At 45.9% G+C, this 278,439-nt stretch overlaps 2 protein-coding genes across 3 annotated transcripts; both read right to left on the bottom strand.

Moving 5' to 3' along the window:
- Positions 1 to 42,280: 42,280 nt before the first annotated feature.
- Positions 42,281 to 251,177, bottom strand: LOC141271947 (uncharacterized). 2 transcript variants are annotated; one of them, XM_073682195.1, is made up of 7 exons: positions 251,113 to 251,177; positions 61,736 to 61,881; positions 61,427 to 61,606; positions 61,220 to 61,343; positions 61,039 to 61,136; positions 60,750 to 60,840; positions 42,281 to 43,895 (listed from the first exon to the last, which is right to left on the bottom strand). In XM_073682195.1, the coding sequence occupies exons 2-7, from the start codon at positions 61,811 to 61,813 to the stop codon at positions 42,547 to 42,549; spliced, it is 1,920 nt and encodes a 639-aa protein (XP_073538296.1). In that variant the 5' UTR covers positions 61,814 to 61,881; positions 251,113 to 251,177; the 3' UTR covers positions 42,281 to 42,546. The 2 variants fall into 2 exon arrangements, with proteins under 2 accessions (XP_073538296.1, XP_073538295.1); XM_073682194.1 differs by lacking the exon at positions 251,113 to 251,177 and adding an exon at positions 69,730 to 69,808.
- LOC141271438 (uncharacterized) lies at positions 94,552 to 251,195 on the bottom strand. Its single transcript, XM_073681512.1, has 17 exons — positions 251,113 to 251,195; positions 172,915 to 173,064; positions 172,618 to 172,797; positions 172,411 to 172,534; positions 172,231 to 172,328; positions 159,503 to 159,593; positions 140,038 to 141,460; positions 137,469 to 137,656; positions 135,104 to 135,212; positions 126,536 to 126,542; positions 124,809 to 124,870; positions 114,024 to 114,198; positions 113,715 to 113,894; positions 113,508 to 113,631; positions 113,328 to 113,425; positions 113,051 to 113,129; positions 94,552 to 97,777 (listed from the first exon to the last, which is right to left on the bottom strand). The coding sequence occupies exons 2-17, from the start codon at positions 172,984 to 172,986 to the stop codon at positions 96,777 to 96,779; spliced, it is 4,011 nt and encodes a 1,336-aa protein (XP_073537613.1). The 5' UTR covers positions 172,987 to 173,064; positions 251,113 to 251,195; the 3' UTR covers positions 94,552 to 96,776.
- Between the last annotated feature and the right edge of the window lie 27,244 nt (positions 251,196 to 278,439).

The raw sequence follows: 278,439 nt of genomic DNA, 5'->3' as shown, positions 1-278,439 counted from the left end.
ACCTGAGGGTTCGCCATATCTATAAGAAACGGTTTTAGTTCAAGCAATTGCTCAATCATTAAATAAGTGCTGCCCCACCGAGTGGCTTGATCGACAATTGCCCCTTTCCCAGCATGTCTCTTCAAGATGGAATCAATTTTAGGGGTTCTGGCTTTCAATAACCAATTTCCTCACTTTTCCAATCAGATTTCCAGCATGTCCCTCTTGCAGACTATCTCTTATTGCCAGCTGCAGCGTGTGCACAACACAGCGCATGTGATGAATAGGAAAGTGTTTTGAAGCAGCTTCAACAAGATCATCTATTTCTAAAGTATAATTTTGCTGTTCTTCTGTTGTAATATCTGTTTGTTCCTCAGTTACATGAACAGCACTGTGGCCTTCCATCTCAAACCTACTGAATCCTAAATTTTTTTCTAGCTGTTGTTCATTACTCTCATTCATCAGTTTAATTGTACTTATCATGTTTGAAGCATTGTCCGTTACAATAGCAAGAACCTGTTCTGTTTTGAGTTCGTAATCTTGCAGAATTTTTCCACTAAGGCCTGGAGAAACTGGCTGGTGTGATGAGCTTTAGTGTCTTTTACTGCCAGTGTCTTGGTAACAATTTCATTGTTGTCACAAAAATATCGAACGTTGATGGCAAAATAGTTCACTCTGTGACGTGTGCAGGCATCCATTTTAAGAAACATGAAGCGTCTTTTGAGAGTCTTTTTTAAAAATATTCCCCACAAACTGCATTGATCTACTGCACCCAATTTATTATATATTTTAGGAGTCGGAGTCGGTCCATTTTATAGCGACTCCGACTCCACCAAAATGAGCACCGACTCCGACTCCACAGCCCTGGTTTTTACACCAGTCCCAGCCAACTCCATTAATTTTATGATAAGTAGGAGTTGCCAAGTGTGCCGAAAAATTCATCATCATTATTGATGCCAGAAGGGTGGAGTAAATTATGACCGAAATGTTTATCGGCTTATGGCACGACAGTTGCAAGATGCTTTTCTTTCATTATGTACAAAATGCCAGTCCTAATGAATCGATCCAATGTTGTTTTTTCCCTAATTCTCATGGTAAAAGAATCCACAAAAGGTTTATCTAATCCTGGGGTCTGAATTTCGTAGCCTGGCAGCTCTTAATAGGGCTTTCACAAACAGGCTTCGTGCTAGCCACTCCATCTAGCAGACCTCAGGAGGTTTCTTGGCCTTCACGGTTTAACCCTTGTCCAAGGATCTATAACCCATGGCAAAAATTATGGAATCACCGGGCTCGGACGATGTTCATTCAGTTGTTTAATGTTGTTGAAAAAAAGCAGATCACAGACATGGCACAAAACTAAAGTCATTTCAAATGGCAACTTTAGGGCTTTAAGAAACACTAAAATAAATCAAGATTAAAAATGTGGTACTCAGTAAGGGTAATTTTTTTCAGACCAAGCAGAGGGAAAAAATTATGGAGTCCATTATGGAATCACCCTGTAAATTTTCATTTCTAACTAACACCTGCATCAAATTAGATCTGCTCGTTAGTCTGCATCTAAAAAGGAGTGATCACACCTTGGAGAGCTGTTGGACCAAGTGGACTGACATGAATTATGGCTCCAACACGAGAGATGTCAATTGAAACAAAGGAGTGGATTATAAAACTCTTAAAAGAAGGTAAATCATCACACAATGTTGCAAAAGATGTTGATTGTTCACAGTCAGCTGTGTCTAAAATCTGGACCAAATGCAAACAACATGGGAAGGTTGTTTGTTGTCCAACAATAGCAGTACAATAAACTGTAGGAGCTGATATAAGAGGTAAACAGCAGCCATTCAACAATTCACAAATATCAATTCAAGAGTCATTGTTCAGACTCATGAATAATATGCTATGTCTTCTAGCTTACCAAAAATATGCGTCTGGCAAAATTAAGATTAAATGCTGTGTCTTCACACTCCTGAGACCATTCATGTGTGGGGGCTTTTCATCCTGGAGTGGCATCATTCACAATTTGTCTAAGAACAGTCATGAATAAAGAGCAACTTCTCCTAACCATCCAAGAGCAATTTGGTAATGAACAATGCTTTTTCCAGCATGATGGAGTGTTAGAACCTTGCTCTTAGGTTTTTTCTATTGCTGGTCACATGACCTTGTTGGCCTATTTAGTCTTGCTCCGCCCTTCTGGCTTTGCTGGACTTCATTGTATTACTACTCTTTAGCTAGCCAGTGCTCAGATCTAACTCTGTTAGTTTGCTTGGTCTTCGGACCTCTGTGTTCTATATTGTTTGTTTGTTCGTCTGTCTGCTACTATTTCTGTTAGGAGGTGTCCATTTTGCTCCCAGTCCCTAGTACTTGTAGGGATTCCTCCCCCACATCTATAGGTCTCCGTACAGACTAGCTGAGGACTTTAGCAGGTCTGATCGCAGGATCAGGTTCCCTGTTACATCGTAGGGATCAAGCTGAGTTCTATCGTAGGGACAGATCTCCTCTCTTTCCTTAGCTCTGGTAGCAGAACATAACAGTAAGTCCAGCCTGCAAATTCTCTAAGGAAAGATTTTTCTGTTCCATCATGGTGTCGGTTCAGGATTTGGCTCAACGCCTGCAGGGACTCTCTCTGGAGGTGGCCGAGCTCCGTCAGCACGTGAGTAACTGTCCTGGAGCACATTTCTTGGAGCCTAAGGTACGTTTGCCTGATTTATTTTTTGGTGAACACCAAGAATTTTTTTCATTTAAAAATGCTTGCTTATTGTATTTTCGTTTGAGACCCAGGTCCTCTGGGGATGAATCCCAGCGCGTAGGGTTCATAATGTCACTTTTGCGCAAAGAGCCTCAGGAGTGGGCCTTTTCTTTGCAACCTAGTGATACATGCTTTAGATCAGTGGATAGTTTTTTTTCTGCTTTGGGGCTATTATATGATGATCCTGACCGTGTCTCATCTGCTGAGACTGAGTTGAGACGTTTGAGACAGGGATCAGGTAATGTGGAAAAATATTGTACTCATTTCCGTCGGTGGTCTACTCAAATAGGGTGGAACGATTCTGCTCTGGAGAGTCTGTTTCTTGCTGGGCTTAGTGAAAGGGTTAAAGACCTGCTAATTGCTTATCCCACACCTGAAGATTTGCAACAGGCTATGCAATTAGCTATACGGGTGGATAGGAGACTGCGTGCAAGGGTTAATGAGAGCAAATCCTCTGCTATGTCAGTTTCTGGTCATGAGAATGTGTGTACTGACAGTGGAGAGCCGATGGAGATTGGAGCGATGGCACCTCGCTCTCAAGAAAAGGACCGCAGATTTTCTGAAGGTTTGTGTTTCTATTGCGGAAATTCTGGTCATTTCATTAAAAGCTGTGTGCTTCGTATGAAGAAAGAAAAAAAAATGGTCAGTCATGCCCGTATTGCCTGTTTAAATTCCAAGGGTGTATTTTTAGCTGCTTCCACTATTGCTCAGGAAAAATTAATGGAATTTCGGGTGTTTGTCGATTGTGGGTCTACTCTGAATGTAATTGATGGGGGATTCTTGGAAAAACTCAATTTAAAACCCGAACCTTTTTCATCCCCCATTGCCTTGGTTTCTGTGGATGGCTCCCCTTTGAAGAATGTTACTCTCAGGGTCTGTGAGTTTCCCCTCACTATTAATGGTGTTCACCATGAGAAATTGGATTTGGTAGTTTTGAATAACTTGCCTTCTCCGGTGGTGTTGGGATTGCCCTGGTTAAAATTGCACAATCCTGTACTGGATTGGTCTACCAATGAAATTAAATCCTGGAGCCATAAATGTTATGACAAGTGTTGTAACGGGCGTATTGCAGCTGTGGATAGGGGGGAATTGCCTGTTCCTATTCAGGATTTTTGGAGAGTTTTTTCTGAGAAGGAATCGCAGGTTTTGCCTCCCCATAGAGACTATGATTGTACTATTGAATTTGTCCCTGGAGCGACTCTTCCTAAAAGTCGTTTATTTAACCTTACTATTCCTGAGAGAAAGGCTTTGGAGGAATACATACAGACAAGTTTGGCCGCCGGTCACATTAGGCCCTCTAAGTCTCCTGTGGCGGTTGGATTTTTTTTTGTAAAAAAAAAGGACGGCGGTTTACGTCCTTGTCTGGATTTTCGTGAGATTAACAAAATTACTGTACACAATCCTTACCCACTGCCATTGATTCCTGATCTGTTTAACCAGTTAGTGGGGGCCAAGTGGTTCTCTAAAATTGACCTTCGGGGGGCATACAATCTGTTGGGCATGAAGGAGGGTGACGAATGGAAGACTGCTTTTAACACTCCTGTGGGTCATTTTGAGAATTTGGTTATGCCTTTTGGTCTTACTAATGCTCCTGCATTTTTTCAGAATCTTATTAATGACATCCTTAGACCTTTGATCGGCAAAAATGTGGTTGTGTATTTGGATGACATTTTGATTTATTCACCGGATCTGGAGTCTCATTGGCGGAGCGTACGTGAAGTATTACAGTTATTAATTGACAATTCGCTTTTTGCTAAGCTGGAGAAATGTGAGTTCGCTGTACAGAGAATTAGTTTTTTGGGCTACATTATCTCCAGTGAAGGTTTTGAGATGGACCCGGTTAAAGTTCAAGCTGTGCAGGAATGGCCTAGGCCTATTGGTTTGAAATCGATACAGAGGTTTTTGGGTTTCGCCAATCATTATAGAAAATTCATTAAAAATTTTTCTATTATTGTCAAACCTCTGACCGATCTCACCAGGAAAGGTGCTGATGCGGTTCAGTGGATTTCTGAGGCCATTGAAGCTTTTGTGTATCTCAAGGAGAGGTTCACCTCTGCTCCCATCCTTATGCAGCCTGATGTGACTAAGCCGTTTTTGGTTGAGGTTGATGCTTCCTCTGTGGGGGTTGGCGCAGTATTGTCTCAGGATAACGGGGATGGAGTACATCCCTGTGCCTTTTTTTCAAAAAAAATTTCGGAGACTGAACTGAATTACGATATTGGTAATCGGGAATTATTGGCTATTAAACTCGCATTTGAACACTGGCGCCACCTCTTGGAAGGTGCTGAATTTCCCGTTCAGGTTTTTACGGATCATAAAAATCTGATATACAGTACAGACCAAAAGTTTGGACACACCTTCTCATTTAAAGATTTTTCTGTATTTTCATTACTTTGAAAATTGTACATTCACACTGAAGGCATCAAAACTATGAATTAACACATGTGGAATTATATACTTAACAAAAAAGTGTGAAACAACTGAAAATATGTCTTATATTCTAGGTTCTTCAAAGTAGCCACCTTTTGCTTTGATTACTGCTTTGCACACTCTTGGCATTCTCTTGATGAACTTTAAGAGGTAGTCACTGGAAATGGTTTTCACTTCACAGGTGTGCCCTGGCAGGTTTAATAAGTGGGATTTCTTGCCTTATAAATGGGGTTGGGACCATCAGTTGTGTTGTGCAGAAATCAGGTGGATACACAGCTGATAGCCCTACTGAATTATGGCAAGAAAAAAGCAGCTAAGTAAAGAAAAACGAGTGGCCATCATTACTTTAAGAAATGAAGGTCAGTCAGTCCGAAAAATTGGGCAAACTTTTAATGTGTCCCCAAGTGCAGTTGCAAAAACCATCAAGCACTACAAAGAAACTGGCTCACATGAGGACCGCCCCAGGAAAGGAAGACCAAGAGTCACCTCTGCTTCTGAGGATAAGTTTATCCGAGTCATCAGCCTCAGAAATCGCAGGTTAACAGCAGCTCAGATAAGAGACCAGGTCAATGCCACACAGAGTTCTAGCAGCAGACACATCTCTACAACAACTGTTAAGAGGAGACTTTGTGCAGCAGGCCTTCATGGTAAAATAGCTGCTAGGAAACCACTGCTAAGGACAGGCAACAAGCAGAAAAGACTTGTTTGGGCTAAAGAACACAAGGAATGGACATTAGACCACTGGAAATCTGTGCTTTGGTCTGATGAGTCCAAATTTGAGATCTTTGGTTCCAACCACCGTGTCTTTGTGCGACGCAGAAAAAGTGAACGAATGGACTCTACATGCCTGGTTCCCACTGTGAAGCATGGAGGAGGAGGTGTGATGGTGTGGGGGTGCTTTGCTGGTGACACTGTTGGGGATTTATTCAAAATTGAAGGCATACTGAACCAGCATGGCTACCACAGCATCTTGCAGCAGCATGCTATTCCATCCGGTTTGCGTTTAGTTGGACCATCATTTATTTTTCAACAGGACAATGACCCCAAACACACCTCCAGGCTGTGTAAGGGCTATTTGACCAAGAGGGAGAGTGATGGGGTGCTACGCCAGATGACCTGGCCTCCACAGTCACCAGACCTGAACCCAATCGAGATGGTTTGGGGTGAGCTGGACCGCAGAGTGAAGGCAAAAGGGCCAACAAGTGCTAAGCATCTCTGGGAACTCCTTCAAGATTGTTGGAAGACCATTTCCGGTGACTACCTCTTGAAGCTCATCAAGAGAATGCCAAGAGTGTGCAAAGCAGTCATCAAAGCAAAAGGTGGCTACTTTGAAGAACCTAGAATATAAGACATATTTTCAGTTGTTTCACACTTTTTTGTTAATTATATAATTCCACATGGGTTAATTCATAGTTTTGATGCCTTCAGAGGGAATGTACAATTTTCATAGTCATGAAAATACAGAAAAATCTTTAAATGACAAGGTGTGTCCAAACTTTTGGTCTGTACTGTATCTTGATGCTGCCAAGCGCCTGAATGCCCGTCAGGCTAGGTGGGCACTGTTTTTCTCGCGGTTTAATTTTTCCGTTACTTACATCCCAGGTACTAAGAATGTTAAGGCGGATGCCTTGTCTCGCAGTTTTTCTCCCATAGTCGGTGCTGAGAAAGAGGAGAACATTTTACAAGAAGGTGTTGTGATAGCTGCTTTGGACTCCGTTTTGGAAGATGAGATTCTTAAAGCACAGGAGAATGCCCCATCTAACACTCCCCATGGGAGGTTGTTTGTGCCTGGGACCTTTAGGAGAGATTTGTTTGTTGAGTGTCACGAATCTCGGTTGGCAGGTCATCCCGGAATCTCTGAGACCAAGAGACTGGTGGGTCGCAGTTTTTGGTGGCCTGGATGGCAGAAGGAAGTCATTAAGTGGGTGCGTCAATGTACTATATGTGCTAGATCTAAGTCCTCACATACTCCTGCTGCAGGGTTACTTTGCCCTCTGGAGGTTCCTAGTGCTCCTTGGACACATTTGGCTATGGACTTTATAACTGACCTTCCCCCCTCTGAGGGTTTTACTGTCATCTGGGTGGTCGTGGACCGTTTTAGCAAGATGTGTCACTTGGTTCCCTTCGTCAAACTGCCCTGCGCTAAGACTCTCACTAAGGCCTTTGTCAAGGAAATTGTCAGACTTCATGGCGTTCCTACTGACATTGTTTCTGATAGGGGACCTCAGTTCGTGGCTCGTTTTTGGCACGCCTTTTGTGACAGGTTGGGAGTTCATTTGTCGTTCTCATCCGGATATCATCCTGAATCTAATGGCCAGACAGAAAGGAAAAACCAGGATGTTGAGCAGTTCTTGCGTTGTTTTGTGGCAGACAATCAAGAGGGGTGGTCTGAGTTTCTGCCACTTGCTGAATTTGCTCTGAACAATCATACATCTTCTTCTGCTGGTTGTTCGCCTTTTTTTTGTTGTTCTGGGAGACATCCGTCGTTTGGGTCGTTCTCCAAGTTGGTATCTGCCGTGCCTGAGGAGGAGAATTTTTCCGGCGATTTGGAGAGAGTTTGGACGGATGTACGTGGTAATCTTCAGGAGGCTAACAGAAAATCTAAAGACTACTTTGATAGGAAACGACAGGAGGTTTTGTTCGCTGTTGGTGACATGGTTTGGTTGTCCTCTAGGAATCTGCGGTTGAGGATTCCTTCTAAGAAATTGGGTCCCAAGTTTGTAGGGCCCTTTAAGGTGCTTCAGGTTGTCAACCAATCTGCTGTTAAGTTGGAGGTTCCTACCTCCTGGAGAATTAATCCGGTGTTTCATGTCTCTCTGTTGAAAAAAGCTGTTGTGTCGGATTGTGACGCCTCTGCCTCTGTTCCTCCGGTGGTGGAGGACGGGGAATATGAAATTTCTCGCATCCTTAATTCTAGACGGTATAGAGGTAGTTTGCAGTATCTCGTGGGTGAGGTCGGAGGATGTTTCCGCGTCCAGACTTATCAGAGCGTTTCACAGGAGATTTCCTGATAAGCCTGGTCCTAGGGGATCCGGAGGATCCTCTTAGAAGGGGGGGTACTGTTAGAACCTTGCTCTTAGGTTTTTTCTATTGCTGGTCACATGACCTTGTTGGCCTATTTAGTCTTGCTCCGCCCTTCTGGCTTTGCTGGACTTCATTGTATTACTACTCTTTAGCTAGCCAGTGCTCAGTATCTAACTCTGTTAGTTTGCTTGGTCTTCGGACCTCTGTGTTCTATATTGTTTGTTTGTTCGTCTGTCTGCTACTATTTCTGTTAGGAGGTGTCCATTTTGCTCCCAGTCCCTAGTACTTGTAGGGATTCCTCCCCCACATCTATAGGTCTCCGTACAGACTAGCTGAGGACTTTAGCAGGTCTGATCGCAGGATCAGGTTCCCTGTTACATCGTAGGGATCAAGCTGAGTTCTATCGTAGGGACAGATCTCCTCTCTTTCCTTAGCTCTGGTAGCAGAACATAACATGGAGATGATGTTACAAGGCAAAAGTTATAACTAAGTGGCTCATTAAACAAAACACTGAAACTGGGTGGACAAAAACACAGAAATTGTGTTTTTCCAAAACAGTGATTAGACAAGAATAGGTTGTTATCCATCAGTATTTGGCCCAGAATACGTGAGAGCAAATTGCAGAATTCTGGAAAAATAAGGGTCAACACTGTAAATATTGAGTCATCACATAAACTTGATGTATTTGTTAAATGGGTTGTACACTACTATTTAAAATATGCCAAAGCGTTTTTATGATGAAAAGCAATTTCTTTATAATTACTTCACTCTGCCTTTTCTGCCTGTGAGCGGCGCTATCACTGGCTGCTCACAGGCAGTACGTGACCCTCCGCTGACGTCCCGTCTATTGAGGCGTGACTCAGCACTCGGGTCCCCGTGGTGGATGCTGGGTTGTGGGCGAGGTTACCCCACCGCATCACAACCATCATCCACCGCGCGCTTTCCCAATGAATGGGGAGAGGAAGAGTGCTCGGTGGATGGTGGATATGACGTGCGGGGATAACCCCGACCACAACCCAGCAGCCACCGTGGAACGCGGAAGAGAGAGACCCCTGGCTGCAGCCTGGACTTGTCGTGACGTCAGCGGAGGTCAGAGCCGGCTGCACCCAGGGGTCACGTGATGCCTGTGAGCGGCCAGTGATAGCGCCGCTCACAGGCAGAAAAGGCAGAGGGAGGCAATTAGAAAGAAGCTGCTTTTCATCATAAAAACGCTTTGGCATATTTTACATAGTGGTGGACAGCCCCTTTAATAAAATGTAACAAAACTGAAATTGTTATGAATGTATTTAAGTAATATTAAAAACACTGATGCAGAAATAATGTAAAATCAAAAATTTTGTCAGTCTAAACATGTTTGGCCATGACTGTACAGCTCAACAATTTGTGACTATTGTGCTGAAGAGTTGAGTTGAGCTAATAAATTGGCAGACCACTGGTTCAGGGGCCAGGTCAGTATTCCATAGTCCCTGAATGGGAGCCCTGAAAAGTGTCTTTTACTTGCTGGAATCTGATGCTCCTATTTTGATTAGCTGTCCTGGCTAAGAAAAAAAAAGGAAGATGAGAATACAGTGGATAAGGAGATGATTCTGTAAACTGTCTGGTGCCATTCTAACAAAACATATAAAGACAGCTGCCTAACGAAAACATTTCACAAATATCCAAATCACATTTCCCCACTTAACAATATGACTTGAATTGCGATCAAGAATTAATATATATGGGTGTGCAGAGTACAGATACATTGTGGATGACAGTGCAGTCTGGTAGGCAGTGATTGCTATGAGAAGCTGTTTAGAGAATTGCTGCACAGTGGTTTTTGTTAATCATCTTTCTAAGTTTCCGAGGCTTCACCAGGAATACAGGAACTGCTGGAGTCATTTTGAGTCTGCTTCCTTGCAAAGCCCAATTTTGACTATGGTATGGCCAAAGTTTACTGCCCGTTTTCCACAAGAAGCAGAATTTTAAGTTAGAAATGGACAGTTTTTAAAGCCACTGGATAGATGTCAGATATACCAAGCTCTGCCGAAACAGGTGTCCTTGCCAACTAGTACATCTTTTGATGACAAATTTGTCAGCAGACAATTAAAAGGATTGCATACTCTTGGATTGCCCCCAAAACAGCTGGTGCCCTACGTTGGACTACAATGAGGTGTCCAGATGACAGTAGCTGCGCCAGAACCTGTACTCCCTGGACGAACCACATCTGAGGGGGAGACTGCAGCTTCGCATAAGGTAAGAAAATTATTTACAGTAGTGTTCCAATATGACTAACTAGATTAATCTCTGTTTTTGGTATGAATTATATTACCACGTGTCAAACAATTTACCAGTTGGTGCAGTAGATTCTAAAAAAAACCAACAGACTCAACATTCATGATCTGCATGTTTTTGAGTCTGTGTATTTGACTAATTAATTGAAAGGGGATGTGTTCAAAATAATAGCAGTGTGGAGTTCAATTAGTGAGGTCAATCATTCTGTGAAGAAACAGGTGTGAATCCGGTGGCTCTTATTTAAAAGTGAAGCCAGAACATGTTGTACTTTGATTAAAAAGTTGATTGGAGAGGGTAAAACTTATAAAGAGGTGCAGAAAATGTTAGGCTGTTCAGCTAAAATAATCTCCAACGCTTTAAAATGGAAAGCAAAACCAGAGAGACGTGGAAGAAAACTGAAGACTACAATTCGAATGGATCGAAGAATAGAAAGCATGACAAAGGTTCAGTCAATGATCAGCTCAAGGATGATCAAAGACACTCTCAAGTTACCTGTGAGTACTGTGACAGTCAGAAGATGCCTGTGTGAAGCTAATTTCTTAGCAAGAAGTCCCCGCTAAGTCCCACTGTTAAAAAAAGACGTACTGAGGCGGATACAATTTGCCAAAGAACACATCATCTGGCCTAAAGAAAAATGGAGAAACATTTTGTGGACCGATGAAAGTAAGATTGTTCTTTTTGGGTCCAAGAGCCGCAGAAAGTTTGCCAGATGACCCCCAAACTCTGCATTCAAGCTACAGTACACTCTGAAGACACTGAAGCATGGTGGTGCAAGCATCATGATATGGGCATGTTTCTCTTACTATGGTGCCAGACCTATATACTACATACCAGGGATCATGGACCAGTTTGCATATATATTCAAATACTTGAAGAGGTCAGGTTGCCTTAGGCTGAAGAGGATATGCCCTTGAAATGGGTGTTTCAACAAGAAAACGACCCTAAACACACCAGTAAATGAGCAAATCCTTGGTTCTAGTCCAACAAAATTGAGGCTATGGAGTGGTCAGCCCAATCCCTGGTCCTTAATCCGATAGAACACTTGTGGGGTGACATCAAAAATGCAGTTTATGAGGCAAAGCCAACAAATGCCAAAGAATTGTGAGATGTAGTCAAAGCATCCTGGACTGGAATAACGGTTGACAGGTGGCAGAAGTTGGTTGACTATGCAACATAGATGTGAAGCAGTTCTAAATAACTATGGTTATAAATCTAAATATTAGGTTAGTAATTCATAGGAATGCTAAATCCTTTTAAAAAAAAGAGTACATATTTGTAGAGTCGGCGTCTCTGCTCCTGCCAGGCAGAGACGCCGATCCCCTCACCGCTGCGGTCCCGGTCCGTCATCCTCCGGCTCCCCTGCTGCATCTGCCCGGTGTGCGCGCACCAGGCGCAGTTCCCCGAGCACTGTACTTAGGGCGCGGAGGACTGCCCTTATATAAGGCATCTCCTCCAAAATGGAGGCGCCTGTGCAAGGTTGTTGTTTGTGTGCTAACACTCCAACCCTCAGGTTCCAGTGCCCTCCTGCCTATCAGCTGTTCCCGCCTGCCTGTCAGCCGTGTCCACCTTCCGGTCTATCAGCCATGCCCGCCTGCCTATCAGCTGTGCCCACTTGCCTGTCTACCTGCCATGCCCACCTGCTTGTCTACCTGCTGTGCCCACCTGCTTGTCTACCCGCATCACCAGCCTGTCTGCCAGCTGTGCTCATCTGCTGTGCCGTTCGGCTTCGGCCATCAGTCCCGTGGGAGTTGCCTGCTCTCACACAAGATCGGTCCCCAGAGTGGCACCTGGTTCACCTTCCCGGTCTCTCCTTGGTTCACCGAGTCGACTAAGCCGCCGTGTGGCCAGGGTCGGCACTTAGTTATGCCCCTCTGGTCCCTCCTTGTATCATAGCACAGAGGTTCCACCACCCGGATCCGTAACAGTTTGCACAGGCCATGGAATCCGGTGGCTCCCAGGCTCCTTCGCTCTCAGACCTGTACCAAGAAGTCTCTCGCCAGAGATCCCAACAGGATACTATCCTGTCCTATCTGCAGACAATCAACTCCCATTTGGATGTGCTGTCCACCCAGACTGTGTCCGCCTCTAACCAAGCGGTACCCAATCCGGCGGCAATTCAACCAGTGGCGCTGTGGCATCCAGCTTTGGACCCTGGCTATCTGCTCCTCCACGTTTTGGTGGTGACCCTGCCCTATGTCGGGGCTTCATTAATCAGTGCACGCTGCACTTTGAGCTCCTGGCACACCAGTTCACCTCCAACCGGGCCAAGGTGGCATTCATCATGTCTCATCTCACAGGAAAGGCGTTGGCGTGGCTTAACCCTCTGTGGGAGAGAGGGGATCCTCTGGTGTCCGACCTCCAGGCCTTCCTCGCGGCTTTCCAGAAGGTGTTCGATGAGCCCGGACGAAAATATTCGACTGCCTCTTCTCTTCTCCAACTCCGCCAAGGGAGTCTCTGTGGGACAGTATGCCGTGCGTTTCCGCACCCTCGCATATGAACTTGGCTGGAACAATGAGGCTCTGGTGTCCAACTTTTGGGATGGCCTTTCCGGACGGATCAAGGATGAGCTAGCCGGTCGTGACATACCTCCCTCTCTGGACGACCTGGTGTCATTAACTACACAGATCGACATGGAGCGTTCTAAGGAGGCGACCCATGAGAGAAGATCCCTGCGCCTCGCACCTACCTTCCAAAGACCAGTCTAGCAACCAGCATACCCTCCGGTGTCTTCTCCAGAGTCTATGCAAATAGACCAAGTTAAGATGGTTAAGTCTCACCAGAAGGCCCGCCCCGCTGAGGGGAGTTGCTTCTACTGTGGCAGTATAGAGCATCTAATCCGCTCCTGTCCGCTGAGACCAGGAAACTCCAGAGTCTAGGACTGCTCGGAGAGGTCGTCCTAGGCAAAAGTTCTTTCTCTCCGCCCTTGACTCTGTCCGTTTCGGTTACCAGTGATAAGACCCGCTTCTTCGAGACTGCCTATCTGGATTCTGGAGCCGCTGGGAACCTCATTCAACAGGCTGTTGTGGAGCAATATCAGATTCCTACCATATGTCTGGCTGATCCTTTAGCGGTTTCCTCTGTGGATGGAAAGCTTCTGAGACCATCTTGTTTGTCACTGAGCCTGTAACTCCAGGTGGGAATGCTACATTTGGAGAGGATCTCCTTCTACGTGCTGTCCGGTCTCTCTCATACCCTCTTGCATGGCCTGCCTTGGTTACAGAGACATGAGCCCTTCCTGAATTGGAGCTCAGGTGAGGTGCTCCGTTGGGGTCAGGAATGTCATAAGTCCTGTCTGGTTCCAGTTCGTCCTGCTCAACCTCCGTCTATTCCAGCTAACCTACCTGACTGCACCCTACTGGTCATATGCGGACGTCTTTGATAAAAAGGAGGCAGAGACACTACCATCTCATAGGCCGTATGATTGCCCCATCGACCTAATACCTGGTGCTTCACCTCATAGAGGGTGAATCTACCCCTTGTTGCTGGCCGAGACCCGTGCTATGTCTGAGTACATAGAAGAGAATCTTGCTAGGGGATTTATCCAGAAATCCACCTCTCCGGCTGGAGCAGGATTCTTCTTCGTCAAAAAGAAAGACGGCTCTCTTCGTCCATGTATCGACTATAGGGGCCTAAACCAGATTACCATCAAAAATAAGTACCCCCTGCCTCTCATCTCGGAGCTGTTTGACCTAATAGGCGCGAAGATCTTCACTAAGCTCGATCTTCGTGGGGCGCACAATCTGGTCCGGGAGACGAGTGGAAGACGGCATTCAACACTGGGGATGGTCACTACGAGTACCGCGTGATGCTTTTCAGTCTCTGTAATGCTCCAGCCGTCTTCCAGGAGTTTGTGAACGACATCTTCCGAGATCTCCTGTATTCCTGCATGGTGGTGTACCTGGACGATATCTTGGTGTTCTTCCCTGATCTTCCCTCTCATCGGAGGGATGTTCTTCAGGTACTGCTGAGGCTCCGGAAGAATTTCCTGTATGCAAAGTACGAGAAATGCCTCTTTGAGCACACCTCCCTACCATTTTTGGGGAATATCATCTCTGAGACTGGACTGTGGATGGATCCCTAGAAGGCGTCTGCCATCTTAAAGTGGCCCCGACCTGAGGGGTTGAAGGCTATTCAGCGGTTTCTGGGATTCGCTAACTATTACCGCCTCTTCATTCCTCATTTCTCCTCTCGGACTGCCCCCATCTCTGCTCTCACCTGTAAAGGAGCAAATCCCAGGGAATACTTCCGAGGCGGAAAGTGCCTTTGTCTCTCTTAAACAAGCCTTCTCCTCCGCTCCAGTGCTACATCGTCCAGATTGCAATAAACAGTTCTTCCTGGAGGTTGATGCCTCTTCCTCCAGGGCTGGAGCAGTGCTCACCCAGAAATCCTCGTCCGGGCGAATGGTGACCTGCGGCTTCTTCTCCAAACTCTTTTCTCTGTCCGAGCGCAATTACTCCATAGGGGATCGAGAACTGCTGGCCATAAAATTAGCGCTGGAGGAGTGGTGCTACTTGCTTGAGGGGGCTCTGCACTCGGTGGTTATCTACACTGACCATAAAAACCTCGCTTACTTGCAGACCTCCCAAAGACTAAATCCGCGTCAGGCCAGATGGTCTTTGTTCTTTGCTCGTTTCAGCTTTACTCTCCATTACCGCCCGACAGACAAGAATATTAAAGCTGATGCTCTGTCCCGCTCTTTCCTGTCTACCGACCAAGAGGAGGAGCTCCTACACATCATTGACCCCTCCAGAATAATGACTGTTGCTTCGCTTGACCTGTCTCATCTACCTCCTGGTAAGACCTTTGTAGCGGCTCAGGATCGGAAGAGAGTCTTACTCTGGGGTCATTCGTCCAAACTGGCTGGTCATGCCGGCCAGAGGAAGACGCTTCTGCTCCTTGCCTGACATTATTGGTGGCCCACCCTGCGCAAGGATGTTGCGGATTTTGTCGTGGCTTGTTCCTCCTGTGCCCGTAACAAGATACCTAGGCACCTCCCAGCTGGTCGTCTTCTTCCTCTCCCTGTGCCTTCTACTCCTTGGCAACACATTGCTATGGACTTCATCACTGATTTTCCGGTATCTGCCGGTTCTACCGTCATATGGGTGGTCGCTGACCGCTTCTCCAAGATGGCTCACTTCATTCCTTTGCCTGGTCTTCCGTCCGTACCTGTGCTGGCTAAGGACTTCATCCGTCACATCTTTCGTCTCCACGGCTTACCCCTCCACATTGTCTCGGACAGAGGAGTTCAGTTCACTTCTTGCTTCTGGAGAGCCACGTGCAAGCTGCTGGATGTCACTTTGGACTTTTCTTCGGCCTATCATTCTCAGTCCAATGGTCAGGTGGAATGTATTAATCAGATCCCAGTTTTCTTCAGCACTTTGTCAACGCTCACCATAGCGATTGGGTAGAACTTCTGCCTTGGGCCAAGTTTTCTTATAACAACCATGTGAGTGAGTCCTCTGCTAAGTCTCCGTTTTTTGTGGTTTACGATCAACACCCCCGAATTCCGTTTCCTGTCTCTTCGTCAGTGGACAATCCTGCCGCGGAGTCTCTCATCAGTGACTTTTCGGTGATTTGGTAAGACACTAGATCTGCGTTTCTTCAGTCCTCCAAGCAGATGAAGAAGCATGCTGATAAGATGTCTAGATCCGCCTCTATTTCGTCCATGAGACAAGGTCTTTCTTTCCTCCAAATATGTCCGTCTCAAGATACCATCAAACAAGTTGGGCCCGCAGTTCATCGGACCTTTTGAGATTCTGAACCAAATAAATCCAGTAACGTACAAGCTGAAACTCCCCGCCTCCTTACGGATTCCCAATTCCTTTCATGTGTCGCTCCTCAAGCCTGCTGTCCTTAATCCTTTCTCTGACGATCCAGGTACCACCCCAGCTCCAGTCTCTGCTGAGGACGTCTTTGAGGTAGAGAACATTTTGGCCATCAAGAGGGTAAGAGGAAAGACTTTATTTCTTGTGGATTGGAAGGGGTTTGGTCCTGAAGAGAAGTCTTGGGAGCCCAGGGAGAACATTTATGCTCCTAGTCTTCTAGAAAAATTTCTTGCGGGCTTAAAGAAGAGGGGGCGTAAAGGGGGGGGGGTTACTGTAGCATCGGCATCTCTGCCTCCTGCATCATCGCCCAGGAGGACACCGGGGCCGCTGGAGAGGTGAGTATGAAGGTTTATTTTAAATTTTTTATTCTTTTTTACACTGCCTCTGGCACGCGGGGTGGGAGAAGCAAGCTGCTGCTTCTCCCATCCACGTTGCTCTGGCTGTTATCAGTCAGAGCAGCAGTCGGATGAGAGAAGTAGAAGCCTCTTCTCCTGACCTGGGTACCAGCCGAGTCGCGATTTTGCGCCTACTGATTACATTGAAATTCAGCAAATCCGTATGTATAGATATTATACATGAGGGTTTGCTGCGATTCAATGCAAGTCAATGGGTGCAATTTTGCTGCGAAATCGCGCCTGAATTGGTTGTGCTGCTGTTTGTGCCGCAATGATAATTGGCAGCGGAAATTTCCACATCATGCGCACAGCACATGCAGATTATCATTGGTATAAATGGCAGACCTCTTACCAAGTGATTTTAATGCGCTTCCGCGGCGGATTAACCGCCCCGGAAACGTATTAAAACCACATCGTGTGCACTCAGCCTTACAGAGATCTGCATCCCAGTTGCATTAGCACGGGTGAAAGGATAATTGAATTAAGTGATTGCTTTGTCTCCCTGCTTGATGATGTGTACGTTGTGCCGGCAGGGTGTAGAACTTGGTATTTCAGCCTCAGGCTGGCGAATAGTGAGAGTTCTGAATACACCCATTCTTAGATAGGTATCCAGAACTGATAGTATTTAGAGGAAACATTCGCGCATGGATAATATTAGAATATCCGGAAAGGATACGGTGGGGAGACGTGAACCAGAAGTCGTTTTGTACGAGCCTTAATACATCCCTCTACGGTGCTAGGAGATCACTGACGGCCCGGAAAGCTGTAGGCGCAGGGCATTAGGCGCTGACATTAGGATTTGAAGTGATATGATTGGGATTTAACTTGTATGACCCAGACAGCGGCTTGAGAATTGATGTCTAGTGCGGTTGATAAGTTACAAACTTTTTGTATGACACTTGCTTAATTTGAGGTTTTAAGTTCCATTTGCGGTGGTAACAGGAAAGAAAGGAAACCGATGTTAATAGCTATCTAACATTCCATATGAAGTGCTCTCTCTGTGTTCAGGCCCTTGAACTTGGCATATCGCAAGAGGGCTGGCATGTCATAAAAGTGGTTAAGTGGTTCCCCAGATCTCAGACAGGATATACAGCCTTGTCACTCACGTTCCCAGAGCTGAAAGTATTTAGGTTAAACATACACGCTGGGATAACAGTTCAATATCCGGTGGGAACTTTATTATGGGAGAAAGAAGATAGGAGATTACATAACCATGTAGCAGTCCGGAAAGAGAAACCACCCTAGTTAAAGCGGAAGTACTGCATTTAGGATTCAAATTATAACATGGGTGGTAACAACCAGTCAGTCCCTGCAGAATACACGCGCAAAGCACTAGTGGCTGAAAGATTGGAAAGAAGCAAGTGAAAAATGTAAAGACCCTCCTTAAATTGTCAGGGCCATTAGCCCCTGAAGGAAGGCTAGATGAGAAGGAATAGAAGGATGTGTTAATAAATAAAAAGGGAATCCTTAGGGATCAATAAGCTCTAAAGGACGCCGAGGCATGGTACAGAATGGCAAGGGAAGTGAGAAGACAGATGTGGAGAGAAAAATATAATGTTGATACTGGATGTTATACTTGGCACTGGTTGCTGGAACCACATACGAACAGTCCAGGCTGCCCCCATACTTCCCGGAAGGCTGGACATGCACGGCTTGCCAAATGCAGAACCAGACTGGCATGACATTTGCTCCTTCTGTGGGGCACCACGCCCACACAGACCTACTTTCTGTACCTGGTTATCAATGCATATGGCACGCCTTCCACGCTGGGGGCCATCTTAAGTTACGGAACTTCCACCCCAGCGGCCATCTTACGTCATGGCACTTTCACCCCAGTGGCCATCTTAGCTCCGGTGACTACCGGAATCTATACCAATGGTGATGTCTCTATCACCGTTGAAAAAGAGGACAACGATGACATAGCAGCGCCGGGCCAGGAAGAACAGGGGAAAAGGGAACTGGCAGCTCGGGCTGACAAATCCACCCCACGGCGACATCCTCCCTTTCAAATGTCGCCATAGGCGGGTATGTAGCCCTTCCCAGGTCCCCATGGCATTCAATGCGACCCCCACTATGTCCCCTGGAAACCTCAGGAGACTAATACTCTGGTGGACAGTTTATCAGATCCGGACAAACATCCCATGCCTTTTTACAGGAAGATGAGCCAGATTCAAAAAACGCACTCTGCTTCATGGATGGACCTAGATGGACTCGCTAAAATCAAAGTGGGTGATTCTTTTTGGCCAGTGATGTGACCGTCCCTGGATCCAGACAATCCGCACGCAGAGTGGCTTCAACCCTATGTATCGGGAGAGGATTTCCTCCGTAAACTTTATGCCTGGGCTAAGGATCGCCTGGCGGAACAGGCCACCACTCTTCAGGATGTCATGTATGAAAAAGGAGAGAATGTGGAGAAGTTCTTCCACTGATTGAACCAGATGTTCATAGATCTTGGATTGGAGAACCGGGAGAAATCCCATAAGCAAATCTGGATGCAGGCTTTTGTTCAAGATCTCCGTGAGTCTATACGGAAACAGTTACAGACGACAAGACCTAAATACCGAAAACTGGATATGGACGTCCTCTTCCAAATGGCAAGGATCCAAACCCCCTTGCATAAACCTCCTAGGAACATGGATGCACAGAGACTGAGCATCACCTGCCATAACTGTGGGAAAGTGGGACACCTGAAGATGAACTGCAGATCAGCTCCTCAGAGAAAGGAACCTGGACAGCAGTGGAAACCACCCCTGGGACCACAGGGCCCCAAACCACAATTGGACATTGACAAGCCGGAAACACCACAAGCACCAGAACAACTTATACTCTTACACTTCAGCTATGACCAAACCCCTATATATAGGCATACAACTGCCACAGGTGTGTCAGATGCAACAGACAGTCGCTCCGCATATGGCTGCAGAAGGTCTCTGCATTTGGCATTGCAGACGCCTTCTTAATCCTTTTGACTTTTGGACCCAACCTCCCTCCTGGTCTAATTGACACACCTGGACCTTGGTGTTTATAAACTCTCAGTCCACTTCAGGGAGTAGCCGGTGATATTTACTTTTTCCCTTGTGAAGGCTTGGAGCTATAGCTGTCTGCTTACTTCCTCTCTGGTGCCTTTGGAGGATGTTTGGTGTTATCTCTCTGGAGTCTGCTCAAGCTAAATTTCTCTTCTCCTCCCTTGTTGTCTTTAGTTTATAGTGGGGACTGGCCAGTGTTCATCTCCCTCTCCCTATCCGGGGCCTAGCTCTAGGGATATACAGGGATAAGGCTTCCTGCTTAGCAATTAGTGTGGAACCAATATAGGGATGGTAGGGTAGGCAGGGTGTTATTAGATCTGCCTAGAGGTCTCCACTCCCCTTTCCCTAGTGTCTGGGCTTCCTTCCCTTCATCCCTTCTTGTTGCACTTAGTCTTTCCCCCACTGGGCGTGACATTATCACTGGCCGTGCATATTTAGAAAAAAAAAACTGACACAAGGTTTTATTTATGTGTGTTTTTTTGTGGGGGGGGGCGAGTTTTTTATTTCTTTCTCCCTTGGTTATGGATTCGGTTGCAGAGCTGGCATTGCAGCTGTGCTGTCTGTCTCTGGAGGTGACTGACCTCCGCCGTGAGGTTCAGCAACAGCGGCTGCAGGTCGCTAATGTTGGGGTAGGCCAGTCCAGCGTGAACCCAAGGTTGCCCTCCTTGTTTATAATGTGTAGTTATTGACCCATAATGCTTTTTAAGTCCTCTTTGTTATTAAATTGTAATTGTCTTTTTGAATGGTGATTGAGGGGTTAAGTACCAGAAATTTCCTTGGTACCTCCCATTGAGTTCCTTTGCTTTATGTATAAAAGTGCCTGTATCTGCCATTTTCCCATAACTCCACCTGATGAAGGCAGCAGATCACTGCAGAAACGCGTTGTGGGCTTTAGACCTTCAATAAAGAGGTTTGTTTTATCCTTTTCCAGTGCCTTGTCCAGAATCCAGCGCCCCACTGACCACCTCTATTTGCACATTGTTCACTTTTCCCTCGGGAGTTGTGGCTCGGGGCTACGGATATCTGGATACATTTTCAGCTGCAGGACCTGTAGGACCTGCGATGATGTCATCACCCACGTGATCCCACCCGGAACCACGTGATTGGAAGCTCCGTCTGCTAACCCAGAGGAGACGCTGAAGGCATCGTGGCAGCGCTATCAGCGCCAGCAGCTGTTATACCTGGGTTGTGCGGTCTGCACAACCCACTCAGGTGAGCAGACCACTGCATCTGCACGCATATTTCACGACCATACAGGTTCACACAAGCACCGCGCTTCTCCACCCCACCCCTTTATTGTCTTGTATAATCTTTCTGGCCCTGAGAGACAAGCCATGAAGGATTTCATTGCGGAAAGTCCGGAGAAGGGACATATCAAACCCTCATATTCGCCTGTGGCGGCATGGTTTTTCTTCATGAAGAAAAAAGATGGAGGTCTACGTCCCTGTTTAGATTTCCGAGAGTTAAATCAAATTACCATCTGAGCTCGATACCATCGTCCTCTGATTCCAGATTTGTTCAGTCAGGTTGTGGGAGCAAAGGTATTCTCCAAGATGGATTTAAGGGGAGCCTACAATCTGGTTAGAATCAGAGAAGGGGATGAATGGAAAACAGTATTCAATACCCTGGAAGGACATTTTGAGAGTCTGGTTATGCCTTTCGGTCTGACCAATGCACCTTCGTTGTTCCAACATTTCATTAATGATATTTTCAATGGGCAGGTTTGTGGTGGTCTATCTAGATGATATTTTGGTGTACTCACCTGACTTTGAGACACATTGTAACGCATTTTCACGGCAGTCATTAAGGGTACTTATTCCTCAGCGCCGTGAAAATGCGACGCTGAGGAATAAGTGACTAGTGTGTGTGTGTGTGTGTGTGTGACAGCTGACACCTTGCAGTATCGGCCTCGGCTGGTCTCGATGCTGATCGGGGCCGATTTACCCTTTAAATGCAGCTGTCAATTGTGACAGCGGTATTTAACTTGTTACAAGGGGGTCTTGCGACCCCTTTAGTAACCATCGGACCCCCGCAATGTTACGCGATGGTTACCCTGGTACCCTGAGATCATGTGATGATCCCAGGGTACGGTGGTCTGTGAGAGCCAGCAATAAGCAAACAAGCTGGATCTCACAGGCACAGTCAGTGAGTCAGACATGACTTACTGACAGGTCTCATGTACTGCAGTACAGAGGTACTGTAGTGTATGAGATCAGCAATAAAAGTGAAAATCACACATGTCCCACAGTGTCAAATAAAATATGTAAAAAAGTAAAAAACCAAAACACAAAAAGCTCACACAAATCATTAAAATCCGTTTCGCCGTTCAAAATGCAGCGCTGGTAATAAAACCAAAAATAAACGAAATCTATGCTCCAAAAGCCAAATAGTGCTCCTTCCTTCTCAGCCCTGACGTGTGGCTTAACAGTAATTTCTGATGACATATGGGGCATCATCGCGTTTGGGAGAAAGCATAGCAAATTATGGGGTCCGTTTTCTTCAATTATCTATTGCAAAAATTACAAACTTGGGGCCAAATCTACATTTTCGTGAAAAAAATAAAAATTTTCAGTTTAACCATCTAATGTTATCAAATTCTGTGTAGTACCTGTGGGTTAAAAATGCTCACTATACCCCTGGATAAAATCCTTGAGGGGTGTAGTTTCCAAAATGGGGCAGCTTGACGAGGTTTTCCACTGTTTAGGCATATCAGGGGCTCCCCAAACATGACATGGTGTCCGCTAATTATTCAAGCAAATTTTACAAATGGTATGGGGCAATTTCTCCTGTTACCCTTATGAAAACGCAAAATTGGGGGCTGAAAACTATTTTTGTGCGAAAAATTTGAAAATGTTATTTTTACCGCTAAATGTTAAAAGCTTCTGTGAAGCACCTGGGGGTTCAAAGTGTTCACCACACATCTAGATAAGTTTCCTGAGGGGTCTAATTTCCAAAATGGTGTCACTTGTGGGGGGTTTCCTCTGTTAAGGCACATCCAAACACAACATGGCTAATTATTCAAGCAAATTTTACATTCAAAAAGCCAAATGGCGCTCCTTCCCTTCCGAAAAAAAATTTGGGTCTGAAGTAGTGTTGAGCATTCCGATACTGAAATATCGGGTATCGGCCGATATTCGCAGTATCGGAATTCCGATACTTAATTCCGATACTTTTACAATATCGTATACCGGAATCGGAAGTTCCCATAATGCAATGAGCCAGTTTCATTTTATTCAGCCAATGAGGATCCTAAGAAGTGTGGGCACATCCTGTTAGGCATGTAGGCATGTTAACTAATGGCATGGCTGTGATTGGCTGCTGAAATGATGTCATGATGCACTATAAAAGCCGCCGCCGCCATTTTGAGCTCACTCAGCTGTGAATTCAGTTAGGGATAGGACACTGTTGTTCTGAGGGACAGTTTTAGCTACCTATTTGGTTTATTCTGCTTTACCCAAGCTACTTTATAAATCGCTGTGCCTTGCAGCGCTAGTGCACAGTTCTCTGTGCTGTTCACCGCTGTCTGCAAGGTCTCTGTGTGTGAGTGCAGCTCACCCAATAGTGTGTGCTTCAGCCACGTCTGGTTGTAGTGCACTCAGTGTGTGTCACTGCCTCAAACATTGTCCTTTTTTGCTAATTCATAATTTTTCCTGAAATCTCCTATTAGTGTGGTGGTTCCATCAGTATTCAGCTAAATTGGTTCCAAACACACTATATAGGAGTAGATAGAGAACTTTTTTTTTGTCTTGCAGCGCTAGTGCACAGTGCTCTGCATCTGCACTGTTCACGCCTGTCTGCAAGGTCTCTGTGTGTGAGTGCAGCTCACGCTGTAGTGTGTGCTTCAGCCACGTCTGGTTGTAGTGCGCTCAGCGTGCGTCACTGCCTCATACATTGTCCTTTTTTGCTAACTGAACATTTTTCCTGATTTCTCCTATTAGTGTGGTGGTTCCATCCGTATTCAGCTACATTGGTTCCAAACACACTATATAGGAGTAGATAGAGGAGCCTTTCTGCAGCATTGTGCCCTGCAGCCCCAGACAGATTAGTATTAGCCTATTTTTTGTAGCCTCATCTATTGCATTGTAGGTTACCTTCCTACATTGTAATAGCTACAAAAAGTTTGTGATACTATCGGTATTACATCTTTGGGCACATCCAGTGTCTTTTTGTGACAAAAAAAAACTAAATAAAGTTCACCAAACACTCCACCTTACAGTTGTGTAGGCCACATTAGCTCATATTAAAGTCTAGTCCACACTTTATAAAATTAGTGTTTCTTATACCAGTTAGCAGCTGTTCAGGAAAAAGCACACCAAGCCCTTAGTACTTTTCTACCTATCTTTATCAGTCTACCAAGATGAAGAAGGCAGGGAGTAAGGCATGTGGTCGTGGGCGTGGAGTTTCTGCAGGGAAAGGACGTGAAGATTCTGTGCCTGCAGGGAGAGGACGTGGGGATTCTGTGCCTGCTGCGGGCACCAGTGACTCAGCATCCCCCAGTTTTACCAGGGAACAGTCCTTTATGCGCAGCTTTGTAGGAGCTAGCCGTACCCCACTGCTGCGGGAGGACCAAATTGAAGCCGTTGTCCGATGGATGGCAGTTAACGCATCGACTTCAATTAGTTCCAGATCCTCTCAGGTCCTGAGCACTGAAGAGCACCCATCAGTCTCTTCACCACCTGCCAAATTGCCCAGGCAGTCAGAGAGCCCTGGACAGGAGCCATCAATACTTCTATTCTCTGAATCTTTTGGCTTGGAAAGAGGGGGCCAGCCAAGCAGAATTCGAGAATTTGAAGAAGAGGTAGTATGCAGTGATGCGCAACCTTTTTGTCTCTCTGAATCTGAAGAGGCGGGTGGGCCAGTGCCTATGGTCAGCAGCACACCTCAGTACGCATCTGATGATGAGACTCAGGTGCCACTTTCTGGTGCGTACTGTGCTGTCGAGACTACCCAGGAGAAGCAGTTGTTTGAAGAGGGTGGTGTAGATGATGAGGTCCTTGAACCATCATGGCGTGAGGGACAGGAAGGTGGTGGGAGCAGCTCTGAGGAAGAGATTCCCCGAACGGCCCAAAAAGGAGGGAGGGGGAGGGGGCAGACTTAGTTGCCTGTAGCCTCCACTTCGGCACCCATTAGGAGCATGGCTCTTCCAAAATCCAAAGCGGGCGCTCCCAAGACTTGCAGTGCCTGGTCCTTTTTTGACACAGTTGCAGATGACATTTGCTTTGTCAAATGCAAGCTGTGTAATCAGAAGGTGAAAAGAGGGAAGAGTGTCAGCAACCTCAATACCACAAATATGTGGAAACATGTGCGGACCAAGCATGTGGTGGAGTTACAAAAACACACTGAAGACCTAGGCCAACCTACAGCGCCACCTACCACCTCTTCAGCTCGTGTTGTAGCCTCTTCCTCCATCTCACACACAGCTGGTTCGGCTTCCTCACAGGATCGCCATGGAAGAATCTCTGGCACTGTTGTACAGAGACACAGTGTAATTCCACCCACAGCACCACTTTCCCTGTCATCCTCACACTCCCAGGCCAGTCTACAGCCATCGTTAGCACAGGCATGGGAGAAAAGGCGCCCACACTCGGCAAACCACCCCCGAGCACAGGCTCTGACTGCTGGCATTGCTAAACTACTGGCCCTTGAAATGCTATCATTCAGGCTGGTGGAGACTGACACCTTCCGTAACTTTATGGCATTGGCAGTCCCACAATACAACGTGCCCAGCCGCTTTTATTTCAGCAGGCAAGCCGTCCCTGCCCTGCAACAGCATGTGGAGGGAAAAATTAAACATGCGCTACAAAACGCCGTCAGTATCAAGGTCCACCTGACCACCGATGCATGGACAGGGACGATACCTTTCCCTCACTGCCCATTGGGTAAATGTTGTGGAGCCGGGTACAGATCTTGAGAGTGGCGCTGTACGTGTTCTGCCAACTCCAAGGATTGCAGGAATCCAGTCTGTACACATTGACTCCTCCTCATACTCCAGTTCCTCAGAATCAGCGCTGCAGGAGCCGTTACGGTCTACCTCCACATCGACCCGTGAACGGTTACCTGTTATGATGACCGATATGAGCACAGCCATGGCCAAACGTCGACAGGCCGTATTAAAATTAATTTCTTTGGGGACTCGAAGCCACACAGCGCAGGAGCTCTGGAATGCCATCAAGCAGCAGAGCGACGTGTGGTTTGTGCCAGCGAATCTCCAGCTAGGCATGGTAGCGTGTGACAATGGCCGAAATCTGGTGGCAGCTCTGGGCCTAGGCAACCTCACTCACATCCCATGTCTGGCACATGTGCTCAACTTGGTCGTGCAGAGTTTTTTGAGGGACTATCCGGATCTTGATGCACTGCTTCACAGGGTCCGCATAGAGTGCGCTCACTTGCGGCGTTCCAGCAACGCAAGATTGCGCATTGCAGCTCTGCAGCGCCGATTACGTCTTCTGGAACATCGCATCATATGTGACCTACCCACCAGGTGGAATTCAACGTTACATATGTTGGAGAGGTTGTGTGAGCAGCAGGCAGCAGTAATGGAGTACCAGCTGCAGCAGGCGCAAACAAGTCGCAGTGAGCGCCGTTCACACTTCACCACCACTGAGTGGGCCTCTAAGAAGGACATTTGCCACGTTTTGCATGCCTTCGATTATTCCACGCGGATGGCGAGTGCAGATGATGCACTAGTCAGCATGACTATCCCCCTTATCTGCCTGCTTGAAAAAACACTGCAAGCACTAAGGGACGAGGTTTTGGAAGAGGTGGAAGATGAGGAGTCACAAATGCCATCTGCTTCTGTACAGTCTGCGCAACGTGGTTCCTCACAAAGGCCTAGGCAGGGGACACTTTGTGAGGAGCAGTCAATGGAGGAGGAAGACATCTGTCCAGAGGAGAGAGGTACACAATGCTCTAGTAGTCAGTATCTAGAGCGAGGGTGGGGTGATGCAGAGCAGGCAGAGATCACGCCTCAAGCAGGGGACAGCGTTTCTTGGCCAGTTGGCAGTCTGCAGCACATGGTTGATTTCATGCTGCAGTGCCTGAGAAACGACCGCCGCATCGCCCACATTCTCAACACGGCTGATTATTGGGTGTCCACCCTCCTAGATCCTCGCTACCGGGACAACTTACAAAGCCTCATAACACCGTTGAACCCGGAGCGTAAAATGCGGGAGTACCAAGACGCACAGGTGCATTCCATCATGTTCTCCATTCCAACCGAGAGCAGTGCTGCTAGTGCTTTACAAAGCAGCTCAGTGCGTCGAGGCAGTGGAGGAGGCTCTGCACAAAGAGGGAGGAGAAGCAGCACCTCAGCACAAGGCAAGACCAGTATGGCCCAAATGTGGCAAAGTTTTGTGTCCCCGCCGCCACAAATGTCTACACCATCACAGACGGCTCCAGTCAGCAGGAGGCAATGTTTCCGTCAGATGGTGATAGACTACATGTCTTGCCCTCTCAGTGTACTCCCAGACGGCTTTTCTCCATTCAAGTTTTGGGTCTGTAAGCTGGATACATGGCCAGAGCTTAGCCAGTATGCATTGGAGGTGCTAGCTTGCCCTGCTGCTAGTGTATTATCGGAACGCGTCTTTAGTGCCGCAGGTGGTGTACTAACAGACCGTCGCATGCGACTTTCCTCCGATAACGTTGACCGGCTTACTTTTCTCAAAATGAACAAGGCCTGGATCTTGCATGAATTTGCCAGTCCTCTTCCAGAATAAATAATTGGTTGGCAACAGTATCCAGGTCTCCTGTTGTGTTCATGTTTCTACCACCTGAACAGTAATCCCTGAGCTCCAACACCGCCAGTTGCAGCTCAGAAGTGCCGTCTGCACAGTCAATGCTTGCTCCAGTGTTATTGGGGTTCAGTAACGTCAGATGTTCCCCTGCTGTGCGGATGGCAATTTCTCCTGCTCTGTCCACATTCACACTACTTCAGATTTTAAAGTTGCTCCAATTACACCTCTGGCTCCTCTGTTTTCAGTATTATCCCTGAGCGCCAACACCGCCAGTTGGCGCTCAGAAGTGCTGTCTGCACAGTCAACACTTGCTGCCGTGTTATTGGGGTTCAGTAACGTCAGCTGTTTCCCTGCTGTGCGGACGGCAATTTCTCCTGCTCTGTCCACATTCACAGTACTACAGATTTTAAAGTTGCTCCAATTACACCTCTGGCTCCTCTGTTTTCAGTATTATCCCTGTGCTCCAATACCGCCAGTTGGCGCTCAGAAGTGCTGTCTGCACAGTCAACACTGGCTGCCGTGTTATTGGGGTTCAGTAACATCAGCTGTTCCCCTGCTGTGCGGACGGCAATTTCTCCTGCTCTGTCCACATTCACACTACTACAGATTTTAAAGTTGCTCCAATTACACCTCTGGCTCCTCTGTTTTCAGTATTATCCCTGAGCTCCAACACCGCCAGTTGGCGCTCAGAAGTGCTGTCTGCACAGTCAACACTTGCTGCTGTGTTATTGGGGTTCAGTAACGTCAGCTGTTCCCCTGCTGGGCGGACGGCAATTTCTCCTGCTCTGTTCACATTCACACTACTACAGATTTTAAAGTTGCTCCAATTACACCTCTGGCTCCTCTGTTTTTAGTATTTACCCTGGGCTCCAATACCGCTAGTTACTGCTCAGAAGTGCCGTCTGCACAGTCAACGCTTGCTCCAGTGTTATTGGGGTTCAGTAACGTCAGCTGATCCCCAGCTGTGTGTCCGGCAAATTCTCCTGCTTTGTCCATATCCACTGTACTACTGATTTAAAACTTGCTCCAATTACACCTCTGGCTCCTCTGTTTTTAGTATTTACCCTGGGCTCCAATACCGCTAGTTGCTGCTCAGAAGTGCCGTCTGCACAGTAAACGCTTGCTCCAGTGTTATTGGGCTTCAGTAAGGTCAGCTGATCCCCAGCTGCGTGTCCGGCAAATTCTCCTGCTTTGTCCACATCCACTGTACTACTGATTTAAAACTTGCTCCAATTACACCTCTGGCTCCTCTGTTTTTAGTATTTACCCTGGGCTCCAATACCGCTAGTTGCTGCTCAGAAGTGCCGTCTGCACAGTAAACGCTTGCTCCAGTGTTATTGGGGTTCAGTAACGTCAGCTGTTCCCCTGCTGTGTGTCCGGCAAATTCTCCTGCTCCGTCCACATTCACACTACTACAGATTTTAAAGTTGCTCCAATTAAGCCTCTGGCTCCACTCTGTTTTTAGTATTTACCCTGGGTTCCAGCACCGCCAGCTGTTTCCCAGCAGTGTCTTTGGCACGGGTACTCCCTCCTGCCCAGCCTGGTTCCAGCACGTCAGCTGTTTCCGGGTAGTGTCAACGTCACTTTGCCTCCAATGCGTTGTCCTGTCGTGTTGCGGTCGGGTTAGCCGACTCTATGGTGCCTGCAGTTTAGGTGACTCCTATGTGGGCTGCGGGATCTGGCAATGAAGGCTGGTTCCATAGTGCCAATAAGACAAGCACCCCCTGTAGGACTGTGGGTTTTGGTAACTGCGGCCGGCTCGCGGCCTCGCAACTTTTTTTTACATGGTACCTTCTGCTACCCATCCGGGTCCCAGTACCGTCAGCTGGTTCTCGGCAGTGCCTTTGGCTTAGGTGCCTCCTTCTCGGTATCCAAGTTCCTCCAACGTCTGCTGGTCCTTAGTAGTGCTTTCTGGCACAGGTACCTCCTGTTTAGTAACCGAGTTCCAGTACCGTCAGCTGGTCCTCGGTAGTTCCATTGGCTCTTGTACCTTCTGCTACCCATCCGGGTTCCAGTACCGTCAGCTGGTCCTCTGTAGTTCCATTTGCTCTTGTACCTTCTACTGCCCATCCGGGTTCCAGTACCGTCAGCTGGTTCTCGGCAGTGTCTTTGGCACGGGTACTCCCTCCAGCCCAGCCTGGTTCCAGCACGCCAGCTGTTTCCGGGTAGTGTCAACATCACTTTGCCTCAAATGCGTTGTCCTGTCGTGTTGCGGTCGGGTTAGCCGACTCTATGGTGCCTGCAGTTTAGGTGACTCCTATGTGGGCTGCGGGATCTGGCAATGAAGGCTGGTTCCATAGTGCCAATAGGACAAGCACCCCCTATAGGACTGTGGGTTTCGGAAACTCAGGCCGGCTCGCGGCCTTGCAACTTTTTTTTTCATGGGTACCTTCTGCTACCCATCCGGGTTCCAGTACCGTCAGCTGGTTCTCGGCAGTGCCTTTAACTTAGGTGCCTCCTTCGCGGTATCCAAGTTCCACCAACGTCTGCTGGTCCTTGGTAGTGCTTTCTGGCACAGGTACCTCCTGCTTAGTAACCGAGTTCCAATACCGTCAGCTGGTCCTCGGTAGTTCCATTGGCTCTTGTACCTTCTGCTACCCATCCGGGTTCCAGTACCATCAGCTGGTTCTCGGCAGTTACTCAGCCTTCTTGTACCTTCTGCTACATTTCCAAGTTCAAGCTTTTTGAAATGGTTCTTGGTAATCACTCTGGATCTCCCTGACGAGGACCCTGAAGACCAACCTGAAGAAGACGAGGACCCCGAAGACGAGGACCCTGAAGACGAGGATCCGGAAGACCACCCCGAAGAAGACGAGGACCCTGAAGATGACAACCCTGAAGACGAGGACCCTGAAGACCACCCCGAAGAAGACGAGGACCCCGAAGACGACGACCCTGAAGACGACGACCCTGAAGACCACCCCGAAGAAGACGAGGACCCCGAAGATGACGACCCTGAACACGAGGACTCTGAAGACCACCCCGAAGAAGACGGGGACCCCGAAGACGACGACCCTGAAGACGAGGACCCTGAAGACGAGGACCCTGAAGACCACCCCGAAGAAGACGAGGACCCCGAAGACGACGACCCTGAAGACCACCCCGAAGAAGACCAAGAAGATGACCCTGAAGAAGTTGACCAAGAGGACAAAGAACAAGAAGACAACCACCAAGATACAGAAGAACAAGAGACAGAAAACCAAGAAGCTGCAGAACAAAGAACATTAAGCATAAGACTAAAAATCAGAGCAAAAGATATTATCTAAATTATGCAGAAGATGACTAAGCAGTGTATGGGGGTGAGTCCGTTCCTCCTCGTGGTGCCCCTGGAAAAGACCTGCTGCTGCAGGCCAAACTGAACGCGGACAAATCCTGTTGTAAATCTCTTGTGACGGGCAGAACGAACAAGTAATGTTCAAACTTTTATAGATAACAACTACAGGAATGCCTGTCACAAATAAGAATATGATGAAGAAGAAGAATATGAAGAAGATGAAGAAGTAGAATATGAAAAAGAATAATAGTTGAATAAGAAGAATATGAAAAATGTAAAAAAAAAAGAATAATAGGAAGAAGGTGAAGGTGAAGAAGAAGTTGATGAAAAAGATGCTGATGCTGAGGATGATGAAGGAGAAAGTGTGGGAGAAGTAAAAAAGAAGGTGAAGAGCATGGAAGTAGTGAAACATAAATATCTGACAAAATAGAAAAAAGCTTAACATAGTCAATATTTCCGTAACTCCGAACGTCTTAAAAAAAATATTAATTCCTGCTATTCCATTTGATTGGGCTAAACCTCTATGCCTTTATTGTCTCCCCCACCTCCCCCAATACATTCTACATTATTCTTAGTTGTTTTCCTTCATGTAGAATTAACCTACAAGGAAAGAAATGGTTTATTTTTATTCCGATATTTCTGTCCCATTGACTTGCATTGGTTTCTGGTATCGGAATCGGCGATATCCGATACTTTTTGGGTATCGGTCCATTCCAATCCGATCCGATATTTCCCGATATCGGAAGGTATCGCTCAACACTAGTCTGAAGTAAACATTTTGTGAAAAAAAAAGTTAAACATTCATTTTTTCCTTCAATGTTGTTTCAGTTCCTGTGAAGCACGTGAAGGGTTAATAAACTTCTTGAATGTAGTTTTGAGCACCTTGAGGGGGGGGGTGCAGTTTTTAGAATGGTGTCACTTTTGGGTATTTTCTGTCATAAAGGCCCCTCAAAGTCACTTCAAATGTGATGTGGTCCCTAAAAAAATGGTTTTGGAAATTTTGTTGGAAAAATGAGAAATCGCTGGTCAACTTTTAACCCTTATAACCTCCAAACAAAAAAAAATTTTGGTTCCAAAATTGTTCTGATGTAAAGTAGACATGTGGGAAATGTTATTTCTTAACTATTTTGTGTGACATATCTCTCTGATTTAAGGGCATGAAAATTCAAAGTTTGAAAATTGCAAAATGTTCAAAATTTTCGCCAAATATCCATTTTTTTCACAAGTAAACACAAGTCTTATCGAAGAAATTTTACCACTAAACAATCTCAGAATCAGTGGGATCCATTGAAGCGTTCCAGAGTTATTACCTCATAAAGTGACAGTGGTCAGAATTGTAAAAATTGGCTTGGTCATTATGTACATAATTGGCTCCATCCTTAAGGGGTTAAGGGATAACAAACTATATGCCAAACTAGAAAAATGTGTTTTCGTCATCCAGGAGGTGCAGCTTTTGGGATACCTGTTGTCATCTTCGGGTTTTCGGATGGATCCGGAGAAGATCCGTGCTGTCCTTGATTGGGACCGTCCCGAAAACCTGAAGGCTCTACAAAGTTTTCTGGGCTTTACTTTACCGGAAATTCATCCAAAATTATTCAGTAATTGTGAAACCCCTTACTGACTTGACAAGGAAGGGGTCTGATTTTTCCAAATGGTCGGATGCCGTCCTGCAGGGTTTTTGCTCCCTAAAGAGCTGTTTTGCCACAGCACCTATACTCAGTCAACCTGATGTTTCCCAATCCTTTATTGTGGAAGTTGATGTATCGGAGGTGGGGTTTGGAACTGTTTTTTTTCAGGGTCCGTCCCCTGTAAATGGTGTCCATGCGCTTTTTTTTCTAAGAAATTATCTTCGGCTGAGAGAAATTATGATGTGTGTAATTGGGAGCTTTTGGCAATTAAACTGGCATTTGAAGAATGGCGACATTGGTTGGAGGGGGCTGCTCATCCTATTACTGTTATCACTGACCATAAGAACCTGTCATATCTTTAATAGGCTAAATGTCTCAAACATAGGCATGCTAGATGGTCCCTGTTTTTTACTAGTTTCAATTTTATTGTTACTTTCCATCCAGGGGTCAAAAATGTCAAGGCTGATGCTTTGTCCGGTGCTTCCCTGGTGGTGGTGACCATGAGAACCCTGCCCCGATTTTACAGAAGGGGGTAGTCATTTCAGCATTGTACCCTGAACTGGAGGGTGAGGTGTTGGAGGCCCAGGGGGATGCCACTGCCTCCTGCCCTTCATGAAGGTTATTTGTACCATCTAATCTGTGCCCCAAAGTAATTAAGGAACATCACAACTCTGTGCTTGATGGTCATCCAGGTGGTAAGGCAACTGCAGACCTCCTTTCTCGTCGTTTTTAGTGGCTGGGTTGCATCGGGATGTGGTTGAACACATATCTGCTAGTAGTATTTGCGCACGTTCTAAAGAATCGCCGTCCGTCTGGTATTCGTCTTCTGCTACTTATTCCTAGCAGGCCATGGACACACTTGTCCATGGATTTTATAACTGACCTGCCGGTATTTGCAGACAAAACTGTGGTTTTGGTGGCTGTAGATGGGTTCAGTAAAATGGTTCACTTTGTCATATTGTCGGCACTTCCGAATGCCAAGACTCTTGCTCAGGTGTTTATAAATGAGATCGTGAAGCTTCACGGGGTTCCCTCTGATGTGGTGTCAAAATGGGGAACCCAGTTTGTTTCCAAGTTCTGGAGGGTGTTCTGTTCTCGACTGGGTGTGCAGCTGTCCTTTTCCTCTACCTTCCATCCCCAGTCGAATGGACAGACCAAGTGCGTTAATCAGAATTTGGAGATTTACCTCAGGTGTTTTGTCTCCGAAAATCAGGAGAATTGGGCATCCTACTTACTGCTTTCAGAATTTGCTATTAATAATCGTGAAGAATCTACGGGCAGGTCACCCTTTTTTGGTGCATACGGTTACCATCCAGAGTTTGGTACTTTTAGTGGGGGAGGGGCTTCAGGAGTTTCTGAGGAGGAACGCTTTGCTTTGTTGGTCTCCTCGGTGTGGTGGGGGGTTCTGAGTAATTTGAAGATCACGGGAGACAGATACAAACATATCACTGATAGAAAACGCTTGTCAGGTCCGAATCTGAATGGGAATAACTTTGTGTGGTTGTCTACCAGGAATATCAAGTTGAAGGTTCCTTCTGGGATTTATTGGTCCCTATAAAATAACAGCTGTCATTAACCCAGCAGCTTTTCGTCTTGAGCTACCTCAGGCCCTTAAGATCCACAATGTCTTTCACAGGTCTCTGCTCAAGAAATAAGTGGAATCTCTTGAGTTCTCACCCCTACTGCCGCACCCAATAATGGTTGATGATAATCTTGAGGTTTTGATTTTGAGGATTGTAGATTCTCATCTCCAACATCGTTCCCTACAATATTTGGAGCACTGGAAGTGTTATGGTCAAGAGGAAAGGATGTGGGTTTCAATATCGGAGGTGAATGCCCCCAGGCTTGTTAGCTCATTCCACACTTCTTATCCTGAGAAACCTGGTCGTAAGTGTCCGGAGGTCACTCGTAGAAGGGGCGGTACTGTCACGAGTGTGTCAGATGCAACAGACAGGCGCTCAGCATCTGGCTGCAGAAGGTCTCTGCGTTTGACATTGCAGATGCCTTCTTAATCCTTCGGACTTTTGGACCCAGTAGCAACCTCCCTCCTGCTCTAATTGACACACCTGGACCTGGGTGTTTATAAACTCTCAGTCTGCTTCAGGGAGTCACTAGTGATATTCACTTTTTTCCTTGTGAAGGCTTGGAGCTATAGCTGTCTGCTTATTTCCTCTCTGGTGCCCTTGGAGGATGTTTGGTGTTATCTCTCTGGAGTCTGTTCAAGCTAAGATTCTCCCCCCTTGTTTGTCTCCCTTGTTGTCTTTAGTTTATAGTGGGGACTGACCAGTGCTCACCCCCCTCCCTATCCAGGGCCTAGCTCTAAGGATATACAGGGCTTAGGTTTCCTGCTCGGCGATTGGTGTGGAACTAATATATTGACGATAGGGTAGGAAGGGAATTACTAGATCTGCCTAGGGGTCTCCACTCCCCCTTCCCCTCATCCTTCTTGTTGCACTTAGTCTTTCCCACACTGTGCGTGACAACAACCCACAGAGAGTATGCTGTCTCAATCAGTTGTTTCAACAACCTGCCCAGTAAACTTGTTGCGATCAGACCTACTGGCAAAAATCCATGCCAATATCCAAGTTAATGGGGATGGATCTGTGACTCTGACCACTCTACTATCACAGGAACACTCATATGAAGTATATGGCCTCTTCTCGCTACAGGACACACCTGATAACTCAGCAGATGTGACATTGATAGCACAAGTCCCGAACACCCTATGAGCACAAGGTCCAGAAGATATTGGAAGACTTCTAGACCAGCATAAGGAAGTAAAACTTAAGCCAGGAGCTCTGTTACCACAGAAACCACAACAACCACTCTCCATTCCGAAATGTGCTGTTATCGCCCAACAACTCAAAATCTACCACAGGAATGGAGCTGTCATCCCCACCAAATTCACTGTGCAATACACCATTATTTCCAGTGAAGAAGAAATCCCCAAAAGGGTCAACCCACCAAGTTCCGCATGGTATAGAACTTGCGTGCAGTTAATGAAGCCACGGTACTGGACACCCCGATTGTGCCAAACCCGCACACTCTTCTATCATTCATTCTGTCTACTTCCCATGGTTTACGGTGATTGATTTGGCCAACTCCTTCTTCAGTGTTCGATTAAGCCCTGACAGCCAATACTTGTTTGCCTTCACACATGAGAGCCAACAGTATACATGGACTGTGATGACTCAGGGAGGCCAGAACAGACCCTCCCTGTTTAGCTAAGCCATGACTACTGCCCTGGAGCCCTGGAAAATGACACACCCCACCATCACACTCCTAGAGTATGTTGATGACCTCCTCCTGTGTTCAGATTTCAAGGAAGAAGCACAGAAAGAGTGAATCTCATTGCTCCAGTTCTTGGCATATAATAGCTGCAAGGCATCGAGAAATAAATTGCAATTCTGTCAGGATAAGGTTGTATCTGTATCTCAGATCAGACAAAGCATCTCACTGAAAATAGGAAGACAGCCGTGACAAACATACCTCTGCCAACAAATCCAACACAACTCCAGTCTTTCCTTAAACTTGTATCCTACTGCCATCCTTGGATCCTTGATGCTTCTGTACACATGCAGCCCTTGTATGACTGCCTCAAGGACATTCCCTTCTGTTTAACCAAAGAAGCCATTGATGGATTTTACGTACTGAAGAGCACAATCACGTCTTCCCCCGCTCTAGGGCTACCTGACTAACATAAACTATTCTGCCTATTTGTTATGGAGAAGAGAAGACATGCTACTGGGCACAAGCTCACAGAGGGAGACAGCGTCCACTTGGAAACTACTCTGCCAGACTAGACCCAGTTTCCCGTGGAGCACCAACCTGCATGAAAGCTGTGTTTGCAACCCACCTGTTGCTGCACAAGACTTCTGACATCATTCTGGGTCACAGGTTGAGATAATGACACCTCATGACATGACTGCCATTCTGGCTTAAACACCTATCTGCTGCCCATCATCTGTGTCTACAATGCTCACTTCTGCTCCCAGACAACGTCACTATCTCCAGGTGTCCTTAAACCTCTACCACCAAGAGGGGAAGATCACATCTCTGACATGCTGATGGATGAGGTTGTCGACTCTGTAATGGGCCAACCCGATTGCCTCGCTCTCATGAGGCAAGAAACCTCCAGATGTGCCTCTGGAAAACCCTGACCTGACTCTCTTTTTGGATGGATAAGGATATGCAGACCAAGAGGGCCATTTCCACACGCGAATGGCAGTGGTCACAGAAGACACCATGTTACTAGCACAACTACTGCCTGTATCCATGTCTGCACAGGAGGCAGAACTGCTTGCCTTGACAGAGGCTTGCAAGATAGCTACCCAGAGGAAAGCGAACATTTATAGCAATTTCCGTTATGCTCATGGGGTGGCCCATGACTATGGACTAGTGTTGAGTGAGCTTGCTCATTTAACCCTTTAAACGAGCATGCTCGGGTGCTCACCAAGTAGTTTGTGTGCTCTGCATCTCTGAGCTGTCGCGGTTGTTAGACAGCTGTGACACATGCAGGGATAGCCTAACAGCCGCGACACATGCGACGGCTCAAACAGAGATGCCGAGCACGCCGAAACTACTTGGTGAGCACCCGAGCATGCTCGTTTAAAGGGTTAAACAAGCTCGCTCGCTTAACACTACTATGGACCAATCTGGAGGGCAAGAGACTTCATCAAGGCTAATGGAACCCCTGTATGACACCATAAAGCAATCCAAGAGCTAATGGAGTCCATGTTAATGTCAGAAAGAGCGATAAAGGTTAAGGCACACACTGGAGGAACCTTAAGGGAAGTGGGCAACAGTTTGGCTGACAAAACAGAAAAAGAAGCAGCAATACTACCACTTGGCACAGAAACATCTCGAATATGCTCTTTAACGGACCCTAAAATAGGAAAAGACGGACCGGATGAGCAATCTTGGGAAAATATGGTTCTAGCCTTCGAGAAGCAGACTTCCAAAGAAGAAAAGGAGAAATGAATCCAGGATGGAGGCAGGTCGGATGAAAAACATCTGATACTACAAGAAGGAAAACCGTGCCTTCCAAGGGTCCTCTACTCCACGGTAGCCAGATGGGCTCATGGCACCACCCACCAATCAAAAATGAAGATGCACAATCTTGTGAGACAATATTACCATGCACCAGGCTTGTCAACAGTAGCAGCAAACTACACAAGGGGATGTCTTGTCTGTGCCCACTGCAACCCGGGAACACAGAAAAAACAACTTAGAAATGTATACCCAAACAGTGTCGGACTGGGGCGCTAAGGGCCTACCGGTAACCAACTCCGGGTTCCCCACTTTTCAAATTCATGCAAATGTGACATTATCCTCAATCACAGATTTATTTAACCATGATCTGTGTGGATTGTTAAATGAATAAGATGCAGCCTTTGTTTGTGCATAGTGATTCAAGTATATTGTGCCAAGTACTGCTCATATAGGAGGGTGGTGGCCCACTCTTGCACAGGGGCCGACTGGATTCTCCTGTTCTGTGAGCTAGTCCAAGCCTGCACCCAAACCCCTAAACCCTTTTCAGCGCATACAAATAGGTCACATACAAATGCCACATATTCTCAGGATGGCCAGAGCCATTTCCCATGAAAAATCAATCAGCTAGAACAACTGCAAAGAAGCTACTTTCTGAGATAGTGTGCAGATATGGACTCCCAGAGACCATAGAAAGTGACCAAGGGCTTGCATTCACAGCCAATCTGACAAAAGAGATATGGCAGACCTTGGGAACAGAGATAGACTTACACACTAAATACCACCCACAGAGCAGTTGCAAATTTGAAAGATTAAATGGGACATTATAAGCAAAAATGTTCAAAGCAGCACAGGAGACAGGGAAGCCATGGCATGAAAGTATTCCCCTTGCATTATTTAGTGTTAGACACACACCAGCCTCCCAACCAAATTCAGCCCCTATAAGGCTATGTGCCCACGATGCAGAAATGCTCTGGATTTTTTCCTGAGCGTTTCTGCATCTCCCTGGCAGAAAAAACGCATGCGGATTGTACATGAGGATTGTACATGCAGATTGTACATGCGGATTGTACATGCGTTTTTCCTGCCAGGGACATGCGGATGTGAAGCGTTCTTCACTTGCATTTCTGCATGCGAGTTATCAAGCGCTTTCCAAGCGATTTTAGCATCACTTGGAAAAGTGCTTGACAACTTGGTCACACTATATAAATCAATGCAAACGGCATGGATTTAAAGTATATAGTGTGACCGTAAAGAATGGTAAAAAATAAATACTTACCTTCTGATGGCCCCCGGAGTATTTATTCGATGCGTCTCGGCTTGCCGGCAGCTCGCGGTACACTGAAGGACCTGCCGACATCAGCGGTCGCGTGACCCGTCACATGACTAAATGACGTCAGCGCAGGTCCTTGAGTTCACCGCGAGCTGCCAGCAAGCCAAGACAAGCACACCGGGGGCCATCAGAAGGTAAGTATAATATTTATTTTTTGTTTTATTCTTTTTTTTACAGGTTCTATGTTACCTGGGTCCGGAGGAGAGTCTCCTCTCCTCCAGACCTGGGTACCATCCGCACATTGAAACGCATGGAATGCGCATGTACATATACAGTGATGCGTAATCCATGCGTTTCAATGCAAGTCAATGGCGGCGAAAATGCAGCGCTTCCGCAAAATAATTGGTAGTGCTGCGTTTTTTTCCGCAATGATAATCCGCAGCGGAAATTTCTGCAGCATGTGCACAGCACATGCAGATTATCATTGGGGAGCATGGCAGGCCTTCTATCAAGCGTTTTTTAAGCATTTCTGCAGCGGAATTGCCGCTGCGGAAACGCTTAAAAAAACGCATCGTGGGCACACAGCCTAAAATCCTATTTGGTAGTACTCCCATGTTAGGATTGTATTTCCCACAACAGTTGTCTATGCAATATGACACTCTGATCAAGTTTGTTAATTAACTAACTAAACACCTAACTTTACCTCCATTCTAGATCCTCAAGACCTAGAAGGGACCCACAAGATACAACAGGGGGACTGGGTCCTCACCAAGAAGTTCAACAGACAAACCCTCGAGCCCAGATACGACAGCCTGTTCCAAGTCCTGTTAACCACCACAGCAGTAAAGGTTGAAGGAAAGCCCACATGGATCCATGCATCCCACTGCAGGAAGGTGCCACATCTAGAGGCCAGTGGCAGCCGCCACTCTTCATCTATCTGTCATATATCCTTTATCTAGTAAAAGGGGCAGGGAACCACAAGGGGACAATAACTAAAGAAAAAGGAATAGTGGTCTTCTGGTGCAATAGCTCTACCCCAAGGGTGACATACCAAGTTGACTATTGCATCATAGTAGAATGTCCATCCCCCATGGAGCAGTTTGCTGCTGAGACATGAGAGCGCTCGAACTGTGAGAATTGGTCACTTGTTGGGTGGAACAGTGGTGAAAATAACTGGGAACATCAACCAGTCCAAGCACAGGAACGCAAGAATAAGTGGGGAAAGAGTCTATTACCCCGCATCACCCTAACAAAAGGCACTTTTCGAGGAAGAAGCTTTTCAAACCCCACCTTAATCCCCAGCCTCATGTGGTACTGTTCCAAGGATGGGTGCATAACTCTGTACCTCACCATTGAGAATCCCTCAGAAAATGACCAAGGTTATATGTATTAAGTTCAAGTACAAAGTTTGGGAGAAAGGAGGAGGGTGGGAAAATAGGCAAGTATTGGCTGAGGAATATCAATAGATCTGTCTCACCTACACAAACTGGAATCATGGATGAACCAATAATAGGGGCCACATTTCAATCAGAATTAACATATGAAGACAAACTGGCCCTAGAAACAGGGTTTTCTGACGCCGACATCTGGTTGGAATGGCTAAAATATACTGCCACTAGTAAAAATCGCTCCTCCTGCATAACCTGCTCCACCGCCCAACTTCAGTTAGGTACTGTACGCTTCCCAATAGACCCAAGGACAGATCAGGAGGGTTTCAAATGTGTCTTCTCAATGTACTCACAGCACCCCAGTAATTCAAAGATATGCCAAGCTTTATCACAATTATACCCACCCTTCCAAAAGAGATAACGAGTCACCAAATAGAAAAAAAAGGGAGAACTAAAAGGGTCTTTCGATTCTCACATCTACATAGATGCTTTGGGGGTCCCACAGGGAGTGCCTAACGAATTCAAAGTTAGAAACCAAGTGTCACGGGTGTGTCAGAAGTGACAGACAGTTGTCCTGTAGTTGGTTGCAGAAGATCTCTGTTTGGCATTACAGACACCTTCTTAGAGGCTATCTCTAAGACCCAGCGGCTACCTACCTCTGGCTAATTAACACCCAGGCCTGGGTGTTTAAATACCTGCTGTGTTTAGAGAGAGGAGCCAGCGATATTCATTAATCCTTGTATAGGCTTAGCAAGAGCAGAACTACTTTCTCTCTGGAGCTTGAGGACGTGTGCACATTTGTCTGGAGTCATCTAAAGCTAAGCAATTTCCCCCTGTCTGCCCTCCCTTGTTGTCTTTAGTGTTCAGTGGGGATCAACTAGCCCTCATCTCCTCCCTTCCCTAGCCTTAGCCAAACGCCAGGGAACGACAGGGCGAGGAACGCGTGCAGCGATTAGTGAAGAGCCAATATAGGGACGTTAGGGGAGACAGGATGATATTATATCAGCCAGGAGGTCTCCACTTCAACCTCTCCCTAGAGTTTCATTTCCATCTTCCCTTTGTGTTGCACTAAGTCTTTCCTAAACCTAGCGTGACACCAAGTAGCAGCTGGATTTGAATCCATTTTCCCCATAATAATGGCAAACAAGAATGTAGCTTGGATAAATTATCTATACTATAATCCACAATAGTTTGTGAACTATACTAGGGAATAGGGATGCCCTAAAAAGGAATTGTTGAGCAATATGGCTTTCCAAAATAGGATGGCACTAGATATAATTCTGGCAGAAAAAGGAAAGGGGTCTGCAAAATGATAGGGACTAACTGCTGCACATTTATAACCAATAACACAGCCCCGGATGGGAGCATAACTAAGGCACTTAAAGGACTCACTGACATCAGAAGAACTAGCTCAAACTCAGGTGTAAAGCATCCATGGGATACCTGGTTTGGGTGGTGGGATTGATGGCAAAGGGCCCTTATCAAACTAGGAGTAGTGATATGTGTTTTGTTCATATTGGCCTTAATTCTGAGCTGCGTAGCTCCATGTGTTAAGAAAATGATGACACAGACTATGGAAAACACGGTGATGGTAATGCATGCAGATTTCGGGGATCCGAATGATGAAGGATATTATGTGCCCCTGAGGAGGATGCTACTTTCACTTCTGTGACTGAGGAGTATGCCAACTTGGAAAACGCTAATGAGGGACACAATAGGATCTGACTTCCTTCTGCAGAAGTCCATTAGGAGGGAGTCCATCTATTAGGGATGGAGTGCCTCATAAGTGGTGAAACAACCATTGGTGCACTAGGACAAATCGACAGGCTCGACAAGAACAGGGCTAGGTTTTTGCACATCTCTGAAGGGTGGGACTGATATGGATATCATTAATAAACGTAGATATTCAAAATGGTGCTGTCATTGTGTCATGTGACTTTTAGGGAAATTCTTCTGCATTCTGCTAATGATCATAAAAGGCAATAACTGCAGCTTAATTTATTATAATAAAGACATGCACGCTTGTAATCCCTCCAAGAGTTTAGCTATTTAAGCTTATGTACTTCCTTAATAAACAGAACTTCTACTTTGACTAACACTGACAGTCAAGTGTCATTATTTCTCCACATACTTGCACATACACCTGATTGAGAACAAATTTGGCAGCAGACAATTAAGAGGATTGCATACCCTTGGAGTGTGCCCCCAAAACAACTTTAATGCAATGTTTTGTTATTTCTTGTATTATTTTTAAAAGAAAGGAGTTAAAAAAACTGATGTTTGGTTAAACTATTTATTGCATACAGTACATTAAAATACCTTTTTCCCCTGTGTATCTACTTTGGTTTTAAAAAAAAACTTAAAAAATATTGAATATTAATATTTAAATATTTACTTGGAGCATGAAAATGGTTTCTCCCCTGTGTGAGGTTTTTGATTGCTATGATTTGGTTTCTTAATACCACTTTTTTACCGCAATTTGAACATGTAAAGGACTTCTTCAATTGTTGAGTTCTTTGAAGTGTAAGAAAAGTGGATTTACACAGAAATGTTTCCACGTTCAGAAGATTAAAATGACTTTGCCCTCATGTGAATTTTCTGATGAGAAACAAAAGAAGATTTCCGCTTAAAACATTTCCCACAATCTGAACATGAAAATTGCTTTTCCTTTGTGTGAGTTTTTTGATGATTGACAAGATATGATCTCCAATAGAAAGATTTACCACATTCTGAACAAGAAAATGGCATCTCCCCTGAGTGAATTTTCTGATGTGCGCCAAGATCGGATTTGTGGCCAAAACACTTCCCACATTCTGAACATGAAAATGGCTTCTCCCCTGTATGAATTCTCTGATGCCTAACTAGATCTGTATTCTGGTTAAAACATTTCCCACATTCTGCACACAAAAACGGCTTCTCCCCTGTGTGACTTCTCTGATGTTTACCAAGATTTGATTTATCTGTAAAACATTTCCCACATTCCGAACATGAAAATGGCTTCTCCCCTGTGTGAATTCTCTGATGCCTAACAAGATCTGAATGCTGGATAAAACATTTACTACATTCTGAACATGGAAATGGCCTCTCCCCAGTGTGGATTCTCTCATGTTTCTCAAGGTTTGATTTAATTGTAAAACATCTGCCACATTCTGAACATGAAAATGGCTTCTCCCCTGAGTGAATTTTCTGATGCGCAATAAGATCTGATCTGTGGCCAAAACATTTCCCACATTCCGAACATGAAAATGGCTTCTCCCCTGTATGAGTTCTCTGATGCGCAATAAGATGTGATTTGGTGCCAAAAAATTTCCCACATTCTGAACATGAAAATGGCTTCACGCCTGTGTGAATTCTCTGATGCCCAAGAAGATGTGATTTTTGGCCAAAACATTTCCCACATTCTGAACACGAAAAGGGCTTCTCCTTTATGTGATTTCTCTTATGTTTACTAAAACTGAATTTATCTGTAAAACATATTCCACATTGTGAACATGTAAATGGCTTCTCCCCTGTGTGAATTCTCTGATGCCTAACAAGATCATTATGCTGGTTAAAACATTTACTACATTCTGAACATGGAAATGGCCTCTCCCCGGTGTGAATTCTCTCATGTTTCGCAAGTTTTGATTTAATTTTAAAACGTCTGCCACATTCTGAACATGAAAATGGTCTTTCTTCTTTGGAAATTTTATGATGGTCAACACTCCTTTGGTGATGATTATAGTGTTTAACAGTATGTAACGAATTAGTAGACAGGACTTTTTGAAAATAATCAGATGACAAATCTTTACTTTGAAGGGTTGAAGGTATAGCTGGAAGGAATAAATTCATTTCATGCACATCTCCTATCATACCACGATCATCTGTTATAAAATCTGAAGAGATCAGATGTCCTTCTGAGCTTTTAGAATGGTATACTGTAAAAAAAAAATGTAGTATTACTTTTTCAAATTCTAGAATCAAAAAATGAAAATATGTTAAATAACATTTCTAAATTAAAATTTCAATATAAATTGCAAAAAAAGTAGAACTTTTCCGCCGAATTCTGAAATTGGGCAGGATGAACTATCCATCTAATATGTATGAATAGAATATATTCAATTTCCAATTATTTTGTTCTCCTGGAAGGAGCTGGCTGGCAAATTTTGGTTTGGGGGGCAAACACCCAACACTGGCCCAGGAGCGGCCCATTCTTAGTATATTAACAAGTGACATTAAATGATTGATTTTAACTATTAAGAGGCAGCTGCAGTGCACCCAATTCCATATAACTCAATGTATTGTTTTGGACTGCAGCTGTAGCTAAATGGTTAAAATCAATCAGTAGTGCTACAAAAAGTCACCACATAGCTGAAGCCTTAATAACAGTGCTGTTGAACGCTCTTATGGAGCTGAAACATTCATACAGGTTCTGAATAAAAAAAATCAAGATTTCACATGCACCACAAGGAGTGTGGTGCAAATCGCTATTTGGATTTTCTAATATGACTGTTCAAACCAAGCACAGGCACTCGGTGCACCCTTGGCACTGCCAAACAGTTCAATGCACCTTCTTACCTGCTTTTTTTCCATCCATCTCTTCCTGGCTCTATTAAAGGGAACCTGTAAGGTCCTCCATGAACTCCAACCCAACAGCATTCACTTATTTATGAGAAAATCCCCTGCCTAACCAGCCCTGTATAACATTTTTTGGTAAAAAATGAGGTTCAAAAAAGCATTTATATTGTCACCATTTCCTATGCTAAGGAGGGCTTTGACTAGTCGATGGGGCATTAGTTTTACCAGACTAGTCAGCTCTCTTTTCATGTTATCACGCCCCAGGAGCTGTCGTCATGCAAATCTCGCGCACACACACCGCACATTTCAGCCACTTCACTACGTCTCTGAAGCCAGGTGTACACTTTTCAGATTCACAGCTGCACTGTGCATGACCAGAAGCTATCTTCTGAAGTTCCAGTTATGCACAGTGTGCCTCTGAACCTGGGAGCGTGCACCTGGCTTCAGAGATGCAGTGAAGCTGCCGAAATGTGCAGCACGCGTGCGTGAGATTTGAAAGAGCTGGCGAGGACTACGGCTCCTGCACCACATGGGCATGATAACATAGAGGGCTGACTAGTCTGGGGCAACTAACACGCCATTGACTAGTCAAAGACCTAATTAGAATAGCAAAAGGGGACAATATAAATGCTTTTTTATACCTCATTTTTATTAAAAAATGTTATACAGGGCTGGTTAGGCAGGGAATTTTCTCATAAATAAGTGAATGCTGTTGGGTTGGAGTTCATGGAGGACCTTACAGGTTCCATTTAATAGAGCCAGAAAGAGATGGATGGAAAACAAGCCGGTAAGAAGGTGCACTGAATAAGGTTCATGGGATAAGTCATCACTATTAGATGGTTTGGGGTCAGGTACAGCTGTTATTTGCAGCAAGACGTAAACCATTTCAATAGAGCGGCAAAGTGCGGGTGCCGCTGAGTAGCAGGTGCTGCCGGGTACTGCAGAATGGCTGTAGCTATAATAGGAGCTCCCCCAGCAGCAGCTGCTACAGATTGATCATTTGCAACCACATTCAGTTATTATATCTGGCCCAAATAACAGCAGATCGGTGGTGATGGGGCTGGATGTTGGATTCAACAATATCAAATTGATGACTTAACCCATGGATAGGTTATCAATCAAGTTTTGACTGGACAACCCCATTAAATTATACAATTTCACATACTGAAGTGAGATAGTGAACAAAAACACACAGTAGCAAATTTTCACTCTGCTAAATCCATGGTAGTTTTGCTGTTCTGACTATTATATGGTCTGGAAGCGATGGGACAGGGTTTACTGGCCACACGTTCTGCTTATCATCCTGCTGGTGAGTGCTAGTAATGGCCGCACAGACACCGGGACTGCTCGCCAGCAGTACAAGACGTCATGGACTGACTCAGCCTATCACCACAGAAGAGCGGTCTCCTGCCGATGCAGACATTACTAGCACTCACTAAAAAAGCAGTGGCCATAGCAGCACTTATACATTGAGCTCACCTCTCTTTACTCTGCCAGTCACAGTTACTGCGCTGCTGGCATAACAGTGATCTTCTCAGGAGCTTATCAGTTAACACAGTACAATAACTTCTCCCACATTCTCTTCTCATGCCTGCCTGTGAGAGAAGCCTGGCTTCTAGAGACGAGTGCAACCAGGTCATTTACATTTAAAGGTGCAGCATGTTTACAGCATCAAGCGGCTCAAAACTGATTCTAGGAGACCAGCCTGGGGGGCACATGGCCCTCTGCCCCCTGGCCCAGCCCGCCCCTGCCTGGAAGATAAGCCACCAGAGATGTCTGGTAGATACTTGATTGAGAACTCAAATGATGTATATGGTGAAGTTAAGGGAACTAGCTGTTGACCAAACAAGCATTTGTATAACAGCTATCTAAGAAGTGTGAGCACTAATCACTAAACAAAATCACTATCCAACAGCGCAAGGACTTAGGTATGACATGATGCTAGGCCACCATGCTTTTTAGCTCTGATTTCCAACTCTTCGCTGAAGCCAGAATCCTCATTGTTTCATGTTTCAGTGTGCCTGTGGTCACTCAGTGTGTCCAGTAAAGAAACAAAGGGATTTTGGGGTCAAGTGATGTCCGTCTTATTCTTTCCCTACATGCACTTTCATGTAAAAAGGATGAGGGATGCCAATCCGAGTGTAAGTGGTTATTTAGTCAACGCGTTTCTAAGTGTACAAACTTTTTCCTCAGGACAACCACGTGGTTGAGCACTATTAAGTTATTCTCTCAACATTGTTACCCAGATAAGACCCTATTTTTGCGCTTTGTGTCTTTCCAGTTCTCCCTTTATTTGGGCCTACATGCACTTTAGCACAGAGTAAGATGGATGGGGGAACAGTAATCTCATGTATGAAGAAGCCATAGCTTTGAAACAAGTGTAAGGTTTGAGCTACAGAAAATTGTATTCCATTCAGACAACATTGATTAGTTTTCTTTTTTCCGCAAAAAATATTTGAACATGTCATATGAAGCAGGATTTTAATAACACTTGTTGTATAGCAAATATAGAACTGATCATCAATAACAACTGTGTATATACAGTGGGAAAAAATAAGTACTTGATACACTGCCGATTTTGAAAGTTTTCCCACCTACAAAGAATGGAGAAGTCTGTAATTTTTACTGTAGGTACACTTCACCTGTGAGAGACAGAATCTAAAAAGAAAAACCAGACAATCACATTGTATGATTTTTACATAATTAAATTGCATTTTATTGCAGGAAATAAGTATTTAATCACCTACCAACCAGCTCTCACAGACCTATTAGTTTTTCTTTAAGAAGCCCTCCTACTCTGCACTCATTTCCTGTATTAATTGCACCTGTTTGAACTTGTTTCCTGTATAAAACACATCTGTCTAAACAATCAATCACACAATCACACTCCAAAGTCTCCACCATGGCCAAGACCAAAGAGCTGTCTAAGGACACCAAGGACAAAATTGTAGACCTGTACAATGCTGGGATGGGCTACAGGACAATAGGAAAGCAGCTTGTTGAGAAGGCAACAACTGTTGACACAAGTATTACAAAATGGAAGAAACAGAAGATGACTGTCAATCTTCCTCGGTCTGGGGCTTCATTCAAGATCTTGCCTCATGGGAGTAAGGATGACTCTGGGAAAGGTCAGAAATCAGCCCAGAACTATGTGGGAGGACCTGGTCAATGACCTGAAAAGAGCTGGGACCACAGTCTCAAACATTACCATTAGTAACACACTACGCCGTCATGGATAAAAATTCTGCAGGGCACGCAAGATTCCCCTGCTCACGCCAGCACATGTCCAGGCCCGTTTGATGTTCACCAGTGACCATCTGGATGATCTAGAGGAGGCATGGGAGAAGGTCATGTGGTCAAATGAGAACAAAATGCAACTTTTTGGTATTAACTCCACTCGCCGTGTTTGGAGGAAGAAGAAGGATGAGTACAACCCCAATAACACCGTCTCAACCGTGAAGCATGGTGGGGAAACATCATACTTTGGGGTGCTCTTCTGTAAAGGAGACAGGACGACTGCACCATATTAAAGGGAGGATGGATGGGGTCATGTATTTCGAGATTTTGGCCAACAACCTCCTTTCCTCAGTAAGAGCATTGAAGATGGGAAGTGGCTGGGTCTTCCAGCATGACAATGACCCAAAACACACAGCCAGGGTAATTAAGGAGTGGCTCCGTAAGAAAAACTTCAAGGTCCTGGAGTGGCCTAGTCAGTTCTATTGAACCCAATGGAATATCTTTGGAGGGAGCTGAAGCTCAATGTTGCCCAGTGACAGCTCCGAAACCTGAAAGATCTGAAGATCTGTGTGGAGGAGTGGGCCAAAATACCTGCTGCAGTGCATGCAAACTTGGTCAAGAACTATAGGAAACGTCTGACCTCTATAATTGCAAACAAAGGTTTACAAGTGCTTCTCACTAAATTAGAATATCAAAAAGTTAATTCATTTCAGTTCTTCAATACAAAAAGTGAAACTCATATTATACAGAGTCATGACAAACAGAGTGATCTATTTCAAGTGTTTATTTCTGTTAATGTTGAGGATTACAGCTTACAGCCAATGAAAACACACAATAAAAATTACAGACCTCTCCCTTCTTTGTAGATGGGAAAACTTGCAAAATTGTCAGTGTATCAAATACTTATTTTCCCCACTGTACATCCATTTTATGTGTAGTCATTTCAAAGTATGACCATTTCCACCACTTTCCACACTGTAGACTTAAAGCACACCTGTCAGCAGGTTTGTGTTTAGTAAACCACATACACTGTTATGTGGGCGACATTACACTGATTAATATGATTCCTTGGTTAATGAAATCCGTCCTGTGGTTCCAGTGTAATGTTTACTTTCAGTTTGAAGATAATGATATGCCCGTGCTTCGGGGTGGGCTCTATCTGGTGCTTACATATTCATCTGTATACTCTTATGACAGCTCACTGAGCCTTCACTGACCTGCTTCCTATTTTACATAATGCATTTAGTAGTGCGGGGCTAGGTAAAATAGGAGGCAGGTCACTGAAGGCACAGTGAGCTGTCATAAGAGCATACAGATGTAAGCAGAGCACCAGATAAAGCCCATCCCACAGGCCGACCTGGAGCATGGGCATATCATTATCTCCAAATTGAAAGTAAAGATTACACAAGAACCACAGGACGGATTTCATCAACCAAGGTATAATTTTAATCAGTGTAATGTCGCCCACCTGATTGTGTATGTGGTTTACTGAACACAATCCTGCTGACAGGTGCGCTTTAAGAAAGGGACTATTGAATAGAGTTGAGATGAGATTTTTTTTGGGTGTAAAGAATGTTTCCTTAGCGCTCGAGTTATACAGATCCAAGACTGGGGGCATTGGATTACTGGAAAAAAGTGAATCCAGATTCCACTATATAAAATCTTCTTTCTTTATTTAATCCATTAAAAAGTAAAAGCAAGGGTACAAACACTGAGGGAGATGTGAGGGGAAAAAGGAAACGCAACACAGTATACGCGTTTCGAGGACATTACACGCTCTTGAACACAGTGTGATGTTCTCAGCAATACATAGGTATATACAGTTGTGCTCAAAAGTTTACATACCCCGGTAGAATTTTTGCTTTCTTGGCCTTGTTTCCAAGGATATGAATGATAACAAAAAAATTTTTTCTCCAATCATGGTTATTGGTTAGGTGAAGCCATTTATAGGCAAACTACTGTGTTTTCTCTTTTTAAATCTTAATAACAACCAAAAACATCCAAATGACCTTGATCAAAGTTCACATACCCTGGTGATTTTGGCCTGATCACATGCACAGAATTTGACACAAATGGGTTTGAATGGCTACTAAAGGTAACAGCCTCACCTGTGGCCTGTTTGCCTGTAATCAGTGTGTGTGCATAAAAGCTGAGTGAGTTTCTGGGATAAAGACAGACTCTTGCATCTTTCATCCAGCCACTGACGTTTCTGGATTGTTAATCATGGGGAAAGCAAAAGAATTGTCAACGGATCTACGGGAAAAGTTAGTTGAACTGTATAACACAGGAAAGTGATACAAAAAAATATCCAAGTAATTGATAATGCCAGTCAGCAGCGTTCAAACTGTGATTAACAAATGGAAAATCAGGGGTGCTGTAAAAACCAAGCCACAGTCAGGTAGACCAACTACAAATTTCGGCCACAATTGCCAGGAAAATTGTTCGAGATGAAAAGAAAAACCCACAAATAGCATCAGCTGAAATTCAGGACTCTCTGAAAACTAGCGATGTGGCTGTTTCAATATGCACAACAAGGAGGCACTTGAAGAAAAATGGGCTGCATGGTCGAGTCGCCAGAAGAAAGCCATTACTGCGCAAATGCCACAAAGTATCTCGCCTGCAATATACCAAACAGCACAGAGACAAGCCTCAAAACTTCAGGAACAAGGTAATTTGGAGTGATGAGACCAAAATGTAACTTTTTGGCCACAACCATAAACGTTACATTTGGAGAGAGGTCAACAAGGCCTATGATGAAAGGAACACCATTCCTACAGTAAAGCACGGAGGGGGATCACTGATGTTTTGGGGATGTGCGAGCTACAAAAGCACAGGAAACTTGGTAATAGTTGAAGGAAAAATTAATGCAGCACGTTATCAGCAAATACTGGAGGCAAATTTGTACTCATCAGCCTGGAAGCTGAGCATGGGACGTATTTAGACGTTCCAACATGACAATGATCCAAAAAACAAGGCTAAGTCGAGTTGTCATTGGCGACAGCAGAACAAAGTGAAGGTCCTGGAGTGGCCATCTCAGTCTCCTGACCTCAATATCATTGATCACTCTGGGGAGATCTCAAGCGCGCAGTTCATGCTAGACAACCCAGGAATTTACAGGAACTGGAGGCTTTTTTTCCAAGAAGAATGGGCAGTTTTACCATCTGAGAAAATAAAGAACCTCATCCACAACTACCACAAAAGACTTCAAGCTGTCATTGATGTTAGAGGGGGCAATACACGGCATTAAGAACTGGGGTATGTGAACCTTTGATCAGGGTCATTTGGATGTTTTTGGTTGTCATTAAGATTTAAAAAGAGAAAACACAGAAGTTTGACAATAAATGGCTTTACCCAACCAATAACCATGAGTGGAGAAAAAGTTTTTTTGTTATCATTCATATTTTCCAAAACAAGGCCAAGAAAGCAAAAATTCTGCCGGGTTATGTAAACTTTTGAGCACAACTGTATAATGGGTCAGGTAAGTAATCAGGTTGAGATCCTGGGTGTGATCAACTGAACACCACATTAATTAACCAAACCCTCTTAACAAAACACGTGAGACAAAAGTGTTTGATTAAAAAACGTATAATAAAATAAAACAATTGTGCCTAAAAAATGAATCTACTGAACATATACATACAAAGAAGAAAACAAAGTATATACAATGTTAATTCTGGAAAAAAAACAATGAAAAATGGTGGAATAAAATAAACCAGATAAACGCAGCTCTGTGAACATAATGCAAAAAAACATATTTTAAAGGCTGATATGTAGGATTTAAGCTCCTGCCAACACTAAAATGTGCAGATAATTAGTAATATTGCTGAAAATACAATAATATCAAGAATTTGGACAGTATTTTTAGGATGTAATATCAAAGAAATTATTGCAGTACATTCAAATATCTTATAATAACTTTATTAGGAGAATAAAGGGTCAGACACAATAACCAGTCAAATTCCATCCACTATCAAAGGGGTTAATCGCACACTCCGCCACCACTGAAAATAGAGACCAGCAAAGAGCACTAAAACAATAAATTCAATCCCCTTATTCGATGTGAGGGGAAATAGCAGTCTGCCGCAGTAAAATAATTAATTAGAGCGCAAGCCTCGCAGCCCGGGAACAGCACAAATCAGACTTTCTCAGAAACTACAGCGCCGCAATATACATCATCATCAAGGTAACCAAAGACGCCAGACAGCATGAATAATCACTAGAACACATGTATAAGTGAGTTATACATTGAATAGTTAGTTCTAATAGTAATAGTGCTTGGTGAAAACACAATCCAAAGCCAGCGGCAGGGACATGGAATATACATATGGAAAAGAATCAGACTATTGAAATAAGTGATTAAAATATCCACATAAACAAAAAAAACACCATCTGAAATACTCACTGAGCCGGCTCAGTTATATGTCATTTACTGAAGGAAAAAATCCAATAGCGCATACAATTTCATGATATGTGCAAACATAGTCAAATGTCATAACTAGTGAATGAAATATGGATCAGTTTATATCAAGAGGAAAAAGATACTCAACAAATGGACTAGGTTTATACATATCCAAAATATGAAGTATAAAGGATTAATAGTGCAACATGAACTCCCTTCTTACATTTAGACCAGTTGGTACCCGAGTATTGAGAATATAAATCCAAAAAGCCTCACGATCTCGTAATTTACGCTCCCGGTTACCGCCCCTAATATGTTTTGGTATCTGTTCAATAGCACATGCCCTATAATAGTTTGTTTGTTAAGCCTCGCGATAACCTGTCTAGCGAAATTTGAAATATTTCCATTTGATTGTTGGGAGATGTCATATAAATGTTCACCCACCCTAGTCTTAAATTTTCTTGTTATGGTTTCAGGTTACACAGTGTGCATTTCAAAACATACGCAACAAAATCCGAGTTACAATTCCACAAAGCCTTGATATCGTACATTTTATCAACATGAGATCCTCGAAATGTAGATGTTTTGAGAGAAATGGTGCAAGTTTTACAGGGGTGTTGTTCACACTTAAAAAAGCCTGATACAGACAACCAGTGTTGGACTGGCCCACCAGAGAACCGGTGAATCCTCCGGTGAGCCCTGGCTTCTCCTTCAGGAGAGTTCATAGTGCAAACCTTGCAGCTGCTATGGGGCTCTTGAGTGGGGGAGAAAGGTGGGCCCTCAGAATCAAATCCTCTGGTGGGCCCAATGTTCTTCAGTCTGACACTGCAGACAACCAATGTGATGGTCTCTGTATAGAGCTATTGTGACCATTATGGAGACTAGGTGACAAATAATTCGCTAGTGAAGGGGCTCGTTGTGACTCGATCCTCACACCTTTTTTTAAAATTTGATCCATGGTCTCATCATTCCTAAGAATATGTAAATTATTATGTACAATACGTGAAATTTCTTTAAAGTGGGCACTATAAGTTAGAACTAAAGTGGGTTTTTGCGGAGAAAGGCAATGGTTACGATGAGACTTATTATTAGCTGTTCGACATGCCAACAATTGATTTCTAGATTTAGGCTTAACAATCTGAGTGGCCCGCTCCAGGGTCCATTGGGGATTGTGTGATGGGGTGTGAGACGGAGCAGGCAGAGACAGCAGGCTGATGAACAATCCAACAACCTTTATTGAGACTGGGAGAATATAACACCAAACGTAGCTGTAGTTCCTTAGTCAGTAACACAGAGAGGGACAAATCTGGGGGCGCCACCCGGTAATCCAATGCCAAGTACAATGCAACAACAGTCTCAGACTAAGTCCTCAAATCCAGCAGCGTGGCAAGACATCAAAACTGATCTCCAATGTTCAATAGTCCAACGGATCTCCAATAGTCCATACACGGCACACATCCTAGCCCTTCACACAGCACAGAATCAACTAACTGAAAAACATGTGTCTTATTATTCTCCTTCTCTTGGGATCAGCCCCCAGGTTGGGCAGAGATACAAACACCCCACCACCCTTAAACATGTACTTCAGGTAACTCGAAGAATGAGGAATCTTCTAGAACTCCAGTCTCCAGCCAGTCTGTAGAGTTGTGTTTTTAAGGGAAGCCTCATGCAGAGAGACAAAAACACACAAGCCCCCATTAGATGCAGGACAGAAAATGCTACTATAGGCCTGAGTCCAGTATGGTCCATGAAAACAGGCTGGGGGGGGGGGCACTCTGTTTTCAAGGGAAGCCTCATGCAGAGAGAGACAAAAACACACAAGCCCCCATTAGATGCAGGACAGAAAATGCTAATATAGGCCTGAGTCCAGTATGGTCCATGAAAACAGGCTGGGGGGGGACACTCTGTTAAGTAACCTGGTAAGTAACCGTTGTTTAATCATTTTGTTTCTTCAGTAAAAGCTGCAGTATTATTACAGTTTGGTTTGGTTCTCATAAATTCTCCTACGGGGATGGACTTGATGGTGTGAGGAGGATGATAGTGTTAGAACTCTCCTGTTAGGTTTTTTCTAGTTTGCTGGTCACATGACCATTTTTGCCTATTTAATCCGGCTCCGCCCTTCTGGCCTTGCTGGACTTCATTGTATTTACTACTCTTGAGCTAGCTTGGTGCTCTGTTACTGTTCTCTGTTAGTTTTGCTAGGTCTTCGGATCTCTATGTTCTTTGTTGTGTGTTTGTCTTTGACTGCTACAATTTCTGCTAGGAGGTGTCCAACTTTATCCCAGTCCCTAGTTCTTGTAAGGATTCCTCCCTTGCATCTATAGGTCTTCGTACAGACTAGCCGAGGACTTTAGCGGGTCTGATCGCAGGATCAGGTTCCAAGTTACATCGTAGGGATCCAGTTTAGTTCGATTGTAGGGACAGATCTCCTGTCTTTCCTTAGTGCTTGTAGCAGATCATAACAGATAGGTATTGCCTGCACATTTTTTTGCGAAAAAGTACTGCTGGAAATAGGAAAACCTACAGTAGATTTTAAATGAAGATCTAAAAAGCAGATAGAATCCTTATGAGAGAAAAAAGTAAATTTCAAGTTACATGAATTGTTTAAAAAAATCCACAAAGAAATATTAGATATGTCACCTCCCCACACCATCAAAATATCATCAATATATCTAGAATACAAAATGATAGAGTCCCTAAAAGGATTATTTTCGCTGTAAATAAACATTTCTTCCCACCAAGCCATAACAAAGTTTGCGACTGAGGGGGAAAATTTGGCCCCCATTGAAACGCCGCTTCTTTGAAGAAAAACATTTTTGTTAAAAAGAAAATATTTATGGGTGAGCAGAAACGATAATACAGATTCCATATAGGATTGAAGATCCAAGGTATAGTCACTTTATTTGCGGAGATGGTGACGTACTGCTAATATAGCAATATAATGGGGTATGGCAGTATAAAGTGAAACTACATCACATGTCATCCACGACCATGTAGACTGCCAACTAACTTGATGGAATAAAGTACTATCTGAGAAAGACTGATTTGTGCTGTTCCCGGCCTGCGAGGCTTGCGCTCTAATTAATTATTTTACTGCAGCGGACTGCTATTTCCTCTCACATCGAATAAGGGGATTGAATTTATTGTTTTAGTGCTCTTTGCTGGTCTCTATTTTCAGTGGTGGCGGAGTGTGCGATTAACCCCTTTGATAGTGGATGGAATTTGACTGGTCTGACCTGTTATTCGCCTAATAAAGTTATTATAAGGTATTTGAATGTACTGCAATAATTTCTCTGATATTACATCCTAACAATACACTGTGTTCCAAATTATTATTCAAAAAGTGTTTAGGAGTGATAAGGTAAGAATTTTTTTGTTTGTCAGTTAAACTCATTGATGGTGATGTGTGTCAGGGCTCTTTATATGTGTCCAATGAAAGGCAAGACTACTTAAGAAGGCTGTCCCACATTATTAAGCAGCCTACATTTTCTGCCAAAATGGGAAAGAAAAAGGATGTGTCGGCTGCTGAGAAGCAACAAATTGTGGAGTGTTTAGGTCAAGGCATGACTACAATCAACATTGCCAAGACACTTCATTGTGATCATCGCACAATCAAGAAGTATGTAACTGATTCACAGTACACACGTGTGCGTGCTGATAAGGGAAAATTGAGGACTCTTTCCTACAGGCAATTACGTCAGGTTAAAAGAGCAGCGGCAAAAAAGCCTTGTCATAGCAGCAGACAAGTTTTTGAAGCTGCTGGTGCCTCCAACTTCCCCCGAACAACAAGATGCAGGGTCCTTCAGAGGTTTTTGCAGCTGTGCGTAAGCCATCCTGTCGACCTCCTCTATCCACTGCACACAAGCAGAAACGGCTCCAGTGGGCCAAACAATACATGAAGACTGACTTCAAAACTGTTTTGTTCACCGATGAGTGCCGTGCAACGCTCGATGGTCCAGATGGATGGAGTGGAGGATGGCTGGTTGATGGACACCCCATGCAAACACGGCTACGGCACCAACAAGGAGGAGGTGGAGTAATGTTTTGGGCTGGAATCATGGGGAGAGAGATTGTCGGCCCCTTTAGGATCCCTGAAGGGGTAAAGATGAACTCCATAATGTATGTTGAGTTTCTCAAACAGCACTTCCTGCCATGGTTCAAGAAGAAGAACCGTTCATTCCGCAGCAAGATCATTTTCATGCATGATAATGCCCCGTCTCATGCTGCACATAATACATCTGCATCTCTGGCTGCTATGGGCATAAAAGGGGACAAACTTATGGTTTGGCCCCCATGCTCCCCTGACCTCAACCCCATTGAGAACCTCTGGTGCATCATCAAAAGGAGTGTCTTTGATGGCGGGAGGCAGTTCACATCTAAGCAACAGTTCTGGGAAGGTATTCTGTCCTCATGCAAAACAATTAAAGCAGAAACCATCCAAAACCTGACAAATTCAATGGACGAGAGAGTTCAGAAGCTCCTTTCGAACAAGAGGTCCTATGTGCAAATGTAACATCACCTAGAATAAAGTTTTGAGTTGAAAACTGTTTGATTTCAGTTTGTAATAATCTGCTAATGCTTATAATTTCAAAAATGACCATTTTTTGTTCTTTATTAAAATGAAAAGGTTGAAAACTCTGCTGTGCATAATAATTTGGAACATGCATTTTGAGTGCAGTTTGAGAGTTTTATTTTTTTTAAATATACTGTTATCATAGGCAGTTTGTACAAAAACCTTTCAATTGTACTCTAATAGTTATTTGACTGGAAAATTACAATGACTGCAATTCATATAGGTAATTTGGGAAAATCTGAGAAAATATTATTTGCATAATAATTTGGAACACAGTGTACTGTCCAAATTCTTGTTATTATTGTATTTTCAGCAATGTTACTAATTATCTGCACATTTTAGTGTTGGCAGGAACTTAAATCATACATATCAGCTTTTAAAATATGTTTTTTTGCATTATGTTCACAGAGCTGCGTTTATCTGGTTTATTTTATTCCACCATTTTTCATTGGTTTTTGTTCCAGAATTAACATTGTATATACTTTGTTTTCTTCTTTGTATGTATATGTTCAGTAGATTCCTTGTTTAGTCACAATTGTTGTTTTATTTTATTATACGGTTTTTAATCATACACTTTTGTCTCAGCACATGCGTTATGTTAAGAGGGTTTGGTTAATTAATGTGGTGTTCAGTTGATCACGCCCAGGATCTCAACCTGTGATTACTTACCTGACCCATTGTATATACCTATGTATTGCTGAGAACATCACACTGTGTTCAAGAGCGTGCAGTGCGCTCGAAACGAGTCTAGTGTGTTGCGTTTCCTTTTTCCCCTCACACCTCCCCCAGTGGCTGTACCTTTGCATTTACTTTTTAATGGATTAAATAAAGAAAGAAGAAGATTCTATATCGTGGAAGCTGGATTCACTTTTTTCGATTGTATGCTGTGTCTGGCAGGGACATTATCCACGCTTCATACCACGAACCCAGCACTTCAATTAAGGGTGAGATGATTAATCCTTGGTCTATATGCATGAGCATTGGATCACAGCACTCCCTGCTGTGAACAAGTAATTCAAGCAGGTTATCTGATGAAGACCAGACATGGAGTGTGAATACATAGTAATTAACAGGTAACTGTCAATGATGGATAACCATTTGGGCCAGCACACGTGTCCCTGTATGCCTCTACTTGCACATATGTTTTAAAGTGAAACCGTTAGCTGATACATGTTGCCCATGGATTGAGTAGCATGTACCAGGCACTGGCTGTAAAACGGCAATGGGTGTCAGCGAAAAAAGTGTAATGTGGATGTGAGGGCTAACTGTGAGCTCTGCGTAGCTCATTGTCAAACTACTGCGATAGGGGAGTAAATGAGTGAGTGGGAAGAGGAGTCCCCCTTTACAATAGCATCCAAGGCACTTGTGTTGCGAGTGAGTGGGGTTTATGATAATTAGAAGGCAGCGTTAGTGTGTTTCTGACAGAACGCGTGGGTAATTAATTTTCCCACCTAGCCACATAAGAGACTGACTGTTGTAGAGGGCTGAACCAACCGGTCACACTTAATTCTGCTCATTATTATTGTTTTATGTAAATTTTTATCACTTAAAATTGAGTAGAATTAAGTCTACTGACTCGCTGCTACTGTTTATACATGTGACAATAGGGCATAATGTAACTTGTATTGTTACCTGTAGTAGCTTAATAAAACCTTATAATTTACAGCTTTTTATAAAGTTGATATAAAACAGTAAATCATACAGATTCTGTTATTCAGCCCTTGTACATTGGTCAACAACTTTCAACACAATATGACGCACCTACAGTTCCCACAAACAGTAAGATGTTCCCACGCACAGTATGTCACTGAAGCCCCTCATGTTGTATGATGTCCCAACACAGCCCTGCTTGCACAGTACTGTCCCCACACTGCCCCTTACACAGTATAATGTGCCTACACAGCCCCTTACATAGTATAATGTCCCCACACAGCCCTGTACAGAGTATAATGTCCCCACACAGCCGACCTACACAGTATAATGTCACCACACAGCCCAACTACACAGTATAATGTCCCAACAAATCCCACCTACATAGTATTATGCTCCACACAGCCCCAATACATAGTATGAAGTCCCCACAAAGCTTCTCTGCACAGCCTCCCATGCAGTATAATGTCCCTACACAGTACAATGTCCCCACACAGCCCATATACACAATATAATGTTCCTACACAGTCTACCCACATAGTATAATGTTCCAACACAGCTCACCTACACGGTATAATGTCCCCACACAGTCCACCTACATAGTATAATGTCCCCACATAGCCCCCATACATGGTATGATGTGCCCACAAAGCCTCCTGTCACAGTGTAAAGTCTCCAAACAGCCCCCCATTCACTATGATGTCTCTCACAAGGCCCCCTGGCACAGTATTATGTCCCCGCACAGCCCCCTGGCACAGTATTATGTCACTACACAGTCCCCTGGCACAATAGTATGTCACCACACAGTCCCCTGACACAGTATTATACCCCCACAGTTTGCCAAAATGAACTGTAAAAAAAATCTCCTCCCCTTTTTCCAAAAGCCTAAAGTTTTTTTTATTATTTCTCTGTCCATATAGCCATATTAGAGCTTGTTTTCTGCGAGATGAATTATACTTTTGAAAGACACCATTCATTTTATTATGTGATGCACTGGAAAGTGGGAAAAAATTCAACATGCGTTGAAATTGGAAAAAACGTGCAATGCCACAATTGTTTTTTTTATTTACCATGTTCACTGACCTTTGTAAAAAAATTTAAAAAAACATTGTGCTTGTGTTGTTATTTTCCGAGACCCGTAACATTTTCAATTTTAGGGATCTAAATATGATGTTTTGATTGTCTCTTATTGCATTTTATTGCAATGTTGTGGCTGCCAAAAAAATGCAATTCTAGCAGTTTGATTTCTTTCTCGTTAAGCCGTTTACAGATCAGATTATTTTATATTTTAATAGACTTAAGAATTTAGTGATTCAAAATATCTGTATTTATAATTGCTTTTTTTTTTAATGGAACATCTTTTATGTTTGTGAAAAAAAAAATTTTCTCTTTACCATTAGTTAGTTAGTTCCCTTAGGGGACTTGAATGGTCTGATCATTCCTACGATACACTGCAGAGCTACAACAGTACTATATATATAGTGAAAATCATGGTCTCCTATGAACGAAAGCTAAACGCTGGTTTTCACAGTAGAATAGTCATGACGAGCATGGAGGTCTTCAGCAGACCCCCAGCTGTCATGGTAACCCATCGATGTCCCGCTCTGCTGTTAGTTGTTAGAAGCAGATGATGGCTGAATAATGCAGCCATCATCTGCCGGGAAAGATGCGCCTTGTCAGTAACCAGACGAATGATGTAACTGATATGTCGATAATGAGTTAAAAGTGGAATATCAAAACTTAAAAATAAAAAAAAATTAATACTTTACATTTTTTCAATTGTTGAACATTTTTTTTTGATACAATCCATTTCACTATACGATTCTTTTGTTCTCCTGGAGAAAAGCTACTGCCCGAGGCCTCGCCAAAGTTTCACGTGTAAGGGGAGGTCAGAAGTTGACCAAACAAGTATTCAGCTGACAGCTATCATTTGTGTAAGGGTATGTGCACACTGTCAGGAATGGTAGCGCTTTGAACACAGAATACTTGATGCTCCGTTCAAAGCGCTGCACGCAGGTGAAGCCGCATGTGTTCACTGAACACATGCGGCTTCACCGCATCTTCTCTGCAAGAGAAATAGACATGCTGCGGTCTGTGAAGACGCGCCACACGTCCCTCCCCGCGGGTAAGCCGCAGGAGCACGGGAACGCATAGTGGGCATGGGATTCATCCACTATGCTCTAACATCTGGCCGCTGCGGATTGCACGCAGCGCAAGTGTGCTGCATCCAATCCGCAGTGTTTACTGATCGTCTTCACATACCCCAAGTCATTTCGGTCAAACAATACCATTATACAATACCATTTTTTGTAAAAAAAATAAGACTATTCACTGCATTTATTGGTTACTACTCACCTGTGCTGTTATCTGTAGGAATCTCCTCTTTACACCAATCATCACCCCTCACATATGTCTCTGTAGTATTAATATGGGGCAGATCTTTACCCTGAAATAAATATTGCAAAAGTCACAGACAGATGGAGAAGTCCCATCTATGATCAGCTCTAATCCTGTTATCTCCACCGTTCTCATTACACAAGTATAAACCATATAATACTGGTGGATAAAACAAGACTGAGCACAAGACCTTCACAGCCATCTACACATCATAGGGGAGATCTCATGACACCTTCCCTCCATCTACCTGATGATCCTGAGGAACATTGGGATTTTCTTGTTTACAGTCCTGTGGAAGAAGAGGACGGGGACATCTCTCTGGTGTTGTCCTCTTACTGGATAGAACTGGAGGAAACACATACAGGGACTGGATTCATTCTTTACATACAGATAATTATAGACCACGTGTATTTAGTCTTGTCTATTACCTGGTGATGTGAGGGGCTGAGGAACCTCCATCATGACGTCCTTGTACAGATCTTTGTGTCCCTCTAAATACTCCCACTCCTCCATTGAGAAATAGACAGTGACATCCTGACACCTTATAGGAACCTGACACATACAATGATACCGTCATCACCCCGATCCCTTCATAGCGTTACTGTATAATGTCCCAGCATTCCCAGCAGTGTCACCTCTCCAGTCAGCAGCTCAATCATCTTGTAGGTGAGTTCTAGGATCTTCTGGTCATTGATGTCCTCATGCATCAGGGGGTGAGGTGGAGGCCCTGTGATTGTGCTCAGGGGTCTTCCCCATCTCTCAGACACAGGGGCCTGACAGCGCTCACTAGAGGTCTTCTTCAATACTGTGTAATCCTGGTTATGGAGAGACACATTAATAAATCTCACTACAGACATTTCCAGAGTCCTCACCTCTCCAGTTCTGTCCATCTGTTATTCCCATAGATAAGAATGATGTAATGTGACGTCATCAGAATCTCTCACCTCTCCAGTAAGCCGGAAGAGGATCTCTAGGGTGAGGTGTAATATCCTCTCCGCCATCTTGTCCCTGTCCCTATCCATCCTTGACGGATCAGGAAAATTCTCTTATATAGAAGATCTCCACTGAGAGGAACCGATATTGTTGGGACCTGAATGAGAAGATGAGCCAATGTGAAATCATAACGTTTTTATAAAATCGCAGTTTTATCAGCAGTAAATTACCACTAGAGGACAAGTAAACCTGCTGCCGTGTAGTCCTCCATATTCATAGGGCTTTGTATAACCCCACCACTGATTGGCAGCTTTCTGTGTACACTGTGGGTAGGCATAAAGCTGCCAATCAGTGGTGTGCACAGAGTTATACAGAGCTCAGCGTTCAGGGAATTGGTAGATCTGCAATAGATAAAACTGTGATTTTATCAAAACTACAACATGCAGCCCAATAAGTGACACATTGCTATAATCGGGATCTCTGCCCCTATATCATGCTTTCTCAGAAGGGGCAGAAGATTCCCTTTAAAGCATATGATGGAAATCCATTAAACTCTGCTATAGTCAACAGGGTCTGACTGGTGCCACGGGTTTCTGGTATGCAAAAGATTCAGGACCTGGCTAATTTCGTATTTATGTCCCTACAACAGAATAGAAATATAAAAATAATATGTACAGAGCCCAAAAATTATTTTCGTTTAAGCCATGTATGATAAGCAAGTGATACTAAAGTAATGTTAGTGCTTTGTACACAACAGGGCTTAATATCCCCTTATTTTGTTCCTTTCTGCAAAGATGTGAACAGAGTCTTAAGCTAGGAGAAGGCTCCATTGCAAGTTCTGTCATTTTTAGGCTGGATTCACACTTTTTTTTTTCTTATAGAAGAAATACAGTTTTGTTTCAGGGTGCTAGAACTATTTTTGTTCTCGGTCAGGTTTTTATAATCATTGTTGAATCTTTTTTTTTTTCATATGAAGGAAAAAAATTGGGGGTCCACCGAATTAGAGTCAAACTAGTATAAGAGAAACGCATTCAATCCACTGACTACACAATCTATGTAGATTGTTTTGATAGAACATCACTTTTACTTTACACCTCTAAAAATATCAAAAAGTAAATTAAAAATAAATGTGTCTGGCCAAAAATCATACGTAGGGGCTAAGGTTGGCACCCTACGCAATATGCAATTGGCGCCCCCGCTCACCGTCGCCTATCCTTAATTAAATCCATAAGACCCTATCACAGGAAGATATAAAACCACATCCAGACACACAGTGGCCTGCAAAATTATTCTCCCCCCTTGGCATTTTTTCATATTTTGCTACCTCAGAACCTGGAATTTCATATTATTTTTTCGAGTTTGCATCAGTTCATGTAAAGAACATGCCTACAACTGTGAACATGTGGTTTTCTTTTTATTGTGAAGCAAACAACAAATAAGACAAAATATTTGAAAATAACTATTCACGCCCCTAAAGTCAGTACTTTGTAGAGCCTCCTTTTGTGGCAATTACAGCTGTAAGTCGCTTGGGATAAGTCTCTATGAGTTTTCCACATCTTGCCACTAGGATTTTTGCATATTCCTCAAGACAAAACTGCTCCAGCTCCTTCAAGTTAGATGGTTTCCTCTGGTGAACAGCAATCTTCAAGTCTGACCACAGATTCTCAATTGGATTAAGGTCTCGGATTTGACTAGGCCACTCCAAAACATTTACACGTTTCCCCTTAAACCACTCGAGTGCTGCTTTAGCAGTATGCTTTGGTTCAATGTCTTGTTGGGAGGTGAACCTCCGTCCCAATCTCAAATCACTGACAGACTGAAACAGGTTTTGCTCAAGAATATCCCTGTATTTCGCACCATCCATCTTCCCCTCAAATCGATCATTTTCCCTGTCCTTGCTGCCAAAAAAACATTGTGGGCTTGAGATGATGAGCTGTGCTGGTTTGGCACCAGACATAGCGTTTACCCTGTGTGCCAAAATTTTGGGCTCATTTGACCACAGCACCTTCCCCCATACATTTGGGGAGTCTCCTACATGTCTTTTGGCAAACTCAAAAAGAGCCTTACAATTTTGGTTGGTCAGTAAAGGTTTTTTTCTGCCCATTCGTATATAACGGCCATCTCTATGGAGTGTACGGCTTATTGTAGTAGTATGGACAGATACTCCAGTCTATGCTTGGGAACTCTGCAGATCCTCCAGGGTTACCTTTGGTCTCTGTGCTGCCTCCGATTAATGCCCTCCTTGCCCGGGCTGAGAGTTTAGGTGTACGGCCCTCTCTTGCAGGTTTGTTGTGTTCTTTCCATTTGGTGATAATGGATTTGATGGTGCTCTGCGGGATCATCAGAGATTGGGCTATTTTTTTTTTTTATAACCCAACCCTGACTTGTACTTCTCAATAACTTTGTCCCTGACTTGTTTGGAGATCTCCTTGGTCTTCATGGTGTTGTTTGGTTAGTGGTGCCTCTTGCTTAACCCCTTTCCGACCAGGTCAGTAATAGTACGTAGCCGTGCCCTGAGACTTATGGACCAGCTACGTACTATTACGCGTGAAGCGATCGCGCCCACACACAAGCGGTGCGGGGCGATCGCCACCAATCAGCTGATTGTCACAGTTGACACCCGGTGCTATATGCAGGGAGTGGTCCCGCACCGCTCCCTGCACATTAACCACCGCAATGCTGCGATCGAAGTCGATCGGAGCATTGCGGGGGCAAGGTGGGAGGTGATTGCTATACTCACCTCTCCTGCCGGCGTCCAGCGATGTCTGCGGCGGCTTCCGGATGTTGTCATGTAGACCCGACTTCTGTGAAGCACCTGGGGGTTAAGGGTGCTCACCACACATCTAGATAAGTTCCCTGAGGGGTCTAGTTTCCAAAATGGTGTCACTTGTGGGGGTTTTGCTCTGTTTAGGCACATCAGGGGCACATCCGCTAATTATTCAAGCAAATTTTACATTCAAAAAGTCAAATGGCGCTCCTTCCCGTCCGAACCCTGCCGTGCGCCCAAGCAGTGGTTTTCCCCCATATATGGGGTACGGACTTACTCAGGAGAGATTGCACAACAAGTTGCATGGTGCAATTTCTCCTGTTACCCTTACAAAATGCAAAACTGGGGACTGAAAAACATTTTTGTGGGAAAAATGTGAAAATTTTATGGGGTTAATGTCCCCCGTATACATGAGCACATCCAGCGTTATATTACTGTACATATACACATGGCAGAACTGGGGGAAGGGGGCACTATCTCCGGGAATGGAGGGGTTAATGTCCCCTCTATACATGAGCACATACAGCATTATATTACTGTAAATATACACATGGCAGAACTGGGGGGAGGGGACACTATCTCCGGGAATGGAGGGGTTAATGCCCCCTATATACATGAGCACATCCAGCGTTATATTACTGTACATATACACATGGCAGAACTGGGGGAAGGGGGGCACTATCTCCGGGAATGGAGGGGTTAATGTCCCCTGTATACATGAGCACATCCAGCGTTATATTACTGTAAATATACACATGGCAGAACTGGGGGGAGGGGACACTATCTCCGGGAATGGAGGGGTTAATGCCCCCTATATACATGAGCACATCCAGCGTTATATTACTGTACATATACACATGGCAGAACTGGGGGAGGGGGGCACTATCTCCGGGAATGGAGGGGTTAATGCCCCCTGTATACATGAGCACATCCAGCGTTATATTACTATGCATATACACATGGCAGCACTGGGGGAAGGGGGCACTATCTCCGGGAATGGAGGGGTTAATGTCCCCTGTATACATGAGCACATCCAGCGTTATATTACTGTACATATACACATGGCAGCACTGGGGGAAGGGGGCACTATCTCCAGGAATGGAGGGGTTAATGCCCCCTGTATACATGAGCACATTCAGCGTTATATTACTGTACATATACACATGGCAGAACTGGGGGAAGGGGCACTATCTCCGGGAATGGAGGGGTTAATGTCCCCTGTATACATGAGCACATCTAGCGTTATATTACTGTACATATAAACATGGCAGAACTGGGGGAGGGGGCACTATCTCCGGGAATGGAGGGGTTAATGCCCCCTGTATACATGAGCACATCCAGCGTTATATTACTGTACATATACACATGGCAGAACTGGGGGGAGGGGGCACTATCTCCGGGAATGGAGGGGTTAATGTTCCCTGTATACATGAGCACATCCAGCGTTATATTACTGTACATATACACATGGCAGAACTGGGGGAGGGGGCACTATCTCCAGGAATGGAGGGGTTAATGCCCCCTGTATACATGAGCACATCCAGCGTTATATTACTGTACATATACACATGGCAGAACTGGGGGAAGGGGGGCACTATCTCCGGGAATGGAGGGGTTAATGTCCCCTGTATACATGAGCACATCCAGCGTTATATTACTGTACATATACACATGGCAGAACTGGGGGGAGGGGGCACTATCTCCGGGAATGGAGGGGTTAATGTCCCCTGTATACATGAGCACATCCAGCGTTATATTACTGTACATATACACATGGCAGAACTGGGGGGAGAGGGGCACTATCTCCGGGAATGGAGGGGTTAATGTCCCCTGTATACATGATCACATCCAGCGTTATATTACTGTACATATACACATGGCAGAACTGGGGGGAGGGGGCACTATCTCCGGGAATGGAGGGGTTAATGTCCCCTGTATACATGAGCACATCCAGCGTTATATTACTGTACATATACACATGGCAGAACTGGGGGAAGAGGGGCACTATCTCCGGGAATGGAGGGGTTAATGCCCCCTGTATACATGAGCACATCCAGCGTTATATTACTGTACATATACACATGGCAGAACTGGGGGGAGGGGGGCACTATCTCCGGAAATGGAGGGGTTAATGTCCCCTGTATACATGAGCACATCCAGCGTTATATTACTGTACATATACACATGGCAGAACTGGGGGAAGAGGGGCACTATCTCCGGGAATGGAGGGGTTAATGCCCCCTGTATACATGAGCACATCCAGCATTATATTACTGTACATATACACATGGCAGAACTGGGGGAAGAGGGGCACTATCTCCAGGAATGGAGGGGTTAATGTCCCCTGTATACATGAGCACATCCAGCGTTATATTACTGTACATATACACATGGCAGAACTGGGGGAGGGGGCACTATCTCCAGGAATGGAGGGGTTAATGCCCCCTGTATACATGAGCACATCCAGCGTTATATTACTGTACATATACACATGGCAGAACTGGGGGAAGGGGGGCACTATCTCCGGGAATGGAGGGGTTAATGTCCCTTGTATACATGAGCACATCCAGCGTTATATTACTGTACATATACACATGGCAGAACTGGGGGGAGGGGGCACTATCTCCGGGAATGGAGGGGTTAATGTCCCCTGTATACATGAGCACATCCAGCGTTATATTACTGTACATATACACATGGCAGAACTGGGGGGAGGGGGGCACTATCTCCGGGAATGGAGGGGTTAATGTCCCCTGTATACATGATCACATCCAGCGTTATATTACTGTACATATACACATGGCAGAACTGGGGGGAGGGGGCACTATCTCCGGGAATGGAGGGGTTAATGTCCCCTGTATACATGAGCACATCCAGCGTTATATTACTGTACATATACACATGGCAGAACTGGGGGGAAGGGGCACTATCTCCGGGAATGGAGGGGTTAATGTCCCCTGTATACATGAGCACATCCAGCGTTATATTACTGTACATATACACATGGCAGAACTGGGGGAAGGGGGGCACTATCTCCGGGAATGGAGGGGTTAATGCCCCCTGTATACATGAGCACATCCAGCGTTATATTACTGTACATATACACATGGCAGAACTGGGAGAAGGGGCACTATCTCCAGGAATGGAGGGGTTAATGTCCCCTGTATACATGAGCACATCCAGCGTTATATTACTGTACATATACACATGGCAGAACTGGGGGAAGGGGGCACTATCTCCGGGAATGGAGGGGTTAATGCCCCCTGTATACATGAGCACATCCAGCGTTATATTACTGTACATATACACATGGCAGAACTGGGGGGAGGGGGGCACTATCTCCGGGAATGGAGGGGTTAATGCCCCCTGTATACATGAGCACATCCAGCGTTATATTACTGTACATATACACATGGCAGAACTGGGGGAAGGGGGCACTATCTCCGGGAATGGAGGGGTTAATGTCCCCTGTACACATGAGCACATCCAGCGTTATATTACTGTACATATACACATGGCAGAACTGGGGGAAGGGGGCACTATCTCCGGGAATGGAGGGGTTAATGCCCCCTGTATACATGAGCACATCCAGCGTTATATTACTGTACATATACACATGGCAGAACTGGGGGGAGGGGGGCACTATCTCCGGGAATGGAGGGGTTAATGCCCCCTGTATACATGAGCACATCCAGCGTTATATTACTGTACATATACACATGGCAGAACTGGGGGGAGGGGGGCACTATCTCCGGGAATGGAGGGGTTAATGTCCCCTGTATACATGAGCACATCCAGCATTATATTACTGTACATATACACATGGCAGAACTGGGGGAAGAGGGGCACTATCTCCAGGAATGGAGGGGTTAATGTCCCCTGTATACATGAGCACATCCAGCGTTATATTACTGTACATATACACATGGCAGAACTGGGGGAGGGGGCACTATCTCCAGGAATGGAGGGGTTAATGCCCCCTGTATACATGAGCACATCCAGCGTTATATTACTGTACATATACACATGGCAGAACTGGGGGAAGGGGGGCACTATCTCCGGGAATGGAGGGGTTAATGTCCCCTGTATACATGAGCACATCCAGCGTTATATTACTGTACATATACACATGGCAGAACTGGGGGGAGGGGGCACTATCTCCGGGAATGGAGGGGTTAATGTCCCCTGTATACATGAGCACATCCAGCGTTATATTACTGTACATATACACATGGCAGAACTGGGGGGAGGGGGGCACTATCTCCGGGAATGGAGGGGTTAATGTCCCCTGTATACATGATCACATCCAGCGTTATATTACTGTACATATACACATGGCAGAACTGGGGGGAGGGGGCACTATCTCCGGGAATGGAGGGGTTAATGTCCCCTGTATACATGAGCACATCCAGCGTTATATTACTGTACATATACACATGGCAGAACTGGGGGAAGGGGGCACTATCTCCGGGAATGGAGGGGTTAATGCCCCCTGTATACATGAGCACATCCAGCGTTATATTACTGTACATATACACATGGCAGAACTGGGGGAAGGGGGCACTATCTCCGGGAATGGAGGGGTTAATGTCCCCTGTATACATGAGCACATCCAGCGTTATATTACTGTACATATACACATGGCAGAACTGGGGGAAGAGGGGCACTATCTCCAGGAATGGAGGGGTTAATGTCCCCTGTATACATGAGCACATCCAGCGTTATATTACTGTACATATACACATGGCAGAACTGGGGGAGGGGGCACTATCTCCGGGAATGGAGGGGTTAATGCCCCCTGTATACATGAGCACATCCAGCGTTATATTACTGTACATATACACATGGCAGAACTGGGGGAAGGGGGCACTATCTCTGGAAATGGAGGGGTTAATGTCCCCTGTATACATGATCACATCCAGCGTTATATTACTGTACATATACACATGGCAGAACTGGGGGAAGGGGGCACTATCTCTGGAAATGGAGGGGTTAATGTCCCCTGTATACATGAGCACATCGAGCGTTATATTACTGTACATATACACATGGCAGAACTGGGGGAGGGGGGGCACTATCTCCGGGAATGGAGGGGTTAATGCCCCCTGTATACATGAGCACATCCAGCGTTATATTACTGTACATATACACATGGCAGTACTGGGGGAGGGGGGGCACTATCTCCAGGAATGGAGGGGTTAATGTCCCCCCGCCCAGTAATGGGGAATCTCCACATACCTCCACCTGCAGAGCCACCACATATATGGCTGTTCTGTGCGCACAGGACCTGTGATGAGGTCACAGGAGGGGAGGAGTCAGGGGTCACATGATCAGGGGCCTCAGTGGATGCAGGACTCTGCTGTGCTGGTTGTCATGGTGCTGGATGAGGTGAAGGTTATGTGTGGGGTCAGGAGGGGTTTACAGTGTGGAAGTAGCAGAGCCGCGTGTGTACGAGGTGTACGGAGCGGAGCCGCGTGTGTACGAGGTGTACGGAGCGGAGCCGCGTGTGTACGAGGTGTATGGAGCGGAGCCGCGTGTGTACGAGGTGTACGGAGCGGAGCCGCGTGTGTACGAGGTGTACGGAGCGGAGCCGTGTGTGTACGAGGTGTACGGAGCGGAGCCGCGTGTGTACGAGGTGTACGGAGCCGCGTGTGTACGAGGTGTACGGATAGAAGGCACGTGTGTACGGAGCGGAGGCGCATGTGTACGAGGTGTACGGAGCGGAGCCGTGTGTGTATGAGGTGTACGGAGCGGAGCCGTGTGTGTACGAAGAGTACGGAGCCGTGTGTGTATGAGGTGTACGGAGCGGAGCCGTGTGTATGAGGTGTACAGATAGGAGGCGCGTGTGTGCGAAGCGGAGGCGCGTGTGTGCGAGGTGTGCGGAGCCGAGGCGCGTGTGTGCGAGGTATGCGGAGCCGAGGCGCGTGTGTGCGAGGTGTGCGGAGCCGAGGCGCGTGTGTACGTGGTGTATGGATAGGAGCCGCGTGTGTATGGAGCCAAGCCGCATGTGTACGGAGCCGATCCGCGTGTGTACGTGGTGTACGGATAGGAGCCGCGTGTGTACGGAGCCAAGCCGCATGTGTACGAGGTGTGCGGAGCCGAGCCGCGTGTGTACGTGGTGTATGGAGACGAGCCACGTGTGTACGAGGTGTATGGAGCTGAGCCGCGTGTGTACGAGGTGTATGGAGCCGATCCGCGTGTGTACGAGGTGTATGGAGCTGAGCCGCGTGTGTACGAGGTGTACGGAGCAGAGCCGCGTGTGTATGTTGTGTACGGATAGGAGCCGCGTGTGTACGAAGTGTACAGAGCCAAGCCGCTTGTGTACGAGGTGTGCGGAGCCGATCCGCGTGTGTACGAGGTGTATGGAGCCGATCCGCGTGTGTACGAGGTGTATGGAGCTGATCCGCGTGTGTACGAGGTGTATGGAGCTGAGCCGCGTGTGTACGAGGTGTACGGAGCAGAGCCGCGTGTGTATGTGGTGTACGGATAGGAGCCGCGTGTGTACGAAGTGTACAGAGCCAAGCCGCGTGTGTACGAGGTGTGCGGAGCCGAGCCTCGTGTGTACGAGGTGTACGGATAGGAGTCGCGTGTGTACGGAGCGGAGCCGCGTGTGTACGAGGTGTGCGGAGCCAAGCCGCGTGTGTACGAGGAGTGCGGAGCCGAGCCGCGTGTGTACGAGGTGCGCGGAGCTGAGCCGCGTGTGTACGAAGCGGAGGCGCGTGTGTACGAGGTGTACGGAGCCGAGCCGTGCGTGTACGAGGTGTGCGGAGCCGAGCCGCGTGTGTACGTGGTGTATGGAGCCGATCCGCTTGTGTACGTGGTGTATGGAGCCGAGCCGCGTGTGTACGTGGTGTATGGAGCCGAGCCGCGTGTGTTCGGAGCCGTGTGTACGGAGCAGAGCAGTTTGTGTATGACAGGGCTCCCTCTTTTAGCCCATTGACCTCACCGCAGTCCTATCTCAGAATACCGATGGTTGCTAGTATGGTGTAAAGCCTGTTTCTCAGTGTACATGCTCGCTCACATTCGCGTATGAAAAATCAGTCTCATTCGGCTCCTGAAAAGTTGGACAAGTGGAATCCGTATGGTTGAACTTATGTCATGCTTGCGCAATGCGTGTGTGCAATTATTTACAGTGGCATGTAAACAGGGTCAGACTGGAGTGCCTGGGGCCCACAGGGGGAATGGATTCCACAGGGCCCACCCTACTGCGTAGACATTTTATTGGTTCATACTCCAGCCTCTTGCACATGTACGTGAGACAATACAGTGTGGAAAACGGCCTGTGCCTCCTAATGAATGTGGCACATTTTTCAGCTTGCATGCGCCACTATATGAAATGTCCTACAGTCAGGGACCGGCTGACATTTCTGTTGTATTTTCACCACTTTTCTGGAGTGAATAATGTTGAAAACGCTCTTTCAAGGGACAGGCCAGTGCCTTTTATTTGGTTTCATGCTCCTGTATAGTGACGCCAGTCCTGGTAATGTCACTGAGGCTGGTGATCTCGGCTACAGGAGGGTCTGCCTGGATCAGAATTTCCTCCTATCTCGGTAGTTGCAGGAGCGCAGCTGTTTATCACAATCATCCTCCCCCTGCTGGTGATGCTGTGAACATAATGGCAGTATCTGCACCATCACCTTGATGTCACAATATGTTAGAACCACTTTTGTGGCTCACGGAATGTAAAGATTTACTCTTGTTACATTTTTCTAGGGAGAAACGGGAGGATGGGAAAAAAATTGTGAATCCATAACCATTTTTTATGCACGTGTATTCACTGTATCTATCATATCAAGGTGCCACGGCCAAGACTGACTGTGGTATCTGAGGGGAAAGCACCAGCAAGTGACAGTGCAGGCACCGATCGTGTACCTAAACCATCACTGCATCATAATAATGCAGTATGCGGTGAAAGAGACTACAATCCCCAGCAAGTGACAGTACAGGCACCTGTCATGTAACTAAACCATCACTGTGTCATAATAGCACTGCAGTATGCCGTGAGAGACTACAACTCCCAGCAAGTGACAGTGCAGGGACAGGTTGTGTAACTTAAACATCACTGTGTCATTGTAGCACTGTAGTATGCAGTGAGAAAGACTACAACTCCCAGCATGTTCATTTCTTTATTTTTAACAATACTTTTTATTAATTTTTAACATCTGTAATTATACAATAAAATTATGTACATTTAGTTTACAAACGCTCAGATTTAGTTTCTCATCTTCCATTTTCAAATTGAAAGGATCACAAACAGCGTAAACACAAGAAAAAAAAAAAACCTATAATTTCCCAACTACCCTCCCTCTACCCAAACATGTAGGTTATAATATTTTAATTCCAGTGTTCACTTCTATCCTATCGCTCTCATAACCAATGTGACCCCTCGAACGTTGCAAGTCCTTATTTAATCTCTATACAATGTTCTGTCAGCATGAATCTCTCCCCCGTTTTCCCTCCACGTTCAGATCAATTAACTTCCACAATGTTCCACCCAAGTCTTCCAGTAGATACCAACTGGTCTGATCAAAGGGCTTCATGATTTTATGAAGTTCCTCCTTTGTATAATATTTGAGTAAAAAACCTTTCCATTTTATCGTAAGCGATTTTACACTTTTTCCTTTATCACGTTCTGCTTTCATCCTCTCCAAATGGAATATACAAAAATGGTCAAAATTGTTGGTACCCCTCGTTTAATGAAAGAAAAACCCACAATAGTCACAGAAATAACTTGAATCTGACAAAAGTAATAATAAATTAAAAATCTATGAAAATGAACAAATGAAAGTCAGACATTGCTTTTCTGCTTCCACAGAATTAAAAAAAAAATTAAACTCATGAAATAGGCCTGGACAGAAATGATGGTACCCCTGAAAATAATGTGACAAAAGGGACATGTTAAATCAAGTTGTGTCCACTAATTAGCATCACAGGTGTCTACAATCTTGTAATCAGTCAGTGGGCCTGTATATAGGGTTACAGATACTCACTGTGCTGTTTGGTGACATGGTGTGTACCACACTCAACATGGACCAGAGGAAGCAAAGGAAAGAGTTGTCTCAGGAGATTAGAAAGAAAATTATAGATAAGCATGTTAAAGGTAAAGGTTACAAGACCATCTCCAAGCAGCTTGATGTTCCTGTGACTACAGCTGCATATATTCAGAAATGTAAGATCCATGGGACTGTAGCCAACCTCCCTGGACGTGGCCGCAGGAGGAAAACTGGTGACAAATCAAAGAGATGGAGAATACGAATGGTAACAAAAGAGACATGGATAACTTCTAAAGAGATTAAAGGTGAACTTCAAGCTCAAGGAACATCAGTGTCAGATCGCACCATCCGTCGTTTGATCCAAAGTGGACTTCATGGGAGACAACCAAGGAGAACACCATTGTTGAAAAAAATCATAAAAAAGCCAGACTGGAATTTGCCAAACTACATGTTGACAAGCCACAAAGCTTATGGGAGAATGTCCTATGGACATGACTCGCCCCCAGGGCCGTGGGGCACTCGGCAGCCGGGCCTCTGGACGCCGGTTGGCGGGGACATCACGGTGGCTGGCCCGGTCCGTGACCCAGGGCGGTCAGTACAAAAAGAGAGGAAACTAAAATGTATAGAAAAGTTTGTGATGCCACCTGTGGTGTCTGGTGAGGATCACCAGCGCAGCAACAGTCCTCTGAGGCAGATGTTAGGGCAGCTCGTGATGGGATGGCTCCCTACAGGTGGAGCGGGCCTCAGGGCAGTGTAGAAATAAATGGAGGTGGTGCGCTGGGCGTTGTAGTGCAGGGAGGGAAATGGCGCCGGCGAAGGAAGAGACGGAGACAATTCAGTGCAGTCGTCCAGGTTTTTACTCACAGTTCTTTTAGGCAACCCACAAGTGCACGTTACAGGTGAAGGCCTCCCTCGTCGCGCTGCGTTCACCGGGCAGGGGTTCAGTCCTTCCTCAGGCAGCCTAGGAAATGCTTGGCAGAACCCCACTTTCTCGTGTTCCTACTGTGACCGTCTTCAGACTTGGTCCTTCTCCCTGCTGCCCTGCGCTGCCCACTCTCAATCCCACTCGGGTATGCTGAAGTCCTTCCTGTACGTCAGATCCGGGACCAACCTGACCCCCTGGGGATTAGAATGCGGCAAACGATCCCTCTGACACCTGGCAGATTCGGGGCGTAAGGGTGCCGTCCTGCACTCGCCATAACCCCTGGGATCTCTTTGTAGAACGGAGCCTACTCCCTGCTCCCCTCCGGGGCCTCTATTCTGGGCCCTAACCGTGGAGCAGAGCTCTTGATGAGCCTCTGCTCCCAGACAGTCCTGACTTACCGTCTGTCCTGTCCACACTCCTCCTCTTACTATCTGACCTATTCTAAGATGTCTTCTTTTTATATCTACTGTATCAGTGCTCCCTCTGACTGCTTCCTCCACCCACACCCGCTACATGGTTCCCCCTAACTTTGGGTTCCCCCCACTCCAGCCAGGGTCAGGGCTCAGCAGCTGCGCTCTGCATGTTGCCCATCCAGCCGGCCTGGAGCAGTGTAGTGTTGGATGCAGGTGTTTGGGGTTCCGTGCAGCACTCCTATCTTACCTGAGAGAAGGGAGACACCACACCTCTGGGTGAGGTGCAGTACCTCTGTGGCGACTGAACCCTCAGGGGTGCCACAGACAGATGAGACAAAAATAGAAGTTTTTGGCAAGGCACATCAGCTCAATGTTCACAGATGGAAAAATGAAGCATATCAAGAAAAGAACACTGTCCCTATTGTGAAACATTGAGGAGGCTCTGTTATGTTCTGGGGCTGCTTTGCTGCATCTGGCACAGGATGTCTTGAATCTGTGCAGGGTACAATGAAATCTCAAGACTATCAAGGGATTCTAGAGAGAAATGTGCTGCCCAGTGTCAGAAAGCTTGGTCTCAGTCGAAGATCATGGGTCTTGCACCAGGATAATGACCCAAAACACACAGCTAAAAACACCCAAGAATGGCTAAGAGGAAAACATTGGACTATTCTGAAGTGGCCTTCTATGAGCCCTGACCTAAATCCTATTGAGCATCTTTGGAAAGAGCTGAAACATGTCGTCTGGAAAAGGCAACCTTCAAACACGAGGCAACTGGAGCAGTTTGTTCATGAGGAGTGGGCCAAAATACCTGTTGAGAGGTGCAGAAGTTTCATTGACAGTTACAGGAATTGTTTGATTGCAGTGATTGCCTCAAAAGGTTGTTCAACAAAATATTAAGTTAAGAAGAACCATCATTTCTGTCCAGGCCTATTTCATGAGTTAAATTTTTTTTTTAATTCTGTGGAAGCAGGATTGAAAAGCAATGACTGACTTTCATTTGTTCATTTTCAAAGATTTTTAATTTATTATTACTTTTGTCAGAAACAAGTTATTTCTGTGACCATTGTGGGTTTTTCTTTCATTAAACGAAGGGTACCAACAATTTTGACCACTTGTGTAGCCTTCACTTGGCCGATTATCCCTTTCCCATTTGGAATAGAATCAATTAACGAATGTTTTAACAAACTTCTTTTGGCTATTAGACAGATTGTATGGCATATTGGGGTTAGGACTTTTCCCTTGCTTTCTTTCATGGTTGTAGTGACTTCTTAAAGCGAAAAGTCTTTTTCTAAATATAATAGTGCTTCCTCTGGGACTGTGGGTAATTTATTCTACTGTAGATATGATTTAATTTTGTTGCGGAGTAATTGCACTGGGAGGTCTTTAAAATGCCCAGCTATATTGTAAAGAGATTTGTAATATTCACTAAAGCTTGTAAGTACTGTATATCTCTGGTACTGTGGACTTTCTTCTCCTTCGAGTTTTTAATGAAAGGAATATATGTGTTTGGATTACGTGGGTGGATAGCTCTGGCCAACAGTTTACCACTTTTTTCCCCAAGTGGTAAAAGCGACTTCTAATTCGCTCTCTAAAACATCGTGCTTTCTGGTCTAAGTAATTTTTGCCTGGTTGTAGAAAGATGTGAGAATGTGTTCGCGGATAAATCTTGTTTATGTTGGGTTTCGAGTTTAAGGATCTGTGCAGATAGTTTAACTATTTCAGCAGCTGGCTCTTTTTTTAGGCGTGCTCCACGGGATATAAACACACCCCTTAAGACACTTTTCAACACTTCCCATTTAAAAGATGGGGATGTAGAGTCTCCACCATGGTCGGCCATGAAATTATTTATTGCTTGTTCTACTTCCGACTTACACAAGGAGTCCTGGAGTAGGTTTTTGTTTAAACGCCATGAGAAGCCTGGTCTAACATGGGTTTAATAGGATCGAGAAGTATATGGGAGCGTGGTCCAACCACAGTATCGACCCCAGCTCTGCCTCTATTGGTAGATCTAACAAGCTATGCGAGACGAAGAAATAGTTAATTCTGCTATAAATGGTATGTGCCTGTGAGAAGAAACTAAAATCTTTAGTGTTGGGGTGAAGGGCCCTCCAGACATCAACCAGTCTTAAGCTGTGCATCTGTTTCTTTATCTGTTGTATAGAAGTTAGGGGGTATTAAGACTTACCCGAGGGGATATCTATTGTAGGAATCATAGGGAGGTTGAAATTGCCCCCGAGTATCACAGGAGAGGAGACAGCAAACTTTTCTAAGAGCCTCTTACATTCTGCGCCAAATTTCCGTTGCCCTTGATTTGGAAAATATACGTTAGCGATGACAAGTTTGAGCGCAGCCCAGGAAATTTGTAGGAATATATATCTGCCCTCTATATCTGTTAAGGAGTCCAGGACCTCAGGCATAAAAGATTTATGGAAAGCTTTAGATTTGGAATTTGGGTTGTGACTATGGAACCACCTGGGATAATATTTTCATGTACATTGTGGTACTTCCCCAGTTTTGAAGTGTCTCTTGGAGCATTAAAACTGAGACCAGCTTTTTATGATTTGAGTATAGAACTTGTCTTCTCTTTTGTGGTATATTTAGCCCCTTTACATTAAAGGAGCAGAATTTTATTTTATCCATAATCTTTGAATTTTCCTGGTGCCTGAGATCCTGGACACCAATCCGGAGGAGAGATCAGGGAAATTACGGTGAGGGTAGGTAGGAGAGTATGTGGGTGAGGAGGAAAAGGAGAGAGATAGAAACAGAGGGATAAGAAGTTAGAGTAAGTGGTGAAGAGGCTTGAACACCGGGTGTCAAGCGCCATTGGTGCTGGTATTGTTAGCTGTTTCTACATACGCATCAAGAAGGGAGATAGGAAGCCGAGGACGAGTCAACGTTCACGCCATGCTCCCCCTCCACCAGATATGTTTCAGAGACATATTAAAACTACTATTGTCTTAACCTGTTGAATAAGAGATAAATTTAAAAGTGGATCAGATCCCTGTATAAGCAGGAGATTGTAAGATGCATCTATAACTGATCAAACCTTGCTATTCATAACCACCGACTAGTGAATGCTCTTCCAACATGACAATTGAGGGAAATAATGGGTGGGTAGTCATTGCAAGGCCCCATCATAAAAAATACCACTTCCATATAATAAGTATATGGTGAACTAGGATGTAACTGAAACTTTTCAAAATTCACATAGTAACATATAGGCATTTTATCAAATAGAAAGTCCAGGCAAATTCATTGGACTATGTATGATCCCCTTCTCGTGGTAAAAATAAGCCAGGGGAGGTAGATGAAAAAGGGGAGAAGAGCATTAGCAGGAGGAGAGATGCCTTTTCAGGTCGCGTTGGAAGATGCCCCATGTCTTTTCTGTTTTTTAGCCTGTTGAACTTTGTGGAGAAAGGATTACCAGCTTCATGAATAGTTCAAAAAATAGGTTTCTTTATTGTGAAAAAAGCTCTTTAAAAACAGATTCCATAGTCACATAGTATAGCCAGGGCAACGCGTTTCGAACGCTAAAGATGCGTTCTTTGTCAAGACTGGCTTGCAAATGGCATACCCATGGTATATAAACCATTGTTCACCAATCGCGTACAAAATGAAATACAAAATAAGTTTTTCAATGCCAAAGACCTAAAATGAGGATGTCTCTCTATTATGCTGCTCAATAAAATGTCTGGAGGCACAAGAAATGTTATGATTAGTGACATTAAGAATATCAGAAAGATGTTCTGCCACTCGCTGTTTTAATTTTCTTATAGTGCATCCCACATATAACAGATCGCAACTGGCACATCTTATGATGTAAACCACATAATTACTGTTGCAATTCAGATAACTTTTTATATTGTGTGTTTCACCAGAATCAGCATTAGTGAAGTTTTTAGTGATTTTTACATAGCGACAAATGCCGCATCTGGTGTAACCACACTTGTAAAACCCTTTACACTTAAGCCAGGTATGCCATTTTTGTCGATTATTTGGGCGACTAGATGCCAATAGCCCCCCTATTGTTTGGTTTTTTTTGCCACCACCAAAACTCCAGAATCAAGAATTTTAGATAATACAGTATCTTCATATAAAATAGGAAGATGTTTCAGTATTATATTTTTAATCAGTTGAAATTGTGAACTATATCTAAAGGAAATAACATTTCGATTTTTATGTGCTGTAGTATCATTACGATTAATCCTTGCCCTAGACAGATCAATTAGATCCAGTCTATTTTTACTGTCCACAATTTTTTCTGCTCTCTTTAAAGACCAATCCGGATAACCCCTTGATTTCAATTTATTTTTATACCTGATGAATTCTTCATCCAATTTATTTGCATTGTTACAGTTACGTTTGATTGTCAGTTCCCCCACAGGTATAGCTTTTATAGTATGGCGCGTATGTCCGCTTTTGGCATGTAGAATGGTATTCCCAGATATGGGTTTGGAAAATGTGGAAGTAGTGATGGAACCGTCAAGAATCTCCAATTTTAAATCAAGAAATGATATACACTTAGAATCAAAGGTGTAAGTGAAAGAAAGATTGAATTCATTGTTATTTAAATACTTGATGAATTCTGGTATGGCAGACACATCCCCACTCCAAATATTTTATTGAGCAGCATAATAGAGAGACATCCTCATTTCAGGTCTTTGGCATTGAAAAACTTACCTTTGATCCTCGGGGCGGGGATAATAGGAGACGCCTACTTGATCGAGAAGCATTTTGGATTTATCATCTGAACACTTGCCAACCAAATGGACTAAATTTATGGAGGGAACTACTGTTCCATTATAGCGAGTAACTTTTCTATGCATATGTGATTTCTTCTTTGTCATGTGATTGTTTTTACTATGCATATACTCTGCAAATTGGTTTTACATTTTTGTATGCAAATCTATGTATCATGTGACTTCCATTTTGTATGCGATTGGTGAACAATGGTTTATATACCATGGGTATGCCATTTGCAAGCCAGTCTTGACAAAGAACGCATCTTTAGCATTCGAAACGCGTTGCCCTGGCTATACTATGTGACTATGGAATCTGTTTTTAAAGAGCTTTTTTCACAATAAAGAAACCTATTTTTTGAACTATTCATGAAGCTGGTAATCCTTTCTCCTTATGCTGTGGAACTACTGCGAATGGTTCATCGCACCTATGCTTCAGGACGTCATTGCTCAGGTGAGCTGGTGTTACCTTATTACTACTCCACTGTTGAACTTTATCACCGTGCACTCCTGAGAACTAATTCTAAGTTGGAAAAAATTATGCTTATTTAAGCTTATTTTTTTGGACATTTCAAAAAAATATATATATATTTTTTTTCTTCACAAAGACGTCTTGTAATAGTCCAAATATGACTGATATAAATTAAAATAGAGCTCGCAAAGCAGTGGAAGTATTTTCGTTGGACACAAATTCCAGCAGTAGCTTACCAACAGAATTATCTGATGAATTTCATGACATAGAAAAAATAATTATGAGTGAAACAAAAATATGGTGGGATCATAAAACCCTCGAAAATTATGTTTCTAAAAACATGATACCTAGAGGACTTCGTTTAAAAAAAGTACCAACTACAGTTTATTCCCCTGCTTTTGTCAACAAGTGGAATCAAGCACTTTCAGACTGTTCTATAGTGCTGATCAAACTGATTATTGCAGAGGAAGAATTAAAATTGTCAAAATTAAACACTGATATTGAATCCCTTAAAAATTCACTCAAAGAGCGTTTTGATAAAACTATTTTTGAGAACAAAATGCAAAACATATATGTCAATGTCTCGAAGTTAGAAGAAGTTATTACTTTGAGAAAAAAATCTAAATTCATCAGAGATAATAATGACTACCAGCTGGATCAGGTGTATGAATGGCGAAGGTGGGAAAAAGTCCTCACACCCAGATCAATACTAAAACATACACCTTCCTATAATAATAAAAAAAACTCCACAGAAATCACATGTCAGTTTTAGTTCATCCGATCCAGATATATGGGATAGTAACACTAATGACTCAGATTCCAGTCACTTAACTAAGGATTTTTCCTATTACCAGAATATAAAAAAAAAAGCAGAAGAAACGCAAACGAGGTGGACGGAAACATTCCAAGCACCTCAAGAATGACAACTCGCTACAGAAAGTAACATGTGATTCATCCCCTATAAAAGAATGTCCTGAATTTATCCAAATACCAGCTCACAAGTGAACAAATACAAGTTCTATCCTATGGACTGAATTTTGCACCCGATAGAAAATTTGATCTCTTTGGGACCTTGAAAGATGTCAATAAATTTGTAAGAAACCTGACGGTAAAAAGACATTTTTTTGATGAGACTGAATCTGCACCTAACAATATAGATCATGACAAAATAACTAAAGAATTTCGGACTCTAAATTTTCAGGAACAATCAGCATTGCTACACCTTCAAGATTTGGAAAAGGAAAATTGCTCCTCACAACCTAGCATCAATTCAGCAGAGTTTTTTTCAGGGCGGAATCCTTTTTTCTATCCTATACAATCGAGAACGGGAGCAATGGATACATTTCAGGAAACTATTCAACGTGAACTTAAAAAATCTCCATATGCAGGTGGAAAATAACAGCTCAAAAACTAATTTGAACAAAAAACAAATGAAGGCATTACAGGAACTAAAACGGATGGAGGATGTCATTATTAAGATGTCAGATAAAGGCGGACTAGTAGTAGTTATGGATGCAGACATGTATCACAACCAAATGTTGGAGCTTTTATCTGATACAACTACTTACAAAAAAATTCCATCAAATCCCTCCACAGATTACAAAATAACAACCCATGCTATAATAAACAAAGGTTTTGTTTTGGGGGTTATTACAGCTAAACAAAAAGATTTTCTCATTGTTGAGCATCCCATGCTACCACTTTTATATGATCTACCCAAGACACACAAGGGCATCAATCCCCCCCCAATGAGGCCAATCATTTCTAATATTAATTCTGTTACAGAGCATCTTGGTAATTGGATGGATACATTATTTCAACCGTTAGTGCAGAGATCTGCAGGTTTTCTTAAAGATTCAAGAGACGTTCTGGACCAATTAACAAATATCACATGGCAGGAGGGATATACATGGTTGGGGTGTGATGTAGTGTCTTTGTACACAAGTATACCATATGTCGCTCTGCAAGCATTGGATTTCCATCTTAATAGGTATAGTAACTATACCTTGGATTTAATTATCTTTTTTGTCTTGTACACAATATCTTATGACTAATAATTTTTTTATGTACAATCAGGAATTTTATCTCCAATGTAGAGGAGTATCCATGGGATCTAGCTATTCTCCATCGTTGGCAAATATGGTAATGTCCCATTGGGAATATGTTGCATTGTACACCTTCGCCAATCCATGGGCTCGTGATGTTTTCTGACATGGCAGATACATCGATGATTTGATCTTTATTTGGAGTGGGGATGTGCCTGCCATACCAGAATTCATCAAGTATTTAAATAACAATGAATTCAATCTTTCTTTCACTTACACCATTGATTCTAAGTGTATATCATTTCTTGATTTAAAATTGGAGATTCTTGACGGTTCCATCACTACTTCCACATTTTCCAAACCCATATCTGGGAATACCATTCTACATGCCAAAAGCGGACATCCGCGCCATACTATAAAAGCTATACCTGTGGGGGAACTGACAAGAATCAAATGTAACTGTAACAATGCAAATAAATTGGATGAAGAATTCATCAGGTGTAAAAATAAATTGAAATCAAGGGGTTATCCGGATTGGTCTTTAAAGAGAGCAGAAAAAATTGTGGACAGTAAAAATAGACTGGATCTAATTGATCTGTCTAGGGCAAGGATTAATCGTAATGATACTACAGCACATAAAAATCGAAATGTTATTTCCTTTAGGTATAGTTCACAATTTCAACTGATTAAAAATATAATACTGAAACATCTTCCTATTTTATATGAAGATACTGTATTATCTAAAGTTCTTGATTCTGGAGTTTTGGTGGTGGCAAAAAAAGCGCAAACAATAGGGGGGCTATTGGCATCTAGTCGCCCAAATAATCGACAAAAACGGCATACCTGGCTTAATTGTAAAGGGTTTTACAAGTGTGGTTACACCAGATGCGGCATTTGTCGCTATGTAAAAATCACTAAAAACTTCACTAATGCTGATTCTGGTGAAACACACAATATAAAAAGTTATCTGAATTGCAACAGTAATTATGTGGTTTACATCATAAGTTGTGCCAGTTGTGATCTGTTATATGTGGGATGCACTATAAGAAAATTAAAACAGCGAGTGGCAGAACATCTTTCTGATATTCTTAATGTCACTAATCATAACATTTCTTGGGCCTCCAGACATTTTATTGAGCAGCATAATAGAGAGACATCCTCATTTCAGGTCTTTGGCATTGAAAAACTTACCTTTGATCCTCGGGGCGGGGATAATAGGAGACGCCTACTTGATCGAGAAGCATTTTGGATGTATCATCTGAACACTTGCCAACCAAATGGACTAAATTTACGGAGGGAACTACTGTTCCATTATAGTGAGTAATTTTTCTATGCATATGTGATTTCTTCTTTGTCATGTGATTGTTTTTACTATGCATATACTCTGCAAATTGGTTTTACATTTTTGTATGCAAATCTATGTATCATGTGACTTCCATTTTGTATGCGATTGGTGAACAATGGTTTATATACCATGGGTATGCCATTTGCAAGCCAGTCTTGACAAAGAACGCATCTTTAGCGTTCGAAACGCGTTGCCCTGGCTATACTATGTGACTATGGAATCTGTTTTTAAAGAGCTTTTTTCACAATAAAGAAACCTATTTTTTGAACTATTCATGAAGCTGGTAATCCTTTCTCCTTATGCTGTGGAACTACTGCGAATGGTTCATCGCACCTATGCTTCAGGACGTCATTGCTCAGGTGAGCTGGTGTTACCTTATTACTACTCCACTGTTGAACTTTGTGCCATCTTGGAGGTGCATCCAGGAGTTGTGGAGTCTGTGGCCATTCAGGAAGGTCTATCATTGGAAGTTCAAAAGTTCCAAGAAAATTGGCCAGATCTCCAATTCGTCAAAATATGGCCATTTTCCTTCCCTTAAAAGCTATCAGTTGAAAGGGGTAACCCACTTGTAGGGGATGTCCTTTTCTTTTAGGTCTGATAATAGTGGTTTTAGCGCTCTTCGTAGTTGTAGCATACGTCTGGAAGCAGTAAGATTCGATGGTCAGCATAATTTATGGTCCCTTTTTGTCTCGCAGCAGTCATGATGGCTTCTTTGACTTTATAGCAGGGCTGTGGAGTCGGAGCCCATTTTGGTGGAGTCGGTATAAAATGGACCAACTCCGAATCCTAAAATATATAATAAATTGGGTACAGTAGTTCAATGCAGTGTGTGGGGAAAACTTTTTCATAAGAATTTGGGAAAGTTATGAAATGTCCTATAAATGGCTGTCCTATTCCTGATCTAAGGGTCTAGACTATTAGCTGAGATGAATCTGTGCTACAGTAAGTTTATCACTTAAACATGAGCCATGTATGAGGGAGTCTGAGTCGTAGAGTCGGCGTCATGGAAATTGAGGAGTCGGAGGTTTGTCTTATAGACTCCACAGCCCTACTTTATAGTAATGAACTCTGCAAATAACGTCTCTAGGGCGTGTTTATGGTGATGGTTTGGGGCCCAAGGACCTGTGATTACGATCAAACTCTATTGAATTTGCTTCATTGTCATCTAGTATGTCCAGAAACAATTTCTGCACTGTGGAATAGAGTTCTGACATGCTTATAGCTTCTGGCAAACCAAGTATACGGATATTATTTCACCCATTACAATTTTCCAGATCCTTTAATACAGATGATATGTCCTCCAACTTGAGAGTACGGCTAGTTATAATATCTCTGTGGGCTTGTAACTCTTGAAGAATATCCTCCTGGGATTTCTCAACTTCCTCGATTCACGAGGTGAATTCTGTTTTCAGATTGTGGATTTCTTTTTTAGAAGAATTTTCTAGTCAGCACACAAACCCCTCTAGGTGTTTTTAGTGGGTAATGCTTTTATGTATTTGCTTAGTTCAGATATGTTCATGTCATCAGCAGGATCACTATCCCCTTCATATTCTTCCGTTAGTTTTGGAGGGGAACTATGAGAAATCAGAGATGAAGAGCTGTTACGGGGAGTTGCTAGTGTCATTGTGGATCTCGTGTTTCTGACCTGAGGATTTGAGTGTAAATAACGCTTCATTCCTTCAGAGGTACTGTCTGGGTTTGTGTTTTGCCCAGTCGCCCGTCTGGGTTTGCCCATATGTACCTGTGGCGATATTTACTTATAGGTGGTTCTGGGGGAGCATGGAGAACAGGGTGACTACCCCATCTGTCATACACCTTCATCTGCAAGCCTTCCCCCGTTTAGATGCAATTTCTAGTTCATTTAGGGACGTGGACAGGGTCTTTCTTATGCCCTTTATACCTTGGGTGCTGTTTGTATTGTTTATCGTGGTGTTTATGGTGGTAAGAGACAGACTTTGTGCATCTTCCTCCTTTCTAGTATGGCGATCTATCCCTTTGCAGATAATAAAGTAGTCCCAAAGACTTCTTATGACTCGCCTAAGTATTGTACCCTAGTTCCCCACTGTGTGTGGGGTCTGGATGGAATAGGGCTTCTGAGGGATTAGGAGGAGAGGGCGAGTGGGGGGCAGCAAAAGGTGGTGTGCGCGGGGGGGCCTCGGCTTCTGAGCCCAGGGGACTCGCTCACTGCGTCAGCTCCAAGCAGCTGCAGCGCGTGTTTCAGAGCAAGATGGGCGCAGTTGCTGACTCTGGATCCCTCCACCTGCTAACACTCCGGTACCTTCTAGCTCTCAGGTCTCCGGACGGTCCACGACAGTCTCCCGAGGAGCAGGGCACCAGAGTCTAGTCCACCGCCAAACTGCCGTCCCCATCGGGATCCACCGAGCTCACCCGGGGCCAGGTGCAGGAAGGGGCCTCCCTCAAAGATGGCGCCTTCTCTCCCGGACTCCCGTTCGTCTCCTCTCTCTGCCGGCGTCTGGACACCACGAGGGACCACTCGGTGATCGCCCTAAGTTCAAGGGGGTCTGCAGACACCGGGTAGGACCCAACGTTTGACTTTTAGGAGCGGACAGGGCTCTGGAAAGGGCAAAGTTGGAGGAATAGATCCAAGGCACGTCAGCTCAGGTAGACACTCAGTCCACGCCCCCCTAATAGCTGAATTTATCTTTTCCACTTCTACATGTTTTAGGAGAACTGGTATTATCTGTAATGGATACATAAGTTTTGAAATACTTATTATTAAAAGGTGTATCCTTCCCAATAAATTCAAAGGCAGACTTTACCATCAATTCCTGTTGTATTTTAGATATAACTGGGGGGAAATTTAAATTATAGTGTGACTCCGGTTTTCTACCTAATTTGATACCCAAATACATGATATGTGTTCTAGCTGCCGGGATACCACATATTTCTCTTCTTCCTGTAGTATTTCTGTTTTTGTCTGATAATTGTAGAACTTCGCATTTACTTTTATTTAAGGTGAACCCTGAGAATCCACCAAAAACTTCTAAGAGATTCAATACTTCTAGCAAATCCCTCTCCACATCTGCCATATAGAGTATTATGTCATCCGCAAAGTATGAGGCTTTGATCCCCCTACTTTTATCCCTTCAAATACCTCATATTATTCCATGTAGCATGCGAAGGGTTCTAGTGCTAAATCAAATATGAGCGGTGGCAAAGGACATCCCTGGCGTGTCCTTTTTCTAGCAGGAAGCTTAATGAGAGATGTCCAGGGGTTCAAATTTTTGCTGTTGGATTTGTACAAATCCAACAAAGCTTCTGAAATTACCCGTCATCCCTACTTTGTCTAGTACCTATCCTTTCCAGTTCCATTTTACCTTGTCAAACTCATTCTCTGCGTCTAATGTAACTAGCACCAGTCTATCACTCCTATTCTCTCTACTTTTTCTTGCGTCTAAGGCTAATAATGTCCGGCTAATATTTGTGACTTTATTTTTACACACTGCTGTTTTCCTCACTGAATTACTAGACAGATCTGCACCAAAACCACACAATGCAAATTTGCTGTTGTGGATTTTATTGCGGATTCTTACTAATTTGCTTTCTATGGAAATTCTCCACAAAATTTCTTCTCCATTTGAACAGATCCTTAGGCCTCATTCAGACATCTGTAGTTTTGTTGTTTTCTAGTACATTAAAAAAAAACAACGGACTGATTTTCATTAAAGGGATGAATCAGAATTTTATCAATCTTTGTTACTATATGCAAAAAAAAAATATGGATATGTGAACTGCCCCATAGAAGATAAAGGGTGCGTATTCTGTCTGTCAACAACATGGAAGTAACGCGGATGTAAGAAACAGACGTCTGAATGAGACCTTCACCCACAAGATTATCTACCAATAGTGCAGCTCTCAAGCCATACATAGCACTCACAGAGATGCTCCTCCTCAACACATATGTTTCTATAATCTATAAAGTATCCTCCTCCTCCCCACACATTGCACACACTACATATACATTTACAATAAAGCTGCACCCATAACATAAATTTATAGAGGATAAAACTGCCCCACACATACCTCATATAGCATATATAGCCAAGTCCCCATACATAGTATATAGCAAAGTTCCCCTCTTCCATGTATAGCATATATAGCCAAGTCCCTCATGCATAGTATATACTACCAAGTTCTCCACGTGTAGCATATTGTCATGCAACGTGTGGGAAAGACTTAGTGCAACACAAAGGAAAGAGGGAAAGGGAGCCCAGACTCTAGGGAAAGGGGGGAAGTGGAGACCTCCTAGGTTGATCTAGCGTCACCCTGTCTTTCCCTGGCGTATGGCTAAGGCTAGGGAAGGGAAGAGATGAGCACTAGTAGATCTCCACTAAACACTATAGAAAACAAGGGTAGACAAACAGATGGAAATTGCTTAGCTTAGCTTTAGACGACTCCATACAAATGCGCATACGTCCTCAAGCTCCAGAGAGGATGAAGTACTGCTCTTGCTAAAGCCTTCACAAGTAGTAATGAATATAACCGGCACCTCCCTCTGAGACACAGCAGGTATTTATATACCCAGGCAGGATGTTAATTAACCAGAGGAAGGTAGCTGCTGGGTCCTAGACACAGCCTCTAAGAAGATGTCTGTAATGCCAAACGTAGAGATCTCCTGCAACCAACTGCAGGGCGACTGTCTGTCACTTCTGACACATATATAGCCAAGTCCCCATCCCCTATACATACAGTAGCATATACAGCCAAGTTCCCCTCCTCCACATATAGCATATATAGACAAGTCCCCATCCTCCACATATAGCATAGATAGCCAAGTCCCCATCCCCCATACATAGTGTATACTGCCAAGCTCCCCTCCTCCACATATAGCATATATAGCCCAGTCCCCATCCCCCATATATAGTTTAAACAGCCAAGTTCCACTCCCCCACATGTAGCATATATAGCCAAGTCTCCCTCCCCCACACATAGCATACAGTATAGACAAGTCTCATTCCCCCACACATAGCATACAGTATATAGAAAAGTCCTCCTCCCCACATCTAGCACATATAGCTAAGTCCCCCCTCCCCCACACATAGCATACAGTCTATAGTGAAGTCCCCCTTCCCCAAACATAGCATATATAGACAAGTCCCACTCCCCTATAAATAGCATACAGTATATAGACAAGTCCCCCACCCCCCACATATAGCCACGTCCCCCTCCCCCACACATAACATATAGTATATAGACAAGTCCACCTCCTCCACACATAGCATATATAGCTAAGTAACCCCCCACACACATAGCTTACAGAATATAAACAAGTCCCCCTACCCCACAGATTGTATACTGTATACTGACAAGTCCCCCTCCCCCACATATACAAGTGTTTCTCAGTAAATTAGAATATCAAAAAGTTAAAGGGGTTTTCCCACGAACAAAAGTTGATTGTAATCAATAGATCTTGGAATGATAATAAGTTCCACAACGGGATGTGTTTAAATAAAATGTTCCTGTGCTGAGATAATCTTATAAATGTGTCCCTGCTGTGTACTGTCTAATGGCTGTGTCTGACCGTACAGGGATATGGTCTGATCATACCACATCTCCTGGGCGGGGAGCAAAAGAGAGTATATAGAAACCACAGCATGGGATGGCAAATGATTCTTTCTTTGAAGCAAGACAGGAGCTCCTAAGAGCACCGATCCTAGGCTGTTGCCTAGTAACCCCAGCCCTCTCCCCAAACTGCTAGGATCGGTGCGATCGCCGATCAAATCAATCGCACCGATCACAGGGGGACTGCGCAGTAACAGGGCGGTCACGGGGTGGTGACCGTCTTGTGACCTGCCTGTTACCTCCCCATGACCCCCTGTGATGTCATATATCCCCCAGCCAGCTCTGATTGGAGCGATCGATGATGACATCGATCGCTCCAATCAGAGTACCTGAACACAGGTGACAGGGCGGTCACAGGGCGGTGACCGGCTTGTGACCTGCCTGTCACCTCCCTGTGACCCCCTGTGGTGCGTGCCCAGGCCCCAGTCATCTCTGATTGGTGCGATCGATGTCATCATCGATCGCACCAATCAGAGTACCTGACCGGGAGGTGACCGGCCTGTGACCTGCCTGTCACCCCCCTGTGACCGCCCTGCAGATCCTCACACTTGGTGAAGATTTCTACAGAGCGGTCACGTCTGATCTGCGCTGTGCTGGGCCTTGTAGTGCCACAGAATCTTCTGTTACACTACAAGACCTTTCTCCTACCTGCTCCAGTCGCTGCTGCTGCTCTGGCATCCTGCTGCGGTCTCCAGGGTCCTGGATCTCCTGCTCCGGCGTCCTGCTGCTGTCTCCAGGGTCCTGGGACTCCAGCTCCTTATCCTGCTGCTGCGGATCCTGCTCCAGAGCCTCTTCCAAAACCTGCTGCTGATCCTGCTGAAAGAAGAACAGAGAAGACTTTGGTAAGTCCATCTCTGTTCTCCCCTCATCCACCCCTCTCCCCCCCTCCTTTTACCCCCAATCCTCCTCTCCCCCAGTTTTGTTTTTTTTTTCGTGCGTCCTGCAGCGACCGAGCGCTGAGCAGTGTCTACGTCACTGATCAACGTCCGTGCTCGCTGCATTTCAGGACTTTTTCTTGTCCCTGTCAATTCTCCCCCCCCACCTTTGCACCACATCCGCACACACACCCAGCAGCTGCCGAGAGTTGATTGGTGACGTAGTTCACCGATCCGCACTCGTGCTCGCTGTTTGCACCACCTACGGTAGCTCCTTTTTTTCTCTTTTTTTTTTCAGAAAAAAAAAGTTCACACCAAGAATACTGACACACACACACTCTAAATAAAGTACTGACACACACGCACCACATACACGAGAAAAAAAAAATGTCCGGCTCATCCCAAACTCGCTATTCAGTGGAGGAGGCATGCGCTATTGTTGCCTCCGACACTGAGACTGACAGCGAGGGCAGGATCCCACATTTTGTTACTTTTCCGACGCCTCATCGTCCTCTTCTTCCTCCTCTTCCTCCTCAGGTGACGCTGGACCGCCCCGCAGTCGTCGCAGGAGAGATGTTCCAGCACCTCCCACTACTGATCCCGTATGGACCTTGCCCCCCAAAAATTTTGAGCCACTGATTCCTGATTTCGTGGCGGAATCAGGAATCAAGTTTGACACCACCGGCCTCACAGAAATAGACTTTCTCAAAGTCTTTTTCTCTGAGGATTTTATAAATCTCATGGTGGGCCAAACTAATTTGCATGCTCATCAATTTTTGGAACAAAACCCCTCTTCATCATTTTCTAACTGGTCTCCTGTAGACGCAGAAGAAATGATGAAGTTTTGGGGCCTGGTCCTTCATATGGGGATCCTGAAAAAAACAGAGGTTCAGCAATACTGGAGTGTTGACGTTTTGTATAACACTCCAGTGTTCCGAATGGTCATGACCCGGACACGTTTTGAGGCCATCCACAAGTTCTTGCATTACCAAGATAATGCAAGGTGTCCTGCACGCGATGACCCGAACTTTGATAGTCTTTTCAAAGTTCGGCCGGTCATCAAGCACTTCAACAACAAGTTTGGTGAAGTGTACGTGCCCCAAAGGGACATCCGCGTGGATGAGTCCTTAATTTCTTTTAAGGGGCGGCTTGGATTCCGGCAGTACCTGCCCAGTAAAAGTTCCAGGTATGGGATCAAGCTGTATAAACTTTGTGAGAGTACCTCAGGGTACACTCACAAGTTTAGAGTTTATGAAGGGAAGGACTCCCGGATTGAAACCCCTGAATGCCCCCCTGTTCTGGGAGTGAGTGGGAAAATTGTGTGGGACTTGGTGCACCCACTGCTGGATAAAGGTTATCACCTGTACATGGATAACTTTTATACAAGTATCCCGCTCTTCAAGTCCCTCTCTGCGCGACATACCGCAGCTTGCGGTACAGTCTGCAAAAATCAGAAAGGCCTCCCAAAGACGCTAATTGGGCAGCTGCTCAGAAGGGGTGAGAGCAGAGCCCAATGTAGTGACCACCTATTGGTGGTCAAGTACAAGGGATGTCCTTCTCTTGACCACCATACATGGTGATGGCAGCACCCTCAGCACTGTAAGAGGTTCCACTACACAGGTCGCCAAACCAGACTGTGTAGTGGGGTACAACAAGTACATGGGGGGAGTTGATCTCTCCGATCAAGTCCTCCAGCCGTACAGTGCTTTGAGAAAGGCCAAGGTATGGTATAAGAAGCTGGCTGTGCACATTGTTCAGACGGCAATGCACAATGCTTTCCTTCTGTCAAAATGTGCAGGCCAGACTTCTGCGTCGTATCTTCACTTTCAGGAGACCGTTATCAAGGCCCTGATATTTGGCAGTGGTGGCGGAGCGGACCCCACTACTTCTGGAACTGAAGGACCTCGAATTGTACCGGGCCAGCATTTCCCGGGGCAGATCCCTCACAGCGGAAAAAAAGATAAGTCACAAAAGAAGTGCCGAGTGTGTTACCGAAGGGGAATACGCAAGGACACCATTTACCAATGTGACACCTGCCCCGACAAACCTGGCCTCTGCATGAAAGACTGCTTCAAAAGGTACCATACTTCCATGGACTATTGAATTAATTTCTGACGTATTTCAACCTGACGAACACTACACAGCTGAAGTAGTGTTTGTCAGGTTGTCCTACACAACTGGCGTATAACACTACATTATAAAATTGACAAATCAGGTATTCGTTCCAAAAAGGGGGCACTTGTTGGGCATTTCCACTGTTTAGGCACATCAGGGGCTCTGAGAACGTGACATGACGCCCGCAGACCATTCCATCAAAGTCTGCATTCCAAAGCAACACTCCTTCCCTTCCGAGCCCTGACATGCGCCCAAACAGTAGTTTTCTTCAACACATGGGGTATCAGCGTACTCAGGAGAAATTGCACAACAACTTTTGGGGTCCAATTTCTCCTAGTACCCTCGTGAAAATAAAAATATTGCGACTAAAAGAGCGTTTTTGTGGGAAAAAAAAGATTTTTTTTTTTTCACGGCTCTAAGTCATAAACCTTTGCAAAACACTTGGGGGTTCAAAGTGCTCACCACACATCTAGATAAGTTCCCTGAGGGGTCTAGTTTCCAAAATGGGGTCACTTGTGGGGGAGCTCCAATGTTTAGGCACACAGGGACTCTCCAAACGCGACATGGTGTCCGCTAACAAATTGGAACCATGTCGCGTTTGGTGAGCCCCTGTGTGCCTAAACATTGGAGCTCCCACACAAGTGACCCCATTTTGGAAACTAGACCCCCCCAAGGCACCTATCTAGATGCATAGTGAGCACTTGGAACCTCCAGGTGCTTCACAAATTAATCCGTAAAAATAAAAAAAGTGTTTTTTTTTCCACTTTTTCATTTTTAAGAATCAATTTGTGAAGCACCTGGGGGTTCCAAGTGTTCACTATGCATCTAGATAGGTGCCTTGGGGGGTCTAGTTTCCAAAATGGGGTCACTTGTGGGGGAGCTCCAATGTTTAGGCACACAGGGGCTCTCCAAACGCAACATGGCGTCCGCTAATTATTCAAGCAAATTTTACAATCAAAAAGTCAAATGGCGCTCCTTCCCTTCCGAGCCCTGCCGTGCGCCCAAACAGTGGTTTTTCCCCACATATGGGGTATCTGCGTGCCCAGGGGAAATTGCACAACAAATTTTGGGGTCCATTTTTTTCTTGTTACCCCTGCGAAAATAAAAAAAATTGGGTCTAAAGTAACATTTTTGTGAAAAAAGTTAAATGTTCATTTTTTTCTTCCACATTCCAAAAATTCCTATGAAGCACCTGAAGGGTTAATAAAGTTCTTGAATATGGTTTTTAGCACCTTGCGGGGTGCAGTTTTTAGAATGGTGTCACTTTTGGGTATTTTCTGTCATAAAGACCTCTCAAAGTGACTTCAAATGTGATGTGGTCCCCAAAAAAATGGTTTTGTAAATTTTGTTGGAAAAATGAGAAATCGCTGGTCAACTTTTAACCCTTAGGCTGTGTGCACACGATGCGTTTTTAATGCGTTTCCGCGGCGTTTTTGCAGCTGCGGAAACGCATTAAAAACGCATGGTAGAAGGGCAGCAATGTTCCCCAATGGAAATCCGCATGTGCTGTGCCCATGCTGCGGATTTTTCCGCAGCGTTTATGCTGCGCTCAAAAATTCGCAGCATGTCCATTAATTTTGCGGAAACGCGGCGTTTTCGCCGCCATTGACTTGCATTAGAACGCGCCAATACTGCAAGACTGCATTTGTACTTGCGTTATTGGCGCGTTCTAATGTGCAGATGGTACCCGGGTGTGGAGAAGAGGAGAGTCTCATCCACACCCAGGTACCATAAAAAAGCTGTAGAAAAAAGAATAAAATAAATGTATACTTACCTTCTGTCGGCCCGCGCACCGCTCCTGCTTGGTTCCCAGCACTTTGCAGTGAGTTGAAGGACCTGCGCTGACGTCAGAGTCATGTGACGGGTCACGTGAAGCTGACGTCGGCAGGTCTTTCAATTCAATGTTGCCGGCAAGGGAGAACGGAGTGAGTGGGACACCGGGGGCCATCGGAGGGCAAGTATACATTATTTTTTATTTTTACCACTCTCTCGGGTCACACTATATAAATCCATGCTGGTTGCATGGATTTATATAGTGTGACCTAGTTGTCACAAGCACTTTCCAAGTGATGCTAATCGCTTGGAAAGCGCTGGTCAATCCGCATGCGGAAATGTCAGTGGGTACGCTTCATTTCCGCATGTCCCTGGCAGGAAAACGCATGTACAATCCGCATGTACAATCCGCATGCGTTTTTTTCTGCCAGGGAGATGCAGAAACGCTCAGGAAAAAATCCTGAGCATTTCTGCATCGTGTGCACATAGCCTTATAGCTCCCTAATAAAAAAAAATTTTGGTTCCAAAACTGTGCTGATGTAAAGTAGACATGTGGGAAATGTTATTTATTAACTCTTTTGTGTGACAGATCTCTCTGATTTAAGGGCATAAAAATTAAAATTTTGAAAATTGCCCTTTTTTTCACAAATAAACGCAAGTGATATCGAAGAAATTTTACCACTATCATGAAGTATAATATTTCACGAAAAAACAATCTCAGAATCAGGGGGATCCGTTGAAGCGTTCCAGAGTAATTACCTCATAAAGTGACAGTGGTCAGAATTGTAAAAATTGGCCTGGTCATTAAAGTGCAAACCACCCTCGGGGGTAAAGGGGTTAATTTATTTCAGCTCTTCAATACAAAAATTGAAACACATTACAAACAGTAATCTATTTCAAGTGTTTATTTCTGTTAATGTTGATGATTATGGCTTACAACCAATGAAAACACAAAAGTCATTATCTCAGATATTAGAATACTTTATAACACCAGCTTGAAAAATGATTATAAAATCCATATTGTTGGCCTACTGAAATGTATGTTCAGTAAATGCACCCAATACTTGGTCGGGGCTCCTTTTGCATCAATTACTGCATCAATGCGGAGTGTCATGGAGGTGATCAGCCTGTGGCACTGCCGAGGTGTTATGGAAGCCCAGGTTGCTTTGATAGCAGCCATCAGCTTGTCTGCATTTTTGGGTCTGGTGTCTCTCATCTTCCTCTTGACAATACCCCATGGTGTTATGGTCAGGCGAGTTTGCTGGCCAATCAAGCACAGTGATACTGTTGTTTCTAAACCAGGTATTGGTACTTTTGGCAGTGTGGACAGGGGCCAAGTTCTGCTGGAGAATGAAATTTCCATCTCCAAAAAGCTTGTCGGCAGAGGGATGGATGAAGTGCTCTAAAATTTCCTGGTAGACGGCTGCACTGACTTGGGTCTTGATAAAACACAGTGGACCTACACCAGCAGATGACATTGCTCCCCAAACCATCACTGATTGTGGAAACTTCACACTAGAAATCAAGCAGCTTGGATTGTGTGCCTCTCCACTCTTCTTCCAGACTCTGGGACCTTGATTTCCTAATGAAATGCAAAATTTACTTTCATCTGAAAACAACACCTTGGACCACTGAGCAACAGTCCAGGTCTTTTTCTCTTTGGCCCAGGTTAGACACTTCTGGCGTTGTCTATTGGTCATGACTGGATTGATACAAGGAATGCGACACTTGTAGTCCATGTCCTGGATACGGCTGTGTGTGGTGGCTCTTGAAGCAATGAATCCAGCAGCAGTCCACTCCTTGTGAATCTCCCCCAAATTTTTGAGTGACCTTTTCTTAACAATCCTTTCAAGGCTGCGGTTATCCCGGTTGTTTGTGCACCTTTTTCTACCACACTTTTTCCTTCCACTCAACTTTCCATTAATATGCTTGGATACAGCACTCTGTGAACAGCCAGCTTCTTTCGCAATGACCCTTTGTTGCTTACCCTACTTGTGGAGTGTGTCAATGACTGCCTTCTGGACATCTGTCAAGTCAGCAGTCTTTCCCATAACATACAGTATACAGGCTAGTCCCCCTCCCCAACACATAGCATTCAGTATATCAACAAGTCCCCCTCCCCCACACATAGCATACAGTATATAGACAAGTCCCCCTCCCCCACACATAGCATACAGTATATAGACAAGTCTCTTTCCACCAAAATTGATACATATAAATCCACTATTCTACTACACATATTAATTTCACAGAAAATAATATGTAACAATAAAAACTGCTTCCACTCACAGTGTTCTGCACTCACAGGAGTCTTCTTGATGATTGCTGCATTAGCAGCAGAAGAGGGAGAAGTTCCAGCAGCTGCTGCATGCTGGGTAATGAGGCAGCACCAATTGCAGCAGAGTCTCATCCAGCTCCTACTCCAAGGTGCCTGAGAAGAGTGAGGGGGGCTGCTGCTGTGGTGACAGCCCCCAGGCCACAAGATCTCATTGGGCTGGGTGGGGGAGGGGCACTTGAAGCAGGTCAGACTGACACCTCAGCAGGAGGTGTCAATTAGCATACTAATTATCTATGCATTGCTCAGCTAATCCACATCCATAGTAGCACATTCCCTCCTTCCCCTGCTGTGCTGGCTCTAGGTGTTGGAGTCAGACTGAGAGGTGTTACTGTCAAGGGCACCTCTCCTGCACAGATGTCAGTCTGACTGGGACACCTAGCATGAGCAGGGGAAGGAGGGAGTGTGCCCCTATGGATAGGGATTAGCAGAGCAGTGCATCACTGTGCTAGGATAGGAGGGGGAGGAGTCTTCCATCTCATGTCAGTGCTGATCCTGCAGCGGGGCCCACCTGGGATTCACAGATTCCCCGGCAGGCCAGTCCGGGCCTGTCTGTGAATAACTTTTTTTACCGCAATCTGAACATGAAAATTATTCTTCAATCTGTGAGCGTTTTCATGTGTAAGAAAGGAAAAGTGGATTTACACTAAAATGTTTCCTACATTTAGAATATTAAAATGATTTTGCCCTTACGTGAATTCTCTGATGAGCAAAAAAGGAAGATTTCCGTTTAAAACATTTCCCACAATCTGAACAAGAAAATAGCTTTTCCTTTGTGTGAGTTTTTTGATGATTGACAAGATATGATCTCCAAGTAAAAGATTTTCCACATTCTGAACAAGAAAATGGCTTCTCCCCTGTGTGAATTTTCTGATGCGTGACAAGATCTGATTTGTGGCAAAAACATTTCCAACATTCTGAACATGAAAACGGCTTCCCCCCTGTGTGAATTCTCCGATGCGCAATAAGATGTGATGTGTGGCGGAAACATTTTCCACATTCCGAACATGAAAATGGCTTCTCCCCTGTGTGAATTCTTTGATGCCTGACAAGATCTGCATTCTGGTGAAAACATTTCCCACATTCTGAACATGAAAATGGCTTCTCCCCTGTGTGAATTCTTTGATGCGCAAGAAGATGTGATTTTTCGCCAAAACATTTCCCACATTCTGAACATGAAAATGGCTTCTCCTCTATGTGATTTCTCTTATGTTTACAGAGGCTCGATTTATCTGTGAAACATTTTCCACATTCCAAACATGAAAATGGCTTCTCCCTTGCGTGAATTCTCTGATGCCTAACAAGATCATTATGCTGGGCAAAACATTTACTACATTCTGAACATGGAAATGGCCCCTCCTTGGTGTGAATTATCTCATGTTTCACGAGCTTTGATTTAATTGTAAAAAATTTGCCACATTCTGAATATGAAAATGGTCTTTCTTCTTTGTAAATTTTTTGATGTTCAACACTCCTTTGGTGACGATTATCTTGTTTAACAGTATGTAATGAATTAGTAGATAGGACTTGTTGAAGATAATCAGATGACAAATCTTTGCTTTGAAGGGTTGAAGGTATAGCTGGAAAGAATAAATTCATTTCATGCACATCTTCTATCATACCACAATCATCTGAAGATATCAGATGTCCTTCTGAGCTTCTAGCATAGTCTTCTGCCAAGAAAAAAAAATCTGGTGTTACTTTTTAAAACTCTAGGACCAAAATATTATAATTTGTTAAATAACATTTCTAAATTAAAATGTCAATATAAATTGCAAAACATAGGAAATTTGCTATTAATACCTGACCTAACGCCCCCAACTACATTGGGAGAAAATTCCCCAAACTCTGCAATTTGGTCACTATTAGTAATGAGCAATCACTAAAATGCTCGGGTAGTCGTTGCTCGGCTCAAGCAAATTGGAATGCTCCAGTGCTCGGTCCGAGTAACGAGCCCAATATAATTCTATGGGAAACTCAAGCATTTTTCCGTCGGCTCCCCCCGGCGGTCTGCAGAGGGCCTAAAAATTGCCCAAATCGATGGGAACAGTGCTCAAATGACATGGGAACAGCATGGGGAAGACCGCTGGAAGCATACAAAAACGAAACCAAAATGGATTTTCCTGGGAAATATGTTAAGGAATATCTTTTCCAGGGTAATGACTTGTATATAAGGCAAAATAAATAACCAAAAACAAAAATGCTCCTCCACACCTTGGGCTATGTGTGAAACATCATCAGACACATCCTGTTTCATTTATGAAGGAGGGATTGTGAAAGTCACAAACACTATTTTTACAGCCTTACTATTCTTAAAGGGCCAGCAGTCGGCTATGCTTTGTTGTCCACATTATTAAAGAGTGGGTCTCCTATACTGTTATTGCATATGCAGTGACTGCAAGGGCTGCCAAAAATGTGGAAGCACCCCAATACCCCTTTGAAGAGACATAGAGGAGGGTCTCAGTATAAAAATTGTTCCTGATATAAAGGAGTGGGTCTCCCATAGTGGTAATGCCCATGCTGTGACTGCAAGGGCTGCCAAAATTTGGGAAAAACCCCACTAACAATTTAAACACACATAGAGCTGGGCCTCAGTAACGACATGTTCCCATTAGAAAGGAGAGGGTCTGATATCCAGTTATAGGGTATGCAGTGAGTCCAACGGCTGTCAAAATTTAGGAAAAACCCCATTAACAATTTAAAAGCACATAGAGCTGGGCCACAGTAACGACATGTTCCCATTAGAAAGGAGAGGGTCTGCTATACAGTTATAGGGTATGCAGTGAGTCCAACGGCTGCCAAAATTTAGGAAAAACCCTACTAACAATTTAAAGACACAAAGCGCTGGACTACAGTAACGAGTACGACATGTTCCCATTAAAAAGGAGTGGGTGTCCCATATTGTTTGCCTATGGAGTGAATGCAACAGCCGCTAAAAATGTGGAGGAACTCCAGTGTCCCTTGCAAGAGACGTAGAGGTCGGAGGACCTCCTGAAAATAATGTTCCCATTATTAGGAAGAGGATCTCCCATACTGTTTGCCTCTGCAGGGAATGCAACGGCTGCCAAAAATTCTGAGGAATTCGAATGCCCCTTGCAAGGGATGTAGATATAGTGATATGGCAGATATTGTGGTGATATGGTGGTGGAGGATGAGGAGAAGGAGGACAAGAGCAAATAGACAAAATCAGGGAGGGTATACCCATGTGAGGGTGGGTGTGAAGACAGAGGTGCATGCGAATAGAGTTAGACCTCCCAAAAAAAAGACACTCTATTTGAGTTTATGCTACGCTGCTATCATTCAGTGGTGTTGAGAAGTCTAGTCCAAACCAGCCCTTGTTCATTTTCATAAGAGTCAGCCTGTCAGCACTTTCAGTTGACAGGCATATGCGCCTATCGGTTATAATACCACCAGCAGCACTAAAAACCCGCTCTGACAAAACGCTAACGGCAGGACAGGACCTCTAAGGCGTAGAGAGCCAGTTCATGCCACGTGTCCAGCTTGGATACCCAATAATTATAAGGCACAGAGGAATCAAGGAGGACGTTGGTACGGTCGGCAAGGTACTCCCTCACCATCTTCCGAAACTTTTCCCTCCTTGGGAGTGTACCCCACGCTTCAGGGCCTGTGCGATGGGAGGGTCTGAGAAAACTGTCCCAGAACTTTGACAGTGTTCTCCTGCCTCTGCTGGATTGCATGTGTGTCTCTCTCACCTGTACTCCTTGGTTGTCCAACGAACTGTGACCTCTGCCGCCAGCGTTTTCAGATGGGAATTTTTTAAATAATTCCGCAACAAGGGCCTTCTCATACTGCCCCATTTTATTAGGCCTGTCCTGCAAGGGAATAAGAGACAGAAAGTTCTCCTTGTAGCGTGGGTCTAGAAGCGTCACCAACCAGTAATGACTGTCACCGAAAATTTGGACAACGTGAGCGCCACGGGAAAGGCAGCGCAACATAACAGTCTGGCACACATGACTGAGTTTAACAGGCAAGACTTCCGTGTCCTCACCAAGAGGACTGACCATGCTCTTCTCATCTTCCTCCTCCTCCCTGTCCTCAGGCCATCCATGCTGAACAGATGGTATGACAGTTGTGCAGGAGTACCATCTATAGCGCAGGAAACTAGCTTCTGTTCTTCCTCCTCCTCTTCCTAATTGTCACCCAATCCACATTGGGATGAGATGAAGCTGGGCTGTGTGGAATCACCCTGCATGGTTCCTTGCTCCATCTCATCATGCTCCGCCTGCAATGCATCCTCTTTAACTGTGAGAAGAGAGCATTTCAGAAGTCAGAGAAGCGGGATGGTGACGTTAATTATGGCGTCATCGCCGCTCACCATCTTGGTGGAGTCCTCAAAGTTTTGGAGGATGGTACAGATGTCTGACATCCATGTCCACTTTTAAGGTTTTTTGTGTGGAGTCTGACCTGAATACCGACGGCCTTGTTGATGCTGGTAGTCAACAACTGCCCTCTTCTGCTCACAAATCCTTCCCAACATCTGCAATGTAGAGTTCCAATGCGTGGGGACATCGCAGATCAGTCGGTGAGCTGGAAGCTGCAAACGCCGCTGGAGCACGGCAAAGGCGGCGAAGCTGTAGCTGACTTTCTAAAATGGGCACACAGGCGGCGTACTTTGACAAGCAGATCCGGGTAGGTTTTGAGAAACCGCTGAACCACGAGGTTAAGCACATGGGACAGGCATGGTACGTGTGTGCGCTCGCCTTGCCTCAGAGCTGCCACCAGGTTCTGGCCATTGTCACGACCATGCCTGGCTGTAGGGTCAGCGCTGTCAGCCACAGATCTGCTAGCTTTTTGAGAGCGGTCCACAACTCTTCAGCTTTGTGCGGTTTGTCACCTAAGCATATTAGCTTCAGCACAGCCTGTTGCCGCTTGGCCGAGGCAGTGCTTCCAGCTTGCGACTGATGTGGTCATTTCGGAGATGGAGGCTGAAGAGGAGGAGTAGGTGCAAAAGCTGTAGAACGTGGGGGCAACCCTGATTGACCCAGGGCCCACAATCCTTGGCGTTGGGAGGACGTGTTCCATCCCAAGGTCCGACTGGGTCCCGGCTTCCACTATATTAACCCAGTGTGACATCAGTGAGAAGTACCGTCCCTGCCCACAAGCACTTGTCCACGTGTCCGTGGTTAGGTGGACTTTCCCAGTAACTGCGTTGTTGAGAGCACGGCTAATACTGTGTGACAAGTGCTTGTGTAATGCGGGGACGGCACACCGGGAGAAATAGTGGTGGCTGGTGACCGAGTACCGAGGGACGGCCGCCACCATCAGGTCGTGGAAAGCTTCCTTCTCCACGAACCTAAAAGGCAACATTTTGAGAGCAAGCATTCGCGACATGTGTGAATTTAGTGGTGTGGCCTGTGGGGCGTTGGCTGCGTATTTGTGCTCGTGTTCCAAGGACTGGGGTAGGGACAACTGACCGCTGCGCTGGGACAAGGACGTGTACGTGCTTGCTGATGGTGCTAGTTGACAGTGTGCAATGACACGTGCAGGTTGGGACGCATCTTGGCATGCGCCATGGACAGGGGATTGGCGTGCACGCACAACAGCTGAAGAAGCAGTGGTGGCACCTGCAGACACTGTTTCTAGACCCTGGGGTTCGGCCCACTTAGTCGGGTGCTTTGCTGCCATGTGCCTGATCATGCTGGTAGTGGTCAGGCTGCTAGTTTTGCTACCCCTGCTGATGCTGGCCTGGCAGGTGGTGCAAATGGCCTTTTTGGGGTTATCTCCAGACTCGGGAAGACCTAACAGTTGTACTGGCAACTTCCGTCGTGTTGGCGTTAAGAGGAACGCTTTCCTGCCTTGTGTCTGCGGCCACCACACTGCTTCTTCCTGCCTGTTGTGGTGCTACACCTCCCTCCCCCTGTGTGCTGTTGTCCTCGCTCTGTATGTCCCCCTGCCAGGTTGGGTCAGTTACTATATCATCCACCACCTCGTCTTCCACTTCCGCACCCTGGTCCTCCTCCTGAGTTTCTGGCAATTATGTCTCATCATCATCATCCACCTCTTGCGACAGTAATTGCACTTTCCACCGTTGTTTTCGTGTGACCGTGGCTGCTCCAATATTTGGGCATCGCTACACGCGATCTCCTCTTGACTCGCTTGAAGCTGGCTGGGCGAGAGGCTCAAATCTACAAATGGAAAAGTGAACAGCTCTTCTGAGTGTCCATTTGTGGGATCAGTTGTCTCCGGGCACTCGGCATGGTGGGAGGAAGGAGGATCAGGGTGAGGAATATGCGTTCCAGACTCACGGCTACTGAGACTTGACCGTGTGGAAGACAGGGTGGTGGTGGTGGCAAAGTGACTGGAAGCATTATCTGCTATCCAACCAACAACCTTTTGACACTGCTCTGGGTTCAATAGTGGTGTACTGCAGTCCCCTAGTAATTGGGACAGGAAGGTCGAGTGACAAGGTGTGGGTGTTTGTTGTGGCACAATTTTAGCTTGCCCACGGCCATGTCCTCTGCATGCACCATCACGTTGACTTCCCCGTCCCTTGCCACTCACCTTGCCCATTTGAAATGGAGGATAATATTTTCCACATTCACGAGAAATGGCTGATTTTGGAACGCAGTTATATGTGATATGTCTGACAGAGAACCACGGTTTTAAATAGCAGGCCTGTAATTTACTAATATTATTCTACACAGACACGTAGTGTGAATAGCTTGACCAACACACTGCAACCAAATGGAAGGCAGCAATGGCTGATTTTGGAACACTGTTATAGGAGATATGTCTGACATAGAACCACGGTTTTAAATAGCAGGCCTGTAATTTACTAATAGTATTCTTCACAGAGACCTAGTGTGAATAGCTTAACCGACACACTGCAACAGAATGGAAAAGGAAGCCAATATTTTCCACGTTCAGTTCAAATCTCTGGATTTTTATCGCTGAAATATGGAACAGATCTGGCTTTATTCTGCAGTGAGAACAAGCAAATTGAGCAGAAAAATGGTGTACTCTGGATTGCCTTTTAAGCAAATAACCAGGATTAAGATAAAAAATAGTTTGCCCTGGCCCCTGATATCTGGGGCTATGTCTACAAATATATGTAATTATTACAGCAGCAGCAAACAGGACGTTCAATGGACCGTCTTGCGCTATATGCAATGCAATCTGCCACATACACTGCCTGCCTGCCTGCCTAACTCCAGCCTAACACTGATTACATGCAGCTGAATTAGTCATCAGAAGGACTGTTAGTTCAGATGGATATACACTGGGTAGGTTTTCTCTGAACTTGCTCCAATTTTTCTATGTCTTTCTTAAAATGTGGTGCCCAAAACTGGAGACAGTATTCCAGATGAGGTGTGACCAAGGAGGAGTGGAGGGGGATAATTATTTCACGTGATTTAGACTCTATACTTTTCTTAATACATCCTAGAACTGTGTTTGCCTCTTTTTGCTGCTGTATCACGCGGTTAACTCATGTACAATCTGTTATCTATTAGTGTACCCATGTCTTTTTCACAGGTGCTGTTGCTTACTTTTATTCCTCCAATTCTGTATATGTAATTTTTCTTTTTCTTGTCCAGATGTAGAATCTTGCATTTCTCCCTGTTAAATACCATTCTATTAGTCGCTGACCATTGTTCAATCTTATCTAGATCCTTCTGAATCCTTTCTCTGTCTTCTCTAGTGTAAAGCACCCGTCTCACATAGCGAGATCGCTAGCGAGATCGCAGCTGTGTCACGGTTTTGGTGACGCAACAGCGACCTCACCAGCAATGTCGCTATGTGTGACACTTTGCAACGATCAGGCCCCTGCTGTGAGGTCGCTGATCGCTGCAAAGTGTCCTGGACCATTTTTTGGTCGTTGCTCTCCCGCTGGTCAGCACACATCGCTGTGTGTGACCAGCGGGAGCAGCGATCAGGCTGGTAACTATGGTAAACATCGGGTTACTAGGGGCACACGCGCTCCTAGTAACCCGTTGTTTATCATGGTTACGATCCTGCTAAAGTGAGCGGTAACCTCCCGCTCACTGTAGCAGAGTGGTAACCATGATAAACAACGGGTTACTAGGAGCGCGTGTGCCCCTAGTAACCCGATGTTTACCTTAGTTACCAGCCTGCTCCTGCTTCAGCAGGCTCGTAACCAGGAGCAGGACATCGTGGAAAGATTCTTTCCACGATGTCGCTGCTCCCCTAATCGTTGGTGAGCCTGCCTGCTTGATAGCTTACCAGCGACCACATATCGATGCAGCAACGATCCCTGACAGGTCGTATCATTGTCGGGATCATTGCAGCGTCGTTAAGTGTGACGGGGCCTTTAGCTATCCCTCCTACTTTTGCATAGTCTGCAAATTTGATTAGTTTACCTTCAGTTCCCTTATCTAGATTATTTATAAAAAATGTTGAACAACACTGGGGCCAAGACAGAGCCTTGCGGTACCCCCCACTTGAAACACTCTCTTCCAATTGGATGTGCAACCTTTTATTACCACTCTTTGAGTACGATCACTGAGCCAGTTATGAATCCATCTAACCGTAGCCTTGTCAATTCCCATACTTGGTCATTTTTTCAATAAGGATAGTATGAGATACCTTATCAAATGCTTTGCTGAAGTCGAGATACAGTGAAGGAAATAATTATTTGATCCCTTGCTGTTTTCGCAAGTTTGCCCACTGACAAAGACATGACTAGTCTATAATTTTAAGGGTGGGTTAGGGTTAATTTTAACATTGAAAGATAGAATATCCCCCCCAAAAAAATCAAAAAATCACATTGTATAAATTAGATACATTTATTTGCATTTTGCAGTGAGAAATAAGTATTTGATCCCCTACAAACCGTTATGAGCTCTGGCTCCTACAGACCAATTAGACGCTCCTAATCAACTCGAAAGGGAAGGAATGACAGTTTGAAGCGCAGACTTTGATGGAATGGTCTGCGGTTGCCATGTTGCGTATGGAGAGTCCTTGATGTGCCTAAACAGTGGAAATCCCCCACATGTGACCCTATTTTGGAAACTAGACCCCCCCCAAGGAATTTATTTAGAGGCATAGTTTTATAGTAATGATTATAATGCTATTGGTTTTACTGGTGTCTGAATTTATAATGTGGTGTTATATGTAAATTGTGCGGAGTACATCAGATTATAAAAGTGTGCTGTGTCAACTGGGTAAAAACAAATTTTATTTATTCGTGGTAGTGTGGTACGCTTTGAAGCAATCCTTAATGGAAAGGCCAGGTTTCTCAGGGCAGGTTTCACAATGGTAAATTGTGTCCTTTTGGATTCCCCTCTTGGAGCATACTCTATAAAGTTTTTGTGTTCTTCCCTTCTTCACTGTTTGGGGAACTTCTGGAAAATTTTGACCTGGCACGATATAGGCACTATCAGTTTCAGAAGTTCTGGGACCCTCACCTTCCTGAGAGCCAAACATTAGGGCCTGGATGACTACCTCCTGAAACTGAAGGAAGGTCTCCGTATTGCCTGCAGATCGAAACAGCACCAAAGCATCGTACAGTGTCAGCTATACAATGTGCACAACCAATTTTTTTGTACCATACTTTAGCTTTTTGCATGGCACTGTATGGTTTGAGGACCTGATCTGAGAGATTTACACCCCCCATGTACTTATTGAAATCCTAGATACAATCTGGCTTTGGGACGTTTTGGGACTTGTGGTACCTATGACAGTGACATTGGAGCTGTTGTCATGGTGTATGGTGGTCAAGATGAGGACATCCCTCTTGTCCTTATACTTGACCACCAGATCAGTCACACAGCAGGCAACAACACAGGAGGCAGGAGATCGCATCACAGGAGGCACGGCACAGCACTGGATCGCAGGGGGATTGCACTGGCCATCAATGATTCCTTGTCTCAGGTAACACAGGGCGGTCTCCCAACCGCTCTGCACGCCAACTCTGAGGTAAAGATGACGTTCAGAGCGGTGATCACTATTATAGATTAACACCTTTGGCGCAGATTGATCAGAAACTATTGATTAGCCAATCAGTGCCAAAGGGGTTAATCAAGAGAGGTAACGTCGCGATCACCCCACCCATTGTGACAGCTGTACTTGTTGCTGTGTCAGACAGCACCGATCACACCATATCACATGTTTTGTTTTTTTTCAAACTTTATTTTCACATTGCGTCACACAGCGTTCACCGACGCAGGGGGGCGGTACAGACCCCCTGGGCGATGTGCAGGGATGGCCTGCTGTCAGAGACTGGCTCTGTATATATACGGCGTTTTGCGCGAACGCAGCTCAGTATGTATATGGCGCATGTCGGGAAGGGGTTTAACTTTTGTCCAGAGCCCCACTGTGTCTAAAACCAGCCCTGCCCACACCCTCAACTCAGCATGAAGTCCCCAATACAACCATCCACGCTGTATAACGGCCCCCACTAATCCTCCAGATTGTATAACGGCCCCCACCCAGGACTCCAAACAGCATACTGACCCCCGCAAAACCCTCTACACAGAATTATGGACCCCACAAAAACCTTCACATTGTATAACTGCATACATACAGAATAATGGCCCCCAGATAGCCCTCCAAACAATATAATGGCCCCCAGATAGCCCTCCAAACAGTATAATTCTCACCATATAGCCTTTCAAACAGTATAATGGTTCCCATATAGCCCTCCAAACAGTATTAGGGTCACCACATAGGCCTTCATACAGTATTAGGAACACCACATAGTCCTCCATACAGTATTACAGGCACCACATAGTCCTCCATACAGTATAAGGGGCACAATATAGTTCTCCATACAGTATTACGGGCACCACATAGTCCTCCATACAGTATTATGGGCACCACATAGTCCTCCACACAGTATTACGGGCACCACATAGTCCTCCACACAGTATTACGGCCACAACATAGTCCTAGACACAGTATTACGGGCACAACATAGTCCTCCATATAGTATTATGGGCACCACATAGCCCCCATACAGTATTATGGGCACCACATAGTCCTTAATACATTATTAGGGGCACCACATAGTCCACCATACAGTATTAGGGGCACCACATGGTCCTCCATACAGTATTAGGGGCACCACATGGCCCTCCATACAGTATTACAGGCACCACACAGTCCTCCATATAGTATTACAGGCACCACATAGTTCTCCATACAGTATTACAGGCATCACATAGTCCTCCATACAGTATTACAGGCACCACATAGTCCTCCATACAGTATTACAGGCATCACATAGTCCTCCATACAGTATTACAGGCACCACATAGTCCTCCATACAGTAGACGACTCCCTCTCCCATCATTGTTTTCGACTGTATCGGCATCCAGGACCAGGATGGTGATACAGTTGAAAGTACGATGCAGGGGGGGATGTTGCAGTCAGACCCCTGACTCACGGGCCCATAGAGGCTGTTGACGGTGCGCCACTGGTATGAAGAAACCATAGATTTGAAACAAGTGTAAGGCTGGATTTGCTCATGATATTTGTTCATTTATTTTTATATTTACTTTTATTTCTTGGTATATTACCTAGCTCAAGCACCAGAAAATGGTATTCCATTTAGACAACATTGATTAGTTTTTCTTTTTTTCCCCTCCAAAAATATTTGAAAATGTCATATGAAGCAGGATTTTAATAACACTTGGTGTATAGGAAATGTAGAACTGATCATCGATAAAAACAGTGTACATACAACCATTTTCTATGGAGTCATGTTAAACTATGACCATTTCCATCAATTTGCACCCTGAAGTCTCAAGAAGGGGACCATTGAATAGAGCTGACATAAGATTTTTGGGGTTTTTAGTAGCTGGCAGATGTCCTGCCTAATATCATCTCCCTGAATTATAATATATCGTATTCATGTGTGGTATGTATGGAATGCTTGAAGGATATTCGGTGATATGACAGCCATATTGTTTCTCTAGGAGGTTCCTGAAGGAAAATACGACTGACAGCAGAAATGAGGGCTACAACTGGACTAGAATCGAATCTGAATCTAATCAGTCAACCCTCTCTTACCTCAGTTGAGAGAGAAGTGAGGGGTCTGGTGAGACCCCTTATAACATGTCATCTAATGACGATCAGTGTCAGACCCCAGGGGAAGGGATGAGTATTGCAGATCTGTCCATATTTCCCGCGGCGTTCTCCTCCATCAGAAGCGCTTACAGACCTAATTTGTAGGACATTTGTGTATTTATCCCTTTTGTTTTATACTGTTTTTCCTGTAGGTCTTTTTGCTATTTCATCTTTTGTAACCTTTTTAAGCACTTTACTCTTTTTGTATATTAAATCTAAAATGTAATACGTTTGTTCTTGCTACTCTAAATGTACCCACAAACAGTGCAGGCATCTGACTGGCCTATCAAAATGGCAAGGGGTGTCAGCGAAAAACATGTGATGTGGCTGTGAGGGCTAACTGTGAGCTGTGCTTAGCTCATTGTCAGACTACTGCGATAAGTGAGTGAGTGGGAAGCGGAGCCCCCCTTTAGAATAGCATCCAAGGCACATGTGTCGCAAGTGATTGGGGTTCATGATAATTAGGTGACAGCGGTGGGATGTTTCTGACAGAAGACGTGGGTAATTCATTTTCCCACTAAGCCACATAAGAGACTGATTATTGTAGAAGGCCGAACCAACCGGTCACATTTAATTCTGCCCATTATTATTGTTTTATGTTAATTTTTATCACTTAATATTGAGCAGAATTAAGTCTACTGACTCGCTGCTATTGTTAATACATGTGATGATAGGACTTATTGTAACTAGCATTCTTACCTGTAGTAGCTAAACAAAACCATATAATTTACAGCTTTTTATAAAAGTTTATATAAAACAGTAAATCATATGGATTTTGTTATTCAGCCCTTGCACATTGGTCAACAACTTTCAACACAGTATGATGCCCCACAGCACCCTCCAACAGTAAGATGTTCCCTTGCACAGTATGTCACTACAAACCCCCTATGTTTGTATGATATCCCTACACAGCCCCCTTGCACAGTACTGTGGTATCTGCACCCCGGTATTTCAGCGGCTGCTCCCTCTAGTGTTTAAACCCTTCACGCCGCACCCAACTTAGTTTTCATTTTAATTTTTATCTCCCCTTCTTCCAAAAGACCTCCAACAGGCCAGAAATGTGCAAGTGTCTGCACAAACGGTTAGAAAGCGACTCCATGAGGGTGGTATGAGGGCCCGACATTCACAGATGGGGGTTGTGCTCACAGCCCAACACCGTGCAGGATGCTTGGCATTTGCCACAGAACACCAGGATTGGCAAAGTCACCACTGGCGCCCTGTGCTCTCCAGATGAAAGCAGGTTCACACTGAGCACATGTGACAGATGTGAGAGTCTGGAGATGCTGTGGAGAGTGATCTGCTGCCTGTTACATCCTTCAGCATGACCGGTTTGGAAGTGGGTCAGTAATGGTGTGGGGTAGCATTTCTTTGGAGGGCCGCACAGCCCTCCATGTGCTCGCCAGAGGTAGCCTGACTGCAGTTAGGTACCGAGATGAGATCCTCAGACCCCTTGTGAGACCATATGCTGGTGCGGTTGGCCCGGGGTTCCTCCTTATGCAGGACAATGCCAGACCTCATGTGGCTGGAGTGTGGCACCAGTTCCTGCAAGATGAAGGCATTGAAGCTATGGACTGGCCCGCCCGTTCCCCAGACCTGAATCCGATTGAGCACATCTGGGGACATCATGTCTCGCTCCATCCACCAACGTCACGTTGCACCACAGACTGTCCAGGAGTTGGCGGATGCTTTAGTCCAGGTCTGGGAGGAGATCCCACGAGACCATCCGCAACCTCATCAGGAGCATGCCCAGGCATTGTAGGGAGGTCATACAGGCACGTGGAGGCCACACACAATACTGAGCCTCATTTTGACTTGTTTTAAGGACATTACATCAAAGTTGGATCAGCCTGTAGTGTGTTTTTCCACTTTAATTTTGGGGGTGACTCCAAATCCAGGCCTCCATTGGTTAATAAATTTGATTTCCATTGATGATTTTTGTGTGATTTTGTTGTCAGCACATTCAACTTTGTACAGAACAAAGTATTCAATGAGAATATTTCATTCTTTCAGATCTAGGATGTGTTATTTGAGTGTTCCCTTTATTTTTTTGAGCAGTGTACTTTTGAACGACACCATTAATTTTATCATGTGATGTACTGTAAAGTGGGAAAAAAATTAACGTGCGTTGAAATTGCGAAAACAAAGTGCAATTCCACAATTATTTTTTTATTTCCCATTTTCACCTTGTGGTAAAACTGACTTTTCTAAAAATAAATAAACAAATTCTTGTGTCGCCACTTTCCGAGACCTGTAACATTTTCAATTTTCGGGATATGGGGCTGTGTGAGGGCTTATTTTTTGCACCCTGAGCTGATGTTTTGATTGATACGATTTTGGGGTATATATGATGTTTTGATCATTTACCAATCGGATTCATTTATTTTATATTTTGATAGATATGAGGAGCTGGCCACAGACTAAAGATTATTGGACCCTTGGACATAGAGCGGAGTCCATGGTTCTAAGGGATACAGACTTTTTCCAGCATGGAGCACCGGTTATGTTGATCTTATTGTTGTATTTTATTAGAGATTTAATTGCTCGTCAGTTTAAGGTACACAAATCTCTCCTGGAATGTGTTCAGCCTCAGGAATCGATGTTTCCATTCAGTGACAAAAGGCCACACATGAGATTGGTAAAGGTAAAGCAATCATTCCATTACTCTCATCAGTGTCTCATAGGCCTCAAATAAGCCATTGTTGTCCCAGTCACAAATCCCATTGTGTGGATGGGGATAGGCCCTTTAGTGTTGGTTGGGTGAATTGGGGTGTCTGTCTTGTGGGATGCACATATATAATGCCGGGAAGCCCGCTTTATTTAAAATTATTGGCGTCATTTATAGGCTGTAAGCCAGACACTGTGCATCACACTTATCTGCGTGACTGGCGTCCTATGCAAGCCGCATTTGTGTGCATTTATAATATTACACAGCCACTCACATATCTGCCAATTCAAGTAGGGATGGCAGTCGCATTTTGCACCTGTGCTTCCCCCACCTTTATCATGGGGTCTGCTGCATCCTGCTAGTGTGTTGGTAATATGACCTGGTTTTGGTAAGGCTGGTTTATTTTCTGTGATGTTTTTTTGATGGGGGTAGTAGACCCAGTGGAGCCGTCACCACAGGGGGTCTCACATGTGGTCCCAGGTGATGGGGTTCGTCTGCAGGAAAATACCTCCGCCAATGCACAGTTATCTTTGGGGGGTGTCCTGAAGGCCGGGCTCAATTCCTGAGGGGCGGCTTGGGGTATTTAGGACACTGACGAGTAAATAGAGGGATTGTTGCTGGCTGTAGCTGGATACATGTGCTATGGTCGTGGTATCTGCCGTCTCGATTTGAGAAACTATCTTAAAGCGCACCTGTCAGCAGGAATGTGCTCCGTAAACTAAATACACTGGTGGGCGACATTACACTGATTAATATGATACCTTGGTTGATGAAATATGTCCAGTGGTTCTTGTGTAATCTTTACTTTCAGTTTGGAGATAATGATATCCTTGTGCTCTGGGGCATCCTGCGGGGTGGGTTCTATCTGGTGCTTATATATTCATCTGTATGCTCTTATGACAGTTCACTGTGCCTTCACTGACCTGCCTCCTATTTTACCTAGCCCCGCACTACTAGATGCATTATGCAAAATAGGAGGCAGGTCAGTGAAGGCACAGTACATGTATGGCTCCGCTATTTCAGGTCACAGCTTTACATTGCGTGGTTACTAAGTTAACAAGCCTGATGTCTCTGACATCAGATCATCCCTGCACGTCGCCCCGGGGGGTTGCACCGACCCCACCCGTGTCAGCGATCGCTGTGATAGGCCAATCAATTCTGGCCAATCACAGCGATGTGACAATGAAGTAAAAAAAAAAATCAATGTGACATGCTGTGATTGGTGCTCTCTGAGACAGCACCAATCACAGCACTAACAGTGCATGAGGTGATGGCAACGTCACTTCTGCGGATTAACCCTTTTGGCACTGATTGGCTGAACAATAGTTACTAACCAATCTGAGCCAAAAGGGTGAATTTAAAATAGCGATCACTGCTCTGCATGAAATCTTTTCCTTGAATCTGGAGTGCAGACCGGTTTTGTAGTTCCTCTGTTACCTGAGAAAAAGAATTTGCATTGGTGGCCAGTGTGATCCTCCTGCGATCCTGTCCTGTGCTGTCTGTGTGACTGATCTGTGATCACAGCAGCAGCAGTTCCCAAATCCCTGTTCCAGCTCCCTCACTTCCCCCCACCTAAAAAACCCTCCACACTTAATCCCCCCCGATACACCAATTCTATTTTTGTTGCACTTTTTTTTTTGCACCTTTCTCGAGTGAGCGGCATCCTGCGCTGAGCATTCATGGTCAATTTTTGTGCACTTCCCATGGCCGCAGCGCTCTGATCAGTATCACTGCTGATCAGAGACTGTGCCAAGGGACTTTTTCTTTTTTTCTGCTATAGGTAGAGTAGCGGACGTCGCAGTGTAAGTGATGTCTGATTTTCTTGTAAAACAAAAATAATAATAGTAGTTAGTACAGAGTAGCTTTATAGGTGCGAGGTAGCAAACTAGAGGAGAGGACGTCATGTCAATAAGGCGTTAAAAGTATAATATCAAACCTTTTCAAATATTTTTTTTAAAAAAGAAAACATTAATTAATTTACATTTTTTCAATTGTCGAAAAAGAAAAATTTTTGATGATAGATTCCCTTTCATTATCTAACTCTTTCGTTCTCCAGGAGAAAAGCTGCTGCCAGAGGTCTCGGCCTCGCCAAACATTCATGTGTAAGAGGAGGCCAGAAGTTGATGGAACAAATATTCAGCTAACATCTATCATTTGTGTAAGTCACATCAGTCATACAATACCATTTTTTTTAAAAAGATATGAGACTATTAATTTATTGGTTATTACTCACCTGTGCTGTTATCTGCAGGAGTCTCCTCTTTACACCTCACATTAGTCTCTGTACTATTAATATGGGCCAGATCTTTACCCTGAAACAAATATTGTAAAAGTCACAGACAGATGGAGAAGTCACATCTATGATCAGCTCTAATCCTGCTATCTCCACCGTTCTCATTACACAAGTATAAACCATATAATACTGGTGGATAAAACAAGACTGAACACAAGACCTTCACAGCAGTCTACACATCATAGGGGAGATCTCATGACACCTTCTCTCCATCTACCTGATGATCCTGAGGAACATTGGGATTGTCTTGTTTACAGCCCTGTAGAAGAAGAGGACGAGGACATCTCTCTGGTGTTGTCCTCTCACTGGATAGAACTGGAGGAAACACATACAGGGACTGATTCATTCTTTACATACAGATAATTATAGGCCGTGTGTATTTAGTCCTGTCTATTACCTGGTGATGTGAGGGGCTGGGGAACCTCCATCATGACATCCTTGTACAGATCTTTGTGTCCTTCTAAATACTCCCACTCCTCCATGGAGAAATAGACGGTGACATCCTGACATCTTATAGGAACCTGAAACATACAATGATACCGTCATCCCCCCGATCCCTTCATAGCATTTCTGTATAATGTCCCAGAATTCCCAGCAGTGTCACCTCTCCAGTCAGCAGCTCAATCATCTTGTAGGTGAGTTCTAGGATCTTCTGGTCATTGATGTCCTCATGTATCAGGGGGTGAGGTGGAGGCCCCGTGATTGGGCTCAGGGTTCTTCCCCATCTCTCAGACACAGGGTCCTGACAGCGCTCACTAGAGGTCTTCTTCATTATTATGTAATCCTGGTTATGGAGAGACACATTAATAAATCTCACTACAGACATTTCCAGAGTCCTCACCTCTCCGGTTCTGTCCATCTGTTATTTCCATAGATAAGAATGATGTAATGTGACGTCATCAGAATCTCTCACCTCTCCAGTAAGCCGGAAGAGGATCTCTAGGGAGAGGTGTAATATCCTCTCCGCCATCTTGAATCTGTTGCTCTCCATCCTGGATGGGTCAATCACGAAAATTATCTTATACAGACGATCTCCGCTGAGAGGATCCGATATTGTGGGGACCTGAATTAGATGAAGATGAGCTAATCTGAAATCATAAATGTTTGATAAGTTTTATCAGCAGGAGATTACCGTTAGAGAACTAGTATATCTGCTGACGTGTAGTCCTCCATATTCATAGGGCTCTGTTTAACATGACCACTGATTGTCAGCTTTCTGCCTATGCACAGTGTACACAGAAAGCTGCCAATCAGTTGTGTGCGTGGGGTTATACAGAGTTCAGCGTTCAGAGAATTGGTAGATCTGCAGTAGATTATTATTATTAATAATTTATATAGCGCCATTGATTCCATGGCGCTGTACATAAGAAGAGGTTACATACCAAATACAGATAACACTTACAGTAAACAAACTAACAATGATAGAACGGTACGGGGGGGGGGGGGGGGGAGGACCCTGCCCTTGCGGGCTTACATTCTACAGGAAAGGGGCGGAGACAGTAGGTTGAGGGGTTGCAGTAGTTCCGGTGTTGTTGGTTGAGGTGGTAGCAAGCAAGGTCATGGCAGGCTGTAAGCTTGTTTGAAGAGATGGGTTTTCAGGTTCCGTCTGAAGGATCCAGGTGTGGTGGATAATCGGACATGTTGAGGCACAGAATTCCATAGGACGGGGATGTTCGGGAGAAATCTTGGAGGCGATTGCGTGAGGAACGAATAAGTGTGGAGAAGAGAAGGAGGTCTTGGGAGGAACGGAGGTTACGTGAAGGAATATATCGGGAGATTAGTTCAGAGATGTACGGAGGAGAGAGGTTGTGGATGGCTTTGTAGGTCAGTGTTAGTAGTTTGAACTGGATACGCTGGGGGAATGGGAGTCAATGAAGGGATTTGCAAAGGGGGGTAGCCGAGGAGTAGCAAGGCGAGAGATGAACAAGTCGTGCAGCAGAGTTGAGGATGGACTGGAGGGGTGCGAAAGTGTTAGCAGGTAGGCCAGAGAGGAGAATGTTGCAATAGTCGAGGCGGGAGATGATGAGGGCATGCACAAGCAGTTTAGTAGATTGAGGGTTGAGGAAAGGACGAATTCTGGAAATATTTTTGAGCTGGAGGAGACCAGGAGGTGGCGAGAGCTTGGATTTGGGGTTTGAAGGACAAGGCAGAGTCCAGGGTTACTCCGAGGCAGCGGATTGTCGGTACAGGGGAAAGAGTAATGTCATTTATTGTGATAGAAAGATCAGGTGGGAAAGATATGCGAGATGGGGGAAGGATAAGGAGTTCAGTTTTGTCCACATTGAGCTTGAGGTAGCAAGAGGAGAAGAAGGAGGATATGGCTGCTAGACATGCTGGGATTCTGGACAGCAGAGAGGTGACATCTGGGCCAGAGAGGTAGATCTGGGTGTCATCAGCGTACAGATGGTACTGGAAGCCATGGGATTTTATGAGCTGTCCCAGGCCAAGGGTATAGATTGAGAAGAGTAGGGGTCCTAGGACAGAGCCTTGAGGGACTCCAACAGAGAGGGGACGGGCTGAGGAGGTAGTGTGAGAGTGGGAGACACTAAATGTGCGGTTAGAAAGGTATGAGGAGATCCAGGATAGGGCAAGGTCTTTGACGCCAAAGGAAGAGAGGATCTGTAGTAGAAAGCAATGGTCAACTGTATCGAAAGCAGAGGACAGGTCAAGAAGAAGGAGTACAGAGAATTAGCTTTGGCTGTAAGTAAGTCATTGGTGATTTTGGTAAGGGAAGTTTCGGTGGAATGGTGGGGGCGGAAGCCGGATTGTCAGTTGTTGAAGAGAGAGTTATATGAAAAGTGGGAGGAAAATTTAGCGTGAATGTGTTGCTCAAGGAGTTTGGAGGCAAATGGAAGCAGCGATATGGGGCGATAGCTGGACAAGGCGGTTGGGTCGAGGGATGGCTTTTTGAGGATGGGCGTGATTGTGGCATGTTTGAAGGCAGCGGGGAAAGTACCAGAAGATAGTGATAGGTTGAAGAGATGGGTTAGGGATAGGATGAGTGTGGGGGTGAGGTTGGGGAGGAGGTGGGATGGGATGGGGTCGAGTGCACATGTGGTGAGGTGTGATTTGGAGAGGAGACAAGTAAGGTCTCTTTCTGTGATGTTGGGAAGGGAGGTTATGGGGGTAGGGAAATGCGGTGGAAAACAAAGGGGTTGTGGTGGTCGGAAAGTAAAGACTCGCCGTGTTTGGTCAATCTTGTTTTTGAAGTGTGTGACAAACTCCTCAGCAGAGATGACAAAGGTCGGAGGGGGCAGTGGAGGGCGGAGGAGAGAGTTAAAAGTGTTGAACAGCTGTTTGGGGTTGTAGGATAGGGAGGATATGAGGGTTGTGAAGTAGGCCTGTTTAGCAGAGGTGAATGCTGATTTGAATGCAAATGTTGCTTGTTTGAATTCAGTGAAGTCCTCTTGAGTATGTGTTTTCTTCCAACGCCGCTCCGCAACCCTGGACACTTGTCGAAGCTGTTTAGTGAGGTTGTTGTGCCAGGGTTGCCTGTTGACTCGTCGCGCTCTGCCATGCACAAGAGGGGAAACCGAGTCAATAGCTGATGCGAGAGTGGCATTGTAGAAAGCGGTGGCGCTGTCTGTGTCATGGAGTGAGGATATGGATGTCAGTGGTAGAACAGAGTCAGAGAGTGTGTGAGTGTCTAGATGTGCAAGGTTTCTGCGGGGGTGTGCTAGTTGCCGGACATGGGTGACAGGTGAGGAGGACAGGGATGAGAATGTGAGTAGATGGTGGTCAGATAGGGGTAGGGGGGAGGTTGTGAGGTTAGATAGGGAGCAGAGTCGGGTGAAGATCAGGTCTAGTGTGTGTCCGTCTGTGTGGGTGGCTGAGGAGGACCACTGAGTAAGTCCAAAGGATGAAGTAAGCGACAAGAGTTTGGATGCTGTTGACTGGCGAGTGTCAGTGGGGATGTTGAAATCGCCCATGATGATTATGGGAATGTCAGCAGAGAGAAAGTAAAGAAGCCAAGAGGAGAATTGGTCAATAAAGGCAGTGATCGGGCCCGGGCGTCAGTATATGACAGCCACTTGGAGGTTGGAGAGAAAGTAAATGCGGACAGAGTGGACTTCAAAAGAAGGGAGAATAAGGGAGGGAAGAGGAGGAGTAGGGCTAAAGGTGCAGTTGTTAGAGAGGAAAAGACCCACTCCTCCACCATCTGTTTCCAGGGCGAGGAGTGTGGGTAAAGTGGAGGCCACCGTAACACAGCGCAGCAGGGGAGGCAGTGTCAGAGGGTGTTAGCCATGTCTCTGTGATGCCCAGGAAGGAGAGATGATGAGAGGTAAAGAGGTCGTGGACAAAATGGAGCTTGTTGCAGACAGAGCGTGCATTCCACAGTGCTCCAGAAAGAGGGAGCAGAGGGGTGTGAGTCAGGGGGACCGGTTTTGCGTAAGAGAGGTTGTGGTAGTTTGCAGTAGGTTTGATGCGACAGGTGGGGGAATTGGTGGAGGGTGCAAGCTGTGGGGGTCCAGGATTGGGAGATATGTCTCCAGCAGTGAGGAGAAGCAGAGAAAGGGAGAGCAGGTGGGAGAAGGAGAGTGTCCGGCTTGTGTTAGGTTTTGGTAGGATCGATCTGAGGTTGAGGAGCAGGTCTGTAGATGAGGTTAGGTGGGGAGGTAGGAGGGAAGAAGAGATGATGATTTGGTTAGAGGGTGCTGGGGTTTGGGGATAGCGAAGGAGAGTGAGGATTAGTAGGGCAAAAACAGTAGGGGCATATGTAAGCATGATGAAAGTGTAAGGGAGAATGAGAAAGAGAATCTAAGTACAAAAAGTAGATAGTTATCCATACCTTCTGGTCACTTCTGGCCCATTTCTGCCATATTTCATTTTCAGCCCCTTAAAAAGCGACCCCTTAAAAGCCAGGCTAGGCTTGCTTGATTTATGGAGCTCTGACCAGCACATTAGGTGGGTCAGGTGTGCAGGAGGGGAGGAGTCGCAGGGACACTGCTCATAAAAGCTTGGGTGGAGGGGGGGGGAGTAATTAGAACACAGAGGCTAAATGAATTCAGGAAACAGACAGATAGGGACCAGTGTGTATTGGGAGCAAAGGATTGAGATGCAGATTGGACAAAACATATCAAGGACAGATAGAATGAAATTAGCAGGGATCAGTGGATACACAGCAGATAATGGATACAGGGAACGTACCGGGAGGCAGATAGAAACAGTTTTTAAAGACAGTCAGATAGTTAGATAAAACAGTGATTTTATCAAAAATACAACCCATAAGTGACACATCGCTATAATCAGGATCTCTGCCTCTATATCCTGCTTTTCCTCAGATGGAGCAGCAGATTCTCATTAAAATTCATTAAATCATATTATAGCCAATAGGGTCTGTCGAACACCACAAGTTTCTGGTATGCAAAGGGCTCTGGACCTGGCTATTTTCGTATTTCTGTCTCTACAACAAAACAGAATTATGAAAATAAAATGAATAGAGACCAAAATGTATCTCCCTTTAGGCCATATACAGTCATGGCCGAAAGTGTTGGCATCCTTGAAATTGTTCCAGAAAATGAAATATTTCTCCCAGAAAATTACTGCAATTACACACGTTTTGTTATACACGTATATTTCATTTGAGTGTATTAGAACAACACAAAAAAAACAGAGAAATAAAAGGCAAGTTGGACATAATTTCACGCAAAACTCCAAAAATAGGCCAGACAAAATTGTTGGCACTCTCAATTTAATATTTGGTTGCACACACCTTGAAATAAATAACTGCAATCAATCGCTTCCTATAACCACCAACAAGCTACTAACACCTCTCAACTGGAATTTTGGCCCACTCTTCTTTTACAAATTGCTGCAGGTCTCTCATATTTGAATGGTGTTTTCTCCCAACAGCAATTTTAACATCTCTCCACAGGTGTTCAATGGGATTTAGATCCGGCCTTATTGCTGGCCACTTCAGGACTCTCCAGGGCTTTGTTTCCATCTATCTCTGGGTGCTTCTTGAAGTATGTTGGGGTCATTGACCAATGACCTAGGACACAAACTCAGCTTTATGACACTGGGCACTACATTGTGACTCAAAATCCTTTGTTAACTTCAGATTTTATGATGCCTTGCACACAGTCAAGACACGCAGTGCCAGAGGCAGCAATACAACTCTGAAACATTTTAGAACCTCCACCATATTTGACTGTAGGTACTGTGTTCTTTTCTTGTAGGCCTCATTCAGTTTTCGGTAAACAGTAGAATGATGTGCTTTACCAATAAGTTCTTTCTTGGTCTCATCTGTCCACAAGATTCTTTCCCATAAAGATTTTGACAATAATGTTCATCCAGGCCAAATGCGCTCCCAAGAAGTCAGTGAATACTGTGGGTATATATTCTGCAAAAGATCTTTATTTCTCAAGTAATAGTAAGTAAATCGGTATTTACTTGAGAAATAAACCGAAAATTGACCAAGAAATTGACATGCGATGCGTCATTCCAAACCGCAGCATGTCAATTTCTCCTGTGGGTCCGCATGCGGCCTTTCCCCATAGACCTAGCATCTATGGGGAAAGTTCGCATGTGAAAAAAAAAAGGTGGCACTCATTATTATATTGAGCGGAAGCCGCCAGTCGCTTATCCATAGCTGGCTCTGGACGGTGTGCATGTACCTTAAGAATGCCCTCTACCCATCCAGAAATTTGTTCAGTAAGGGTTCCCATATATGAAATAATTGGTATTATTGGATTTCCAGATTTGTGGATTTTGGGACGTATAAAGAATGCCCCTATTCTTGGACCCTCTGGTATCAGGTCATCGGCTCTTATGGGTTTGTGAGGCAGACAAGACAACCTTTGACACACTCAGAGCAGGAATAAATCTGTCACATTGAATTATGTCTTCCTACATCAACTAAGGAATGTGCTCCTCGGAACATTTGGGACATCACTACCACAGACCAGACCTCAATCAAAGGACAATAAAACTTTCACACTCCTTATCTATGAACTGTTCTAATATTTACAGCCACAACTGTTTTCTCCCCAACCCAAATTAATAGTTCTGCTTCACGTCACTTATCTTATTTACTGCACTATTCTGTCCTGTTGTGTATAAATACGTGTCTTCAAATTTTTGGTTATTCTATGCCTGACAAAGAGACCTGAGTAGTCTCAGAAGCTTGCAATTTGTTACCATCTTTTCAGTTAGAAATTAAAAGGTCCTAACCACTGACTAACAGACTACAAAGATATAAATTTTTCCCAAATCCTAATTTTGGTATCAAACACTGAGGACTCTCAAATTGTAATATTAAGCCAAAATTAGGGAAATTACAGTTTTTACATTTTTCCAAATTTCTATGGATATAAAAACAAAACATTTCCACTCCCTCTAAATCTCCACCCCAGAGAGAAAGTATCATCTTTCCCCAAACCAAAATGACCTCCCCTGTATACATGACCACATCCAGCGTTATATTACTGTACATATACACATGGCAGAACTGGGGGAGGGGGCACTATCTCCAGGAATGGAGGGGTTAATGCCCCCTGTATACATGAGCACATCCAGCGTTATATTACTGTACATATACACATGGCAGCACTGGGGGAAGGGGGCACTATCTCCGGGAATGGAGGGGTTAATGCCCCCTGTATACATGAGCTCATCCAGCGTTATATTACCGTACATATACACATGACAGAACTGGGGGAAGGGGGGCACTATCTCCGGGAATGGAGGGGTTAATGTCCCCTGTATACATGAGCACATCCAGCGTTATATTACTGTACATACACACATGGCAGAACTGGGGGGAGGGGGCACTATCTCCAGGAATGGAGGGGTTAATGTCCCCTGTATACATGAGCACATCCAGCGTTATATTACTGTACATATACACATGGCAGACCTGGGGGAAGGCGGCACTATCTCCGGGAATGGAGGGGTTAATGTCCCCTGTATACATGAGCACATCCAGCGTTATATTACTGTACATATACACATGGTAGAACTGGGGGAAGAGGGCACTATCTCCGGGAATGGAGGGGTTAATGCCCCCTGTATACATGATCACATCTAGCGTTATATTACTGCACATACACACATGGCAGAACTGGGGGGAGGGGGCACTATCTCCAGGAATGGAGGGGTTAATGTCCCCTGTATACATGAGCACATCCAGCGTTATATTACTGTACATATACACATGGCAGAACTGGGGGGAGGGGGCACTATCTCTGGGAATGGAGGGGTTAATGTCCCCTGTATACATGAGCACATCCAGCGTTATATTACTGTACATATACACATGGCAGAACTGGGGGAAGGGGCAGTATCTCCAGGAATGGAGGGGTTAATGCCCCCTGTATACATGAGCACATCCAGCGTTATATTACTGTACATATACACATGACTGAACTGGGGGGAGGGGGCACTATCTCCAGGAATGGAGGGGTTAATGCCCCCTGTATACATGAGCAAATCCAGCGTTATATTACTGTACATATACACATGGCAGAACTGGGGGAAGGGGGCACTATCTCCAGGAATGGAGGGGTTAATGCCCCCTGTATACATGAGCAAATCCAGCGTTATATTACTGTACATATACACATGGCAGAACAGGGGGAGGGGGCACCATCTCCGGGAATGGAGGGGTTAATGCCCCCTGTATACATGAGCACATCCAGCGTTATATTACTGCACATATACACATGGCAGAACTGGGGGAAGGGGGCACTATCTCCGGGAATGGAGGGGTTAATGCCCCCTGTATACATGATCACATCCAGCGTTATATTACTGTACATATACACATAGCAGAACTGGGGGAAGGGGGCACTATCTCCGGGAATGGAGGGGTTAATGCCCCCTGTATACATGAGCACATCCAGCGTTACATTACTGTACATATACACATGGCAGAACTGGGGGAAGGGGGCACTATCTCCAGGAATGGAGGGGTTAATGCCCCCTGTATACATGAGCAAATCCAGCGTTATATTACTGTACATATACACATGGCAGAACTGGGGGAAGGGGGCACTATCTCCAGGAATGGAGGGGTTAATGCCCCCTGTATACATGAGCAAATCCAGCGTTATATTACTGTACATATACACATGGCAGAACTGGGGGAAGGGGACACTATCTCCAGGAATGGAGGGGTTAATGTCCCCTGTATACATGAGCACATCCAGCGTCATATTACTGTACATATACACATGGCAGTACTGGGGGGAGGGGGCACTATCTCCGGGAATGGAGGGGTTAATGCCCCCTGTATACATGAGCACATCCAGCGTTATATTACTGTACATATACACATGGCAGAACTGGGGGAGGGGGCACTATCTCCGGGAATGGAGGGGTTAATGCCCCCTGTATACATGAGCACATCCAGCGTTATATTACTGTACATATACACATGGCAGAACTGGGGGAAGGGGGCACTATCTCCGGGAATGGAGGGGTTAATGTCCCCTGTATACATGAGCACATCCAGCGTTATATTACTGTACATATACACATGGCAGAACTGGGGGGAGGGGGCACTATCTCCAGGAATGGAGGGGTTAATGTCCCCTGTATACATGAGCACATCCAGCGTTATATTACTGTACATATACACATGGCAGACCTGGGGGAAGGCGGCACTATCTCCGGGAATGGAGGGGTTAATGTCCCCTGTATACATGAGCACATCCAGCGTTATATTACTGTACATATACACATGGTAGAACTGGGGGAAGAGGGCACTATCTCCGGGAATGGAGGGGTTAATGCCCCCTGTATACATGATCACATCTAGCGTTATATTACTGTACATACACACATGGCAGAACTGGGGGGAGGGGGCACTATCTCCAGGAATGGAGGGGTTAATGTCCCCTGTATACATGAGCACATCCAGCGTTATATTACTGTACATATACACATGGCAGAACTGGGGGGAGGGGGCACTATCTCTGGGAATGGAGGGGTTAATGTCCCCTGTATACATGAGCACATCCAGCGTTATATTACTGTACATATACACATGGCAGAACTGGGGGAAGGGGCAGTATCTCCAGGAATGGAGGGGTTAATGCCCCCTGTATACATGAGCACATCCAGCGTTATATTACTGTACATATACACATGACTGAACTGGGGGGAGGGGGCACTATCTCCAGGAATGGAGGGGTTAATGCCCCCTGTATACATGAGCAAATCCAGCGTTATATTACTGTACATATACACATGGCAGAACTGGGGGAAGGGGGCACTATCTCCAGGAATGGAGGGGTTAATGCCCCCTGTATACATGAGCAAATCCAGCGTTATATTACTGTACATATACACATGGCAGAACAGGGGGAGGGGGCACCATCTCCGGGAATGGAGGGGTTAATGCCCCCTGTATACATGAGCACATCCAGCGTTATATTACTGTACATATACACATGGCAGAACTGGGGGAAGGGGGCACTATCTCCGGGAATGGAGGGGTTAATGCCCCCTGTATACATGATCACATCCAGCGTTATATTACTGTACATATACACATAGCAGAACTGGGGGAAGGGGGCACTATCTCCGGGAATGGAAGGGTTAATGCCCCTGTATACATGAGCACATCCAGCGTTACATTACTGTACATATACACATGGCAGAACTGGGGGAAGGGGGCACTATCTCCAGGAATGGAGGGGTTAATGCCCCCTGTATACATGAGCAAATCCAGCGTTATATTACTGTACATATACACATGGCAGAACTGGGGGAAGGGGGCACTATCTCCAGGAATGGAGGGGTTAATGCCCCCTGTATACATGAGCAAATCCAGCGTTATATTACTGTACATATACACATGGCAGAACTGGGGGAAGGGGGCACTATCTCCAGGAATGGAGGGGTTAATGCCCCCTGTATACATGAGCACATCCAGCGTCATATTACTGTACATATACACATGGCAGAACTGGGGGGAGGGGGCACTATCTCCGGGAATGGAGGGGTTAATGCCCCCTGTATACATGAGCACATCCAGCGTTATATTACTGTACATATACACATGGCAGAACTGGGGGAGGGGGCACTATCTCCGGGAATGGAGGGGTTAATGCCCCCTGTATACATGAGCACATCCAGCGTTATATTACTGTACATATACATATGGCAGAACTGGGGGAGGGGGCACTATCTCCGGGAATGGAGGGGTTAATGCCCCCTGTATACATGAGCACATCCAGCGTTATATTACTGTACATATACACATGGCAGAACTGGGGGAGGGGGCACTATCTCCGGGAATGGAGGGGTTAATGCCCCCTGTATACATGAGCACATCCAGCGTTATATTACTGTACATATACACATGGCAGAACTGGGGGAGGGGGCACTATCTCCAGGAATGGAGGGGTTAATGCCCCCTGTATACATGAGCACATCCAGCGTTATATTACTGTACATATACACATGGCAGAACTGGGGGAGGGGGCACTATCTCCGGGAATGGAGGGGTTAATGCCCCCTGTATACATGAGCACATCCAGCGTTATATTACTGTACATATACACATGGCAGAACTGGGGGAGGGGGCACTATCTCCGGGAATGGAGGGGTTAATGCCCCCTGTATACATGAGCAGATCCAGCGTTATATTACTGTACATATACACATGGCAGCACTGGGGGGAGGGGGCACTATCTCCGGGAATGGAGGGGTTAACGCCCCCTGCGCCCAGTAATGGGGGGTCTCCACATACCTCCACCTGCAGAGCCGCCACCACATATATGGCTGCTCTGTGCGCACAGGACCTGTGATGAGGTCACAGGAGGGGAGGAGTCAGGGGTCACATGATCAGGGGCCTCAGTGGATGCAGGACTCTGCTGTGCTGGTTGTCATGGTGCTGGATGAGGTGAAGTTTATGTGTGGGGTCAGGAGGGGTTTACAGTGTGGATGTAGCAGAGCCGCGTGTGTACGAGGTGTACGGAGCGGAGCCGCGTGAGTACGAGGTGTACGGAGCGGAGCCGCGTGAGTACGAGGTGTACGGAGCGGAGCCGCGTGAGTACGAGGTGTACGGAGCGGAGCCGCGTGAGTACGAGGTGTACGGAGCGGAGCCGCGTGTGTACGAGGTGTACGGATTGGAGCCGCGTGTGTACGAGGTGTACGGAGCGGAGCCGCGTGTGTACGAGGTGTACGGAGCGGAGCCGCGAGTGTACGAGGTGTACGGAGCGGAGCCGCGTGAGCACGAGGTGTACGGAGCGGAGCCGCGTGAGCACGAGGTGTACGGAGCGGAGCCGCGCGTGCACGAGGTGTACGGAGCGGAGCCGCGCGTGTACAGGGTGTATGGATTTGAGCCGCGCGTGTACAGGGTGTACGGAGCTGAGCCGCGCGTGTACGAGGCGTACGGAGCTGAGCCGCGCGTGTACGAGGCGTACGGAGCGGAGCGGCGCGTGTGTACGAGGCGAACGGAGCGGAGCGGCGCGTGTGTACGAGGCGTACGGAGCGGAGAGGCGCGTGTGTACGAGGCGTACGGAGCGGAGCCGCGCGTGTGTACGAGGTGTACGGAGCGGAGCCGCGTGTGTGCGAGGTGTACGGAGCCGCGTGTGTACGAGGTGTACGGAGCGGAGCCGCGTGTGTACGAGGTGTACGGAGCGGAGCCGCGTGTGTGCGAGGTGTACGGAGCCGCGTGTGTACGAGGTGTACGGAGCGGAGCCGCGTGTGTACGAGGTGTACGGAGCGGAGCCGCGTGTGTGCGAGGTGTACGGAGCCGCGTGTGTACGAGGTATACGGAGCGGAGCCGCGTGTGTACGAGGTGTACGGAGCGGAGCCGCGTGTGTACGAGGTGTACGGAGCGGAGCAGCGTGTGTACGAGGTGTACGGAGCCGCGTGTGTACGAGGTGTACGGAGCGGAGCCGCGTGTGTACGAGGTGTACGGAGCGGAGCCGCGTGTGTACGAGGTGTACGGAGCGAAGCCGCGTGTGTACGAGGTGTACGGAGCGGAGCCGCGTGTGTATGAGGTGTACGGAGCGGAGCCGCGTGTGTACGAGGTGTACGAGCGGAGCGGCGCGTGTGTACGAGGTGTACGGAGCGGAGCAGCGTGTGTACGAGGTATACGGAGCGGAGCCGCGTGTGTACGAGGTGCACGGAGCGGAGCCGCGTGTGTACGAGGTGTAGGGAGCGGAGCCGCGTGTGTACGGGGTGTAGGGAGCGGAGCCGCGCGTGTACGAGGTGTACGGATTGGAGCCGTGTGTATGAGGGGCTTCCTCTTTTAGCCCATTGACCTCACCACAGCCCAATCTCAGAATACCGATGGCTGCTAGTATGTTGTAAAGTTTGTTTGTCAGTGTAAGGGCTCGCTCACATTCACATATTATTGTCATAGCATCCCTATGGCGTCTGTTTTTTACACACACATCTCAAAGGAACCAGGAAATTGAAGCAGACAAGTACCTCGAAAAAAAAAAAAGAGATAGATGGATAGCATACCTCCCAACTATTGGAAGAAGAGAAAGAGGGAGAAAACAAATTTTGGCCATGCCCCTGGTCACACCCCAATCCACGCCCATTTAACATTTCTTTCTTCCCTGGCAGGAGGAGTTGTCAGAGGGGTGCTGGTAATATGGGCCATACAGCAGACGGCCCTCATCCCTATTCCTGGTATGCATGGCCTCCTCATCCCCGATCCTGGTATGCATGGCCCCCTCATCCCCGAACCTGGTATGCATGGCCCCCTCATCCCCGATCCTGGTATGCATGGCCCCCTCAGACCCAATCCTGGTATGCATGGCCCCCTCAGACCCAATCCTGGTATGCATGGCCCCCTCAGACCCAATCCTGGTATGCATGGCCCCCTCAGACCCAATCCTGGTATGCATGGCCCCCTCAGACCCAATCCTGGCATGCATGGCCCCCTCAGACCCAATCCTGGTATGCATGGCCCCCTCAGACCCAATCCTGGTATGCATGGCCCCCTCAGACCCAGTCCTGGTATGCATGGCCCCCTCAGACCCAGTCCTGGTATGCATGGCCCCCTCATCCCCAGTCCTGATATACATGGGCCCCCATCACTGCACACATGAAAAAAATAAACAATTCTACTCACCTTCCTTCCTCCCCTCTGCTCCAGCGCTGCGTCCTGTCTGCCAGGAGCTCATGTCAGCATCTCAGTAGTGCATGATGTCACTGCCATGCGCCCTGAGATGCCGAGGTGAGCTGCGGGGATATTCACTCCTCTCCACGCCGGGACTATGGGCGTGGGGAGGAGTGAATAGTTCTCCTTTAATATCGCACACAGCAGCGGCCACACTTCTGCTGCGGCTCTGCGATCTTCTGCGCCCGCTACTAAAGAGAATGTTTATTCACTCTTCTCCACGCCCATAAAGGATCGCGGAGCCACGGCAGGAAGCCGGCGGCTGCGATTGACAGTGAGCACTATTAAGGAGAATGAATATTCCCTCCTCTCCACTCCCGTGGGCATAGAGAGGAGTTAGTATCCATTTTCTTTAGCAGCAGGCACACTTGCTACTACCTGTGCCCTCTGCTCCACCGCCGCAACCGGCCCCACCACCATCCACAAACGGGAGAACTGCTGAGCCGTGACAGAACGCGGGACTGAGCCCTCAAAGACGGACAGTCCCGCGGAAACCGGGACGGTTGGGAGCTATGGGATAGATAAGACAGAATAGATATCCAGGAGATATACAGGTGCATCTCACTAAATTAAAATATCATCAAAAAGTTAATTTATTTCAGCTCTTCTATATAAATATATATATATATATATATATACACACACATATATATATATATATATATATATATATATATATACAGTACAGACCAAAAGTTTGGACACACCTCATTTAAAGATTTTTCTGTATTTTCATGACTTTGAAAATTGTACATTCATACTGAAGGCATAAAAACTATGAATTAACACATGTGGAATTATATACTTAACAAAAAAGTGTGAAACAACTGAAAATATGTCTTATATTCTAGGTTCTTCAAAGTTTGCTTTGATGACTGCTTTGCACACTCTTGGCATTCTCTTGATGAGCTTCAAGAGGTAGTCACCGGAAATGGTTTTCACTTCACAGGTGTGCCCTGTCAGGTTTAATAAGTGGGATTTCTTGCCTTATAAATGGGGTTGGGACCATCAGTTGTGTTGTGCAGAAGTCAAGTGGCCATCATTACTTTAAGAAATGAAGGTCAGTCAGTCCGAAAAATTGGGCTATTTCTGTTAATGTTGATGATTATGGCTTACAGCCAATGACAACACAAAAATCATTATCTCAGTAAATCAGAATAATTAACAAAAAACACCGGAAAAGGCTTCTTAAGCGTTTAAAAAGGCCCCTTAGTTTGTTTCAGTAGGCTCCACAATCATGGGGAAGACTGCTGACTTGACAGATGTCCAGAAGCCAGTGATTGACACACTCCGCAAGGTCCCAAAATTCCAATTTTCATTTGGAAATCAAGGTCACAGAGTCTGGAGGAAGAGTGGAGAGGCACACAGTCCAAGCTGCTTGAGATCTAGTGTGAAGTTTTCACAATCAATGATGGTTTGGGGAGCCATGTCAACTGCTGGTGTAGGTCCACTGTGTTTTATCAAGACCAAAGTCAGCGCAGCCGTCTACCATGACATTTTACAACACTTCATGCTTCCTTCTGCCGACAAGCTTTTTGGAGATGGAAATTTAATTCTCCAGCAGGACTTGGCACCTGTCCACACTGCCAATAGTACAAATACCTGGTTTAAAAACAACAGTATCACTGTGCTTGATTGGCCAGTAAACTCGCCTGAACTTAACCAAGAGGAAGATGAGACACCAGACCAAAAATGCAGACAAGCTGAAGGCTGCTATCAAAGCAACCTGGGGTCCATAACACATTAGCAGTGCCACAGGCTGATCATCTCCATGCCATGCCGCATTGATGCAGTAATTGATGCAAAAGGAGCCCCGATCAAGTATTGAGTGCATTTACTGAACATACATTTCAGTAGGCCAACATTTTGGATTTTAACAACATTATTCAAGCTGTTATTGTAACGTATTCTAATTTACTGAGATAATGACTTGTGTGTTTTCATTGGCTGTAAGCCATAATTATCAACATTAACAGTAATAAACACTTGAAATAGATCACTCTGTAATGACTCTACTGAATGAGTTTCACTTTTTGTATTGAAGAACTGAAATAAAATACATTTTTGATGATAGTCTAATTTAGTGAAATGCACCTGTATAATTTCACAATCCCCCACATATTCTAAATTGGCACCCACAAGTGCAGAGGTGCACAAATTTTTTTGTTGAAGGGCCGTGATGCCACACAATCAATCCCAAGGGCAGAAAAAAATGTAAAGAGGTACTTACATCAATACATCACGAGAACCAAGTTTTGAGTATTTGAGGAGGATTTGGAGACATTCTGCTCAGTTTTTGCACCAAAAAATAAATGTGAACATATGCTAACTTACACTGAGTTTTTTGAGCAGAAACTGAGCACAATCTGGCAAAATCCTCCTCATAATCTCAAAACTATAAGTTTTGAGGACTTTTAAGTTTTAACATAGTCATGTTGCAAGTTTTGGATTGCTACATGTGTACAAGATCAGAACTACCATCAGCCCATGAATGCAGCGCCAGAACCACTGTCAGCACATGAACGCAGCGCTAGAACCACCATTAGGGTATGTGCACACGATTGGTATGGGCAGCGCTTTGAATGCAGTATACTTTATGCTATGTCCAAAGCGCTGCACGCAGGTGATTCACCGCAATCAATACATTGTATTGATTTAATTTCTCTTGCAGACTAGCGTCTCCGCAAGAGAAATGGACATGCTGCGGTCTAGAAAGACACGCCGCATGTCCATGTTCGCAGGTGATGCGCAGATGCACGGAGACGCATAGTGGGCATGGGATTTCTTGAAATCCCACCCACTATGCTGTAACTTCTGGCCGCTGTAGATTGGACGCAGCGCAAGTGCACGCTGGTATTTTTATTCTGGGAACAGCCCAGTAACCATGCACCTTCCCAGCTTGACAATATCAGCTCTCGGCTGTCTGCTTTACATTTGCTTGTTATCAAAAATAGGGGGAACCTAACATCATTTTTTTCAATTATTAGGTGAAAGAAGCTTCAAAAGAGTGCCATTTTAGCATAAGTGGGGGGTTGTGAAATTATATTTCTGCCGAATATCTATTTTATTTATTCTCTCCTTTTTTTTGGGTACTTGTCTGCTTCAATTTCCTGGTTCATGTGTGCGTAAGAATCGGATGGCCTACGGTCCGTCCGTTATTTCTCGCATCCATAGACTTGCATTGGCGAGTCTTGTGTCATATACTCACTGAATTGCAGCATGCTGCAATTTTTTTTTGTCATATCCATTTAGTAAAAAATAATGATGCACAGTGCCCTGAACTGACCGCTGTTACGGGGGTCTGTATTTGGTAGCCTGGCAGCTCTCAATAGGGCTTCCACAGACAGGTTTTGTGCTAGCTGCTCCATCTAGGACACACCAGGGGGTTTCCTGGCCTTCACCATTTAACCCATGTACAAGGATCTGGACTTAAGCAGGGGTCCATTGGTCTAAACACAGGCCAAGGTCAGAAATAGAAATCAATAAGCAGGGTAGTGGCAAAAAAACACGTGAACCCGAGTAAGGGAACTAATAACTGGCCACTAGAGGCAGGAAGCTCGGTGTTTTAAATAGTGTGAGCCTCATCCAGGGCTCATAAAAGGAAGTTAATTAGAAGACCAATTCAGGAATAAGCTCCCTGCGTGAACAGTACTGCTAGTCCCAGAATACAAACCCAAACTGCTGCACTGTCGCCCATAATGAAGCCATCTGTAAGAATGGTTGTCTGAAAAAGAAAAGTTGAGCTCTACAATAAGTCCTGTGTCATGTCAACTATAAAACCTCCTGTGACCATTCATGTGTGGGGGCTTTTCATTCATGGAGTGGCCTCATTCACAATTTGCTAAGAACACTGCCATGAATAAAGAATGAATCTAAACATCCTCCAAGAGCAGCTTTTCCCAATCATCCAGAAGCAAATTGGTTATGAACAATGCCTTTTCCAGTATGATGGCACGGCAAAAGTGATAACTAAGTGGCTCATTGCCACTTAACAAAACATTGCCAATATGGGTCCATGGCGGAAAAACCTCTCCCGATCTCAATCCCATTGAAAACCTGTCGTCAGTCATCAAAAAGTGGCTGGCCAAACAAAAACACAGAAATTGTGATAAACTCCAAGCAGTGATTAGACAAAAATTGCTATTGCTATCAGTCAGGATTTAGCCCAGAATCTGTGAAAGCAAATTGCAGAAGTCTGAAAAATAAGGGTCAAAACTGTAAATATAGAATCAGTTCATAAACTTAATGTATTTGTTAATAAAAGGTAAAAAACTGAAATAGTTATAAATGTACTTAAACCCTTAAGGACCGAACTACTTTGTAGGTTAATATGCACGCCTCATTTTTTAAATTTGACCACTGTCACTTTATGAGGTAACTTTAGAACGCTTCAATGGATCCAGCTGATTCTGATATTGCTTTTTCGTGACATATTGTACTTCATGATAGTGGTAAAAGTTTTTCGATAACTTGCGTTTATATTGGAAATTTGGCAAAAATGTTGAAAATTTCACAATTTTCAAACCTTGAATTTTTATGCCCTTAAATCAGATGTCGCACAAAATGGCTAATAAATAACATTTCATACATGTCTGCTTTACATCAGAACAATTTTTGAAACAAATGCTGTTTTGATATCCTTAGCTCTATGTTCTTGGTACCCCGAGTATATATTTTGATTTTTGATCACGTGATGTTTGCATTCAAAATTGTCGGGTTTTGATACTCGCCGGTACAATCTACATAGGTGCTGTATATGTGTCGATCTGTTGGTCATTTTATCTTGTCTATTTACATTTTTAGTCCAGAGTACTGGATGTACCTGGATATTGGTTGTGTTTAGTTTTGCGTTTTTATTAGTATTTATTAAAGGTTATGTTTTAACTTCTTTTGTATTGCTGGTTATATATTAACTAATTGAGAATACTTAGCAACTGATGGGCATTTCCCATACAGTTCTTTTTTACTTGTTTTCTGTGCTTAAAACCACATGCAAGTTTATTAACCCTTCAGGTGAAGCAATGTGGAAGGAAAAAATGAATATTTAACTCTTTTTCACAAACATTTTACTTTAGACCCAATTTTTTTTATTTTTACAAGGGTATCAGGTCAAAATAGACCCCCAAATTTGCTGTGCAATTTCTCCTGAGCACGCCAATACCTCATATGTGAGGGATTACCACTGTTTGGGTGCACAGCAGGGCTCGGAAGAGAAGGAGCACTGTTTGACTTTTTCAATGCAAAATTGTCTGGAATCGAGAGCGGATGCCATGTCGTGTTTGGAGTGCCCCAGATGTGCCTAAACAGTGGAAACCCTGCACAAGTGACCCCATTATTGAAGCTGGACCCTTTAAGGAACTTATCTAGATGTGTGGTGAGCACCTTGAACCCCCAGGTGCTTCACAGAAGTTTATAACGTAGAACCGTGAAAATAAAAATGAAAAAAATTCCACAAAAATTATCTTTTAGCCCCAATTTTTTTATTTTCACAAGGGTAACAGAAGAAAATGGACCCCAAAATTTGTTGTGCAGTTTATCCTGAGTGTGCCAATACCTCATGTGTGGTCGAAAACTACTTTTGAGGCACAGTGCAAAGCTCAGATGCGCCATATTGGAGTTCAAATTTTGCTATAATGGTTTGAGGGTGACATCTCACCTTGCCGGAACCCTTAAGGTGCCAGAACAGCAAAAACCTCTCAGATGTGACGGAATTTTACCAACTACACCTCTCAATGAATTAATCTAGGGGTGCAGTGAGCATGTTGACACCACATGTGCCTCACATAAATTTATACCATTGGGCGGTGAAGAATAATTAAATTTTTTCCACTAAAATGTTGTTTTAGCCAAACATTTTAAATTAAGGGTTAATAGGAAAAAATGGACCTCAGTTTGCTGTGCAATTTCTTCTGATTGCTCTAATACCGTACATGTAATCGGGAACTACTTTTGAGGTACAGTGCAAAGCTCAGAAGGGAAGTGCCAAATTGAAGTTCAGATTTTGCTGGACAGGTTTGAGGGTGCCATGTCACATTGGTAGAGCCCCTAAGGTGCCAGAACAGCAGAATCCCTCATAAGTGATCCCATTTTACAAACTATACCTCTCAATGAATTCATCTAAGGGTGATCATATTGATTCCAAAATTTTGGAGGAAAGTGGGGGGTGTGTCTTATAGTCCGAAAATATATAAACTGTGGATAGTGGAGGGAGCGGCAGAGGAGTGTGGCACAGGAGGCAGGAGCCACCTGCTGCAGCCTACACTGTGCCCGCTGCTAAAAAAAATGAATATTCACTGTACGTATGGGCTATGTCCGTCATTGGACGTAAAGGAGTTAAATAACAATAAAAACACCCAAGCAAAAATATTGTGAAAACCAAAATTTGTGTCAGTCTAAAAACATTTGGCCATGACTGTACAGCACAATAATTTGTGGCTATTATGATTGTTAGAGCAGGGACTCGGCGTGGTGCTAACAGCCAGGCTCTCCGGCGTGTCACTTCACTCACCCGCTATGCGGTCGGTATTTCCCTTCTCTGTACGCTGCCTGCTTCTAGCAGGGCTTCCAGCCATATCCTTAGGGCACGCCTGCGCGAGCTCCCGCCCTTTTAAAGGGCCAGCGCGTTCACTTGCTATTACGTCCCCAGCCAATGGCTGTGGGACATTACATATATATTGCCTGAGCAACCTTTCTGTTCTGCAGTCTAAGTTGTTAAGGTAGCGTACCAGTCCTGCTGCACTCTGGTGCAAATCCTGCCTGCTGCACTCTGGTGCAAATCCTGCCTGCTGCACTCTGGTGCAAACTCTGCCTGCTGCATTCTGATGCAAACTCCGCTTGCTGTACTCTGGTGCTAGCCCAGCCTGCTGCACTTCGCTACAAACCTAGCCTGCTGCACTATCCAGTCTGTCCTACTGGGTCCAGCTGCTGCGCAGTCGTTGGTCTGTCCTGGAGTGGCACCTGGAGTTCATCGGGAGCCAAGTCTAACCTCACCATCACAGGTTCTAGTGAACAGTCCGGTGCTCGCTTAGTTACGCTCCTCCAGGCTCTCCGCGGTCCGTGACACAGTGGTTCCACAAACCACGTCTGTGACAGTTTGCTCAGGCCATGGACCCCGGATCCCGCCTGATCAGACCATGTACCAAGAGCTCTGCCGACAGAAAGGTGTGCAGGAAAAGTTTTCGATGCAGTTGCAATCCTTAACTACCAAGTTGGAGACCTTAAACATCTCTCCAGTGTCCCCTCATGTTCAAGCTGCCGTGTCTTCTCCGGAAGCTTGGCAGCCTGTTTGCTTAGTTCGAGGGTTCAGGCCCCCAACTCACAGCTCCACCACGCTTTGACAGCAATCTGAAGCTCTGCCGCAGGTTCATCAATCAGTGCCAGCTAAATTTTGAACTTCGTCCTCACCACTTCCCGACGGACTGAACAAACGTTGCATTCCTTATGTCGCACTTTGGAGGCGAGGCCCTGGAGTGGTTGAACTCATTATGGGAGAGAGAGGACCCGATCATCTCCAATCTGCAGGTATTCTTGGAGGCTTTTCACAAAGTATTTGATGAACCCAGGGGAAACACTTCTTCAGCTTCCGCTCTTCTCCAATTACGTCAGTCCAATTCATCTGTGGGACAATATGCGGTACTCTTCCGCACTCTGGCGTCCAAACTTGGATGAAATAACAAAGCTTTGGTGGCGACATTCTGGGAGGGGCTTTCTGGAAACATTAAGGATGAGCTATCCGGTCGAGACCTACCGACTACCTTCGATTACCTGATCTCCCTCGCCATCCATATAGACCTTCGTTTCCTAGAGCGTGCCCGTGAGGTGTCACGTGAAAGAGGATTGCGGCGCCTTGCTTTGTCCTTTCAAAGGCTGCTTGTTTCTTCGCCCTCCCCATATCGAGGTCTCACCTGAACCCATGCTGGTCGACCGCTTTGCCCTCGTGAGTCAGCGACAGAGGGATCGCTGCGCTGAAGGCCAGTGCCTGTTTTGTGGAGACATGGGCCACTTCATTCGCGCCTGTCCGGTGAAGTCGGAAAACAGGGTCTAGGGTAGGTAGGAGAGTCCTCCCTAGACGGAAAATACACCTCTCAACCTCTGACCCTTACTGTGGCTGTGACAGCCATTGAATCCCAGTTTATTGACAAAGCGTATTTGGATTCCGGGGCAGCAAGAAATTTTATCCTCCAGGCAGTAGTGGATCGCTTCCAAATCCCGGTTCATCCGCTCCAAAACCCTCTGTCGATGGGAGAACTCTTCGGGAGATGGTTAGTCTGGCTACTGAGCCGCTTGAGGTCCGTATTGGGATGCTTCATACTGAGAAGATAGTCTTCTATGTTCTTTCCCACATGTCTCATGCCTTTCTCTTAGGCCTACCACAGCACGAACCTGTGTTGGACTGGAGAGGTGCTCCGCTGGGGACATTCCTGTCTTGAGAATTGTCTGGCTCCAGTACGTCTGGCTAAGGCCCCGTCTTCTCCGACATCGCTGCCCGGTTTGCCGCCTGCCTATTGGTCCTTTGCTGATGTATTTGACAAAAAGGAAGTAGAGACTTTGCCGCCTCACGACTGCCCTATCGACTTGATTCCCGGATCTACACCCCCTAGAGGCCGAATTTACCCTCTGTCCCCAGCTGAGACTCACGCTATGTCGGACTAAATTCAGGAGAATTTGGCCAGGAGGTTCATTCAGAAGTCCTCCTCTACTGCTGGGGCCGGGTTTTTCTTCATTAAAAAGAAAGACGGATCACTCAGACTACCGGGGCCTCAACCAGATCACGGTAAAAAATAAATACCCTATCCCACTGATCCCGGAGTTATTTGACCGAATAATGGGTGCCAGGATCTTCACCAAATTAGATTTAAGAGGCGCCTACAATCTAATCCGCATAAGAGACTATAAGAGACGAGTGGAAGACAGCCTTCAACATCAGGGACGGACATTATGAATACTGAGTGATGCCCTTCGGTCTCAGTAATGCACCGACAGTTTTTCAACAGTTTGTCAATGATATCTTCCGGGACCTGCTTCATTCCTGCGTTGTTGTGTATCTGGACGATATTTTGGTATTTTCTCCAGATCTGGCCTCCCACAAGTTTTTCAGCGTCTTAGGGAGAATCGTCTCTACGCCAAGAATGAGAAATGTGTTTTTGAACAGTCCACCCTTCCCTTCTTGGATTACATTATCTCAGATACTGGACTCAGTATGGATCCTGAGAAAGTCACTTCTATCCTTAAATGGCCGCTGCCCATTGGAGTCAAAGCAATACAGAGATTCCTTGGCTTTGCTAACTATTGTCGACAATTCATTCCTCACTTCTCCACTCTGACTGCTCCTATCTCTGCCATGACCCGAAAAGGAGCCGATCCAAAGAACTGGTCCTCGGAGGCTGAGGAAGCCTTCCGCTCTCTTAAACGGTCCTTCTCCACAGCTCCCGTTATGCATCATCCAGATTTGAACAAACAGTTCTTCCTAGAGGTGGATGCATCCTTGTTAGGGGCTGGAGCTGTGCTCACTCAGAAATCATCCTCGGGTCGCCGAGTGTCCTGCGGTTTCTTCTCTAAGGCCTTCTCCGCTTCAGAGCGTAACTACTCCATCGGTGACAGGGAGTTACTCGCCATTAAGATGGCTTTGGAAGAGTGGCAATACCTGCAGGAGGGCGCAGGCCCAGTGGTCATCTACACAGACCATAAGAACCTGACGTATCACCAGTCCGCCCAGACTCTTAATCCACACCAGGCCAGGTGGTCTTTGTTTTTTGCCCGCTTTAACTTTTTGTTACATTTCAGGGCCGATGACAAGAATGTCAGAGCTGATTCCCTCTCTCGCTCATTTCTGTCTGGGAACCAAGAGGAGGTTCCTCAATTTATCATCGAACCGTCCAAGATGGTTACTGTCGCTCCAGTCAGCCTGTCGCAAATTCCTCCAGGAAAAACCCTTGTGGCTGAATCCGAGAAGGAGCGAGTTTTGTCATGGGGCCACTTTTCCAAGGTGGTTGGTCACGCGAGACAAAGGAAGACGCTACAATTGATTTCTTGCCACTACTAGTGGCCATCCATGAGGAGGGAGATCTATGCTTACGTAGCTGCCTATCCGATTTGTGTTCGCAATAAAGTCCCCAGACGACTTCCTACCGGTTCTCTCCTGCCGTTACCTGTGCCATCTGGTCTATAGCAGCACATAGCAATGGACTTCATTACAGATTTGCCAGTATCCGAGGATTGCACTGTCATCTGGGTAGTCGTGGATAGCTTATCCAAAATGGCGCATTTTACCTTGTTGTCTTCTCTTCCGTTTGCTTCTGAACTGGCTGACAGCTACATCAAACATATTTTCCGCCTGCATGGATTTCCTCGTCACATTGTGTCCGATCGAGGTTCGCAGATCACTTCCAGAGTCTGGCGAGCTCTCTGTAAACATCTGGATATCGTCTTGAACTTCTCCGTGGCCTATCGCCCTCAGTCTAATGGGCAAGTGGAGCGTGTCAACCAGGTCCTGAGCAACTACCTGCGACACTTCGTCAATGATTGGGTGAAATTACTTCCCTGGGTGGAGTTCTCGTACAACAATCACATTGGTGAAGCCTTGGGAGAGTCTCCTTTCTACATTGTTTTCGGTCGGCAACCTGAGGTTCCCTTTCCAGTGACGGTTCCTTCTGATGTTCCTGCGGCAGATGTCCTCTCCAAGGATTTTGTAAAGTTGTGGGAGGACACCAAAGCCACTCTAGAATCATCCTCCGCTCGTATGAAGAGACATGCAGACAAAAGGCGCCTGGATCCTCTGTGCTTCCACCCTGGCGACAAGGTATGGCTCTCGGCCAGGTTCGTCCGGCTGAAGGTTCCCTCTTACAAGTTGGGTCCTCGTTTTACTGGTCCTTTCAAAGAGCTGAAGCTGATCAACAAGGTCTCCTATAAACTGAAGTTGCCTCCTTCATTACAGAGTCCGAATTCTTTCCACGTATCTCTGCTGAAGCTGGTCCTCCTGAGCCCCTTCTTCAAGGATCCTAGTACCACACCCGCGCCAACCGCCTTGAATGATGTTTTTGAGATTGAGAACATCTTGGCCATGAAGAAGGTGAGAGGCAAGACTCTCTTCCTTGTTGACTGGAAGGGATTTGGTCCATAACAGGTCTTGGGAGCCTAAGGAGAACATTCACGCTCCGATTCTCCTCCAGAACTTCCTTAATGGCCTGAAGAGGAGGGGGCGTAAAGGGGGGGTGTACTGTTAGCACCACGTTAGATCCCTGCTCTGACAGGTAGGCTCTCCGGCGTTTCACTTCACTCACCCGCGCTGCGGTCAGTGCTTCCCTTCCCGTGCTCTGACTGCATCTAGTAGGGCTTCTAGCCATGTAATTAGGGCACGCCTGCGCGCGCTCCCGCCCTTTTAAAGGGCCAGCGTGTGCACTTGCTATTACATCCCCAGCCAATGGTTGTGGAATATTACATATATATTGCTTTCTCCCCACTGGGGAGGTGCCTGAGCAACCTTCCTGTTCTGCAGTCTATGTTGTTAAGACTGCGTACCAGTTCTGTTGCACTCTGGTGCAAACTCTGTCTGCTGCACTCTGATGCAAACTCTGCCTGCTGCACTCTGGTGCTAGCCCAGCCTGCTGCACTTCGCTACAAACCCAGCCTGCTGCACCATCCAGTCTGTCCTACTGGGTCTAGCTGCGGCGCAGTCGTTTGTCTGTCCTGGATTGTCACCTGGCGTTCATTGGGAGCCAAGTCTAACCTCACCATCAGAGGCTCTAGTGAACAGTCCGGTGCTCGCTTAGTCACGCCCCTCCAGGCTCGCCGCAGCACAGTGGTTCCACAAACCACGTCATTGACAATGACTAACAGTTGAAATGAGCTAATAAATTGGTTCAGGGGCCAGGTCAGTGTGCCGTGGTCCCTGGATCAGAGCCCTGAAAACTGTGACTCCTCTTTTATTTAGCTGGCCAGGCTAATAAAAAAAAAGAAGAAACGAGGATACAGTGGATAAAGGAGATGATCCTGGAACTTTTATCTGGTGCCATTCCAATAAAACATACAAAGACAACTGCCTAAAGAAAACATTTCACAAATACTCAAATCACATTTCCCCACTTAGCAAAAAGAATTACATTGCGATCAAGAGTTAATGTGCAGAGTACAGATACATTTTGGATGACAGTGCAATCTGGTAGGCGGCGATGGCTATGAGATGCTGTATAGAGAGTTGCTGCACAGTGGTTTTCACTAATCTTCCTAAGTTTCCGAGGCTTCACAAGGAATACAGGAGCTGTTGGTATCATTTTTTGAGTCTGCTTCCTTGCAAAGAGGTTATGTTTTTGTGACAATAATGCCAGGACAATTTTAACCTTTGGTATGGCCAAAGTTTACTGCCCGTTTTCCACAAGAAGCGGAATTTTAAGTTTGAAATGGACAGTTTTTAAAGCCACTGGATAGATGTCAGATAAACCGAAATACGTGTCCTCAACAATTAGTACATATTTCAATGACCTATGACTTTAATGCAATGTTGTAATTTTTCTTGTAGTATTTTTAAAGGAAATGAGTTAAAAAACCCTGATTTTTGGTTAAACCATTTACTGCATACAGTACAGTAAAATAGCTTTTGTACCCGTGTATCTCGTTTGGTTTTTAACAAGACCTAATTTCTGTGCATTCTTACTTGGAGCATGAAAATGATTTCTCAAGTGTGAGGTTTTTGATTGCAGTAAAAAAAAAGTGTTCTTCAGAAATCAAATCTTATCGGCAATCAGAACATGAAAATTATTCTTCAATATGTGAGTTCTCTGATATGTAACAAAAGAAAAGTGGATATACACTAAAATGTTTCCTACATTCAGATTAAAATGACTTTGCCCCTATGTGAATTCTCTGATGAGAAACAAGGGAAGATTTCCGTTTAAAACATTTCCCACAATCTGAACATGAAAATTGCTTTTCCTTTGTGTGAGTTTTTTGATGACTGACAAGATATGATTTCCAATTGAAAGATTTCCCACATTCTGAACAAGAAAATGGCTTCTCACCTGAATGAATTTTCTGATGCGTGACAAGATCTGATATGTGGGCAAAACATTTCCGACATTCTGAACATGAAAATGGCTTCTCCCCGATGTGAATTTTCTGATGCCTAACAAGAACTGCTTTCTGGTGAAAACATTTCCCACATTCTGAACATAAAAATGGCTTCTCCCCTGAATGACTTCTTTCATGTTTACCAAGATTTGATTTATCTGTAAAACATTTTCCACATTCCGAACACGAAAATGGCTTCTCCCCTGTATGACTTCTCTGATGCCTAATAAGATCTGAATGCTGGTTAAAACATTTACTACATTCTGAACATGGAAATGGCCTCTCCCCAGTGTGAATTCTCTCATGTTTAGCAAGATTTGATTTAATTGTAAAACATCTGCCACATTCTGAACATGAAAATGGCTTTTCCCCTGAGTGAATTTTCTGATGCGCAATAAGATCTGTTTTGTGACCAAAACATTTCCCACATTCTGAACATGAAAATGGCTTCTCTCCTGTGTGAATTCTCTGATGCGCAATAAGATGTGGTTTGTGGCCAAAACATTTTCCACATTCTGAACATGAAAATGGCTTCTCCCCTGTGTGAATTCTCTGATGCGCAATAAGATATGATTTGTGGCCAAAACATTTCCCACATTCTGAACATGAAAAGGTCTTCTCCTCTATGTGATTTCTCTTATGTTTACTGAGACTCGACTTATCTGTAAAACACTTTCCACATTCTGAACATGAAAATGGCTTCACCCATGTGTGATTTCTCTGATGCGCAAGAAGATGTGATTTGTGGCCAAAACATTTCCCACATTCTGAACATGAAAATGGCTTCTCCCCTGTGTGACTTCTCTGATGCCTAATGAGATCTGAATGCTGGTTAAAACATTTACCACATTCTGAACATGGAAATGGCCTCTCCCCAGTGTGAATTCTCTCATGTTTCGCAAGATCTGATTTAATTGTAAAACGTCTGCCACATTCTGAACATGAAAATGGTCTTTCTTCTTTGTAGTTTTTTTGATATTCAACACTGCTTTGTTGATGATTATCTTGTTTAAGAGTATGTAATGAATTAGTAGATAGGACTTGTTGAAAATGATCAGATGACAAATCTTTGCTTTGAAGGGTTGAAGGTAAGGCTGGAATGAATAAATTCATTCCATGCACATTTTCTATCATACCACGATCAACTGTTATAAAATCTGAAGATATCATATGTCCTTCTGAGCTTCTAGCATAGTCTTCTGCAAAGAAAAAAATCTAGTATTACTTTTTTCAATTCTAAGACCAGAAAATTATAATTTGTCAAATAACATTTCTAAATTAAAATTTCAGTGTCAATATAAATTGCAAAACATTTAGCAAATTTCTTATTAATACCTAACCTAAGGTCCCCAACTACATTGGAGGAAAAAAAAACAAACTCGGCAATTTGGGCAGGAGGAACTATCCTTCTAACGTTTAAAAATAGAATATTTCCTATTATTTTGCTCTCATGGAAGATAAGCCACCAAAGAGGTCTGGTAGAGATTTGATTAAAAAACGAAATAGATAGCATTTGTCCTACAGCTATGTAAGAAGTGTGAGCACTAATCACAAAACAAATCACTATCCAACAGTGGATCTCAACGCAACGACTTAGGTATGTCATGATGTTAGGCCATCATGCTTTTCAGCTCTGATTTCAAACTCTTTGCTGAAGTCAGAATTACTCGGTGTTCCCAGGAAAGAAACACGAAGGGCCTTTTGAGTCAACTGCTGTCCGTTTTATTCTTTCCCTACATGCATTTTAGCACAGAGTAAGATGGATGGGAGAACAGTAATATCATGTATGAAGCCAAGGCGTACATAGAAATCATGGAGCCACATAGCAGAAGTTCCAATTCGCTCCCCCCCCCCCCAAAAAAAAACAAACAACTTAATATTTGACGGGGTCACAGAAGAGCATATCTCACAACTTTGCAGCCCTTAAAAAGTATGTTTACTCCTATTGAAGCCCCTAGATTGACCTTTCATTGCTGCCATGAAGTATGATGCCAACTATAGTGCCCCCCCAGAAACACCTTAGTGTACAATGGGTAATCAACATTTTAGCAAGCATTGTTCAGTTACCCTGCGTCCTTGTCTCCTAAGGCTAAACATCAATTCAAGAGTTAATGTTCAGGCACATATGAACAATGTTCTATGTCTTCTGACCTATTGAAAAATATGACTGGCCTAGTTAAGAATAAATGTGGTGTTGTCACACCCCTCTTTACGACCCCTCTTCTTCAAGCCCACAAGGAATCTCTCCAGGAGAAGAGAGGCATGGATGTTCTCCTTGGTCTCTTACGACTTCTCCTCAAGACCAGACCCTTCCAATCCACAAGAAAAAAGGTTTTTACTCTTACCCTTTTAGCAGCCATAACATTCTCTATATTGAAGACATCTTCAGAGCCGACTGGAGAAGGAGTGGTACCTGGATCTTTGAAGAAGGAGCTTGGGGAATGAGTTGGGGATTCGTAAAGAGGCTGGGAGATTGAACTTGTAGGATACAGCATTTATCTGTTTGAGAACTTCGAAAGGACCAATAAAATGAGGACCCAACTTTTACGAAGGTAGCTGGAGCTGGACAAACTTCGAAGAAAGCCAAACTTTGTCCCCAGAATGAACCTGAGACGGGTCCAGACGCCTCTTGTCCGCATGTCCCTTCATTAGTTCTGAAGACTTTATCAATGTGGCCTTGGTGTCCCCCCTAATTCTAGAAAAGCCCTTGGTGAGAGCTTCGGCTGCCGGGACGTCAGAGTTAGTAGCTACAGGGAATGAAACATTGGGGCTTAGACCAAACACAATGAAAAACTGAGATTTAGCAGAGGACTCACTCACAAGGTTAATGTAGGAGAATTTGGCCCAAGGCAGGAGTTCGGCCCAAACACTGTGGTGAGCATTGACAAAATGCATCAGGAAGTTGGTTAGCATCTGGTTGACCCGTTCTACCTGGCCAATGGATTGGGGATAGTAGGTTGAAGAGAAGTCCAGGGTTACATTTAGTAGCTTACAGGTAGCTCTCCAGAAACGAGATGTGAGCTGGACGTTTCTATCAGAAACTATATGGAGAGGTAACCCGTGAAGATGGAAGATATGTTGGATAAACTTCTCAGCAAACACAGGAGTGGAAGGGAGACCAGACAATGGAGTAAAGTGGACTATCTTTGAGAAGCAATCTTCAACTACCCAAATATCGGTACTTCCGGCAGAGACAGGAAGATCGATGATGAAGTCCATTGCGATGTGCTACCAGGGAGCGGACGGTACGGGCAGAGGAAGTAACCAACCGGAAGAAAGCTTTTTCAGAGTCTTATTCTGAGCACAGGACAGACAGGCCGAGACGAAATCTGCAATGACTTTGCGCAGGGATGGCCACTAATAATGCGGAGAAATGAGAAGAGCCATTTTCTTCTGTCCAGCATAACCGGCCAATTTAGATGAGTGACCCCACTGAAGAACCCACTTCCTATCTAGTTCAGCGACAAAGGTCTTTCCGAATGGGGCCGAGACAAGTCCAACTGAGCAACACTAAGCATCTTGGAGGACTCAATGATGCGCTGAGGCTCCTCCTCCTGGTCAGAAGAGAGAAAGGACCTAGAAAGTGCATCCAACTTTATATTCTTGTCAACTGGCCGGAAATGGAAAACAAAATCAAAGCAGGCGAACAACAAAGACCACCTGGCTTGAAGAGGATTTAGGACTGCAGATAGGCTTAGTACTTGTGGTCAGTATAGATAATTACAGGATGAACCGCTTCTTCAAGTAGAAAGCGCCACTCCTCCAAAGCCAATTTAATCGCCAACAGTTCTCAGTCGCCTATCGAGTAGTTGCGTTCTGTGGCCGAGAAGGCTTGGGAAAAGAATCCGCAGGTCACCATACATCCAATAGGAGACTTCTGAGTAAAAACGGCATCAGCCCCCGAGGAAGAAGAATCCACCTCAAAAAGAATTCCTTATTACTGTCAGCTCTATCCAGCACTGGAGCTTAGGAGAATACCTGTTTTAAGGAAGAAAAGGCACTTTTAGCCTCCGGAGTCCATATGCTAGGGTTAGCATTCTTTCGGGTCAGGGAACAAATTGGGGTGGTCCGAGAGGAGAAATGTAGAATGAACTGACGATAGTAATTTGAGAAACCCAGAAACCGCTGGATAGCTTTCAGGCCATTAGGACAGGTCCCCTTCAGAACGGCGGACAATTTCTTGGGATCCATTCTCAGTCCAGTCTCACAGATGATGTATCCTAGGAAGGAAAGAGAGGTTTGCTTGAAGATGCAATTCTCAAACTTCACGTACAAATGGATCTTCCTCAATCTCTGCAGGACCTGATAAACATCCCGTCTTTGAGTGGGTAGATTGGGGAAGAACACCAGTATGTTGTCCAGGTAAACCACCACACAAGAATAGAGTAGGTCCCGGAAGATATCATTCACTAGTTCTTGGAAGACTGCTGGGGTATTGCAGAGCCCAAATGGCATTACGCGTTACTCATAATGGCCATCCCGGGTGTTGAAAGCAGTCTTCCATTCGTCCCGCTGGCATATTCGGATCAGATTACATGCTTCCCGCAGATCAAGATTAGTGAAGACTCTGGAACCTCTGAGACCATGAAACAACTCTGACATGAGGCGCAGGGGATACTTATTCTTGATTGTTATCTGGTTGAGGCCCCTATAGTCAATACAGGGATGGAGAGAGTCATCCTTTTTGTTAACAAAGAAGAATCCTGCTTCAGCTGGGGAGGATGATTTCTGGATAAATTTCCTGGCTTTGTTCTCCTTGATATATTCGGACATGGCTAGGGTCTCTGCCTGGGACTGGAGAGTAGATATGGCCTCAAGGAGGAGAACCAGTAAGAAGATCTATAGGGCAGTCGTACGGCCTGTGTGGTGGTAGCGTCTCAGCTTCCTTCCTATCGAAAACGTCCGTGTAGGTCAAATAAGTTGGAGGCAAGCTTGGTAAGTTGATGGAGTAGCCGGAAGTCGAGCACGACAAATGGGAACAAGACATTTCTCCCGACAGGTCTTATCCCAACTAAGTACTTCTCCAGATCTCCAATCCAAGACAGGCTCGTGTGCTCATAGCCAGGGCAGGCCCAGGAGCAGGGAATGGGACAGACCTGTTAGCCCATAAATGGAGATCTTCTCAGAGCGCAACATTCCTACCCAAAGTTCTACCGCCTCGGAAACTAAACGAACGGATTCGGATAGAGGTATCCCATCTACGGCTGATACCACTAAAGGACTCTGTAGACATAGGATGGGGATCTAATATTGATCCGCCACGGCATGTTGTATGAAATTTCCGGATAGGCCAATTTAATGAAACGGGTGTTGCCAAAGGAAACGGACAATGACAGAATCAGCGGAAGAGAGGATTGACAGGGTAGCCTCTCCTATTGGCTCTAGGCTTTGGAGTTTCCTGGATTCTCGGGGCAGGAGCGAATTACATGTTCAGGACAGTCACAGTAGAAGCATCTCCCCTCGGCACGACGGACTTCCTGACGATGAACGGCCTTTGTAAGGTAGGAGCCAAGCGCATTTCCTTAGAACGCTACTGAAACCTAAGATTGATCCGGTTTGCCAGGGATACCAAGTCATCTAGAGAGGGGAACATCTCGAGCGGCCAGCTCATTCCTAATTCTTAATTCTCCCCGACAGGCCCTGCAAAGCTACGCCAGTAAGATGGGACATGATGAATGCCACTTTGGCCTGATCTGAAGAAAACTCATGTGTCAAGAGCTCAAAGTGAAGCGTGCATAGATTGATGAATCTGCGGCATAGAGTAGGATCACCGTCATAACGTGGTGGGGCTGACAGACAGGGTCCGGAGCCAGGAACATAGCTGGTAGACTACAGAGTCACGGCTGAGGGTGCCGCAGCTTAGACTGGAGCGGATGCAGCCGCAGATGTTAGTGTGTCACGGTCCACAGATAGGACAAGATTTTCTCCTGCTGATTTTTCTGGTGGGAGACCTCCTGGTAAAAGTCAGAGACTGGAGAGGATGGAGAGTCAGCAATTTCCATGGTCTGAGCAAACTGTAACCTCGGGAGGCAGCAGCAAGAAGAGGAAGCGCGTGATGAGGGCTGGGGCGGTGAGTGAGTCGGAGTCACTGCCAGAGGAGAGGAGGATGGTAAGCGAGCGGCACCCCCTGTGGAGACACGAGGGTCAGTGGGTGCTCTCGTCCGCTGGCCCGGATGTCTTTAGGAAGACTGCATAGACCAGTGGGCTAACGGCCTCCACACCCTTCCATTCAGTATAATGGCTCCAACATAACCATATGCACTGTAAAATGACCCCCACAAGCCCTCTATGGCTGGGTATCCATTAGAAGGGTCTCAGTCCTTCTCTGCCCTTATTCACATTATGTCACTTCACATATGGTAAGACGTTAGAAGTTAGGGATGTCCCGAATAGGGTCACCTTGATGTGGTGGAATAGCTTTTATGTTTTTTTTTCATCAAAATTATGTTAACTAAGCACCCTATATTATTTTCATGCACTGTTGCTATGTATTTAACTACTGCTGTAACGGGAATGGTGGTGGAACCACTGTACCGTGGACCGAGGATAGCCTGGAGGGGCGTGACTAGGCGAACACCTGACTCTTCGCTAGAGCCCCTGAAAGTGTGGTTAGATTTGGCTCCAGATGAATGCCAGGTGCTACTCCAGGACAGACTTCGGACACAAAGCAGTTGACCCTCAAAAGGGCAAGAAGCTGGAACGGCAATGAATGGGAAGGCTCGGCTGGTACAGGCAGCCATGGCAGGTATACTGGAAGACAAGGAAGGTGCTGGAAAAAATGGCTGGTATACAGGCGGGCACGGCAAGTGCAGGCAGGTATGGCAGGTGCAGGCAGGTATAGCTGATATACAGGCAGGTATGGCAGGTGCAGGCATGTATGGCTGGTATACAGGCAGGCACAGCAGATGCAGGCAGACACGGTGGAAGCAGGCAGGTACTGGAAGATACACTAGAACAGGGGACCTGAGAACTAGCAAGCATGCAAACAAGCAGAGTGAACATGTTGCTCAGGCACCTCACAACAGGTGGCGGGGCCATTGGTTGGGGACACTTTAGGACGGTGCACACTGTCTCTTTAAGAGACCGGGTGTGCGCACCTTAAGCGCAGCCCCCGGTGATCTGCCAGGTTTGCGCAGACCCCGGGAGGCAGCAGCAAAAAGAGAAGGCGTGGGACGAGGGCCGGGGTGGTGAGTGAGTCGGTGTCCCTGCCGGAGAGAAGGATGGGAAGCGTGCAGGGATGCCGAAGCTACAACTGCAGGGTATTTGCTTATTTTGGTTTTATCTTAGATTTTGTCTGTTTAGTGGCCAGCGTAAACATGCACCTACACGCTGTATGCACACCAACTTATATTCCAGTTCATCTCTTTAGGTTTTTTAGCGCTCCAAATAGTATAACGGCCCCCACCCAGAGCTCCACACTGTATAATGTCCCTCACTAACCTTCCAAACAGCATACTGACCACAACAAAGACCTCTACACAGAATTAAGGACCCCACAAAAACCTTCACACTTTATAATTGCTTACATACAGTATAATGACACCCACATAGCACTTCAAACAATATAATGGCCCTTAGATAGCCCTCCAAACAGTATAATGGTCACCACATAGCCCTTCAAACAGTATTATTGGAACCACATAGTGCTCCATACAATTTTATGGGCACCACATAGTCCTCCATAGAGTATTATGGGCTCAACATAGTCCTCCATACATAAAAAAATAAACACTCCCCTCTCCCTGTTTCTCACTGATCCGGTCTCTGCACTGCTATGCACAGAGGGCGCGCTGTAGTGACGTCATGGCGCCCTCTGCGCTGAGACATCACAGAGCTCAGACGCAGAAGGGAATGATGGGAAAGGAGTGTCAGCTGTGGCACCGAGCCCCCCCTCTGACTTACTGGCCTCATAGCGGCCGCGTGGTCAGTCGCCATTGGCGGTACGCCATCGGTATGAAGAATCCATAGCTTTGAAACAAGTGTAAGGCTGGATTTGCTCATGATGTATTTTAATTAATTTTTATATTTAGTATTATTGCTTTGTACATTAGTTAGATCAAGCTACAGAAAATTATATTCCATTCAGACAACATAGATTAGTCCCCCCCAAAATATTTTTAAATATCATATGAAGCAGGATTTTAATAACACTTGGTGTATGGCAAATATAGAACTGATCATCAATAACAACTGTGTACATACAACCATTTTATATGCAGCCATGTCAAACTATGACCATTTCCACCAATTTGCACCCTGAAGTCTCAAGAAGGGGACCACTGAATAGAGCTGCCATGAGATTTTTTGGGTCTAGAGAGTGTCATAAGTGGAGTTATCAGTTTTACAGATGCAAGGCTGGGAGCTTTGCATCACTGCCTGTACCCCCTGCTGTAAACAGGCAATTGAAGCAGGTTATTTGATGAAGATCAGACATGGAGTGCGAATACATAGTAACAAACAGAAAAGGAGAACAAAGGGAGCTTAAATGGTAGAAAAGAAGCAATTTTATTACATCAGATAATATAACACATCATAATAAATAGTATAATCTTTGCACGGACAACTAAGGTGCTTAATGCCAGGAGGCACAGCACCCTACAACCCACAAACCCCTATCCACTGCTGAATTGTTTAAAGAAAAATATAAACAGGGAAAAAGCAGAGCAAGCTTGAGGGCATAGGGAATGGACTGTGGGCTATATCCATATACAACTATAGGCATCAGTGTGAGCCCGCAGTCAATAAACACCATTAGCCTTACCAAGGTTGGAACAGAGGAGTTGTAGGATGCTGTGAGTAAAAGGATCCATGGCAGTGGATGCCTCAACGTGCGTTTAGCCTGAGGATGTCTGGCTTTCACAAGAGGCTGATTAGATGGCAGGTACAAGGACCTTTAAATACGCCCCCAAAGAAGATCATGTGACTCACCACATGACCGCAGGCTGCTTTAAAGCAGCCATAGCCATGGCCGCAGCGCTATGTATGGCGCATGCGCCGTGGGTGCTCCATCACTAACGCACGCGCCCAGGCCGTCACGCCACCTGCGTATGCGCGAAAGCACAATGAGCAGAAGGCAGAAGATAGCCGGGCGCGTGCCGAGTGAGGCAGACCACCGGAATGCATGGCACAGCGCCAATATCACAAGTGGAGGCCATGGGGAAAAAAGAGAGATTGAGAAATTTGTGAAGGTAGGACATGTGGTATCATCATAAAAAAGTCGATGAAAATATATAAGCATATAACTTCATGTCACATCAATATAGTGTGATACGCAAACAATAAGAAATATAAAAGATCAAAAACCACACAAGACAATAAATATACACAGTAATGCGAAGTTCACATAACAGCGGTGAACACTAGTGGTACAATGCGTGAGTCTATATAAAAAAAAGGGGGAGGGGTCACAACTGAGCATATTCTAGATGTTCAACCTAAAGCTTCATGATGAGAGATAGAACTAACATGATTCATGTCCAGTTAAAGGTCCGTGTAGGAATGTATATCAATTCCTCAAGGTAGCACACTGAATAAGAAGTAATAAAAAAGTGATTAAAAACAAGATAATGGAGGAAAAGACAAAATGAAAATAACAAATGCCACAGAAATGTTACATAGAGTCTGCAGGAGAACCGAACCAAAAAGATCAAGATCACAAGAAGGAGGCGAAGCTCAAAACCTCATTGAGGCACCGAGGGCTCATCGTATCCAAATTAACCGCCACCTGGCCTCCTTTTGGGCCAGGAGCTGTTTAATATTACCTCCCCGAGAGCCGAGATGTACTACCTCTATACCACGCACTTTTAACAATTTCGGATCACAATTGTGTATTGCCTTAAAGTGACGTGTTAGGGTCTTAAGCTCTCGAGGGTCGGTCACCGTCCTGGCCGCGCCAATGTCGAGCACGTGCTCACGTACCCTCAATCGCAGCTCCCTTGATGTCAAACCTATATATATCAAATCACATCCGCAGGTAGCATAGTATATTACATAGCTAGTACTGCAGGAAATGTAATGAGCAATTTTGAATTCACGGGAGCCATCGGAGGATGTGAAAGAGACACAGCGCAGGACATTGGCGCAGGCGAGACAGTGACCACAAGGAAAACATCCCACGGTGGGTCCGCAGGACCGGAATGGATTGGATATAGGAGGAAAATAATGGCTGGATACCAGCAGTTCCCCCAAATTTCTTGCTCGTCGGGCTGTCATCAATGGAAAATTACCAAGATGACCCCGTAGGGAGGGCTCTGTGCCAAGAATTCCCCAGTGTCGAGTAAGAATCTGTCGCATGGTATCCCACTCTAATTAAATGATGAAATATAACGGATTTTGTCCTGTGTATCATTCCCCTGTTTGGCCTCACTAGAATATAATAGGCTATTGCGGGGAGTACCCCGGACCCTCTCATAGCCACGTCTGATGTTAGGGTTGCTGTATCCACGTTGTTTAAAACGTTCTGTTAGATCAGCGGCCTGGGCCTCGAATTTAGAATTGGTAGAGCAGATCCGCCTCATCCTCAGGAACTGTCCAACCGGGACGGCTCGATCAAAGCATTCACTGACGTACACTTTCTAAAATCGTCAGTCTGGATGATGGAATCATTGTCCACCTCCAGAGTGACGACAAGAAAGTCAATACGTTTAGTGTAGTGTGTATGTTAATTTAATACCACGCGAGTTGGCATTCAGCTGCAACATGAACTCGTCGAGCTCCCTCACTGTCCCCTCCCAAAAAAACAAAATATCGTCGATATATCTCAGCCATGACACGACATGGTCCGCGGCGACCACACACTCGCCACCAAAAATCGCCCTCTCCCTGGCCCCCAGGAAGAGATTGGTGTACGAGGGCGCACAAGCCACCCCCATAGCAGTACCACGTTGCTGCAGATAGTTATATGAAAAAGTTTGGGCACCCCTATTAATCTTAAGCTTAATGTTTTATAAAAATTGGTGTCTTTGCAACAGCTATTTCAGTTTGATATATGTAATAACTGTTGGACACAGTAATGTTTCTGCCTTGAAATGAGGTTTATTGTACTAACAGAAAATGTGCAATCTGCATCCAAACAAAATTTGACAGGTGCATAAGTATGGGCACCTCACCAGAAAAGTGACATTAATATTTAGTAGATCCTCCTTTTGCAAAAATAACAGCCTCTAGTCGCTTCCTGTAGCTTTTAATGATTTCCTGGATCCTGGATGAAGGTATTTTTGACCATTCCTCTTTACAAAACAATTCCAGTTCAGTTAAGTTTGATGGTCGCCGAGCATGGACAGCCCTCCTCAAATGATCCCACAGATGTTCAATGATATTCAGGTCTGGGGACTGGGATGGCCATTCCAGAACATTGTAATTGTTCCTCTGCATGAATGCCTGAGTAGATTTGGAGCGGTGTTTTGGATCATTGTCTTGCTGAAAGATCCATCCCCTGCGTAACTTCAACTTTGTCACTGATTCTTGAACATTATTGTCAAGAATCTGCTGATACTGAGTGGAATCCATGCGTCCCTCAACTTTAACAAGATTCCCGGTGCCAGCATTGGCCACACAGCCCCAAAGCATGATGGAACCTCCACCAAATTTTACTGTGGCAAGCAAGTGTTTTTCTTGGAATGCTGTGTTTTTTTGCTGCCAAGCATAACGCCTTTTTGTATGACCAAACAACTCAATCTTGGTTTCATCAGTCCACAGGACCTTCTTCCAAAAAGAAATTGGCTTCTCCAAATGAGCTTTTGCATACCTCAGCCGACTCTGTTTGTGGCGTGCTTGCAGAAACGGCTTCTTTCGCATCACTCTCCCATACAGCTTCTCCTTGTGCAAAGTGCGTTGTATAGTTGACTGATGCACAGTGACACCATCTGCAGCAAGTTGATGCTGCAGCTCTCTGGAGGTGGTCTGAGGATTGTCCTTGACTGATCTCACCATTCTTCTTCTCTGCCTTTCTGATGTTTTTCTTGGCCTGCCACTTATGGCCTTAACAAGAACTGTCCCTGTGTTCTTCCATTTCCTTACTATGTTCCTCACAGTGGAAACTGACAGGTTAAATCTCTGAGACAGCTTTTCGTATCCTTCCCCTGAACAACTATGTTGAATAATCTTTGTTTTCAGATCATTTGACAGTTGTTTTGAGGAGCCCATGATGCCACTCTTCAGAGGAGATACAAACAGGAGAACAACTTGCAAGTGGCCACTTTAAGTAGCTTTTCTCATGATTGCATACACCTGGCTATGAAGTTCAAAGCTCAATGAGGTTACAAAACCAAAAAAAGTGCTTTAGTAAGTCAGTAAAAAGTAGGTAGGAGTATTTAAAACAAGAAAATGATAAGGGTGCCCATACTTATGCACCTGTCAAATTTTGTTTGAATGCAGATTGCACATTTTCTGTTAGTACAATAAACCTCATTTCAAGGCAGAAACATTACTGTGTCCAACAGTTATTACATATATCAAACTGAAATAGCTGTTGCAAAAACACCAATTTTTATAAAACATTAAGCTTAAGATTAATAGGGGTGCCCAAACTTTTTCATATAACTGTATACCGTGTCCATAAACAACAAATATTAGTAACAAACAGGTAACTGTCAATGTTGGATAGCCATTTGGGCCAGCAGATGAGTCTCTGTGTGCCTTCACTTGCACATGTGTTAAAGTGAACCTGTTAGCTGATACATGTTGCCCACTGATTACGTAGCATGTACCAGGCACTGGCTGTATTATCTCAGCCAGGTATATTTGACTTTGAAAAGTTGCGGCATTGGGCAATGTGTATCAGCTAACAGGTTCACTTTAAAACGCAGGGGCATCAAGGCTTCCACCTTGTGTAGCTGCTCTATTTTTTGTATCAGAATTCTAGTTTTGCAGAATCTATGGATATATCCATTATCAGGGAGTATATTCACATCTGTGCCTACAATTGCAAGGATTTTAGTAGCTGGCAACCGTCCTGCCCAATATGTCCCTGAATTATGGATATATCATATTCATGTGTGGTATGTATGGAATGCTTGACGGATGTTTGGTGATATGACAGCCATATTGTCTCTCTAGGAGGCTCCTGAGGGAAAATATGACTGACAGCAGAAATGAGGGCTACAACTTGACTAAGGTAATTAGTCATCCCTCTCTTACCTCAGTTGAGAGAGAAGTGAGGGGTCTGGTGAGATCCTTTATAATATGTCATCTAAGGGAGATCAATGTCAGACTCCAGGAGAAGTGATGAGTATTGCAGATCTGTCCAAATTTCATTCTCCTCTGCCAGAAGCGCTTACAGACCAAATTTGTAAAACATTTGTGTATTTATCCCTTTTGTGTTATACTGTTTTTCCTGTAGGATGTGTTATTTCATCTTTTGTAACCTTTTTAAGCACTTGACTGTTTTTGAATATTAAATCTAAAACGTAATAAATTTGTTCCTTGCTACTCTAAATGTACCCACACACCCTGAAGAGGGCAAGTATAACTTGTTTGTGTTACCCTGTATATGCCAGAGTGCAAGAAGAGTACCTATCAGGTGCTCAAGAAAGCTGGGTGGCTTGTGTGCCCCAGTGCAGGCTTCGGACAGGTTTATCAAAACGGCAAAGGGTGGCAGCGAAAAACATGTGATGTGGATATGAGTACCAACAGTGAGCTGTGTTTTGGTGGCGCACCCAGTGCACACATGCCCCCTTGTTCTTACAGGGGCAGCGCGCACATGGCAAATGCCCGCAGCTGACAGCTGGGAGGCATTTGGTTAATGTGTTCACCTACAAGGTGTCTTCCAGCCAATAGCTGGGAGACATCTTGTATAAAAGCCACCCTCCCCAATAGTGAGGAGCCTGAGCAACCCCTATAATTATGTTAGGTGGTTTGGTGTGTGCAACTGTATGTTGCCAGGTCCCCCGTCCTTAGTCTGTTAAAGCTATTCCCGTGTCCTATGTCCCATTATTCTAGTTGTCTGTGTTCCTGTGACTGCCTCAGCAGTGTTTGAATCCTGAAACTTAATCTGTGGTACCTGTTTGGTACCGCAAGACTAGTGTGTCTGAACTTGTCCCAGTGGCCGTCCTATCTGCACAGTCTGAACCTGTCCCAAGTGGCCATCCTGCCCAGTCAAGCAATCTGAATTTACATCTCTGCCCCTTGCGGTCAGCTGCTACTGCCGGACGCCGCCATTGAGTGGCACCTGGCAGCTACCTGTCAGACCACCCTGACCTCACCACTAGAGACTCCAGTGAACACCAAGGTAGCTGCTTAGTCACGCCACTCCGGGGTAAGTCTGGTCCGTGGCACAGTAGGTCCACAAACCACCTGCACCACCAGTTTGCTCAGGCCATGGATCCTGCTGATCCCAAGATTCCCCAGGCCGCAGACCTGTATCAAGAAATCTCCCATCAGCGCGATCAGCAAGGAAAAATGTCATATTTAAAGACTGTGACTAGCTGGTTGGATGCTCTGACCATGGCAGCGTCTTCTGCTCCTGCTCAAGTTGCTGCAGCTACCCTGCCTGAAACCTATGCTCCAGAAGTTAAACTTTGCTTATGGGCTCCTCCATGATTCAGCCGAGACCCTAAGCACTCCCGTGGATTCTTGACCAAGTGCACCCTGCACTATGATATTTTGACCAATCGGTTCCTGACTGATCAGGTTAAGGTGAGATTCCTGATGCCCCACCTCGCAGGAGAAGCATTAGCATGGATTAACCCATTGTGAGAGAGAGGGGACCTTGTGACCATGGACCTAAAGGCCTTCGTGGTGACCTTCCAGAAGGTTCTCGATGAACCTGATTGTTCTTCCTCCACTGCATCTTCCCTGCTCAGACTGCATCAGGGAGAATTGTCCGTTAGCAAGTATGTCGATACCGCAATTTGCCTTCCGAACTGAGATCGAATGAAGAAGCTTTGGTAGCCGCTTTCTGGGAAGGATTATCCAAAAGGATCAAGGACGAGTTGTCTGGACATAACATCCCGACCTCTCTATATGAATTAATCTCCCTGGCAATCCGAATCGACCTCCGGTTTCAAGAGTGAACCAAAGAGGTGACACGTGAAAGGAGAATGGCATGTCTGGCTCCATCTTTCCAAAGACCGATCTTACCTCAGCCTCCTGAAACAGCCGTTCTGGCCAAAACCATGCAGGTCAATCATGTTAGGCTGGCAGAGTGGCAGCCAGAAAGAGATCGTGCCAAGGGAGTGTGTTTCGACTGCAGTAGCACAATGCACTTTATTCGGGATTGTCCTAAGAGGTCTAAACTCCTAAACCTAGGGCCTGTGGGTGATGCTTCCCTAGGTGAGAGACTCTTCATCACTGACTTTGAATGTTTCGGTGCCCCATGGAGGAATCCGGTTCAATGCAACAGCCTTTCTTGACTCTTTCTTACAGCAAGCCATGGTGGATCGGTATTATAATCCCTTTCCAGGCCTCCAGAATCCACTGAGACTGTCATTTGTTGAGGGGAAGGACCTCCCTGAAGTAGTTCAAGTAGTCAGTGGACCAGTAGAGCTCTAGAATGGAGAACACCATTTGGGGATGATTGCTTTCTATGTGCTGGCTGACATTTTTCAGCCCTTTCTCTTATATGACTGAGAACCCATGAGCCTGTGCTTGATTGGAGGTCCGGTGAGGTGCTTCAATGGGGAAAGTCGTGTCATGAGAAGTCACTGGTTCCTGTACTTCCAGCTGGGTCCCCAGTGTTGCCATCCTCTCCGGCAGACGATCATTCCAATGGTTGGTTTCCTAAAGACCTACCATTTGAAGGACGTATCCTGGGTGAGAAAAATGTGAAGATCGATCCTGTGAAGTTATCTTCTAGTTCCAGGTGGTCGCAGATGACAACATCAAGGCGAAGGCATTCTCCAAGTCTCTATTGTCAACCAACCAGGAGGAGGTGTCCCAGTCTATCTTCGTGTCTTTCAAGGTGTTAGCTATTCTGGTCGGACTAAGAGAGACTCTGCAAATATAGGTCCCTGTTTCCAAATATGCTCTGTTCTGCTCCGATAATGTCCAGACGGTGAGAGCCATCCTGGTCAAAAAGAAGGTGGGAGATGTGATCTTTTTCCCAGTGACTTGGAGAGAATGTGGTCCTTATGGGAGATCGTGGGAGTTCAGGAAGAAAAATCTGGCTCCATCTTCACTACGAAGAGTCATCGGGACTTTGAAGAATAGGGGGAATAAAGGGGAGGGATACTGTAGCGCCATGGCCGGCACCCCAGTATGTTGCCCCCTTCTTCCTCCACGTATGGACTCCGGCTTTCTCACTGATCCGGCCCTCGGCGCAGTCCCCGGCGTGCTCTTGTCTCCTGCTCGCTGCTGCTGTGCATGCCTTACTGTGTCTCGGCAGTGCACCTACTGCGCGCGCTCCCATGTTCTTAAAGGCGCAGCGCGCGCATATGGTAGATGCTCACTGCTGACAGCTGGGAGGCATCTACTTAATGTGTTCACCTGCAAGGTGACATCTTGTATAAAAGGCATTCTTCCCAATAGGGAGGTGCCTGAGCAACCCCTTTAGTTATGTTAGGTGGTTTGGTGTGTGCAACTGAAAGTTGTCGGGTCCTCCGTCCCTAGTCTGTTAAAGCTATTCCCGTGTCCGGTTAGTCCAGTATAGTTGTACGTGTTCCTGTGACCGCTTCAGCGGTATCCGAATCCTGAAACCGCATCAGCGGTACCTGTTTGCTATCTCGAGACCAGTGTGTATGAACCTGTCCCAGTGGCCGCCCTGTCTGCACAGTCTGAACCTGTCCCAGTGGCCGCCCTGTCTGCACAGTCTGAACCTGTCCCAGTGTCCGCCCTGTCTGCACAGTCTGAACCTGTCCCAGTGGCCGCCCTGTCTGCACAGTCTGAACATGTCCCAGTGGCCGCCCTGTCTACACAGTCTGAACCTGTCCCAGTGGGCGCCCTGTCTGCACAGTCTGAACCTGTCCCAGTGGCCGCCCTGTCTGCACAGTCTGAACCTGTCCCAGTGGCCGCCCTGTCTGCACAGTCTGAACCTGTCCCAGTGGCCGCCCTGTCTGCACAGTCTGAACTTGTCCCAAGTGACCATCCTGCCCTATTAATCGGAATTGACATCTGTGCCCCTTGGGGTCAGCTGCTACTGCCGGACGCCGAACTGTAGTGGCACCTGGCAGCTACCTGCCGGAAAAGCCTGTCCTAACCACTAAAGGCTCCAGCGAACACCAAAGTAGCTGCTTAGTCACGCCACTCCAGGGTAAGTCCGGTCCGTGGCACAGTGGGTCCAGGAATCATGTGCCACACCTTCGAACGTAACACCCTGGCTAGTGTGCTGGGCAGCAGGAACACTAGTCCAGCTCTATGATCTTAACACAAAAGGAAACAGACAAGGGTAAAACAAACGGCAATCACTCAATGCACATTTAGACTACAAAAAGGTATAAAGGCAAACAGCAATCTCTGGAGACTACTCCTAGACGACTTCTCTTTCTACAGCTCACACCTCCATACCGATACCAAGATACAGCAAGCTATCACTGGCAAATACCCTTGCAACAAAAGAACAAGGGAAATCTGAACAGCTAACTGAAAAGCAAAGTAGATCCAACTAGTGCAGGTGTGCATCTAGACAAACGCTGCGATCTTCCGATCCCCGAAATAGAGGAGACCACTCTCTGTCGCAGTATCCCCATGACAGTTTCTGACAGAAGGCGTGGGAAATTAACTTTCCCAATAAGCCATATAAGAGACTGATTATTGTAGAAGGCCGAACCAACCGGTCACACTTAACTCTGATCATTATTATTGTTTTATGTTCATTTTTATCACTTAATGTTGAGTAGAATTAAGTCTACTGACTCACTGCTACTGTTAATATATGATGATGGGGCTTATCGTAACTTGTATTCTTACCTGTAGTAGCTAAATAAAACCATATCATTTACAGCTTTTTATAAAGTTTACATAAAACAGTAAATCATACTAATTCTGTTATTCAGCCCTTGTGCATTGGACAACAACTCAACACAATATGATGACCCACAGCACCCTCAAACAATTATGATGTTCCTTAGCACAGTATGTCATTAAAGAGCCCCAACATTGTATGATGTTCCAATACAGCCCCCTTGCACACTATTATGTCCTCACACAGCCCATGAACACAGTATAATGTCCACACACAGCCCACCGACATAGTATAATGTGCCAACACAGCCCCATACATGATATGATGTCCCCAAACAGCCCCCATGCAGTTGAGATCCCTCACACACCCCCTGCCACAGTATTATTTTCCCATGCAGTCCACTTGCTCAGTAGTATGTCACCACACAGTCTCCTGGCACAGTTTTATATCCCTACAATTTACCAAAATGTACTGTAAAAAATAAATCTCCCGCTGCTTCGGACTGTGCTGTGTACTGAGGCACAGCTGGAGAGATTGATACCATTTTGGGGTAGATACGATGTTTTGATAGTTTTTTATTGCATTTTATTGCAATGTTGCCAAAAAATTTGATATTTTTCTCATTAAGCTGTTCTATTGGTCGGATTAATTTCTTTTAAATTTTAACAAACTTTTATAAATTTAGCGATACCAAATGTTTATTTTTATTTTAATTGTTTTATTTCTTAATGAGGCAACCTTTATTTTTCAAAAACATTTTTTTCACTCTTCGCTGTATTTGTTAGTTCCCTTAGGGGACTTGAATCTGTAATTCTCTGATCGCTCCTACTATACACAGCAGAGCTAGAGCACTATTATATATAGTGAAAATCATGTTCTCCTATGAACGCCAGCTAAATGCTGGCTTTCACAGTTAAACTGTCATGACGTGCATGGAGGTCTTCAGCATACCCCCAGTTGTCATAGTAACCCATCAACGTCCCGCTCCGTGCCACCCACAGCTGTTACAGGCAGATGATGGCTGAATAATACAGCCATCATCTGTAGGGAAAGATGCAGCCTGTCAGTAACCAGACAAATGATATAACTGTACGTCATATGTCAATAAAGGTTAAATAGTGAAATATCAAACCTTTTTTTAAAAAAAAATAAAACAAGACTTTACATTTTTTCAATTATTGAAAAATAAAATGTTTTGATGATTGATTCCCTTTTATTATCTGATCCTTTTGTCCTCGAGGAGAAAAGCTGCTGACCGAGGCCTCTGTCTTGCCAAACATTCATGTGTAAGAGGAGGTCAGAAGTTGACCAAACAAATATCATTTGTGTAAGTCACATCGGTTATAAAATACTAGTTTTTAAAAAAATATGAGACTATTCACTGCATTTATTGGTTATTACTGACCTGTGCTGTTATCTGTAGGAGTCTCCTCTTTACACCGCTCATCACCCCGCAAATATGTCTCTGTAGTATTAATATGGGGCAGATCTTCACCCTGAAACACATATTGTAAAAGTCACAGAGAGATGGAGAAGTCACATCTATGATCAGATCTAATCCTGTCATCTCCACCGTTCTCATTACACAAGTATGAGACAAATGGATTCTGGAGGCGCTCCCGTGGAAGAAAGAGTAACCAAAAATTGTTGAATCTTCCAAATGTGGTGCAATCACATGGAGGATATTCCAGAATGGATTAATACTCGTAGGTTTAATAAAAAATCATAAAACCGTGAATACACATAAGGAACAAGGATATACAAAAAAGGATAGGGAGAAGGGGTCTTAAAAAGGATCACACAACGCATTTCTGCTCATAGAGCCTTCATCAGGTATGTATGAGACCTTAGGTTTGACTGAACTCTTATACCCAGCATCTTTACTTGTGGGTGGGGTCACCCTCAGAGGTGACACCCAACTCAAATCTACTCCTTCTCTCTGTTGTCAAGTCTGGAGTCTAATTGATGAATATAGGTGAACTTCTATATGCATATATTTCTTGTCAATAATGTGAGATGCCATTGTTCAAAGTTTAAAAATTATCACCTAGATGTGAGCTGGAAGCCTATGTTAACAAAATGACTATTTTGTCAAAATCTGTGATTATCTACTGTGTGGAGTTTCTACAAGATATCTAAAAATTGATTTAGGCTATGTGCCCACGATGCAGAAATGAAGCAGAAAATTTCTGCAGCATTTCTGCATCTCCCTGGCAGAAAAAAACGCATGCAGATTGTGCATGCGTTTTTCCTGCAGAATACATGCGGATCCACATGCGGATTCACATGCGTTTCCGCATGCAGTTTGACAAGCACTTTCCAGGCGATAGCATCACTTGGAAAGTGCTTGACAACTAGGTCACACTGTATAAATCCATGCAAACAGCATGGATTTATACAGTGTGAACCGTAAAAATTAAAACAAATAAAGCTATACTTACCTCCGAGGCCCCGGCGTGGCTGCAGCGCTGCTTCCTGGCTGGTTCCCGGCTGCCGGCATATCGCGAGACAGAGCGGTGAAGGGCCTGCGGTCACATGACTGTGACGTCACCGAAGGTCCTTCAGCGCTGCTGGCATTCAGAGAGAAGACGCCGGACAGGTGAATATAAACTTTATTTGTTATTTTATACTTTTTTTACAGGTACAATGGTACCCAGGTCTGGATGAGAGTCTCCTCTCCTCCAGACCTGGGTACCATCCGCACATAGAGAAGCATAGAAGCCGCTTGTAAAAGTGTACAGTCGCGGTTTCTGTGCGCCTCAATGCAAGTCAATGGCGGGAGTTCCGCTGCACTTCCGCAAAATTAAATGACATGCTGCGGATTTTTGTACGCAGCATAAACGCTGCAGAAAAATACGCAGCATGTGCATAGAACATGCGGAATCCCCTTGGGGACCATGGGGTGTGGATTACCTAGCGTTTTACAAGCGTTTCCGCTGCGGAAATTCCGCCGCATAAACGCTTGAAAAACGCTACGTGGGCACACAGCCTAAGGGAGGCATTTAACTGATGTGATGGGGAGCAACAAAAAATAAACAAATAAATAAGAAAAAAAAAAAAAAACGTCCCAGACCAGACACATAGATGCATGCACGCTCCTGAAGTCTCACCCCTCCGCCGCAGTCCGCGGAACGGCCCTGAACCGGAGCGGTGAGTGTTATTGTGATACAAATTGTAGTGTGAGGTGTCAAATTGCTTATTCTTTTTCATTCGTTTGTTTCCCATATGTACATATATGGATTGGATCTTGTATATTATATGGTGCATGAGCATCTGCTGGATAATAATTGGGGCATGTGTTAATAAAAATGAAGTAAAGTGGTATGATGGTATAATTTCAATTGTCTCATGAATTTTGGATCTACATTGATTAAAATATGTCTATGTACTGGTGATAAATTATATGTAAATGGGTGAATTGTAGGGGGGGTCTAAAAAACAAATATCGTATTTTTCGGACTATAAGACGCACTTTTTTCCTCCAAAATTTTGGAGGAAAACGGGGGGGGGGGGGTGCGTCTTATAATCCGAATGTTGGGGGGGGGGTGTATATATATGTGGAGTGTGGGGGGAGCGGTAGCGGTGGAGGAGCGGTGCACAGGAGGCAGCAGCCGCCCGCTGCAGGCTACACTGTCCCCGCTGCTAAAGAAAATGAATATTCAGTACTCCCCACGCCCATGGGGCGTGGGACGCACTGAATGTTCACGCTCCTTAATAGCAGCACACAGTGTAGCTGCAGCGCAGCTCCTGCTGCTGCCGGAATCGCCTGAGCCCGCTGTTAAAGGACATGAATATTCAACCTCTCTCCACGCCCATGGGAGTGGAGAGGGGTGATTATTCATGCCCTTTAATAAACGGGCACACGCGATAGCCCGGCAGCAGTAGGAGTGGGGAGCAGTGACTTCCGGCAGCTGATCTCTCCATGTGAGCCGCGCATGGCGTCACATGGAGAGATCAGTGCGGGCAGACAGGACGCAGCGCTGGAGGAGAGAGAAGAAAGGTGAGTAGGAGTGTTTATTTTTTTATGTGCAGCCTGATGGGGATTAGGGGGACTATGCATACCAGGGTAAGGATGAGGGGGCCATACATACCAGGGTAAGGATGAGGGGACTATACATATCAGGGTAACGCTGAGGGGGCCATACATAACAGGATAAAGATGAGGGGGCCATACAAAAGATAAAGATGAGGGGGACATACATACCAGGATTAGGATGAGGGGCCATACATACCAGGATAGGGATTAGAGGTGCCATGCATACCAGGATAGGGATTAGGGGTGCCATGCATACCAGGATAGGGATTAGGGGTGCCATGCATACCAGGCTAAGGATGAGGGGTGCCATTCATACCAGGATAGGGATTAGGTGTGCCATGCATACCAGGATGGGGATTAGGGGTGCCATGCATACCAGGACAGGGATGAGGGGTACCATGCATACCAGGACAGGGATGAGGGGGCCATGTATACCAAGACAGGGATGAGGGGTGCCATGCATATCAGGATAGGGATGAGGGGTGCCATGCATACCAGGATGGGGATTGCTGTGCCATGCATACCAGGATGGGGATTGCTGTGCCATGCATACCAGGATGGGGATTAGGGGTGCCATGCATACCAGGTTAGGGATGAGGGGTGCCATGCATACCAGGACAGGGATGAGGGGTGCCATGCATACCAGGAAAGGGATGAGGGGTGCCATGCATACCAGGACAGGGATGATGGGTGCAATGCATACCAGGATAGGGATGAGGGGTGCCATGCATACCAGGATGGAGGGATGCCAGGCATAGGAGGATGGGGATGGGGACCACGTATAAAAGGAAGGGGGGGGACATATATACCAGGATAGGGGATATTGTCAGAATTGTGGGATACTACTCCTATACCAGTGTCAGCAGAAGACCCCCTCCCCCTTAAAAGTGCATCATGAACACATTTTTTACTTAATTTTTTTTTTTTTATTATTTTCCTCCTCTAAAACCTAGGTGCGTCTTATGGTCTGGTGCGTCTTATAGTCCGAAAAATAAGGTAATCCGTGTATTAATGTTACTTGCCACAACAACGATACTATTAATTCTCAGATGGAATAATTTGCACATATGAACAGATTATATGAGAAAGGGGTCAATTGAGGCAAACTAGTCAAAGACATATGCTGTATTGGAGAGATATCGGGGATTACCAGATATATGCCCCAGGTCCCTAGTTCTGATACGGGACTTTACTAAAAGTATCATGATGTTAATTACCATGGAAAAAGTGGTGTTATTGAGCTAGCTACAAATTTCTTATACTATCTCAACTGTTGCTTGTCGGCAGAGGGAAGCATGCAGTGCACTAAAATTTCCTGGTATACGGCTGCGCTGACTTTGGTCTTGATAAAACACAGTGGACCTACACCAGCAGATGACATGGCTCCCCAAACCATCACTGATTGTGGAAACTTCACACTAGACCTCAAGCAGCTTGCATTGTGTGCCTCTCCACTCTTCCTCCAGACTCTGGGACCTTGATTTCCAAATGAAAATTGGAACTCTGGGACCTTGTGGAGTGTGTCAATAACCGACTTCTGGACATCTGTCAAGTCAGCAGTCTTCCCCATGATTGTGGAGCCTATTGAAACAGACTAAGGGACCTTGTTAAATGCTTAGAAAGCCTTTGCAGGTGTTTTTTGTTAATTATTCCAATTTACTGAGATAATGACTTTTGAGTTTTCATTGGCTGTAAGTCATAATCATCAACATTAACAGAAATAAACACTTGAAATAGATGACTCTGTTTGTAATGACTCTATATAATATATGAGTTTCACTTTTTGCATTCAAGAACTGAAATAAATTAACATTTGATGATATTCTAATTTTGTGAGATGCACCTGTATATGTTCGATATACAGTACAGACCAAAAGTTTGGATACACCTTCTCATTTAAAGATTTTTCTGTATTTTCATGACTATGAAAATTGTACATTCACACTGAAGGCATCAAAACTATGAATTAACACATGTGGAATTATATACTTAACAAAAAAGTGTGAAACAACTGAAAATATGTCTCATATTCTAGGTTCTTCAGAGTAGCCAACTTTTGCTTTGATGACTGCTTTGCACACTCTTGGCATTCTCTTGATGAGCTTCAAGAGGTAGTGACCGGAAATGGTCTTCCAACAATCTTGAAGGAGTTCCCAGAGATGCTTAGCACTTGTTGGCCCTTTTGCCTTCACTCTGCGGTCCAGCTCACCCCAAACCATCGCGATTGGGTTCAGGTCTGGTGACTGTGGAGGCCAGGTCATCTGGCGTAGCACCCCATCACTCTCCTTGGTCAAATAGCCCTTACACAGCCTGGAGGTGTGTTTGGGGTCATTGTCCTGTTGAAAAATAAATGATGGTCCAACTAAACGCAAACCGGATGGAATAGCATGCCGGTGCAAGATGCTGTGGTAGCCATGCTGGTTCAGTATATAATAATAATAATTTTTATTTATATAGCGCCAACATATTCCGCAGCACTTTACAATTAAGCGGGGACATGTACAAACAATAAATTCAATACAAGGTGAGACAGTTTAACAGTTACATCAGGAGTGAGGTCCCTGCTCGCAAGCTTACATTCTACACGGAAATGGGGGGACACAATAGGTGGAAAGTGCTTGCTATTTCAGGTCAGGCAATTATAATAAGTCGGGATTATCATATAAAGCTGTATGATCCGGTCATCAGCCTGTATGTTAAAGTGCAATACTCAATTACCGAGTGCAGTTATCGTGTGCATGGAGGGTGTAGAAACAGATGAACAGTAGGGGGCAGATTCTGAGTAGTATTTAGGAGGGAACAGGGGAAAGTTAGTTTACTGGGTATTTGAGATGGTAGGCTTGTTTAAAGAGATGGGTTTTTAAAGCGCGCTTGAAGACATCGGGGCTAGGCATCAATCGGATCGTCTGGGGTAGAGCATTCCAGAGAACTGGAGCAGCACGAGAGTAGTCTTGGAGACGGAGGTGCGAGGTTCGGATTATGGGGGATGTTAGCCTTAGGTCATTTGTGGAACGGAGGGCACGTGTAGGACGATAGACTGAGATGAGAGAGGAGATATAAGGTGGTGCAGAACAGTGGAGAGCTTTGTGGGTGAGAGCAATGAGTTTATATTGGACCCTGTAGCGAATGGGTAACCAGTGTAATGACTGGCACAAGGTGGAGGCATCGGTGAAGCGGCTGGACAGAAATACGACCCTGGCTGCCGCATTCAGGACAGATTGGAGAGGGGAAATTTTGGTAAGAGGGAGACCGATCAGAAGAGAGTTGCAGTAGTCCAGACGAGAGTGAATAAGAGCGACAGTAAGAGTTTTAGCAGTTTCCAAAGTGAGAAAAGATCGGATTCTGAAGATGCTTTTAAGATGCAGGTGACAAGAGCGAGTGAGTGATTGGATATAGGGAGTAAAGGAAAGGTTAGTGTCGAATATGACCCCAAGGCAGCGGGCGTGCTGCTTGGGAGTTATGGTTGACCCCTCCAAGGTAATTTCGATGTTAGGTAGAGTTCGGTTAGTAGATGGGGGAAACACAAGAAGTTCAGTTTTGGAGAGATTCAGTTTGAGATAGAGGGAGGACATGATGCTAGACACAGCGGACAAATATCCTTCGTATTTTGTATTAGGGTAGGGGTGATGTCAGGGGAAGAAGTGTATAGTTGGGTGTCGTCAGCATAGAGATGATACTGGAACCCAAATCTGCTGATTGTTTGTCCAATAGGGGCAGTGTATAGAGAGAAGAGGAGGGGGCCTAGGACTGAGCCCTGCGGAACCCCGATAGTAAGGGGATGAGGAGGGGAAGAGGAGTTGGCAAAAGATACAGTGAAGGAGCGGTCAGAGAAGAAGGAAGAGAACCAGGAGAGAACGGTTTCCTTGAGGCCTATAGAGCGGAGCATAGTGAGGAGGAGCTGGTGATGCACAGTGTCAAATGCTGCAGCGAGATCCAGGAGAATCAGCAGGGAGTAGTGACCTTTGGATTTGGCTGTTAGTAGATCGTTAGAGACTTTAGTGAGGGCAGTTTCAGTGGAGTGTAAGGAGCGGAAACCAGATTGTAGAGGGTCGAGGAGAGAGTTATCTGAGAGATAGCGGATTAGACGGGAGTGGACCAAGCGTTCCAGGAGTTTAGAGATGAAAGGAAGATTAGAGACAGGTCTGTAGTTAGCAGTGCAGTTTTGGTCCAGGGATGGCTTTTTAAGTAAAGGGGTTATGATGGCGTGTTTAAATGAGGAGGGAAAGATACCTGACGAAAGAGAGAGGTTAAATATTTTAGTCAGGTGAGTGGTGACCACCGGTGAGAGGGACTGTAAGAGATTTGAAGGAATGGGGTCACTGTTGCAGGTTGTAGGCCGAGAAGAAGCGAGGAGCTGGGTAACTTCTTCTTCTGTGACCGGCTCAAAGATGGCTAGTGAGCTTGAAGTGCGGTAGGGAAGGCGATCCAGGCACTGAGGAGATTGGGCTGAGATGTCCTGATGGATGTGGTTGATTTTTTCCAAGAAATAAGTGGCCAGATCCTCCCCGCTGAGGTTGGTGGTGGGGGCCTGTGCTTTAGGTTTCAGGAGGGAGTTTAAGGTTTCGAAAAGTCGTTTTGGATTGTTGTACATTGAAGTGATGAGGGTGGTGAAGTAGGATTGTTTGGCCAGATGAAGGGCAGAGTTATAGGTTTTGAGCATGAATTTATAGTGGATGAAGTCCTCTGCTAAAAGAGATTTTCTCCACTGACGCTCAGCACACCTTGAGCAACGTTGAAGAAAAAGTGTTTGCATCGTGTGCCAGGGCTGCCGTTGTCTGTATCGGATCTTTCTGCGAGTAGAAGGAGCTGCTTCATCTAGGGCGCTCTTCAGTGTATTATTGTAGTGTGACAATGCTAAGTCTGGACAGGAGAAGGAGGAGATGGGGGCTAAAGATGTGTGGAGATTGTCCATAAGCTGCTGGGTATTAATGGTACGTGTATTCCTATAAGTGTGGTAAGTAGGGGTGTCCCGGGTGAGGAGACAATTCTTAACAGAGAAGGAAAGAAGGTTGTGGTCCGAGAGCGGGAGAGGGGAGTTGGTAAAGTCATCCAGCAAGCAGAGACTGGAAAAAAACAGGTCCAGAGTGTTCCCGTCTTCATGGGTAGGAGAATTAGTAAACTGTGAGAGACGGAATGAAGAGGTTAGAGAAAGTAGATGAGAGGCAGATTGGGAGAGGGGATCATCGAAGAGGATGTTAAAGTCGCCCATGATGAGGGTGGGGATGTCACAGGATAGAAAGTGACGAAGCCAGGTAGCAAAGTGATCCAAGAACTGGCGGGGGGAGCCTGGAGGGCGATACACGACTGCCACTCGCAGGGAGAAGGGTTTAAAGAGTCTGATGGTGTGGACTTCAAAGGAAGGAAACATAAGTGAGGGAACCGGGGGGATGACCTGGAAAGCACATTGTGAGGAAAGGAGCAGACCAACACCTCCACCCTGTCTGTTGCCAGGTCTGGCGGTATGTGAAAATTTCAGCCCACAAAACGAGAGAGCAGCAGCAGTGGTGGGGTCTGGCTGCTGAATCCAGGTTTCTGTGATAGCCAGAAGGTTAAGAAAATTAGAGAGGAAAAAAATCATGGATGTAAGTTAGTTTGTTACACACAGACCGTGCGTTCCAGAGAGCGCAATGGAAATCGATAGGAGAGGGCATGCACTGAACGTTAATAAGATTAGCAGGGTTTCTATATGTAGCTGGAGGAGAGTGGTGTATGCTAGTGGAGGGAGGCCCAGGGTTGGGGGAGATGTCACCTGCGACTAGTAAAAGTAGAAAGAAGAGAAAGAGCAGGTGGTCTAATGATTTGTATGAACGTTTTGAGTGCTGTATGGAGGTAGAGGATGGTTTGCAGTGGGTGAGGAATGTCAGTAGAGCCTCAGAGTTATACATGGGAGAGGGGAGAAGGGAGGGGCTGATATAGAGAGAGTGCACAGAATGTGTTGAAGGGCGGGTGAGTTGTGAGAAAGCAGAAGTAAAAACAAATAAAAAGCAGATTGATAAGACTAATGCAAAATGCAGTATTAGTGACCGAGAAGCATGTTTGTATGAATATTTTATGCATCTTACCTGTCTCCTGCCCTGCCCAACTGCACTTGTAATTATTGCACTTAAAATCTATTGCACGCGTGACCCAGCCAGAGCTGAATATATATGAAATGAAATGTCTGCTAGAGGCCAGCACCAGTTGGTCAAACTGAGTAATTAGTCAATTAGCACTGGGCTAGAGCAGGCAATGCTATGTAAGATAAACACAGAGGCCATAAACCAGTGAAAGAGGAGGCTTTGAACATTTTAAAATAGAAACAAAACAAAACAAAACAAAAAAAAAAAAGACAAAAAGATGCAGGACCAAGCAATTAAATACCATGGAAAAATGTTGCTAGAGAATAGGACTCTGTTCACACTTATCAGACAGCACACAAACGGATGGATGGATTAAATACCATGGAAAAATGTTGCTAGAGAATAGGACTCTGTTCACACTTATCAGACAGCACACAAACGGATGGATGGATTAAATACCATGGAAAAATGTTGCTAGAGAATTGGACTCTGTTCACACTTATCAGACAGCACACAAACGGATGGATGGATTAAATACCTGTGTGAAGAAGAAGAAGAGAGGAGAGTGGATTATCATCTTCCGGCCATTGTCTAACTGCACTTGTAATTATTGCACTTAAAATCTATTGCACACGTGACGCGTGCTATTCCCAGCCAGAGTATGCCTTCAATTTTGAATAAATCCCCAACAGTGTCACCAGCAAAGCACCCCCACACCATCACACCTCCTCCTCCATGCTTCACGGTGGGAACCAGGCATGTAGAGTCCATCCGTTCACCTTTTCTGCGTAGCACAAAGACACGGTGGCTGGAACCAAAGATCTCAAATTTGGACTCATCAGACCAAAGCACAGATTTCCACCGCTCTAATGTCCATTCCTTGTGTTCTTTAGCCCAAACAAGTCTCTTCTGCTTGTTGCCTGTCCTTAGCAGTGGTTTCCTAGCAGCTATTTTACCATGAAGGCCTGCTCCACAAAGTCTCCTCTTAACAGTTGTTGTAGAGATATGTCTGCTGCTACAACTCTGTGTGGCATTGACCTGGTCTCTAATCTGGGCTGCTGTTAACCTGCGATTTCTGAGGCTGGTGACTCGGATAAACTTATCCTCAGAAGTAGAGGTGACTCTTGGTCTTCTTTTCCTGGGGCGGTCCTCATGTGAGCCAGTTTCTTTGTAGCGCTTGATGGTTTTTGCAACTGCACTTGGGGACACTTTCAAAGTTTGCCCAATTTTTCGGACTGACTGACCTTCATTTCTTAAAGTAATGATGGCCACTTGTTTTTCTTTACTTAGAATTTGTATTATGGCAAGAAAAAAGCAGCTAGCAGTCTATTCAGTAGGACTATCAGCTGTGTATCCACCAGACTTCTGCACAACACAACTGATGGTCCCAACCCCATTTATAAGGCAAGAAATCCCACTTATTAAACCTGAAAGGGCACACCTGTGAAGTGAAAACCATTTCCGGTGACTACCTCTTGAAGATCATCAAGAGAATGCCAAGAGTGTGCAAAGCAGTCATCAAAGCAAAAGGTGGCTACTTTGAAGAACCTAGAATATAAGACATATTGTCAGTTGTTTCACACTTTTTTGTTAAGTATATAATTCCACATGTGTTAATTCATAGTTTTGATGCCTTCAGTGTGAATGTACAATTTTCATAGTCCTGAAGATACAGAAAAATCTTTAAATGAGAAGGTGTGTCCAAACTTTTGGTCTGTACTGTATTTTGGAGATGTAATAGGTGATAGGGACTCGAATCGCTCCATAAAAAGATTTGAAAAACTGGATGCGAGCCGAGTCCCCATCGTGATCCCGAACTGCTGGAGGTACATCTTATCTTGAAAGGAGAAAAGGTTATGCTCCAAAATGAATCTTAAACCTTTCAACAGGAATGTTTTTTGTTCCGATGGTATATTTTTGTCCCCTGATAGAAAGTGGTCTACTGCATCAAGACCTAAATTGTGTTCTATGTTGGAATATAGAGCACATACTGTTACGGATCCGGGTGGTGGAACCTCTGTGCAGCGGTGCAAGGAGGGACCAGAGGGGCGTGACTAAGTATCTACTCGCCTGACCAAGGTCGCACGGCGGCTCAGTCGACTCCGTGAACCAGGGAGGGATCGAGCAGAGGGACCAGGTGCCACTCTGGGACCGACCTTGTATGAGAGCAGGTGAGTCACATGGGTCAGAAGGCAGGAACTGATCGGTATAGCGGAAGAGCACGGCAGGCAGGCTGATGGGTGGTCCAGGTAGTCAGGCAGGCTGATTCGGCTGATAGCCAGACAGGTGCTCCGGGTAGGCAAGCTGGTGGGTACAACAGATAACAGGCAGGTGCTTCCAGGTAAGCAGGCAGGCGGGCACGGCAGGTAACAGACAGGTGCTTCCAGGTAAGCAGGCGGGCAGAGCCCATAGATAGACTGGCGGACTGGACTGTAGGCAGACTGTCGGGCTGGAAAGAAGTCAAAGTGGCGGACTGGACTGAAGATCAGACTGGCGGACAGGACTAACTTGCAGAGTACCTGATAGCTGAATCAAAGTAAGTATCACAGAGCAACAACCTTGCACGGGCATCTCCATATTGGAGGAGGTGCCTTATATAGGGAAAGTCCTAAGGCGATTGGCCGGGGACTTTTTAGGACGGCACGAACGGCCCCTCTAAGAGGGAGGGAGCGCGTGCGCCCTAAGCACAGAGCCAGGGAAGTTGCGTGCACCAGCAGCAGCTGCGGGGAGGCCGGAAGACGCCGGAGCAGGACCGCGGCGGTAAGGAGGAAGGCGTCTCTACCTGGCAGGGGGCAGAGACGCCGATGCTACACATACATCTAGGGTGAGAAACATAGTTTTCTCCCCATTGTAGATCCTTTGTCTCCAGAATGAGTTGGGATGAGTCTCTTAGAAAGGACAGTAATTTAAAGACATAGGTCTGGAGAAAAAGATTAATAAAATGGGATAGAGAACTAGTAAGAGAGCCTATCCCTGATATGATGGGTCTTCCGGGGGGGATTCTTTGTGTCTTTGTGTATTTATGGTAGGTGGTAAAAGATTTGGGCTATTATTTGTTAAAAAACGCTTTTCTCTTTTATTCAATACCTTGGCTTCATGTATCAGCATATTATATTCTTTTTCAAAGACACCTGTGGGGTTAGATGTAATTGGTTTGTAATATTTGCTGTCAGACAGTATATTATAGGCTTCCTTTATGTTTTCCTCTTTATCCTGTATGACCACCCCTCCCATCTTGTCAGCTTGTCAATGTTGTTGTTACTCTGTAACCATTTCATAGCTGAAAATTCCCTTCTGTGGAGGTCATTTTTACCCACCCTATATTTATTAATGTTTTCGAACTCTTCCATTACTAAAGAATAGAAAGTGTCTAAATGATGCCCTCTATGGTGTAGTGGATTGAAATCGGATTTCGGTGCCACAGCTTGATGTACACACCTGATGAAGGCTCTATGAGCAGAAATGCGTTGTGTGATCCTTTTTAAGACCCCCTTCTCCCTTCCCTTTTTTGTATATCCATGTTCCTTATGTGTATTCACGGTTTTATGATTTTTAATAAACCTATGAGTATTAATCCCTTGTGGAATATCCTCCATGTGATTGCACCATATTTTCAATATTCAACAATTTTTTGGTTACTCTTTCTTCCACGGGAGATACTTCAGAATCGATTTGTCGTAATTTGGTTACATGGTGGCTGTCTGTCGGGTAGGACAAATATACCACCACCGTCCAGAAGAGCTGCAAATCGTGGTCTGAGAACCTTAATAACGGACAAATTCCTCAAATAGAGTTGTGCCTATCAGCACAACATGCTCAGATAAGCATAAAAGATTTTTTATTCTCTCAAAGTTTTAGACTCTACTTACTACGCTTAGGTGGCGCTCTCTTTCCCTTTTTCCTCCACATCTTTCTACCCAGGAACATTACACAAGTATAAAACATATAGCACGGTGGATAAAACAAGATTGAACACAAGACCTTCAAAGCCGTCTACACATCATAGAGGAGATCTCATGGCACCTTCTCTCCATCTACCTGATGATCCTGAGGAACATTGGGATTTTCTTGTTTACAGACCTGCGAAAGAAGAGGACGGGGACATCTCTCTGGTGCTGTCCTCTCACTGGATAGAACTGGAGGAAACACATAAACGGACTATATTATTCTTTACATAGAGATAATTATAGGCCGTGTGTATTTAGTCCTGTCTATTACCTGGTGATGCAAGGGGCTGGGGAACCTCCATCATGATGTCCTTGTAGAGATCTTTGTGTTCTTCTAAATACTCCCACTCCTCCATGGAGAAATAGACGGAGACATCCTGACACCTTATAGGAACCTGACACATACAATGATACCATCATCCCCCTGATCCCTTCAAAGCATTACTGTATAATGTCCCAGCATTCCCAGCAGTGTCACCTCTCCAGTCAGCAGCTCAATCATCTTGTAGATGAGTTCTAGGATCTTCTGGTCATTGATGTCCTCATGTATCAGGGGGTGAGGAGGAGGCTCCATAATTGGACTCAGGGTTCTTCCCCATCCCTCAGACACAGGGTCCTGACAACAATCACTAGAGGTCTTCTTCACTACTGTGTAATCCTGGTTATGGAGAGACACATTAATATATCTCACTACAGTCCTCACCTCTCCAGTTCTGTCCATCTGTTATTCCCATAGATAAGAATGATGTAATGTGACGTCATCAGAATCTCTCACCTCTCCAGTAAGCCGGGAGAGGATCTCTAGGGTGAGGTGTAATATCCTCTCCGCCATCTTCTCCTTGTCCATATCCCTCCTTGATGGGTCAATCAGGAAAATACTCTTCTATAGAAGATCTCCACTGAGAGGATTTGATACTGTAGGGACCTGGATGGGAAGAAGATGAGCCAATGTGAAGTCAAAGTTTTGATAAAATCACAGTTATATCAGCAATAGATTACCATTAGAGGATTAGTAAACCTGCTGCCGTGTAGTCATCAATATTCATAGAGCTCTGTATAACACCACTGCTTCGCAGCTTTCTGCCTACACACAGTTTACATAGAAAGCAGCCAATCAGTGGTGTGCGCGGGGTTATACAGAGCTCAGCGTTCAGAGAATTGGTAGATCTGCAGTAGATAAAACAGTTATTTTACCAAAAATACAACATGCAGCCCAGTAAGTGACACACCATTATAATCAGGATCTCTGCCCCTATACCATGCTTCTCTCCAAAGGGGCAGCAGATTCCCTTTAAAGTATGTAAAGGAAATCCATTAAACCCTGTTATAGCCAAGATGGTCTGTCTGGCGCCACAGGTTTTTGGTATGCAAAGTGCTCTGGACCTGGCTATTTTCAGATTTTTGTCTAGTATAGAAATATGAAAATAATATGAATAGAGACAAAAACGTATCTCCCTTTAGGCCATATACAGAGATTGCCCAAAGTTTGGCACTCGTGAAATTGTTCCAGAAAAATAAATATTTTTCACAGAAACTTATTGCAATTACACACATTTTGTTATATACATGTTTATTTCCTTTAAGTGTATTGGAATAACACAAAAAAAACAGAAAAAAGGGCAAATTGGACATTATTTCACACAGAACCCCAAAATGGGCCAGAGAAAATGGTTGGCACCCTCAACTTAAAATTTGCTTGTACAGCCTTTGTAATAAATAACTGCAATCAATTGCTTTCTTTAACCATAAAAAAGCTTCATACACCTCTCAACTGGAATTTTTGACCCCTCTTCTTTTACATACTGCTCCATGTCTCTCGTGTTTGAAGGGTGGCTTCTCCTAACTGCAATTTTAAGATCTCTCCATAGGTGATCAATAGGATTTGGATTCGGACTCATTGCTACCACTTCAAAATTCTCCAGCACTTTGTTTTCATCCATTCCTGGGTCTTCCTGAAGTAAGTTTGGGGTCATTGTCCTGCTGGAAGACCTATAATTTAGGGCGCAAGCTCACCTTTCTGTCACTGGGCACTATATTGCGACCCAAAATCCTTTGGTAATCTTCAGATTTCATGATGCCTTGCACAAAGTCAAGGCAACCAGTGCCCGCGGCAGCAAAATGCCCCCCAAAACATCTTTGAACCTCCACCGTATTTGACAGTAGGTACAGTGTTCTTTTCTTTGTAGGCCTCATTCCATTTTCGGTAAACAGTAGAATGATGTGCTTTAGCAAAAATCTCTATTTTGGTCACATCTGTACACAAGATGCTTTTCCAGGACCCTGACGAATCTGCTGGGAAGCAGCGAAACGCGTACGGTTCATACATCTTGCAGGTAACTATATGCATTTACCCCATATGCCTCTCTTCCTGGCTACCTGATTTATCATATACTTACTGTGTATTTCATCAGCATTTGTTAGTTACCCCTCCCAATACAGGCTACTTTCTGGGATTTATTGCACTCAGACCCAATAGATTTAGCATATTTAAACAGTGCCTGCAAAGCTAGGAGGTTTTTATATTTATATATATATTTGTGATTATTGTATCTGTACCTCCTGGTCTAGATTAATGCTTGTATATTATGTGTTTTAATTGTTTTGCTTGTGTTTGCTTGTTTATTTTGATAATAAAGATTTTTGCTATTTTCTCTATATTGTTGGGAGTGCATGGCTTTTTGTTTTTACCCGACGTCTTTCTTCTCATTTAATATAGTGTGCACACACACACTGTACAAAGATTGAGCCATCTTCTCCATTTATATCTGGTGTCAGGTGTGATTTTCATGTTGCCTTCACCTGTTACTTGACAGAGGTGAGTTTGAACGAGTATCAGAAGCTCAAAACAAAGTTGTTTATCCACAATTTTGGAAAATGTGGCAACAATCAACGCGTTACCTGCACTAAAGACAGCTGTCTTCCATAGTCACCTGTATAGAAGACTCCTGTCCACAGACTCAATTAATCAGTCAGACTCTAACCTCTACAACATGGGCAAGACCAAAGAGCTTTCTAAGGATGTCAGGGACAAGATCATAGACCTGCACAAAGCTGGAATGGGCTACAGAACCATAAGTAAGACGCTGGGTGAGAAGGAGACAACTGTTGGTGCAATAGTAAAAAAAATGGAAGAAATACAAAATGACTGACAATCGACATCGATCTGGGTCACGATGCAAAATCTCACCTCGTGCAGTATCCTTGTTCATGAGGAAGGTAAGATATCAGCCTAAAACTACACAGGGGGAACTTGTTAATGATCTCAATGCAGCAGGGACCAAGAAAACCATTCACCAAGAAAACCATTGGTAACACATTACGCTTTAAAAGTTTAAAATCAATCCTGCAGTGCCCGCAAGGTCTCCCTGCTCAAGAAGGCACATGTGCAGGCCCGTCTGAAGTTTGCCAATGAACACCTGGATGGTTCTGTGAGTTATTGGGAGAAGGTGCTGTGGTCAGATGAGACAAAAATTGAGCTCTTTGGCACTAACTCAACTCACCGTGTTTGGAGGAAGAAGAAGGATGAGAACAACAATAAGAACATCGTCCCAACCGTGAAGCATGCTGGGGGAAACATTATACTTTGGGGATGCTTTTCTGCAAAGGGGACATGACGACTGCACCGTACTGAAGAGAAGATGGATGGGATCATGTATCGTGAGATTATGGCCAACAACCTCCTTCCCTCAGTAAGAGAATTGAAGATGGGACGTGGTTTGGTTTTTCAGCAAGACAATGACCCAAAACATACAGCCAAGGCAATAAAGGAGTGGCTCAAAAAGAAGCACAGTAAGGTCATGGAGTGGCCTAGCCAGTCTCCAGACCTTAATCCCATAGAAAACTTATGGACGGAGTTGAAGCTCCGAGTTGCCAAGCGACAGCCTCAAAATCTTAATGATTTAGAGATGATCTGCAAAGAGGAGTGGACCAAAATTCCTCCTGACATGTGCGCAAATCTCATCATCAACTACAAACATCTGACTGCTGTGCTTGCCAACAAGGGTTTCGCCACAAAGTATTAAGTGTTGTTTGCCAGAGGGATCAAATACTTATTTCTCACTGCAAAATGCAAATAAATTTATCTAATTTATACAATGTGATTTTCTTGATTTTTTGGGGATATTCTATCTCTCAATGTTAAAATTAACCTACCCTCAAAATTATAGACTGTTCATGTCTTTGTCAGTGGGCAAACTTACAAAAACAGCAAGGGATCAAATACTTATTTCCTTCACGGTTATGTCCAATGTGCCTTTTAATCTCTGTTTTTTTTTGTGTTGTTCCAATACACACAAAGGAAATAAACGTGTATAATAAAACATGTGTAACTGAAATAATTTTTGGGGAGAAATACTTCATTTTCTGGAACAATTTCACAGGTGCCAACACCTTCAGTCATGACTGTATGTAAGTAAAGCAGGTGATACTAAAGTAATGTTAATGCTCTGTAAACAGGACAAGGCTCCACTGCAAGTTCTGCCATTTTTAGGCCAAATTTACACATCATTTTTTTTCTTTACAATAAATAGTTTTTGTTTTTTTCATTGTGCTGGACCCATTTTTGGTCTGTGTCAGAATTTTATAATCGTTGTGAAATCCTACATTTCCGCAAACCGCTGTACATGTACTGCGCCGCTACTTCCAGTCACTGCGCCGCTACTTCCAGTCACTGCGCTGCATTGTGTGGTGACTGAGTTAAGATGGCTTTGGTCTCTGACGTCAGACCATCCCTGCACATCACCCCGGAGGGCTGTACCGCTCCCCTCGCGTCGACGATTGCTGTGATTGACCGAACAATTCTGACCAGCCAATCACAGCGATGTAACAATAAAGTAAGAAAAAAATAAATCAACTGATGGCGTGATCTCGACATCACCACTGCTGATTAACTCTTTTGGTGCTGAGTGGCTCCTGACCAATTGGTGCAAAAAGGGTGGAGTTAAAATACCGATTACAGCTCTACGTGCCATCTTCTCCTCAGATCTGTTGTGCAGAGCGGTTGTGTTGCGGTTGTCTATTATCCGAGAAGAATTTGCATTGGTGGCCAGTGCGATCCTCCTGCGATCCTGTGCTGTGCTGAATGTTGTCCGTGTGACCGATCAGCTGACATGTGCCCGCAATAACCACGGGTGGAATTGAGATCCACCTGCGACTGTTAACTAGTTAAATGCTGCTGTCAATCTCTGACAGCGGCATTTAACAGCGCCGCGCTGGAAGCGCGTCACTTACCCTCCCAATCGGTGACCCCGGCACACCCAGTGGTCGGCGCTCATAGCAAGTGAGCAAATCTGCTACATACAGGCGATCTGCTCATCGCCTGTATGTAGCAGAGCCGATCAGGCAACTGCTGCTTCTAGTCTCCTCTACTATTTAAGCAAGCAGAAAGTAAAAAAAAAATGTTTTTAAAGATATTAAAAAAATAAAAAATATATAAAAGTTTAAAATCACCCCCTTTCCCCCATTCATAATAAAACAATAAAAAAAAACACATACATGTTTGGTATCGCCGAGTTCAGAATCGCCCGATCTATCAATATAAAAAAAGAATTAATCCGATCGGTAAACGGTGTAACGAGAAAAAAATTCTAAACGTCAGAATTACGTTTTTTTGGTCACCACAACATTGCAATAAAGGGCGATCAAAACAACAGATCTACCCCAAAATGCTATTAATAAAAACGTCAGCTCGGCGTGCAAAAAATAAGCCATCACCCGGCCCCAGATCCCAAAAAATGTAGACGCTACGGGTCTCTGAAAATGATGCCTTTTTTTTTTTTTAAGCAAACTTAGGACTTTTTTTTCACCATTTAAATAAAAAAGAACCTATACATGTTTGGTGTCTACAAACTCGAAATGACCTGGCGCATAATAATGGCAGGTCAGTTTTAGAATTCAGTGAACGTGGTAAAAAAAAAAAAAACAACAACAACTGTGGAATTGCACTTTTTTTGCAGTTTTACCTCACTTTGAATTCTTTTCCCGTTTTCCAGTACATGACATGGTAAAACCAGTGATGTCGTTCAAAAGTACAACTCGTACCACAAAAAATAAGCCCGGACACGGCTATATTGATAGAAAAATAAAAAAAGTTATGTCTCTGGGAAGAAGGGGAGCAAAAAATGAAAACGCAAAAAATGGAAAATGCTCTGGTCATGAAGGGGTTAAACACGCCCACACGTCTAAAAATCATCACTTACACACACAGCCCCACTGGTTAGAAGAATAAAAAAAAAATGGCCCATTCGTCAAGAAGCCACAATTCACCAGAGGAGGCATACGCTTTCAGGCAGTGAGGAAGATCCCACATTCCTCATCTAGTGAGGAGGGACCCCCAGAAAGGCACCCTACATCCTAGGCAACCCCTTCAGCAATCTCTCCCATATGGACTGCACCCCCGAAAATGATCAGCCTGTTATTCCGGATTTCATGGGCAGCTCAGGAATCCAATCTGACGCTACAGGCATCACTGAAACGGACTTTTTCAAATTCTTCTTCAGTGAGGATATAATACACCCTTCTCCTCCTCAGCTCTCAGATCCAACCCACACATAGATATCCATCTAAAACACCATGTAATATCCCAGAGTGGATGACATTATTGTCCACCACCTCCCTATAGAATTATAAAGGCATATTTCACACTTGACCATTATAAGCTATCCAACTAGAATTCCCCAAAATAATACCATCAACTAATAATATTCCAGCTTTCATTTTACCGGAGAAGTTCAAGAAATGAAATATGAGCTCTGATTGGTTTCTGTAGAAAAACAGGTTTTATTTAAGAAATTCTGATAAATGAGGCCCCAAATTTTTCCCCAGAAATTTCCATCACAGTATAAAATCCACAATCTGATCCTACAATGTAACGAGTTCTTGTTTTCCCCCATATTCTGCTCCACAATCTCCTCCTCCAGGATAAGTGTCCTCATTCCTGGACTGACGCCACAGACATCTCATGGGAAATCCCTTTATTCTAAACTATTACAGCCAAAATTAGGGGAATTACAGGTTTTACATTTCTCCAGATTTCTATGGATATAAAAACCCGACATTTCCATTCCCTCAAAATCTCCACCCCAGAGAGAAAGAGTCATCTGTCCCCAAATCAGAGCGACCTCCCCTGTATACATGATCACATCCAGCGTTATATTACTGTATATACACACATGGCAGAACTGGGGGAGGGGGCACTATCTCCGGGAATGGAGGGGTTAATGCCCCCTGTATACATGAGCACATCCAGCATTATATTACTGTACATATACACATGGCAGAACTGGGGGGAGGGGGCCCTATCTCCGGGAATGGAGGGGTTAATGCCCCCTGCATACATGATCACATCCAGCGTTATATTACTGTACATATACACATGGCAGAACTGGGGGAAGGGGGCACTATCTCCAGGAATGGATGGGTTAATGCCCCCTGTATAAATGATCACATCCAGCGTTATATTACTGTACATATTCACATGGCAGAACTGGGGGAAGGGGGGCACTATCTCCAGGAATGGAGGGGTTAATGTCCCCTGTATACATGAGCACATCCAGCGTTATATTACTGTACATATACACATGACAGAACTGGGGGAAGGGGCACTGTCTCCGGGAATGGAGGGGTTAATGCCCCCTGTATACATGATCACATCCAGCGTTATATTACTGTACATATACACATGGCAGAACTGGGGGAAGGGGGCACTATCTCCGGGAATGGAGGGGTTAATGCCCCCTGTATACATGAGCACATCCAGCGCTATATTACTGTACATATACACATGGCAGAACTGGGGGGAGGGGGGCACTATCTCCAGGAATGGAGGGGTGAATGCCCCCTGTATAAATGAGCACATCCAGCGTTATATTACTGTACATATACACATGGCAGAACTGGGGGGAGGGGGCACTATCTCCGGGAATGGAGGGGTTAATGCCCCCTGTATACATGAGCACATCCAGCGTTATATTACTATACATATACACATGGCAGAACTGGGGGAAGGGGGCACTATCTCCGGGAATGGAGGGGTTAATGCCCCCTGTATACATGAGCACATCCAGCGTTATATTACTGTACATATACACATGACAGAACTGGGGGAAGGGGCACTGTCTCCGGGAATGGAGGGGTTAATGCCCCCTGTATACATGAGCACATCCAGCGTTATATTACTGTACATATACACATGGCAGAACTGGGGGAAGGGGGCACTATCTCCGGGAATGGAGGGGTTAATGTCCCCTGTATACATGAGCACATCCAGCGTTATATTACTGTACATATACACATGGCAGAACTGGGGGAAGGGGGCACTATCTCCGGGAATGGAGGGGTTAATGTCCCCTGTATATATGAGCACATCCAGCATTATATTACTGTACATATACACATGGCAGAACTGGGGGAAGGGGCACTATCTCCGGGAATGGAGGAGTTAATGTCCCCTGTACACATGAGCACATCCAGCATTATATTACTGTACATATACACATGGCAGAACTGGGGGAAGGGGCACTATCTCCAGGAATGGAGGGGTTAATGCCCCCTGTATACATGAGCACATCCAGCGTTATATTACTGTACATATACACATGGCAGAACTGGGGGAAGGGGGCACTATCTCCGGGAATGGAGGGGTTAATGCCCCCTGTATACATGAGCACATCCAGCGTTATATTACTGTACATATACATATGGCAGAACTGGGGGTAGGGGGCACTATCTCCGGGAATGGAGGGGTTAATGTCCCCTGTACACATGAGCACATCCAGCGTTATATTACTGTACATATACACATGGCAGAACTGGGGGAAGGGGCACTATCTCCGGGAATGGAGGGGTTAATGCCCCCTGTATACATGAGAACATCCAGCGTTATATTACTGTACATATACACATGGCAGAACTGGGGGAAGGGGGGCACTATCTCCAGGAATGGAGGGGTTAATGCCCCCTGTATAAATGATCACATCCAGCGTTATATTACTGTACATATACACATGGCAGAACTGGGGGAAGGGGGCAATATCTCCGGGAATGGAGGGGTTAATGCCCCCTGTATACATGAGCACATCCAGCGTTATATTACTGTACATATACACATAGCAGAACTGGGGGAAGGGGCACTATCTCCGGGAATGGAGGCTTAATGCCCCCTGTATACATGAGCACATCCAGCGTTATATTACTGTACATATACACATGGCAGAACTGGGGGAAGGGGGCACTATCTCTGGGAATGGAGGGGTTAATGTCCCCTGTATACATGAGCACATCCAGCGTTATATTACTGTACATATACACATGGCAGAACTGGGGGAAGGGGTGCACTATCTCCGGGAATGGAGGGGTTAATGTCCCCTATATACATGAGCACATCCAGCGTTATATTACTGTACATATACACATGGCAGAACTGGGGGAGGGGGGAATATCTCCGGGAATGGAGGGGTTAATGCCCCCTGTATACATGAGCACATCCAGCGTTATATTACTGTACATATACACATGGCAGCACTGGGGGAAGGGGGCACTATCTCCGGGAATGGAGGGGTTAATGCCCCCTGTATAAATGATCACATCCAGCGTTATATTACTGCACATATACACATGGCAGCACTGGGGGAAGGGGGCACTATCTCCGGGAATGGAGGGGTTAATGCCCCCTGTATAAATGATCACATCCAGCGTTATATTACTGTACATATACACATGGCAGAACTGGGGGAAGGGGGCACTATCTCCGGGAATGGAGGGGTTAATGTCCCCTGTATACATGATCACATCCAGCGTTATATTACTATACAGTGGTGGCCAAAAGTATTGGCACCCCTGCAATTCTGTCAGATAATACTCAGTTTCTTCCTGAAAATGATTGCAATCACAAATTCTTTGGTATTATTATCTTCATTTAATTTGCTTGCAAGGAAAAAACACAAAAGAGAATGAAGCAAAAATCAAATCATTGATCATTTCACACAAAACTCCAAAAATGGGCCAGACAAAAGTATTGGCACCCTCAGCCTAATACTTGGTTGCACAACCTTTAGCCAAAATAACTGTGAACAACCGCTTACGGTAACCATCAATGAGTTTCTTACAATGCTCTGCTGGAATTGTAGACCATTCTTCTTTGGCAAACTGCTCCAGGTCCCTGATATTTGAAGGGTGCCTTCTCCAAACTGCCATTTTGAGATCTCTCCACAGGTGTTCTATGGGATTCAGGTCTGGACTCATTGCTGGCCACCTTAGAAGTCTCCAGTGCTTTCTCTCAAACCATTTTATAGTGCTTTTGGAAGTGTGTTTTGGGTCATGGTCCTGCTGGAAGACCCATGACCTCTGAGGGAGACCAAGCTTTCTCACACTGGGCCCTACATTATGCTGCAAAATTTGTTGGTAGTCTTCAGACTTCATAATGCCATGCACACGGTCAAGCAGTCCAGTGCCAGAGGCAGCAAAGCAACCCCAAAACATCAGGGAACCTCCGCCATGATTGACTGTAGGGACCGTGTTCTTTTCTTTGAATGCCTCTTTTTTTTCCTGTACACTCTATGTTGATGCTTTTTGCCAAAAAGCTCTACTTTTGTCTCAGCTGACCAGAGAACATTCTTCCAAAACGTTTTAGGCTTTCTCAGGTAAGTTTTGGCAAACTCCAGCCAGGCTTTTTTATGTCTCGGGGTAAGAAGTGGGGTCTTCCTGGGTATCCTACCATACAGTCCCTTTTCATTCAGACGCCGATGGATAGTACGGGTTGACACTGTTGTACACTCGGACTGCAGGGCAGCTTGAACTTGTTTGGATGTTAGTCGAGGTTCTTTATCCGCCATCCGCACAATCTTGTGTTGAAATCTCTCGTCAATTTTTCTTTACCGTCCACATCTAGGGAGGTTAGCCACAGTGCCATGGGCTTTAAACTTATTGATGACACTGCACACGGAAGACACAGGAACATTCAGGTCTTAGGAGATGGACTTGTAGCCTTGAGATTGCTCATGCTTCCTCACAATTTGGTTTCTCAAGTCCTCAGAGAGTTCTTTGGTCTTCTTTCTTTTCTCCATGCTCAATGTGGTACACACAAGGACACAGGACATAGGTTGAGTCAACTTTAATCCATGTTAACTGGCTGCAAGTGTGATTTAGTTATTGCCAACACCTGTTAGGTGCCACAGGTAAGTTACAGGTGCTGTTAATTACACGAATTAGAGAAGCATCACATGATTTTTCAAACAGTGCCAATACTTTTGTCCACTCCCTTTTTTAGGTTTGGTGTGGAATTATATCCAATTTGGCTTTAGGACAATTCTTTTTGTGTTTTTTCATTGAAGACAAATGAAATGAAGATAATAATACCAAAGAATTTGTGATTGCAATCATTTTCAGGAAGAAACTATTATCTGACAGAATTGCAGGGGTGCCAATACTTTTGGCCACCACTGTACATATACACATGGCACAACTGGGGGAAGGGGGCACTATCTCCGGGAATGGAGGGGTTAATGCCCCCTGTATACATGAGCACATCCAGCGTTATATTACTGTACATATACACATGACAGAACTGGGGGAAGGGGGCACTATCTCCAGGAATGGAGGGCTTAATGCCCCCTGTATACATGAGCACATCCAGTGTTATATTACTGTACATATACACATGGCACAACTGGGGGAAGGGGGCCACTATCTCCGGGAATGGAGGGGTTAATGCCCCCTGTATACATGAGCACATCCAGCGTTATATTACTGTACATATACACATGGCAGAACTGGGGGAAGGGGGCACTATCTCTGGGAATGGAGGGGTTAATGCCCCCTGTATACATGAGCACATCCACCATTATATTACTGTACATATACACATGGCAGAACTGGGGGAGGGTGCACTATCTCCGGGAATAGAGAGGTTAATGTCCCCTGTATACATGAGCACATCCAGTGTTATATTACTGTACATGAACATATGGCAGACCTGGGGGAGGTGGCACTATCTCTGGGAATGGAGGGGTTAATGCCCCCTGTATACATGAGCACATCCAGCGTTATATTACTGTACATATACACATGGCAGAACTGTGGGAGGGGGCACAATCTCCAGGAATGGAGGGGTTAATGTCCCCTGTATACATGAGCACATCCAGCGTTATTTTACTGTACATATACACATGGCAGAACTGGGGTAAGGGGGCACTATCTCCAGGAATGGAGGGGTTAATGCCCCCTGTATACATGAGCACATTCAGCGTTATATTACTGTACATATACACATGGCAGAACTGGGGGAAGGGGGCACTATCTCCGGGAATGGAGGGGTTAATGCCCCCTGTATACATGAGCACATCCAGCGTTATATTACTGTACATATACACATGGCAGAACTGGGGGAGGGGGCACTATCTCCGGGAATGGGGGGTTAATGCCCCCTGTATACATGAGCACATCCAGCGTTATATTACTGTACATATACACATGGCAGAACTGGGGGAGGGGGAGAACTATCTCCAGGAATGGAGGGGTTAATGTCCCCTGTATACATGAGCACATACAGCGTTATATTACTGTACATATACACATGGCAGAACTGGGGGAGGGGAAGAACTATCTTCAGGAATGGAGGGGTCAATGTCCCCTGTATATATGAGCACATCCAGTGTTATATTACTATACATATACACATGGCAGAACTGGGGGAGGGGGCACTATCTCCGGGAATGGAAAGGTTAATGTCCCCTGTATACATGAGCACATCCAGCGTTATATTACTGTACATATACACATGGCAGAACTGGGAGATGGGGCCACTATCTCCGGGAATGGAGGGGTTAATGCCCCCTGTATACATGAGCACATCCAGCGTTATATTACTGTACATATACACATGGCAGAACTGGTGGAAGGGGGCACTATCTCCGGGAATGGAGGGGTTAATGCCCCCTTTATACATGAGCACATCCAGCATTATATTACTGTACATATACACATGGCAGCACTGGGGGGAGGGGGACACTATCTCCGGGAATGGAGGGGTTAATGTCCCCTGTATACATGAGCACATCCAGCATTATATTACTGTACATATACACATGGCAGAACTGGGGGGAGGGGGCCCTATCTCCGGGAATGGAGGGGTTAATGCCTCCTGTATACATGATCACATCCAGCGTTATATTACTGTACATATACACATGGCAGAACTGGGGGAAGGGGGCACTATCTCCAGGAATGGAGGGGTTAATGCCCCCTGTATAAATGATCACATCCAGCGTTATATTACTGTACATATTCACATGGCAGAACTGGGGGAAGGGGGGCACTATCTCCGGGAATGGAGGGGTTAATGCCCCCTGTATACATGAGCACATCCAGCGTTATATTACTGTACATATAAACATGACAGAACTGGGGGAAGGGGGCACTATCTCCAGGAATGGAGGGGTTAATGTCCCCTGTATACATGAGCTCATCCAGCGTTATATTACTGTACATATACACCTGGCAGAACTGGGGGAAGGGGGGCACTATCTCCGGGAATGGAGGGGTTAATGTCCCCTGTACACATGAGCACATCCAGCGTTATATTACTGTACATATACACATGGCAGAACTGGGGGCAGGGGGCACTATCTCCGGGAATGGAGGGGTTAATGTCCCCTGTATACATGAGCACATCCAGCATTATATTACTGTACATATACACATGGCAGAACTGGGGGAAGAGGGCACTATCTCCGGGAATGGAGGGGTTAATGCCCCCTGTATACATGAGCACATCCAGTGTTATATTACTGTACATATACACATGGCAGAACTGGGGGAAGGGGGCACTATCTCCGGGAATGGAGGGGTTAATGTCCCCTGTATACATGAGCACATCCAGCGTTATATTACTGTACATATACACATGGCAGAACTGGGAGAAGGGGCCACTATCTCCGGGAATGGAGGGGTTAATGCCCCCTGTATACATGAGCACATCCAGCGTTATATTACTGTACATATACACATGACAGAACTGGGGGAAGGGGGGCACTATCTCCAGGAATGGAGGGGTGAATGCCCCCTGTATAAATGATCACATCCAGCGTTATATTACTATACATATACACATGGCAGAACTGGGGGAAGGGGGCACTATCTCCGGGAATGGAGGGGTTAATGCCCCCTGTATACATGAGCACATCCAGCGTTATATTACTGTACATATACACATGGCAGAACTGGGGGAAGGGGCACTATCTCCGGGAATGGAGGGGTTAATGCCCCCTGTATACATGAGCACATCCAGCGTTATATTACTGTACATATACACATGGCAGAACTGGGGGAAGGGGGCACTATCTCCGGGAATGGAGGGGTTAATGTCCCCTGTATACATGAGCACATCCAGCATTATATTACTGTACACATACACATGGCAGAACTGGGGGAAGGGGCACTATCTCCGGGAATGGAGGAGTTAATGTCCCCTGTACACATGAGCACATCCAGCATTATATTACTGTACATATACACATGGCAGAACTGGGGGAAGGGGCACTATCTCCAGGAATGGAGGGGTTAATGCCCCCTGTATACATGAGCACATCCAGCGTTATATTACTGTACATATACACATGGCAGAACTGGGGGAAGGGGGCACTATCTCCGGGAATGGAGGGGTTAATGCCCCCTGTATACATGAGCACATCCAGCGTTATATTACTGTACATATACACATGGCAGAACTGGGGGAAGGGGGCACTATCTCCGGGAATGGAGGGGTTAATGTCCCCTGTACACATGAGCACATCCAGCGTTATATTACTGTACATATACACATGGCAGAACTGGGGGCAGGGGGCACTATCTCCGGGAATGGAGGGGTTAATGTCCCCTGTATACATGAGCACATCCAGCATTATATTAATGTACATATACACATGGCAGAACTGGGGGAAGGGGGGCACTATCTCCAGGAATGGAGGGGTTAATGCCCCCTGTATACATGAGCACATCCAGCGTTATATTACTGTACATATACATATGGCAGAACTGGGGGAAGGGGGCACTATCTCCGGGAATGGAGGGGTTAATGTCCCCTGTACACATGAGCACATCCAGCGTTATATTACTGTACATATACACATGGCAGAACTGGGGGAAGGGGTGCACTATCTCCGGGAATGGAGGGGTTAATGTCCCCTATATACATGAGCACATCCAGCGTTATATTACTGTACATATACACATGGCAGAACTGGGGGAGGGGGGAATATCTACGGGAATGGAGGGGTTAATGCCCCCTGTATACATGAGCACATCCAGCGTTATATTACTGTACATATACACATGGCAGCACTGGGGGAAGGGGGCACTATCTCCGGGAATGGAGGGGTTAATGCCCCCTGTATAAATGATCACATCCAGCGTTATATTACTGCACATATACACATGGCAGCACTGGGGGAAGGGGGCACTATCTCCGGGAATGGAGGGGTTAATGCCCCCTGTATAAATGATCACATCCAGCGTTATATTACTGTACATATACACATGGCAGAACTGGGGGAAGGGGGCACTATCTCCGGGAATGGAGGGGTTAATGTCCCCTGTATACATGATCACATCCAGCGTTATATTACTATACAGTGGTGGCCAAAAGTATTGGCACCCCTGCAATTCTGTCAGATAATACTCAGTTTCTTCCTGAAAATGATTGCAATCACAAATTCTTTGGTATTATTATCTTCATTTAATTTGCTTGCAAGGAAAAAACACAAAAGAGAATGAAGCAAAAATCAAATCATTGATCATTTCACACAAAACTCCAAAAATGGGCCAGACAAAAGTATTGGCACCCTCAGCCTAATACTTGGTTGCACAACCTTTAGCCAAAATAACTGTGAACAACCGCTTACGGTAACCATCAATGAGTTTCTTACAATGCTCTGCTGGAATTGTAGACCATTCTTCTTTGGCAAACTGCTCCAGGTCCCTGATATTTGAAGTGTGCCTTCTCCAAACTGCCATTTTGAGATCTCTCCACAGGTGTTCTATGGGATTCAGGTCTGGACTCATTGCTGGCCACCTTAGAAGTCTCCAGTGCTTTCTCTCAAACCATTTTATAGTGCTTTTGGAAGTGTGTTTTGGGTCATGGTCCTGCTGGAAGACCCATGACCTCTGAGGGAGACCAAGCTTTCTCACACTGGGCCCTACATTATGCTGCAAAATTTGTTGGTAGTCTTCAGACTTCATAATGCCATGCACACGGTCAAGCAGTCCAGTGCCAGAGGCAGCAAAGCAACCCCAAAACATCAGGGAACCTCCGCCATGATTGACTGTAGGGACCGTGTTCTTTTCTTTGAATGCCTCTTTTTTTTCCTGTACACTCTATGTTGATGCTTTTTGCCAAAAAGCTCTACTTTTGTCTCAGCTGACCAGAGAACATTCTTCCAAAACGTTTTAGGCTTTCTCAGGTAAGTTTTGGCAAACTCCAGCCAGGCTTTTTTATGTCTCGGGGTAAGAAGTGGGGTCTTCCTGGGTATCCTACCATACAGTCCCTTTTCATTCAGACGCCGATGGATAGTACGGGTTGACACTGTTGTACACTCGGACTGCAGGGCAGCTTGAACTTGTTTGGATGTTAGTCGAGGTTCTTTATCCGCCATCCGCACAATCTTGTGTTGAAATCTCTCGTCAATTTTTCTTTTCCGTCCACATCTAGGGAGGTTAGCCACAGTGCCATGGGCTTTAAACTTATTGATGACACTGCGCACGGAAGACACAGGAACATTCAGGTCTTAGGAGATGGACTTGTAGCCTTGAGATTGCTCATGCTTCCTCACAATTTGGTTTCTCAAGTCCTCAGAGAGTTCTTTGGTCTTCTTTCTTTTCTCCATGCTCAATGTGGTACACACAAGGACACAGGACATAGGTTGAGTCAACTTTAATCCATGTTAACTGGCTGCAAGTGTGATTTAGTTATTGCCAACACCTGTTAGGTGCCACAGGTAAGTTACAGGTGCTGTTAATTACACGAATTAGAGAAGCATCACATGATTTTTCAAACAGTGCCAATACTTTTGTCCACTCCCTTTTTTAGGTTTGGTGTGGAATTATATCCAATTTGGCTTTAGGACAATTCTTTTTGTGTTTTTTCATTGAAGACAAATGAAATGAAGATAATAATACCAAAGAATTTGTGATTGCAATCATTTTCAGGAAGAAACTATTATCTGACAGAATTGCAGGGGTGCCAATACTTTTGGCCACCACTGTACATATACACATGGCAGAACTGGGGGAAGGGGGCACTATCTCCGGGAATGGAGGGGTTAATGCCCCCTGTATACATGAGCACATCCAGCGTTATATTACTGTACATATACACATGACAGAACTGGGGGAAGGGGGCACTATCTCCAGGAATGGAGGGCTTAATGCCCCCTGTATACATGAGCACATCCAGTGTTATATTACTGTACATATACACATGGCACAACTGGGGGAAGGGGGCCACTATCTCCGGGAATGGAGGGGTTAATGCCCCCTGTATACATGAGCACATCCAGCGTTATATTACTGTACATATACACATGGCAGAACTGGGGGAAGGGGGCACTATCTCTGGGAATGGAGGGGTTAATGCCCCCTGTATACATGAGCACATCCACCATTATATTACTGTACATATACACATGGCAGAACTGGGGGAGGGTGCACTATCTCCGGGAATAGAGAGGTTAATGTCCCCTGTATACATGAGCATATCCAGCATTATATTACTGTACATGAACATATGGCAGACCTGGGGGAGGTGGCACTATCTCTGGGAATGGAGGGGTTAATGCCCCCTGTATACATGAGCACATCCAGCGTTATATTACTATACATATACACATGGCAGAACTGTGGGAGGGGGCACTATCTCCGGGAATGGAGGGGTTAATGTCCCCTGTATACATGAGCACATCCAGCGTTATTTTACTGTACATATACACATGGCAGAACTGGGGTAAGGGGGCACTATCTCCAGGAATGGAGGGGTTAATGCCCCCTGTATACATGAGCACATCCAGCGTTATATTACTGTACATATACACATGGCAGAACTGGGGGAAGGGGGCACTATCTCCGGGAATGGAGGGGTTAATGCCCCCTGTATACATGAGCACATCCAGCGTTATATTACTGTACATATACACATGGCAGAACTGGGGGAGGGGGCACTATCTCCGGGAATGGGGGGTTAATGCCCCCTGTATACATGAGCACATCCAGCGTTATATTACTGTACATATACACATGGCAAAACTGGGAGAAGGGGGCACTATCTCCGGGAATGGAGGGGTTAATATCCCCTGTATACATGAGCACATCCAGCGTTATATTACTGTACATATACACATGGCAGAACTGGGGGAGGGGGAGAACTATCTCCAGGAATGGAGGGGTTAATGTCCCCTGTATACATGAGCACATACAGCGTTATATTACTGTACATATACACATGGCAGAACTGGGGGAGGGGAAGAACTATCTTCAGGAATGGAGGGGTCAATGTCCCCTGTATATATGAGCACATCCAGTGTTATATTACTATACATATACACATGGCAGAACTGGGGGAGGGGGCACTATCTCCGGGAATGGAAAGGTTAATGTCCCCTGTATACATGAGCACATCCAGCGTTATATTACTGTACATATACACATGGCAGAACTGGGAGAAGGGGCCACTATCTCCGGGAATGGAGGGGTTAATGCCCCCTGTATACATGAGCAGATCCAGCGTTATATTACTGTACATATACACATGGCAGAACTGGTGGAAGGGGGCACTATCTCCGGGAATGGAGGGGTTAATGCCCCCTTTATACATGAGCACATCCAGCATTATATTACTGTACATATACACATGGCAGCACTGGGGGGAGGGGGACACTATCTCCGGGAATGGAGGGGTTAATGTCACCTGTATACATGAGCACATCCAGCATTATATTACTGTACATATACACATGGCAGAACTGGGGGGAGGGGGCCCTATCTCCGGGAATGGAGGGGTTAATGCCTCCTGTATACATGATCACATCCAGCGTTATATTACTGTACATATACACATGGCAGAACTGGGGGAAGGGGGCACTATCTCCAGGAATGGAGGGGTTAATGCCCCCTGTATAAATGATCACATCCAGCGTTATATTACTGTACATATTCACATGGCAGAACTGGGGGAAGGGGGGCACTATCTCCGGGAATGGAGGGGTTAATGCCCCCTGTATACATGAGCACATCCAGCGTTATATTAGTGTACATATACACATGGCAGAACTGGGGGAAGGGGGGCACTATCTCCGGGAATGGAGGGGTTAATGCCCCCTGTATACATGAGCACATCCAGCGTTATATTACTGTACATATAAACATGACAGAACTGGGGGAAGGGGGCACTATCTCCAGGAATGGAGGGGTTAATGTCCCCTGTATACATGAGCTCATCCAGCGTTATATTACTGTACATATACACCTGGCAGAACTGGGGGAAGGGGGGCACTATCTCCGGGAATGGAGGGGTTAATGTCCCCTGTACACATGAGCACATCCAGCGTTATATTACTGTACATATACACATGGCAGAACTGGGGGCAGGGGGCACTATCTCCGGGAATGGAGGGGTTAATGTCCCCTGTATACATGAGCACATCCAGCATTATATTACTGTACATATACACATGGCAGAACTGGGGGAAGAGGGCACTATCTCCGGGAATGGAGGGGTTAATGCCCCCTGTATACATGAGCACATCCAGTGTTATATTACTGTACATATACACATGGCAGAACTGGGGGAAGGGGGCACTATCTCCGGGAATGGAGGGGTTAATGTCCCCTGTATACATGAGCACATCCAGCGTTATATTACTGTACATATACACATGGCAGAACTGGGAGAAGGGGCCACTATCTCCGGGAATGGAGGGGTTAATGCCCCCTGTATACATGAGCACATCCAGCGTTATATTACTGTACATATACACATGACAGAACTGGGGGAAGGGGGGCACTATCTCCAGGAATGGAGGGGTGAATGCCCCCTGTATAAATGATCACATCCAGCGTTATATTACTATACATATACACATGGCAGAACTGGGGGAAGGGGGCACTATCTCCGGGAATGGAGGGGTTAATGCCCCCTGTATACATGAGCACATCCAGCGTTATATTACTGTACATATACACATGGCAGAACTGGGGGAAGGGGCACTATCTCCGGGAATGGAGGGGTTAATGCCCCCTGTATACATGAGCACATCCAGCGTTATATTACTGTACATATACACATGGCAGAACTGGGGGAAGGGGGCACTATCTCCGGGAATGGAGGGGTTAATGTCCCCTGTATACATGAGCACATCCAGCATTATATTACTGTACATATACACATGGCAGAACTGGGGGAAGGGGCACTATCTCCGGGAATGGAGGAGTTAATGTCCCCTGTACACATGAGCACATCCAGCATTATATTACTGTACATATACACATGGCAGAACTGGGGGAAGGGGCACTATCTCCAGGAATGGAGGGGTTAATGCCCCCTGTATACATGAGCACATCCAGCGTTATATTACTGTACATATACACATGGCAGAACTGGGGGAAGGGGGCACTATCTCCGGGAATGGAGGGGTTAATGCCCCCTGTATACATGAGCACATCCAGCGTTATATTACTGTACATATACACATGGCAGAACTGGGGGAAGGGGGCACTATCTCCGGGAATGGAGGGGTTAATGTCCCCTGTACACATGAGCACATCCAGCGTTATATTACTGTACATATACACATGGCAGAACTGGGGGAAGGGGGGCACTATCTCCGGGAATGGAGGGGTTAATGCCCCCTGTATACATGAGCACATCCAGCGTTATATTACTGTACATATAAACATGACAGAACTGGGGGAAGGGGGCACTATCTCCAGGAATGGAGGGGTTAATGTCCCCTGTATACATGAGCTCATCCAGCGTTATATTACTGTACATATACACCTGGCAGAACTGGGGGAAGGGGGGCACTATCTCCGGGAATGGAGGGGTTAATGTCCCCTGTACACATGAGCACATCCAGCGTTATATTACTGTACATATACACATGGCAGAACTGGGGGCAGGGGGCACTATCTCCGGGAATGGAGGGGTTAATGTCCCCTGTATACATGAGCACATCCAGCATTATATTACTGTACATATACACATGGCAGAACTGGGGGAAGAGGGCACTATCTCCGGGAATGGAGGGGTTAATGCCCCCTGTATACATGAGCACATCCAGTGTTATATTACTGTACATATACACATGGCAGAACTGGGGGAAGGGGGCACTATCTCCGGGAATGGAGGGGTTAATGTCCCCTGTATACATGAGCACATCCAGCGTTATATTACTGTACATATACACATGGCAGAACTGGGAGAAGGGGCCACTATCTCCGGGAATGGAGGGGTTAATGCCCCCTGTATACATGAGCACATCCAGCGTTATATTACTGTACATATACACATGACAGAACTGGGGGAAGGGGGGCACTATCTCCAGGAATGGAGGGGTGAATGCCCCCTGTATAAATGATCACATCCAGCGTTATATTACTATACATATACACATGGCAGAACTGGGGGAAGGGGGCACTATCTCCGGGAATGGAGGGGTTAATGCCCCCTGTATACATGAGCACATCCAGCGTTATATTACTGTACATATACACATGGCAGAACTGGGGGAAGGGGCACTATCTCCGGGAATGGAGGGGTTAATGCCCCCTGTATACATGAGCACATCCAGCGTTATATTACTGTACATATACACATGGCAGAACTGGGGGAAGGGGGCACTATCTCCGGGAATGGAGGGGTTAATGTCCCCTGTATACATGAGCACATCCAGCATTATATTACTGTACATATACACATGGCAGAACTGGGGGAAGGGGCACTATCTCCGGGAATGGAGGAGTTAATGTCCCCTGTACACATGAGCACATCCAGCATTATATTACTGTACATATACACATGGCAGAACTGGGGGAAGGGGCACTATCTCCAGGAATGGAGGGGTTAATGCCCCCTGTATACATGAGCACATCCAGCGTTATATTACTGTACATATACACATGGCAGAACTGGGGGAAGGGGGCACTATCTCCGGGAATGGAGGGGTTAATGCCCCCTGTATACATGAGCACATCCAGCGTTATATTACTGTACATATACACATGGCAGAACTGGGGGAAGGGGGCACTATCTCCGGGAATGGAGGGGTTAATGTCCCCTGTACACATGAGCACATCCAGCGTTATATTACTGTACATATACACATGGCAGAACTGGGGGCAGGGGGCACTATCTCCGGGAATGGAGGGGTTAATGTCCCCTGTATACATGAGCACATCCAGCATTATATTAATGTACATATACACATGGCAGAACTGGGGGAAGGGGGGCACTATCTCCAGGAATGGAGGGGTTAATGCCCCCTGTATACATGAGCACATCCAGCGTTATATTACTGTACATATACATATGGCAGAACTGGGGGAAGGGGGCACTATCTCCGGGAATGGAGGGGTTAATGTCCCCTGTACACATGAGCACATCCAGCGTTATATTACTGTACATATACACATGGCAGAACTGGGGGCAGGGGGCACTATCTCCGGGAATGGAGGGGTTAATGTCCCCTGTATACATGAGCACATCCAGCATTATATTACTGTACATATACACATGGCAGAACTGGGGTAAGGGGGGCACTATCTCCAGGAATGGAGGGGTTAATGCCCCCTGTATAAATGATCACATCCAGCGTTATATTACTGTACATATACACATGGCAGAACTGGGGGAAGGGGGCAATATCTCCGGGAATGGAGGGGTTAATGCCCCCTGTATACATGAGCACATCCAGCGTTATATTACTGTACATATACACATAGCAGAACTGGGGGAAGGGGCACTATCTCCGGGAATGGAGGGGTTAATGCCCCCTGTATACATGAGCACATCCAGCGTTATATTACTGTACATATACACATGGCAGAACTGGGGGAAGGGGGCACTATCTCCGGGAATGGAGGGGTTAATGTCCCCTGTACACATGAGCACATCCAGCATTATATTACTGTACATATACACATGGCAGAACTGGGGGAAGGGGCACTATCTCCAGGAATGGAGGGGTTAATGCCCCCTGTATACATGAGCACATCCAGCGTTATATTACTGTACATATACACATGGCAGAACTGGGGGAAGGGGGCACTATCTCTGGGAATGGAGGGGTTAATGCCCCCTGTATAAATGAGCACATCCAGCGTTATATTACTGTACATATACACATGGCAGAACTGGGGGAAGGGGGCACTATCTCCGGGAATGGAGGGGTTAATGTCCCCTGTACACATGAGCACATCCAGCGTTATATTACTGTACATATACACATGGCAGAACTGGGGGCAGGGGGCACTATCTCCGGGAATGGAGGGGTTAATGTCCCCTGTATACATGAGCACATCCAGCATTATATTACTGTACATATACACATGGCAGAACTGGGGGAAGAGGGCACTATCTCCGGGAATGGAGGGGTTAATGCCCCCTGTATACATGAGCACATCCAGCGTTATATTACTGTACATATACACATGGCAGAACTGGGGGAAGGGGGCACTATCTCCGGGAATGGAGGGGTTAATGTCCCCTGTATACATGAGCAGATCCAGCGTTATATTACTGTACATATACACATGGCAGAACTGGGAGAAGGGGCCACTATCTCCGGGAATGGAGGGGTTAATGCCTCCTGTATACATGAGCACATCCAGCGTTATATTACTGTACATATACACATGGCAGAACTGGGGGAAGGGGGCACTATCTCCGGGAATGGAGGGGTTAATGTCCCCTGTATACATGAGCACATCCAGCGTTATATTACTGTACATATACACATGGCAGAACTGGGAGAAGGGGCCACTATCTCCGGGAATGGAGGGGTTAATGCCCCCTGTATACATGAGCACATCCAGCGTTATATTACTGTACATATACACATGGCAGAACTGGTGGAAGGGGGCACTATCTCCGGGAATGGAGGGGTTAATGCCCCCTTTATACATGAGCACATCCAGCATTATATTACTGTACATATACACATGGCAGCACTGGGGGGAGGGGGACACTATCTCCGGGAATGGAGGGGTTAATGTCCCCTGTATACATGAGCACATCCAGCATTATATTACTGTATATATACACATGGCAGAACTGGGGGGAGGGGGACACTATCTCCGGGAATGGAGGGGTTAATGTCCCCTGTATACATGAGCACATCCAGCATTATATTACTGTATATATACACATGGCAGAACTGGGGGAAGGGGGCACTATCTCCGGGAATGGAGGGGTTAATGCCCCCTGTATACATGAGCAAATCCAGCGTTATATTACTGTACATATACACATGGCAGAACTGGGGGAAGGGGGCACTATCTCCGAGAATGGAGGGGTTAATGCCCCCTGTATACATGAGCACATCCAGCGTTATATTACTGTACATATACATATGGCAGAACTGGGGGAAGGGGGCACTATCTCCGGGAATGGAGGGGTTAATGTCCCCTGTACACATGAGCACATCCAGCGTTATATTACTGTACATATACACATGGCAGAACTGGGGGCAGGGGGCACTATCTCCGGGAATGGAGGGGTTAATGTCCCCTGTATACATGAGCACATCCAGCATTATATTACTGTACATATACACATGGCAGAACTGGGGGAAGGGGGGCACTATCTCCGGGAATGGAGGGGTTAATGTCCCCTGTATACATGAGCACATCCAGCATTATATTACTGTACATATACACATGGCAGAACTGGGGGAAGGGGGGCACTATCTCCAGGAATGGAGGGGTTAATGCCCCCTGTATAAATGATCACATCCAGCGTTATATTACTGTACATATACACATGGCAGAACTGGGGGAAGGGGGCAATATCTCCGGGAATGGAGGGGTTAATGCCCCCTGTATACATGAGCACATCCAGCGTTATATTACTGTACATATACACATAGCAGAACTGGGGGAAGGGGCACTATCTCCGGGAATGGAGGGGTTAATGCCCCCTGTATACATGAGCACATCCAGCGTTATATTACTGTACATATACACATGGCAGAACTGGGGGAAGGGGGCACTATCTCCGGGAATGGAGGGGTTAATGTCCCCTGTATACATGAGCACATCCAGCATTATATTACTGTACATATACACATGGCAGAACTGGGGGAAGGGGCACTATCTCCGGGAATGGAGGGGTTAATGTCCCCTGTACACATGAGCACATCCAGCATTATATTACTGTACATATACACATGGCAGAACTGGGGGAAGGGGCACTATCTCCAGGAATGGAGGGGTTAATGACCCCTGTATACATGAGCACATCCAGCGTTATATTACTGTACATATACACATGGCAGAACTGGGGGAAGGGGGCACTATCTCTGGGAATGGAGGGGTTAATGCCCCCTGTATAAATGAGCACATCCAGCGTTATATTACTGTACATATACACATGGCAGAACTGGGGGAAGGGGGCACTATCTCCGGGAATGGAGGGGTTAATGTCCCCTGTACACATGAGCACATCCAGCGTTATATTACTGTACATATACACATGCCAGAACTGGGGGCAGGGGGCACTATCTCCGGGAAGGGAGGGGTTAATGTCCCCTGTATACATGAGCACATCCAGCATTATATTACTGTACATATACACATGGCAGAACTGGGGGAAGAGGGCACTATCTCCGGGAATGGAGGGGTTAATGCCCCCTGTATACATGAGCACATCCAGCGTTATATTACTGTACATATACACATGGCAGAACTGGGGGAAGGGGGCACTATCTCCGGGAATGGAGGGGTTAATGTCCCCTGTATACATGAGCAGATCCAGCGTTATATTACTGTACATATACACATGGCAGAACTGGGAGAAGGGGCCACTATCTCCAGGAATGGAGGGGTTAATGCCCCCTGTATACATGAGCACATCCAGCGTTATATTACTGTACATATACACATGGCAGAACTGGGGGAGGGGGCACTATCTCCGGGAATGGGGGGTTAATGCCCCCTGTATACATGAGCACATCCAGCGTTATATTACTGTACATATACACATGGCAGAACTGGGAGAAGGGGGCACTATCTCCGGGAATGGAGGGGTTAATATCCCCTGTATACATGAGCACATCCAGCGTTATATTACTGTACATATACACATGGCAGAACTGGGGGAGGGGGAGAACTATCTCCAGGAATGGAGGGGTTAATGTCCCCTGTATACATGAGCACATACAGCGTTATATTACTGTACATATACACATGGCAGAACTGGGGGAGGGGAAGAACTATCTTCAGGAATGGAGGGGTCAATGTCCCCTGTATATATGAGCACATCCAGTGTTATATTACTATACATATACACATGGCAGAACTGGGGGAGGGGGCACTATCTCCGGGAATGGAAAGGTTAATGTCCCCTGTATACATGAGCACATCCAGCGTTATATTACTGTACATATACACATGGCAGAACTGGGAGAAGGGGCCACTATCTCCGGGAATGGAGGGGTTAATGCCCCCTGTATACATGAGCACATCCAGCGTTATATTACTGTACATATACACATGGCAGAACTGGTGGAAGGGGGCACTATCTCCGGGAATGGAGGGGTTAATGCCCCCTTTATACATGAGCACATCCAGCATTATATTACTGTACATATACACATGGCAGCACTGGGGGGAGGGGGACACTATCTCCGGGAATGGAGGGGTTAATGTCCCCTGTATACATGAGCACATCCAGCATTATATTACTGTACATATACACATGGCAGAACTGGGGGGAGGGGGCCCTATCTCCGGGAATGGAGGGGTTAATGCCTCCTGTATACATGATCACATCCAGCGTTATATTACTGTACATATACACATGGCAGAACTGGGGGAAGGGGGCACTATCTCCAGGAATGGAGGGGTTAATGCCCCCTGTATAAATGATCACATCCAGCGTTATATTACTGTACATATTCACATGGCAGAACTGGGGGAAGGGGGGCACTATCTCCAGGAATGGATGGGGTTAATGTCCCCTGTATACATGAGCACATCCAGCGTTATATTACTGTACATATACACATGGCAGAACTGGGGGAAGGGGGGCACTATCTCCAGGAATGGAGGGGTGAATGCCCCCTGTATACATGAGCACATCCAGCGTTATATTACTGTACATATAAACATGACAGAACTGGGGGGGGGGGCACTATCTCCGGGAATGGAGGGGTTAATGTCCCCTGTATACATGAGCACATCCAGCGTTATATTACTGTACATATACACATGGCAGAACTGGGGGAAGGGGGGGCACTATCTCCGGGAATGGAGGGGTTAATGCCCCCTGTATACATGAGCACATCCAGCGTTATATTACTGTACATATAAACATGACAGAACTGGGGGAAGGGGGCACTATCTCCAGGAATGGAGGGGTTAATGTCCCCTGTATACATGAGCTCATCCAGCGTTATATTACTGTACATATACACCTGGCAGAACTGGGGGAAGGGGGGCACTATCTCCGGGAATGGAGGGGTTAATGTCCCCTGTACACATGAGCACATCCAGGGTTATATTACTGTACATATACACATGGCAGAACTGGGGGCAGGGGGCACTATCTCCGGGAATGGAGGGGTTAATGTCCCCTGTATACATGAGCACATCCAGCATTATATTACTGTACATATACACATGGCAGAACTGGGGGAAGAGGGCACTATCTCCGGGAATGGAGGGGTTAATGCCCCCTGTATAAATGATCACATCCAGCGTTATATTACTATACATATACACATGGCAGAACTGGGGGAAGGGGGCACTATCTCCGGGAATGGAGGGGTTAATGCCCCCTGTATACATGAGCACATCCAGCGTTATATTACTGTACATATACACATGGCAGAACTGGGGGAAGGGGCACTATCTCCGGGAATGGAGGGGTTAATGCCCCCTGTATACATGAGCACATCCAGCGTTATATTACTGTACATATACACATGGCAGAACTGGGGGAAGGGGGCACTATCTCCGGGAATGGAGGGGTTAATGTCCCCTGTATACATGAGCACATCCAGCATTATATTACTGTACATATACACATGGCAGAACTGGGGGAAGGGGCACTATCTCCGGGAATGGAGGAGTTAATGTCCCCTGTACACATGAGCACATCCAGCATTATATTACTGTACATATACACATGGCAGAACTGGGGGAAGGGGCACTATCTCCAGGAATGGAGGGGTTAATGCCCCCTGTATACATGAGCACATCCAGCGTTATATTACTGTACATATACACATGGCAGAACTGGGGGAAGGGGGCACTATCTCCGGGAATGGAGGGGTTAATGCCCCCTGTATACATGAGCACATCCAGCGTTATATTACTGTACATATACACATGGCAGAACTGGGGGAAGGGGGCACTATCTCCGGGAATGGAGGGGTTAATGTCCCCTGTACACATGAGCACATCCAGCGTTATATTACTGTACATATACACATGGCAGAACTGGGGGCAGGGGGCACTATCTCCGGGAATGGAGGGGTTAATGTCCCCTGTATACATGAGCACATCCAGCATTATATTAATGTACATATACACATGGCAGAACTGGGGGAAGGGGGGCACTATCTCCAGGAATGGAGGGGTTAATGCCCCCTGTATACATGAGCACATCCAGCGTTATATTACTGTACATATACATATGGCAGAACTGGGGGAAGGGGGCACTATCTCCGGGAATGGAGGGGTTAATGTCCCCTGTACACATGAGCACATCCAGCGTTATATTACTGTACATATACACATGGCAGAACTGGGGGAAGGGGTGCACTATCTCCGGGAATGGAGGGGTTAATGTCCCCTATATACATGAGCACATCCAGCGTTATATTACTGTACATATACACATGGCAGCACTGGGGGAAGGGGGCACTATCTCCGGGAATGGAGGGGTTAATGCCCCCTGTATAAATGATCACATCCAGCGTTATATTACTGCACATATACACATGGCAGCACTGGGGGAAGGGGGCACTATCTCCGGGAATGGAGGGGTTAATGCCCCCTGTATAAATGATCACATCCAGCGTTATATTACTGTACATATACACATGGCAGAACTGGGGGAAGGGGGCACTATCTCCGGGAATGGAGGGGTTAATGTCCCCTGTATACATGATCACATCCAGCGTTATATTACTATACAGTGGTGGCCAAAAGTATTGGCACCCCTGCAATTCTGTCAGATAATACTCAGTTTCTTCCTGAAAATGATTGCAATCACAAATTCTTTGGTATTATTATCTTCATTTAATTTGCTTGCAAGGAAAAAACACAAAAGAGAATGAAGCAAAAATCAAATCATTGATCATTTCACACAAAACTCCAAAAATGGGCCAGACAAAAGTATTGGCACCCTCAGCCTAATACTTGGTTGCACAACCTTTAGCCAAAATAACTGTGAACAACCGCTTACGGTAACCATCAATGAGTTTCTTACAATGCTCTGCTGGAATTGTAGACCATTCTTCTTTGGCAAACTGCTCCAGGTCCCTGATATTTGAAGGGTGCCTTCTCCAAACTGCCATTTTGAGATCTCTCCACAGGTGTTCTATGGGATTCAGGTCTGGACTCATTGCTGGCCACCTTAGAAGTCTCCAGTGCTTTCTCTCAAACCATTTTATAGTGCTTTTGGAAGTGTGTTTTGGGTCATGGTCCTGCTGGAAGACCCATGACCTCTGAGGGAGACCAAGCTTTCTCACACTGGGCCCTACATTATGCTGCAAAATTTGTTGGTAGTCTTCAGACTTCATAATGCCATGCACACGGTCAAGCAGTCCAGTGCCAGAGGCAGCAAAGCAACCCCAAAACATCAGGGAACCTCCGCCATGATTGACTGTAGGGACCGTGTTCTTTTCTTTGAATGCCTCTTTTTTTTCCTGTACACTCTATGTTGATGCTTTTTGCCAAAAAGCTCTACTTTTGTCTCAGCTGACCAGAGAACATTCTTCCAAAACGTTTTAGGCTTTCTCAGGTAAGTTTTGGCAAACTCCAGCCAGGCTTTTTTATGTCTCGGGGTAAGAAGTGGGGTCTTCCTGGGTATCCTACCATACAGTCCCTTTTCATTCAGACGCCGATGGATAGTACGGGTTGACACTGTTGTACACTCGGACTGCAGGGCAGCTTGAACTTGTTTGGATGTTAGTCGAGGTTCTTTATCCGCCATCCGCACAATCTTGTGTTGAAATCTCTCGTCAATTTTTCTTTTCCGTCCACATCTAGGGAGGTTAGCCACAGTGCCATGGGCTTTAAACTTATTGATGACACTGCGCACGGAAGACACAGGAACATTCAGGTCTTAGGAGATGGACTTGTAGCCTTGAGATTGCTCATGCTTCCTCACAATTTGGTTTCTCAAGTCCTCAGAGAGTTCTTTGGTCTTCTTTCTTTTCTCCATGCTCAATGTGGTACACACAAGGACACAGGACATAGGTTGAGTCAACTTTAATCCATGTTAACTGGCTGCAAGTGTGATTTAGTTATTGCCAACACCTGTTAGGTGCCACAGGTAAGTTACAGGTGCTGTTAATTACACGAATTAGAGAAGCATCACATGATTTTTCAAACAGTGCCAATACTTTTGTCCACTCCCTTTTTTAGGTTTGGTGTGGAATTATATCCAATTTGGCTTTAGGACAATTCTTTTTGTGTTTTTTCATTGAAGACAAATGAAATGAAGATAATAATACCAAAGAATTTGTGATTGCAATCATTTTCAGGAAGAAACTATTATCTGACAGAATTGCAGGGGTGCCAATACTTTTGGCCACCACTGTACATATACACATGGCAGAACTGGGGGAAGGGGGCACTATCTCCGGGAATGGAGGGGTTAATGCCCCCTGTATACATGAGCACATCCAGCGTTATATTACTGTACATATACACATGACAGAACTGGGGGAAGGGGGCACTATCTCCAGGAATGGAGGGCTTAATGCCCCCTGTATACATGAGCACATCCAGTGTTATATTACTGTACATATACACATGGCACAACTGGGGGAAGGGGGCCACTATCTCCGGGAATGGAGGGGTTAATGCCCCCTGTATACATGAGCACATCCAGCGTTATATTACTGTACATATACACATGGCAGAACTGGGGGAAGGGGGCACTATCTCTGGGAATGGAGGGGTTAATGCCCCCTGTATACATGAGCACATCCACCATTATATTACTGTACATATACACATGGCAGAACTGGGGGAGGGTGCACTATCTCCGGGAATAGAGAGGTTAATGTCCCCTGTATACATGAGCATATCCAGCATTATATTACTGTACATGAACATATGGCAGACCTGGGGGAGGTGGCACTATCTCTGGGAATGGAGGGGTTAATGCCCCCTGTATACATGAGCACATCCAGCGTTATATTACTATACATATACACATGGCAGAACTGTGGGAGGGGGCACTATCTCCAGGAATGGAGGGGTTAATGTCCCCTGTATACATGAGCACATCCAGCGTTATTTTACTGTACATATACACATGGCAGAACTGGGGTAAGGGGGCACTATCTCCAGGAATGGAGGGGTTAATGCCCCCTGTATACATGAGCACATCCAGCGTTATATTACTGTACATATACACATGGCAGAACTGGGGGAAGGGGGCACTATCTCCGGGAATGGAGGGGTTAATGCCCCCTGTATACATGAGCACATCCAGCGTTATATTACTGTACATATACACATGGCAGAACTGGGGGAGGGGGCACTATCTCCGGGAATGGGGGGTTAATGCCCCCTGTATACATGAGCACATCCAGCGTTATATTACTGTACATATACACATGGCAAAACTGGGAGAAGGGGGCACTATCTCCGGGAATGGAGGGGTTAATATCCCCTGTATACATGAGCACATCCAGCGTTATATTACTGTACATATACACATGGCAGAACTGGGGGAGGGGGAGAACTATCTCCAGGAATGGAGGGGTTAATGTCCCCTGTATACATGAGCACATACAGCGTTATATTACTGTACATATACACATGGCAGAACTGGGGGAGGGGAAGAACTATCTTCAGGAATGGAGGGGTCAATGTCCCCTGTATATATGAGCACATCCAGTGTTATATTACTATACATATACACATGGCAGAACTGGGGGAGGGGGCACTATCTCCGGGAATGGAAAGGTTAATGTCCCCTGTATACATGAGCACATCCAGCGTTATATTACTGTACATATACACATGGCAGAACTGGGAGAAGGGGCCACTATCTCCGGGAATGGAGGGGTTAATGCCCCCTGTATACATGAGCACATCCAGCGTTATATTACTGTACATATACACATGGCAGAACTGGTGGAAGGGGGCACTATCTCCGGGAATGGAGGGGTTAATGCCCCCTTTATACATGAGCACATCCAGCATTATATTACTGTACATATACACATGGCAGCACTGGGGGGAGGGGGACACTATCTCCGGGAATGGAGGGGTTAATGTCACCTGTATACATGAGCACATCCAGCATTATATTACTGTACATATACACATGGCAGAACTGGGGGGAGGGGGCCCTATCTCCGGGAATGGAGGGGTTAATGCCTCCTGTATACATGATCACATCCAGCGTTATATTACTGTACATATACACATGGCAAAACTGGGGGAAGGGGGCACTATCTCCAGGAATGGAGGGGTTAATGCCCCCTGTATAAATGATCACATCCAGCGTTATATTACTGTACATATTCACATGGCAGAACTGGGGGAAGGGGGGCACTATCTCCGGGAATGGAGGGGTTAATGCCCCCTGTATACATGAGCACATCCAGCGTTATATTAGTGTACATATACACATGGCAGAACTGGGGGAAGGGGGGCACTATCTCCGGGAATGGAGGGGTTAATGCCCCCTGTATACATGAGCACATCCAGCGTTATATTACTGTACATATAAACATGACAGAACTGGGGGAAGGGGGCACTATCTCCAGGAATGGAGGGGTTAATGTCCCCTGTATACATGAGCTCATCCAGCGTTATATTACTGTACATATACACCTGGCAGAACTGGGGGAAGGGGGGCACTATCTCCGGGAATGGAGGGGTTAATGTCCCCTGTACACATGAGCACATCCAGCGTTATATTACTGTACATATACACATGGCAGAACTGGGGGCAGGGGGCACTATCTCCGGGAATGGAGGGGTTAATGTCCCCTGTATACATGAGCACATCCAGCATTATATTACTGTACATATACACATGGCAGAACTGGGGGAAGAGGGCACTATCTCCGGGAATGGAGGGGTTAATGCCCCCTGTATACATGAGCACATCCAGTGTTATATTACTGTACATATACACATGGCAGAACTGGGGGAAGGGGGCACTATCTCCGGGAATGGAGGGGTTAATGTCCCCTGTATACATGAGCACATCCAGCGTTATATTACTGTACATATACACATGGCAGAACTGGGAGAAGGGGCCACTATCTCCGGGAATGGAGGGGTTAATGCCCCCTGTATACATGAGCACATCCAGCGTTATATTACTGTACATATACACATGACAGAACTGGGGGAAGGGGGGCACTATCTCCAGGAATGGAGGGGTGAATGCCCCCTGTATAAATGATCACATCCAGCGTTATATTACTATACATATACACATGGCAGAACTGGGGGAAGGGGGCACTATCTCCGGGAATGGAGGGGTTAATGCCCCCTGTATACATGAGCACATCCAGCGTTATATTACTGTACATATACACATGGCAGAACTGGGGGAAGGGGGCACTATCTCCGGGAATGGAGGGGTTAATGTCCCCTGTATACATGAGCACATCCAGCATTATATTACTGTACATATACACATGGCAAAACTGGGGGAAGGGGCACTATCTCCGGGAATGGAGGAGTTAATGTCCCCTGTACACATGAGCACATCCAGCATTATATTACTGTACATATACACATGGCAGAACTGGGGGAAGGGGCACTATCTCCAGGAATGGAGGGGTTAATGCCCCCTGTATACATGAGCACATCCAGCGTTATATTACTGTACATATACACATGGCAGAACTGGGGGAAGGGGGCACTATCTCCGGGAATGGAGGGGTTAATGCCCCCTGTATACATGAGCACATCCAGCGTTATATTACTGTACATATACACATGGCAGAACTGGGGGAAGGGGGCACTATCTCCGGGAATGGAGGGGTTAATGTCCCCTGTACACATGAGCACATCCAGCGTTATATTACTGTACATATACACATGGCAGAACTGGGGGCAGGGGGCACTATCTCCGGGAATGGAGGGGTTAATGTCCCCTGTATACATGAGCACATCCAGCATTATATTAATGTACATATACACATGGCAGAACTGGGGGAAGGGGGGCACTATCTCCAGGAATGGAGGGGTTAATGCCCCCTGTATACATGAGCACATCCAGCGTTATATTACTGTACATATACATATGTCAGAACTGGGGGAAGGGGGCACTATCTCCGGGAATGGAGGGGTTAATGTCCCCTGTACACATGAGCAAATCCAGCGTTATATTACTGTACATATACACATGGCAGAACTGGGGGCAGGGGGCACTATCTCCGGGAATGGAGGGGTTAATGTCCCCTGTATACATGAGCACATCCAGCATTATATTACTGTACATATACACATGGCAGAACTGGGGTAAGGGGGGCACTATCTCCAGGAATGGAGGGGTTAATGCCCCCTGTATAAATGATCACATCCAGCGTTATATTACTGTACATATACACATGGCAGAACTGGGGGAAGGGGGCAATATCTCCGGGAATGGAGGGGTTAATGCCCCCTGTATACATGAGCACATCCAGCGTTATATTACTGTACATATACACATAGCAGAACTGGGGGAAGGGGCACTATCTCCGGGAATGGAGGGGTTAATGCCCCCTGTATACATGAGCACATCCAGCGTTATATTACTGTACATATACACATGGCAGAACTGGGGGAAGGGGGCACTATCTCCGGGAATGGAGGGGTTAATGTCCCCTGTACACATGAGCACATCCAGCATTATATTACTGTACATATACACATGGCAGAACTGGGGGAAGGGGCACTATCTCCAGGAATGGAGGGGTTAATGCCCCCTGTATACATGAGCACATCCAGCGTTATATTACTGTACATATACACATGGCAGAACTGGGGGAAGGGGGCACTATCTCTGGGAATGGAGGGGTTAATGCCCCCTGTATAAATGAGCACATCCAGCGTTATATTACTGTACATATACACATGGCAGAACTGGGGGAAGGGGGCACTATCTCCGGGAATGGAGGGGTTAATGTCCCCTGTACACATGAGCACATCCAGCGTTATATTACTGTACATATACACATGGCAGAACTGGGGGCAGGGGGCACTATCTCCGGGAATGGAGGGGTTAATGTCCCCTGTATACATGAGCACATCCAGCATTATATTACTGTACATATACACATGGCAGAACTGGGGGAAGAGGGCACTATCTCCGGGAATGGAGGGGTTAATGCCCCCTGTATACATGAGCACATCCAGCGTTATATTACTGTACATATACACATGGCAGAACTGGGGGAAGGGGGCACTATCTCCGGGAATGGAGGGGTTAATGTCCCCTGTATACATGAGCAGATCCAGCGTTATATTACTGTACATATACACATGGCAGAACTGGGAGAAGGGGCCACTATCTCCGGGAATGGAGGGGTTAATGCCTCCTGTATACATGAGCACATCCAGCGTTATATTACTGTACATATACACATGGCAGAACTGGGGGAAGGGGGCACTATCTCCGGGAATGGAGGGGTTAATGTCCCCTGTATACATGAGCACATCCAGCGTTATATTACTGTACATATACACATGGCAGAACTGGGAGAAGGGGCCACTATCTCCGGGAATGGAGGGGTTAATGCCCCCTGTATACATGAGCACATCCAGCGTTATATTACTGTACATATACACATGGCAGAACTGGTGGAAGGGGGCACTATCTCCGGGAATGGAGGGGTTAATGCCCCCTTTATACATGAGCACATCCAGCATTATATTACTGTACATATACACATGGCAGCACTGGGGGGAGGGGGACACTATCTCCGGGAATGGAGGGGTTAATGTCCCCTGTATACATGAGCACATCCAGCATTATATTACTGTATATATACACATGGCAGAACTGGGGGGAGGGGGACACTATCTCCGGGAATGGAGGGGTTAATGTCCCCTGTATACATGAGCACATCCAGCATTATATTACTGTATATATACACATGGCAGAACTGGGGGAAGGGGGCACTATCTCCGGGAATGGAGGGGTTAATGCCCCCTGTATACATGAGCAAATCCAGCGTTATATTACTGTACATATACACATGGCAGAACTGGGAGAAGGGGGCACTATCTCCGAGAATGGAGGGGTTAATGCCCCCTGTATACATGAGCACATCCAGCGTTATATTACTGTACATATACATATGGCAGAACTGGGGGAAGGGGGCACTATCTCCGGGAATGGAGGGGTTAATGTCCCCTGTACACATGAGCACATCCAGCGTTATATTACTGTACATATACACATGGCAGAACTGGGGGCAGGGGGCACTATCTCCGGGAATGGAGGGGTTAATGTCCCCTGTATACATGAGCACATCCAGCATTATATTACTGTACATATACACATGGCAGAACTGGGGGAAGGGGGGCACTATCTCCGGGAATGGAGGGGTTAATGTCCCCTGTATACATGAGCACATCCAGCATTATATTACTGTACATATACACATGGCAGAACTGGGGGAAGGGGGGCACTATCTCCGGGAATGGAGGGGTTAATGTCCCCTGTATACATGAGCACATCCAGCGTTATATTACTGTACATATACACATGGCAGAACTGGGAGAAGGGGCCACTATCTCCGGGAATGGAGGGGTTAATGCCCCCTGTATACATGAGCACATCCAGCGTTATATTACTGTACATATACACATGGCAGAACTGGTGGAAGGGGGCACTATCTCCGGGAATGGAGGGGTTAATGCCCCCTTTATACATGAGCACATCCAGCATTATATTACTGTACATATACACATGGCAGCACTGGGGGGAGGGGGACACTATCTCCGGGAATGGAGGGGTTAATGTCCCCTGTATACATGAGCACATCCAGCATTATATTACTGTATATATACACATGGCAGAACTGGGGGGAGGGGGACACTATCTCCGGGAATGGAGGGGTTAATGTCCCCTGTATACATGAGCACATCCAGCATTATATTACTGTATATATACACATGGCAGAACTGGGGGAAGGGGGCACTATCTCCGGGAATGGAGGGGTTAATGCCCCCTGTATACATGAGCAAATCCAGCGTTATATTACTGTACATATACACATGGCAGAACTGGGAGAAGGGGGCACTATCTCCGAGAATGGAGGGGTTAATGCCCCCTGTATACATGAGCACATCCAGCGTTATATTACTGTACATATACATATGGCAGAACTGGGGGAAGGGGGCACTATCTCCGGGAATGGAGGGGTTAATGTCCCCTGTACACATGAGCACATCCAGCGTTATATTACTGTACATATACACATGGCAGAACTGGGGGCAGGGGGCACTATCTCCGGGAATGGAGGGGTTAATGTCCCCTGTATACATGAGCACATCCAGCATTATATTACTGTACATATACACATGGCAGAACTGGGGGAAGGGGGGCACTATCTCCGGGAATGGAGGGGTTAATGTCCCCTGTATACATGAGCACATCCAGCATTATATTACTGTACATATACACATGGCAGAACTGGGGGAAGGGGGGCACTATCTCCAGGAATGGAGGGGTTAATGCCCCCTGTATAAATGATCACATCCAGCGTTATATTACTGTACATATACACATGGCAGAACTGGGGGAAGGGGGCAATATCTCCGGGAATGGAGGGGTTAATGCCCCCTGTATACATGAGCACATCCAGCGTTATATTACTGTACATATACACATAGCAGAACTGGGGGAAGGGGCACTATCTCCGGGAATGGAGGGGTTAATGCCCCCTGTATACATGAGCACATCCAGCGTTATATTACTGTACATATACACATGGCAGAACTGGGGGAAGGGGGCACTATCTCCGGGAATGGAGGGGTTAATGTCCCCTGTATACATGAGCACATCCAGCATTATATTACTGTACATATACACATGGCAGAACTGGGGGAAGGGGCACTATCTCCGGGAATGGAGGGGTTAATGTCCCCTGTACACATGAGCACATCCAGCATTATATTACTGTACATATACACATGGCAGAACTGGGGGAAGGGGCACTATCTCCAGGAATGGAGGGGTTAATGACCCCTGTATACATGAGCACATCCAGCGTTATATTACTGTACATATACACATGGCAGAACTGGGGGAAGGGGGCACTATCTCTGGGAATGGAGGGGTTAATGCCCCCTGTATAAATGAGCACATCCAGCGTTATATTACTGTACATATACACATGGCAGAACTGGGGGAAGGGGGCACTATCTCCGGGAATGGAGGGGTTAATGTCCCCTGTACACATGAGCACATCCAGCGTTATATTACTGTACATATACACATGCCAGAACTGGGGGCAGGGGGCACTATCTCCGGGAATGGAGGGGTTAATGTCCCCTGTATACATGAGCACATCCAGCATTATATTACTGTACATATACACATGGCAGAACTGGGGGAAGAGGGCACTATCTCCGGGAATGGAGGGGTTAATGCCCCCTGTATACATGAGCACATCCAGCGTTATATTACTGTACATATACACATGGCAGAACTGGGGGAAGGGGGCACTATCTCCGGGAATGGAGGGGTTAATGTCCCCTGTATACATGAGCAGATCCAGCGTTATATTACTGTACATATACACATGGCAGAACTGGGAGAAGGGGCCACTATCTCCAGGAATGGAGGGGTTAATGCCCCCTGTATACATGAGCACATCCAGCGTTATATTACTGTACATATACACATGGCAGAACTGGGGGAGGGGGCACTATCTCCGGGAATGGGGGGTTAATGCCCCCTGTATACATGAGCACATCCAGCGTTATATTACTGTACATATACACATGGCAGAACTGGGAGAAGGGGGCACTATCTCCGGGAATGGAGGGGTTAATATCCCCTGTATACATGAGCACATCCAGCGTTATATTACTGTACATATACACATGGCAGAACTGGGGGAGGGGGAGAACTATCTCCAGGAATGGAGGGGTTAATGTCCCCTGTATACATGAGCACATACAGCGTTATATTACTGAACATATACACATGGCAGAACTGGGGGAGGGGAAGAACTATCTTCAGGAATGGAGGGGTCAATGTCCCCTGTATATATGAGCACATCCAGTGTTATATTACTATACATATACACATGGCAGAACTGGGGGAGGGGGCACTATCTCCGGGAATGGAAAGGTTAATGTCCCCTGTATACATGAGCACATCCAGCGTTATATTACTGTACATATACACATGGCAGAACTGGGAGAAGGGGCCACTATCTCCGGGAATGGAGGGGTTAATGCCCCCTGTATACATGAGCACATCCAGCGTTATATTACTGTACATATACACATGGCAGAACTGGTGGAAGGGGGCACTATCTCCGGGAATGGAGGGGTTAATGCCCCCTTTATACATGAGCACATCCAGCATTATATTACTGTACATATACACATGGCAGCACTGGGGGGAGGGGGACACTATCTCCGGGAATGGAGGGGTTAATGTCCCCTGTATACATGAGCACATCCAGCATTATATTACTGTACATATACACATGGCAGAACTGGGGGGAGGGGGCCCTATCTCCGGGAATGGAGGGGTTAATGCCTCCTGTATACATGATCACATCCAGCGTTATATTACTGTACATATACACATGGCAGAACTGGGGGAAGGGGGCACTATCTCCAGGAATGGAGGGGTTAATGCCCCCTGTATAAATGATCACATCCAGCGTTATATTACTGTACATATTCACATGGCAGAACTGGGGGAAGGGGGGCACTATCTCCAGGAATGGATGGGGTTAATGTCCCCTGTATACATGAGCACATCCAGCGTTATATTACTGTACATATACACATGGCAGAACTGGGGGAAGGGGGGCACTATCTCCAGGAATGGAGGGGTGAATGCCCCCTGTATACATGAGCACATCCAGCGTTATATTACTGTACATATAAACATGACAGAACTGGGGGGGGGGGCACTATCTCCGGGAATGGAGGGGTTAATGTCCCCTGTATACATGAGCACATCCAGCGTTATATTACTGTACATATACACATGGCAGAACTGGGGGAAGGGGGGGCACTATCTCCGGGAATGGAGGGGTTAATGCCCCCTGTATACATGAGCACATCCAGCGTTATATTACTGTACATATAAACATGACAGAACTGGGGGAAGGGGGCACTATCTCCAGGAATGGAGGGGTTAATGTCCCCTGTATACATGAGCTCATCCAGCGTTATATTACTGTACATATACACCTGGCAGAACTGGGGGAAGGGGGGCACTATCTCCGGGAATGGAGGGGTTAATGTCCCCTGTACACATGAGCACATCCAGGGTTATATTACTGTACATATACACATGGCAGAACTGGGGGCAGGGGGCACTATCTCCGGGAATGGAGGGGTTAATGTCCCCTGTATACATGAGCACATCCAGCATTATATTACTGTACATATACACATGGCAGAACTGGGGGAAGAGGGCACTATCTCCGGGAATGGAGGGGTTAATGCCCCCTGTATACATGAGCACATCCAGTGTTATATTACTGTACATATACACATGGCAGAACTGGGGGAAGGGGGCACTATCTCCGGGAATGGAGGGGTTAATGTCCCCTGTATACATGAGCACATCCAGCGTTATATTACTGTACATATACACATGGCAGAACTGGGAGAAGGGGCCACTATCTCCGGGAATGGAGGGGTTAATGCCCCCTGTATACATGAGCACATCCAGCGTTATATTACTGTACATATACACATGGCAGAACTGGTGGAAGGGGGCACTATCTCCGGGAATGGAGGGGTTAATGCCCCCTTTATACATGAGCACATCCAGCATTATATTACTGTACATATACACATGGCAGCACTGGGGGGAGGGGGACACTATCTCCGGGAATGGAGGGGTTAATGTCCCCTGTATACATGAGCACATCCAGCATTATATTACTGTACATATACACATGGCAGAACTGGGGGGAGGGGGCCCTATCTCCGGGAATGGAGGGGTTAATGCCCCCTGTATACATGATCACATCCAGCGTTATATTACTGTACATATACACATGGCAGAACTGGGGGAAGGGGGCACTATCTCCAGGAATGGAGGGGTTAATGCCCCCTGTATAAATGATCACATCCAGCGTTATATTACTGTACATATTCACATGGCAGAACTGGGGGAAGGGGGGCACTATCTCCAGGAATGGATGGGGTTAATGTCCCCTGTATACATGAGCACATCCAGCGTTATATTACTGTACATATACACATGACAGAACTGGGGGAAGGGGGGCACTATCTCCAGGAATGGAGGGGTGAATGCCCCCTGTATAAATGATCACATCCAGCGTTATATTACTATACATATACACATGGCAGAACTGGGGGAAGGGGGCACTATCTCCGGGAATGGAGGGGTTAATGCCCCCTGTATACATGAGCACATCCAGCGTTATATTACTGTACATATACACATGGCAGAACTGGGGGAAGGGGCACTATCTCCGGGAATGGAGGGGTTAATGCCCCCTGTATACATGAGCACATCCAGCGTTATATTACTGTACATATACACATGGCAGAACTGGGGGAAGGGGGCACTATCTCCGGGAATGGAGGGGTTAATGTCCCCTGTATACATGAGCACATCCAGCATTATATTACTGTACATATACACATGGCAGAACTGGGGGAAGGGGCACTATCTCCGGGAATGGAGGAGTTAATGTCCCCTGTACACATGAGCACATCCAGCATTATATTACTGTACATATACACATGGCAGAACTGGGGGAAGGGGCACTATCTCCAGGAATGGAGGGGTTAATGCCCCCTGTATACATGAGCACATCCAGCGTTATATTACTGTACATATACACATGGCAGAACTGGGGGAAGGGGGCACTATCTCCGGGAATGGAGGGGTTAATGCCCCCTGTATACATGAGCACATCCAGCGTTATATTACTGTACATATACACATGGCAGAACTGGGGGAAGGGGGCACTATCTCCGGGAATGGAGGGGTTAATGTCCCCTGTACACATGAGCACATCCAGCGTTATATTACTGTACATATACACATGGCAGAACTGGGGGCAGGGGGCACTATCTCCGGGAATGGAGGGGTTAATGTCCCCTGTATACATGAGCACATCCAGCATTATATTAATGTACATATACACATGGCAGAACTGGGGGAAGGGGGGCACTATCTCCAGGAATGGAGGGGTTAATGCCCCCTGTATACATGAGCAAATCCAGCGTTATATTACTGTACATATACACATGGCAGAACTGGGGGAAGGGGGCACTATCTCCGGGAATGGAGGGGTTAATGTCCCCTGTATACATGAGCACATCCAGCGTTATATTACTGTACATATACACATGGCAGAACTGGGAGAAGGGGCCACTATCTCCGGGAATGGAGGGGTTAATGCCCCCTGTATACATGAGCACATCCAGCGTTATATTACTGTACATATACACATGGCAGAACTGGTGGAAGGGGGCACTATCTCCGGGAATGGAGGGGTTAATGCCCCCTTTATACATGAGCACATCCAGCATTATATTACTGTACATATACACATGGCAGCACTGGGGGGAGGGGGACACTATCTCCGGGAATGGAGGGGTTAATGTCCCCTGTATACATGAGCACATCCAGCATTATATTACTGTACATATACACATGGCAGAACTGGGGGGAGGGGGCCCTATCTCCGGGAATGGAGGGGTTAATGCCCCCTGTATACATGATCACATCCAGCGTTATATTACTGTACATATACACATGGCAGAACTGGGGGAAGGGGGCACTATCTCCAGGAATGGAGGGGTTAATGCCCCCTGTATAAATGATCACATCCAGCGTTATATTACTGTACATATTCACATGGCAGAACTGGGGGAAGGGGGGCACTATCTCCAGGAATGGATGGGGTTAATGTCCCCTGTATACATGAGCACATCCAGCGTTATATTACTGTACATATACACATGACAGAACTGGGGGAAGGGGGGCACTATCTCCAGGAATGGAGGGGTGAATGCCCCCTGTATAAATGATCACATCCAGCGTTATATTACTATACATATACACATGGCAGAACTGGGGGAAGGGGGCACTATCTCCGGGAATGGAGGGGTTAATGCCCCCTGTATACATGAGCACATCCAGCGTTATATTACTGTACATATACACATGGCAGAACTGGGGGAAGGGGCACTATCTCCGGGAATGGAGGGGTTAATGCCCCCTGTATACATGAGCACATCCAGCGTTATATTACTGTACATATACACATGGCAGAACTGGGGGAAGGGGGCACTATCTCCGGGAATGGAGGGGTTAATGTCCCCTGTATACATGAGCACATCCAGCATTATATTACTGTACATATACACATGGCAGAACTGGGGGAAGGGGCACTATCTCCGGGAATGGAGGAGTTAATGTCCCCTGTACACATGAGCACATCCAGCATTATATTACTGTACATATACACATGGCAGAACTGGGGGAAGGGGCACTATCTCCAGGAATGGAGGGGTTAATGCCCCCTGTATACATGAGCACATCCAGCGTTATATTACTGTACATATACACATGGCAGAACTGGGGGAAGGGGGCACTATCTCCGGGAATGGAGGGGTTAATGCCCCCTGTATACATGAGCACATCCAGCGTTATATTACTGTACATATACACATGGCAGAACTGGGGGAAGGGGGCACTATCTCCGGGAATGGAGGGGTTAATGTCCCCTGTACACATGAGCACATCCAGCGTTATATTACTGTACATATACACATGGCAGAACTGGGGGCAGGGGGCACTATCTCCGGGAATGGAGGGGTTAATGTCCCCTGTATACATGAGCACATCCAGCATTATATTAATGTACATATACACATGGCAGAACTGGGGGAAGGGGGGCACTATCTCCAGGAATGGAGGGGTTAATGCCCCCTGTATACATGAGCAAATCCAGCGTTATATTACTGTACATATACACATGGCAGAACTGGGGGAAGGGGGCACTATCTCCGAGAATGGAGGGGTTAATGCCCCCTGTATACATGAGCACATCCAGCGTTATATTACTGTACATATACATATGGCAGAACTGGGGGAAGGGGGCACTATCTCCGGGAATGGAGGGGTTAATGTCCCCTGTACACATGAGCACATCCAGCGTTATATTACTGTACATATACACATGGCAGAACTGGGGGCAGGGGGCACTATCTCCGGGAATGGAGGGGTTAATGTCCCCTGTATACATGAGCACATCCAGCATTATATTACTGTACATATACACATGGCAGAACTGGGGTAAGGGGGGCACTATCTCCAGGAATGGAGGGGTTAATGCCCCCTGTATAAATGATCACATCCAGCGTTATATTACTGTACATATACACATGGCAGAACTGGGGGAAGGGGGCAATATCTCCGGGAATGGAGGGGTTAATGCCCCCTGTATACATGAGCACATCCAGCGTTATATTACTGTACATATACACATAGCAGAACTGGGGGAAGGGGCACTATCTCCGGGAATGGAGGGGTTAATGCCCCCTGTATACATGAGCACATCCAGCGTTATATTACTGTACACATACACATGGCAGAACTGGGGGAAGGGGGCACTATCTCCGGGAATGGAGGGGTTAATGTCCCCTGTATACATGAGCACATCCAGCATTATATTACTGTACATATACACATGGCAGAACTGGGGGAAGGGGCACTATCTCCGGGAATGGAGGGGTTAATGTCCCCTGTACACATGAGCACATCCAGCGTTATATTACTGTACATATACACATGGCAGAACTGGGGGCAGGGGGCACTATCTCCGGGAATGGAGGGGTTAATGTCCCCTGTATACATGAGCACATCCAGCATTATATTACTGTACATATACACATGGCAGAACTGGGGGAAGAGGGCACTATCTCCGGGAATGGAGGGGTTAATGCCCCCTGTATACATGAGCACATCCAGCGTTATATTACTGTACATATACACATGGCAGAACTGGGGGAAGGGGGCACTATCTCCGGGAATGGAGGGGTTAATGTCCCCTGTATACATGAGCAGATCCAGCGTTATATTACTGTACATATACACATGGCAGAACTGGGAGAAGGGGCCACTATCTCCGGGAATGGAGGGGTTAATGCCCCCTGTATACATGAGCACATCCAGCGTTATATTACTGTACATATACACATGGCAGAACTGGGGGAAGGGGGCACTATCTCCGGGAATGGAGGGGTTAATGTCCCCTGTATACATGAGCACATCCAGCGTTATATTACTGTACATATACACATGGCAGAACTGGGAGAAGGGGCCACTATCTCCGGGAATGGAGGGGTTAATGCCCCCTGTATACATGAGCACATCCAGCGTTATATTACTGTACATATACACATGGCAGAACTGGGGGCAGGGGGCACTATCTCCGGGAATGGAGGGGTTAATGTCCCCTGTATACATGAGCACATCCAGCATTATATTACTGTACATATACACATGGCAGAACTGGGGGAAGAGGGCACTATCTCCGGGAATGGAGGGGTTAATGCCCCCTGTATACATGAGCACATCCAGTGTTATATTACTGTACATATACACATGGCAGAACTGGGGGAAGGGGGCACTATCTCCGGGAATGGAGGGGTTAATGTCCCCTGTATACATGAGCACATCCAGCGTTATATTACTGTACATATACACATGGCAGAACTGGGAGAAGGGGCCACTATCTCCGGGAATGGAGGGGTTAATGCCCCCTGTATACATGAGCACATCCAGCGTTATATTACTGTACATATACACATGGCAGAACTGGTGGAAGGGGGCACTATCTCCGGGAATGGAGGGGTTAATGCCCCCTTTATACATGAGCACATCCAGCATTATATTACTGTACATATACACATGGCAGCACTGGGGGGAGGGGGACACTATCTCCGGGAATGGAGGGGTTAATGTCCCCTGTATACATGAGCACATCCAGCATTATATTACTGTACATATACACATGGCAGAACTGGGGGGAGGGGGCCCTATCTCCGGGAATGGAGGGGTTAATGCCCCCTGTATACATGATCACATCCAGCGTTATATTACTGTACATATACACATGGCAGAACTGGGGGAAGGGGGCACTATCTCCAGGAATGGAGGGTTTAATGCCCCCTGTATAAATGATCACATCCAGCGTTATATTACTGTACATATTCACATGGCAGAACTGGGGGAAGGGGGGCACTATCTCCAGGAATGGATGGGGTTAATGTCCCCTGTATACATGAGCACATCCAGCGTTATATTACTGTACATATACACATGACAGAACTGGGGGAAGGGGGGCACTATCTCCAGGAATGGAGGGGTGAATGCCCCCTGTATAAATGATCACATCCAGCGTTATATTACTATACATATACACATGGCAGAACTGGGGGAAGGGGGCACTATCTCCGGGAATGGAGGGGTTAATGCCCCCTGTATACATGAGCACATCCAGCGTTATATTACTGTACATATACACATGGCAGAACTGGGGGAAGGGGCACTATCTCCGGGAATGGAGGGGTTAATGCCCCCTGTATACATGAGCACATCCAGCGTTATATTACTGTACATATACACATGGCAGAACTGGGGGAAGGGGGCACTATCTCCGGGAATGGAGGGGTTAATGTCCCCTGTATACATGAGCACATCCAGCATTATATTACTGTACATATACACATGGCAGAACTGGGGGAAGGGGCACTATCTCCGGGAATGGAGGAGTTAATGTCCCCTGTACACATGAGCACATCCAGCATTATATTACTGTACATATACACATGGCAGAACTGGGGGAAGGGGCACTATCTCCAGGAATGGAGGGGTTAATGCCCCCTGTATACATGAGCACATCCAGCGTTATATTACTGTACATATACACATGGCAGAACTGGGGGAAGGGGGCACTATCTCCGGGAATGGAGGGGTTAATGCCCCCTGTATACATGAGCACATCCAGCGTTATATTACTGTACATATACACATGGCAGAACTGGGGGAAGGGGGCACTATCTCCGGGAATGGAGGGGTTAATGTCCCCTGTACACATGAGCACATCCAGCGTTATATTACTGTACATATACACATGGCAGAACTGGGGGCAGGGGGCACTATCTCCGGGAATGGAGGGGTTAATGTCCCCTGTATACATGAGCACATCCAGCATTATATTAATGTACATATACACATGGCAGAACTGGGGGAAGGGGGGCACTATCTCCAGGAATGGAGGGGTTAATGCCCCCTGTATACATGAGCAAATCCAGCGTTATATTACTGTACATATACACATGGCAGAACTGGGGGAAGGGGGCACTATCTTCGAGAATGGAGGGGTTAATGCCCCCTGTATACATGAGCACATCCAGCGTTATATTACTGTACATATACATATGGCAGAACTGGGGGAAGGGGGCACTATCTCCGGGAATGGAGGGGTTAATGTCCCCTGTACACATGAGCACATCCAGCGTTATATTACTGTACATATACACATGGCAGAACTGGGGGCAGGGGGCACTATCTCCGGGAATGGAGGGGTTAATGTCCCCTGTATACATGAGCACATCCAGCATTATATTACTGTACATATACACATGGCAGAACTGGGGTAAGGGGGGCACTATCTCCAGGAATGGAGGGGTTAATGCCCCCTGTATAAATGATCACATCCAGCGTTATATTACTGTACATATACACATGGCAGAACTGGGGGAAGGGGGCAATATCTCCGGGAATGGAGGGGTTAATGCCCCCTGTATACATGAGCACATCCAGCGTTATATTACTGTACATATACACATGGCAGAACTGGGGGAAGGGGGCACTATCTCCGGGAATGGAGGGGTTAATGTCCCCTGTATACATGAGCACATCCAGCATTATATTACTGTACATATACACATGGCAGAACTGGGGGAAGGGGCACTATCTCCGGGAATGGAGGGGTTAATGTCCCCTGTACACATGAGCACATCCAGCATTATATTACTGTACATATACACATGGCAGAACTGGGGGAAGGGGCACTATCTCCAGGAATGGAGGGGTTAATGCCCCCTGTATACATGAGCACATCCAGCGTTATATTACTGTACATATACACATGGCAGAACTGGGGGAAGGGGGCACTATCTCTGGGAATGGAGGGGTTAATGCCCCCTGTATAAATGAGCACATCCAGCGTTATATTACTGTACATATACACATGGCAGAACTGGGGGAAGGGGGCACTATCTCCGGGAATGGAGGGGTTAATGTCCCCTGTACACATGAGCACATCCAGCGTTATATTACTGTACATATACACATGGCAGAACTGGGGGCAGGGGGCACTATCTCCGGGAATGGAGGGGTTAATGTCCCCTGTATACATGAGCACATCCAGCATTATATTACTGTACATATACACATGGCAGAACTGGGGGAAGAGGGCACTATCTCCGGGAATGGAGGGGTTAATGCCCCCTGTATACATGAGCACATCCAGCGTTATATTACTGTACATATACACATGGCAGAACTGGGGGAAGGGGGCACTATCTCCGGGAATGGAGGGGTTAATGTCCCCTGTATACATGAGCAGATCCAGCGTTATATTACTGTACATATACACATGGCAGAACTGGGAGAAGGGGCCACTATCTCCGGGAATGGAGGGGTTAATGCCCCCTGTATACATGAGCACATCCAGCGTTATATTACTGTACATATACACATGGCAGAACTGGGGGAAGGGGGCACTATCTCCGGGAATGGAGGGGTTAATGTCCCCTGTATACATGAGCACATCCAGCGTTATATTACTGTACATATACACATGGCAGAACTGGGAGAAGGGGCCACTATCTCCGGGAATGGAGGGGTTAATGCCCCCTGTATACATGAGCACATCCAGCGTTATATTACTGTACATATACACATGGCAGAACTGGTGGAAGGGGGCACTATCTCCGGGAATGGAGGGGTTAATGCCCCCTTTAAACATGAGCACATCCAGCATTATATTACTGTACATATACACATGGCAGCACTGGGGGGAGGGGGACACTATCTCCGGGAATGGAGGGGTTAATGTCCCCTGTATATATGAGCACATCCAGCATTATATTACTGTACATATACACATGGCAGAACTGGGGGGAGGGGGCCCTATCTCCGGGAATGGAGGGGTTAATGCCCCCTGTATACATGAGCAAATCCAGCGTTATATTACTGTACATATACACATGGCAGAACTGGGGGAAGGGGGCACTATCTCCGAGAATGGAGGGGTTAATGCCCCCTGTATACATGAGCACATCCAGCGTTATATTACTGTACATATACATATGGCAGAACTGGGGGAAGGGGGCACTATCTCCGGGAATGGAGGGGTTAATGTCCCCTGTACACATGAGCACATCCAGCGTTATATTACTGTACATATACACATGGCAGAACTGGGGGCAGGGGGCACTATCTCCGGGAATGGAGGGGTTAATGTCCCCTGTATACATGAGCACATCCAGCATTATATTACTGTACATATACACATGGCAGAACTGGGGGAAGGGGGGCACTATCTCCAGGAATGGAGGGGTTAATGCCCCCTGTATAAATGATCACATCCAGCGTTATATTACTGTACATATACACATGGCAGAACTGGGGGAAGGGGGCAATATCTCCGGGAATGGAGGAGTTAATGCCCCCTGTATACATGAGCACATCCAGCGTTATATTACTGTACATATACACATAGCAGAACTGGGGGAAGGGGCACTATCTCCGGGAATGGAGGGGTTAATGCCCCCTGTATACATGAGCACATCCAGCGTTATATTACTGTACATATACACATGGCAGAACTGGGGGAAGGGGGCACTATCTCCGGGAATGGAGGGGTTAATGTCCCCTGTATACATGAGCACATCCAGCATTATATTACTGTACATATACACATGGCAGAACTGGGGGAAGGGGCACTATCTCCGGGAATGGAGGGGTTAATGTCCCCTGTACACATGAGCACATCCAGCATTATATTACTGTACATATACACATGGCAGAACTGGGGGAAGGGGCACTATCTCCAGGAATGGAGGGGTTAATGCCCCCTGTATACATGAGCACATCCAGCGTTATATTACTGTACATATACACATGGCAGAACTGGGGGAAGGGGGCACTATCTCTGGGAATGGAGGGGTTAATGCCCCCTGTATAAATGAGCACATCCAGCGTTATATTACTGTACATATACACATGGCAGAACTGGGGGAAGGGGGCACTATCTCCGGGAATGGAGGGGTTAATGTCCCCTGTACACATGAGCACATCCAGCGTTATATTACTGTACATATACACATGGCAGAACTGGGGGCAGGGGGCACTATCTCCGGGAATGGAGGGGTTAATGTCCCCTGTATACATGAGCACATCCAGCATTATATTACTGTACATATACACATGGCAGAACTGGGGGAAGAGGGCACTATCTCCGGGAATGGAGGGGTTAATGCCCCCTGTATACATGAGCACATCCAGCGTTATATTACTGTACATATACACATGGCAGAACTGGGAGAAGGGGGCACTATCTCCGGGAATGGAGGGGTTAATGTCCCCTGTATACATGAGCAGATCCAGCGTTATATTACTGTACATATACACATGGCAGAACTGGGGGAAGGGGCCACTATCTCCGGGAATGGAGGGGTTAATGCCCCCTGTATACATGAGCACATCCAGCGTTATATTACTGTACATATACACATGGCAGAACTGGGGGAAGGGGGCACTATCTCCGGGAATGGAGGGGTTAATGTCCCCTGTATACATGAGCACATCCAGCGTTATATTACTGTACATATACACATGGCAGAACTGGGAGAAGGGGCCACTATCTCCGGGAATGGAGGGGTTAATGCCCCCTGTATACATGAGCACATCCAGCGTTATATTACTGTACATATACACATGGCAGAACTGGTGGAAGGGGGCACTATCTCCGGGAATGGAGGGGTTAATGCCCCCTTTATACATGAGCACATCCAGCATTATATTACTGTACATATACACATGGCAGAACTGGGGGAAGGGGCACTATCTCCGGGAATGGAGGGGTTAATGTCCCCTGTACACATGAGCACATCCAGCATTATATTACTGTACATATACACATGGCAGAACTGGGGGAAGGGGCACTATCTCCAGGAATGGAGGGGTTAATGCCCCCTGTATACATGAGCACATCCAGCGTTATATTACTGTACATATACACATGGCAGAACTGGGGGAAGGGGGCACTATCTCTGGGAATGGAGGGGTTAATGCCCCCTGTATAAATGAGCACATCCAGCGTTATATTACTGTACATATACACATGGCAGAACTGGGGGAAGGGGGCACTATCTCCGGGAATGGAGGGGTTAATGTCCCCTGTACACATGAGCACATCCAGCGTTATATTACTGTACATATACACATGGCAGAACTGGGGGCAGGGGGCACTATCTCCGGGAATGGAGGGGTTAATGTCCCCTGTATACATGAGCACATCCAGCATTATATTACTGTACATATACACATGGCAGAACTGGGGGAAGAGGGCACTATCTCCGGGAATGGAGGGGTTAATGCCCCCTGTATACATGAGCACATCCAGCGTTATATTACTGTACATATACACATGGCAGAACTGGGGGAAGGGGGCACTATCTCCGGGAATGGAGGGGTTAATGTCCCCTGTATACATGAGCAGATCCAGCGTTATATTACTGTACATATACACATGACAGAACTGGGAGAAGGGGCCACTATCTCCGGGAATGGAGGGGTTAATGCCCCCTGTATACATGAGCACATCCAGCGTTATATTACTGTACATATACACATGGCAGAACTGGGGGAAGGGGGCACTATCTCCGGGAATGGAGGGGTTAATGTCCCCTGTATACATGAGCACATCCAGCGTTATATTACTGTACATATACACATGGCAGAACTGGGAGAAGGGGCCACTATCTCCGGGAATGGAGGGGTTAATGCCCCCTGTATACATGAGCACATCCAGCGTTATATTACTGTACATATACACATGGCAGAACTGGTGGAAGGGGGCACTATCTCCGGGAATGGAGGGGTTAATGCCCCCTTTATACATGAGCACATCCAGCATTATATTACTGTACATATACACATGGCAGCACTGGGGGGAGGGGGACACTATCTCCGGGAATGGAGGGGTTAATGTCCCCTGTATACATGAGCACATCCATCATTATATTACTGTACATATACACATGGCAGAACTGGGGGGAGGGGGCCCTATCTCCGGGAATGGAGGGGTTAATGCCCCCTGTATACATGATCACATCCAGCGTTATATTACTGTACATATACACATGGCAGAACTGGGGGAAGGGGGCACTATCTCCAGGAATGGAGGGGTTAATGCCCCCTGTATAAATGATCACATCCAGCGTTATATTACTCTACATATTCACATGGCAGAACTGGGGGAAGGGGGGCACTATCTCCAGGAATGGATGGGGTTAATGTCCCCTGTATACATGAGCACATCCAGCGTTATATTACTGTACATATACACATGACAGAACTGGGGGAAGGGGGGCACTATCTCCAGGAATGGAGGGGTGAATGCCCCCTGTATAAATGATCACATCCAGCGTTATATTACTATACATATACACATGGCAGAACTGGGGGAAGGGGGCACTATCTCCGGGAATGGAGGGGTTAATGCCCCCTGTATACATGAGCACATCCAGCGTTATATTACTGTACATATACACATGGCAGAACTGGGGGAAGGGGCACTATCTCCGGGAATGGAGGGGTTAATGCCCCCTGTATACATGAGCACATCCAGCGTTATATTACTGCACATATACACATGGCAGAACTGGGGGAAGGGGGCACTATCTCCGGGAATGGAGGGGTTAATGTCCCCTGTATACATGAGCACATCCAGCATTATATTACTGTACATATACACATGGCAGAACTGGGGGAAGGGGCACTATCTCCGGGAATGGAGGAGTTAATGTCCCCTGTACACATGAGCACATCCAGCATTATATTACTGTACATATACACATGGCAGAACTGGGGGAAGGGGCACTATCTCCAGGAATGGAGGGGTTAATGCCCCCTGTATACATGAGCACATCCAGCGTTATATTACTGTACATATACACATGGCAGAACTGGGGGAAGGGGGCACTATCTCCGGGAATGGAGGGGTTAATGCACCCTGTATACATGAGCACATCCAGCGTTATATTACTGTACATATACACATGGCAGAACTGGGGGAAGGGGGCACTATCTCCGGGAATGGAGGGGTTAATGTCCCCTGTACACATGAGCACATCCAGCGTTATATTACTGTACATATACACATGGCAGAACTGGGGGCAGGGGGCACTATCTCCGGGAATGGAGGGGTTAATGTCCCCTGTATACATGAGCACATCCAGCATTATATTACTGTACATATACACATGGCAGAACTGGGGGAAGGGGGGCACTATCTCCAGGAATGGAGGGGTTAATGCCCCCTGTATACATGAGCACATCCACCGTTATATTACTGTACATATACACATGGCAGAACTGGGGGAAGGGGGCACTATCTCCGAGAATGGAGGGGTTAATGCCCCCTGTATACATGAGCACATCCAGCGTTATATTACTGTACATATACATATGGCAGAACTGGGGGAAGGGGGCACTATCTCCGGGAATGGAGGGGTTAATGTCCCCTCTACACATGAGCACATCCAGCGTTATATTACTGTACATATACACATGGCAGAACTGGGGGCAGGGGGCACTATCTCCGGGAATGGAGGGGTTAATGTCCCCTGTATACATGAGCACATCCAGCATTATATTACTGTACATATACACATGGCAGAACTGGGGGAAGGGGGGCACTATCTCCAGAAATGGAGGGGTTAATGCCCCCTGTATAAATGATCACATCCAGCGTTATATTACTGTACATATACACATGGCAGAACTGGGGGAAGGGGGCACTATCTCCGGGAATGGAGGGGTTAATGCCCCCTGTATACATGAGCACATCCAGCGTTATATTACTGTACATATACACATGGCAGAACTGGGGGAAGGGGGCACTATCTCCGGGAATGGAGGGGTTAATGTCCCCTGTATACATGAGCACATCCAGCATTATATTACTGTACATATACACATGGCAGAACTGGGGGAAGGGGCACTATCTCCGGGAATGGAGGGGTTAATGCCCCCTGTATACATGTGCACATCCAGCGTTATATTACTGTACATATACACATGGCAGAACTGGGGGAAGGGGGCACTATCTCCGGGAATGGAGGGGTTAATGTCCCCTGTATACATGAGCACATCCAGCGTTATATTACTGTACATATACACATGGCAGAACTGGGAGAAGGGGCCACTATCTCCGGGAATGGAGGGGTTAATGCCCCCTGTATACATGAGCACATCCAGCGTTATATTACTGTACATATACACATGGCAGAACTGGTGGAAGGGGGCACTATCTCCGGGAATGGAGGGGTTAATGCCCCCTTTATACATGAGCACATCCAGCATTATATTACTGTACATATACACATGGCAGAAATGGGGGGAGGGGGCCCTATCTCCGGGAATGGAGGGGTTAATGCCCCCTGTATACATGAGCACATCCAGCGTTATATTACTGTACATATACACATGGCAGAACTGGGGGAAGGGGGCACTATCTCCAGGAATGGAGGGGTTAATGCCCCCTGTATACATGAGCACATCCAGCGTTATATTACTGTACATATACACATGGCAGAACTGGGGGGAGGGGGTACTATCTCCAGGAATGGAGGGGTTAATGCCCCCTGTATACATGAGCACATCCAGCGTTATATTACTGTACATATTCACATGGCAGAACTGGGGGAAGGGGGGCACTATCTCCAGGAATGGAGGGGTTAATGTCCCCTGTATACATGAGCACATCCAGCGTTATATTACTGTACATATACACATGACAGAACTGGGGGAAGGGGGGCACTATCTCCAGGAATGGAGGGGTCAATGCCCCCTGTATAAATGATCACATCCAGCGTTATATTACTATACATATACACATGGCAGAACTGGGGGAAGGGGGCACTATCTCCGGGAATGGAGGGGTTAATGCCCCCTGTATACATGAGCACATCCATCATTATATTACTGTACATATACACATGGCAGAACTGGGGGCAGGGGGCACTATCTCCGGGAATGGAGGGGTTAATGTCCCCTGTATACATGAGAACATCCAGCATTATATTACTGTACATATACACATGGCAGAACTGGGGGAAGGGGGGCACTATCTCCAGGAATGGAGGGGTTAATGCCCCCTGTATAAATGAGCACATCCAGCGTTATATTACTGTACATATACACATAGCAGAACTGGGGGAAGGGGCACTATCTCCGGGAATGGAGGGGTTAATGCCCCCTGTATACATGAGCACATCCAGCGTTATATTACTGTACATATACACATGGCAGAACTGGGGGAAGGGGGCACTATCTCCGGGAATGGAGGGGTTAATGTCCCCTGTATACATGAGCACATCCAGCATTATATTACTGTACATATACACATGGCAGAACTGGGGGAAGGGGCACTATCTCCGGGAATGGAGGGGTTAATGTCCCCTGTACACATGAGCACATCCAGCGTTATATTACTGTACATATACACATGGCAGAACTAGGGGAAGGGGCCACTATCTCCGGGAATGGAGGGGTTAATGCCCCCTGTATACATGAGCACATCCAGCGTTATATTACTGTACATATACACATGGCAGAACTGGTGGAAGGGGGCACTATCTCCGGGAATGGAGGGGTTAATGCCCCCTTTATACATGAGCACATCCAGCATTATATTACTGTACATATACACATGGCAGCACTGGGGGGAGGGGGACACTATCTCCGGGAATGGAGGGGTTAATGTCCCCTGTATACATGAGCACATCCAGCATTATATTACTGTACATATACACATGGCAGAACTGGGGGGAGGGGGCCCTATCTCCAGGAATGGAGGGGTTAATGCCCCCTGTATACATGATCACATCCAGCGTTATATTACTGTACATATACACATGGCAGAACTGGGGGAAGGGGGCACTATCTCCAGGAATGGAGGGATTAATGCCCCCAGTATAAATGATCACATCCAGCGTTATATTACTGTACATATTCACATGGCAGAACTGGGGGAAGGGGGGCACTATCTCCAGGAATGGAGGGGTTAATGTCCCCTGTATACATGAGCACATCCAGCGTTATATTACTGTACATATACACATGGCAGAACTGGGGGAAGGTGGGCACTATCTCCAGGAATGGAGGGGTGAATGCCCCCTGTATAAATGATCACATCCAGCGTTATATTACTATACATATACACATGGCAGAACTGGGGGAAGGGGGCACTATCTCCGGGAATGGAGGGGTTAATGCCCCCTGTATACATGAGCACATCCAGCGTTATATTACTGTACATATACACATGGCAGAACTGGGGGAAGGGGCACTATCTCCGGGAATGGAGGGGTTAATGCCCCCTGTATACATGAGCACATCCAGCGTTATATTACTGTACATATACACATGGCAGAACTGGGGGAAGGGGGCACTATCTCCGGGAATGGAGGGGTTAATGTCCCCTGTATACATGAGCACATCCAGCATTATATTACTGTACATATACACATGGCAGAACTGGGGGAAGGGGCACTATCACCGGGAATGGAGGAGTTAATGTCCCCTGTACACATGAGCACATCCAGCATTATATTACTGTACATATACACATGGCAGAACTGGGGGAAGGGGCACTATCTCCAGGAATGGAGGGGTTAATGCCCCCTGTATACATGAGCACATCCAGCGTTATATTACTGTACATATACACATGGCAGAACTGGGGGAAGGGGGCACTATCTCCGGGAATGGAGGGGTTAATGCCCCCTGTATACATGAGCACATCCAGCGTTATATTACTGTACATATACACATGGCAGAACTGGGGGAAGGGGGCACTATCTCCGGGAATGGAGGGGTTAATGTCCCCTGTACACATGAGCACATCCAGCGTTATATTACTGTACATATACACATGGCAGAACTGGGGGCAGGGGGCACTATCTCCGGGAATGGAGGGGTTAATGTCCCCTGTATACATGAGCACATCCAGCATTATATTACTGTACATATACACATGGCAGAACTGGGGGAAGGGGGGCACTATCTCCAGGAATGGAGGGGTTAATGCCCCCTGTATAAATGATCACATCCAGCGTTATATTACTGTACATATACACATGGCAGAACTGGGGGAAGGGGGCAATATCTCCGGGAATGGAGGGGTTAATGCCCCCTGTATACATGAGCACATCCAGCGTTATATTACTGTACATATACACATAGCAGAACTGGGGGAAGGGGCACTATCTCCGGGAATGGAGGGGTTAATGCCCCCTGTATACATGAGCACATCCAGCGTTATATTACTGTACATATACACATGGCAGAACTGGGGGAAGGGGGCACTATCTCTGGGAATGGAGGGGTTAATGTCCCCTGTATACATGAGCACATCCAGCATTATATTACTGTACATATACACATGGCAGAACTGGGGGAAGGGGCACTATCTCCGGGAATGGAGGGGTTAATGTCCCCTGTACACATGAGCACATCCAGCATTATATTACTGTACATATACACATGGCAGAACTGGGGGAAGGGGCACTATCTCCAGGAATGGAGGGGTTAATGTCCCCTGTATACATGAGCTCATCCAGCGTTATATTACTGTACATATACACATGGCAGAACTGGGGGAAGGAGGCACTATCTCCAGGAATGGAGGGGTTAATGCCCCCTGTATACATGAGCACAACCAGCGATATATTACTGTACATATACACATGGCAGTACTGGGGTTAGGGGGCACTATCTCCGGGAATGGAGGGGTTAATGTCCCCTGTATACATGAGCACAACCAGCGATATACTACTGTACATATACACATGGCAGTACTGGAGTTAGGGGGCACTATCTCCGGGAATGGAGGGGTTAATGTCCCCTGTATACATGAGCACATCCAGCGTTATATTACTTTACATATACACATGGCAGAACTGGGGGGAGGGGGCACTATCTCCGGGAATGGAGGGGTTAATGTTCCCTGTATATATGAGCACATCCAGCGTTATATTACTGTACATATAAACATGACAGAACTGGGGAAGGGGGCACTATCTCCAGGAATGGAGGGGTTAATGCCCCCTGTATACATGATCACATCCAGCGTTATATTACTGTACATATACACATGGCAGAACTGGGGGAAGGGGGCACTATCTCCGGGAATGGAGGGGTTAATGTCCCCTGTATACATGAGCACATCCAGCCTTATATTACTGTACATATACACATGGCAGAACTGGGGGAAGGGGGCACTATCTCCGGGAATGGAGGGGTTAATGCCCCCTGTATACATGAGCACATCCAGCGTTATATTACTGTACATATACACATGGCAGAACTGGGGGAAGGGGGCACTATCTCCGGGAATGGAGGGATTAATGTCCCCTGTATACATGAGCACATCCAGCATTATATTACTGTACATATACACATGGCAGAACTGGGGGAAGAGGGCACTATCTCCGGGAATGGAGGGGTTAATGTCCCCTGTATACATGAGCACATCCAGCGTTATATTACTGTACATATACACATGGCAGAACTGGGGGAAGGGGGCACTATCTCCGGGAATGGAGGGGTTAATGTCCCCTGTATACATGAGCACATCCAGCGTTATATTACTGTACATATACACATGGCAGAACTGGGAGAAGGGGCCACTATCTCCGGGAATGGAGGGGTTAATGCCCCCTGTATACATGAGCACATCCAGCGTTATATTACTGTACATATACACATGGCAGAACTGGTGGAAGGGGGCACTATCTCCGGGAATGGAGGGGTTAATGCCCCCTTTATACATGAGCACATCCAGCATTATATTACTGTACATATACACATGGCAGCACTGGGGGGAGGGGGACACTATCTCCGGGAATGGAGGGGTTAATGTCCCCTGTATACATGAGCACATCCAGCGTTATATTAGTGTACATATACACATGGCAGAACTGGAGGAAGGGGGCACTATCTCCGGGAATGGAGGGGTTAATGTCCCCTGTATACATGAGCACATCCAGCGTTATATTACTGTACATATAAACATGACAGAACTGGGGGGAGGGGGCACTATCTCCGGGAATGGAGGGGTTAATGTCCCCTGTATACATGAGCACATCCAGCGTAATATTACTGTACATATACACATGGCAGAACTGGGGAAAGGGGGGGCATTATCTCCCGGAATGGAGGGGTTAATGCCCCCTGTATACATGAGCACATCCAGCGTTATATTACTGTACATATAAACATGACAGAACTGGGGAAGGGGGCACTATCTCCAGGAATGGAGGGGTTAATGTCCCCTGTATACATGAGCTCATCCAGCGTTATATTACTGTACATATACACCTGGCAGAACTGGGGGAAGGGGGGCACTATCTTCGGGAATGGAGGGGTTAATGTCCCCTGTATACATGAGCACAACCAGCGTTATATTAGTGTACATATACACATGGCAGAACTGGGGGAGGGGGGCACTATCTCCGGGAATGGAGGGTTTAATGTCCCCTGTACACATGAGCAAATCCAGCGTTATATTACTGTACATATACACATGGCAGAACTGGGGGCAGGGGGCACTTTCTCCGGGAATGGAGGGGTTAATGTCCCCTGTATACATGAGCACATCCAGCATTATATTACTGTACATGTACACATGACAGACCTGGGGGAAGGGGGGCACTATCTCCGGGAATGGAGGGGTTAATGCCCCCTGTATACATGAGCACATCCAGCGTTATATTACTGTACATATACACATGGCAGAACTGGGGGAAGGGGGGCACTATCTCCGGGAATGGAGGGGTTAATGCTCCCTGTACACATGAGCACATCCAGCGTTATATTACTGTACATATAAACATGACAGAACTGGGGGGGGGGGGGGCACTATCTCCGGGAATGGAGGGGTTAATGTCCCCTGTATACATGAGCACATCCAGCGTTATATTACTGTACATATAAACATGACAGAACTGGGGAAGGGGGCACTATCTCCAGGAATGGAGGGGTTAATGTCCCCTGTATACATGAGCTCATCCAGCGTTATATTACTGTACATATACACATGGCAGAACTGGGGGAAGGAGGCACTATCTCCAGGAATGGAGGGGTTAATGCCCCCTGTATACATGAGCACAACCAGCGATATATTACTGTACATATACACATGGCAGTACTGGGGTTAGGGGGCACTATCTCCGGGAATGGAGGGGTTAATGTCCCCTGTATACATGAGCACAACCAGCGATATATTACTGTACATATACACATGGCAGTACTGGAGTTAGGGGGCACTATCTCCGGGAATGGAGGGGTTAATGTCCCCTGTATACATGAGCACATCCAGCGTTATATTACTTTACATATACACATGGCAGAACTGGGGGGAGGGGGCACTATCTCCGGGAATGGAGGGGTTAATGTTCCCTGTATATATGAGCACATCCAGCGTTATATTACTGTACATATAAACATGACAGAACTGGGGAAGGGGGCACTATCTCCAGGAATGGAGGGGTTAATGCCCCCTGTATACATGATCACATCCAGCGTTATATTACTGTACATATACACATGGCAGAACTGGGGGAAGGGGGCACTATCTCCGGGAATGGAGGGGTTAATGTCCTCTGTACACATGAGCACATCCAGCGTTATATTACTGTATATACACACATGGCAGAACTGGGGGAAGGGGCACTATCTCCGGGAATGGAGGGGTTAATGTCCCCTGTATACATGAGCACATCCAGCCTTATATTACTGTACATATACACATGGCAGAACTGGGGGAAGGGGGCACTATCTCCGGGAATGGAGGGGTTAATGCCCCCTGTATACATGAGCACATCCAGCGTTATATTACTGTACATATACACATGGCAGAACTGGGGGAAGGGGGCACTATCTCCGGGAATGGAGGGATTAATGTCCCCTGTATACATGAGCACATCCAGCATTATATTACTGTACATATACACATGGCAGAACTGGGGGAAGAGGGCACTATCTCCGGGAATGGAGGGGTTAATGTCCCCTGTATACATGAGCACATCCAGCGTTATATTACTGTACATATACACATGCCAGAACTGGGGGAAAGGGGCACTATCTCCGGGAATGGAGGGGTTAATGTCCCCTGTATACATGAGCACATCCAGCGTTATATTACTGTACATATACACATGGCAGAACTGGGAGAAGGGGCCACTATCTCCGGGAATGGAGGGGTTAATGCCCCCTGTATACATGAGCACATCCAGCGTTATATTACTGTACATATACACATGGCAGAACTGGTGGAAGGGGGCACTATCTCCGGGAATGGAGGGGTTAATGCCCCCTTTATACATGAGCACATCCAGCATTATATTACTGTACATATACACATGGCAGCACTGGGGGGAGGGGGACACTATCTCCGGGAATGGAGGGGTTAATGTCCCCTGTATACATGAGCACATCCAGCGTTATATTAGTGTACATATACACATGGCAGAACTGGAGGAAGGGGGCACTATCTCCGGGAATGGAGGGGTTAATGTCCCCTGTATACATGAGCACATCCAGCGTTATATTACTGTACATATAAACATGACAGAACTGGGGGGAGGGGGCACTATCTCCGGGAATGGAGGGGTTAATGTCCCCTGTATACATGAGCACATCCAGCGTTATATTACTGTACATATACACATGGCAGAACTGGGGAAAGGGGGGGCATTATCTCCCGGAATGGAGGGGTTAATGCCCCCTGTATACATGAGCACATCCAGCGTTATATTACTGTACATATAAACATGACAGAACTGGGGAAGGGGGCACTATCTCCAGGAATGGAGGGGTTAATGTCCCCTGTATACATGAGCTCATCCAGCGTTATATTACTGTACATATACACCTGGCAGAACTGGGGGAAGGGGGGCACTATCTTCGGGAATGGAGGGGTTAATGTCCCCTGTATACATGAGCACAACCAGCGTTATATTAGTGTACATATACACATGGCAGAACTGGGGGAAGAGGGCACTATCTCCGGGAATGGAGGGTTTAATGTCCCCTGTACACATGAGCAAATCCAGCGTTATATTACTGTACATATACACATGGCAGAACTGGGGGCAGGGGGCACTATCTCCGGGAATGGAGGGGTTAATGTCCCCTGTATACATGAGCACATCCAGCATTATATTACTGTACATATACACATGGCAGAACTGGGCGGAGGGGGCACTATCTCCAGGAATGGAGGGGTTAATGCCCCCTGTATACATGAGCTCATCCAGCGTTATATTACTGTACATATACACCTGGCAGAACTGGGGGAAGGGGGGCACTATCTTCGGGAATGGAGGGGTTAATGTCCCCTGTATACATGAGCACAACCAGCGTTATATTACTGTACATATACACATGGCAGAACTGGGGGAGGGGGCACTATCTCCAGGAATGGAGGGATTAATGTCCCCTGTATACATGATCACATCCAGCGTTACATTACTGTACATATACACATGGCAGAACTGGGGGGAGGGGGCACTATCTCCAGGAATGGAGGGGTTAATGTCCCCTGTATACATGAGCACATCCAGCGTTATATTACTTTACATATACACATGGCAGAACTGGGGGGAGGGGGCACTATCTCCGGGAATGGAGGGGTTACTGTTCCCTGTATATATGAGCACATCCAGCGTTATATTACTGTACATATAAACATGACAGAACTGGGGAAGGGGGCACTATCTCCAGGAATGGAGGGGTTAATGCCCCCTGTATACATGATCACATCCAGCGTTATATTACTGTACATATACACATGGCAGAAGTGGGGGGAGGGGGGCACTATCTCCGGGAATAGAGGGGTTAATGTCCCCTGTATACATGAGCACAACCAGCGTTATATTACTGTACATATACACATGGCAGAACTGGGGGAGGGGGCACTATCTCCGGGAAGGGAGGGGTTAATGTCCCCTGTATACATGATCACATCCAGCGTTATATTACTGTACATATACACATGGCAGAACTGGGGGAAGGGGGCCACTATCTCCGGGAATGGAGGGGTTAATGCCCCCTGTATACATGAGCACATCCAGCGTTATATTACTGTACATATACACATGGTAGAACTGGGGGGAGGGGAGCACTATCTCCGGGAATGGAGGGGTTAATGCCCCCTGTATACATGAGCACATCCAGCGTTATATTACTGTACATATACACATGGTAGAACTGGGGGGAGGGGAGCACTATCTCCGGGAATGGAGGGGTTAATGCCCCCTTTATACATGAGCACATCCAGCATTATATTACTGTACATATACACATGGCAGCACTGAGGGGAGGGGGACACTATCTCCGGGAATGGAGGGGTTAATGTCCCCTGTATACATGAGCTCATCCAGCGTTATCTTACTGTACATATAAACATGACAGAACTGGGGAAGGGGGCACTATCTCCAGGAATGGAGGGGTTAATGTCCCCTGTATACATGAGCTCATCCAGCGTTATATTACTGTACATCTACACATGGCAGAACTGGGGGAAGGGGGGCACTATCTCCGGGAATGGAGGGGTTAATGTCCCCTGTATACATGAGCACAACCAGCGTTATATTACTGTACATATACACATGGCAGTACTGGGGTTAGGGGGCACTATCTCCGGGAATGGAGGGGTTAATGCCCCCTGTATACATGAGCACATCCAGCGTTATATTACTGTACATATACACATGGCAGAACTGGGGGAAGGGGCACTATCTCCGGGAATGGAGGGTTTAATGCCCCCTGTATACATGAGCACATCCAGCGTTATATTACTGTACATATACACATGGCAGAACTGGGGGAAGGGGGCACTATCTCCGGGAATGGAGGGGTTAATGTCCCCTGTATACATGAGCACATCCAGCATTATATTACTGTACATATACACATGGCAGAACTGGGGGAAGGGGCACTATCTCCGGGAATGGAGGGGTTAATGTCCCCTGTACACATGAGCACATCCAGCATTATATTACTGTACATATACACATGGCAGAACTGGGGGAAGGGGGCACTATCTCCGGGAATGGAGGGGTTAATGTCCCCTGTATACATGAGCACATCCAGCGTTATATTACTGTACATATACATATGGCAGAACTGGGGGGAGGGGGCACTATCTCCGGGAATGGAGGGGTTAATGTCCCCTGTACACATGAGCACATCCAGCATTATATTACTGTACATATACACATGGCAGCACTGGGGGGAGGGGGACACTATCTTCGGGAATGGAGGGGTTAATGTCCCCTGTATACATGAGCACATCCAGCGTTATATTAGTGTACATATACACATGGCAGAACTGGGGGAAGGGGGCACTATCTCCGGGAATGGAGGGGTTAATGTCCCCTGTATACATGAGCACATCCAGCGTTATATTACTGTACATATACACATGGCAGAACTGGGGGAAGGGGGCACTATCTCCGGGAATGGAGGGGTTAATGTTCCCTGTATATATGAGCACATCCAGCATTATATTACTGTACATATAAACATGACAGAACTGGGGAAGGGGGCACTATCCCCAGGAATGGAGGGGTTAATGTCCCCTGTATACATGAGCATATCCAGCGTTATATTACTGTACATATACACATGGCAGAACTGGGGGAAGGGGGGCACTATCTCCGGGAATGGAGGAGTTAATGCCCCCTGTATACATGAGCACATCCAGCGTTATATTACTGTACATATACACATGGCAGAACTGGGGGAAGGGGGCACTATCTCCGGGGATGGAGGGGTTAATGCCCCTGTATACATGAGCACAACCAGCGTTATATTACTGTACATATACACATGGCGAACTGGGGGAAGGAGGCACTATCTCCGGGAATGGAGGGGTTAATGCCCCCTATATACATGAGCACATCCAGCATTATATTACTGTACATATACACATGGCAGAACTGGGGGAAGGGGGCACTATCTCCGGGAATGGAGGGGTTAATGTCCCCTGTATACATGAGCACATCCAGCGTTATATTACTGTACATATACACATGGCAGAACTGGGGGAAGGGGGCACTATCTCCGGGAATGGAGGGGTTAATGTCCCCTGTATACATGAGCACATCCAGCGTTATATTACTGTACATATACACATGGCAGAACTGGGGGAAGGGGGCACTATCTCCGGGAATGGAGGGGTTAATGTCCCCTGTATACATGAGCACATCCAGCGTTATATTACTGTACATATACACATGGCAGAACTGGGGGAAGGGGGCACTATCTCCGGGAATGGAGGGGTTAATGTCCCCTGTATACATGAGCACATCCAGCGTTATATTACTGTACATATACACATGACAGAACTGGGGGAAGGGGGCACTATCTCCGGGAATGGAGGGGTTAATGTCCCCTGTATACATGAGCACATCCAGTGTTATATTACTGTACATATACACATGGCAGAACTGGGGGAAGGGGGCACTATCTCCAGGAATGGAGGGGTTAATGTCCCCTGTATACATGAGCACATCCAGCGTTATATTACTGTACATATACACATGGCAGAACTGGGGGAGGGGGCACTATCTCCGGGAATGGAGGGGTTAATGTCCCCTGTATACATGAGCACATCCAGAATTATATTACTGTACATATACACATGGCAGAACTGGGGGAAGGGGGGCACTATCTCCAGGAATGGAGGGGTTAATGTCCCCTGTATACATGAGCACATCCAGCGTTATATTACTGTACATATACACATGGCAGAACTGGGGGAAGGGGGCACTATCTCCGGGAATGGAGGGGTTAATGCCCCCTGTATACATGAGCACATCCAGCGTTATATTACTGTACAAATACACATGGTAGAACTGGGGGAAGGGGGCACTATCTCCGGGAATGGAGGGGTTAATGCCCCCTGTATACATGAGCACATCCAGCGTTATATTACTGTACATATACACATGGCAGAACTGGGGGAGGGGGCACTATCTCCGGGAATGGAGGGGTTAATGTCCCCTGTACACATGAGCACATCCAGCGTTATATTACTGTACATATACACATGGCAGAACTGGGGGAAGGGGGCACTATCTCTGGGAATGGAGGGGTTAATGCCCCCTGTATACATGAGCACATCCAGCGTTATATTACTGTACATATACACATGGCAGAACTGGGGGAGGGGGCACTATCTCCGGGAATGGAGGGGTTAATGTCCCCTGTACACATGAGCACATCCAGCGTTATATTACTGTACATATACACATGGTAGAACTGGGGGAAGGGGCCACTATCTCTGGGAATGGAGGGGTTAATGCCCCCTGTATACATGAGCACATCCAGCGTTATATTACTGTACACATACACATGGCAGAACTGGGGGAGGGGGCACTATCTCCGGGAATGGAGGGGTTAATGTCCCCTGTACACATGAGCACATCCAGCGTTATATTACTGTACATATACACATGGCAGAACTGGGGGAAGGGGGCACTATCTCCAGGAATGGAGGGGTTAATGCCCCATGTATACATGAGCACATCCAGAGTTATATTACTGTACATATACACATGGCAGAACTGGGGGAAGGGGGCACTATCTCCGGGAATAGAGGGGTTAATATCCCCTGTATACATGAGCACAACCAGCGTTATATTACTATACATATACACATGGCAGAACTGGGGGGAGGGGGGCACTATCTCCGGGAAGGGAGGGATTAATGTCCCCTGTATACATGAGCACATCCAGCGTTATATTACTGTACATATACACATGGCAGAACTGGGGGAAGGGGGCCACTATCTCCGGGAATGGAGGGGTTAATGCCCCCTGTATACATGAGCACATCCAGCGTTATATTACTGTACATATACACATGGCAGAACTGGGGGAAGGGGGCACTATCTCCGGGAAGGGAGGGGTTAATGTCCCCTGTATACATGAGCACATCCAGTGTTATATTACTGTACATATACACATGGGAGAACTGGGGGAAGGGGGCACTATCTCCGGGAATGGAGGGGTTAATGCCCCCTGTATACATGAGCACATCCAGCGTTATATTACTGTACATATACACATGGCAGAACTGGGGGAAGGGGGGCACTATCTCCGGGAATGGAGGGGTTAATGTCCCCTGTATACATGAGCACATCAAGCGTTATATTACTGTACATATACACATGGCAGAACTGGGGGAAGGGGGGCACTATCTCCAGGAATGGAGGGGTTAATGCCCCCTGTATACATGAGCACATCCAGCGTTATATTACTGTACATATACACATGGCAGAACTGGGGGAAGGGGGGCACTATCTCCGGGAATGGAGGGGTTAATGTCCCCTGTATACATGAGCACATCCAGCGTTATATTACTGTACATATACACATGGCAGAACTGGGGGAAGGGGGGCACTATCTCCAGGAATGGAGGGGTTAATGCCCCCTGTATACATGAGCACATCCAGCGTTATATTACTGTACATATACACATGGCAGAACTGGGGGAAGGGGGCACTATCTCCGGGAATGGAGGGGTTAATGCCCCTGTATACATGAGCACAACCAGCGTTATATTACTGTACATATACACATGGCGAACTGGGGGAAGGGGGCACTATCTCTGGGAATGGAGGGGTTAATGCCCCCTGTATACATGAGCACATCCAGCGTTATATTACTGTACATATACACATGGCAGAACTGGGGGAGGGGGCACTATCTCCGGGAATGGAGGGGTTAATGTCCCCTGTACACATGAGCACATCCAGCGTTATATTACTGTACATATACACATGGCAGAACTGGGGGAAGGGGGCACTATCTCCAGGAATGGAGGGGTTAATGCCCCATGTATACATGAGCACATCCAGCGTTATATTACTGTACATATACACATGGCAGAACTGGGGGAAGGGGGCACTATCTCCAGGAATGGAGGGGTTAATGTCCCCTGTATACATGAGCACATCCAGCGTTATATTACTGTACATATACACATTGCAGAACTGGGGGGAGGGGGCACTATCTTCTGGAATGGAGGGGTTAATGCCCCCTGTATACATGAGCACATCCAGCGTTATATTACTGTACATATACACATGGCAGAACTGGGGGAAGGGGGCACTATCTCCGGGAATGGAGGGGTTAATGCCCCCTGTATACATGAGCACATCCAGCGTTATATTACTGTACATATACACATGGCAGAACTGGGGGAAGGGGGCACTATCTCCGGGAATGGAGGGGTTAATGCCCCCTGTATACATGAGCACATCCAGCGTTATATTACTGTACATATACACATGGCAGAACTGGGGGACGGGGGCACTATCTCCGGGAATGGAGGGGTTAATGCCCCCTGTATACATGAGCACATCCAGCGTTATATTACTGTACATATACACATGGCAGAACTGGGGGGAGGGGGCACTATCTCCGGGAATGGAGGGGTTAATGTCCCCTGTATACATGAGCACATCCAGCGTTATATTACTGTACATATACACATGGCAGAACTGGGGGAGGGGGCACTATCTCCGGGAATGGAGGGGTTAATGTCCCCTGTATACATGAGCACATCCAGCGTTATATTACTGTACATATACACATGGCAGAACTGGGGGGAGGGGGCACTATCTCCGGGAATGGAGGGGTTAATGTCCCCTGTATACATGAGCACATCCAGCGTTATATTACTGTACATATACACATGGCAGAACTGGGGGAAGGGGGCACTATCTCCAGGAATGGAGGGGTTAATGTCCCCTGTATACATGAGCACATCCAGCGTTATATTAATGTACATATACACATGGCAGAACTGGGGGAAGGGGGCACTATCTCCGGGAATGGAGGGGTTAATGCCCCCTGTATACATGAGCACATCCAGCGTTATATTACTGTACATATACACATGGCAGAACTGGGGGAAGGGGGCACTATCTCCGGGAATGGAGGGGTTAATGTCCCCTGTATACATGAGCACATCCAGCATTATATTACTGTACATATACACATGGCAGAACTGGGGGAAGGGGCACTATCTCCGGGAATGGAGGGGTTAATGTCCCCTGTATACATAAGCACATCCAGCGTTATATTACTGTACATATACACATGGCAGAACTGGGGGAAGGGGGCACTATCTCCGGGAAAAGAGGGGTTAATGCCCCCTGTATACATGAGCACATCCAGCGTTATATTACTGTACATATACACATGGCAGAACTGGGGGAAGGGGTCACTATCTCCGGGAATGGAGGGGTTAATGTCCCCTGTATACATGAGCACATCCAGCGTTATATTACTGTACATATACACATGGCAGAACTGGGGGAAGGGGGCACTATCTCCGGGAATGGAGGGGTTAATGCCCCCTGTATACATGAGCACATCCAGCGTTATATTACTGTACATATACACATGGCAGAACTGGGGGACGGGGGCACTATCTCCGGGAATGGAGGGGTTAATGTCCCCTGTACACATGAGCACATCCAGCATTATATTACTGTACATATACACATGGCAGCACTGGGGGGAGGGGGACACTATCTCCGGGAATGGAGGGGTTAATGTCCCCTGTATACATGAGCACATCCAGCGTTATATTAGTGTACATATACACATGGCAGAACTGGGGGAAGGGGGCACTATCTCCGGGAATGGAGGGGTTAATGTCCCCTGTATACATGATCACATCCAGCGTTATATTACTGTACATATACATATGGCAGAACTGGGGGGAGGGGGCACTATCTCCGGGAATGGAGGGGTTAATGTCCCCTGTACACATGAGCACATCCAGCATTATATTACTGTACATATACACATGGCAGCACTGGGGGGAGGGGGACACTATCTTCGGGAATGGAGGGGTTAATGTCCCCTGTATACATGAGCACATCCAGCGTTATATTAGTGTACATATACACATGGCAGAACTGGGGGAAGGGGGCACTATCTCCGGGAATGGAGGGGTTAATGTCCCCTGTATACATGAGCACATCCAGCGTTATATTACTGTACATATACAGATGGCAGAACTGGGGGAAGGGGGCACTATCTCCGGGAATGGAGGGGTTAATGTTCCCTGTATATATGAGCACATCCAGCATTATATTACTGTACATATAAACATGACAGAACTGGGGAAGGGGGCACTATCCCCAGGAATGGAGGGGTTAATGTCCCCTGTATACATGAGCATATCCAGCGTTATATTACTGTACATATACACATGGCAGAACTGGGGGAAGGGGGGCACTATCTCCGGGAATGGAGGAGTTAATGCCCCCTGTATACATGAGCACATCCAGCGTTATATTACTGTACATATACACATGGCAGAACTGGGGGAAGGGGGCACTATCTCCGGGAATGGAGGGGTTAATGCCCCTGTATACATGAGCACAACCAGCGTTATATTACTGTACATATACACATGGCGAACTGGGGGAAGGAGGCACTATCTCCGGGAATGGAGGGGTTAATGCCCCCTATATACATGAGCACATCCAGCATTATATTACTGTACATATACACATGGCAGAACTGGGGGAAGGGGGCACTATCTCCGGGAATGGAGGGGTTAATGTCCCCTGTATACATGAGCACATCCAGCGTTATATTACTGTACATATACACATGGCAGAACTGGGGGAAGGGGGCACTATCTCCGGGAATGGAGGGGTTAATGTCCCCTGTATACATGAGCACATCCAGCGTTATATTACTGTACATATACACATGGCAGAACTGGGGGAAGGGGGCACTATCTCCGGGAATGGAGGGGTTAATGTCCCCTGTATACATGAGCACATCCAGCGTTATATTACTGTACATATACACATGGCAGAACTGGGGGAAGGGGGCACTATCTCCGGGAATGGAGGGGTTAATGTCCCCTGTATACATGAGCACATCCAGCGTTATATTACTGTACATATACACATGACAGAACTGGGGGAAGGGGGCACTATCTCCGGGAATGGAGGGGTTAATGTCCCCTGTATACATGAGCACATCCAGTGTTATATTACTGTACATATACACATGGCAGAACTGGGGGAAGGGGGCACTATCTCCAGGAATGGAGGGGTTAATGTCCCCTGTATACATGAGCACATCCAGCGTTATATTACTGTACATATACACATGGCAGAACTGGGGGAGGGGGCACTATCTCCGGGAATGGAGGGGTTAATGTCCCCTGTATACATGAGCACATCCAGAATTATATTACTGTACATATACACATGGCAGAACTGGGGGAAGGGGGGCACTATCTCCAGGAATGGAGGGGTTAATGTCCCCTGTATACATGAGCACATCCAGCGTTATATTACTGTACATATACACATGGCAGAACTGGGGGAAGGGGGCACTATCTCCGGGAATGGAGGGGTTAATGCCCCCTGTATACATGAGCACATCCAGCGTTATATTACTGTACAAATACACATGGTAGAACTGGGGGAAGGGGGCACTATCTCCGGGAATGGAGGGGTTAATGCCCCCTGTATACATGAGCACATCCAGCGTTATATTACTGTACATATACACATGGCAGAACTGGGGGAGGGGGCACTATCTCCGGGAATGGAGGGGTTAATGTCCCCTGTACACATGAGCACATCCAGCGTTATATTACTGTACATATACACATGGCAGAACTGGGGGAAGGGGGCACTATCTCTGGGAATGGAGGGGTTAATGCCCCCTGTATACATGAGCACATCCAGCGTTATATTACTGTACATATACACATGGCAGAACTGGGGGAGGGGGCACTATCTCCGGGAATGGAGGGGTTAATGTCCCCTGTACACATGAGCACATCCAGCGTTATATTACTGTACATATACACATGGTAGAACTGGGGGAAGGGGCCACTATCTCTGGGAATGGAGGGGTTAATGCCCCCTGTATACATGAGCACATCCAGCGTTATATTACTGTACACATACACATGGCAGAACTGGGGGAGGGGGCACTATCTCCGGGAATGGAGGGGTTAATGTCCCCTGTACACATGAGCACATCCAGCGTTATATTACTGTACATATACACATGGCAGAACTGGGGGAAGGGGGCACTATCTCCAGGAATGGAGGGGTTAATGCCCCATGTATACATGAGCACATCCAGAGTTATATTACTGTACATATACACATGGCAGAACTGGGGGAAGGGGGCACTATCTCCGGGAATAGAGGGGTTAATATCCCCTGTATACATGAGCACAACCAGCGTTATATTACTATACATATACACATGGCAGAACTGGGGGGAGGGGGGCACTATCTCCGGGAAGGGAGGGATTAATGTCCCCTGTATACATGAGCACATCCAGCGTTATATTACTGTACATATACACATGGCAGAACTGGGGGAAGGGGGCCACTATCTCCGGGAATGGAGGGGTTAATGCCCCCTGTATACATGAGCACATCCAGCGTTATATTACTGTACATATACACATGGCAGAACTGGGGGAAGGGGGCACTATCTCCGGGAAGGGAGGGGTTAATGTCCCCTGTATACATGAGCACATCCAGTGTTATATTACTGTACATATACACATGGGAGAACTGGGGGAAGGGGGCACTATCTCCGGGAATGGAGGGGTTAATGCCCCCTGTATACATGAGCACATCCAGCGTTATATTACTGTACATATACACATGGCAGAACTGGGGGAAGGGGGGCACTATCTCCGGGAATGGAGGGGTTAATGTCCCCTGTATACATGAGCACATCAAGCGTTATATTACTGTACATATACACATGGCAGAACTGGGGGAAGGGGGGCACTATCTCCAGGAATGGAGGGGTTAATGCCCCCTGTATACATGAGCACATCCAGCGTTATATTACTGTACATATACACATGGCAGAACTGGGGGAAGGGGGGCACTATCTCCGGGAATGGAGGGGTTAATGTCCCCTGTATACATGAGCACATCCAGCGTTATATTACTGTACATATACACATGGCAGAACTGGGGGAAGGGGGGCACTATCTCCAGGAATGGAGGGGTTAATGCCCCCTGTATACATGAGCACATCCAGCGTTATATTACTGTACATATACACATGGCAGAACTGGGGGAAGGGGGCACTATCTCCGGGAATGGAGGGGTTAATGCCCCTGTATACATGAGCACAACCAGCGTTATATTACTGTACATATACACATGGCGAACTGGGGGAAGGGGGCACTATCTCTGGGAATGGAGGGGTTAATGCCCCCTGTATACATGAGCACATCCAGCGTTATATTACTGTACATATACACATGGCAGAACTGGGGGAGGGGGCACTATCTCCGGGAATGGAGGGGTTAATGTCCCCTGTACACATGAGCACATCCAGCGTTATATTACTGTACATATACACATGGCAGAACTGGGGGAAGGGGGCACTATCTCCAGGAATGGAGGGGTTAATGCCCCATGTATACATGAGCACATCCAGCGTTATATTACTGTACATATACACATGGCAGAACTGGGGGAAGGGGGCACTATCTCCAGGAATGGAGGGGTTAATGTCCCCTGTATACATGAGCACATCCAGCGTTATATTACTGTACATATACACATTGCAGAACTGGGGGGAGGGGGCACTATCTTCTGGAATGGAGGGGTTAATGCCCCCTGTATACATGAGCACATCCAGCGTTATATTACTGTACATATACACATGGCAGAACTGGGGGAAGGGGGCACTATCTCCGGGAATGGAGGGGTTAATGCCCCCTGTATACATGAGCACATCCAGCGTTATATTACTGTACATATACACATGGCAGAACTGGGGGAAGGGGGCACTATCTCCGGGAATGGAGGGGTTAATGCCCCCTGTATACATGAGCACATCCAGCGTTATATTACTGTACATATACACATGGCAGAACTGGGGGACGGGGGCACTATCTCCGGGAATGGAGGGGTTAATGCCCCCTGTATACATGAGCACATCCAGCGTTATATTACTGTACATATACACATGGCAGAACTGGGGGGAGGGGGCACTATCTCCGGGAATGGAGGGGTTAATGTCCCCTGTATACATGAGCACATCCAGCGTTATATTACTGTACATATACACATGGCAGAACTGGGGGAGGGGGCACTATCTCCGGGAATGGAGGGGTTAATGTCCCCTGTATACATGAGCACATCCAGCGTTATATTACTGTACATATACACATGGCAGAACTGGGGGGAGGGGGCACTATCTCCGGGAATGGAGGGGTTAATGTCCCCTGTATACATGAGCACATCCAGCGTTATATTACTGTACATATACACATGGCAGAACTGGGGGAAGGGGGCACTATCTCCAGGAATGGAGGGGTTAATGTCCCCTGTATACATGAGCACATCCAGCGTTATATTAATGTACATATACACATGGCAGAACTGGGGGAAGGGGGCACTATCTCCGGGAATGGAGGGGTTAATGCCCCCTGTATACATGAGCACATCCAGCGTTATATTACTGTACATATACACATGGCAGAACTGGGGGAAGGGGGCACTATCTCCGGGAATGGAGGGGTTAATGTCCCCTGTATACATGAGCACATCCAGCATTATATTACTGTACATATACACATGGCAGAACTGGGGGAAGGGGCACTATCTCCGGGAATGGAGGGGTTAATGTCCCCTGTATACATAAGCACATCCAGCGTTATATTACTGTACATATACACATGGCAGAACTGGGGGAAGGGGGCACTATCTCCGGGAAAAGAGGGGTTAATGCCCCCTGTATACATGAGCACATCCAGCGTTATATTACTGTACATATACACATGGCAGAACTGGGGGAAGGGGTCACTATCTCCGGGAATGGAGGGGTTAATGTCCCCTGTATACATGAGCACATCCAGCGTTATATTACTGTACATATACACATGGCAGAACTGGGGGAAGGGGGCACTATCTCCGGGAATGGAGGGGTTAATGCCCCCTGTATACATGAGCACATCCAGCGTTATATTACTGTACATATACACATGGCAGAACTGGGGGACGGGGGCACTATCTCCGGGAATGGAGGGGTTAATGCCCCCTGTATACATGAGCACATCCAGCGTTATATTACTGCACATATACACATGGCAGAACTGGGGGGAGGGGGCACTATCTCCGGGAATGGAGGGGTTAATGTCCCCTGTATACATGAGCACATCCAGCGTTACATTACTGTACATATACACATGGCAGAACTGGGGGAGGGGGCACTATCTCCGGGAATGGAGGGGTTAATGTCCCCTGTATACATGAGCACATCCAGCGTTATATTACTGTACATATACACATGGCAGAACTGGGGGGAGGGGGCACTATCTCCGGGAATGGAGGGGTTAATGTCCCCTGTATACATGAGCACATCCAGCGTTATATTACTGTACATATACACATGGCAGAACTGGGGGAAGGGGGCACTATCTCCAGGAATGGAGGGGTTAATGTTCCCGTGTATACATGAGCACATCCAGCGTTATATTAATGTACATATACACATGGCAGAACTGGGGGAAGGGGGCACTATCTCCGGGAATGGAGGGGTTAATGCCCCCTGTATACATGAGCACATCCAGCGTTATATTACTGTACATATACACATGGCAGAACTGGGGGAAGGGGGCACTATCTCCGGGAATGGAGGGGTTAATGTCCCCTGTATACATGAGCACATCCAGCGTTATATTACTGTACATATACACATGGCAGAACTGGGGGAAGGGGCACTATCTCCGGGAATGGAGGGGTTAATGTCCCCTGTATACATAAGCACATCCAGCGTTATATTACTGTACATATACACATGGCAGAACTGGGGGAAGGGGGCACTATCTCCGGGAAAAGAGGGGTTAATGCCCCCTGTATACATGAGCACATCCAGCGTTATATTACTGTACATATACACATGGCAGAACTGGGGGAAGGGGTCACTATCTCCGGGAATGGAGGGGTTAATGTCCCCTGTATACATGAGCACATCCAGCGTTATATTACTGTACATATACACATGGCAGAACCGGGGGAAGGGGGCACTATCTCCGGGAATGGAGGGGTTAATGCCCCCTGTATACATGATCACATCCAGCGTTATATTACTGTACATATACACATGGCAGAACTGGGGGAGGGGGGCACTATCTCCGGGAATGGAGGGGTTAATGTCCCCTGTATACATAAGCACATCCAGCGTTATATTACTGTACATATACACATGGCAGAACTGGGGGAAGGGGGCACTATCTCCGGGAAAAGAGGGGTTAATGCCCCCTGTATACATGAGCACATCCAGCGTTATATTACTGTACATATACACATAGCAGAACTGGAGGAAGGGGGGCACTATCTCCGGGAATGGAGGGGTTAATGTCCCCTGTATACATAAGCACATCCAGCGTTATATTACTGTACATATACACATGGCAGAACTGGGGGAAGGGGGCACTATCTCCGGGAAAAGAGGGGTTAATGCCCCCTGTATACATGAGCACATCCAGCGTTATATTACTGTACATATACACATGGCAGAACTGGGGGAAGGGGCACTATCTCCGGGAATGGAGGGGTTAATGCCCCCTGTATACATGAGCACATCCAGCGTTATATTACTGTACATATACACATGGCAGAACTGGGGGAAGGGGGCACTATCTCCAGGAATGGAGGGGTTAATGCCCCCTGTATACATGAGCACATCCAGCGTTATATTACTGTACATATACACATGGCAGAACTGGGGGAAGGGGCACTATCTCCGGGAATGGAGGGGTTAATGTCCTCTGTATACATGAGCACATCCAGCGTTATATTACTGTACATATACACATGGCAGAACTGGGGGAAGGGGGCACTATCTCCGGGAATGGAGGGGTTAATGTCCCCTGTATACATGAGCACATCCAGCGTTATATTACTGTACATATACACATGGCAGAACTGGGGGAAGGGGCACTATCTCCGGGAATGGAGGGGTTAATGTCCCCTGTATACATGACAAGATCCAGCGTTATATCACTGTACATATACACAAGGCAGAACTGGGGGAGGGGGGCACTATCTCCGGGAATGGAGGGGTTAATGCCCCCTGTACACATGAGCACATCCAGCGTTATATTACTGTACATATACACATGGCAGAACTGGGGGAAGGGGCACTATCTCCGGGAATGGAGGGGTTAATGTCCCCTGTATACATGACAAGATCCAGCGTTATATTACTGTACATATACACATGGCAGAACTGGGGGAAGGGGGCACTATCTCAGGGAATGGAGGGGTTAATGCCCCCTGTATACATGAGCACATCCAGCGTTATATTACTGTACATATACACAAGGCAGAACTGGGGGAGGGGGGCACTATCTCCGGGAATGGAGGGGTTAATGCCCCCTGTATACATGAACACATCCAGCATTATATTACTGTACATATACACATGGCAGAACTGGGGGAGGGGGGCACTATCTCCGGGAATGGAGGGGTTAATGTCCCCTGTATACATGAGGACAACCAGCGTTATATTACTGTACATATACACATGGCAGAACTGGGGGGAGGGGGCACTATCTCCGGGAATGGAGGGGTTAATGTCCCCTGTATACATGAGCACATCCAGCGTTATATTACTGTACATATACACATGGCAGAACTGGGGGAAGGGGCACTATCTCCGGGAATGGAGGGGTTAATGTCCCCTATATACATGAGCACATCCAGCGTTATATTACTGTACATATACACATGGCAGAACTGGGGGGAGGGGGCACTATCTCCGGGAATGGAGGGGTTAATGTCCCCTGTATACATGAGCACATCCAGCGTTATATTACTGTACATATACACATGGCAGAACTGGGGGGAGGGGGCACTATCTCCGGGAATGGAGGGGTTAATGCCCCCCCTGCGCCCAGTAATGGGGGTCTCCACATACCTCCACCTGCAGAGCCGCCACCACATATATGGCTGTTCTGTGCGCACAGGACCTGTGATGAGGTCACAGGAGGGGAGGAGTCAGGGGTCACATGATCAGGGGCCTCAGAGGATGCAGGACTCTGCTGTGCTGGTTGTCATGGTGCTGGATGAGGGGAAGGTTATGTGTGGGGTCAGGAGGGGTTTACAGTGTGGATGTAGCAGAGCCGCGCTCGTTCGAGGTGTACGGAGCGGAGCCGCGCGCGTTCGAGGTGTACGGAGCGGAGCCGCGTGCGTTCGAGGTGTACGGAGAGGAGCCGCGTGTGTACGAGGTGTACGGAGAGGAGCCGCGTGTGTACGAGGTGTGCGGAGAGGAGCCGCGTGTGTACGAGGTGTGCGGAGCCATGTGGGTAAGAGGTGTACGGAGCGGAGCCGCGTGTGTACGAGGTGTACGGAGCGGAGCCTCGAGTGTACGAGGTGTACGGAGCGGAGCGGCGAATGTACGAGGTGTACGGAGCGGAGCGGCGATTGTACGAGGTGTACGGAGCGGAGCCGCGAGTGTACGAGGTGTACGGAGCGGAGCCGCGTGTGTACGAGGTGTACGGAGCGGAGCGGCGTGTGTACGGAGAGGAGCGGCGTGTGTACGGAGCGGAGCCGCGTGTGTACGAGGTGTGCGGAGCCGTGTGGGTACGAGGTGTATGGAGCGGAGCCCGATAGTGTACGGAGCGGAGCCCGATAGTGGACGAGGTGTACGGAGCGGAGCGGCGAGTGGACGAGGTATTCGAAGCGGAGTCGCGCGTGTACGGAGCGGAGCCGCGAGTGTACGAGGTGTACGGAGCGGAGCCGCGAGTGTACGAGGTGTACGGAGCGGAGCAGCGAGTGTACGAGGTGTACGGAGCGGAGCCGCGAGTGTACGAGGTGTACGGAGCGGAGCCGCGAGTGTACGAGGTGTACGGAGCGGAGCCGCGTGTGTACGAGGTGTACGGAGCGGAGCCGCGTGTGTACGGAGAGGAGCGGCGTGTGTACGAGGTGTACGGAGCGGAGCCGCGTGTGTACGAGGTGTGCGGAGCCGTGTGGGTACAAGGTGTATGGAGCGGAGCCGCGTGTGTACGAGGTGTGCGGAGCCGCGCGTGTACGAGGTGTGCGGAGCGGAGCCGCGTGCGTTCGAGGTGTACGGAGCGGAGCCGCGTGTGTACGAGGTGTACGGAGAGGAGCCACGTGTGTACGAGGTGTACGGAGAGGAGCCGCATGTGTACGAGGTGTACGGAGAGGAGCCGCGTGTGTACGGAGCGGAGCCGCGTGTGTACGAGGTGTGCGGAGCCATGTGGGTAAGAGGTGTACGGAGCGGAGCCGCGAGTGTACGAGGTGTACGGAGCGGCGATTGTACGAGGTGTACGGAGCGGAGCCGCGAGTGTACGAGGTGTACGGAGCAGGAGCCGCGTGTGTACGAGGTGTACGGAGCGGAGTGGCGTGTGTATGGAGAGGAGCGGCGTGTATACGAGGTGTACGGAGCGGAGCCGCGTGTGTACGAGGTGTGCGGAGCCGTGTGGGTACGAGGTGTATGGAGCGGAGCCGCGAGTGTACGAGGTGTACGGAGCGGAGCCCGATAGTGGACGAGGTGTACGGAGCGGAGCGGCGAGTGGACGAGGTATTCGAAGCGGAGTCGCGCGTGTACGGAGCAGAGCCGTCTGTGTACGAGGTGTACGGAGCGGAGCCGTGTGTACGAGGTGTACGGAGCCATGTGGGTAGAGGTGTACGGAGAGGAGCCGCGAGTGTACGAGGTGTACGGAGCGGAGCCGCGAGTGTACGAGGTGTACGGAGCCGTGTGGGTACAAGGTGTATGGAGCGGAGCCGCGTGTGTACGAGGTGTGCGGAGCCGCGCGTGTACGAGGTGTGCGGAGCGGAGCCGCGTGCGTTCGAGGTGTACGGAGCGGAGCCGCGTGTGTACGAGGTGTACGGAGAGGAGCCACGTGTGTACGAGGTGTACGGAGAGGAGCCGCATGTGTACGAGGTGTACGGAGAGGAGCCGCGTGTGTACGGAGCGGAGCCGCGTGTGTACGAGGTGTGCGGAGCCATGTGGGTAAGAGGTGTACGGAGCGGAGCCTCGAGTGTACGAGGTGTACGGAGCGGAGCCGCGAGTGTACGAGGTGTACGGAGCGGCGATTGTACGAGGTGTACGGAGCGGAGCCGCGAGTGTACGAGGTGTACGGAGCGGAGCCGCGAGTGTACGAGGTGTACGGAGCGGAGCCGCGTGTGTACGAGGTGTACGGAGCGGAGTGGCGTGTGTATGGAGAGGAGCGGCGTGTATACGAGGTGTACGGAGCGGAGCCGCGTGTGTACGAGGTGTGCGGAGCCGTGTGGGTACGAGGTGTATGGAGCGGAGCCGCGAGTGTACGAGGTGTACGGAGCGGAGCCCGATAGTGGACGAGGTGTACGGAGCGGAGCGGCGAGTGGACGAGGTATTCGAAGCGGAGTCGCGCGTGTACGGAGCAGAGCCGTCTGTGTACGAGGTGTACGGAGAGGAGCCGCGAGTGTACGAGGTGTACGGAGCGGAGCCGCGAGTGTACGAGGTGTACGGAGCGGAGCCGCGAGTGTACGAGGTGTACGGAGCGGAGCCGCGAGTGTACGAGGTGTACGGAGCAGAGCCGCGAGTGTACGAGGTGTACGGAGCGGAGCCGCGAGTGTACGAGGTGTACGGAGCGGAGCCGCGTGTGTACGAGGTGTACGGAGCGGAGCCGCGCGTGTACGAGGTGTGCGGAGCGGAGCCGCGCGTGTACGAGGTGTGCGGAGCGGAGCCGCGCGTGTACGAGGTGTGCGGAGCGGAGCCGCGCGTGTACGAGGTGTGCGGAGCGGAGCCGCGCGTGTACGAGGTGTGCGGAGCGGAGCCGCGCGTGTACGAGGTGTGCGGAGCGGAGCCGCGAGTGTACGAGGTGTACGGAGCGCAGCCACGAGTGTACGAGGTGTACGGAGCGCAGCCGCGAGTGTACGAGGTGTACGGAACGGAGCCGCGTGTGTACGAGGCGGAGCCGCGTGTGTACGAGGTGTGCGGAGCGGAGCCGTCTGTGTACGAGGTGTGCGGAGCCGTGTGGGTACGAGGTGTACTGAGAGGAGCCGCGAGTGTACGAGGTGTACGGAGCGGAGCCGCGTGTGTACGAGGTGTACGGAGCGGAGCCGCGTGTGTACGAGGTGTACGGGGCGGAGCTGCGTGTGTACGAGGTGTGCGGAGCGGAGCCGTGTGTACGAGGTGTGCGGAGCGGAGCCGTGTGTACGAGGTGTACGGAGCGGAGCCGTGTGTACGAGGTGTACGGAGCCATGTGGGTACGAGGTGTACGGAGCGGAGACGCGTGTGTACGAGGTGTACGGAGCGGAGCCGCGTGTGTACGAGGTGTACGGAGCGCAGCCGAGTGTGTACGAGGTGTACGGAGCGCAGCCGCGTGTGTACGAGGTGTACGGAGCGCAGCCGCGTGTGTACGAGGTGTACGGAGCGCAGCCGCGTGTGTACGAGGTGTACGGAGCGGAGCCGCGTGTGTACGAGGTGTACGGAGCGGAGCCGCGTGTGTACGAGGTGTACGGAGCGGAGCCGCGTGTGTACGAGGTGTACGGAGCGGAGCCGCGTGTGTACGAGGTGTACGGAGCGGAGCCGTGAGTGTACGAGGTGTACGGAGCGGAGCCGCGAGTGTACGAGGTGTACGGAGCGGAGCCGCGAGTGTACGAGGTGTACGGAGCGGAGCCGCGAGTGTACGAGGTGTACGGAGCGGAGCCGCGAGTGTACGAGGTGTGCGGAGCCTCGAGTGTACGAGGTGTACGGAGCGGAGCCGCGTGTGTACGAGGTGTACGGAGCGGAGCCGCTTATGACAGGGCTTCCTCTTTTAGCCCATTGACCTCACCACAGCCCTATCTCAGAATTCCGATGGTCGCTAGTATGGTGTAAAGTCTGTTTGTCAGTGGAAAACTGAAAGGTCTAATACATTTGAGATGAGCAATTTGATTAGTTCTGGTCTGGTCGGGTGTCCATTGCAACTGGATTTCTGAATCGATCATCCTGGGTGTTTTTGGCGCTTACTAAGCCAGACGACGTGCCGTGATTGTTTCATCAATTTTTTTTTTGCAAAAAAAGAGACCGAGCAGTGACAATCGAGTAGGTCGGACACTCGAACGGGCTCGACTTGAGTAACAAATACAGGTGCATCTCACAATATAAAAAGTGAAACTCATATATTATGTAGAGTCATTACAAACAGAGTGATCTATTTCAAGTGTTTATTCCTGTTAATGTTGATGATTATGGCTTACAGCCAATGAAAACACAAAACTCATTATCTCAGTAAATTAGAATACTTTATAACAACAGCTTGAAAAATGATTATAAAATCTGTAATGTTGGCCTACTGAAATGTATGTTCAGTAAATGCACTCAATACTTGGTTGGGGCTCCTTTTTCATCAATTACTGCATCAATGCGGCGTGGCATGGAGGCGATCAGCCTGTGGCACTGCTGAGGTGTTATGGAAGCCCAGGTGGCTTTGATAGCAGCCTTCAGCTTGTCTGCATTGTTGGGTCTGGGATCTCTAATCTTCCTCTTGACAATACCCCGTAGATTCTCTGTGGGGTTAAGGTCAGGCGAGTTTGCTGGCCAATCAAGCACAGCGATACTGTTGTGTTTAAACCAGGTATTGGTACTTTTGGCAGTGTGGAGGTGCCAGGTCCTGCTGGAGAATGAAATTTCCATCTCCAAAAAGTTTGTCACCAGAGGGAAGCATAAAATGCTATTTCCTGGCTGCGCTGACTTTGGTCTTGATAAAACACAGTGGATCTACATCAGCAGATGACATGGCTCCCCAAACCATCACTGATTGTGGAAACTTCACACTAGACCTCAAGCAGCTTGGATTGTGTGCCTCTCCACTCTTCCTCCAGACTCTGGAACCTTGATTTCCACATGAAATGTAAAATTTACTTTGCATTTACATAGTGTCAATGACTACCTTCTGGACATCTCTCAAGACAGCAGTCTTCCCCATGATTTTGGAGCCTACTGAAACAGACTAAGGGACCTTTTTAAACGCTTAAGAAGCCTTTGCAGGTGTTTTTTGTTAATTATTCTAGTTTACTGAGATAATGACTTTTGTGTTTTCTTTGGCTATAAGCCATAATCATCAACAATAACAGAAATAAACATTTGAAATAGATCACTCTGTTTGTAATGACTCTATATAATATGAGTTTCACTTTTTGTAGTGAAGAACAGAAGTAAAGTAACTTTTTGATATTCTAATGTTGTGAGATGCACCTGTATAATGGAAATCAATGGGAAACTCAAGCATTTTTCTGGAAGACCCTAAAAGGAGGGGTTGGGGGGGGGGGGTTGCTAAAATACTGTAGATGAAAACAGCGCTCAAATAAAATGGGAACAGCCTAGAGAAGATGCCTGGATGCGTCTTTGACTCCCAGATTGATCTTTGACTCCAGATTGCTTAAAGAACAATGTTGTCAGAGGCTTACGCAACTTTTACGGACTGAAAATAAAACATACAAAGCCGAAGATAAAATGGATTTTACAGGAAAAAATGTTAGGAAACATTCCTTCCTTATAATAACTTGTATATAAGACAAAATTAAAAAGAGAAAAAAAAAGTCTCCTCCACCCCTTAATAGCTGGGCCATCTCTCACTGTATTTCCCCATCGCCTATGAGTAGATGACATAGTAGAGGGAAGGGGGGACGGGACTACACCCACCAGTACTCACTGGTAAATGTAATTTTAACGTTTTACTACCGTATTTGGGCATGTGGGGTGTGTGATATGACACATCCTGTTTAATTCATGAAGGAGGGACTCACAATACCTATAGGGTCAATGCAAGAACTGCCAAAAATTGGAAGGAATCAGGACACCGGTACACCCTGTATTAGACAGGAGGGCCTCATACACATTTTGTTAAACTGATTACAAGAAGAGGCAGACCTGTGAGACTAAGGTTGGACTTCAGAAAGGCAGATTTTAATGGACTCAAAAAGAGGGTAGGAAAGGTCCAATCGCTGGATGTTCTAAAGGACAGAAATGTCCAAAAAAGATGTGAACTATTGCTAAATGAAATTCTCACTGCACAATCAGTAACAATCTCGAAAAGAAGGAAGAATTTGAATAATTTATAGAGAGACCAGGATGGATGAAGACAGAACTTAAACTTCATAAAAAGGAAAAAAGAAATCAAATCAAATGGAAAGAGGGGGGCATATCTAAAGAAGAATATAATGTTGTCTGCTGGGAATGCAGGGCAAGCTTTAGAAGAGCTAAAACCAGTAAGGAAGTGAGGCTTGTAACGAAGACCAAAAGCAATAAAAAATATTTTTATCCAGAAGGACACTATCTATGAGATCTGCTTTAAAACCTCTCACAGACATCCTTAGGGAATGGGAGCTTCCTGTTATGATCTGCAACATGTACTAAGGAAAGATAGGGGAAAGCTGTCCCTACAGTAAGACTAAGCTGAATCCCTACGATGTAGCGGGCTGCCTGTTTCTAGCGAACAGACCCGCGTTAGTCCTCAGCTAGTCTGAACGAAGACCTATAGCATAAAGGGAGGGGTCCCTAAAAGAACTAAGGACTGGGACAAAAATGGGACACCTCCTAAACAGAAGTTGTTGCAGAACACAAAAGACAAACTGACAAAGTACTAGAGGTCCAAAAAGGACCAAGCGAACTGACAGAGAAAGGCACCGAAGCACCTGGCTAGAGAAACAGTCAAAAACTGAAGTCCAGCACAGCTAAAAGGGTGGAGCTGGAATATAAAGGCAGATGGTCACGTGACCGCAAAACACAAGATGGAAAAAACAAGCAGGAGGGTTCTAACACTTCCCTACCACTGGGGATTTCCGTTCGCTCTATTTGTCAGGTGTGAAGGACAATCGATTTGTCTCCATTCACCAGAGGACTTGCCAGATTTTTTGTCTCAGCTTAACCTCCCTCATATATCACTTCCTCAATGGCTGCAGTTTTTCTCTCTTCTGACTATAGACAGTGGATCACGCCGTCGGTCGGATAGAGAGGCCTCTCTACCTGATGCTTTTCCACAAAGATCCTTCAGACGACCAAGGAAGCTGAAACCAGTGAACAGATCTCCCCCAGAGACCCGGATTGAAATATTAGAGCTCTAAATATAACCTGTGTCCTATATAATATGAATATTGTTATGTATACGCGATATGAATACTATTATGCCTGTGTGATACTTGTTAGTGGGTGCCTGTATGCTGGGAAACACTTAGCTGGGGCCTACTTATTAATGCCTTAGCTAGTTCATATGCTGGTAACCCTTATGTTCTAATTAATGTTCTTATTGCAGTTCTCAGAAATGAATGAGTTATATTTTTGAAAGTTCCGCCTAGCCAGTTGGTCAGGTGTAGTCAAAAATTGTTTATCACTTGGGAGCGCACCTCCCTTTTGTGATGCCTGGCTATCACTTTCCCCTCATAGGGCCTCTACCGAGCGATATGGGACTTTATCCAGCTAGGTTCTACATATTTTGGTTAGTTATAACCATGACAGTGACTCTTTCACCGCTGTCTTTTTTGTTAAAAATCTTTCCTTATCTGGTCTACTTCCCGCAGCCATCTCTGAGATATAACATTGTTGTCAGCAATCTTTTTCCTTCGGTTTCCAGTGTAGTGTGGAGGGCGTCGGACCACATGTGGAATCAAGTCCATGGTGACACTTAAACCTGCCTACTTCAATGTGAGGGGGCTGAACGTACAGGAGGAGAGGGCCCACATTCTTAGACTCCTTCATAAGAAAAAGGTATAGATTGCCTGCCTACAGGAGACTCATTTTAAGGAACAGCACACCCCCATCTGTAAAAAAAAAAAAATATCACACCCATTGGTACCTTTGCAACAATACTCTTTCCAAAAGCAAAGGCGTAGCCATTCTTATTGATAAAAATTTAACACATGAGGTAATCGACATTGTCAATGATCCCAATGCTAGATACCTGATTTTTATTATAGGAGACAGAATTTTCACCATAATTAATACATATGCTCCTAATCAAGATTAGGCCCAATTTATCATAGATTTGATAGATACGGTGGTGCCGATTGTCAAAGGAACAGTTTCCTATGCGGTGATTTTAATCTGACATTAGACTTTACCTTAGATTTGCTTATAAACAGGCTCATGCCCCAGTAACACTCAGAGAATTATTAACAGCACGACTAGAAGCTAAGAAATTATTAGATATAGCCCATAGACGTTCCCTTCAAGTTTGTAGTAGCAAATTCTATGAATTTGGTAACAAATGTCGCATGTTCGCTAGAGGATTGAAAGCTCAACAAACCCAAAACCATATTCCCAAAATAAAAAATGCCACAGGCCACATTTTACATACAACAGAAGATATCTCCACACAATTTCATAAATATTATACTAACCTACATAACTTAGATGGCCCTCCGGACAATACACCCCCACCTAAAAATGCTGCGTCTTTTTCTGAAGATACATCTTCAACATCCTTGATGGACGACCCCCTATCAGATTCTGAGTTATCCTCGGCGGCCCAATCATTGGCGAGCGGAAAAAGTCCTGTACCCGACTAGTTTACTGTTAAATTTTACAAGGCATTTCTTCCCCTTCTCGCCCCCTTATATTAGCGTCATTCAACCATGCTTCCAACATTAATCCATTTCCCCCCAAACTACAGAGGCCATATCACAATACTCTCTAAATCTGGTAGGGACCCCCTCCTTTGCTCAAATTACAGGCCTATCTCTTTGCTGAATATCGACTTAAAAATATACGCAAAAATATTGGCAAATAGACTCCAGCCCCTACTCTACTATATTAGGAACTCTTTATAGCTAAAATAATGGCCCTCTATTGTAACTCTTCAACGAGATTAAAGATAAATGGAACCCTGTCCCCATCATTCACAATCTAATGGAACAAGACAGGGGTGCCCTCTTTCCCCTCTCCTGTACATCCTCGTGATGGAACATTTACTATCCTCTATTCGCGATAACCCTGATATTAAAAGGTATCACTACAGGGCAAACGGAATATAAATGCTCCGCCTTTGCGGATGATGTCCTTCTATACATTACAAGCCCACATAAGTCAATTCCATCGATCATGGCAGAAGTGGATCATTTTGGCACATAGTCCAATTTCAAAATAAACTCTTCAAAATCTCAGGCTTTCAACGTTTCCTTGCCAACTACCACTCAGGTTGTCATCCAATCAAATTTTCCTTTTTGTTGGCCATCACAGGGTATAAAATACTTAGGTATACACATACATAGTGATCTTTCTTGACCTCATTTATGGACTGTGAAGGATTTCTCATAGTTTGGCAGAGCAAATATATTAAAAATTAACATTTTACCTAGACTGCTTTACCTTTTTCAAACTATCCCGACCAGAATCCCTTTAAATTTTTGGAAACATCTACATAGTAGCTTTTGTAAGTTCATCTGGCCGACTGGTCGTCCACATATTCGTGCTGATATATTAGTCAGGTCTAAACAGATGGGAGGCCTCGGTCTTCTGGATTGTAGAAAATACTACATGGCGGCAGTCCATGCCAGAACACTCGATTATTTTCACCATCAACATGGGAAGCTCTGGGTATAGCACAAACTATATGTCCAAGGGCATTAACTACCCTCCCCTGGAACCCACATCCCTCCGTCCTTAAACCCTCTCAACAATCCTACAGCACATACTATACAATCCTATCCCAACGTCGAGACAATAAGAAGATCACTCTAATTGACTCACAGGGCCCATTATACCCAATCTCATACAATCCCACCTTTTTACCGGGACTATCTTCCAATCGATTTCTGGGTAGAAGTAAATATCACCCTCTTCACTTTGTTCATGTACTATCTAACGCATCTTTAATACCCCTCAATCAGATATTTCAGGACTGCTCTATCCCTCCAAGAGCAGACTACAACTATACACAATTGCAACATTTCTATTCCAATGTTAGAAAAGATAGACGGATCAATAGGGATCTTACAAATTTTGAAAAACTGTGCCTCTCATCGTCTCCACCCTCGCACTTCATCTCATTGCTCTATAAACAACTAATAGCCCATACTACAACTGTCCGACCATCTTATTGCGCTGCATGGGAAAGAGAACTGGGCAAGTCTTTTTTGAGGACTCACAATGAGCTAAATGTTTTCAATTTGCTCACAAAACTTCAATTGCAACCAAAGCTCAAGAGACCTCTTTTAAGATCATATCCAGATGGTACCGGATTCCAGTATTACTTCATAAGTGGTTTCCCGCAGTATCACATAGATGCTGGAGATGTGGAGTGGAAGATGACACACATTTGGTGGAGTCGTCTCATAATAATAAGGGGTTTCTGGACTCAGGTAATTCAGACTATTAAAAAAAATACGTCTCTCTCTGTGCCCAACTCTCCTGAATCTCTTTTGCTCTTTATGATCCCAACTAGTTTCACTAGATACAAAAGATCTTTAATAAGCTACCTTATACAGGCCGTACTTCTCCACCTACTATGAAGGAGTGGTTCTCTGAAATAGCTTTTCTAAATAGGATGGAACATTTGATTTCCCAATCCCCCACTGACTGTGATAGATACTGTGAGACTTGGAGAGACTGGATTGAATTTCAGGAATCCAATGCCTACCGTCTTACATCAGACTGATGTCACCCACCCCTTTCTCCGATGCGTTTCTTCTCTGTACTGATTATGCTCTGCGTTGGTCCGCGCCTGGCCGCACTATGTATGGTTTCTATCGGATTTTAGTAACTTCATAATTGTAATACTGATGGCTTAAAATGTTCCCTTCCCTCCTTTTTCTTCCTATAACTTCATGTTTTATTGGACGTTATACTTATATTCTATGATATATTGATGCTGATATTATCCTGTTTATTCTTTTTTTTTTTTTTGTATTTTTGTAATTGAAAATTATATAACCCTTCAATAAAAATTAAATTTTGAAAAAAATGATTTTGGGAGGTATGTCAAAAGCAAAATAAAAGTCAAACAGGCATATAGGATTTTTACAGGATGAAAAGGGTGAAGTGGTCAAAAATGATGTTAAGAAGGCTGAACTTTTAAAATTCCTATTTTCCAGCTGTGTTGGGAGGAATAGAACTAAGCAACAGCATGTGTGAAAAAGACTTTGGTATACTAATACATCACAGTCTGAACATGAGTCAACCGTGTGATGGATCAGCAAAAAAGGCAAACACAGTTCTGGATGTGTTAAGAGAAGCATACAGTCTAGATCATTTGAAGTAATTATCCCCCTCTACTCCTTTTTGGTCAGACCTCATCTGGAATACTGTGTTTAGTTCTGGGCACAAGATTTTAAAAAAGAGATAGAAAAACTGGAGCAAGTTCAGAGAAGAGCAGGGAATGTTTAGCTTGCAAAAAAAAAAGACTAAGAGGAAACTTAATAGCTGTCTACAAATATCTAAAGGGATGTGACAGTATAGAGAGATCATTCCTTATTCTCATTTGCAAATGGAAATACGAGAAGCTATGGAATGAAAAGGAAAGAGAGGAGATACAGATTCGATATTAGAAAAAACTTTTTGACAATGAGTTACAGGTTGCCACGAGAGCTGCTAAGTTGTCTTTCAATGAAAGCCTTGAAACAAAGGCTGGACAGACATCTGTCTGAGATGGTTTAGTGAATCCTGCATTGATCAAGGTGTTGGACACGATGACCCTTGAGGTCCCTTCCAACTCTAACATTCTATGATTCTAAAATTGTTATGTAGTGGGCCTCCTAGAGTGTTAAAGCCTATGAACCAAGTGCAAGAACTGCCAAAAATTTGAAGGAAGAGGGACACCAATACACACTATAGTCAGCCAGTCAGCATTTTCATTTGACAGGTGGATGTTCTTATCAGTTATGTCCCCGGCAGAACTAAAAACCCGCTCTGATAAAACACTAATGGCAGGGCAGGCCAGCCCCCCAAGGCGTAGAGAGAAAAATCATGCCACGTGTCCAGCTTGGATACCTAATGCAAAAAGGTAACAGTTGTACGTGCTAGGAGTCACTGGACGTAATGCTGAAGCCTACCTTATCATAGTGTAGCTTGAGAAACTGTACGGTTCACATGTGGGAGCTTCCTTCAGCAGTCCATGGAGGTTGCGACTTTCATCAGGGATTCCCTGACAAAGGAAGTTATAACCTCAGAAACGCATTAGATACACTATTGGCACCAGAAAGAGAGCCTGTAGTTTGGTAATGTCACAGATACAGGGCGTCAATTTTTTTTTCCCAAGCCAGGAATAGTGCAGGTGTGACTAGCCAGCACCCTGTCTTTACGGCTTGTGGAGTGACAAGCACAGCAAGCAGGAACAGCCTACACATTTGTCCATAGACTGATGAAGCAAGCTCCCACATATGAACTGGAGAGTTTCTCAAGCTACACCATCATAAGGTAGGCTTCAGCATTTCATCCAGTGACTCTTCGCACGTACAACTGTTACCTTTTTGTATTAACACTAGTTATAACACATTCAGGCAACAAGTGTATTGGTACGCAGCTTCCAACTACTGGACATGGTGGTAGCGCTAGTGCTTGTTTTATAATTTTTTCTTTTATTAAGCTCAGCATTGCACAAATAGGATACCTAATAGTTGTACAGCACAGAGGAATCACAAAGGATGCTGTTAGGTCGGCTAGGTACTTCTTCACCATCTTCTAAATTTTTTCCCTCCTTGTCAGCCTACCCCATGCATCAAGGCCTGGGCACTGGGAGGGTCCAATGAAACTGTCCCAGACCTTTGATAGTGTTCCCCTGATTCTGTAGGACCTGGTGGGTGTCTCATTCATCTCTCCTCCTTGGTTGCCCAAGGAATTATGACCTCTGCCACCAGCATTGTCAGATAAGACTTTTTGTACTAATAGTTCGACTAAGGCCTTCTGGTATTGCACCATTTTACTAACCCTCTCTGCCCTAGTAAGGAGAGATGGAAAGTTGTTCTTTTAGTGAGGGTTGAGAAGGGTGAACAACCAGTAATCAGGGTTGGTCAGAATGCGCGTAAAGCAAGGGTCACAGGAAAGATAGCAGGACATAAAGTGTGTCATGTGTGCCAGACAACCAACAGGCACAGACAAGACTTCCTTGTCCCTACCAGGAGGATGGCTTTCCATCTCCTCCTCTACATCCCATCCACATTGAACCGACGGGATAAAGCCGGTGTGGGTAGTACTCACTGTAGCCCAGGCAAGAATCTCCTGTTCCTCCTCATTGTCACCCAATCTGCGCTGAGAAGATGAGATGAGGCTGGGTAGTATCACCTTGTGTACTTTCTTCCTCCATCTCCACCTGGTCCACATGCAAAGCTTCCTGTTTAAATGTGAACAGCAAGCTTTTCAATAGACACAGAAGCGGGATGGTTACACTAATTATGGCACACAACGACGCTCACTATCTTGGTCGATTCCTCAAAGTTTTGTAGAACCTCACTGATGTCAGACATCCATGCCCACTGGTCGGTTGTTATGGGCACAGGCTGACTGGAATACTGGTGGGCATGTTGAAGCTGGTATTCAACTACTGACCGCTGCTGCTCATAAAGTCTTGCCAACATAAGTAATTTGGTCACGACACACACCAGTTTGTGAACTGGCACTTACAAGTGCTGCTTGCTACAGCACTACCAGAACGGCGGCAGCTGTAGCTGACTTGAGGAAATGGGCGCACACGGCGTACCTTCACAAGTAGCTTAGGCAAATCTGGGAAGGTTTTCAAAAACAGCTGAACCACTAAGTTGAGCACATAGGCCAGGGATAGTATGTGTGCGAGCTTGCCAGGTTACGGCCATTATTACACAACACTGTGCTTGGTTGGAGGTACAGCGGCAAGAGCCACAGATCTGTCTGGTCTGTTATATCTTTCCACAACTGTGTACTGTTTGTCACCTAAACAAATTAGCTTCAGCAGAGCCTGTTGCTGCTTCGGGCAGTGCTTTCATCTTGCAACTGATAGGGATGACATGCTCACAGATGACAATTCAGAGATGGAAGAGGGGGTGCAGGAACTGGTGTAGGAGGTGGAGGAAACCCTGATCAAACTAGGGCTCACAATTCTCAGCGCCAGTAGCACGTGTGCCGGCCTCCGCAAGGATCACCCAGTGTGCCATCAGGGAAATGTAGTGTCCCTGGCCATAAGTACTTGTCTACGTGTCGGTCATTAAGTGGACCTTCCCAGTAACTGCGCTGATCAGTGCACAGGTGATGTTATGGCACACATGCTGGTGCAAGGCAGGGACAGCACACGAAAAAAAAGTGGCTGCTGGGGACTGAGGAACGGCTGCCACTATGAGGTTGCAGGATGCCTCAATGTCCACAAGCCTAAATGACATTTCAAAGACAAGCAGTCTAACAATGTGCCTGTTTAGTGTTTGGGCCTGAGGGTGGGTGGCTGGGAATTTGAGTTTGCGTACCAAGGACTGGGATAGGGACAGCTGAATGTTGCACTAGGACAAAGAATTGGACGTGGTTGCTGATGGTGCTTGCGAATGTGCATTAACAGGTGAAGGGCGGGAGGCATCTGGCCTGTGACCTGGACAGGGGATTGGCAAGCACGCAGCACAGGGGAAGAGGCAGTGGTGTCACCCACAGACACTAATTATGGACCCAGCCCACCTAGTCGGGTCAGTTGATGACCTGCCTGAGCATGCTAGTGGTGGTCAGGCTGGTAGAGATCATGCCCCTGCTGATCTTGGTATGCCACAGGTTGCAAATGACTGTTCTTTTATAGTCTGCATTTTCTTTAAAAAAGTGCCAGGCTGGGGAACACCTAACCCTTGGACTGGGAACCTGCCGCGTGTGGTTGCTCTGGGGAAGTTGCCCGCCTTCTCCCTCTGGCCACCCTGCTGCCTCTTCCTGCCTGTTGAGGTATTGCGGATACCTCGCCCTCTGCGATGCTGTCCTCGCTCTGCATTGCACCTTCCCAGGTTGGGTCAGTGACTATCGTCCACCACCTCATCTTCCACTTCCACACTCTGGGCCTCTTGACTTAACAATATCACTTGTTGGCAACTGTGTCTCATCATCATCATCAACCTCTTGAGACAATAATTGCTGTCGTCTTCTTCTGACCGTGGCTGCTGAAATATTTGGGCATCACTACACACCATCTCCACATGTCACTTTTCAAATGTCCAGAATCAATAAATGGAAATGTAAAGAGCTCCTTGGAGTGTCCAAGTGTAGGATCACTTATCTCCTGGAACTAGACATGGCGGGACAAAAGAGGATCAGCGTGAGAATTTTGTGTTCCAGACTCTTGGCTAGTGAGACTGGACCGTGTGGAAGACAGGGTGCTGGAAAATATACTGGAAGCATTATCTGCCATCCAACAGACCACCTGTTGGCACTGTTCTGGCTTAAAGAGTGGTGTCCCCATGCAAAGTGGGGGAGGAAGATAGGTCTCATGGATAAGCGTGCTTGTTATGCTTCGGCAGCAGGCACATTTTCACCTAGCCGACAGCCTCGGCCTCTGCATGCACCATCAGCAGCACTTCCCCTTCCCTTACTGCACACCTTGTGCAGATTAAATTAGGTATATATTTATAGGCCTGCTAACTTTCCTGTATTAATAGGGAAAAGAAAATATGTAGCCCTGAAAATTACTTTTCTTTCAGTGGTATAGCAGCGGTATACAAGTTTACAAGTACTGCAATAGCAAAATTAAACACGCCCTATATGCCTGTAATCCAAAACTATCCCTCCACTGAATGCAGGTAACAATGGTTTTACCAGAAAAAGGACAGTATGTAGCCCTGAAAAGGACAAGTACTGCAATAGCAATATTATTAAACACTGCCTATATGCCTGCTCTAAAATACTTTCTCCTTCCTAGACCTCTCCCTGAACTGCTTTTTGAGAACAGTGTGCAGAGTATCGCATCACTGGGTCTTATACAAGACCCAATGACGAGATGCATGCGACCAATAACAGTAATGCCAGTAGCCAACATGGCTACAGCATTACCGTCTACGTCGCGCAATGCCAGCATGTTTAGTGGCTGTCTAACAGGTACAAGACATGCAGGACGGGGACTCGAGCATGGCGCTCGAGCACCAGCAATACTCGATCGTGTAATAAGTGTACCCGAGCACCCCGATGCTTGATCGAGTATTGAGCAGTGGCGAGCATGTTCGCTCATCAAGACCAAAAAAAAAAATGTCTGATTCATGAATAAGCTTATACTGGAGCTTTTAGTGTTTTCACACAAGTTCAAGGCAGCTATGGCAACTTTTTGAAAAGTGGGCATAGCCAAGTGTGCCCAACAAATTCATCATCATCATTGATGCCACTAGGGCGGTGTAAATTATGACCGAAATGTACAGTACAGACCAAAAGTTTGGACACACCTTCTCATTTAAAGATTTTTCTGTATTTTCATGACTATGAAAATTGTACATTCACACTGAAGGCATCAAAACTATGAATTAACACATGTGGAGTTATATACTTAACAAAAAAGTGTAAAACAACTGAAAATATGTCTGATATTCTAGGTTCTTCAAAGTAGCCACCTTTTGCTTTGATGACTGCTTTGCACACTCTTGGCATTCTCTTGATGAGCTTCAAGAGGTAGTCACCGGAAATGGTTTTCACTTCACAGGTGTGCCCTGTCAGGTTTAATAAGTGGGATTTCTTGCCTTATAAATGGGGTTGGGACCATCAGTTGTGTTGTGCAGAAGTCTGGTGGATACACAGCTGATAGTCCTACTGAATAGACTGTTAGAATTTCTATTATAGCAAGAAAAAAGCAGCTAAGTAAAGAAAAACGAGTGGCCATCATTACTTTAAGAAATGAAGGTCAGTCAGTGCGAAAAATTGGGAAAACTTTGAAAGTGTCCCCAAGTGCAGTTGCAAAAACCATCAAGCGCTACAAAGAAACTGGCTCACATGAGGACCGCCCCAAGAAAGGAAGACCAAGAGTCACCTCTGCTTCTGAGGATAAGTTTATCTGAGTCACCAGCCGCAGAAATCGAAGGTTAACAGCAGCTCAGATTAGAGACCAGGTCAATGCCACACAGAGTTCTAGCAGCAGACACATCTCTTCAACAACTGTTAAGAGGAGACTTTGTGCAGCAGGCCTTCATGATAAAATAGCTGATAGGAAACCACTGCTAAGGACAGGCAACAAGCAGAAGAGACTTGTTTGGGCTAAAGAACACAAGGAATGGACATTAGACCAGTGGAAATCTGTGCTTTGGTTTGATGAGTCCAAATTTGAGATCTTTGATTCAAACCACCGTGTCTTTGTGCGATGCAGAAAAGGTGAATGGATGGACTCTATATGCCTGGTTCCCACCGTGAAGAATGGAGGAGGAGGTGTGATGGTATAGGGGTGCTTTGCTGGTGACACTGTTGGGGATTTATTCAAAATTGAAGGCATACTGAACCAGCATGGCTACCACAGCATCTTGCAGCGGCATGCTATTCCATCCGGTTTGCATTTAGTTGGACCATCATTTATTTTTCAACAGGACAATGACCCCAAACACACCTCCAGGCTGTGTAAGGGCTATTTGACCAAGAAGGAGAGTGATGGGGTGCTACGCCAGATCACCTGGTCTCCACAGTCACCAGACCTGAACCCAATCGAGATGGTTTGGGGTGAGCTGGACCGCAGAATGAAGGCAAAAGGGCCAACAAGTGCTAAGCATCTCTGGGAACTCCTTCAAGATTGTTTGAAGACCATTTCCAGTGACTACCTCTTGAAGCTCATCAAGAGAATGCCAAGAGTGTGCAAAGCAGTCATCAAAGCAAAAGGTGGCTACTCTGAAGAACCTAGAATAAAAAACATTTTCAGTTGTTTCACTCTTTTTTGTTAAGTATATAATTCCACATGTGTTAATTCATAGTTTTGATGCCTTCAGTGTGAATGTATAATTTTCATAGTCATAAAAATACAGAAAAATCTTTAAATGAGAAGGTGTGTCCAAACTTTTGGTCTGTACTGTATGTCGGCTCATGGCATGACAGTTCAAGATGCGCTTCTTTCATTAAGTCTGCATAAAACATCAATGAAAGGTAGGTCGGCACTCTGTAAGCCATGGTACTCGTGAAAGGAAATTACAATGAAGAAAGAAATCTCTGCACTCACGTGTTCAGTGAATGGTATTTAATCCAGTGCATCCATAGAAATCCAATTAGAGATGTTTCAGCCCATCACAGGCTTTTATCAATACTTTAACAAAATATTGATAAAACCCTGGGATGGGCTGAAATGTCTCTTAATAGGATTTCCATGTATGCACTGAATTAAATACCATTCATTCAACACATGAGTGCTGGGATTTCATTATTGTACAAAATGCCAGTCCTAATGAATCAGGCCCAACATTGACTTTTTTTTTTGTTAATTCTCACCCTAAAAGAACCCACAAAAGGTTTATCTAAACCTTAACTTGTCACCCCCAAAAATAAGCCCTCATACAACTTTGTTCAATAACTTATTAACATTAAGGCTTTTGGAATGCAGTGATGTACTGACCCAGACTAACATATGTTTATGGTACCTAAAACCCCTCATAGAGAAGCCACCACAGAGATGATAACATTTTTGGCACTTGTGTTACATATGGGGCTATAGGAGAATAAAAAAATTAGGCAATACTGGAGCACAAATTATTTTGCAAGTACCACAGTCATATTCATGCTGGTAAAAATGTTGATGCACAGTGCCCTGCATTGACCACGGGCAAGGGGAGTCTGTATTTGGTAGCCTGGCAGTTCTTAATAGGGCTTCCACAGACAAGCTTCGTGCTAGCAACTCCATCTAGTAGACCCCAGCGGGTTTCCTGGCCTTCATCATTTAACCCTTGTACGAGGATCTGGGCTTAAAGGGAACCTGTAAGGTTCCCCATGCCTTCCAACCCAGCAGCAGTCAGCTATGTGTGATTAAACTCCCTCCCCAATCATCCCTGTATAATATAATTGAGCTAAATAAATGCTTTAACAAAGCATTTATATTGTCCACGTTTCCTATTCTAATTAGGGTTTTGACTAGTCGACATGGTGTTAGATCCACAGACTAGTCAGCCCTCTTTCCATGTTATCATGCCCCTGTTGGCATGATAACATAATTTGTACGAGTCGGCGTCATCCCAAGGTCATGTAAATCTGTGCACACGCGTCGCTCGTTCCAGCAGTGTCACTGCATCTCTGAAGCCAGATGTACGCTTCCCGGCTTCAAAGGCGCGCACTGTGCATGTTCAGAACCTGACAGGTTCCCCTTAAGCAGGGGCCCATGGGTTGATTTCATGGAGTTGCTTCTGAATGATAGAGCAGAGGATGTCAGAAAACCACGTCAATACCAGGCCATCAGAAACAGAAGGGTCATGCAAATGAGTAGTCTGAACACAGGCTGAGGTCAGAAATAGAAATTAATAAGCATGGAAGTGGCAGAGAAACATATGTGAAGCTGAGTAAGGGAACTTATAGCTGGCCACTAAAGAAGGAAGCTAGGTGTTTAAATATTGTGAGTCTCATCCAAGGTTCATGAAAGGCAGTTAATTAGAAGACCAATTCAGGAATGAGCCACAAGCTCCCTGCCTGAAGGGCACTGCTAGTCTCAGAATAAAAACTCAAACTGCTGCACTGTCACCCAAAATGAAGCCATCCGGAAGAATGGTTGTCTGAAAAGAAAACTTGAACTCTACCATAAGTCCTGTGTCATGCCAACTGTAAAGCCTCTTGAGACCCTTCAAGTGTGGGGACTTTTCATCCATGGAGTGGCCTCACTTACAATTTGCCAAAGAACAGTGCCATGAATAAAGAATGCATCTAAACATCCTCCAAGAGCAACTCCTCCCCAACCATCCCGAAGCAATTTGGTGATGAACAATGCTTTTTTCCAGAATGATGGCAAGGCAAAAGTGATTACTAAGTGGTTCATTGAACAAAATAATGCCAATATGGGTCCACGGCCAAAAACCTCTCCCAATCTCAATCTCATTGAGAACCTGTGGCCAGTCCTCAAAAAGAGGGTGGACAAACAAAAATACAGAAATTGTGATAAACTCAAAGCAGTGATTGGACAAGAATAGAATCATAGAATGGTAGAGTTGGAAGGGACCTCCTGGGTCATCTGGTCCAACCCCCTGCTCAAAGCAGGATTCACTAAATCATCTCAGACAGATGTCTGTCCAGCCTCTGTTTGAAGACGTCCATTGAAGGGGAACTCACCACCTCTCGTGGCAGCCTGTTCCACTCATTGATCACCCTAACTGTCAAAAAGTTTTTCTAATATCTAATCTGTGTCTCCTCCCATTTAGTTTCATCCCATTGTTTCTAGTCTTTCCTTGTGCAAATGAGAATAAAGATGATCCTTCTACAATGTGACAGCCCTTGACATATTTGTAGACAGCTATTAAGTCTCCTCTCAGTCTTCTTTTTTGCAAGCTAAACATTCCCAAATCCTGCAACCGTTCCTCATAGGACATGGTTTGCAGACCAGTCACCATTCTGGTCGCTCTTCTCTGAACTTGCTCCAGTTTGTCTATGTCTTTTTTAAAATGTGGTGCCCAAAACTGTACACAGTATTCCAGATGAGGTCTGACCAAAGAGGAGTAAAGACCGATAATGACTTCACGTGATCTAGACTGTATGCTTCTGTTAATACATCCCAGAATTGTATTTGCCTTTTTTGCTGCTGCATCACACTGTTGACTCATGTTCAGTCTATGATCTATTAGTATACCTAAGTCTTTTTCACATGTACTGTTGCTTAGCTCTATTCCTCCCATTCTGTATATGCTTTTTTCATTTTTATTGCCCAGATGTAGTACTTTGCATTTTTCCCTGTTAAAAACCATTCTGTTGGTTGCTGCCCACTGCTCCAGTTTATTTAGGTCTTTTTGAATCCTCTCTCTCTCTTCTCTAGTATTAGCTATCCCTCCTAGCTTTGTGTCATCAGCAAATTTAATCAGTTTACCCTCAATTCCTTCATCTAAATCATTGATAAAGATGTTGAACAATACAGGTCCCAGGACGGAGCCCTGTGGTACCCCACTTGAGACATTCATCCAGCTGGATGTGAAGACATTTACAACCACCCTTTGAGTCCGATCACTAAGCCAGTTATGAATCCACATAACAGTTGCCTGGTCCATTGGATACTTGGTCATTTTTTCAATAAGGATGGTGTGAGATACTTTGTCAAATGCTTTGCTCAAGTCAAGATATACTCATCATAGTGAGTCTCCTGGAGGAAAACAATTCCCGGTCCCTGGGCTCTCAACTCCCGCAAGGTGGGTTATTCTTCTCTTTTTGGGGGAGTTAAGCCCCGTAACATTTAAAGATAGTAAAAGGACACCAGAACTCCCCTGGAAGGACCATTTGCTAACATCACTCAAGGGCATGAATAGATGAGCTTGTGGTGGGGGAGGGGAGAACACAAAGGGGGAGTATTAAGACAAAGGCAACAATTAACATACGGGTAACATAAAAAACTATACAATAAGCTCAAGCTTCCCAAAAAATTTCCTGGTAAGGGACTGCTCCTGTGGCAAATGAGCCCACAAGATATCAATCAGTAAGGCTGCAGGTGACCCAAGTGGCTTCACTAATGATAGACCTACTGAGAAAGAAATAAGACACAAAAAATGGTCCCTAATGAGAGAAAATTGGGGAGGATAGTCCCCGGAGCTACCGAGGAAGAAGTGTCAGTGCCTTTCCTCAGAGTCCCCTACTGAACACCAAAAGCTAATGAACCTGTAGGTATCCCACAGTACTAATTTACATCAAAACTCGCATCATTTAAGCAAATAAAAGTACCGGACAGTACAAATAGAAAAATACACTAGCCCGATCTAGTGGGCTGAAGAGACCTCAGCGTCCCTAGGAAAAAGTCAACGTGGTCAGGGTGACAGGGACCGCTGTAAGTCCGTTGCCGTCCCGCCCCGTCAACCCCCCGTCTTCTTCTTCCAGAGTGCTAAGGGTGCCTCAGACGGCTGCGGGACATCCCAGTCCACGATCTTGGGCAGGGGAATGCTCAAAGTTTCACAAAAGGCAGTTAGATCCCCCACAGATCTCCGGATAGACGAGACTCCTTTGCTCAAGGCAAATGGAAAACCCCATCTATAGGGGATTCCGTGGTCCATCAAAATCTGTAACAATGGTTTTAGATGTCTTCTCTTTTGGAGAGTTAGGCGAGAGAGATCCGGAAATAGTTGTATGTCAGAGACCTTGTATTGTATGACCTTCAAGAGGCTGGCTGCTTTTGTTATCCAAATCCTCCATTTGTGTAGTAAAATCCTTCACATTCTTTTGTTGTGCAGGTATGAGTTGTTGCAGCTCTACTACATGGGTGCGTGTAACATCCTGGTCCTCCTGAAACACCTCTATGCGGCCTGCCAGGTGCTGAAAGTCCTGCCTCACACATGTAATTTCAGATCTGCAGGCTTCTTTCACCTCAGAAATCAATATTTTAAAATCATTTTTAGAAGGCAAGAGACAGGAATTTTCTCCATGCGGAGGGAGATAAAGGTGGTCCAGAGTCCTGCTCCTCATCAGATGACACTGAAAGTGACCCCAGTGCTGCAGCAGTGCTTGCCCCAGATAGGGACCCCCCTTCTGATCCAGCAGGATCCTCACCCCCAGCCCTAATCTCAACTGCTGAGTGCAACTGGGTCCATGGGCTCTTAAGAGGTGAGTCCACTTGAGCAGTATAAGGAGCCTTCCTGTGTCCCAGCACAGTACACCCCACATTGACATTAAGGTCCAATGCCTCTGCTTCATTCCTCACAAGGGGCTGTGCAGTAGGAGACCCCCGATCCTCTCCCTCCATCACCGCTGGAGAGGCTACTCCCACTCCTACCTCTCCTTCGCTCTCATGCTGGGCCGGATCCTCCTGTGCACTGCAGGAAAGCGTGGAGCAAGATGGCGCCGGGACTCCCACGCCCACCGAGTATTTTAGTAAGAGGGCCTTCAGGACCATTGCCAAAGCAGCTACTGCGGCACCTGTGGGCCGGGCTCTACGAGGGCCCATGTTATGAAGGTGGGTGGCCAGTATTGCATGGGTTTTGCCACTTTTTAGGCTGCGTTCAGCGGGAGCTCCTCTGCCACACGTCCAACAAGATCAGGATCCGGCCACACCCCCAGGCATCCATTTTAAGAAACACAAAGCGTCTCGAGAGTCTTTTTAAGATCTTTTTTGGTTAAGGGCTTCTTCAATCACTAATTTTCTAATACTTTCTCTTTCCAGAGAAACACCAAGTTTGCGGGCCATTTCTCCATTAAGAGCTGTAAAAGCTGGTCGTGCAAATAATGATAATGGTACACTGTGCTTCATAACAAGCTCGATAAGCTGTCTGTTAAACATATCTGCTGTCATTGTTACAGTAACTTTGTCACTTACAAAATATCTTGTAACTGATGTTTGAGACGCTCTTTCCTCCTCCTGTGCCTGGTGGGAAGTGCTGGGCTCTGGTTTCTTGCTGCTGCTGTGATCTTTTTCAGTCACAGCTTTGAAAACTTCTGGGTGGAAGCGTTGTAAATGTCTTTTTAGGCTATGTGCCCACGATGCAGAAATGCTCCGGATTTTTTCCTGAGCGTTTCTGCATCTCCCTGGCAGAAAAAAACGCATGCGGATTGTACATGCGGATTGTACATGTGTTTTTCCTGCCAGGGACATGTGGATGTGAAGCGTTCTTCACGTGCATTTCCGCATGCGGGTTGACAAGCGCTTTCCAAGCGATTTTAGCATCTCTTGAAAAGTGCTTGACAACCGGCATGGATTTATATAGTGTGACCAAAAGAATGGTAAAAAATAAAAAATTAAATCTATACTTACCTTCTGATGGCCCCCGGAGTCTTTATTCACTCCGTCCTGGCTTGCCGGCAGCTCGCGGTACACTTGAGTCCACCGTGATCGGCAAGCGAAGACAAGGAGACCGGGAGCCATCAGAAGGTAAATATAAATATTTATTTTTTATTTTATTCTTTTTTTTTTTATTACAGGTTCTATGGTACCCGGGTCCGGAGGAGAGTCTCCTCTCCTCCAGACCCGGGTACCATCCACACATCGAAACATGTAAAGATCCAGTGATGCGGATTCCATGCGTTCCAATGCAAGTGAATGGCAGCGAAAACGCAGCGCTTCCGCAAAATAATTGGTAGTGCTGCGTTTTTTTCCGCAATGATAATCTGCAGCGGAAATTTCCACAGCATGTGCACAGCACATGCAGCTCATCATTGGGGAACATGGCAGACCTTCTACCAAGCGTTTTTAAGCATTTCTGCAGCGGAATTGCCGCTGCAAATACGCTTAAAAAACGCATCATGGGCACACAGCCTTAGATTGGAAGCTCTTGAAGGAGCATTTTTATCACTGCCTGAGTATGCACTGATTTTGACATCACAGCATTTGTTTTCATCTGGGTCACTGACACACAAAATGTTTTTTTATCTTGAGTCACTGTCAATGCTCAAATACAGATGACTTCAATAGATGCTTCTTAGACATTTTGTAATCATGTAAATTCGCTCTCAAAATAAATTTTGTCCTGTAAAAACCTAAGGTATATTGTAATTCTTATAAGAATAGGGAATCATGTACTGTATAATTTGGTATGCATTGGTACTGAGATGTGGTCTGTGGTCCCCACCTGCAGAACCACTCCTTTATTGAGGCTGTCTTGATAATTGCCAATAATTTCCATCTATTGTCTATTCCATTTGCACAACAGCATGTGAAATTGATTGTCAATCAGTGTTGCTTCCTAAGTGGACAGTTTGATTTCACAGAAGTTTGATTTACATGGAGTTATATTCTGTTGTTTAAGTGTTCCCTTTATTTTTTGAGCAGTGTATAAAGTTTGTAAAATATGTTGTTAGATAGCTTTACTCTGAACTTTCAATGTCAGGCATGTTTCAGAGTACAGCTCACTAAATGCTTCTCATCATATTTCTTCACAGTCTATGAAGAGGGGAGGAGGGAGGGAGCAAGTTTGTGCTGAATCATATTCCAGAAAAACACACACACACACAAAAATTTATATGTCCTCATCGATCCTGTTGCTGTTTTTCCGAATTTGAGATGTTAGAAAACAGTTTTTTCCCTTATATTCTATGTATAGTATATATAAGTCATCAGAGCAGCTAATTTCTCCAAACATGAGCTAAGAGAAAAAACAAAACTAAAACATCAAACATACAGAGGCAACATATACTGGATTATTGATATATGCACAATTTATTGAAAGATTAGATATGCTTTAAGAAGTACTTACCTTACTCCTGCTTACCTGTTCACTCCAGCAGTTCTGAGATGAGTACAGGCATTCCTTCCCTGTGTGTTTTTTTCCCCTTATATGTAGAGGAGGAGCTTCACTACTTATGTACATAAACTGCAGTACAGATTTATCTCAGCTAAAAGTCTAGACCCTCAGATCAGTAATAGGACAGACATTTATAACTTTCCCAAATTCTTATGAAAAAATATTCCCCACAAACTGCATTGAACTACTGTACCCAATTTATTATATGTTTTAGGAGTAGGATTCCGTCCATTTTATACTGACTCCGATTCCGACTCCACCAAAATGGACTCCACGACTCCTACTCCACAGCCCTGGTTAAAAGATACTGGGAGTTGTTGTTAACTGTCATCATCAGACTGTGGACTATATAGGAACCATAGTACTGATGAGACATAGTCAGTATCACAAATAAACGACTACATCCAGGTACCTTATATTTGACACCTTTTCTGATTTACATAGTTACATAGTTTATAAGGCCGAAAAAAGCGTCCATCCAGTTCAGCCTATTTCTTGTGCACTGCAGCTATTCCGCAGCGTTGATCCAGGGGAAGGCAAAAAAAAACCATGCGGTATAGGCCAATTTACATCATTGAGGAAAAATTCACTTCCCGACACCAATCTGGCAGTCAGATTAAATCCCTGGATTAATTAACTATCACTAAGCATAAGATGTAATTTTATTGTTCTCAAGAAAGGCATCCAGGCCTCTCTTGAACTCATTAAGTGAGTTGGACATCACACTCTCAGAGAGTTCCAGAGTCTCACGGCTCTGACCGTAAAGAATCCCCTTCTATGCTGGTGCAGGAACCTCCTTTCCTCCAGACGCATAGTGTGCCCCCTCGTCTTTGTCACCATCCTTGGTATAAACAGGTCATGGGAGAGATCTCTGTACTGCCCCCTGATGTATTTATACATGTTTATGAGGTCTCCCCTAAGCCTTCTCTTTTCCAACGTAAATAGGCCTAATTTTGACAACCTCTCTGGGTATTCTAGTCCCTCCATTCCCTTTATTACCTTAGTCGCCCTCCTTTGTACCCTCTCTAGCTCCAATATGTCTTTCCTGAGCACCGGAGCCCAGAACTGTGCACAATATTGTAAGTGCGGCCTTACCAGCGCTTTATACAGAGGAAGAACAATGTTCTCATCATATGCCCCTATTCCTCTTCTGATGCATGCCATGACTCTGATGCTGCCTGACATTGGGCACTCCAATTTAATTTGCTATTAACCAAGACGCCCAGGTCCTTCTCCATGTCAGATTTCCCCAACGGTTTCCCATTTAATATGTATGTATGGGTGACTGCTGTTTTTCTTTCCCATGTGCATGACCTTACATTTATCGGCATTGAACCCCATTTGCCATTTTTTGGCCCAACTCCCCAATTTATCTAAATCCTCCTGTAGCTGTGCCCTATCCTCATCTGTATTAACTACTTTACAAAGTTTAGTATCATCTGCAAATATTGCTATTTTACTATGCAACCCTTCCACTAGATCATTAATAAATATATTAAATAATATAGGGCCCAAGACAGACCCTTGAGGCACCCAGCTAGTAACCCTGGCACACCCTGAGCTTACTCCATTGATAACCACCCTCTGCTTTCTATCACTCAGCCAGCTATTTACCCACTTGCACACATTATCCCCCAGACCAAGCATTCTCATTTTATATACCAACCTTTTGTGTGGCACGGTATCAAACGCTTTGGAGAAGTCAAGGTATACAACATCCACTGACTCTCCCCGGTCCAGCTGTGAGCTCACCTCCACGTAAAAGGCGATCAGATTTGTTTGGCAGGAGCGATCCCTCATGAATCCATGTTGATATGGAGTTAGACAGTTATTATCATTAAGATATTCTACTATAGCATCTCTAAGAAATCCTTCAAACAATTTACCCACAACAGACATTAAGCTGACTGGTCTATAGTTCCCAGGGTCACTTTTAGACCTCTTTTTGAATATTGGTACCACATTTGCTTGGCGCCAGTCTAGTGGGACAGTCCCTGTCCATAAAGAGTGCTTGAATATAAGATACAGCGGTCTGTCT

Source organism: Phyllobates terribilis, unplaced genomic scaffold (genome assembly GCF_046119375.1).
Source record: "Phyllobates terribilis strain yellow unplaced genomic scaffold, ASM4611937v1 Scaffold_5__5_contigs__length_657084704, whole genome shotgun sequence".
In the NCBI taxonomy this organism is placed as follows: Eukaryota; Metazoa; Chordata; class Amphibia; order Anura; family Dendrobatidae; genus Phyllobates; species Phyllobates terribilis.
This window is presented reverse-complemented; position numbering and strand designations above follow the sequence as displayed.

What these genes read in the sequence shown, in the direction of transcription:
- LOC141271947 (XM_073682195.1), bottom strand. Translation starts at nt 61,813, where the DNA reads ATGGATAGGGACAGGGACAAGATGGCGGAGAGGATATTACACCTCACC. An exon ending in TTGAGCTGCTGACTGGAGAG is followed by an intron (nt 61,344 to 61,426) that starts GTGACACTGCTG and finishes TGTATGTGTCAG; the next exon opens with GTTCCTATAAGGTGTCAGGA. An exon ending in TCCTACAGATAACAGCACAG is followed by an intron (nt 43,896 to 60,749) that starts GTGAGTAGTAAC and finishes TTTTTTTTACAG; the next exon opens with TATACCATTCTAAAAGCTCA.
- LOC141271438 (XM_073681512.1), bottom strand. Translation starts at nt 172,986, where the DNA reads ATGGACAAGGAGAAGATGGCGGAGAGGATATTACACCTCACCCTAGAG. An exon ending in TCTCCCGGCTTACTGGAGAG is followed by an intron (nt 172,798 to 172,914) that starts GTGAGAGATTCT and finishes CTCCATAACCAG; the next exon opens with GATTACACAGTAGTGAAGAA. An exon ending in AGAATTCACATAGGGGCAAA is followed by an intron (nt 137,657 to 140,037) that starts GTCATTTTAATC and finishes CTTGCCCATTAG; the next exon opens with ACTGAGGGCGATAGGCCACG.